General features: G+C 44.7%; 4 protein-coding genes across 12 annotated transcripts; 3 read left to right on the top strand and 1 right to left on the bottom strand.

Moving 5' to 3' along the window:
- Positions 1-26,738: 26,738 nt before the first annotated feature.
- Positions 26,739-28,329, top strand: LOC147635710 (jasmonate-induced oxygenase 2-like). Of its 2 annotated transcripts, XM_086802230.1 has the most exons (4): positions 26,739-27,403; positions 27,486-27,654; positions 27,685-27,816; positions 27,932-28,329. In XM_086802230.1, the coding sequence occupies exons 1-4, from the start codon at positions 26,838-26,840 to the stop codon at positions 28,205-28,207; spliced, it is 1,143 nt and encodes a 380-aa protein (XP_086658356.1). In that variant the 5' UTR covers positions 26,739-26,837; the 3' UTR covers positions 28,208-28,329. The 2 variants fall into 2 exon arrangements, with proteins under 2 accessions (XP_086658356.1, XP_086658355.1); XM_086802229.1 differs by having other exon boundaries at positions 26,740-27,403; positions 27,486-27,816.
- Positions 28,330-46,195: 17,866 nt separating this feature from the next.
- On the top strand, positions 46,196-47,786 carry LOC147635709 (jasmonate-induced oxygenase 2-like). 2 transcript variants are annotated; one of them, XM_086803112.1, is made up of 4 exons: positions 46,196-46,860; positions 46,943-47,111; positions 47,142-47,273; positions 47,389-47,786. In XM_086803112.1, the coding sequence occupies exons 1-4, from the start codon at positions 46,295-46,297 to the stop codon at positions 47,662-47,664; spliced, it is 1,143 nt and encodes a 380-aa protein (XP_086659238.1). In that variant the 5' UTR covers positions 46,196-46,294; the 3' UTR covers positions 47,665-47,786. The 2 variants fall into 2 exon arrangements, with proteins under 2 accessions (XP_086659238.1, XP_086659237.1); XM_086803111.1 differs by having other exon boundaries at positions 46,197-46,860; positions 46,943-47,273.
- Positions 47,787-86,381: 38,595 nt separating this feature from the next.
- On the bottom strand, positions 86,382-88,260 carry LOC147635708 (jasmonate-induced oxygenase 2-like). 2 transcript variants are annotated; one of them, XM_086803110.1, is made up of 4 exons: positions 87,593-88,260; positions 87,342-87,510; positions 87,180-87,311; positions 86,382-87,064 (listed from the first exon to the last, which is right to left on the bottom strand). In XM_086803110.1, exons 1-4 carry the CDS (start codon positions 88,156-88,158, stop codon positions 86,789-86,791), a joined length of 1,143 nt encoding a protein of 380 aa, XP_086659236.1. In that variant the 5' UTR covers positions 88,159-88,260; the 3' UTR covers positions 86,382-86,788. The 2 variants fall into 2 exon arrangements, with proteins under 2 accessions (XP_086659236.1, XP_086659235.1); XM_086803109.1 differs by having other exon boundaries at positions 87,180-87,510; positions 87,593-88,259.
- Positions 88,261-131,544: 43,284 nt separating this feature from the next.
- LOC147635707 (uncharacterized) lies at positions 131,545-275,454 on the top strand. 6 transcript variants are annotated; one of them, XM_086803106.1, is made up of 7 exons: positions 131,545-131,733; positions 187,358-187,512; positions 242,401-242,511; positions 261,936-262,160; positions 262,263-262,883; positions 263,660-263,832; positions 263,926-268,378. In XM_086803106.1, the coding sequence occupies exons 1-7, from the start codon at positions 131,673-131,675 to the stop codon at positions 264,029-264,031; spliced, it is 1,452 nt and encodes a 483-aa protein (XP_086659232.1). In that variant the 5' UTR covers positions 131,545-131,672; the 3' UTR covers positions 264,032-268,378. The 6 variants fall into 6 exon arrangements, with proteins under 6 accessions (XP_086659232.1, XP_086659234.1, XP_086659231.1 ...); XM_086803108.1 differs by lacking the exon at positions 263,926-268,378 and adding an exon at positions 274,908-275,045 and having other exon boundaries at positions 131,549-131,733; positions 263,660-263,842; XM_086803105.1 differs by lacking the exon at positions 263,926-268,378 and adding an exon at positions 274,908-275,454 and having other exon boundaries at positions 131,552-131,733; positions 187,454-187,512.
- The last annotated feature ends 12,904 nt before the right edge of the window (positions 275,455-288,358 follow it).

Below are 288,358 nucleotides of genomic sequence, written 5' to 3'. Positions count from 1 at the left end.
GAGCCAAGAGACCATCCATATGCAAAAAATTCCCTAAACAAATGGCCCTAGAAAGGCTAGCAACCCTAAAAGGCATGGGATAATATATCCAAACATAGAAAAAGAAATTGGAAAACTTGAAATAGCCAAGAGGTTTATTAGAGAAGCCCAAGAAGAAAATGAGCAAAACCCTTGAGACAATATACCCCATAAAAGGTTTGAGACGAAAAAGAGAATTGAACATTATTCGAGAACCAATTCGAGAACAAGGGTGAGTCAATGGTCTTGATATCTAGGATGGTTCTAATGAAAGGACAGTAGAAATAGGGTCAAGCCAAGAGAGCATCCATATGCAAACATTCCCTAAACAAACGGCCCTGGAAAGGCCAGCAACCCTAAAAGGCATGGGATAATATATCCTAACATAGAAAAAGAAATTGGAAAACTTGAAATAGCCAAGAGGTTGATTAGAGAAACCCAAGAAAAAAATGAGCAAAATCCTTGAGACAGTATGCCCCATAGAAGGTTTGAGACAGAAAATAGAATTGGACATTATTCCATAGCCAATTCGAGAACACGGGGATGAGCAAGAGCTTAGCTCTATGAACAAGTTGGAGAATTATCTCATGAACATAATGTTTGAAACAATGGAAGAGGCATATAATTATCATTTGCATACCCTTCTATAGGAAAAGTTTCCTTCATTTACGAATTTTTAATGTCACACTTGGTTCAAGAAGAAGAAAGGTCACTAGAAGACATGGCCAACTCAAGCAAGGATAAATTAGCCCTTGTAATGGTAAGAGGAGGAAGATCCAACTTTAGAGGTAAAAATGGAACAGGTAGAGGTCATTGCAAGGAGTTGACATAAAGAGAAAAGGTCATTGCAAGGAGTCGAAATCAAAATGTAAATTCAACACATGAACCTAAAAATTCTTGACAACCAACTTTATTAAATCAAATTCAAGAGAAAGAGGTTGTAATAGAGGATATGGAGGAAGAGGCTATGGGCAAAGAAAACTATGTGTATGCAATTGTTGTTGGATTCCTGGCCATTGGAAAAGAGAATACGCGAAGAATACATGAAGATGATGTCTTAGATGGCTCAAGCAACTATTGCAAGACTAATGGACTAGCAAAAAATTTCCAAAGCTCTAATTATGTAGTAAACTAGCCTAATGATGAAGATTCAACTTCTCATCAACAAGTGTTCGTATCTATCTACATGGTAAACCAGCCTAATGATGAAGATTCAACTTCTCATCAACAAGTGTTTGTATCTATCTACATGCATGGCACATATGCAATAAGTTTTGTAAGATGATTGGTATGCTGATTTGGAAGCTTTGAAACATATGATTGTCACTGTGATTGGTTTGAATCAGTTCATTCTATCCAAAAGGATTCAATAGTCTTTACAAGAGATTATTCTTAACATGCAAATGGTCAAGGCATTATTCCACTTCAAAAACCATCAATCCAAGTAAAGGACCTGATAGATATTCTTCTTATTTTTTGAGAAGTTCCAAGATTTGTATTTCATTTATCAAGTTATTTAACAAGGTATGTAAGTGTGGTTTAATACAAATTATTGTTTTGTTAAAGAGTTTAAAGGTAATTAAAATATTACTACTCAAGGCGAAAGAGTTGGAAGACTCTTTAAGCCTCGAGTATGCAATCCATATCTTTGGAAAGAAACAAAGGACTAGGATTAACAAAGGTACTAACAATGAACAAAGAGGAGTAACAATAAAAGTCAAACTAGACATGCCATAGGATTAACAAAGGTACTAACAATGAACAAAGAGGAGTAACAATAAAAGTCAAACTAGACACCCCATATTACACAAGTGAGAAGAAGATGGATCCATTCATCCACATTTAGGTTTTGAGAAGTAGGTGAATCAAAAGATGATGGAAGAAGGAGAATTTCATTTGGAGTGCAAGCGGTGGGCCAAACTATCACCATTTGACTTGTGGGCAACAAAAGTCAAAACAGAGACATATAGAGGGTTGACTAAACCAAAAGTGACATCATAGGCTTTCTCCTTATCCTAATACCTTCCTACAGAGCCCTAGAACACCCAAATTTGACACTCTTACATCATCCTATTGCAAATTTGCCAAAATAGTCCTACTATGGGGCGGGTAAGCTGAGAGGTAGACCTAGAAAGCTTTCATTGGCAATAGAGGATATCGAAGGAGAGGAGTTGATGGAACAGGGCACTATGGATACAATGGAAGAGCTTGAAGAGAAAAGGGTTGGGGGAAGCACTCATAGAAATGTCTCTCAATCCATGGGTCAAACTTCAAAGAAAGTTAAAGCGGATGCTAATGTGGGAAGTGCCCATAAGTACACTTCAAAGAAAGTTAAAGCAGATGCTAATGTGGGAAGTGCCCATAAGTACACTTCTCAAAGTTTGCAAGCCATTTCAAATGATATACTCTTGGAATTTCTTCTGAATAAACTTGATTTTAAGCCACTCATGGATAGATTGGATATCATCAACAAAACCTTGAATTCAAAGTTTGAGTCTATGACTACCAAAATGGGAGCCATTGAAGGTCAATTGTGGCAATCTATGAATCAACACCATGAAGAAGCTAATGTGGATAGAACTGGTGGGATTCATGAGGGCAAGAAACCTATGCATGAAAGTTCATTATGGTGATCACAAGGGAGGTAAACAAGCTATGCAATTGGCCTCTATAAAGGCTCCTTCATTTGGATTTATGATGGATGCAAGGAAACCTTTCATAAAGGATTTAAGGCCTTCTTCATTTTGGCCCGATATTTCTCAAGTGAATAGCCAACACTAGAAGATTCATCCAAGCCTATGAATTCATGCTAAGGAGATGCCAAAAGGATACCATCTTATTCAAAATCAAATCAGTCCATCACGGTAGATGAGGAGATGCTTGAGAATAAGGGTGGGGCTGATTATGATTGGGATCATATTTCATTCACCAAAAGGCAAAGGGACATTTATGATAATTGGATGGAAATGCCTTCTTTTATTAAGAAGGAGTACAAAGACTTTGCTCAATTTGTTAATTCTTACATGCAATTCTCAATTGATGAGGATATTGAACAGGATGTTGATGCAAACAAAGCAAGGAACTATGCATTGGCAATGCCTAATGGAGGAGGAGAAATGAGCATTTGGATGTACTCTAGGGAAGATTTATTTAATACAAGGAGACAAAGGTCTCAAGTTATGATAGTAAAATTGCAAGCTTATGGATCTCTTATCAACACTTCATATGAAAATGAAATACATAGCCTTCAAGCTAATTTGCAACAAGGCAATCGGAGTTGTGGCTCGATTGTTTTTACGAAGAAGAATTTACTTCCACCATTGATGCACCAAGAGGGGACAAGTGCATTGAGGATTCCTATGCAACATGTTGGGACAAATGAGTTTGATATACCCATGTATCAAGTTGATTTACATGATGAGGCACACAGTCAAACACTATTTTCTTCAAAGGGAGTGATTGAAAGTACACAATGTGCAATAATTGATGTTAAAACTTCTACAAGTGAAGCCACGATAAAAAAGGTTTATATATGTGAATTGCTGATACCTACAATTGATATTCCTCTTGCTTTGAGAGATCTACTATGCACTTAATGTTGCAAGATTGTGGCTTGAGAAAATAAAGAGGACTTCCATTTACTATCACATTTGGTCATTGCATAGAGTATGACGACGTGGGTCTTTATGAACACATTGTGGGTGTTGAAGTGGATGAGACACTTGCTGTAATTTATGGACAGCAAGAAGTTGAAGATACTTTATTGCTGATGAATCTTTCTTGACAAGTCACCAATGTATCCATAGTTAAAGGGGCTATGCAAGCTGAAAATAGGTGTGATTGGATAGCTTTCATAAGTTCTTTGATTGAGGAATTTTCAGCTCATGATATGACACCATGAGATTGTGAGAACATGCTTATTGATGAAATTTTGGATAAGTACTCATTTGTTGATGACAAATGGGATGATGACTCATTTGTTGGTGATACATGTGATGACCATGCTCGATGATCATGCATTAGGTGATACATTGAGTGGTTCATGGAATATTCATGAGAATGCATTGTATGATCCATTTTCAAGTTTGGCTTTGAAGACATATGATTGTCTCTTGTTTGAATATAAAGGCTTAGAAGATGTGGATCATGATGCATACAAGGGAGAATTGTCTCATGAGACAACATTTTCCATACATGTGTTGATGATCATGCATATATGGTAGTACACATGTTCATGGAGATGATAATATCCTTGACGTGACATATTCTATTCATATTGATCATGACTATCACATGGACTTTATGCATTCTATATATGTTGAAGATGAAGTATGAATTGGTAGCAAACATGCTGCTTTTGAGGACGACACCTATGCTTATGGTGGGGATGCTAGTTATGAGGCATATGCCTTTACATTTTGTGGATACCAATATGATTCTATGATCTATGGGAATGGAGAATTCACTTTTGCATGCATCTTATGTCACTTGAGATGCATGATATATGATTATGTGGCATACCATGGTGCACCACATCATAGTGTGGCCACCATTAGTCTCAAGAAGTCTATCAGATAGGACGATTCGATGCTATGACCATTGATGATGGAGTTCCTCTTACCGAGGTGGTGTTGGATTTATGTTATGGATTGTTGGATGTGCCGTTATGACTTCCTTTCGATCCAGGAGGTCATACATTTGTTTCATGGTTGGATGATCTACATTGTGGTTATCCATTCGACCTAGGACGATTGGCTAGTCGCGTCACCGACATGGACTTTCTATATTCTCTATTCGATCTAGGTAGTTTGAGATCCATTTCTTTGGATTCTACATGGCTTGGATTTACATTTCATTCATGCGGTTGCAATTGTATGGATTACCTCATCTTCGGGCCTTGCAAATTTTCCTCTTTTTTTTTTGGGAGGATACATACTTAGCCTTGCCTTTGATGATGATTTTTGACATTAGGCATTTGATATATGCATTATATGGGCTTTTATGACTCCTACAATGGAAGATGTAAATTCCAAAATTTTCTAGGAAGATTTGGTAAATGCACTTTTTGGAGTCTTTTAGTGATCTCAATGAGCTCTAATGGTTACTATGATGGTATTTTATCATATGTAGATGCCTTAGCATCATGCACACGTCATTTGGGGCTCATTTTGAAGTGTTCATGAGAGATTTGCAATAAGTGGTTTTGACATCGACATGGGCTGCCATAACAGTCCACTATGCTTCAAGAGCACTTATTTCATGATTGGAGGGTCTAGTTCTACATCTCTCATGGATGAGGCTACTTGGAAATCTTTGGAGTATGTGCAACAATATGGCATACTTGAGGAAGGTGTTGCTTGACCAAGTGGCATGATTTGTATGGAGAAATGGGAAATACTTGGGATTATAGGCATGCTGTAATTTTTAGAAAGTTTTGGTGAGAGGGGGGAGAGAGAATGATCATGCATGTTGAAGGAGGAAGAGAAAAAGAGGGTGATAGATAGAGTATGGAGAGGGAAAGCATGTTGGCTATAGTGGGTTGGAGGAGGAAAGAGAGCATGAGGGGAGGGGGGGAGGGCTAGGGCTAGGACTGGGGAGGTGGCTTGGGATGGGCTAGGAGGGAGGAGGGGAGAAGAATGAGAAGACATGAATATAGATAGAGAGTGGTTGTTAAAAAAAACCCACTCAGAGAAACCCACCTCGTGCCCATCCCATTATTCATTTGTTTATCATTAGCAGTTTGGTAGTTTTTTCGGCAAGTATTTGTAATATTATTTTTCCTTTTAATGATTATGGGAAGAATTCTCCTTCTTCCATCATCTTTTGATTCATCTACTTCTCAAAACCTAAATGTGGATAAATGGATCCATCTTCTTCTCACTTGTGTAATATGGGGTGTCTAGTTTGACTTTTATTGTTACTCCTCTTTGTTCATTGTTAGTACCTTTGTTAATCCTATGGCATGTCTAGTTTGACTTTTATTGTTACTCCTCTTTGTTCATTGTTAGTACCTTTGTTAATCCTAGTCCTTTGTTTCTTTCCAAACAAGAAAGATGGACATGTAACAAACAACAAGAAAGATGGACATTAGTTCCTTGCTTAGTAAACTGTAACAATGGTAGTCCTTCTACAAGAAATTCTCGTTTTAAATGCCTAACCATTAGGGGAAGGTTTTGGTCTATGGGGGCCCTTTAAGCTGCCATGAGATTAAAGAGATAATTAGTGTGAAGGCCAATAGGAAAAATACATGTGTACAAAAATGTTGGGTTGCTTAAGAACCTAAATCTTGTGGTCAAAGGTAGAATCTTACCTTTTGTTAGATCTACAGCAAAGAAAATCTTCAATATCTCTCCTCCCTTTTTAGACTAACCCACTTTCCCCATCTACCACTCTCTACAACCTCACTTGCAGCCCTATCTTCATCTCCAACTTGAGGAAATCTCTTTGCTACCAGCTACTCAGAGGAAGCTTTGTTATCAGCCTCTCTCTCTTTCTAGAGGAAGCTCTGTTATCAGACTCTCTCTCTCTCTCTCTCTTGAAAAGATGCAGGGGGGAAGAGAGCTTGAGCTCTTGCAAGCACACACACACTCACAAAACCCTAATAGAGAACACACAAGGTGAGAGGCTGAAAATCTTCTTCTTCTTCACTCAACACTCAACACACTATATACAAGATAAGAGTACACACAATATGAAAGGTACTCAACCAAATACATACAAGGGTTCTCTATAGTGTGAACCCAACTAAATGAGCTGGCGCTATAACTATGCCAGCCTCTAGAATGGCTGTCACACAGCCTGTCATCCCATTGGTCGCATATCACCCATGATCTCACCAACCATGCCAGTGGTGTAAGTGTGGGGCCTATCCCCCAGGCGGGTCATTAGTGTCCACCGCCTCACTAGACGAGCTCGATATCTCAACACTCCCCCTCGAGCTCAACTCCATCTCATGTACATCAAGCAAAGCCCTAAATCTGCGGAGCTTCTTTGTACCCAATGCTTTGGTGAAGATGTCAGCTACCTGATCTTGTGTGCTGACATAAACAAGGTCAAGGTCTCCTGCCAAGAACTTCTCTCTGACAAAATGGTAGTGGACCTCTATATGCTTCGTGCAGGCATGAAAAACTGGGTTCTTGGCCAACTGTATACTGCTAATGTTGTCACAAAAAATGACAACTTGTCTATCCACTGATAGACCCAAATCTGTAAGTAGCTTTCTCAACCAAGCTACCTCACATGCTGCCACAGTAGCTCCTCTGTACTTGGCCTCTGTACTGGATAGTGGATAGAGCAACCGTAGGCTGCTTCTTACTGCTCCAAGTCACAGGAGCACTCCCTAAAGAAAACATGAAGCCACTAGTAGATCTTCTATCTGAGATACTCCCAGCTCTATCAGCATCTGTGTACCCATGTACACATATCTCTGTCCCAGTTTCATAAAACAGTCCACAATGCAAAGTAGACCTCACATACCTCAGTATGCGTCTCAATGCACCCAAATGCAGTTTCCGTGGAACTTGCATAAACTGACTCACTAACCCAACAACATAGCTCAAATCTGGTCTAGTGATCCTCATGCAAATCAAACTTCCTACTACTATGCGCCTATACATAGTAGGATCTTCCAAAATCTCTCCTGAATCTGCACTCAACTTGCCATTCTAATCCAATAGCATGGAAATAGGTTTACAGCCTGTCATACCATACTTGGACAACATGTCCAAGTCATACTGTCTCTGCAGTAATCCAATACCATGTGGTGACCTAATCACCTCAATGCCCAAGAAATATCTGAGCTCCCCCAGATCCTTCATCTCGAACTTCTATCTAAGCAAGATCTTTACATCAAAGATCTCTGCATCATGGTCCCCCGTAATGATCAAGTCATCTACATAGATGACAACAAGCATAACCCCTCTATCACCGTGTCTCACATACAGCGAGAAATCTGCATTGGCTACATGAAAGCCAATAGTGACAAGATATTTAGAAATCTTGTCAGCAGACCATGCTCTTGGTGCTTGTTTTAAGCCATACAAGGCTTTCTTCAACCTGCAAACATGCTCGGGGTGACTCACATCCTCATAACCAGGTGGCTGCAACATATACACCTCTTCCTGCAAATCCCCTTGCAAGAATGCATTCTTTACATCCATATGATATAAAGACCATTGCTTTGATGCAACCACTGCTATCACAACTCTCACTGTTGCCATCTTGGCAAACTAGCTGAAAGTTTCCTCATAATGAATGCCATATGTCTGCACATACCCTTTGGATACCAATCTAGCCTTATACTTGTTTATGCTTGCTTCCATCATTGTTATGTTTTACTTTGTACACCCACTTGCATCCAATGGCTTTCAGATGAGACAAATCAGGTTTTCTGCCATTAAACGTCTCCTCTGGAGTTACATCATGTATGGCTGCAGCAGTTGGAGTCCTGTTCATGATGTATACTACTGTAGAAACAGCCTCAGCCCAATAGCTATGAGGCATATTCTTCTCTTCCATCAATGCTCGTGCAATCTCAGCAATGTGCCTGTTTTTTCGCTCAGCAACTCCATTTTGTTGCGGAGTGTATCTGCATGTAAATTGTCTCCGAATACCATTCTTCATCAAAAATTCAGAGAACTCATTGGAGAAGTACTCTCCCCCTCTATCTGACCTTAGGCACTTTACATATTTCCCTGTTTGCTTTTCAACCAAAACTCTGAAATTCTGAAAGTGAGTGAACACCTCACTCTTCTTCTTCATGAAATATACCCACATTTTCCTTGTGTGGTCATCAATGAATGTCATATAATACTTGCAGTCTCCCATAGACATGGTCTTCGTAGGACCCCATACATCTGAATGCACAACATCTAGTGCATTTCTACTCACATATCTGTTACGTGAAAATACATGCATTGTTTGCTTTCCAAATTGGCATGCTTCACATATTCTCTGCATACCTTCCACTTTAAACTTTGGCAGCCCTGTCACAATTCCTTTAGTCTGCATAGACTTCATTCTCTGCACATTCACATGTCCAATTTTTTTATGCCAAATGTCTGTGTCTGCAACAATTCTTGAACCATTTGCAAACATCGCAGCACTCATTTCAGGCATGTCTACATTCAACGTAAACATTCTGCCCACTCTGTTGCCTTTTGCAACCAACCTGCACTTGTCTTTAAAGTCCTCAACATAACAACCATCAGGGTTAAACCGAACCTGTAAACCCTGCTCAATCATCTGGCCAACTGAAACCAGATTCTTTGTTATGTTCGGAACGTGAAGTACATCTGCAAGGAACTTCACTTTGCCATCCTGCATAGACAATGGCACATCTCCAACATGGGCAATCGGATGAGCAGTGTCATCCCCTGTTTCCACAAAACCTAGTCTTTCAAGGTTTTTCATCTCCTTGAACCACTCCCCATGACTTATGTGGTTCGAAGCACCTGAATCCACATACCATACATCATCTTTTTGTGATGCTTCAACATTTTCAGACATACCATTCACGACATGCTGCATAACAAACAACCTTTCATTATCCTCATTGTTTGTGCTTGAGGATGCATAGTTGTTATGCTGCACTTTCCCATTTTGCATGTCAGCCTGCTTCTTATAACATTCTGCCTATACATGTCCAAGCTTACCACAATAAAAGCATTCACGTGCATCATTATATTGCCTTTGCCAATTTCCACGTCCTCTTTGACTCCCCCTACCTCTCAATTTGCCTCTTCCACCTGTGTGTTGTTGATGTTGTTGTTGTGTATTCTGGGACTATTGTTGTTGCTGCTGCTGCTGGCCATAATTCTGATTACCTATTTGGCCACCTCCTTGACCGCATCCACGACCTCCTCTACCTCGTCCTCTTCTTGAACTTGTGTAGAAGGCCTGTTGCTCTGAACTATTTTTGTTTTGTGAAGACTATTAGTCTTCACCCAAGCTTTTCTCTTCTATAATCAGCATAGACACCAAATCTGTAAAGTTGGGAATGTTTTTTCGAGTCTGAATAGACGTCTTGAATGCCTTGTATTGTGGCCCGAGACCACGTAGACAGACTTCCACCTTATCATCATCATCTACTGACACACCAATAGATGCAAGGGATTCCACAATACCCTTTATCTTCAATGCATAGTCATTCACAGACATGCTCTTTTTTTCCACAGTATGAAGTTCATTCTTCAACTATATCTTACATGCCTTGGTCTTTGTTTCATAGAGTTTTACCAAGGTGTCCCATGCCTCCTTGGGGGACTTGGCATCCTGAATGTGTCTAGGCATGGTGTCATGTATACTAATGGAGAGCCAATACATAACTTTCCTAGCTCCTTGGTTCCAATCTTTAAACTCTTTCACATCTGCAGTAGTTGGATTTATGTCCGGTATCTCCGGTGCCTCTTCATGCTCACCTTCTATGTAGTCCCAATAGCCCTTTCCCATCAGGAAATTCGTCAACCTGAACCTCCAAGCATGAAAGTTGTTCTTATCAAGCTTCTCAGCCACAATTTGAGTTATGCCATCATTTGACATCTTGCCAGACACACAAATTTACTAGAAACAACACTCTGGTTTGTCCTGCACAAACTGCTGTATTTTCTGCAGCGGTACTGTAGTACTCTCAAATGTCACAACCAGTGACTTCAATATGCATACATACACCCAATGGCAACTGTTGACCTCTTTGCAGCACACACAGTGTCTGCACAGTCAATCTGTCTTCCTACAAATCTTAAAGTAGAGTTCTGCAGAGAATCGATGACTTACCCGCAGTGCTCGAAATCGCCTGCTTTCTGAAAAACGGAGGTTCAGATGCGCCTGAAACGCGTTTTCGGCCCAAAAAATTCTGTCGTCCGATAGGACAATATAGTTGCCCTATAGATTTACTCTCGCGAAAGCTCCTCAATCAGAGATCGTTTGCCGGTGCCTCCCGTAGAGCTCCCGACAAGGGTGTAGTCACCAACACAAATAGGGAAGAGTAGTTGAAGCTCTTACCCTCGTACCGCTTCCTGTGGTTCTCTTGCTTGCAGCTCAGTCCTTAGTATAAACCAGGCTCTGATACCATGAAAAGATGTAGGGGGAAGAGAGCTTGAGCTCTTGCAAGCACACACACACTCACAAAACCCTAATAGAGAACACACAAGGTGAGAGGCTGAAAATCTTCTTCTTCTTCACTCAACACTCAACACACTATATACAAGATAAGAGTGCACACAATATGAAAGGTACTCAAGCAAATACATACAAGGGTTCTCTATAGTGTGAAGCCAACTAAATAAGCTGGCGCTATAACTATGCCAGTCTCTAGAATGGCTATCACACAGCTTGTCATCCCACTGGTCGCATATCACCCATGATCTCACCAACCATGCCAGTGGTGTAAGTGTGGGGCCTATCCCCCAGGCGGGTCATCAATGTCCACCGCCTCACTAGACGAGCTCCATATCTCAACATCTCTCTCTCTCTCTCTCTCTCTCTCTCTCTCTCTCTCTCTCTCTCTCTCTCTCTCTCTCTCTCTCTCTCTCTCTCTCTCTGCAACAAGCAGGCACCTAATGCAATCTCTCATTAGCTTTCTTTTTGAGGAAGGCTCTTTGCTACCACCTACTCAGAGGAAGCTCTGTTATTATCAGACTCTCTCTCTCTCTCTCTCTTTCTCTCTCTCTCTCTCTCTCTCTCTGTGTGCAAGCAGGCACCTAATGCAATATCTCATTAGCTTTCTTTAGAGGAAAGCTCTTTGCTACCAGCTACTCAGAGGAAGCTCTGTTATCAGCCTCTCTCTCTCTCTAGAGGAAGCTCTATTATATCAGACTCTCTCTCTCTCTCTCTCTCTCTCTCTCTCTCTACAAGCAGGTACCTAATGCAATCTCTCATTAGCTTTCTTTGTGTGTGTGCATGTGTGTGTGCATGTGTGTATGGATTTGCAGCGATCTTCTTTGAAGCTTTAGCTAGCTCTCTCTCTCTCTCTCTCTCTCTCTCTCTCTCTCTCTCTCTCTCTCTCTCTGAGCAGGTATTTGCTTTTTTGCCATATTCTTAACATTCACTTTCTTTTCATTTGGGCAATCTATGGCTCTTCATCAGTGTGTACGCAGGCCATCCTCCACTATCGAGTTCATGGCTATTTCCAAAGTACAGGATGATGAAGGTTATTGGATTCCTACTGTTTTTAAGCAGTTCATGTGGATAACAATGCAACCCAGTTTGAGGGGTGCACACAAGGTTCCCCAAAGGCATATGGCTTCCACAAGCCATCACTAGAAAGGAAGGATCTTAGAATTCAAAGTTTGCAACAAGGATGGAAAGCGGCTTGCAAAGGTGCAACATGTTTACACCTCAAGCCAAATACATCTTGAAGATGAGAACTCACCACGGTTCCCAACTAACTGTAAGTTTCAGAACTTGTTTATAGTTTCTTCGCTTTAGAGAAATGCTTGCATGAAGACTATGGGAATATCAAGAACTCCAATGTATTCTATTGTATGCAGATGTTTTCCGTTCAACATGTGTGGAATGGCAGCCTCTAGAATGTTTTACAGGGACCTTCGAAGCATGTCATGTTGATCTAGGTAGGCTTATGTATGCTAGGGAAACAAGTTCCAAACTTGCAAATAGAGGAGTATTTTTCTTTGCTGCAACATATGTTGTGCCACAGAGGGGAAGGTTTGGAGCACTTGAGCCAATTTCTCCTCCTGCACTAAATAGCCTGGAATGGCCCATTCCAGACCCCACCACAATGGAGAGCTTTCAACGCAGGATTTTCCATGACATTCAGTCAAGCCTAAAGGCTGCATATGGATCCCACAGGATAAGTGTATCTCTTTTCATGCATTTACATGTGTTTATTGCTATTTTCAAAGTAGGCAAGCTCCATCGCACCCCAACAATGTGGATAAGCAAAGATGGGACCTTTGAAGCTCTAGATACATTTCTAAAAGGCGATTGGACCACCAAGGTGGTAGAACATTAGGGTGATGTAATAAAGTGCTCAGCGGTAATATCAATGGTAAGATGCAGGTATCAGATAAGCAAGCAAAATCTAACTATTGTGTACCCAATTAGAAGGTGGAAACGCTCGCATGGTGAATGGGAAGCTTTGGACTTTGGTCTCTATGCTAGGGAGGAGGTAGAACTTCATATTGAAGTTCACCCACCAGGAGAGGAACATACAGTGGTAGTTAATGATGATTGGAATTTCGCTCAATTGAGAGAGCGTATTGTCATGTCCTTTAATGTAAGGAACCAATTCAAGTTTGTTGTTTCTAATCGACCTATGCATCACAAGTCAGAGAAACATACACTCTGTGTGTCATTGGAGCCCCCTAGGGTCCTTAGCTTGAAAGACTATTAAGTTGCTGACTTAGGTAACATTTTGAGTAATTTTTGGCAATAATTTGTAGTGGTGTACTTTTGAATACAAAAATTTTGATTGCACCATAGCCCCAATGTCCTCTGTTTTTCACTCCAATTTGGATTTTAATTTTGTTAATTTTGAAATTTATTAAATGTTTAAATGGAATGCTTTATAAGAAAAAGTTTTGGTTTCTAAAGCTCATTTCATTCTTAAGATCTCACAATTTCTATTTCCCTTCAATATCCCGCCATGGCTTCAAGCTCTAACTCGCTACGCGCAAAGCTTGAGAAAATTGGGCTCTCAGTAGGTGCAGGTCAGAACATCCCCATTTTTGAGGGGGTGATTGATATGCAAAGAACTATACACCTTCACGCAGAGGCTTTTCAAGAGCAGGTCTAGTACATGAATGATGTAGTGGCACAATATGTCGTGCAATTGCCTGAGTCCACCACTAAATGGGTTCCAGTGGACTTAATCAGGCATTTGTACCATGGTGACAAGTCGTTTCCTGGTTCAGTCAACTGATTTTTGAAAGGGCTTACATCTACCAATTACAGGGTCGAAGATGATGACACCGTTTATGAATTGCAGGTTGGTAATGTAGGCACCACCTTCCTTTGATGGGATATGACATTAGCACTGTTTCTGCAAGAAGCCAGGGATGCAGAAAAAAAGAAGGGAAAGGCAATGAGTAAAGAAATAGCTCTTGTGATGAAGGAATCCAAAGGCGAGGTGGAAGAGGTTTTCTCAGATGAATCTGAAGCGTCCATGGCCTTGGTGCTTCTCCAACTGAGGATGAAGAGCCTCATCATGACCTCGAGGGGGATGAAATTGTGGAAGAGATCCCTGAGTTGGATGTAACCACTTTGAATCCCATCATCATGGATAACAAGGAATTTCTTTTCCTTGATGACATTTGTAAATCCTTGGGGTTAAGGGAGGATGAGGCCCTAAGCATATTAGCAATTGGGTCTGGTTTCTGCAAAGAAGACACACCTGAGCAACAGACTGCAGGTGTACAGATAGATTTTGATGACCATGATCTTACCAAAGTGCTATCATTCCAAGGTTATGATACAGAACGTACAATTGAGGAAACTATTTCCAATGCCATTGTTGCTATAGAAAATGTAGCAGTAGAGTATGAAAGTGTCCCTCAAGAAGCATTTCAACCACATAAGCGCTTGCATGTAGATACATCAGTTGAGTAGCGTGGAAGCGGTATAGACATATGCAACCCACGCACAAGCCAATGTGATGATGACATTGAGGTGGGGTTAAATCAAAGTTCTAAGAAGCCGTGCCTTCATATTTATAAGTGAGTTGTTACTAACACCTAAACTTTTTCTCTTGTAAAAAGCTTATATTTTTTACAAGATTGCTACACGTGGAGGTGGAGTTCGTGTGCAATCCGATGGACGAGACACCTCCTTGATTCATTACCTTCCTAGCCTCTCTCCATCATTTATTCGAGTAATCCATTTAGAGTACTCTGAGGAGGCACAAGCAGAGCTCATCAAGTGTAAAGCTCTAAGTGGGGTTCTCACCGAAGATGGGCTAGCAAATAATGCAAACAAATGTATACTTATTACCAGGGAGGCAGCTATGTATACATTTGCGGGCAACTACATCGGCCATGTGCTAAGCCATTGTGCTACATCAATCTCCAAGGGTGTAACCAATCCTAGTATTATAGCTAATAGCCTAGGTGAGAAAGCCACGCAGAGTGACCAAGATAAAGAAGCTCTAAGAAATCTTCTCGAGAACTTGTAATTTTCTTTCTACGAATCAATACAAAATGTATATATTTTTAATTGTAATGTTTTTAAGAATTCTCAAGCATTTCTCTTGTTTATTTGTTGAGTTAGCACTGTGCCCTATAAACTATTGGCAGCCATGTGAATGTGTAGGAAATTTCATTGATAATGATCAAATATTTGTTCAAATATTATCAATTAACATCCAGCTGAAATCTGGCAGTACATAGAACAATTTTAAAAAAATCTAAATTTTTATTTTTATTTTGATGTTTGTAGGCAAATTAATCATCAAGAAAGTGTACACAATGCATGAATGAGTAAAAAAATGAAAAAAAAGGCATGTGCGCTACGGCGCGAATTTAAGCTGTTCAAAGATGAAGAAAGGCTTAAATTTGCACCGTAGCGCACATGCCTTTGTTTTTCATTGTTTTACTCATTCATGCATTGTGTACACTTTTTTGATGATTAATCTGCCTACAAACATCAAATTTTTTTTTGATTTTTTTAAAATTGTTCTATCTACTGCCAGACTTCACCAGGTGATTTTGAGCCCCAAATGACTTTTCTATCTACTGCCAGACTTCACCAGGTGATTTTGAGCTCCAAATGACTTTTTTCTTGATTTCAACTCCTTGCAATGACCTTTTCTCTTGATTTCAACTCCTTGCAACAATGACCTTTTCTCTTGATTTCAACTCCTTGCAATGACCTCTACCTGTTTCATTTTCACCTCTAAAGTTGGATCTTCCTCCTCTTACCATTACAAGGGCTAATTTATCCTTGCTTGAGTTGGCCATGTCTTCTAGTGACCTTTCTTCTTCTTGAACCAAGTGTGACATTAAAAATTCATAAATGAAGGAAACTTTTCCCCTATAGAAGGGTATGCAAATGATAAGTATATGCATCTTCCATTGTTTCAAACATTATGTTCATGAGATCATTCTCCAACTTGTTCATAGAGCTAAGCTCTTGCTCATCCCCGTGTTCTCGAATTGGCTGTGGAATAATGTCCAATTCTATTTTTTGTTTGAAACCTTCTATGGGGTATATTGTCTCAAGGGTTTTGCTCATTTTTTTCTTGGGCTTCTCTAATCAACCTCTTGGCTATTTCAAGTTTTCCAATTTCTTTTTCTATGTTAGGATTGGCTCGACCCTATTTCTACTATCCTTTTATTAGAACCATCCTAGATATCAAGACCATTGACTCACCCTTGTTCTCGAATTGGTTCTAGAATAATGTTCAATTCTCTTTTCCGTCTCAAACCTTTTATGGGGTATACTGTCTCAAGGGTTTTGTTCATTTTCTTCTTGGGCTTCTCTAATAAACCTCTTGGCTATTTTAAGTTTTCCAATTTCTTTTTCTATGTTTGGATATATTATCCCATGTCTTTTAGGGTTGCTAGCCTTTCTAGGGCCATTTGTTTAGGGAATTTTTGCATATGGATGCTCTCTTGAGTCTTGGCTCAACCTTATTTTTATTTTCATTTCATCAGAACCATCCTGGATATCATGACCATTGACTCACCCTTGCCTACTATTTTTGGTCATTTCCTCCTATCTACTAGGTAGAAATCAATAATTGGTGTTGTCTTTGTTCATCTGGAGGGTTTGGGAAAGCGTCAGCACATTTAATGGTGCAACATTAAGATTGGTTGAATTCGGTGCCTCTCGACTTGTTTTGTATAGATAATCCTTGATTAGGTGGTCTATTCCACACTTTGTACATGTAAATGTTGGAGTTGTTATTACTTGTTGTAGAGCTCACCTGCTAAGAAGAGGCACCCAATTATGTGGGCACTTTGCTACCCTATAAAATCCTTGAGCATGAAAACACTATATTGGGGGCCTTGGATTTGTTATGTTTATATCTCTCCCCTTCCATTGGACAGAGGTTTAAAACATGGGCATTGGCATTATCCCTTCAACATAATGTAAACATTGGGCAAAATATCCTATGTCTCCTCATAGTAGTCATGATTAAGCTTAGACTCACACAAATATTCACTTTATGAGAAGAATGTGGGGGAGAGGATGCGCTTGAACTCCTTGCAAGCAAACACTCACTTTATGAGAAGAATGCGGGGGAGAGGATGCGCTTGAACTCCTTGCAAGCAAACACTCACTCACAAGAATAGACAAGCACATAAGAGAAATGGATGGCTGAATTTTCTTCTATTCAACTTCACTTCTCTACGTACTCTTCTACTGTAACATACAAAGGTCAGTCCATAGTGTGAACCCAAGTATATGAGCTGGCACTACAACTATGCCATACTCTAGTAATACAAATGTGGTTGTCACATAACCTACCATCATTGGTGGCATATTAACCATAATCTCACCAACCATGACCATAGGCATAAGTGGGGAGGAGCTGTTATCGTGGCCGTCACACTAAATGTTTCAAAATATTCTAAGTAAATTCTAAATATGGCAAGAACACCCTCCGATTGGGTTGCTTGTTTGCTAACATATGCATGAGACATATCCTCTAGCACTTGGTTAACTCTCTCTACCTGACCATCAAGCTAAGGATGGTCAGTTATACTCATACTCATAGAAGTTTCCAATTTTTTGAATATTTTCTTTCAAAAGGACTATCAAATTTCCTATGTCTATCAGACACTACATCTGTTGTGGGAAGTCCATATAGTTTGTGAAGATGTTCGATAAAGAGAGCCTAACAAGCTCGGATGCTTACATCCTTTTAAGTTGGATTAAACTTGGCCATATCAGTAAACCCATTCATTCTTCCATCAAAGAAGAGTTTTTTATCCACAAAAAGAGTTAAGAAAGCTATAAACAAGTGTTTGTGTGTAGACTATACAATCATCTATGCTTGTTGTGACTTCCCTAAGAACTATGATTAGGGAAAAAGGAAGCACAACCTGTATTTTCCTTAAGTACTATGAAAAAGGAGACATATAGTGCTAGTGTTCCATTTGGAGGCACTAAACCATAAGTGCCACTTGCGATGAAACACAAACCACTGCTAAGGCATAGAATACCATCATGCCTATTATGCCTTAGAAGTTATCAAATTCTCAAAAACTTCATTGAATGTTTTTCGATATCCAAGATATATTTTTTCTTGTGGTAATTAGAAACCACATATGCACAACCAATTTATGCAACTATTTACAAGTCTTAAGAAATTGGTACTATACTGTGTGGTAAAATGTTCAATAGACAAAGCGTATAGTTTGAGGAAAGCCAAACTTTCCCGTCTCAAAACACTTTGGGTGTTTCCCCAAGAACGGATTTGAGTCCTTTGTTCTTCATAGAACATTTCACACATAATAAAACAAAGATGATGTCCACATAGACAACATCTATGTGATCTATAGTGTCTATGCACTACTAGACTGTGCAGGCAATGAGAGTCGTACAAACCCCCAAGTGTTAAAATTACAGCAATGTGATGAGCTATGGTGGATCAAATGCTAGAATCAACATCATTAACAAAGTGATTAGACACTAATTGATTAGACATAATTAGTGAGCAATTAACTGATAGCTTAATGTAGGCATGGATAATCAAAAACCAGCAAATTCTCATTAGGCCAATGCCTCAATTTATAGAGTTTACATCCAAGCATCAAATCCCACTGATTTCTCCTTGATTCACTCCACCTCTTTTGCTTGATTCTCTCCACCTCTCCCACAATATCTCCACACTTCCTAAATCTTCTCATGCTACCCTTTATTCTCTCCGAGTAGATTCTTCTCACCTTTTCATAGGTTCTCTCACATTTATAGATTCTCTTTTACAGCCTCTAGCCAAGGGCTTGTTCCCGCACACACCCTATTCACTTGTATATTTCAACACCTCCCTCCTCAAGTGAATACTCCTAGCACACCTGGACCCTATACCAAGTTTCCCTCTTACTTGATAGTCCGCGACCAAAGTGCCTAGCACACCTCCCCTCAAGTGAACAATCTTAGCATACCTAGACCCTATACCAAGTTTCTCTCTTACTTGATAGTCCGCGACCAGTGCCTCAAGTCCCTAAACTCATAGTCCTTGACACTCCCTCTCTCTATGTGTCCAAGGCTACTACAAGTGCACGCGACCTTGACTAAAGTGCTCACACATACATCTACCACATGGCCTACATCATCGGTGGCTCAGAGGTGGTTTTACTCTGTTGGGGCAGGTTACATTGGATTGTGGGGTCTCTTTGTCTCTCTCTCTCTCTCTCTCTCTCAGAGATTTTCACATGGCTCCTCACTCTTTGGAGCCTCACATCTTCTCTTGTCTTTAGTCTTCTTGTCGTGGCAGCTTCTCTCCACGCATCCATGTCTTCCTCTTCTTTCAGTCTTCTTGTTGTGGTAGCTTCTCTTCTTTCAGTCTTCTTGTTGTGGCATCTTCTCTTCTCGTGTCCATGTCTTCCTTCAATGCTTCCTCTAGCTTTTCTTCCTGGTGTGGATCCTCCTCTTGGAAAGAGATCTTCTTCTTTCATGACTGGGGCCATGATTTTGTCCGTCAGTTCTTGCTCCATGTGAGCAACATGTTTAAATGTTTTGTTGACAGTTCTTTTGGGCTTTTGATGTTTATCTTGTATCATTATTCAATGCAAACCCAAATCTATGCAGGAGGTCTTACCTCTTGCCTTATTCTGGACAAGGGTAGTGTGTCTGATCCCATTTCTACACTGATGTAATGTGCCCAATACATACTGCATATAGCATTCATTCTTATGCACATTCCAAAATGCAACTCTGGTTGTGAATAATCTTGAATTTGAGTGTGATTTGCAAGCATTAACCAAGGGTTAAATGCAAAATGATGATTACCACAAATTTATCAGCATAATTTTACCAGAAATTACATTAAATCAAGGGTAACCAATTTATACGGAATGGTTGGAGTATCAAAACATCTCCAAATTGCAATCTGAAGTTATAGGGATCTGTATCAGATACCTAATGGTTAATTTGAACCCTCAAATGCACCAAAATATAGTGATTAGCATTGATTAATCATTGATTAGTAAATTAATCCTCTATTTTGTGTACAGAAAATAGAGTATGTGAGGATCCTAGATCTGAGGCCTTAGAGTTCAAATGAGCTCAAATCCTTTAAAGGCCATCAACAGCAATTAGTCTAGTAGAGGATTAAGCCAAGAAATACAAGATTTGACCAAACATTGAATGCTTAATCTTTGTTTTACCAAAGTCACCTCTGCAGATTTGATGAAGAGCTTGGATCTCACTGTAGACTTGATCAAATCAAATTCTGACTTCACCAGCTTGTAGAGCATGCTTGAAAACCGCTGGGGCTAAGAGGAATTAGAGCGATTGCAAATGATGAAGAAGAAATCTCATTTTTCACTCAGAAAATAGGCGCCAGCGAATCAGCGAATTTCTAGAGTTCTAGGCAGCGGTTTGACATTTTGTCTTGATGGATTGAATTGTGGGGATCATGGCTGTATGTGGCTAGAAGCAATGGGGCTAATTTGATGTGTGTAAGGAGATAGAGCTCCTCCACCAGCTGGGGGTACAGAAGGCTTCTTGAAAATAACTAAAAAATTGATTATTTTCTAATTATCTACTAATCCTAATTAACTAGATAATGCGCTCATAAACTTGATGGATTCTAGGCTTGGCTCTGATACCATGTTAAAATTACAGCAATGTGATGAGCTATGGTGGATCAAATGCTAGAATCAACATCATTAACAAAGTGATTAGATAATAATTAAGATATAATTAGTGAGCAATTAACTGATAGCTTAATGTAGGCATGGATAATCAAAAACCAGCAAATTCTCATTAGGCCAATGCCTCAATTTATAGAGTTTACATCCAAGCATCAAATCCCACTGATTTCCCCTTGATTCACTCCACCTCTTTTGCTTGATTCTCTCCACCTCTCCCAGAATATCTCTCCACCTCTTTTGCTTGATTCTCTCCACCTCTCCCAGAATATCTCCACACTTCCTAAATCTTCTCATGCTACCCTTTATTCTTTCCCAGTAGATTCTTCTCACCTTTTCACACGTTCTCTCACATTTACAGATTCTCTTTTAGAGTCTCTAGCCAAGGGCTTGTTCCTGCACACACCCTATTCACTTGTATATTTCAACACCAAGCACACGAGTAGATACATACCTATGTGTCTACATTGGTGAACAACTCCAGGTACCTAGCCCTACATCCATGTGGCTCCACCACCACCCATGTCTCTATGGACATGTATATGGGCTATCCATGCTCACATCTAAATGCTAGTAGTACTGTCTAGACATAGTTCTAGAAGTGTGGGCTCACTGGACACCTCTACTAGGTCAAACAATACATAAACAAACCATAAACCACTCTCAACAATAGACAATCGTTCACTATCATGCAATAAATAAGAAATCCCTTCTAGTTTAGCCAGTTCGTATATACATATTCTACGATATCTGGTCTAGGCATGCCATCAACACACCTTACACTGATAGACAAAAAAAGGCAATCTCTATATGTCGAGATTGTTTTGACATGAACATCACTCTTCTAATTTGTAGTTAGTACCACTACAAAGTTTAACATATGTTTCCTCCTCATTACAGTGGCAATGCACTACCTACCCATAGGTGGCAATATACTTTCCAACTGAAATCGACGATAAACAAGGAATACAATGCCTCCTATATAGACTTCATAGAACTATCATAAACACAAATTAGTACTAACTGGATTTTTGATGTTGATGTATTTGTCTAGTAGAGTTCAACTACATCCACTTTATCTTGTTTATCTAAAAAATACCAAATCTTTCCTTGATTTGGAGGAGTAGCTCTATACTCTCTTGCCACCGTGAGTAACTATGTACCTATTTGTGAGTAGCTATGTACTTATAGATATAATCTTCTTGAGTTGGAATATTTAAAAGAGCCATCTTTTACAAGATGTTCAAGCCACATACTAAGCACTCATCTAGTCTATTGGACCTAAGACCTTTGGTACTATGGCACAAATATTGAGGCATTTTAGCACCAAATCCTCATTGATTCAATGATATCAAATCAACGATAATGTCAATCTCTAAACAAACTGTGATAATAGCCTGACTCAACCTTCACTACAAATATAAATAGAAAAGTCCTCTTTAAGAACTTGCCCAAATATTTTGTGGACTCATCGTTGCCTGATGCCATGCTTGAGCATAGTGTGAAAACACTTCCACACTTACTCAACTACACACTGAACACTCTTAATCATTTGGACACACCAAATTAACAAGTTTAAGACTCTATCTAGAATATCATGCACTTAAGGTTTGCGACTTTCTATAAAATTTGAGCTCCTTGGAAGCCAACGCGCAATATTAGTTAGAAAAAACTGCCACATTTTCCTTTGATAAATTTATCACTCTCATTTGACACAAGGTGAACTAGACATGAAGGGTCCACCCCTGAGCACTCCGTCGTCTTAGTACTAATCCCAAGAGACTTGTAGCACTCACACTTCTTTCGTAGAAATGTCAGCTAATTGCTTAGGATTATCACTGCTTTTTGACAAGGAAGGTGATGATTTCTAAAAATCCTTGAATGCCTTTATATCTGTAGGAGTGGCATTCTCCTCAAATAACTTTGAAGACTCTCCTTCTACATAATCCCAAAATCCTTTACCCATTAGAAAATTGGTCATTTTGAGCTTCCAAGCATGGAAGTTATTCTTATCCAGCTTCTCACTAACAATCTGATTAATTCCATGAAACATGTTTTCCTACGGAAATCAAATAACCTGCAAACAGACAACTTCTGTATACAACCTGTAATACACTAGTATCTCTTGTAACTATTGCATCAGCCGTACTTTAGCACAGTCTGTGTGTCACCAAATGTGACCAGAGTACATGTACATACACCCAGTATCAACAATATATGTGCAAACCCTATTTGAACTTCCAAAATGCACTGCTGCACTGCAATAACCAAATTTCAAGCAGAAACAATTCTCTACCAGAACTTCTAAGAAAATACCCTATAATGATGAAACTAGGCCCATAACATGCCCAAAACGCAAATCTGGCACCCAAAAAATTACGTCTAATAGGACAAAATACCTGCCCTGTAGCTCTACTCCTGCAAAGACAGCTCCTCAATCGGAGATGTATAACTCCCAAAGCTATTGAGGGGGTGTTGTACCTAAACCAAGAAGGGAAAGAGGTGATGGTGCTCTTACCCATGTAGTACCGCTTCCTTTCTTGCTTGTTCTTGCCTCTTGCTTACCTCCTTAGCTCTCACACAAACCACGCTCTGATACCATAAAGAGAATGTGGGGGAGAGGGAGAGCCTCAAACCCTAGCAAGCAAACACACATACACAAGAGAGTGGAAGACACAAGAGAAAGATGGATAGCTGAATTTTCTTCTATCTTCTTCTCTACTCAAACAACATAACATAAAGATAAGAGTACACACACTATATGGGTTAGTACTCAACTACTATACAACATACAAGAGTCGGTCCATAAGGTGAACCCGACTAAATGAGTTGGCGCTATAACTATGCTAGTCTCTAGTAATCCAAAATGGTTGTCACACAGCCTATCATCCCATTGGCCACATATCACCCATAATCTCACCAACCATGCTCGTGGTTTAGATGCAAAAGCTATCACCCAGGCAGATCATCAATGTCCGTCGTAGCACTAGTTGAGCTCTTGAGCTCGATATCTCAACAACGGCACTATAAAGATTGCACATTATGAGATACTGACCAGCCAAGGTTTTAGTTAGTAAGTTTTGGGTGCCCAAGTCTGAATAAGGGCTAGTTATATATAAGGAAATTTCTCATAATGGAGAGAACCAATCCCCCTTTGTGCTATGAGAGCTCTTGTGTTGTCTTGTGCATGAGAGAGAGAGAGTGTGTGTGTGTGTGTACTCTAGTGCATGTGCCTCTTTTATGCTTGGGTGTGGGAGAGTGAGAGGACAATTGCCTTGCATTGTGGTGTGAGTGACTCCACGATTATAGAATGGAGAGAACCAATCCCCCTTTGTGCTATGAGAGCTCTTGTGTTGTCTTGTGCATGAGAGAGAGAGAGAGAGAGAGAGAGAGAGTGTGTACTCTAGTGCATGTGCCTCTTTTATGCTTGGGTGTGGGAGAGTGAGAGGACAATTGCCTTGCATTGTGGTGTGAGTGACTCCACGATTATAGAATGGAGGTGGACATTGGAGGATTAGATCTTCTACAAGAAAGCTTAGAGAGCCTCAAGGGACGTGAGCTTGGAACATTGGTAAATACCCTAGGACAATTGTTGTCTATTACTTGTTCCATTGGTGAATGTGTGGAGTTCTCTTGGGAGGTGTAGTAGGCCATAAAAACAGGTGCATAGTCACTACATACATTATGTGTGGAGTTCTCTTGGGAGGTGTAGTAGGCCATAACAGGTGCATAGTCACTACATACATTATGTCTACATGATCTACATTATTGGTAGACTTTGCTAACTATTGGTGGTTGTAGCCATAGTCTACTTTGTCTAGAAGGGGCGCTGATCTAGAGTGATCAGAGGGGTCTCTTGACATGGATATTGAGTTTAGAGCTGAAATGGATCTCAAATTGCAGGGATCAAACAGAGAAAATAGAAAGTCCATGTTGGTGATGTGACTAGCCAATCCTCCTATCCAACCATGAAACAAATGTGTGACCTCTTGGAACTAAAGGAAATCCTAATGGCACATCTAACAATCCGGAACATAAATCCAACACCACCTCGGTAAGAGGAACTCCATTATCAATGGTCAAAGCATCGAATCATCCTATCTCATAGAAATCCTTGACTAATGGCCACACTATGATATGTGGTGCACCATGGTGTGCCATATAATCATATATCATGCATCTCAAGTGACACAAGATGCATGTGAAACACTATAATATGTCGGGGGCACAACAATGTTTTCTAGCAACGTTTTAACAGTGCTTTTTTTGAGGGGTGTCGGGTATTCCGTTCGTTGCTCCACAGCGCTCCTAGCAGCAAAGTTTTGCTACTCCACAACGTTTATAGCAAAAAAAAAATCGTTGGTGAGCAACGCCTTTTACATCATTTTCTATGGCAAAGTCTCCATGAAACATGCCATCTCCATGAGAGATATATTCTTTCTCTCACCCACATCATGTTTTTGAGGTGTACAAGTTACTCTGTGAATTAATATTTTATGACTCTTTTTCAGCCATATATACATGAAACTCCTTTAACATATACTCCCTCCTTAATCTGTATGAAGGGTGCCAATATTACATGTATGTATACATGAAACTCCTTTGACATATACTCCCCCCTCAATCTATATTAAGGGTGCCAACTTACATGTATATACATGAAACACCTTTGACATATACTTCCCCCCCCCCCCCCCTTGATCTATATGAAGAGTGCCAATTTTACATGTAGACACATTTTCAACCATAGAAACAAAGTTCTAAATCATGTTAAACCTTTGACTTTGCCATAAATATTTGTTGCTACATTCTTGAAGATATGCATGGGATCTAAGAGATGATTGATCTTCATGTCACACTAATATGAAAGTCGAAAGAAGATTGAGTGTCAAGACATCCCATTTGGTGGTGGATTGGGAGTGCTTCTCCATGTCTCAAACCAATCTCTACCTCTCATCACAAGTGGTAAGACATCATGTGGCACATACTTGGGATGTGAAGGAGGGAGAAATCAATGATGTTTGTTATACACCACCTTCTTAAGTGTAGAGGGTCTTTCCGAAACAAGTGATGGTCCGCAAATTGGACATGCATGATGTCCGGAGGTTACCAAACCTATTTTAATTGAGATGAGATATAAACTTAAAGTTTAAAGGATAAAATCTAATGAATATAAACTTAAAGTTTAAAGGATAAAATCTAATGAATATAAGGTTCAAGTAGGTACCGAAGCACTCCGAGAACTCGGGATAGTCATGCATCGTCCAAAACAAAACTGCTATCACCTCTGCCTCACGCCTATTTATTGGCCTTGAAACGTCATGTACTATCATAAAAGGCAAAGGTGCATTAACTCATAGAAAATAACGGTTGAAAAGGGAATGTTCAATGAACTAAAGAGAGTTTTTGAAATTTGGCTATTTAGAGGATGTCATGCTCATAACTCATGAAAGTCAAAGGTGCATTAACTCATAGAAAGCAACACTTGATGGGCAACCCCTCCCTCATACACAATGCTAAGGCTTTTTCTATAGGTCCCTGGCGCCCACAGGCATTATGTATTGATATTTTTTTGTGCACAGATATGCCTGCCCAGTGCCGACTAAACCTCATAAAACACGCCATTGACATATCAGTGTGAAAAGTCGTCCTGCGATAACCAACGGTTGGTTCAGCGATCAATCCATGCAAAGGGACGAGTCGACGTTACACACACTGCCGTCTCCTTTTGAACAAACGATAGCCGCCTCAGCCCTTATAATATTGGCACGTTCTGAAAATCAGCGTGTAGACATGGATCTCTCAAACTCGCACGTTTATATGCTGCTGCTTATCTTCAGTCTAAAGCCTTCGATAGATCCCAACCTCCGCGTGCCCAAGAGAGGCTATCGTCCACGTAATGATCTAGCACACGATGCTGACCGCTTTTGTATATAAACCCACTGTCACCAGCAGCAGCAGCAGCATCAGGATTCATCACATCGAACTATCGTTCACAGGAATAGTTTGCAGTGTCCAGCATAATCTAGCAGTATCCAACTAAGCATGTCGTCTACCCAACTTGTCCTTGATATTAGCTGCAGCCCTTATAAAATGAATTGGCCTGAGCCAGTGAAGAGAGTGCAGCTGCTTGCAGAGAGCGGCCTTAAAAGCGTGCCTTCTCAGTACGTGAGGCCGCAATCAGAGAGACCCTCATTCGCATCTGATCAAGCAACAAAGGAAAAGCAGAACCAGTACACGTCAGCTCCGCAAAGCCTCAACGACATACCCATCCTCGACTTGTCCGATCTAGACAAAGAAGAGAGGAGGCAGGCTTGCTTGGATGAGCTGAAGAGGGCTTGTCAGGACTGGGGCTTCTTCCAGGTGGTGAACCATGGTGTTCCGCTTGGTCTGCTCGAGAGCGTCAAAAGCGTTGCGCGCGAGTTCTTCAGCCTGCCCATGGCCGAGAAGCAGGCGTACGCCAACAATCCGGTCACCTACGAAGGCTACGGTAGCCGGGTCGGCGTGAACGAGGGGGCAGTCCTAGACTGGGGAGACTATTACTTCTTGAAAGTGCTTCCACAATCTGAGAGGGACATGAGCAAGTGGCCTACGAACCCAACTCAATGGAGGTAATTATGCCATTAGACATATCCTAATCCCTTGTATTATTGTAAAAATAGGGCCTTAACTAACCGTCCGACATGCTTGCAGGATCGTCTTTGACGAGTACTCTGAGCACGTAGTTCCCCTTTCCAACAAGCTGCTCGCTGCCTTATCTACAAGCCTCCGCTTACACTCGTCTTCCAGCCTTGAGCAAGCGTTTGGTGAGCTGGACATGGGGATGCGCATCAACTACTATCCGGCATGCCCTCAGCCCGAGCTAACTCTCGGTTTGTCCTCCCACTCCGACCCGGGTGGCTTAACCGTCCTCCTCCAAGACAACCGAGTGCCAGGCCTCCAAGTGAGGGCACAAAATGGGGCTTGGGTGACTGTCCAACCCCTACCAGGAGCTCTTGTGGTGAACCTGGGCGATCAAATCCAGGTAAGCTTGCATGTTGGTTCACTATCCGCGGATAGCTCCTCCATTTCATTCTAATTGTGATTATGAAGCTTGCTTGATTGTTCACTCGGTACGGGGATGCATTTGCAACGTGCAGATCCTCACAAACGGCCAGTATAAGAGCGTAGAGCATAGGGTGGTGGTGAACAGCACCTGCGAGAGGCTGTCACTGGCGTGCTTCCTCAATCCTGGTAACGAGACCGTAGTGGCGCCGTTGCCGGAGCTTGCAGACGAAGGCAACAAGCTCCCAGCCTACAAAGCCATGACATTCAAGCAGTACAGGTCCTTCATCAGGAGGGGAGGAACCAACGGGAAGGGTCACCTCGACTCCATCGCATCACCCACGGCTTCATCGAGACCGTTGGAGTCCTAAAAATCGAGAAAAATACAATTCAATATATAACGGTAGTGGTGTTTTTATTGGTCCTGCTGTGGAAGCAGAACTATGTGAAGAGTGGGGTGTTTGGTTCAATTCAAAGTGTGTGTTTGGTTCAATTCAAGTGCATTGATTATTTCCATCTTTAGCAGGTGTGGGGGTGTAGCTGTAGCATAAGTGGGGGTCGGTAAATAATCTTGAGGGAGTTTGAGATGAGAAAGTTGCATGATATGGGTTGCATACTCGAGGCTTAAAGTCTTCCAACTCTTTCTCCTTGATATTTTAATTACCTTTAAACTCTTTAACAAAACAATAATTTGTATTAAACCACACTTACATACCTTGTTAAATAACTTGATAAATGAAATACAAATTTTGGAACTTCTCAAAAAATAAGAAGAATATCTGTCAAGTCCTTTACTTGGATTGATGGTTTTTGAAGTGGAATAATGCCTTGACCATTTGCATGTTAAGAATAATCTCTTGTAAAGACTATTGAATCCTTTTGGATAGAATGAACTGATTCAAACCAATCATAGTGACAATCATATGTTTCAAAGCTTCCAAATCAGCATACCAATCATCTTACAAAACTTATTGCATATGTGCCATGCATGTAGATAGATACGAACACTTGTTGATGAGAATTTGAATCTTCATCATTAGGCTGGTTTACTACATAATTAGAGCTTTGGAATTTTTTGGCTAGTCCATTAGTCTTGCAATAGTTGATTGAGCCACCTAAAACATCATCTTCATGTATTCTTTGTGTATTCTCTTTTCCAATGGCCAAGAATCCGACAACAATTGCGTACACATAGTTTTCTTTGCCCATAGCCTCTTCCTCCATATCCTCTATTACAACCTCTTTCTCTTGAATTTGATTTAATAAAGTTGGTTGTCAAGAATTTTTAGGTTCATGTGTTGAAGTTGCATTTTGATTTCGATTCCTTGCAATGACCTTTTCTCTTGATTTCAACTCCTTGCCAATGACCTCTACCTTTTCCATTTTTACCTCTAAAGTTGGATCTTCCTCCTCTTACCATTACAAGGGCTAATTTATCCTTGCTTGAGTTGGCCATGTCTTCTAGTGACCTTTCTTCTTCTTGAACCAAGTGTGACATTAAAAATTCGTAAATGAAGGAAACTTTTCCTATAGAAGGGTATGCAAATGATAAGTATATGCCTCTTCCATTGTTTCAAACATTATGTTCATGAGATCATTCTCCAACTTGTTCATAGAGCTAAGCTCTTGCTCATCCGCTTGTTCTCGAATTGCCTCTGGAATAATGTCCAATTCTATTTTCTGTCTCAAACCTTCTATGGGGTATACTGTCTCAAGGGTTTTGCTCATTTTTTTCTTGGGCTTCTCTAATCAACCTCTTGGCTATTTCAAGTTTTCCAATTTCTTTTTCTATGTTAGGATATATTATCCCATGCCTTTTAGGGTTGCTGGCCTTTCCATGGCGGTTTGTTTAGGGAATGTTTGCATATGGATGCTCTCTTGGCTCGACCCTATTTCTACTCTCCTTTCATTAGAACCATCCTAGATATCAAGACCATTGACTCACCCTTGTTCTCGAATTGGTTCTGGAATAATGTTCAATTCTCTTTTCCGTCTCAAACCTTTTATGGGGTATACTGTCTCAAGGGTTTTGCTCATTTTCCTCTTGGGCTTCTCTAATAAGCCTCTTGGATTCTTCAAGTTTTCCAATTTCTTTTTCTATGTTTGGATATATTATCCTATGCCTTTTAGGGTTGCTAGCCTTTCTATGTTTGGATATATTATCCTATGCCTTTTAGGGTTGCTAGCCTTTCTAGGGCCATTTGTCTAGGGAATTTTTACATATGGATGCTCTCTTGGCTTAACCTTATTTTTATTTTCCTTTCATCAGAGCCATCCTGGATATCAAGACCATTGACTCACCCTTGCCTACTATTTTTGGTCATTTCCTCCTTTCTACTTTATAGGTAGAAATCAATAATTGGTGTTGTCTTTGTTCATCTGGAGGGTTTGGGAAAGCGTCAGCACATTTAATGGTGCAACATTAAGATTGGTTGAATTTGGTGCTTCCCGACTTGTTTTGTATAGATAATCCTTCATTAGGTGGTCTATTCCACACTTTGTACATGTAAATGTTGGAGCTGTTATTACTTGTTGTAGAGCTCACCTGCTAAGAAGAGGCACCCAATTATGTGGGCACTTTGCTACCGTATAAAATCCTTGAGCATGAAAACACTATATTGGGGGCCTTGGAGTTGTTATGTTTATATCTCTCCCCTTCCATTAGACAGAGGTTTAAAACATGGGCATTGGCACTATCCCCCTTCAACATAATGTAAACATTGGGCAAAATATCCTATGTCTCCTCATAGTAGTCATGATTAAGCTTAGACACACAAATATTCACTTTATGAGAAGAATGTAGGGGAGAGGTTGCGCTTGAACTCCTTGCAAGCAAACATTCACTCACAAGAATAGACAAGCACATACACTACAAGGGATCGGGCTCATACCCGCGCTCCTAGCCGCTAAAAATGACTTGTGAAAAAAAGTAGCGGGCCCGTGTATTAGCGCGTGTATCATCGCGGCCAGAGACATGCGTGTAAAAGCGCGTGTATAGCACCTCTCAGACGCGCGTATACACGGGTTTGTACCCACGTTCTTTTTACAGACGCGTTGATACATGCGGCTATACACGCTTTTTCTTATTTTAGACGCGCTTATACACGGGTGTATAGCCGCGTCCTGTTCAGTTCAAATGTCTCAGACGCGTTTATACCTGCGTCTATACACGCGTTTCTTTAATTTAGATGCGCTTATACACGCGTAATTACCAGTTTTGACGCATTAATACATGCGTATTTTCCAGGGTATCCGCGTAGATACACGCGAGTTTAAGCAGTTCTGACGCGTTTATACACGCGAATAGAGAGCAAAAAAAAAAATCCAGAGAGTGCTATTTGGTGCCTGAATACTGTTCCAGCATTCCAGCACCCAATAGCACTCTCTGGGTTTTTTTTTTGTGCATTAGACCATCCCATTAGACCATCCACGAAGAACATATGCACAAAGGAGATTAAGATAAGAATGACATGAATGCATACATTGTCAATACACGATTCAAGACAGACATGAATGTAATACTATCGATCAATCAATTCAATATTACTATCAAAATTTCATACATGTATACAAGGGAGTCCATATCTCGAAGTAGCCCATGGCTTGAGTTTACAAAAAAATATATACAATCACATCCTCAATATGGAATGTGATACTATAAGTCTGAGTACTACTCAGACCCAGATGATGACTCGGTGCTCCCTCCATGCTCAGATGAGCTCACATCGGTCGGAATGTCCGAGGAGTAGTGCTCACGTCCACCCTTTGCAGCGGCGGCCGGTGGATCATCAGCAGCTTGTGCCTGTTCAAGTAATATATAGTATATAAGTATATATATATGCAATTCAATAAACCAAAACCATTCGTTTAGAATTTTCAAGTACCTGTCGACCGTATGGTCTCATGGCCATCTCAAACTGCGCGTCCGTAATACGTCCCTCGGCTCTGAAGATGGCCCACGTGGCACGTCTGCTATGCCGGCGAGCATACGCAGTATCATGGGTTGTGGGCTTCCTCCCCGTAACCCGTCGCTGTATCATAATCAACACAATTTGTAAGATTAAAACAATCATAGAATCAATGAATTAAGTAAACAATCAAATAAAGTGGCAAGATACTTACGAACTCTGCCTCCCATGACTCGACGCCGCCAGATCCGAAATGCGAAGATCCAATGGTCTCCATCTGGATCCGTCGTGCCTCCACATGCTGCCTGCTCTTCACGCCACCCTCTGCTCGTTTCTTTGCCTCCTTCCACTCGTGTTTGTGCGCAGTGGCAGGTTTCTCGGCAGGATAGCCACCCGCAGCTACATTTAGCCGGTCATCGTACGCGAGTTTTTTAAGGTGAGATCTTTTATTACTTAAGATCTCCCTTATTCGCGTCCTTCCCCATACATTCGAGAATGTAGCATGTGGGGGATTGGGGTACCGACTATGTACAGCCTCTATCACCTCCCCAACTAATCGGCTTTTTTGATCTTTAAATTTAATAAAATAATTTCTATATGAGTTTGATACTACCCCACGCATGTACTCCATTACCTCCCTCCCCCTCGCATCCATCACTATCCCGCCCCTATCCGTCACATCATAGCAGACCACTCTCTCTATCTCTCTCATCTCCTCCTCTTCCGAACTGTCTCCTCTAACTCTTCTCTCTCTATCTCCTCTCTCACCGCGTGCCCTACTACCTCCCCCACCTCCCCCACCTCCCCCACCAAAGCACCCGTCGCATCCTCCACTCCCACTCTTCCTACTGCTGCGGGTGGAGTCATGATCGGGGGATTGTCTACGTGACGGTGGCTGTGAGCCCTGACGTGACGGTGGCTCTGAGGGAGCACGTGATGGTGGTTGTGAGGGTGTACGTGAGTGTGTCTGGGACGAGGTATGTCTCCTCGGTGGACGTGGAAGAGGAGAAGCTGCATGCCGTCTCGTCGGACTCGGAGGAATAGACGGCACTGGAGTGCCCTGGATACTCGCGGTAGGGGTATAGACACCAGGCAGGGAAGGAGGGGGATGGGCATACATATACTCTGTAAGCTCAACCGGACCAGGTTGGCGCCCAAAATGATTCAGCATCTCCATCAGCCAATTGCTGTACGCAAATGGATCGGATGAAGAACCTGGAATATCCATAAAGAACCTGCAACAAACATCTTCATGTACATCATGGGCTGTCTCTTGACTCACACAAATATCATCATTCAAGTCAGTTGTGTTGCCTGCAAATCATGAAATCTGAAACGCCGCAGTCTCGTGCAGAAACGCGTGTATACATCCGTCAAAAAACGCGTGTATACACCCGTCTAGAAACGCGTGTATATCCGCGTGAACAGACTCTGCAGACAGGTTACACGCGCTTTTACACGCGTTTCTACACGCGACCTGCGAAATTTTTTTTTCGAAAAGACCGACCCCCGACAAAGACAGACAGAGTGTCCTTATAAAAGGACCAACCATTGTCGCCCCTGTCAGGATGCAGTAACCCAATCGTGTGCACAGAAGCAAAAGGACAAACCCAAAGAGCAAAGAGCAAATAGCATAAACAAATCTGACGAAAGAGACAAGGCACAGGACAAAGTGACTCACCTCTGAAAAAGTGAGTCTTCTCTGCTCCTTCTCTGCTCCCTCCTTCTCCCGTGTGTGTGCTCCTTTCTCTGCTCCCTCCTTGCTGTTGGAAGAGGCAAAAACAGGCGAAAACGCAAGCAGAGTCGATTTCTTAGTTCAAAATCTATATTTGGGGAAGGCGGGCTATTTTTAGTTTAAACATACCGTCGCGTTTATATTCGCGTTTATAAACGCGTGTATATTCGCGTGTATGATATTTTAGCTGCGTTGATACACGCGTTTTGCAGACATTACCCGCGTGAATACACGCGATTTTTAGGAAGTAGCCGCGTTAATACACGCAATTTTTAGGAAATAGCCGCGTCAATACACGCGATTTTTGTGCTTTCATTAAAAACATATAATGATTTTGTGTTTTCTGATTTGTACACAGGATGTCATCAACCTCTTCAAGCAGTTCTGGGGAAGATGAGACAATGCGTCATCGTAATCGCGATGTGTGGTTGGGACAACGGATCAAATGTATGTGTAATCGATGTCAAGGATGCATTGTACGAGCACGTCGAATTACCTTGAATCACATCTCCATGTATGGAGAATGGAATCAAACAAGTTTAGAGGTGAGTAGATGTAAATTGATGGTATTCAAATGACTCATGGTATCCAAATTAAATTAATAGAGTTGTAACATATAATTTGATAAATTGAAGCAGGATGCAGTACCACACCCTAACATGGTACCCTACGCGCGACGAGAGCACGTAAAGCGTCGACGAGATGATGCTGGAGCTTCGGGATCTATTGTCAGAGATGAGTGGGAAAGGGATGACAATAGCCCTGCACCCCACGAAGTTGTGGAAGAGGAGGTGCTTGATGATATGGTGCGGAATCTTTTTAAGGATGATCCCAAAGGTATGGACGACGATGATATGGAACAAGAGCATCTTTATAAGGCTTCATCGACACCGGTGTTTGAAGGGTGCACATTCTCTGTTTTACGTGCTTCACTTGAACTACTTAATATACAAACAGTTTATGGATGGAGCAATGCAAGTCTTGACGCATTGTTGAAGTAAGCATTCTAACTTACAAATTTGAATTAGTGGTTTAAGGTTTAGGATTTAAGACTAATTATAATTGATGATATTGGATGCAGGCTATTATCAAACATGCTTCCAAAGGAAAATAGACTACCCACCTCAAGAGACATAGCGAGGCGCTATGTGACATCTCTTGGAGGACTGGATTATGATAAAATACATGCATGCGTCAATGATTGCATTCTCTTTCGTGGGACGCATAAGGAGGCTCTACATTGTCCCACTTGTGGTGAAGCAAGGTACAGAACAGATATGAAGAGTTTTGATGTACCTCGTAAAGTCTTGCGACACTTTCCTATAATTCCTCGCATCAAACACATGTTCAAGTGCAAATCCATAGCAGAGCTCATGTCATGGCATTCCTCACATCGATCGGATGATGGCATGTGGAGAATTCCCGCAGACACTCCTGCTTGGAAGCATATTGAAGATGAGTGGCCCAACTTTAAAACAGAGCCCAGAAACTTGAGACTTGGCCTGGGTATGGATGGAGTGAATCCATTTGGTTTCAAAAGCACCGCATACAGCGTGTGGCCAGTTGTGTTGGTGAATTACAACCTTCCACCATCAATGGCGATCAAGAAGGGACATCTTATGTTATCCCTTCTAATTCCAGGGAAACATAAAGTCAAGCATATGGATGTTTATCTTGAACCACTGATTGATGAGTTGGAGGAACTATGGAGAGGTGTTGCGGTGGTGGACATTAGTAGGCCTCCCTCCTCTCGACACTTCGACTTAAAAGCAGTGTTGATGTGGACAATGCATGACTTTCCAGGATACAGCGATTGTTCTGGTAAGAATTCTAATTACCTCCCTACTCTATTACTATTGGCTATATATATTAATTAGACGGTTTGACTTTATTATTCTAACTTTTATTTATATTTTAACAGGTTTGAAAACATCGGGTAAACATGCATGTCCTGTTTGTGGCCCTTTGTTAGTACATGAGTATGCTGATGGTTTGTGTAAGACTATATTCGATAATCATCATCGATTTCTCCCCTCAGATCATCCTAAATATGTTGCTAGTAAGAGTAACATTCCTCCACAAACACTTCGTGCAAAAGATTGGAAGCGTATTTGGGAGTCTACAACTATTCTTCCTCCAGATGGCATGAACAGGTATAGTGATATTTTTTCAATCTTGTTTTGTGTAGTCTCTAATTGGATTAAAGGTCACATAGAGCAATCCCTTGTGTAGGTACTCCATTTTTTTCCGGCTGCCATATTGGACCCATCTTAAGATCAACCATCTTCTTGATCCCATGCACATCTTCAAGAATGTGGGATCTGGTATTTGGGAACATATTACTGGTAAACGAGACAATGTTAGCGTACATGAGGACTTGCGGGTCGCAGGACGTATGCGTCAAGCTTGGCCACGAGAGGTGGGTGGGCACGTTCGTCTTCCGCCTGCACCATGGATTATATCAAAGAAAGAGGAGAAGCAGGTAAAGCAGGCCATCACCACTTTGCATACTCCCACTGGATGCATGAGATCATTGAAGGGAGCCTTTACAACCACTAAGAAAAGAGGCGTTGAGCAACTATATGGGTTGAAGTCCCACGATTGGCACAAGATACTTCAAGTAAGTGTTTTCCAAGTCTTGTACGTTGAAATTAAATTTTGTAATGCCATAAACCATAAATGTGCTCTTATGTGCGCAGTTCATACTACCTACCAGCATCGACCATTGTGCAAATAAGAGTTTGAAAAAATGTATTTATAAGATGGGCGAGCTTGTCAGGTATGTAAAACCCATGCTCAGATCACCCTTCATTATACCTTGCAAAATGAACGTGCATGAGGTATAACGTACTATTTATTTATTTTTCAGATATGTTAGTTCCAAAGTAATTGATCCAGCCACGTTGGATGATGCGCGTGTTATGGCAGTGGAGGTGGTTTGTTTGGTAGAGGAGACTTTTCCGCGAACCATTCTCACAAGTCAACTACATCTCATTGTGCATTTAGTGGACGAAATTGCTTTATGTGGTACTGTGCATGCACGCTGGATGTTCTTTCTAGAGCGCTTCATGAAGACCTTAAAAGACTTTGTGAGGCAAAGTGCAAGGCCTGAAGGAAGCATGGCCGAGGGTTGGTTGATACAAGAGTCTCTTGTATATATTTCAGAATTTCTTGGTCAGGTGGACAGCTCTTTGCCACGACTATGGAGCAATGAAGAGGACTTGAGGATGACCTCTATTGTGCCTCAAGGAAAAGGACAGAGTAAAGTAATTGACAGAACATTGATTGATGATCTCAATTTCACTTGTATCCTTAATAGTGATGTGATGAGCAGATGGGTTACAAGATATGAGGATGCAAAGACAAGCAGGCAAGCAGAAAGAGCTCTCTTTCGGAGGCAACATGGCTCTTGGAAGGCGTACCCTAAGCATCTAGCAACACTTCCGAATGATATCCATGTTGATTGGTTGCATGAGGAAATGGAGAGAGCAGAGAGCGACGAGGGGCTGCATATCACGGCGGAAGAATGGGAGTATGCACGAGGATGCATGTCAAAGGTACATAGAACTAATGTTTTGCATTAGTTGTAAGTGATTTGCTTTTAATATTTATTCACATTGCTTACACAAATATTGCTTCTATTTTGGTCCAGTGCACTATGTTCAATGCTATATGGTGTGAAGGCAAGCATTTTCGAACACAAAGAATTGATGAAAAGAGAAATACACAAGATTGCGGTGTCATTAGTAGCTTTGAGGGAGCTAATGGAAAAATGGATGATTATTGTGGCATAATCCAAGACATATTTAGGCTTGACTTTCGTCGTTTCTTTGTGTATGTTTTGGATGTCAAATGGCAAATGAACGTGGTGGAAAAAGGGCCTGATGCAACGATAAAACGCCATGCAAGTGGATATGTAACTATTGACTCTACAAAGTTCTGGCAAACAAAGAAAGATAGGCTCGTATTGCCACAACAATGTGAGCAGGTATGCATTTTTTTACTAATGTGTTTCATGTACATATATATCTAAGCTCGCGTACCCCTTGACTTTTGATATGCTAATTAATTACTGTACTGTGTGTATTTGAGTAGGTTATCTATCTACCAATGGTGCATGACATCAAATGGTGGTACGTCATCCCTATTGCACCACGTTCCAAAGTGATGTATAATACATTCACTGATATGGAGCATATGGAGGATGTAACAAGCCGCAATGAAGATGATGTCGAACATGCCATTGAAGATGTTGTGATCAATGATCAAGAAATAAGAGATGATCATGATAATGAGGATGAGCATGCCATTTCTCATGATCATGAGAATGACCCTACCATTGAGGATGATGGTGATGTTGATGAGGATGATCAGGACATCGATACCATTATCAATGGAGTACAGAATATCGATAGTGGAATAAATTTAATCGTAGCCTTACCAATTGATCAAATGGATATTGATGTTGATCGTTTGGCAAGGATGGATCTTATTGAAGATGAGATCGAACCCTAACCAATCCGTCACTGTATGTTCTAAATTGATGACATTTCTATCATCTCATATGCATGATTTATTTTTGAATATATTTCATTGTTGTAAATGCATGTAGTGGGATTGTGTAATGATGTATACTGTAATGTACTATGAGATGGTTTAAGGAAAATAGTTTTTAATTTTGTAAAGGAATTCAGTTTTTCTTCAGTTTTTCTCTGCCATGCGTGTATTAATCCGTGTATAGTAGCGTGTATTTATCCGTGTATAATAGCGAGTATTACCCCGTGAATATTATCGTGTATAGATGCGTGTATTACTGTGTGTATATAAACGCGTTTATACACGCGTTGATAAATGCAAACATACGCGTGAACTTAAATGTTAAAATACACGCGCCCGATTCTATTCAAATACAGGCGCGACCATACACGCGTTCGTAATTTATCGCGTGTATGAAACGCGTGTATGGCAGCATTGTCTTGTAGTGATAAGAGAGATGGATGGCTGAATTTTCTTCTATTCAACTTCACTTCTCTACATACTCTTCATACAAAGGTCAGTCCATAGTGTGAACCCAAGTATATGAGCTGGCACTACAACTATGCCATACTCTAGTAATACAAATGTGGTTGTCACATAACCTGTCATCACCAGTGGCATATTAACCATAATCTCACCAACCATGAACCATAGACATAAGTGGGGAGGAGCTGTTATCCTAGTCGTCACACTAAATGTTTCAAAATATTCTAAGTAAATTCTAAATATGGCAAGAACACCCTCCGATTGGGTTGCTTGTTTGCTAACATATGCAAACAAGCAAAATATTCTAAGTAAATTCTAAATATGGCAAGAACACCCTCCGATTGGGTTGCTTGTTTGCTAACATATGCAAACAAGCAAAATATTCTAAGTAAATTCTAAATATGGCAAGAACACCCTTCGATTGGGTTGCTTGTTTGCTTGTTTGCTAACATATGCACGAGACATATCCTCTAGCACTTGGTTAACTCTCTCTACCTGACCATCAAGCTAAGGATGGTCAGTTGTACTCATACTATAGAAGTTTTCAATTTTTTGAATATTTTCTTTCAAAAGGACTATCAAATTTCCTATGTCTATCAGACACTACATCTGTTGTGGGAAGTCCATATAGTTTGTGAAGATGTTCGATAAAGAGAGCCTAACAAGATCGGATGCTTTCACATCCTTTTAAGTTGGATTAAACTTGGCCATATCAGTAAACCCATTCATTCTTCCATTAAAGAAGAGTTTTTTATCCACAAAAATAGTTAAGAAAGCTATAAACAAGTGTTCATGTGTAGACTGTACAATCATCTATGCTTGTGGTGACTTCCCTAAGAACTATGATTAGGGAAACAGGAAGCACAATGTGTATTTTGCTTAAGTACTATGAAAAAGGAGAAATATAGTGCTAGTGTTCCATTTGGAGGCACTAAACCATAAGTGCCACTTGCAATGAAACACAAACCACTGCTAAGGCATAGAATAACATCATGCCTATTATGCCTTAGAAGTTATCAAATCCTCAAAAACATCATTGAATGTTTTTCGATATCCAAGATATATTTTTTCTTGTGGTAATTAGAAACCACATATGCACAACCAATTTATGCAACTATTTACAAGTCTTAAGAAATTGGTACTATACTGTGTGGTAAAATGTTCAATAGACAAAGCGTATAGTTTGAGGAAAGCCAAACTTTCCCCTCTCAAAACACTTTGGGTGTTTCCCCAAGCACAGATTTGAGTCCTTTGTGCTTCATAGAACAGTTCACACATATTACAACAAAGATGATGTCCACATAGACAACATCTATGTGATCTATAGTGTCTATGCACTACTAGAACATGTAGGCAATGAGAGTCGTATAACCTCCCAAGTGTTAAAATTACAGCAATGTGATGAGCTATGGTGGATCAAATGCTAGAATCAACATCATTAACAAAGTGATTAGATACTAATTAAGACATTAATTAGTGAGCAATTAATTGATAGCTTAATGTAGGCATGGATAGTCAAAAACCAGCAAATTCTCTCATTAGGCCAATGCCTCAATTTATAGAGTTTACATCCAAACATCAAATCCCACTGATTTCTCCTTGATTCACTCCACCTCTTTTGCTTGATTCTCTCCACCTCTCCCAGAATATCTCCACACTTCCTAAATCTTCTCATGCTACCCTTTATTCTCTCCTTGTAGATTCTTCTCACCTTTTTAAAAGTTCTCTCACATTTACATATTCTCTTTTACAGCCTCTAGCCAAGGGCTTGTTCCCGCACACACCCTATTCACTTGTATATTTCAACACCCCCCCCTCAAGTGAATACTCCTATCACACCTGGACCCTATACCAAGTTTCCCTCTTACTTGATAGTCCGTGACCAAAGTGCCTAGCACACCTCCCCTCAAGTGAACAATCTTAGCATACCTGGACCCTATACCAAGTTTCTCTCTTACTTGATAGTCCGTGACCAGTGCCTCAAGTCCCTAAACTCATAGTCCTTGACACTCTCTCTCTCTATATGTCCAAGGCTACTACAAGTGCCCGCGACCTTGACTAAAGTGGTCACACGTACTTCTACCACATGGCCTACATCATCGGTGGCTCAGAGGTGGTTTTACTCTGTTGGGGCAGGTTACATTGGGTTGTGGGGTCTCTCTCTCTCTCTCTCTCTCTCAGATTTTCACATGGCTCCTCACTCTTTGGAGCCTCACATCTTCTCTTGTCTTCAGTCTTCTTGTCGTAGCAGCTTCTCTCCACGCGTCCATGTGTTCCTCTTCTTTCAACCTTCTTGTTGTGGCAGCTTCTCTTCTTTCAGTCTTCTTGTTGTGGCAGCTTCTCTTCTCATGTCCATGTCTTCCTTCAATGCTTCCTCTAGCTTTTCTTCTTGGTGTGGATCCTCCTCTTGGAAAGAGATGTTCTTCTTCTTTCATGGCTGGGGCCATGATCTTGTCTGTCAGTTCTTGCTCCATGTGAGCAACATGGAGCAGCTTCTCTCCACGCGTCCATGTGTTCCTCTTCTTTCAACCTTCTTGTTGTGGCAGCTTCTCTTCTTTCAGTCTTCTTGTTGTGGCAGCTTCTCTTCTCATGTCCATGTCTTCCTTCAATGCTTCCTCTAGCTTTTCTTCTTGGTGTGGATCCTCCTCTTGGAAAGAGATGTTCTTCTTCTTTCATGGCTGGGGCCATGATCTTGTCTGTCAGTTCTTGCTCCATGTGAGCAACATGTCAGTTCTTGCTCCATGTGAGCAACATGTTTAAATGTTTTGTTGATAGTTCTTTTGGGATTTTGATGTTTATCTTGTATCATTATGCAATGCAAACCCAAATCTATGCGGAATACCTCTTGCCTTATTCTGGACAAGGGCAGTGTCTGATCCCATTTTTACACTGATGTAATGTGCCCAATACATAATGTATATAGCATTCATTCTTATGCACATTCCCAAATACAACTCTGGTTGTGAATAATCTTGAATTTGAGTGTGATTTGAAAGCATTAACCAAGGGTTGAATGCAAAATGATGATTACCATAAATTTATCAACATAATTTTACCAGAAATTACATTAAATCAAGGGTAACCAATTTGTACGGAATGGTTGGAGTATCAAACCATCTTCGAATTGCAATCTGAAGTTATAGGGATCAGTATCAGATACGTAATGGTTCATTTGAATCCTCAATTGCACCAAAATATAATGATTAGCATTGATTAATCACTGATTAGCAAATTAATCCTCTGCTTTGTGTGTAGAAAATAGAGTATGCGGGGAGCCCAAATCTGAGGCCTTAGAGTTCAAATGAGCTCAAATCCTTTAAAGACCATCAACAACAATTAGTTTAGTAGAGGATTAAGTAAAGAAACACAAGATTTGACCAAACATTGAATGCTTAATCTTTGTTTTACCAAAGTCACCTCTGCAGATTTGATAAAGAGCTTGGATCTCACTATAGACTTAATCAAATCAAATTCTAACTTCACCAGCTTATAGAGCATGCTTGAAAACCCCCGAGGCTAAGAGGAATTAGAGCCATTGCAACTGATGAAGAAGAAATCTCATTTTTCACTCAGAAAACATGCGCCAGCGAATCAGCGAATTTCTTTAGTTCTAGGTGGAGTTCTAGGAGGCGGTTTGACATTTTGTCTTGATGGGCTGAATTGTGGGAATCATGGCTGTATGTGGCTAGAAGCAATGGGGCTAATTTGATGTGTGTAAGGAGCTCCTCCACCAGCTGGGGGTACAGAAGGCTTCTTGAAAATAACTAAAAAATTGATTATTTTCTAATTATCAACTAATCCTAATTAACTAGATAATGGGCTCATAAACTTGATGGATTCTAGGCTTGGCTCTAATACCATGTTAAAATTACAGCAATGTGATGAGCTATGGTGGATCAAATGCTAGAATCAACATCATTAACAAAGTGATTAGATAATAATTAAGACGTAATTAGTGAGCAATTAATTGATAGCTTAATGTAGGCATGGATAATCAAAAACTAGCAAATTCTCATTAGGCCAATGCCTCAATTTATAGAGTTGACATCCAAGCATCAAATCCCACTGATTTCTCCTTGATTCACTCCACCTCTCCCAGAATATCTCCACACTTCCTAAATCTTCTCATGCTACCCTTTATTCTCTCCGAGTAGATTCTTCTCACCTTTTCACAGGTTCTCTTACATTTACAGATTCTCTTTTATAGTCTCTAGCCAAGGGCTTGTTCCCGCACACACCCTATTCACTTGTATATTTTAACACCAAGCACATGAGTAGATACATACCTATGTGTCTACATTGGTGAACAACTCTAGGTACCTAGCCCTACATCCATGTGGCTCCACCACCACCCATGTCTCTATGGACATGTATATGGGCTATCCATGCTCACATCTAAATGCTAGTAGTACTGTCTAGACACACTTCTAGAAGTGTGGGCTCACTGGACACCTCTACTAGGTCAAACAATACATAAACAAACCATAAACCACTCTCAACAATAGACAATCATTCACTATCATGCAATAAATAAGAAATCCCTTCTAGTTTAGCCAGTTCGTATATACATATTCTACGATATCTGGTCTAGGCACGCCATCAACACACCTTACACTGATAGGACAAAAAAACGCAATCTCTATATGTCGCGATTGTTTTGACATGAACATCACTCTTCTAATTTGTAGTTAGTACCACTACAAAGTTTAACATATGTTTCCTCCTCATTACAGTGGCAATGCACTACCTACCCATAGGTCAAGATACTTTCCAACTGAAATCGATGATAAACAAGGAATACAATGCCTCCTATATAGACTTCATAGAAGTATCATAAACACAAATTAGTACCAACTGGATTTTTGATGTTGATGTATTTGTCTGGTAGAGTTCAACTACATCCACTTTATCTTGTTTATCTAAAAAATACCAAATCTTTCCTTGATTTGGAGGAGTAGCTCTATACTCTCGCCACCGTGAGTAACTATGTACCTATTTGTGAGTAGTTATATACTTATATATATAATCTTCTTGAGTTGGAATATTTAAAAGAGCCATCTTTTACAAGATGTTTGAGCCACATACTAAGCACTCATCTAGTCTATTGGACCTAAGACCTTTGGTACTATGGCACAAATATTGAAGCATTTTAGCACCAAATCCTCATTGATTCAATGATATCAAATCAACGATAATGTCAATCTCTAAACAAACGGTGATAATAGCCTGACTCAACCTTCACTACAAATATAAATAGGAAAATACTCTTTAAGAACTTGCCAAATATTTTGTGGACTCATCGTTGCCTGATGCCATGCTTGAGCATAGTGTGAAAACACTTCCACACTTACTCAACTACACACTGAACACTCTTAATCATTTGGACACACCAAATTAACAAGTTTAAGACTCTATCTAGAATATCATGCACTTAAGGTTTGCGACTTTCTATAAAATTTGAGCTCCTTGGAAGCCAACGTAATATTAGTTAGAAATAACTACCACATTTTCCTTTGATAAATTTATCACCCTCATTTGACACAAGGTTCACTAGACATGCGTCGTCTTAGTACTAGGGGTCTCTTGACATGGATATTGAGTTTAGAGCTGAAATGGATCTCAAATTGCAGGCATTAAACTGAGAAAATAGAAAGTCCATGTTGGTAACGCAACTAGCTAATCCTCCTAGGTTGAATGGATAACCTTAATGTAGATCATCCAACCATGAAACAGATGTGTGACCTCTTGGAAATAAAGGAAATCCTAACGGCACATCTAACAATCCGAAACATAAATCCAACACCACCTCGGTAAAAGGAACTCAATCATCAATGGTCATAGCATCGAATCATCCTATCTCATAGAAATCCTTGACTAATGGCCACACTATGATATGTGGTGCACCATGGTGTGCCATATAATCATATATCATGCATCTTAAGTGACATAAGATGCATGTGAAACACTATAATACGTCGGGGGCACAACAACGTTTTCTAGCAACGTTTTAACAGTGCTTTTTTTGAGGGATGTCGGGTATTCCGTTCGTTGCTCCGCAGCGCTCCTAGCAACAAAATTTTGCTACTCCACAACGTTTATAGCAAAAAAAAAATCGTTGGTGAGCAACGCCTTTTGCATCATTTTCTATGGCAAAGTCTCCATAAAACATGCCATCTCCATGAGAGATATATTCTTTCTCTCACCCACACCATGTTTTTGAGGTGTACAAGTTACTGTGAATTAATGTTTTATGACTCTTTTTCAGCCATATATACATGGAACTCCTTTAACATATACTCCCTCCTCAATCTGTATGAAGGGTGCCAATATTACATGTATGTATACATGAAACTCCTTTGACATATACTCCCCCCCTCAATCTGTATTAAGGGTGCCAACTTACATGTATATACATGAAACACCTTTGACATATACTCCCCCCCCCCCCCTTGATCTATATGAAGAGTGCCAATTTTACATGTAGACACATTTTCAACCATAGAAACAAAGTTCTAAATCATGTTAAACCTTTGACTTTGCCATAGATATTTGTTGCTACATTCTTGAAGATATGCATGGGATCTAAGAGATGATTGATCTTCATGTCACACTAATATGAAAGTTGAAAGAAGATTGAGTGTTTAGACATCCCATTGGTGGATTGGGAGTGCTTCTCCATGCCTCAAACCAATCTCTACCTCTCATCACAAGTGGTGAGACATCATGTGGCACATACTTGGGATGTGAAGGAGGGAGAAATCAATGATGTGTGTTATACACCACCTTCTTAAGTGTAGAGGGTCTTTCCGAAACAAGTGATGGTCCGCAAATTGGACATGCATGATGTCCGGAGGTTACCAAACCTATTTTAATTGAGATGAGATATAACCTTAAAGTTTAAAGGATAAAATCTAATGAATATAAACTTAAGGTTTAAAGGATAAAATCTAATGAATATAAGGTTCAAGTAGGTACCTAAGCACTCCGAGAACTCGGGATAGTCATGCATCGTCCAAAACAAAACTGCTATCACCTCTGCCTCACGCCTATTTATTGGCCTTGAAACGTCATGTACTATCATAAAAGGCAAAGGTGCATTAACTCATAGAAAATAACGGTTGAAAAGGGAATGTTCAATGAACTAAAGAGAGTTTTTGAAATTTGGCTATTTAGAGGATGTCATGCTCATAACTCATGAAAGTCAAAGGTGCATTAACTCATAGAAAGCAACACTTGATGGGCAACCCCTCCCTCATACACAATGCTAAGGCTTTTTCTATAGGTCCCTGGCGCCCACAGGCATTATGTATTGATATTTTTTTGTGCACAGATATGCCTGCCCAGTGCCGACTAAACCTCATAAAACACGCCATTGACATATCAGTGTGAAAAGTCGTCCTGCGATAACCAACGGTTGGTTCAGCGATCAATCCATGCAAAGGGACGAGTCGACGTTACACACACTGCCGTCTCCTTTTGAACAAACGATAGCCGCCTCAGCCCTTATAATATTGGCACGTTCTGAAAATCAGCGTGTAGACATGGATCTCTCAAACTCGCACGTTTATATGCTGCTGCTTATCTTCAGTCTAAAGCCTTCGATAGATCCCAACCTCCGCGTGCCCAAGAGAGGCTATCGTCCACGTAATGATCTAGCACACGATGCTGACCGCTTTTGTATATAAACCCACTGTCACCAGCAGCAGCAGCAGCATCAGGATTCATCACATCGAACTATCGTTCACAGGAATAGTTTGCAGTGTCCAGCATAATCTAGCAGTATCCAACTAAGCATGTCGTCTACCCAACTTGTCCTTGATATTAGCTGCAGCCCTTATAAAATGAATTGGCCTGAGCCAGTGAAGAGAGTGCAGCTGCTTGCAGAGAGCGGCCTTAAAAGCGTGCCTTCTCAGTACGTGAGGCCGCAATCAGAGAGACCCTCATTCGCATCTGATCAAGCAACAAAGGAAAAGCAGAACCAGTACACGTCAGCTCCGCAAAGCCTCAACGACATACCCATCCTCGACTTGTCCGATCTAGACAAAGAAGAGAGGAGGCAGGCTTGCTTGGATGAGCTGAAGAGGGCTTGTCAGGACTGGGGCTTCTTCCAGGTGGTGAACCATGGTGTTCCGCTTGGTCTGCTCGAGAGCGTCAAAAGCGTTGCGCGCGAGTTCTTCAGCCTGCCCATGGCCGAGAAGCAGGCGTACGCCAACAATCCGGTCACCTACGAAGGCTACGGTAGCCGGGTCGGCGTGAACGAGGGGGCAGTCCTAGACTGGGGAGACTATTACTTCTTGAAAGTGCTTCCACAATCTGAGAGGGACATGAGCAAGTGGCCTACGAACCCAACTCAATGGAGGTAATTATGCCATTAGACATATCCTAATCCCTTGTATTATTGTAAAAATAGGGCCTTAACTAACCGTCCGACATGCTTGCAGGATCGTCTTTGACGAGTACTCTGAGCACGTAGTTCCCCTTTCCAACAAGCTGCTCGCTGCCTTATCTACAAGCCTCCGCTTACACTCGTCTTCCAGCCTTGAGCAAGCGTTTGGTGAGCTGGACATGGGGATGCGCATCAACTACTATCCGGCATGCCCTCAGCCCGAGCTAACTCTCGGTTTGTCCTCCCACTCCGACCCGGGTGGCTTAACCGTCCTCCTCCAAGACAACCGAGTGCCAGGCCTCCAAGTGAGGGCACAAAATGGGGCTTGGGTGACTGTCCAACCCCTACCAGGAGCTCTTGTGGTGAACCTGGGCGATCAAATCCAGGTAAGCTTGCATGTTGGTTCACTATCCGCGGATAGCTCCTCCATTTCATTCTAATTGTGATTATGAAGCTTGCTTGATTGTTCACTCGGTACGGGGATGCATTTGCAACGTGCAGATCCTCACAAACGGCCAGTATAAGAGCGTAGAGCATAGGGTGGTGGTGAACAGCACCTGCGAGAGGCTGTCACTGGCGTGCTTCCTCAATCCTGGTAACGAGACCGTAGTGGCGCCGTTGCCGGAGCTTGCAGACGAAGGCAACAAGCTCCCAGCCTACAAAGCCATGACATTCAAGCAGTACAGGTCCTTCATCAGGAGGGGAGGAACCAACGGGAAGGGTCACCTCGACTCCATCGCATCACCCACGGCTTCATCGAGACCGTTGGAGTCCTAAAAATCGAGAAAAATACAATTCAATATATAACGGTAGTGGTGTTTTTATTGGTCCTGCTGTGGAAGCAGAACTATGTGAAGAGTGGGGTGTTTGGTTCAATTCAAAGTGTGTGTTTGGTTCAATTCAAGTGCATTGATTATTTCCATCTTTAGCAGGTGTGGGGGTGTAGCTGTAGCATAAGTGGGGGTCGGTAGAGTGTGTGATGAGACTACCAAAATGGGAGCCATTGAAGATCAATTGTGGCAATCTATGAATCAACACCATGAAGAAGCTAATGTGGATAGAATTGGTGGGATTCATGAGGGCAAGAAACCTATGCATGAAAGTTCATTATGGTGATCACAAGGGAGGTAAACAAGCTATGCAAGAGGCCTCTATAAAGGCTCCTTCATTTGGATTTATGATGGATGCTAGGAAGCCTTTCATAAAGGATTTAAGGCCTTCTTCATGTCGGCCTGATATTTCTCAAGTGAATAGCAAACACTAGAAGATTCATCCAAGCCTATGAATTCATGCTAAGGAGATGCCAAAAGGATACCATCTTATTCAAAATCAAATCAGTCCATCACGGTAGATGAGGAGATGCTTGAGAATAAGGATGGGGCAGATTATGATTGGGATCATATTTCATTCACCAAAAGGCAAAGGGAAGTTTATGATAATTGGATGGAAACGCCTTCTTTTATTAAGAAGGAGTACAAAGACTTCGCTCAATTTGTTAATTCTTACATGCAATTCTCAATTGATGAGGATATTGATGAAGAGGATGTTGATGCAAACAAAGCAAGGAACTATGCATTGTCAATGCCTAATGGAGGAGGAGAAATGAGAATTTGGATGTCCTCTAGGGAAGATTTATTTAATACAAGGAGACAAAGGTCTCAAGTTATGATAGTAAAATTGCAAGCTTATGGATCTCTTATCAACACTTCATATGAAAATGAAATACATAGCCTTCAAGCTAATTTGCAACAAGGTAATTGGAGTTGTGGTTCTATTGTTTACGAAGAAGAATTTACTTCCACCATTGATGCACCAAGAGGGGACAACTGCATTGAGGATTCCTATGCAACATGTTGGGACAAATGAGTTTGATATACCCATGTATCAAGTTGATTTACATGATGAGGCACACAGTCAAACACTATTTTCTTCAAAGGGAGTGATTGAAAGGACACAATGTGCAATAATTGATGTTAAAACTTCTACAAGTGAAGCGAAGATAAACAAGGGTAATATATGTGAATTGTTGATACCTACAATTGGTATTCCTCTTGCTTTGAGAGATCTACTATGCACTTAATGTTGCAAGATTGTGGCTTGAGAAAATGCAAAAGAGGACTTCCATTTACTATCACATTTGGTCATTGCATAGAGTATGACTACATGGGTCTTTATGAACACATTGTGGGCGTTGAAGTGGATGAGACACTTGCTGTAATTTATGGACAGCAAGAAGTTGAAGATACTTTATTGTTGAATCTTTCTTGACAAGTCACCAATGTATCCATAGTTAAAGGGGCTATGCAAGCTGAAAATAGGTGTGATTGGATAGCTTTCATAAGTTCTTTGATTGAGGAATTTTCAGCTCATGATATGGCACCATGAGATTGTGAGTACATGGTTATTGATGACATTTTGGATAAGTACTCATTTGCTGATGACAAATGGGATGATGACTCATTTGTTGGTGATACATGTGATGACCATGCTGGATGATCATGCATTAGGTGATACATTGAGTGGTTCGTGGAATATTCATGAGAATGCATTGTATGATCCATTTTCAAGTTTGGCTTGGAAGACATACGATTGTCTCTTGTTTGAATATGAAGGCTTAGATGTGGATCATGATGCATACAAGGGAGAATTGTCTCATGACAACATTTTCCATATATGTGTTGATGATCATGCATATATGGGTAGTACAGATGTTGTTCATGGAGATGATAATATCCTTGATGTGACATATTCTATTCATATTGATCATGACTATCACATGGACTTTATGCATTCTATATATGTTGCAGATGAAGTATGAATTGGTAGCAAACATGCTGCTTTTGAAGATGACACCTATGCTTATGGGGATGCTAGTTATGAGGCATATGCCTTTACATTTTGTGGATGCCAATATGATTCTATGATCTATGGGAATGGAGCATTCACTTTTGCATGCATCTTATGTCACTTAAGATGCATGATATATGATTATGTGGCACACCATGGTGCACCACATCATAGTGTGGCCATTAGTCTCAGGACGTCTATGAGATAGGATGATTCGATGCTATGACCATTGATGATGGAGTTCCTCTTACTGAGGTGGTGTTGGATTTATGTTATGGATTGTTGGATGTGTCGTTAGGACTTTCTTTCGATCCAGGTGGTCACACATTTGTTTCATGGTTGGATGATCTACATTGTGGTTATCCATTCGTGATTGGCTAGTCGCGTCATAGCTAGCTTCATTCTCTTTCAGCAAAATCAGCACATTCTACTAGTGATAAGTTCACACACAAAATAACCTATTACTAATGTTCACACACACTTGGCCAATTGGGCACGGCCATTATTGTCCACACACTGCTAGACTACTGTCCACACATCTAATGCTATTCATCAGAGCTGGTACTAATGTCCACACATATAATGCTATCCACTAGAGCTGGCCAATGAGCTTGCATTCTCAACATTCCCCCTTAAGTTCACTATGTCCATCTCATGTATACTCCAAGTTTTTCTCTAAAGTACTCAAACTTCTCTCAACCAAGTGATTTGGTAAAGATGCCTGCAACATGTTCTTCTGTCTTCACATGTGTCAACTCAATTTATCCATCCAATAATGGATCTCTTTGTGTTTGGTCCTCCTATGATAAATCAGATTACTAGCCAACTGAATACTATTTATGTTGTAGTCATAATGTATGATAACTCCTCCATCATGATGCTATCCCAAATCACCAAGTAAATTTTTTAGCCATACCACTTTACATGTAGCCAAAGCTACTCCTCTATACTCTGCCTCCATGTTAGATAAAGCAATTGTGGGTTGGTTCTTGTTGCTCTAACTCAGTATGACACTTCCCATGCTAAATGCAAAGATGACCTAGAGGGTTGACGATGAGGTTTAATGCATGTGCTTGAGCTCCGTGCCTATTCCTACTAGATTTGTCTACTAAATGTAGAGGCCATGTGGTATCTTGCATGGACATAAGACCCATGTAGAAGCTCTTTTTTCGGTGATTATCCAACACTGCTTTCTTTGACTCTTATTTTTTTTCATTTCTTCAAATCTTTCTATGTAATTTATGTTTGCAACACTCCTCGATGGGGGTTTTTTGTACCAACTTTGGGCCCATAAGCAACTTAGGTTATTTCTTTGACTCTTTTCATGCACTTCAACGAGGAAGAATTGACCCAATTCCACACATCATCGGGGGTTTTCAAACATGGCAAATTGAATGGCGTCATCCTTTTGCATTTGGTGGCTTCTTACAAACTGCTTTAGGATTATAATACCCACAGTAAGATCCTTTCATAGCCCCTTGATTAAAACTTGATCAATTTGGGTATCTAGAAACATAGAATAATCAATAGTATGAAGGATTTGATTCATGTTTTGATGAAAGCTCTTCAATTTGATGCTCCAAAAAGCCTCCATCAAAAACACTGATTTTTCTCACTAATCTATGATTAATCGTGAAAGTTCTCAGATAATCAATGCATATTAATCATGCCTTCATCATGTGAGCCATCCAACCAAGGAAAAAGGCTAGGAAATCCAAAGCCAAATGCAAACCTTATTAATATTCTCATGCAAAGAAAATGGGGTTTTCAGATTTTCTTACTACACATTTGCATTTGTATATGAGAAGGTAGTTTTTAATCTTGTGTTTTGATCTCTTTTGTTAGGGTATAGACACTTCCCTTGGATAAATTTTCCAAGTGATAAGACCCACCCACATCATGTCTAACTCATTCAAGACTGATATAAGTACACATGCCAAACCAAAATTAAGTTTATTCTGATGAGGAAGGGACTATGGGGTGTCACAAATGGGAAAGATAGAATGCCTACCACGAGAGAAGAAAAGAGAATTTGGGTAGGCAAGGATGAAAAGGCACTGAAAATCATTGCCTTAAGCCTTAGTGAAACTTACATCTATTATATAGATGGAAAAGAAACTTCTGAAGAGTCCTAGAATACTCTTGACATTTTGCTAGTTCTCAGAGCCCAATTAAAAAAATAAAAAATCAGCCTACTCTCATTAAATGTTTTGAACATAAGAGATGAATTTAGATGAGTTTCTTCCAAGTCATATTACTACATGAAGAGAATGATGCATAAAAGAATTTTTTTAATTATAAAAGTGTTACTTTCATCATTATTGATTTTTATGCATAAATAGATGCATAAAAGAATATATTTTTTTCATTATAAAAGTGTTACTTTCATCAATATTGATTTTTATGCATAAAATAAATTTTTATTATTATAAAAGTGTTACTTTCATCATTATTGATTTTTATGCATAAATAGATGCATAAAAGAATAATTCTTTTATTATAAAAGTGTTACTTTCATCAATATTGATTTTTATGCATAAAAGAAATTTTTTTATTGTAAAAGTGTTACTTGCACTAATATTGATTTTTATGCATAAAAGATTTTTTTTATTACAAAAGTGTTGCTTTCACTAATATTGATTTTTATGCATAAAATGATGCATAAAAGAAATTTTTTTATTACAAAAGTGTTGCTTTCACTAATATTGATTTTTATGCATAAAATGATGCATAAAAGAATTTTTTTATCAAAATAAGAGTTCACTTAGATGCAGTAAAGCAACAAGAGATAGATAGAAGCATAACACTCAAAGTAGATTGAATGAGTACAAGTGAGCTACAAGTGAAGTGACATGATAAGGTTACTTACACAATCATAAGAGTGCATATATACGCTTGGGGGAAAAAACTTCCTGAAGAGGGAAACAGTGCTCGATCCATTATTAGATCATTTACACATTCATAAGAGTGCATACATATGCTAGGGGAAAAAACTTCCTAAAGAGGGAAACAATGCCCTCCCATTATTAGCCTATGTCCACACATGACTACCATATAAATGCTACACACACTAAACTCTTCATAATCATGGTACTCAAGTCATGCCTCCATGATCAACAATCATGCCCATCACTAAACTCTACATATTCACGGGGCACCCTGTAGTCATGCCATGATCGACAGCCATACACTAAACTCTGCATAATCATGGCAGCCCTACATATTCACGGGGCACCCCGTAGTCATGCCATGATCGACAGCCATGCACTAAACTCTGCATAATCATGGCCCCCTATTGCAAGGACTTGCAATAGGGGGCCATTGATACTTCATTTGACTTCGAGTCAATGGAACGATCCCTAGTCCCCAAGAAGTGAGAACCCTAACTAGGCCTCACCAGCTCAGCTAGTTACTAGTCTTTTTGATTGCGTAGCTAGCTAGCTTAGAGACTTGGCCTCAGTTGTTGCTACCTCCAAACCAACCCTTAGTACATACCAACCACATGATGGAGAAGTTGAGGTATACTTCAAAGAGACATGGTGTAGTCTCATCGTTACAAAACAAGGAGCATTCACAACGTTGATATCCCTATCCACACACCTTCATCAATTGTGACCATTGATCCACCCCCTATTCAAGTGCTTATGCCTAAGGACATAACATTAAAAGAAGTGTAGTAAGTAGAGGCACTAATCAAGTCTGCTAGAGCAAAAAGAAGAAGAGACTTTGCAATTGGCACAATAGTGTTTAGTAGCTCAAACACCCTAGTATACCCAAAGCCAAGCTAAGGACCACACAAATAATTTTGGACCAATGTGTTCTTTACAGAAGACTGCAAGTATGACATGGTGTCAGAAACCCTTGTGGATTTGGGCATAGCTCAAATCTCTGGTGCTAGTTTAGAAGAGATTTTTTCAATTGGTCTTTGGGGGCATAATGGAGGAGGAACACTTGAAGGGTATCTGCGATCGCATACATAGGATCATCGAACATGAAAGGATCCAAAGACCTATGATAGAAGTTGAGACGTCCAAAGCAAGAGCGTCCACAATAAGCAAAATGGTAACACCACCTATGAACCCGCCGACGGATCCTATTTTGCAGTATCACTCGGCTATACCATGGATCTACCCACATCTTCTATCCCATAAGGCAATTTAAGGGACTCAAGATCATGCTAGCATGAGCTTCACATTCTTACATCCTAGAGCTATCCCTACGCACTACTAGTGCACTGCTTGATTGAGTGACAAATTGACACATCATCATTACCTCTGAGCCATAGGTCCATCACCATGGTAGAAGCCACCCCTAGTTTCCACACAGTCCTCCATGCACCTGGAAAATCTACTATGGCCATTCTGATAGGAGCATCAACTTCACATCCACCATTAGTCACATCTCATTCTAGTGCACCCATGACACATCCATTTCCTAGAGTGAGTGTGCTACCAATTTCTATTGTGAGACTGACTACACTTATTAATGCCTACATGATTATGTAGCACCTATTGGGGCATTGGTAGGACGACACACCTTATGCTGCACATCTAGTTTCGCCTGGATTTAGACCAATGTATTCTCATGCAGTGCCGCATGTTTCACCTGCACGTGTTTGCACCTATCATGTGCCAGCACTAGCTCCACCCATAGACCTAGTTGCTTTTGCACAAGCCCTTGGAAGAGCGGTAGCTGAGAGCATAGCACCTATTATGAGAGATAGGGGTTGACATAGCTATGGAAAGGCCGCCTAAATAGCCATGTAAACTTAAAGATTCACTAGAGGTGGTGATCCTAGGAGATATCTAGAGGTATTTGATCAAGTGCGTGAGGCCATAGGAGAAGGAAATGAGGTTGCCCCAAGACCAATGCCTTTAGTATAACATTAGACAGTAAGGTTGGGGATTGGCACAGAACTCTCAAGGTCGACGAATGCTTGAACTTCACTTCTCTTAGGAGATTATTCTTGAAGCAATTTGTGCGTAAAGGAGTCTTATGGGGTGTAGCTTCATATAGCTACACAAAGCAGAGAGAGAAGAAGACGAGTCTCATGGAGTGTAGCTTCATAGCCACACAAAGCAGAGAGAGAAGAAGAGGAGTCGGTATAAGATTTCATTAGCCAGCTGAAGATTTTAGAGTGCTGCATGCATTTAAAAACCCTTGCTAATGCTTCCAGACCTCAAAAGTTGGCTTTATCAGCTCCATCATAGCCATAAGCCATAATGCTTACTACAACACCTCAACCTAATGCTGAGTAAATGGCATAGCAACCTATTTTCCAAAGGGGATTTACAATGTATAAATTGTGTCATTACCTCCACCAATTTTGGGACCTTAGCCTCCACCTTTGAGGTTTACACCATTGAACTAAATAGGCTTCAAGGAATCTTTTATCCAAAATACAAAGTTGACTTGGACAGTGCATCACATGTTGCTGAGGCTCCATAGAGCTTTCCTATGTATCAATGCAAGAGGTGGAGTCAAACAAGTATATGAGCTATCTACGATAGGAAGAGATCAAGACATCAACAACTCTACTATCAAGAGAATAGCTCTTCAACGTCATCATTTTTCCAAGGACCACACTGAGTCTCTAAGTGTCCCATCAGAAACCATCACCCAAGATACATCTTCTAACATGCCACTTGCAACTTGTAATCGTTGTGGCATAGATCATTGGATTAAAAATTACCCAATGAAAGTTATACTTGCAAATCAGCAGAATGGTCCTACTATCACACCTCTTAACATGATTTTAGTGGGTGGTCACTCAAATATTAATTTTAATAAATCCTAACCCACATGTGAATGAAATAACAAGAGTTATGGCTCAAAACACATGGCTCAAAACACACTTATTGTAGAAAAGAAAATAGAAAACCAGGCTACTTAAGTAGCATGATATATAAAGAAGAGGGGCCATAGAAGAAAGAAATCCATAATAAAATGGGGTAAAACCTGAGAAAAAAGATCAGGTAAACTTGGGAACACTTGACGAACTTAGTTTATATGAATGATATTAATAAGGATTCTAATTTAGTGGGAACATAAGCTGGTTCTGAGAAATCCAAAGACACTCAAACCAAAACCAAGGAGACCAAAAAGAAAAGGATGCAAGCCATCAAGAAACTAAACAAAGAGAAACTTGGTTTATACCTTGACCTTGTAAAATAATCGGAACAACTTCATGAGCTCAGGGATATGGTCATTCATACTCAGGAGGAGTTAGAACCAAGACCAAAACAAGTAAACATCTCTGACACTGTTCATCCAAACAACCTAAATCCTATCTCATAACCCACAAACCATTGGATATACCTATTGTCATCCTTGAGGTTAATGAGAACTCACCTATCCCAAGCATGGATTTTGAACTCTTTAGAAGAATTTTGAGTATCAGAAATCTGAACCCATTCTCAAGAGGTGGAGATTCCAATCCCACCAACACCCTCATATGGTAGGTGACTGGTACTCTATTGAACATCCCTAAGTTGATGGATTTCATGGCCTCAAAAACTAAGACCGCAATCACTGCTACATGTTTGTGTGGAGATCCTGAACTCTTTGCAAATGAAAGCTCTTCTCAATGCGGAACTTGATATTAGCCTACTGCCCTTTGCAGATGTGTATAAATGACATCCTTCCTATGAGACTACACCAAAGCCTCAAATGGATGAGGATAACACCAATTGTGGTCAAAATTCCATTGAACAAATTGGGCCAATACTTTGAGAGTGATGAGACTAATGCAACCCTTTCCATAAATACCAAAGCAATCATAGTAATGGAAGTCCTAGATGGTGGTGTGGGAGTGAGTTTAATCACCAAGAAGTGTTGGGAAAAGATGGGTAAACCTCATCTTAAAGTGTCTCACATTATTGTCAAGATGGCGTAGATGGAACAATTGCCAACCCTATTGGGATGTTACGAGATATTAGGATCAAGATGTTGAAACATCGGATGAAGAATACCTTCATCGTGATGGATTTGTGCAAATAACCCGACTCTTATGAGATGATCCCAGGAAAACCGTTTATACATGAAGCAAAAATGTTCATGATTGGCAAGGAACCATGCCCACTTACAGTTTAATGATTAAATCCTTAGAGTAGACCTTGTGTGACTAGTCATGTGCATCCTCTGGGTAGTGTGGACTTTTCAGCAAATCAATCGACAGATACCACTATCAATTCTGTTCCATTACAATATTGCTTCACATGCAAGGAAACTGATACCAACCAAGGACCATCCTAATCACCGGAGCATTACAAATTATACACCACAGGGGATCGTAAGTTAGTGTTTGTTGACAATGCAAAATGAGTGCCTATGAGTGAGGAGAGAGAAGTCTATGATGGACATGCTAAAGTGAAGGAGGTAGACTTGGCAAAATTTAGTGAAGATTCTAAGCTAGTATACATTGCTAAAGACCTCACCAAGGAAGAGGAGGTTGAGCTTGTTACTCTCCTCAAGGAGTTTAAGGATTGCTTTGCATTGACATACCATGACATGAAAGGAGTTTCTGCATTGACATACCATGACATGAAAGGAGTTTCTGCAAAGGTGGTATAACACACCCCATCCCCATAGTATCCAATGCTAAACTAGTCCAACAATGACCCTATTATGGATCCTAGATGTGCAAGCATTATGAAAGAGAAGATTGACAAGGTCATCAAATGTGGATTCATCTATGAGATTGAACTTTGAATTGGGTGTCACCCATTGTGGTTGTGCCAAAAAACTATGGAAAACTATGAGTATGTGCCGATCTCAAAAAGGTCAATGCAGTAAAAAGATAAGATCATCACCCCTTGCCATATTCAGAACATGTACTCGAATGTGTAGCTAGCAAAGAAGCATATAGCTTCTTAGCCTTAGGTAGAGTTAGGATATAACCAAATTTCCATTGCTTCTTCGGAGGATCAAGCTAAAATCGCTTTTGTCACAGAACATGAAGTTTCTGCTTATAGAGTTATCCCATTTGGCTTGACAAATGTACCAGCCACATTCCAATAGCTTATGAACAATGCCTTTAAAGATTTTTTAAGGATGTTTTTTGAAGCTTTCTTAGACGATTTGTGTGTTTATTTGTCATGGAAGGAGCACTTATCTTGCTTACGTAAGGTAATTAATATAGACTTTATCGAATATCCTTAAACCCTTACAAATGCCAGTTTTGGGTGAATCACGAGGTTATTCTTGGGCATATAGTGTCCAAAAATGGGATTTCTAGTGACGAGAGAAAAATCAAGGTCATCTTAGAATTACCCCCGCCAACAAATTATAAGGGAGTCTAGAGATTCATGGGCCATGTAGGCTACTACCAGGGTCGGTTTATTCTTTTCTATGCAAAGATAGCTCATTCATTGTACATGCTATTAGCTGTATTTTTATGGATTGAGGAGTGTCAACAAGCTTATGACACATGGAGGAAAGCCTTGGTAAGTTCTCCAGTCTTGTGAGCACAAGATTGGTTTTTCATCTTCCATGTGCACATTGATCTCTCAATTAGATGTGTTCTAGCATATCTAGGAGAACACAAGTTGGACTATCCTATTAGTTTTATAAGTCGGAAACTAGATGAGGCTAAAATAAATTGTACTACCACTGAACATGAAGGGTTAGCAATAGTTTATGCTATTAAGAAATTTAGGCCTTACCTTCTTGTTGCTAATAAATTGTACTACCACTGAACATGAAGGGTTAGCAATAGTTTATGCTATTAAGAAATTTAGGCATTACCTTCTTGCTAATAAATTTGTTTTCTATGTTGATCATTAAGCCTTGTTGTATCTTGCAAACAAACCATGTTCCATGGGAAGGATCATGAGGTGGTTGTTGATTCTTCTTAAATTCGATTCTATAGTAGTTGTGAGGCCTTGAATGAAACATTTCATGGCGATCAGCAATCCTACATACCTAATGGTGAAGAACCCAATGGGAGTTGATGATGATCTATTGAATGCTACACTATTCAAAGTAGCGGCTAGTCGAGAGTGGAGTGAGAAAATCATTAACTTTTTAGCTAAGGGTTTTCTAGAAGGAAGGGAATTGAGAAAAGATTTAGCAAGGAAGTTGCTAAAAGTAGAGCGAGCCTTACCAGCTAATTACTTTGGAACTCTTTATAGAAGAGGTAAGGATGATTCTCTTAGATATTGCCCACGAGAGGGTGAATATCTCGTGGATCATGGAACAAGCACACCAAGGGGTAGTAGGTGGACATTTTGTGGCAAAGATCACTACCAAGAAAATAATTTAATTAGGGTATTGGGGTGACCCACACTTTTTAAGGACTATGCACTATTTGCAAAAGGTTTTGATGAGTTCCAATGTTGTGCCATGCTACACAAGAAGGACTTGATGCCACGTTCCTCAGAGTCTGCCAAGCTTTTGAAAAATGGGGCTTGGATTTCATTGGCCCTATTAGTCCTATTGCACGTGGCACACAAGCACACTTCATCATTTGTTGCCACCACAGATTATGTAACCAAATGGGCTGAAGCAAGACCTTCACAAAAAGTGGATGCCATGGAGACTACTAAGTTTCGGTCGTATGAGAACATCATTACCCACCTTGGATGTCCATTTGAGCTAGTGAGGGATCAAGGTAAGCATTTCATCAACGATGTTTTAAAAAATCTCACTAGAACATTCATGATCTCACACCATAAGACAACACTACCTTATAGGCAAATGGCCAAGTAGAGAGCACCAATAAGGTTCTTTCTTGAGTGTTGAGGCTCGATGCACTAACTGGAATTCTAAACTCACAACAACTTTATGGGCCTATCACATATCATACAAAGTTGCAATTGGTTACACACCCTTTAAGATGGCATATGGACTTGAGGTAGTAATACCTTGGGAGTTCATGATCCCTAGCTTAAGGATAGCTGTAACTGAAAAGCTTGATGGTATTGAATTGGCTGATTGGGTTGTTTGTTTTAGAACAACTTGAAGAGGAAAGACAAATTGTAGCTAAAACATGCTAACCAAGAAGGACCATAGAAAGAAGTGGTTTGACCAAAATCTCAAGGACAAGCAAGGAGATCAAGGAAGGTTCAAGGAGATTTTATACTTGTGAAAAGAAAAATCTCAAATACACTGTAAAGGGACCATTTAGGGTTTGTGAAGTTACACCACAAGGTACTATATGTGTTGAGACTCTTGACGGAGTTGAGACCATCGGTTTCCTTTATGGTAGTAAGTTTAAGAAATACTATGGACCTCTTATTGAAGAATCCTTAAGTGTTTCTCATGATAAACAAGTCACCAAGGGAAGGGCCACTCAAAAGAAGATACAAGACCATGAGAAGGCAAGGGAAATATGGAAAAAACTTTAACAACATCAAGAAGCACACCTTAGACCTACTGCATAAGCTTATGTTGGAGAGGTAATCGACAACATGGATGATCACGTTCTACCTCTCAGAACACCCATTGAATTGCCTGGTCCCTATGAAAAAGTGTTTTATAATGCTATGCTTGACATGCGTGCTGGGCACAATATATACTCTCCTTTTCTACATGGAATCAGTTGGGGTAAACCTCAACTTGACAAGTCTAACATGAGAATAGAGGGTATAGGTGCCAAAAATTCCAAAGTACTCAAGTTTTCTTAAAACTATCATCTATGGTGATAACGGGCACTTGATTGGTAGATTTTTGGTCATGCTTGCAGGAACTTTAAAATAACATGTCATTCTTGGACAGATCTAGATGATAGCGGCTCAATCATGTAGAATTGGTTGGGCCACAAGGAGTGGCTCTGTGGGGCAAAAAGTCCTAGCCCTACACTTTTACACTCCACGAACACTACCTCCACATAAAATGCATTGGACCAACATAAAAAATTTAAATGCTACAAGGAAAAATTCCTCAACATTGACACTATCCAGTGCTATTCCATCCACATCAACATTCACTTCACCACCACAAGGTTCTTCATCTTTAAGCTCCACATCTACATCTGTCTCTATAAAGAACCAACAATTACCAATAGGGCATCAGCAAAGGAAAGCCACAACCTACCCTTTAGTGGGTCCCTAAAGCTTCTCCACCAGTTCTTCTCACTTGCTAATCCACTGATAAGAAATCCAGGAGGCATTGCAACAATAATCAATCTAAACCATAGGTTACCTCTCTTGATGATTCCAACTTGTCCTCTTTAAGCTCAAGCCTACTATGAGGGTAACATGTGGATTTGGGTGCTAAAAAGGAAGTAAACACCCATAAAAACATCAACGAAAGCAACATCTACGAGGGATTTCTAAATGTTTCCTTTTCAGGTCTTCAAAAATGGAGTTCTCTTGGTGCAACACCAGTGTACCCAATTTGGATGTTGATAATATAGAAAGGTACTTCCAAGGGAAGTTAAGTAGTCCTTACTTCCAAAACCACTCGCGATATGCATCCTTGGGTGAGGTTTGTTATGAGAGTGCATTTGTTGATCTATTTTGTTTATGATTCCACCCCCTTGAACTGTGTTATGATTGTGAGCATGTCCCATGCTCGCGCTGTCGTGCCATGGCACGTCTATGATGTGAAACCGTGCATGTGAGTTCATCAAATACACATCCAGATGCATGGGGTTAAGTGCCATGACGAATCATTATATGATGCCTGAGTATATATGTTCATATTGTAGATAAGGTTCAATAAGATGAGCTGAGGCTGAGCCAGGTTTTGAAGCCTTTGACAGTGTGGTGTGAATTGTGGAGGATTTTTTTTATGCTTATGGAGAATTTTGGAGCTAGCAGATATCTTGTGCCTTGATAGGACTGGATTTTGCTTGTGACATTAGCACTGAGACAGAGAACTTAATGGTGCATAATGGTCGGGATCTTCATCGTATGCTTTAAATGGCAAAATCATATGCACAATAAGGATGCTAAATGGAGCTAAGGCGTGAGAAAAACCTTTAGAAAGGTTATGGTGTAAAGGTGAAAAGGAGTTTGATTATATATATATATATATATATATATATATATATATATATGGTCAACACTCCATAACAAAGGGAAAAAGGAAATAGTAGGCGCGCTGAGGAAAATCAAAATGGATAATACGCGAATTCAGCTGAAAAAAGAGTGGGGGGCGCCGAGTTCGCCGCGGGGAAAGAGAAAAAGGACCGGAGGCTCACGGCGAAAACCAGAGTGAAAGGGAGAGATATGCAGCGTTGAGGAACAGCGTCATTTTGAACCAGAGCTTTTAATCTTTTGAATATATAAACTATGTGTGCTTTGTAGGTGCTAGAATTAGAGAGTAATTCTAGTACTACATAATGATGTAATTATTGGGAAATCCATTTTCAAAACCGTCGGCAGCGATGCTGCTCCAGATGATTTTCCCTCGCATAATCGGCGAGCAGCATGTGTTTGGAAAAACAAATTAAAAGATCCACGTATGTAAATCGTAAGTTGAGTTTTTTTTTGTTATTTTATTCTCTTAAAAAACACTCGCTCTATGTGAATGGAGAGAATCGAATATTCTATACATCAAAAAGAATTTGGAAATGAGTAGAAGGATCTTGGGAAAAAGCTAAGGAATTTGGAGCTCGGAGATTTGTGAAAAATGCATTGAAGTTGAGGGTAATTTGCCTTACTTTCTTCTCATATGGATTTTGGAAATTATGAGTATGTCAAAGCTATGCCAAATGCAATATTTTGCTTGTGAGATGTTAGGATATTAAGGCAGGTTTTCAGGTGATAAAGGACATCTCGAAATAATGGTTTTGAGGGCACTGGATGTAACACATGTATACTGGAAAAATTAGAAAGCTTTGTTATGCTCACATGTGAATGGTTTAAAGGATTTCATGCAATTCTGTGCAATCATCTGGATGAATTCAAGGATGTATTGAGGCAAGTGGACACATGTATTTGTCATTGGAAATAATGATGTTCAATACTCCTTGGGAAATCTTGTGCGTGAAATTCCTTGTTGGATTTGACATTCACTCTCACAGCTAGAAGTTTCGTACTTTCCTGGCTGTACAGCACACTTCACGACATTCTTTTGGTGAACCCGACGTGAAACTGCTGGGGTGAGAGTGTGGTGAAATATACAGGGAAGCTATGGCTGAGAATTCTGAGGGCCAGGGGGTTCATTTTGACCCCGGAGTTATGCAGATGTTCCAAATGTTTACCATGTACATGCAACAGCAACAAGCTGCTGAGAGGGGACAGATTTCTACGACCAAAGCCTTACAATCAATTGTGAAAAAGGTAGATCAATTTGATGGGAAGGACATTACAAAGTACCTGCGTAATTATATAAAGGAGATGGAGCTAAACAGGGTGACTGAGGAGGATATGGTTCGAAGTTTCGAGCTGGTATGCGTTCCTGAAATAAGAGAGCGTATAAAAGGATTGCAGACAGCACAGGGTGGCAGAAATTGGGAAGAGTTCAAGCTTGCTTTAAAGGATGAATACTTCATGGAGGATTCTGAGCGAATGACCAAACGAACTTTCTTGGAATGGGTCACAAAACCTAAAATGGGAATTTCTGCCACAGAATTGCTAAGGGAGTTTGAGAAGCGTTATGCCCAGTTGTCAAGAATAGAGCGTGCAACTCTGGACAGAGAAAAGACAGAGCTCTTCTTGCAAGCAGCTGGGAAAGATCTCCAGGAGAAATTGGAAATCCTCCTTGAGGATAAGAATACAGAGCAGGGATTAAAGAGTGATTGGAATGATGTTGAGGATGCAGTCACTATGTTAGCAAAGCGGCAGCGGAGGAGGGATAAAATGGTGATGGGCTCTGCAACCCCCATAGCTGCTGTTACCCCTGAGAATTTATCCAAGCCAGCTGCCACAATTCCTAAGATAGATGGGCCGATGGATGAGCTTATCAAGGGTATGCGTGATTTAAAATTGAAGATGTCCAGGATTGAAGAAAAAGGTTTACCATTGGGGCAGGCTTCTATGCAAAGGCCTCAAATCAAAGAAGGGTTTACATATAGATGCATATGGTGTGATGACCCAGAGCATGCAAAGAAGGATTGTACCAGCTATAAAGAAGCTCTTAAAAATCAACTTGTGTTCTTCAAAGATGGGAAAATCCATCTTACAGAGACTGGTCTTCCATTGAGTACAAACTTTGGGAAAGGAGGGATGAAAAAGCTAGTAGAGGATATGGCTGCTAGTCATGCCATTTCTATGGTTGAGGCAGCAACCTATGGATTAAAGGTTGGTCAACTAAAGCAGGGATTTGAGAATGATGAGGATTATGAGAATGAGAATTTTTGGCCATCAACAATGGAATTAATTGCATCAAAGAAAGTGTCAAAGCAAGCTTTGCATGAGGCAGGTGATTGTATACGTCTTGAGACTGGCTGGGAGGAGCCTGTGGATTCTTTATCCATTCATGCCTATATTGCCAAATGCCAAAATAATGAGGCACAGGTAGAGGAGAAGCGAAAAAGGGAAAATGAGGAAGGAGGGCCATCAAAAAGAGTTACACGTGGAAGTGAAAAGAAGGATCCTGGGCCATCACATATGCCTCCACAGCATAGCAGACCTCCACATGATGTTTCAATGGAAGAAGTGCCAGCAAAAATGAAGGAGAAGGGTAAAGGGAAAAGTCCACTCTACAAGCTTCAATCTGATATTGAAGTTGCAACAGATCTCAAAAAGGTGCTTGAAGAGAGAATTCTAAATAGCAGGGTGGAATTCACACTAGGGGAAGTCTTGGGGATTGCAAAGAAAGAATTTCATGATGAGATAATTGATATTATACGAAGAAAAAGGCAGTCCATAATTGAATCTATTCCATCACAAGGGGAGGCAAGCACTTCCAAGACTCATGGAGTTCAGGTACAGAAGAAGGAAGAGAGAGAAAATGTGGTGGAATGTAATCATTCTACTGATGGGGCATGACAAGTGCGTTTTGTGGAAGAGGATGATGAAAAAGAAGTTCTTACAAAGAGTCATTACTCCAGGAGCCATTGGGCAAGAGCAACCACTGAAACCCTTGTCAAGATAGGCGATTTGGAAGAGCCATATGTCGCTCTAATTGATCATGGGTCTGAAATAAATCTTATGGCTAAAAATCTCTGCAACAAATGTAAGTGGCCAATGGATGTGGATCATGGGTGGATGATTAAAGCAGCTAATAATTCATCTGGAGAGCTTTATGCAGCATGTCCAAATGTAAGGGTAACTATAGGGGATGTGAAGGATGATCAGAATTTCTTTGTTCAGGAGATGTCATCGTATCCCCTCATTCTTGGGCAACCCTACATTACAGCTGTAAGGATGGAAACAAAGGTTTTGGATGATGGCTCAGCATATGCAAGAATAAGGAGTAAAGATGGCAAAAAAGCTGTTCAGTTTTTGACAGTTTGCATTAATCATGAAAGGAATCGTGAATCTCTTCGGGCACAGTCACTCCCAAAGATAAACAGAGAGTTTATGAATTACAGGGAGATGAGGGATTTTGGCCAGGTGCCATTGTAAAGCGGGATTCCAATGGTACAAGGGGAAATGAGTTCTCGCAGGACTCAATCAATGTAAATAGTTTTTCAGTAAATTTTCAGGGATTCTCCAGCTATGAGTCACTGGTATTTGTAAAAAGCAAGGATTTAAAGCGTGGCATGCAAAAACATATACAAAATGAACAAAAAAGTTTTGAGCAGTGTGGTCTTTTGGAGAAGAATGAGTTTATTTCAGGGGTGCTTGATGAGGTGTCATTTATAGATACTATGGATGTGCTTTTTGATATGGGAAGAGCATGCTTACAGGGTGGAAATGAAATGATAAAGGTGTCATCTGTGGAGATGTATGATATAATCCAGGAATTTGAGGGGGTGGAATGTAAAAACATGAATTGTGAGATGGATGCTCATGTTGATAGTACAAAACGGTTGCAAAGAAGGTGAAGCCAGTTGCCTTGCCCTTGCCACCAGGAAGCAAGGAGAAGATAGATGAAGCTTCTATGCAGCCAAATCTTAGAGATCCGAAGAAAATTGGGCATAAATTTACTCAAGAAACTCTGAAAGAGCTGAAGATTGGTGAGAGGGATTTTCTGTTGCCAGTTGAAAGGGAATGCTTTGAGGAGATGCTTGTAAAACATGGGAAAGCTTTTGCCTTTCAGCCGCATGAGATAGGCTGTGTTGATCCATGTGTAACAGCACCAATGGTGATCTTTACTGTTCCACATGTGCCCTGGAATCTGCGGCCAATTCCAGTACCAAAGGCTCTCTTGCCAAAGTTGATGGAATTACTAAAGGAAAAGATCAGGATGGGAATCTTGGAGCCTTCATGTGCCCCATATTCCAACAGATGGTTTACTGTACCAAAGAAAAATGGGACATTACGCTTTATTTAAGACATGCAACCTGTAAACAAAGTCACAATCAGGAATGTGGGAGCAGGTCCAATTGTGGATGAGTTTGCAGAAGCATTTGCAGGGAAAGCTATATACTCTATGGGTGATCTGTATTCGGGATATGATCAGTTCCAGCTGGATATGCAAAGCAGGGACTTGACCACAATGAAAACTCCTTTGGGATTAGTAAGGATGTGTACCTTACCACAGGGAGCCACTAACTCAGTGGCACATATGATGAATGGAATGAATAAAGTCTTACGGGACTTCATACCACAAAAAACTATGCCATTTTTGGATGATGTGCCAATAAAGGGCTGTGATGAGAAAGACAAAGATGGGAATTTGGATTCAAAAGGGTGCCGCAAGTTTGTGGCAGATCATATAAAGGATTGTGACATGATTCTATCCAGGCTTGAAGAAGTGAATCTTACTTTATCTGGGCAGAAATCAGTATTTGGGGTTGGTGAAGTGCTAATAGTGGGACATCTTTGTAGTACTAGTGGACGCCGTCCTTGTCCAGCCAAAATAGATGCAATACAAAGAATGAAAGAGACATGCATTAATGTTACAGAGCTGAGGAGATTTCTTGGAGCATGTGTCTTTTATGTTATTTGGATCCCACATTATGCACATGTAGCAGATCCTCTTTATCAGCTTTTGAGGAAAAATCAAAAATTTTTGTGGAGTGCAGTACATATTAAAGCTATGCGGAAGCTGAAATATTTGCTCCAATCATCACCCATTTTGAGAAAGGCAGATTATGAGTGTGGCAGGCCTGTGATTGTTACAGTTGATACTAGTCCTACTGGGATAGGATGGGCAGTAGGGCAAGATGATGAGGATGATCATAGGTATGTAATTAGATTTGGAGCAAAGGTATTAAGCTTTCGGCAGCGAAAGTATCCACAGATCAAGAGAGAATTATGGGGGATAGTCACTGCTCTAAAATGTGAAAAAGAATATCTTATTGGGGCATCTGTACTTGTGGAGACTGATTGCTTGCCACTTCTTGGGATGATAGCAAGTTGTACCACTCCAGATATTGCTATGCTTAGGTGGATTGCTTATATCAAGTCACTAAATCCTGAGTTTGAGCATATTGCGGGAAAAGATAATCCAGTTGCAGATATGCTATCACGAGCCAGGTATGAAGATGAGGAAGAGATGATTAGTGACATTGATGATGTGGGTACAAAGTTCTATACTACAGCATATGCAAAAGGGGATCATATTTGTCTATCAAATGCACTCGAGTCTTTTATTGAGGAAATATATGAAGGAGACTGGTTGCTTATTGGTCAATATTTGAGCACTCTAACAAGGCAACAAAATTGGTCTGACTCAGAATTTAAGAGGATCCGCAGAAAAGCATATGGTTACTTTCTAAAGGATGGGTATCTCTGGAAGCATCCTAAACAGAGGAATGCTATGCCACAGAGAGTCATATGTGATAAAGAGACTCAAGGAAAGCTTGTGAAAGAATTCCATGAGAGTCTCTGGGCTGGGCATAGAAGTGTGTGGGCCACCTTTACCAAAATAAAGGAGAAATATTGGTGGAGAGGAATGTACAAGGATATTTCCCAATATGTGGAAACATGCATAGTATGCCAAATGTACTCAAATGTGAGGCATCGTGATGGCTTGCAACCAACCTACCCACCTGCCATGCACTACAAATGGGTAGTGGATCTAGTTACAATGCCTTTGGGAATTTGGCAGATGCGGTATATAGCACTTGCAAGAGAAGATTTGACAAACCAGGTAGAAGGGCGTGCTCTTAGAACAAAGAGTACGGAAACAGTATGCAAATTTCTCTTGGAAGATGTGATCTGCCGATATGGTTGTGTTGGGAAAATAACAGCTGATAGAGGTGAGCTAGATGTTGGAGAAGCAAAGGAATTCTTCTCTAGAATTGGTATCAAACTGTCTCTAACATGTGCTTACAATCCTGAGGGCAATGGGAAAAGTGAGCGAGGACATCCTCCAATCATTAAAGCTTTGGCTAAGGCATGCAGAGAAAGGATGAGAGAGTGGCCAAAGCTGCTACCATATGCCTTGTGGGCTGACCGTACAACTCATAGCTCAGTGACAGGATACATGCCTGCAGAATTAATGTATGGTCAGAAGCCAGTGATGCCAGTTGAAGAAGTAATTCTAACTTGGAATGTATTGCCCTGGGTGGAAGGATTGAGCAGAGATGACCTCCTTGCATTGCGAATAAGACAGTTAGAGAGGAGGCCTGAAGATGTAGAGCTTGCTAAAGCTCGCTTGAAAGATGCAAGGCTGAAAAATAAAGAAAGATTTGATAGTAGACACAGACTCCGGCCAAAACCTATTGAAGAAGGTGATTGGGTTCTAATGTATGATAGTAGCCTTGACAACCAATTCACTGTTCAAAGAAAATTTGCAAAAAGATGGTTTGGCCCTTACATTGTCAAGCATGTGCATGGAAATGCCACGTATACTCTGTGTGAGCTTGATGGAACAGAAGTAAAGAATCTTGTGGCTGGCAAAAGAATCGAAATATTTAAAAGAAGGCATGATGGTGATCCTTTTGATTCACAAGTGATTCAGGATGAGAGGCTTGACAGTGGTAGTATGGATATGGTTGAAGAGGAAGAGGATGATCTTCCTGACAATGCAGAAGATGAAAACGACATCCAGCTATATGTAGATCTTGATGATGATTTGGCACATACCAGAGGATGTGCAGGTTTAGAGGGGGTGGATGTCGTGCCATGGCACGTCTATGATGTGAAACCGTGCATGTGAGTTCATCAAATACACATCCAGATGCATGGGGTTAAGTGCCATGACGAATCATTATATGATGCCTGAGTATATATGTTCATATTGTAGATAAGGTTCAATAAGATGAGCTAAGGCTGAGCCAGGTTTTGAAGCCTTTGACAGTGTGGTGTGAATTGTGGAGGATTTTTTTTATGCTTATGGAGAATTTTGGAGCTAGCAGATATCTTGTGCCTTGATAGGACTGGATTTTGCTTGTGACATTAGCACTGAGACAGAGAACTTAATGGTGCATAATGGTCGGGATCTTCATCGTATGCTTTAAATGGCAAAATCATATGCACAATAAGGATGCTAAATGGAGCTAAGGCGTGAGAAAAACCTTTAGAAAGGTTATGGTGAAAAGGTGAAAAGGAGTTTGATTATATATATATATATATATATATATATATATATATATATATGGTCAACACTCCATAACAAAGGGAAAAAGGAAATAGTAGGCGCGCTGAGGAAAATCAAAATGGATAATACGCGAATTCAGCTGAAAAAAGAGTGGGGGGCGCCGAGTTCACCGCGGGGAAAGAGAAAAAGGACCGGAGGCTCACGGCGAAAACCAGAGTGAAAGGGAGAGATATGCAGCGTTGAGGAACAGCGTCATTTTGAACCAGAGCTTTTAATCTTTTGAATATATAAACTATGTGTGCTTTGTAGGTGCTAGAATTAGAGAGTAATTCTAGTACTACATAATGATGTAATTATTGGAAAATCCATTTTCAAAACCGTCGGCAGCGATGTTGCTCCAGATGATTTTCCCTCGCATAATCGGCGAGCAGCATGTGTTTGGAAAAACAAATTAAAAGATCCACGTATGTAAATCGTAAGTTGAGTTTTTTTTTGTTATTTTATTCTCTTAAAAAACACTCGCTCTATGTGAATGGAGAGAATCGAATATTCTATACATCAAAAAGAATTTGGAAATGAGTAGAAGGATCTTGGGAAAAAGCTAAGGAATTTGGAGCTCGGAGATTTGTGAAAAATGCATTGAAGTTGAGGGTAATTTGCCTTACTTTCTTCTCATATGGATTTTGGAAATTATGAGTATGTCAAAGCTATGCCAAATGCAATATTTTGCTTGTGAGATGTTAGGATATTAAGGCAGGTTTTCAGGTGATAAAGGACATCTCAAAATAATGGTTTTGAGGGCACTGGATGTAACACATGTATACTGGAAAAATTAGAAAGCTTTGTTATGCTCACATGTGAATGGTTTAAAGGATTTCATGCAATTCTGTGCAATCATCTGGATGAATTCAAGGATGTATTGAGGCAAGTGGACACATGTATTTGTCATTGGAAATAATGATGTTCAATACTCCTTGGGAAATCTTGTGCGTGAAATTCCTTGTTGGATTTGACATTCACTCTCACAGCTAGAAGTTTCGTACTTTCCTGGCTGTACAGCACACTTCACGACAGCGCAGTTGCGTCCTACCTTTGTTGGTAGTGTAGAACCTACTTTAGAAGGTGTGGGACACTGGACTTCTTCAATTCCTTGTAGGAGTGACCCCACAGCGGCATGATGATCAAAGTGTTCTCTATTTAGTTGGTGGACCCTATCAAATGAGGACTATCCAAGAGAAAGAGATAAGGCAATGGAGGGTGGAACTTTATGGTGCCTTAGCCCCATCACTCTATGAGATTTTATTACCACATACTTGTTGATTTTGGGCCATTGTAGGTGACTTCATTGATAGTCTCCATGGGGATAGATGTTTAGCTCACCTGCCTATCATTCAAATGCCATTCTATAGTGGGATGCCCTAAAAATTCTACAACCTGTGCCATAAGTAGCATATGAGCTAGGAGTACCCCATGAGGATGAGAGACTTAGTGGTGATGAGTCTAAGTTTGCATTCGCATTGCATCCTTCGAGATGACCTTCTATGACGATAAGCTTTGCTCTTCATTTTTGTTATTTTCTTACGTGTGTCATTGAAGTGTGCTGTCAAGTTTATGGATTTGCTAGGGTATGTACATCAATATAGCCTTACACATATCCACATTCAACCATCTTACAAGAAGAAAAATGGCAAGTCTCTTCTATTTGAATAGGTGTATTTAAAACTTGCTCTTCATATGTAGATCTTTTGCAGTTTTTCACTTTTGTGGTGTTTGCATTACACCTTGGCTGGTCTATTTTTCTTTCAGTTGCTATCTGGATGAATATTAATGCTAGCATTTTTTTCCTTAAAAAGAGTCTAAGTCTTCCTATTCTGCATCTAAAATAAGGTATGCCAAGGGAGTATGCTAAGTACTCAACCCTATCTTTATTGAGCCCTCTTTATCCATATTCTAACTCTTTAGGAAATTTGTGAGTGAAAGGATAGTTGTTACAATAAATAGATAAATAAATAAATAAATGAAGAAAGAGAAAAAGAAAGAGAAGAACAAGAAGAGAGCCATCACCATGTAGGATCCCATTAGGTCTTTGGGACACTAGCAATGGTACTTTAGAACGATGCCTTGATTTTTTAGGGGGTGGGTGGAACCTTGTGTTTTTTACTCCCCTAGAAAACCATTACCATAGGAGGTTCTTAGCAATTCTTAGATACTCTTGGTAGAGGTCTTTGAACCATTGCTTTGGTCTCCATGGGGTGGTGGCTTATCTTTATTTATTGAGAGAAAAAAACACCAAAAAATAAATAGATCAATAAAAGAAACTTTCAAAACAAACACAGACTATTGCTATGCAAATAATAGTATAATCACAAGCATGTAAATAATAATAGTCTAATCACAAGCATTTTTGTTTCTAGAGTTAGTATCTTGCTATGTAAATAATAGTATAATTAGAAGCATGTAAATAATAATAGTCTAATCACAAGCATTTTTGCCTCTAGAGTTAGTATCTTGCTTTAGATGGTTCATGTGCATCATGGTGTTTTGAAATTGCGATCATAACCATAGGCATACTTGAGAATGCAAGCTCATAGAGAACTGGTTGGATAGAATTAGTGTGTGGACACACTAGACTAGAAGTGTGTGTGGAAAATAATGGCTGTGCTCAATTGGCCAAGTGTGTGGACATTAGCATTAGGTTTATTTTAGTGTGAACTTATCATTATGTAGATGTACTATGTTTTGTGGAAGACAATGAAGGAAAGCAATGAAGATTCTCTACTTGGTGTGAGATGGTGAATTGAGAGTAATGTTTGATTAGGTGTGTCTCCTGTATTCCTTTCTATTCTCTTTTCATGATATCAGAGCTAGAAGCTCACAATTTAGGGTTTATTGTGTGAGTGAGAGAGGATTTGTTTTGGGTTTTTTGAGCTTTCCATTGGAACTCTAGAGCAAAGAGAAGCTGTGGAGCACACAAATCTTGTAGATCTAAAAGCTAAGGCTCATCAGTGAGCTACCCAAACCCTAATGTTGCAAATTGCACGTGTTTTGGAGGGATTGGATCCAAGTAATTTAGCTACTTCAAACAATGCAAAACTGGTCCATTATAAAGCTCACCATTAGAGCTTGAGTATGCATTGTTGGGTGTATTACACATTCAAAATCTTAGAGCTATTGGGAAATGCATTTATGGAATATATGAGCAAGTATATGTTTTATTTGAATAAGCCTTGAAGCATTGAAGCAACGGTTATGTGCAAAAAATCATAGGGAACTCACAGTGGTACACACTATCAAAATGCTTATTAATATTGTGCTAAGTCACAGTCTTAGCTACTAAACATCATGGTTACTCCCTCAACTGATTGCTTCTGAGATGTAGCAAGGAACTATAAGCAAAACAAGCTATATGGAGCTAGCAATGTAGAGAGGAGCTAGCACAGAATTGCAAATGTTCAAAGTATGCATACTGTAGAGAGCTTGTAGAGAGCTTGAAGCTATTTTTAGCAATTGAACACCACTTTGTAAAGCTAAAAGGAGTGGAAAATATGGAAATTGCATAAGGTTGAGCTTAAGGGAGCTCACAACAATTGAGAGTATCTATACATCAAGAGGTGGCAAACCTATAGGTCAACACAAACTGCATTCAAAGAAGGAGTGTGAAGTTTGAAGCTCAACCATGGCAATTGGGTGCTTAAATAGTAAAAGTGTGATGTATTAGAGCAATTAATACTTTTGGTTGAAGTGTCTAATTCATATTCAGCCCTTCCCAAGCAAAAAATGAGTTAGAGAGTGTAGGAGGTAAGTCTAGATAGATCTAAAACTTCAGAGAACCAGTGGAGTAGAGAGCAAATAGTGAGCTCAAATCATTTTTTGAGTCAATTTGAAAAATTGAAGTGTCTGGATGATATATTTGATGAATTTGGAATTTTCTATAGTAGCAAGAGTGAACTCTCAATATGTTTGTAAATGTTGTGTAAAGCGGTATCTATGAACCATAAACAAGCTCATTAAGCTCCTTGACTTAAAGGTTTACCCAAGTTCTATATATATGCATTTGTGAAGTGTCGTGAAAAATGGAGGACGTGTTTTTTAAAAATTTTTAATGGTGCCAAGCATGGTTTAGCTTGAGAAAAAAGTGGTCATGAGTCTCAGATTCTATCACCAAAAGAATTGTGGGATGTGCGGATGATCAAACATATGTATGTATGAGTGTTTGAGTTGATTGGTTGGTGTACTCAGCGAACATTGTGCATAGCAAGATGAGTGATGGTCCAGATAAGTTTTTTGGGGAGAAACTTGGTAGAAACAACTTCTAGATTTGGAAGTACTGCATGATTAATTTCTTGAAAGGTAAAGGGATTTGGAACCCTAGGTGAGGAGATGGAGCTAAGGGTTCCAACAGTTTAATGCAACTCTAGCTCAATATACATCACATAGGAACTGGACAGAAAGAGGATTCAAAGTGCTAAATTATTTCTTGTTTAGTGTGAAAGATGGAATATCCACAATACGGACAATCCCAAGGTTGCATGGGATACATTAGTGAAGTCATATGATGAAACAACTTAACCAAAGAAGATGCAGTTAAAATAAAAGATACATAGTGTGACACAGAACAACAGGAACATAAATGACCGCATTGTTGGTGGTTTACCAAGATTCAAGTATGATGGGAGCACACATTTTTTGTGATGCATGTCAATTTGGGAAACACGCAAGGTTGCCATTTCCTAGAGATAGTCAAATGAGTAGGAGATCACTTGAGGTTATACATAGTGATATTTGGGGTCCCAATAAAACCTAATCAATAAATGGGAGCAGGTACTACATTACATTTATTTATGATTTAAAAAGGATGACATGAATTTACTTCTTAAAAGAGAAGAGTGAAGCATTGGGCAAGTTTAAAGAGTTCAAAGCACTTGTGGAAAAGTAATATAGTCACTGGATCAAATGTTTGAGGATAGATGGTGGTGTGAGTATACCTCACATGTATTTGGTGTGTAAGATTTCTCCCTAGCCCCTCAAGATGTCCTATATCTTCCCCCTGTAATCAATTCCCTCTTCAGAATAATTAAAGGTCTTGTTTCTACCTATTTTGGCTTAGAGAGAGAAAATGTTCGAGAGAGAGGTTATTTAGATTTTAGATATTTTTGGATGGAAAAATATCTCTTCTTATTAAAATAAGTTCCCCTAAAATAGAAGTTCAAAAAGATTTTCAGAAGGTGTATTAGAAATAAATTATAATATGTTCAAAAGGCCTTACCTATGGGTCAAGATTTTTTGAAAATTTTAAATTAAGGTTTTGAGGGGCCAATCAGATTCATCCAAATGTATGGAGGAGATAAATTGAAGAAATAAAGAAAATCCCTCCCAAAAATGAGTAAATACTCACATAAGATGAAGAGTGGACTAAGGACCAAAGGAAATACTAAATTTTTTTTTTGACATCTCAAGAGAGTGGGGATTCCCCCTCATGAAGGAGGCACCTATTTCACATGTGTGGTGGAGTTTTAAATTCTCAAATATTGAGATATTTCATCTCTCCTCTCTCCTAATTCAAGTCTAGTTCCAAAAAGTAAGCTAAACTGACCAAAAAATGGTCAAAAATTGACCAAACTGATCTGGAAAATTCTAGAATCACTTTGCTTGGTAAGAAGCTCACTTTTTCCTATAAATAGAAGCCTTCCCCTTTATAGAAGCTTAATAGTGTTTTATGCACTGTTACTCTGCTCCACCCCAGAGCAAAAAACAGTGAATTTATTGATAATTCATTAGTTTTTGACTTTTTCCTCTTCAAAAGAATTGGTGGCCACTCTTGTTGCAAACAAGAGTAGATCCCTCAAACCATCAAGCCAAAGGAAAGCTCACAGAAATTCAAGTAATCCTACTTTTTCTTTATTCATTTTAATGGTTTTCTAATTTTTATTTTCTTTAAAATGAAAAAATGATGTTATGCCTTGTTGGAAAGGCTTTCCCCCTCTCTTCATTCTTAAATTCAGCCTTTCTTTATCCTAGATAAGTAATCAAATTGTTAGAATTAAACTTTTCATATTGTTTCTCTTTTAAAAGTGGAGTTTGATTAGTTTAGAATGCTTTAAACCATTTGGGATAATTTTTAACTTGAGGATAGAAAAAATTAAAAAATGGTTAGCCATACAAAGGAGGTTATGGTAAAATTTTCTTAAATTTTGTGAAATAAGTTTTATCTTTTATTATTCAAAAAGAGTAATCTCCACCATTTGTGTATTCTAAAAGTGTTATTTTCATTCTATGCATAGAAAGATGCATATTGGATATTTTTTTATTATAAAAGTGTGATTTTCATTAGAATTAAATTCTATGCATAGAAAGATGCATATTGGTTATTTTTTTATTATAAAAGAGTGATTTTCATTAGATTTTAATTCTATGTATAGAAAGATGCATATTGGTTATTTTTTTAATTATAAAAGTGATTTTCATTAGATTTAAATTCTATGCATAGAAAGATGCATATTGGTTATTTTTTTATAATAAAAGAGTGATTTTCATTAGATTTAAATTCTATGCATAGAAAGATGCATATTGGTTATTTTTTAATTATAAAAGAGTGATTTTCATTAGATTTAAATTCTATGCATAGAAAGATGCATATTGGTTATTTTTTTTATTATAAAAGAGTGATTTTCATTAGATTTAAATTCTATGCATAGAAAGATGCATATTGGATATTTTTTAATTATAAAAGTGTGATTTTCATTAGAATTAAATTCTATGCATAGAAAGATGCATATTGGAAATAATTTTTTTTATTATGAAAGTGTTACTTTCATCAATATTGATTCTTATGCATAAAATGATGCATAAAATTGATTTTTATGCATAAAATGATGCATAAAAGATTTTTTTTAATTATAAAAGTATTACTTTCATCAATATTGATTTTTATGCATAAAATGATGCATAAAAGATTTTTTTTTAAATTATAAAAGTGTTACTTTCACCAATATTGATTTTTATGCATAAAAGAATTTTTTTAAATGATAAAACTGTTACTTTCATCAATATTGATTTTTATGCATAAAATGATGCATAAAAGAATTTTTATTATTATAAAAGTGTTACTTTCACCAATATTGATTTTTATGCATAAAAGAATTTTTTAATTACAAAAGTGTTACTTTCATCAAAATTGATTTTTTTACATAAATAGATGCATAAAAGGATTTTCTTTTATATAAAAGTATTATTTTCATAGAAGTTGGATTTTATGCATACATAATTTTTATATCAAAATAAGAGTTCTCTTTAATCCTATGTTTAAATCCCATGAATATTGGTAAATGAATAAGTAAATACTCTGTGAGAAAAAATTCGACCATTTCATATTCTCTAGGATGGTAATGAGAAAATTAAGAAAAACTATCGAAGTTGGAATTTTAGATAAATGATTAATTCATTCCTCATAAGATTTTATGATTAGTTTTAAATTCAGTTACGTAAAATACTCAATGAATAAAATTCAGTAAAGTAGTAATTGAAATATTACCCTTCGAGAAAGTTAGTTCAGGGAGAACCTTTCCAGACTCAAACCCTGAATCAGACTATAACCAAGACTTAATCTCCTTCGTCAGTTTCAAGAAAAGACGATGTGACTAGTTCAAGAAAGTTTCACTCAAATCACCCACCGAATCTGAAATCAAGTTAAGACCCTTGATTCTGATCTGAGGATCAAGGTTACAGAATTCAGGAAATTCTGTTGGAATTTTAGACCTGTGATCTAGAAGTATTGGGATATGGATTTAAGATATACCCATTGTATTCAAAAGAAAATCAAAACTGAAAACTTGCATAGAAACCCTGTTTTCTTAAAGGACTGTCTTACACTAGAATGTTGGAGGGAGCATTTGGTATATGTGTTTTTTAAAGGGAAGTTCGGTTGCAACAGCTGGCGGGGAGTATTCAAAGGACGGCTCATGTGGTAAAAACCTACCCAGGTCTTGACCAACCTTGGTATGGTGAAAAATGGTGTGCTTCCGGTACGATGGGCGAGGGCCGACGAAGCGGTCCCTGAGTGAAGTGCCAGGACACCTAAGGAGGATCCTGGAGGATTCTGACCAAGCGATGCACGAGCTCGCGGTGCTTAGGACACCCATGCGTATGTCGTGGAAGATATATATGTATGATGATGAAAAATTATATATATGTATGATGATGAAAAATTATTGTAATCTGTTAACTGGATCTCGTTGCTGACCAGCTGGTCTCGACGCAGAGTCCAGAGTGATACCTGTTTTTGAGAAACAAGGAACTGGATGGAAATTTTGAGTTATGATATCTGTAAACCAATAATTGTTTGTCAATGGATTGCTTTATAAGTTAAAGTTTAAAGAGGAGTGTGTGCGTAACTGTATTCTAAAGCAAAAGTTAAGAAAGGCATTCAATTATGGGTGGGTGAGTACTTGTCTGGTCAGTAGAGTTTTAATAATAAAATTGATTAATAGGAATAGTATGTTTAGAACTCGAGTAGTTAAATAAAAGCCTGAAGACTTCTCTAATGAATAGATCAACGGCTGTGCCTGATTCAATTAGGAAAAAAGCGTTGATCCCTTCAAGTTAAGTTTGTAACAGTTTCCCTTCTATCTAGTTTATTCAGATGAAGGTTAGTTCAGTATCTTGATCTCGTTAGAAAAATTCGTTAAGAAAATAAATGGTGGAATCGTTCCCATTTTCCAGGCATGGGAAATTTTCTTGGTTTCGGTTTTTGATATGACCACCAGCTTAGTCTCGTGCGCCCAGACATTCGAGGGCAAGGCCCCGAGTGAGAAACCCTACCCTGCGCAAGAGGAAGCTACTTCCGCTACTACCATTCAGGAATCCGCCGGTGCGTAGAGGGGACAGTAGGGATCACACAGTTGGTATCAGAGCGCTGTTGTAAATTTATGTAATAGCAACAGAAATTGCTTAAAATTTTAAAGTAAATATGGAAAATAATGTTTTCACTTGTTAATATTATGTTGAATGAACTTCAAAAATTAAAAACTCATAAATTGAATTGGAAATTTATAGATGGATACCCCGAATCTATCTGGCATTCCTGAACTCTCCCAGAGTCAAGATATGATAGCCTTTGCATTCGAGCACCTCATCAACTCTGCTACGAGTCGAGTAAGTAGAGTGAGACTCGCACGTCATTTTGAGAGTCTTTACTTTCCTGATCCTATTGAGCGATGTCGGTATATGTGGTTCTTTGGAGGACGATGTATTAATGTCAGTACGAGTCAGCGTTAGAGGCTCAGGCAAAATATTTCCTTAGCCATGATTCTGATAAGGCTAGGGCTTGTTACTAACATGTTCACATCTTTAAAAAAAAAACCTGCCATTTCATGCCATGAACTAGGCTACATTTTACGTGACAGACCTGTAAAACACCTAGCCAAACATGAAATTCTAACTTTTAAATGCCAGATTCAAGCTTTTTCCCTCCCCACAGCATAATACAACATGTGCCAAGTGATCTTGAACTCCTACCAGTCCAATAGAGGCTGACACTCTCTTGATTTTTTTATAAATGGCTTCCGTATAAGAATCCAACCCGGAGTATGAAGAGACCCCTAAAATCACTCAAACAAGTTCTACCAGATCTTTTGTGGGCGAAAAAGAAGAGGAAGAAAAAGAAGATCCTATGCTAGAATCACCGGACGAAAAGAAGAGGGGGCATCAAGGCACAAAAATTACTTATCTTGGCCCCTATGCCGAGGGCCTGAAGGGGATGATGATCCAGCATGATGTCCAGACGACAGAGCAAGGGAACCTCCTTTTCTAGTATCACAGTGCCTAGAGTGCCTCAAAATTGTGGAAGACATAGATGTGCAATACAAGCTGGAGAAAGTGGGCTTAGGAAGGATGGACAAGGTACTCCCAGAACCTTCAACCAAACACTATGTGTGGAGTACCTCAAAACATACAACAAAAATACCAAGAGAGGAACTATCACCGAGCCCGATAGATCCAAAGAGAAAATCCTTATCATAGAAAAAATGATCAAAGAAGTCCTTCTCTTGCCACCTCCAGTGGCAACACATCTCTATTGATCAAATGCCTATGGAGGATATGTTGAAGAAGCTCTCCTACAATTCTAACGGGCAGAGTACGATAACATCAAGAAAGAAGTGGATGAGAAAACCTGTGATGCCATGTCCATGATTATGCAAATCAAGTCGGTTGGACAGGTATAGCCGCATACCCCTTCACAATATAGCCAAGTTGCATGAAGGCTTGGTACCTACACAAGGAGATGGAGCACTACCTCAAATCTCACCAATCCAAAGTTTGCAACCCCTACCTCCTCACCAAGATTCTAAGCCATGCAGGAAATATTCCAATACCCACAGCCCATCAAGAACAACCTCTCTCACAGAAATGTCCAAAGGCACCAAGGAAGGAAAGAAGCAAGATAAACCAAAACATATGAGAGGCAGCCTTACACGTCCCTCTGAAAAGCTGATAACCAGGCAATAGGTTATAAAGGAAGCCAAATGACTGGATGAAGATGTGGCCAAGGACATCGCAAAATATAACATATCCTTGAAAGGCCAGGAAGTGCCCTTGCAGGTGACAATAACAATTGATGCCAAATAAGGTGTAGAAACTATCAGCTTCACCAACAGTTACCCTTGGGGATAGGGGAACCGGACATACAAGAATCTATACTCCAAATGCCCCCTTCTAGCTTGGAAAATTTGGTCTTAAAAAACCTCTTGCCTCTACATGATACAATACTTTCAAATCTGCCCCCATTAGGTGAGAAGGGAGAATAAATAGACAAGGAGGTGCAGCCACAACCACAGGCAAAGGTCATTAAGGATATCGAGGAAACAACCCCAGTACCTCAAGAGCCTATTTTGGAGGAACAAGCCAAAGAAGCCAAAAAGAAAAAAAGGAAAGAGGATAGTCCCAGCCACAACAAACAAAGACGCCTTAAATTTGACTCCCTCGAAGGTGCAAGTTCATTCTTAGAGAAGCTAGCCATTCCAACAGATGCAGATACGTTCCTGGAAAAGAGCTCGGAAGGAATGGACTAGCTACAACTCCAGCTTCAGGAAATAGAGGGCTTCGCCTCCACCATCACAGATATATGGTCAAGGAACAACGAGTATGGCGATGCCACCTCATGACCACACATCTACTGCACAACAGGCATGCCGAGCTATGGAAGCATATCAAATCCACCACCAGGCTAGGTGCAAGCCTTGAAAGAACAACTAGCTGCAACCAAGGCCACATACAAAGAAACAACTGTTAAGAGTTTAAAGGTTGCAGAGGAATGAGAAGCAAAGATGATAGCATTGGAAGAACATAATACGATGCTGAGAAAAACCATTGTTAGGAGGCACAAGGAAAATGAGACAACACGCAATTCAAACCTTCCAAGCTAAACAAGAGGAGATTACTAGATAGATAACGATCTCAAAGAAGAAAAGGCTACCGCTCAACAAAAAGTGACGAACAAGCAAACCGAGTGTGAACTCCTCAACAAAGCACACGCAAAGAAGATAAGGGAGCTAAATGAGAATATTAGTGCAAAGACCAAGGCAATGGAGAGTCACCAGTAAGTTCTCGAACATTTCACAACTAGTAGCTCACCTACAACCAAGTACTGGTATAGGATCGCCTCACACAACTAAAGGAGGTTCATGCCCAAGTAACCACCCACATAACTGCAAGAGAATAAATGGAGAGAAGGTACATAGAGCTCATAGTTGCTCGGGATGCCAGAGAAGCTATAATTGCCATGCTCCTCAATGCTAAAGATAGAAGGATCTAGGAATTGGAGTAGCATAGCTAACCCTCAAAGAATGGCCTCAAATACATGAGAAAACAAATGAGCTACGACAACTTTTTAAGCATGCCTTAGAGATAGGTTCATTGTCGGTGACTCCTTGGGCCTCTCCTCAAACCCTTACTTTTTTTTTTGTCTACACTAACACTCTCACTACTACAATATGAGATTAATCTAACAAAAGACCTCAGTTTAGGAGATTTAATTCTAATACATCAAAACATGGAGAGGGATGTGGACCCCACTTTAGTAATGGGAATACTTAGAAGAGATGTGGTGCTAACTAATCCCGCTGACATTTTATTTTTCCAACTACATCCCACAGTGTTCAACCTTCCTATTAGTTGGTGTCAGGTGTTGCAACAATTGGTCATCCTAGATGACAATGTTTACAAACTTGACATGTTCATGCCAGATGACATGCCACTGGTCAACTACGAGGTTGTTGCTAGACGCTATCAATTGGTAATTAGCCTGGGTGGGTGGAGGTCTATGATACTCATCAATACCTAAACCTTTATGGATCTACCTTATATAACCCCTTGTTTATCATAAAACTATATAGAAAAATACATAAACATCTAGAGGCTACGCTAACAAATGTCCTTTGTGATTTTGATCGTGAGCATATAGAATATCCAAATGTAGCCCTAGAAGAAATCATAGACCTCCATGAGTTTATGAAGACTCTGAAACCTCCTCAACCTCCACCCAGTTCAGGATAAGGGCAAGAAGAAACCCCACAATCCTCCTCCTCTCTAACTTATCCTGTGTTTTCATCCCTCTCTAGTAAGCTACTAAATCCTTATCCTAGTGTATCTCCTACAAAAAAAAACTGAGGCATAGTGTATCTTTTCACGTTACTCTTTACCCCCTGTTGAATTTCCCACTAACCCTCTCAACCTTGAGGAGTTTTCGGCAACAAACATATCTCCACATAGGCAGCTTAATGAGGTGAGTATTCTCCACCCCTGGGATAACATTGCACCATTTACTGATCAAAATATATTGGAATCTTTGTCAGCTTAATGAGCTTAATGAGGTGAGTATTCTCCACCCCCGGGATAACATTGCACCATTTACTGATCAAAATATATTGGAATCTTTGTCAGCTGCTTGCAGAGTACCAAGGCCTAATGCAAGTAGGGAACCCACTCTTGCGGCCAAAATTGATGTTCCAAGTACTCATGTAGATCACCCCTTTTGAGCCAACACACAAAATCGTGCCAGAGGCCTAGTCTACAATAGGGTCGAGGTGGCAGCCATATGTTCCTTACCCTCTTCGAGCCCCAATGCCAGATATGGAAGAATTGTTGTCGATGGGCGGAGAAGGAACCTTGTGGGAAAATGTGGTGTGGCACACCAAGCTAGAAAATCCACACCTTGCTGATCTGTTAGAAATTAAAGTGGTAACATTTATGATAAGTTATTGTTTTTGTAGATGGATAAAGAAAAATCTAGTGCATACATTGAAACAGATGGTGACAACCCCTGCCTAGAAGATTTCGACATACAACTTGATTGGTGCAAGGAGTATCTAACCATACTAGAATACAGTTGGGAATAGAAAGGCTCCACACCAAAAAAATGAGTCGACCCACTATACATGCCTATTAAGCGGTGGCTCATGCCATACCAGCTCAAAGAAGAAAAATAGAGGGACTCCCATGTATGCCACAACTTTCCAAAGTTCTCGCCCATAGGCATTTCTAGATATATCCAGTCAATGGAATCAGATACTCATATGGATTCAATCATGGTGTAGAATTCCAGATCCAAACATAGTGGCTGCAGTTCAATTTCTAAAATTGATCTTGGTTCTAATCAACGACTAGCCAAAAGAAAGATATGATGGGCATGATGCATAATATCTTTGCTTCGACATGAACACAGGCCGAGAGGGACGTGGGATGATGCTCTACTATCATCGCCTTAGGTGTCTACCAGGATACATGCATGTCACATTCGAAGATATGATTGACACTGAGTTCTGGACTTCCCACTCAGCATTCGGAAGAACCCTCAAAAAGTTTTAGTCACGCCATAACTTCTACATACATGAGCTCGACGACCAGGTCTTTCGATCTAGGTAACAAGCTCTGAGGATAGAACCTACATCAGGTTGGGGGGGACGTTAATCCCATTTTGGATTAACAAAGATGCTCCTCCATTTGAGGACATTAATAAGTGTCATGTAATCACACTATAAAGATTGCACATTATGAGATACTGGCACCCAAGTCTGAATAAGGGCTAGTTGTATATAAGGTGATTTTTCATAATGGAAAGACACAATCCCCCTTTGTGCTATGAGAGCTCTGGTCTTGTCTCATGTATGAGAGAGAGAGAGAGAGAGAGAGAGAGAGAGAGAGAGAGAGAGAGTACTCTAGTGCATGTGCTTCTTTTATGCTTGGGTGTGGGAAAGTGGGAGGACGTTTACCTTGCATTGTGGTGTGAGTGACTCCATGGTGATAAAATGGAGGTGGACATTGGAGGATTAGATCTTCTACAAGATAGCTTGGAGAGCCTCAAGGGACGTGAGCTTAGAACATTGGTAAGTACCCTAAGACAATTGTTGTCTATTACTTGTTCCATTGGTGAATGTGTGGAGTTCTCTTGGGAGGTGTAATAGGCCATAACAGGTGCATCGTCACTACATAGAGTATGTCTATATGATTGGTAGACTTTGCTAACTGTTGGTGGTTGGCGGCCATAGTCTACTTTGTCTAGAAGGGGTGCTGATCTAGACTGAACAAAGGGATGTCTTGACATGGATATTGAGCTTAGAGCTGAGGAAGGTGGTGAAGTAAACTCAAGTCAAACCACATGAAATTTGGTGTTAGTATGGAATTATTACACTCAAATCTCGATCTTGATGCTAGTGGTAGGTAGTGCCACAACAGTTAACTTGATCGTTCTATTATTAGGCATGGCTTTCTATACACACATGGAATTTTTAGAAATCATCACCTTCCTTGTCAAAAAGTAGTGCTAATCCTAAGCAATTATCTGATGTTTCTACGAAAGAAGTGTGAGTGCTGATTACATACAAGTCTCTTGGGATTAGTACTAAGACGGAGTGCTCAGGGGTGGACCCTTCATGTCTAGTTCACCTTGTGTCAAATGAGGGTGATAAATTTATCAAAGGAAAATGTGGTAGTTTTTCTAACTAATATTACGCGTTGGCTTCCAACAACGAGCTCAAATTTTATAGAAAGTTGCAAACCTTAAGTGCATGATATTCTAGATAGAGTCTTAAAGTTGTTAATTTGGTGTGTCCAAATGATTAAGAGTGTTCAGTGTGTAGTTGAGTAAGTGTGGAAGTGTTTTCACACTATGCTCAAGCATGGCATCAGGCAACGATGAGTCCACAAAATATTTGGGCAAGTTCTTAAAGAGGACTTTTCTTTTGTAGTGAAGGTTCAGTCAGGCTATTATCACAGTTTGTTCAGAGATTGACATTATCGTTGATTTTATATCATTGAATCAATGAGGATTTGGTGCTAAAATGCCTCAATATTTGTGCCATAGTACCAAAGGTCTTAGGTCCCAATAGCCTAGATGAGTGCTTAGTATGTGGCGCGAACATCTTGTAAAAGATGGCTCTTTTAAATACATCCAAGTATGTGATTATGCATCATGTGATTAGTACTGTTGTATTCACGAGTTAATAGGCATCATGAAGGAATATGTGCAACCCTAGGGCTTCCCATGCATCAAGGAAAAGTTGAGAATGACTCATCTTGAAATTATCCAAGCATATGATGATTAATGACTTGATTAGAGCATGTAATGTGCATTAATGGCTTGATAGAAAAGCATTTGCATCAAAGTGAATAGAAGGTAAAGTTCTCTATCCAAACACATGATGATGAAGGAAACACTAATTTTCTTGTGGAATCCCCAATATGCAAAGGAAGCAAGAAATTGAAGAAATTGCAAGCATTTAAGAAGTTTAGGTCTTGCTTGCTCATTGAAGAATCATCACCAAGCATTATGGTGGCTAATGATTGATATTAGGCTTCCTAATCTCCATGAAAATATGCACCCCTTTGCTAGACATCCTCACGGCCAAATCATTTCAATACTCTCCATTGCCATGCTAATATCTGGCTTCCTTTGCATATTGTGAAATCCCCAATATGCAAAGGGAGCAAGAAATTGAAGAAATTGCAAGCATTGAAGAAGTCTAGGTCTTGCTTACTCATTGAAGAATCATCACGTAGCATTATGGTGGCCAATGATTAATATTAGGCTTCCCAATCTCCATGACAATATGCACCCCTTTCTTGGACATCCTCATGGCCAAATCACTTCAATAATCTCCATCACCATGCTAATATCATGCCATAAGCTTAGTCAAATCACACTTAAGCTTATGCTATCACACTATAGCTAACAACCATGGGAGACGAAATCAACATCGTTCCGCTGGCTTGTAGTTCACTGGATTACTTCACGGCCATAACCACTTCATAGACTCCATTTCGTTGTTAATCGTATACCATAAACTTAGCTAGTGGTAGAATAAGCTTACACTAGCACATTATAGCCAACAAACCATGGATTGAAGGTAGAAACGGTGCAGATCGTTGGCATCCTAACGGCTATAGGCATTCACGCAATCCGCCATTATAGCACTCTTTATGAAGCTTAGATCATGCCTAATCAAAACCCTAAGTTTGGTCCAGGTTTTAGTAGAAAATTAAGGCACCAAATCACTCCAAGATCAAGCAAGAAGACAAACACGTTTTGAAGACTAATCAAGATTAGTGAAATTTCTCTCAATTTTGGTCGAGGCATTCAAATTTTTGGTGCGGCTTCCCTAGAATTTGGTCCCAATTAGACCCATGGCCCCAAAAGCTTAGAAACAAACAAAGACAAAGAGATTCAACCATCCAAATTCCCCATACCCATCTTCTTGATCAAGAAAATCAAGAAAACTCAAAAGTTTTTCAAGAAAATTCATGCACATGTAGCAAAGAAGGTATGTGCATAAGGCCTAAGTGATTTAATCTCTCACCATGAGGATGACTATCAAGCATGAGCCTTAGACCATGAAATGTCATCTCCATGAAAGGAGCCAAGAGTACATGTAGATGTCCAAGATATGAATGATTAGAAAGATCCCTACAATGAACCCAAGGCCCTATTTATCGTAACCTTGTCCATGGCCCATTATTTACATGTTTTTGGCCTTAGTTGTGCTGCATTAAAAACACAAAACCCAATTAAAATTGGCCAGGAGACCCCGTGGATGAGTGATAATATTCGTCTATAAACCACACATAGATCTGCAAGCAAAAAAAGTCTTGCAAGAGCTGAATCACACGAAGTAGAAGAGAAACTTCATCCATCATGTGCAAAGTGACAAGTTCATTCACCACTGGGTGCACAAGATGCATAGATGGTAAATGATGCTGACTAGGTAAAGCCAAGGGAAAGACGATGGGCTTCCTTAGAACCCCAAGCTTAAGCATCTCATCTGATCAATGATAAGAATAATACATAAGAAAAATACTAAAACCTAGAGCATTAACCAACTCTTACACTCTACCGACCCCCACTTATGCTACAGCTACACCCCCACACCTGCTAAACACGGAAATAATCAATGCACTTGAATTGAACCAAACACACACTTTGAATTGAACCAAACACCCCACTCTTCACATAGTTCTGCTATGGGCAGGACCAATAAAAACACCACTACCTTTATATATTGAATTGTATGTTTCTCGATTTTTAGGACTCCAACGGTCTCGATGAAGCCGTGGGTGATGCGATGGAGTCGAGGTGACCCTTCCCGTTGGTTCCTCCCCTCCTGATGAAGGACCTGTACTGCTTGAATGTCATGGCTTTGTAGGCTGGGAGCTTGTTGCCTTCGTCTGCAAGCTCCGGCAACGGCGCCACTACGGTCTCGTTACCAGGATTGAGGAAGCACGCCAGCGACAGCCTCTCGCAGGTGCTGTTCACCACCGCCCTATGCTCTACGCTCTTATACTGGCCGTTTGTGAGGATCTGCACGTTGCAAATGCATCCCCGTACCGAGTGAACAATCAAGCAAGCTTCATAATCACAATTAGAATGAAATGGAGGAGCTATCCGCGGATAGTGAACCAACATGCAAGCTTACCTGGATTTGATCGCCCAGGTTCACCACAAGAGCTCCTGGTAGGGGTTGGACAGTCACCCAAGCCCCATTTTGTGCCCTCACTTGGAGGCCTGGCACTCGGTTGTCTTGGAGGAGGACGGTTAAGCCACCCGGGTCGGAGTGGGAGGACAAACCGAGAGTTAGCTCGGGCTGAGGGCATGCCGGATAGTAGTTGATGCGCATCCCCATGTCCAGCTCACCAAACGCTTGCTCAAGGCTGGAAGACGAGTGTAAGCGGAGGCTTGTAGATAAGGCAGCGAGCAGCTTGTTGGAAAGGGGAACTACGTGCTCAGAGTACTCGTCAAAGACGATCCTGCAAGCATGTCGGACGGTTAGTTAAGGCCCTATTTTTACAATAATACAAGGGATTAGGATATGTCTAATGGCATAATTACCTCCATTGAGTTGGGTTCGTAGGCCACTTGCTCATGTCCCTCTCAGATTGTGGAAGCACTTTCAAGAAGTAATAGTCTCCCCAGTCTAGGACTGCCCCCTCGTTCACGCCGACCCGGCTACCGTAGCCTTCGTAGGTGACCGGATTGTTGGCGTACGCCTGCTTCTCGGCCATGGGCAGGCTGAAGAACTCGCGCGCAACGCTTTTGACGCTCTCGAGCAGACCAAGCGGAACACCATGGTTCACCACCTGGAAGAAGCCCCAGTCCTGACAAGCCCTCTTCAGCTCATCCAAGCAAGCCTGCCTCCTCTCTTCTTTGTCTAGATCGGACAAGTCGAGGATGGGTATGTCGTTGAGGCTTTGCGGAGCTGACGTGTACTGGTTCTGCTTTTCCTTTGTTGCTTGATCAGATGCGAATGAGGGTCTCTCTGATTGCGGCCTCACGTACTGAGAAGGCACGCTTTTAAGGCCGCTCTCTGCAAGCAGCTGCACTCTCTTCACTGGCTCAGGCCAATTCATTTTATAAGGGCTGCAGCTAATATCAAGGACAAGTTGGGTAGACGACATGCTTAGTTGGATACTGCTAGATTATGCTGGACACTGCAAACTATTCCTGTGAACGATAGTTCGATGTGATGAATCCTGATGCTGCTGCTGCTGCTGGTGACAGTGGGTTTATATACAAAAGCGGTCAGCATCGTGTGCTAGATCATTACGTGGACGATAGCCTCTCTTGGGCACGCGGAGGTTGGGATCTATCGAAGGCTTTAGACTGAAGATAAGCAGCAGCATATAAACGTGCGAGTTTGAGAGATCCATGTCTACACGCTGATTTTCAGAACGTGCCAATATTATAAGGGCTGAGGCGGCTATCGTTTGTTCAAAAGGAGACGGCAGTGTGTGTAACGTCGACTCGTCCCTTTGCATGGATTGATCGCTGAACCAACCGTTGGTTATCGCAGGACGACTTTTCACACTGATATGTCAATGGCGTGTTTTATGAGGTTTAGTCGGCACTGGGCAGGCATATCTGTGCACAAAAAAATATCAATACATAATGCCTGTGGGCGCCAGGGACCTATAGAAAAAGCCTTAGCATTGTGTATGAGGGAGGGGTTGCCCATCAAGTGTTGCTTTCTATGAGTTAATGCACCTTTGACTTTCATGAGTTATGAGCATGACATCCTCTAAATAGCCAAATTTCAAAAACTCTCTTTAGTTCATTGAACATTCCCTTTTCAACCGTTATTTTCTATGAGTTAATGCACCTTTGCCTTTTATGATAGTACATGACGTTTCAAGGCCAATAAATAGGCGTGAGGCAGAGGTGATAGCAGTTTTGTTTTGGACGATGCATGACTATCCCGAGTTCTCGGAGTGCTTCGGTACCTACTTGAACCTTATATTCATTAGATTTTATCCTTTAAACTTTAAGTTTATATTCATTAGATTTTATCCTTTAAACTTTAAGTTTATATCTCATCTCAATTAAAATAGGTTTGGTAACCTCCGGACATCATGCATGTCCAATTTGCGGACCATCACTTGTTTCGGAAAGACCCTCTACACTTAAGAAGGTGGTGTATAACAAACATCATTGATTTCTCCCTCCTTCACATCCCAAGTATGTGCCACATGATGTCTTACCACTTGTGATGAGAGGTAGAGATTGGTTTGAGACATGGAGAAGCACTCCCAATCCACCACCAAATGGGATGTCTTGACACTCAATCTTCTTTCGACTTTCATATTAGTGTGACATGAAGATCAATCATCTCTTAGATCCCATGCATATCTTCAAGAATGTAGCAACAAATATTTATGGCAAAGTCAAAGGTTTAACATGATTTAGAACTTTGTTTCTATGGTTGAAAATGTGTCTACATGTAAAATTGGCACTCTTCATATAGATCAAGGGGGGGGGGGGGGAAGTATATGTCAAAGGTGTTTCATGTATATACATGTAAGTTGGCACCCTTAATACAGATTGAGGGAGGGAGTATATGTCAAAGGAGTTTCATGTATACATACATGTAATATTGGCACCCTTCATACAGATTGAGGAGGGAGTATATGTTAAAGGAGTTCCATGTATATATGGCTGAAAAAGAGTCATAAAACATTAATTCACAGTAACTTGTACACCTCAAAAACATGGTGTGGGTGAGAGAAAGAATATATCTCTCATGGAGATGGCATGTTTCATGGAGACTTTGCCATAGAAAATGATGCAAAAGGCGTTGCTCACCAACGATTTTTTTTTGCTATAAACGTTGTGGAGTAGCAAAATTTTGCTGCTAGGAGCGCTGCGGAGCAACGAACGGAATACCCGACATCCCTCAAAAAAAGCACTGTTAAAACGTTGCTAGAAAACGTTGTTGTGTCCCCGACGTATTATAGTGTTTCACATGCATCTTATGTCACTTAAGATGCATGATATATGATTATATGGCACACCATGGTGCACCACATATCATAGTGTGGCCATTAGTCAAGGATTTCTATGAGATAGGATGATTCGATGCTATGACCATTGATGATGGAGTTCCTCTTACCGAGGTGGTGTTGGATTTATGTTCCGGATTGTTAGATGTGCCGTTAGGATTTCCTTTATTTCCAAGAGGTCACACATCTGTTTCATGGTTGGATGATCTACATTATGGTTATCCACCATTAAACCTAGGAGGATTGGCTAGTCGTGTCACCAACATGGACTTTCTATTTTCTCAGTTTGATGCCTGCAATTTGAGATCCATTTCAGCTCTAAACTCAATATCCATGTCAAGAGACCCCTCTGATCACACTCTAGATCAGCACCCCTTCTAGACAAAGTAGACTATGGCTACAACCACCAATAGTTAGCAAAGTCTACCAATAATGTAGATCATGCAGACATAATGTATGTAGTGACTATGCACCTATTATGGCCTACTACACCTCCCAAGAGAACTCCACACATTCACTAATGGAACAAGTAATAGACAACAATTGTCCTAGGGTATTTACCAATGTTCCAAGCTCACGTCCCTTGAGGCTCTCCAAGCTTTCTTGTAGAAGATCTAATCCTCCAATGTCCACCTCCATTCTATAATTGCGGAGTCACTCACACCACAATGCAAGGCAATTGTCCTCTCACTCTCCTACACCCAAGCATAAAAGAGGCACATGCACTAGAGTACACACACACACACTCTCTCTCTCTCTCATGCACAAGACAACACGAGCTCTCATAGCACAAAGGGGGATTGGTTCTCTCCATTATGAGAAATTTCCTTATATATAACTAGCCCTTATTCAGACTTGGACACCCAAAACTTACTAACTAAAACCTTGGCTGGCCAGTATCTCATAATGTGCAATCTTTATAGTGCCGTTGTTGAGATATCGAGCTCAAGAGCTCAACTAGTGCTACGGCGGACATTGATGACCCGCCTGGGTGATAGCTTTTGCATCTAAACCACGAGCATGGCTGGTGAGATTATGGGTGATATGTGGCCAATGGGATGATAGGCTGTGTGACAACCATTTTGGATTACTAGAGACTAGCATAGTTATAGCGCCAACTCATTTAGTCGGGTTCACCTTATGGACCGACTCTTGTATGTTGTATAGTAGTTGAGTACTAACCCATATAGTGTGTATACTCTTATCTTTATGTTATGTTGTTTGAGTAGAGAAGAAGATAGAAGAAAATTCAGCTATCCATCTTTCTCTTGTGTCTTCCACTCTCTTGTGTGTGTGTGTTTGCTTGCTAGGGTTTGAGACTCTCCCTCTCCCCCACCACATTCTCTTTATGGTATTAGAGCCTGGTTTGTGTGAGAGCTAAGGAGGCAAGCAAGAGGCAAGAATAAGCAAGAAAGGAAGCGGTACTACATGGGTAAGAGCACCATCATCTCTTTTCCCTTCTTGGTTTAGGTACAACATCCCCTCAGTAGCTTTGGGAGTTATACATCTCCGATTGAGGAGCTGTCTTTGCAGGAGTAGAGCTACAGGGCAGGTATTTTATCCTATTAGATGTAATTTTTTGGGTGTCCGATTTGCGTTTTGGGATGTTATGGGCCTAGTTTCATCATTACATGGTATTTTCTTAGAAGTTCTAGTAGAGAATTGTTTCTGCTTGAAATTTGGTTATTGCAGTGCAGCAGTGCATTTTGGAAGTTCAAATAGGGTTTGCACATGTATTGTTGATACTGGGTGTATGTACATGTACTCTGGTCACATTTGGTGATACATAGACTGTGCTGAAGTACGACTGATGCAATAGTTACAAGAGATACTACTGTATTACAGGTTGTATACAGAAGTTGTCTGTTTGGAGGTTATTTGATTTCTGTAGGAAAACATGTCTAATGGAATTAATCAGATTGTTAGTGAGAAGCTGGATAAGAATAACTTCCATGCTTGGAAGCTCAAAATGACCAATTTTCTAATGGGTAAAGGATTTTGGGATTATGTAGAAGGAGAGCCTTCAAAGTTGTCTGAGGAGAATGCCACTCCTGTAGATATAAAGGCATTCAAGGATTTTTAGAAATCATCACCTTTCTTGTCAAAAAGCAGTGCTAATCCTAAGCAATTAGCTAACATTTCTACGAAAGAAGTGTGAGTGCTGATTACATACAAGTCTCTTGGGATTAGTACTAAGACGACGCATGTCTAGTGAACCTTGTGTCAAATGAGGGTGATAAATTTATCAAAGGAAAATGTGGTAGTTATTTCTAACTAATATTACGTTGGCTTCCAAGGAGCTCAAATTTTATAGAAAGTCACAAACCTTAAGTGCATGATATTCTAGATAGAGTCTTAAAGTTGTTAATTTGGTGTGTCCAAATGATTAAGAGTGTTCAGTGTGTAGTTGAGTAAGTGTGGAAGTGTTTTCACACTATGCTCAAGCATGGCATTAGGCAACGATGAGTCCACAAAATATTTGGGCAAGTTCTTAAAGAGGATTTTTCTATTTATATTTGTAGTGAAGGTTGAGTCAGGCTATTATCACAGCTTGTTCAGAGATTGACATTATCGTTGATTTGATATCATTGAATCAATGAGGATTTGGTGCTAAAATGCCTCAATATTTGTGCCATAGTACCAAAGGTCTTAGGTCCAATAGACTAGATGAGTGCTTAGTATGTGGCTCGAACATCTTGTAAAAGATGGCTCTTTTAAATATTCCAACTCAAGAAGATTATATCTATAAGTACATAACTACTCACAAATAGGAACATAGTTACTCACGGTGGCGAGAGTATAGAGCTACTCCTCCAAATCAAGGAAAGATTTGGTATTTTTTAGATAAACAAGATAAAGTGGATGTAGTTGAACTCTACTAGACAAATACATCAACATCAAAAATCCAGTTGGTACTAATTTGTGTTTATGATACTTCTATGAAGTCTATATAGGAGGCATTGTATTCCTTGTTTATCATCAATTTCAGTTGGAAAGTATATTGACCTATGGGTAGGTAGTGCATTGCCACTATAATGAGGAGGAAACATATGTTAAACTTTGTAGTGGTACTAACTACAAATTAGAAGAGTGATGTTCATGTCAAAACAATCGCGACATATAGAGATTGCGTTTTTTTGTCCTATCAGTGTAAGGTGTGTTGATGGCATGCCTAGACCAGATATCGTAGAATATGTATATACGAACTGGCTAAACTAGAAGGGATTTCTTATTTATTGCATTATAGTGAATGATTGTCTATTGTTGAGAGTGGTTTATGGTTTGTTTATGTATTGTTTGACCTAGTAGAGGTGTCCAGTGAGCCCACACTTCTAGAAGTGTGTCTAGACAGTACTACTAGCATTTAGATGTGAGCATGGATAGCCCATATACATGTCCATAGAGACATGGGTGGTGGTGGAGCCACATGGATGTAGGGCTAGGTACCTAGAGTTGTTCACCAATGTAGACACATCGGTATGTATCTACTCGTGTGCTTGGTGTTAAAATATACAAGTGAATAGGGTGTTGCAGGAACAAGCCCTTGGCTAGCGACTATAAAAGAGAATCTATAAATGTAAGAGAACCTGTGAAAAGGTGAGAAGAATCTACTGGGAGAGAATAAAGGGTAGCATGAGAAGATTTAGGAAGTGTGGAGATATTCTGGGAGAGGTGGAGTGAATCAAGGAGAAATCAGTGGGATTTGATGCTTGGATGTCAACTCTATAAATTAAGGCATTGGTCTAATGAGAATTTGCTGGTTTTTGATTATCCATGCCTACATTAAGCTATCAATTAATTACTCACTAATTATGTCTTAATTATTATCTAATCACTTTGTTAATGATGTTGATTCTAGCATTTGATCCACCATAGCTCATCACATTGCTGTAATTTTAACATGGTATTAGAGCCAAGCCTAGAATCCATCAAGTTTATGAGCCCATTATCTAGTTAATTAGGATTAGTAGATAATTAGAAAATAATCAATTTTTTAGTTATTTTCAAGAAGCCTTCTGTACCCCCAGCTGGTGGAGGAGCTCTATCTCCTTACACACATCAAATTAGCCCCATTGCTTCTAGCCACATACAGCCATGATCCCCACAATTCAGCCCATCAAGACAAAACGTCAAACCGCCGCCTAGAACTCCACCTAGAACTAAAGAAATTCGCTGATTCGCCGGCGCATGTTTTCTGAGTGAAAAATGAGATTTCTTCTTCATCAGTTGCAATGGCTCTAATTCCTCTTAGCCTCGGGGGTTTTCAAGCATGCTCTACAAGCTGGTGAAGTCAGAATTTGATTTGATCAAGTCTATAGTGAGATCCAAGCTTTTCATCAAATCTGCAGAGGTGACTTTGGTAAAACAAAGATTAAGCATTCAATGTTTGGTCAAATATTGTGTTTCTTGGCTTAATCGTCTACTAAACCAATTGCTGTTGATGGTCTTTAAAGGATTTGAGCTCATTTGAACTCTAAGGCCTCATATTTGGGCTCCTCGCATACTCTATTTTCTGCACACAAAGCAGAGGATTAATTTGCTAATCAGTGATTAATCAATGCTAATCATTATATTTTGGTACAATTGAGGATTCAAATGAACCATTACATATCTGATACAGATCCCTATAACTTCAGATTGCAATTCAAAGATGGTTTGGTTACCCTTGATTTAATGTAATTTCTGGTAAAATTATGCTGATAAATTTGTGGTAATCATCATTTTGCATTTAACCCTTGGTTAATGCTTGCAAATCACACTCAAATTCAAGATTATTCACAACCAGAGTTGCATTTGGGAATGTGCATAAGAATGAATGCTATATGCATTATGTATTGGGGACATTACATCAGTGTAAAAATGGGATCAGACACTGCCCTTGTCCAGAATAAGGCAAGAGGTAAGACCTTCCGCATAGATTTGGGTTTGCATTGCATAATGATACAAGATAAACATCAAAATCTCAAAAGAACTTTCAACAAAACATTTAAACATGTTGCTCACATGGAGCAAGAACTGACAGACAAGATCATGGCCCCAGCCATGAAAGAAGAAGAACATCTCTTTCCAAGAGGAGGATCCACACCAAGAAGAAAAGCTAGAGGAAGCATTGAAGGAAGACATGGACATGAGAAGAGAAGCTGCCACAACAAGAAGACTAAAAGAAGAGAAGCTGCCACAACAAGAAGAGTGAAAGAATAGGAACACATGGACGCGTGGAGAGAAGCTGCCACGACAAGAAGACTGAAGACAAGAGAAGATGTGAGGCTCCAAAGAGTGAGGAGCCATGTGAAAATCTCAGAGAGAGAGAGAGAGAGAGAGAGAGAGAGAGAGAGAGAGAGAGAGAGACCCCGCAACCCAATGTAACCTGCCCCAACAGAGTAAAACCACCTCTGAGCCACCGATGATGTAGGCCATGTGGTAAATGTACGTGTGAGCACTTTAGTCAAGGTCGCGGGCACTTGTAGTAGCCTTGGACATATAGAGAGAGATAGTGTCAAGGACTATGAGTTTAGGGACTTGAGGCACTGGTCACGGACTATCAAGTAAGAGAGAAACTTGGTATAGGGTCCAGGTATGCTAAGATTGTTCACTTGAGGGGAGGTGTGCTAGGCACTTTGGTCGCGGACTATCAAGTAAGAGGGAAACTTGGTATAGGGTCCAGGTGTGCTAGGAGTATTCACTTGAGGGGGGGGGTGTTGAAATATATAAGTGAATAGGGTGTGTGCGGGAACAAGCCCTTGGCTAGAGGCTGTAAAAGAGAATATGTAAATGTGAGAGAACTTTTAAAAAGGTGAGAAGAATCTACAAGGAGAGAATAAAGGGTAGCATGAGAAGATTTAGGAAGTGTGGAGATATTCTGGGAGAGGTGGAGAGAATCAAGCAAAAGAGGTGGAGTGAATCAAGGAGAAATCAGTGGGATTTGTTGCTTGGATGTAAACTCTATAAATTGAGGCATTGGCCTAATGAGAATTTGCTGGTTTTTGACTATCCATGCCTACATTAAGCTATCAATTAATTGCTCACTAATTAATGTCTTAATTAGTATCTAATCACTTTGTTAATGATGTTGATTCTAGCATTTGATCCACCATAGCTCATCACATTGCTGTAATTTTAACACTTGGGGGGTTATACGACTCTCATTGCCTACATGTTCTAGTAGTGCATAGACACTATAGATCACATAGATGTTGTCTATGTGGACATCATCTTTGTTGTAATATGTGTGAACTGTTCTATGAGGCACAAAGGACTCAAATCTGTGCTTGAGGGGAAAGTTTGGCTTTCCTTAAACTATATGCTTTGTCAATTGAACATTTTACCACACAGTATAGTACCAATTTCTTAAGACTTGTAAATAGCTGCATAAATTGGTTGTGCATATGTGGTTTCTAATTACCACAAGAAAAAATATATCTTGGATATTGAAAAACATTCAATGAAGTTTTTGAGGATTTGATAACTTCTAAGGCATAATAGGCATGATGTTATTCTATGCCTTAGCAGTGGTTTGTGTTTCATTGCAAGTGGCACTTATGGTTTAGTGCCTCCAAATGGAACACTAGCACTATATGTCTCCTTTTTCATAGTACTTAAGCAAAATACATGTTGTGCTTCATGTTTCCCTAATCATAGTTCTTAGGGAAGTCACCACAAGCATAGATGATTGTACAGTCTACACACAAACACTTGTTTATAGCTTTCTTAACTATTTTTGTGGATAAAGAACTCTTCTTTAATGGAAGAATGAATGGGTTTACTGATATGGCCAAGTTTAATCCAACTTAAAAGGATGTGAAAGCATCCGAGCTTGTTAGGCTCTCTTTATCGAACATCTTCACAAACTATATGGACTTCCCACAACAGATGTAGTGTCTAATAGACATAGGAAATTTGATAGTCCTTTTGAAAGAAAATATTCAAAAAATTGGAAACTGCTATAGTATGAGTACAACTGACCATCCTTAGCTTGATGGTCAGGTAGAGAGAGTTAACCAAGTGCTAGAGGATATGTCTCGTCATATGTTAGCAAACAAGCAAACAAGCAACCCAATCGGAGGGTGTTCTTGCCATATTTAGAATTTACTTAGAATATTTTGCTTGTTTGCATATGTTAGCAAACAAGCAACCCAATCGGAGGGTGTTCTTGCCATATTTAGAATTTACTTAGAATATTTTGAAACACTTAGTGTGACAACTAGGATAATAGCTCCTCCCCACTTATGCCTATGGTTCATGGTTGGTGAGATTATGGTTAATATGCCACTGGTGATGACAGGTTATGTGACAACCACATTTGTATTACTAGAGTATGGCATAGTTGTAGTGCCAGCTCATATACTTGGGTTCACACTATGGACTGACCTTTGTATGAAGAGTATGTAGAGAAGTGAAGTTGAATAGAAGAAAATTCAGCCATCCATCTCTCTTATGTGCTTGTCTAGTCTTGTGAGTGAGTGTTTGCTTGCAAGGAGTTCAAGCGCAACCTCTCCCCTACATTCTTCTCATAAAGTGAATATTTGTGTGTCTAAGCTTAATCATGACTACTATGAGGAGACATAGGATATTTTGCCCAATGTTTACATTATGTTGAAAGGGGATAGTGCCAATGCCCATGTTTTAAACCTCTGTCTAATGGAAGGGGAGAGATATAAACATAACAACTCCAATGCCCCCAATATAGTGTTTTCATGCTCAAGGATTTTATAGGGTAGCAAAGTGTCCACATAATTGGGTGCCTCTTCTTAGCAGGTGAGCTCTACAACAAGTAATAACAGCTCCAACATTTACATGTACAAAGTGTGGAATAGACCAGCTAATGAAGGATTATCTATACAAAACAAGTCGGGAAGCACGGAATTCAACGAATCTTAATGTTGCACCATTAAATGTGCTGACGCTTTCCCAAACCCTCCAGATGAACAAAGACAACACCAATTATTGATTTCTACCTATAAAGTAGAAAGGACGAAATGACCAAAAATAGTAGGCAAGGGTGAGTCAATGGTCTTGATATCTAGGATGGTTCTGATGAAAGGAAAATAAAAATAAGGTTGAGCCAAGAGAGCATCCATATGTAAAAATTCCCTAAACAAATGGCCCTAGAAAGGCTAGCAACCCTAAAAGGCATAGGATAATATATCCAAACATAGAAAAAGAAATTGGAAAACTTGAAGAATCCAAGAGGCTTATTAGAGAAGCCCAAGAGGATAATGAGCAAAACCCTTGAGACAGTATACCCCATAAAAGCTTTGAGACAGGAAAGAGAATTGAACATTATTCCAGAACCAATTCGAGAACAAGGGTGAGTCAATGGTCTTGATATCTAGGATGGTTCTAATGAAAGGAGAGTAGAAATAGGGTCGAGCCAAGAGAGCATCCATATGCAAACATTCCCTAAACAAACCGCCATGGAAAGGCCAGCAACCCTAAAAGGCATGGGATAATATATCCTAACATAGAAAAAGAAATTGGAAAACTTGAAATAGCCAAGAAGTTGATTAGAGAAGCCCAAGAAAAAAATGAGCAAAACCCTTGAGACAGTATACCCCATAGAAGGTTTGAGACAGAAAATAGAATTTGACATTATTCCAGAGCCAATTCGAGAACAAGTGGATGAGCAAGAGCTTAGCTCTATGAACAAGTTGGAGAATGATCTCATGAACATAATGTTTGAAACAATGGAAGAGGCATATACTTATCATTTGCATACCCTTCTATAGGAAAAGTTTCCTTCATTTACGAATTTTTAATGTCACACTTGGTTCAAGAAGAAGAGGTATATACTTATCATTTGCATACCCTTCTATAGGAAAAGTTTCCTTCATTTACGAATTTTTAATGTCACACTTGGTTCAAGAAGAAGAAAGGTCACTAGAAGACATGGCCAACTCAAGCAAGGATAAATTAGCCCTTGTAATGGTAAGAGGAGGAAGATCCAACTTTAGAGGTAAAAATGGAACAGGTAGAGGTCATTGGCAAGGAGTTGAAATCAAGAGAAAAGGTCATTGCAAGGAGTCGAAATCAAAATGCAACTTCAACACATGAACCTAAAAATTCTTGACAACCAACTTTATTAAATCAAATTCAAGAGAAAGAGGTTGTAATAGAGGATATGGAGGAAGAGGCTATGGGCAAAGAAAATTATGTGTATGCAATTGTTGACGGATTCTTGGCCATTGGAAAAGAGAATACACAAAGAATACATGAAGATGATGTTTTAGGTGGCTCAATCAACTATTGCAAGACTAATGGACTAGCCAAAAAATTCCAAAGCTCTAATTATGTAGTAAACCAGCCTAATGAGATGAAGATTCAAATTCTCATCAACAAGTGTTCGTATCTATCTACATGCATGGCACATATGCAATAAGTTTTGTAAGATGATTGGTATGCTGATTTGGAATCTTTGAAACATATGATTGTCACTATGATTGGTTTGAATCAGTTCATTCTATCCAAAAGGATTCAATAGTCTTTACAAGAGATTATTCTTAACATAATGCAAATGGTCAAGGCATTATTGTTGAGATATCGAGCTCGTCTAGTGAGGCGGTGGACACTGATGACCCGCCTGGGGGATAGGCTCCACACTTACACCATCGGCATGGTTGGTGAGATCTTGGGTGATATGCGGCCAGTGGGATGACAAGCTGTGTGACAGCCATTCTAGAGACTGGCATAGTTATAGCGCCAGCTCATTTAGTCGGGTTTACACTATAGAGAACCCGTGTATGTATTGGTTGAGTACCTTTCATATTAGGTGTACTCTTATCTTGTATATGGAGTGTTGAGTGTTGAGTGAAGAAGAAGAAGATTTTAGCCTCTCACCTTGTGTGTTCTCTATTAGGGTTTTGTGAGTGTGTGTGTGTGCTTGCAAGAGCTCAAGCTCTCTTCCCCCCTGCATCTTTACATGGTATCAGAGCCTGGTTTGTGCTAAGGGCTGAGCTGCAAGCAAGAGAACCACAGGAAGCGGTACGAGGGTAAGAGCTGCAATTACTCTTCCCTATGTTACCATATTATAGTAGTGATGTGTGTGAACACACTTAGGACCGCCGGGGCACTTTTTCCCTCACTAGGAGGTTTTTTCCCCCGTGCATTGTATATACGCCCATTATCTTCTAGGGCTTGTGATCTTTCATTTTTGGCACTCATAATACACTACTGTGTTGTGCTCAAGCTTCCTCATCTTCTTGAAGTTGTGTGTGCATTCCTGCAACCCTAATTCCAACAATTGGTATCAGAGCAGGCTTCCTCCTCCCGGGCAGCATCACCGGCACCTGCCGCTTCATCTCCTCCGATTGCAACGAGGTTTCACGAGCGTCTGCAGGTTAGTATATGCCGTTTCAGAATTTTGATCTGAAGTCATTTCGCCCTCCGTTTTTGCATTCCAAGTACTGCGCAGGCAAAATCGTCCTACTGTGCAGATTTTCTGTCAAGATTAAAATCTGCAGGACAGGTGCCCATTCGTCTGTTTTGGGCTGTGCTATATAGCACAGGTCGATTTTATACAGGTTTACCTCTTGCAGACAGCATTTACATCTAGTAGTACAGTCATTGGCCATGGCTGACAACAATGATGTATTCCGCATGTTGGCTGCTGAGGATAAGTTGGATGGCACCAACTATCCATTGTGGGCATATATGATGCGACATGTATTGGTAGCAAAGGGGTTATGGAATATTGTGCAGGGTATTGATGCACGTCCTATTGTGGCTGGAAATGCTGCAAACACATCAGAAACAGGTACTGTTGATGATGGTGCAGGCACAAGTGCTGTAGCAGCTGTTCGAGAACCACCACTTTCAGCAGAGCAGATTCGTTGGGATGGTAGAGATGCGCAGGCTCATGCCTTGATTGCGCTGTCTGTCAAACGTACCATTATCCCACATATTCGCTCCTGCAGGACTTCTAAGGATGCTTGGGATGTACTTGCCACATTGTATCAGGCAAGAAATGAGGCTCGTGTTGCTTATCTCCGAAAACAGTTGGAGAATGAGCAAATGAACGAAGGTGATTCTATGGATAGCTTTTTGACAAAGATCAAGGATTTCAAAGAGCAGCTCATTTCTGCAGATGAAATCCTGTCAGACAGTTCACTTGTGCAGACTGTTTTGAATGGTCTACCAGATTCTTATCAGGGTTTTGCTTCCACTCTTCGCTTGATGATGAAAGGCAATCCCAATGCCTTATCATTTGAGGAGTTAGTTTCTGTTTTGCTGCAAGAAGACCAGTCAAGGCAAAACAGGAATAGTATGCGTGTCGCAGATCAAGCTTTCGGTGCTAGTCAGAGAAGCGGGAAAGGTAAAGCTGGCTTTTCTTCTAGTAAGCAGAAATCTGCAAATGCTGCGCAACCAAAGAAGGAAGACAAAGATGAGAAGAAGGGTGACAAACAGAAGACATTTTGCAAGTACTGTAAGGGAAATGATCATGTCATCAAAGCGTGTCCTAAGCTGGCTGCGAAAGAGGCTAAGAAGAAAGAGGCTGGTATGGCTGTTGCAGATGCCTCTCCTTCTAACAATGAATCTGCTAATGTTGTGCTAGATACAGAATGGGCATTCAATGCGCAGTGCAGTTATGACCCATCTTTGCATGACACATGTATGTCTGCAGTAGATTCAGATGTATGGTACTTTGACAGTGGTGCCACTAAGCATATCACCTCGCAGCGCAGTTTATTCACTTTCCTTGAGTCTGCTCCCACAGGGAATACTGTCACTTGTGCCAATAACTCCTCTTATCCCGTTAAAGGAGTTGGACAGATTGTGCTGAATGTTGCAAATGGCAACACCTTTACACTTTTTGATGCATTGTATGTGCCAGGGATCAAAAAGAATCTGCTGTCAGTCTCCGCATTTGCCAAAACAGGTTTGGTTATAAAATTTGTGGATGACAGATGTACTGTTCATGATCTCTCTTGTGGTGACATCATTGTAGCATCTGGTTCACTATGTCGAGGGCTGTATAAGCTCAATATGGATGGCAAATGTGTAGAGGATTCAGCATGTGCTATTATGGATACGCAGGCTATTTCAAATGCAAAACTGTGGCATGCACGTTTTGGTCATCTGAATTTTGCAAGTTTGCTGCGCCTGCAGAAATCTGAAATGGTGTCTTCTTTGCCTAAGCTTGAGGCACCTGTCAAGCATGTTTGTGAGGGCTGCATATTGGGTAAAATGCAGCGTGCTTCCTTTCCCAAAGATGGATCAGTGAGAGCTGAACGCAGATTGCAGCTTGTTCACAGTGATGTTTGTGGTCCCATGCAAACTCCATCATTTGGAAACTACCTTTACTTCGTGACTTTCATTGATGATTTTACCAGGCATGCATGGGTATATCCTTTGAAGGCAAAGTCCGAAGTGTTTTTGTGCTTCAAACAGTTTTTGGTTATGGCTGAAAATGTGTCAGAAAGTAAGATGGGCACCCTCCGTTCAGATCGAGGGGGGGAGTATATGTCTTCAGAATTTAATGCATTTCTGGCTGAGCGTGGGATAAAACACCAATGTACAGTGCCGTATACACCACAGCAAAATGGTGTGGCTGAGAGAAAAAACAGGTCTCTCATGGAAATGGCAAGATGTATGGTTAAGAGTCAAAGTCTACCACATGGTTTTTGGCTTGAGGCTGTCATGTGTGCCACTTATGTACTAAACAGGTGTCCCACCAAAGCATTACAGGTTGTCACTCCATATGAGGCTTGGCATGGCCGCAAGCCATCTGTTGGCCATTTACGTGTTTTTGGTTGCCTGGCATATGCATTAGTGCCTGTGCAACATCGCAGAAAATTGGATGACAAAGCTGTCAAATGTATTTTTGTTGGATATAGTGCTGAGAGCAAAGGCTATCGTTTGTATCATCCACAGACAAAGCGCATTTTGGTTAGCCGTGATGTTGTATTTGTGGAAGATGCAGTTCAGCCCTTGGTTTCATGTACTAAGGAGACAGATATCAGCTCACGTGATGTCTATGATACATTGTTGCCTCTTTTCAGTGGTGCACAGTCAAGTGCAATACCTCATGAGGCAGTTTTTCAGCCTATGCAGGTTTTAAATGATGGCACAGATCAGCCTATATCTGATGCAGATGTGCATGATGCACTTGAGGATGAGAGACAAGAGATTGAGGGCTCTAGGAATATGCCTAGATGGCTGGTGCAGACTTTGCGTGACAGCAAGTTGGATGCCCCTTTGTCTAGTCGCACTCGTTCTGGCTCTCATGGTGCCTCTTATGCGTCAGATTGTTATGCATTGGCTGTTTCTAGTATGTGCGATGAAACTGAGCCTGTTTCATTTGATGAGGCACAAAGTTCAGAAAATTGGATGGCTGCTATGCAAGCAGAATACGATGCTATTATGAAGAATGGTACATGGTCTTTATGTGACTTGCCCCCTGGCAAGAAGGCCATTGGCACTAAGTGGGTATACAAATTGAAGCGTAAGCCTGATGGCACAGTGGATCGCCATAAGGCTAGGCTTGTTGCAAAAGGTTATGCTCAAGAGAAGGGCATTGATTTTGATGAGACTTTTGCTCCCACATGTCGTATGACCACTGTTCGTAGCATCTGTGCATTAGCAGCTCATAATGGTTGGAATGTACATCAGCTGGACATAAAGACTGCGTTCTTAAATGGAGATTTGCATGAGGAGGTGTATGTATCGCAGCCTCGTGGTTTTGTTCAAAGAGGGCAGGAAAACAAAGTGTGCAGGTTAAAAAAGGCTTTATATGGTTTAAAGCAAGCTCCACGAGCTTGGTATGAAAAAATACATGCATATTTGACTGCACATGGGTTTCAGAATAGTCCAACAGAAAGCACTTTGTATGCTAAACGTGTGGATGGTGTACATCTAATCATTGCTCTCTATGTCGATGACATGCTGCTCACAGGACCAAATGAGAGTCATATTGCTGATTTTAAGGCTGATTTGAATGCCTCTTTTGAGATGTCAGATTTGGGGCATTTGCATCATTATTTGGGGATACAATTTAAGCAGTGTGATGGAGGTATTGCTTTGTGTCAGACAAAGTATATTGAAACATTGTTGCGGAGATTTGGCCTTGAAGACTGCAAGCCTATTGCTACTCCAATGGAGACAGGTTTGAAGTTGAGTCTTCATGATGCTGGAGATCACTTTGATGTCACACTCTATCAGACAGCTGTTGGTTGCCTCATTTATGTATGCATTACGAGGCCAGACATTCAGTTTGCAGTCTCACAGGTGAGCAGATTTATGCATAGCCCAGGCATTAAGCATTGGCAGGCAGTGAAGCGTATCTTTCGCTATTTGAGTGGTACTCGGCATCTTGGGTTGTTTTATCCCAAGGGGGGATCATTGCCGCCAGATTTACATGCTTTTTCAGATTCTGACTGGGCTGGTTGTTATGACACACGCGTGTCCACGAGTGGTTTTTGCTTCATGCTTGGAAGCTCATGCATATCATGGTTGAGCAAGAAGCAGCCTACTGTGGCCACTTCTAGTTGTGAAGCTGAGTACAGGGCAGCTTTCACAGCTACTGTTGAGTGTGTGTGGCTCAGACGCCTTATGGCTGATTTGGGTGTTGGGCAGCCATCTGCCACCACCATCTTCACTGACAGTCAGAGCGCATTGGTAGTTGCGCGGAACCCAGTGTTCCATGCTCGTACGAAGCACATTGAGGTGCACTACCATTATGTCAGGGAGAGACTCTCTGCAGGAGAGATCAGTTTGGCTTATGTGCCAACACAGGATAACCTTGCAGACCTTTTCACAAAGGCTCTGCCTCGTGAGAAGTTTGAAGCTTTTCGCAAAGCTTTGGGCTTACTCCCTTTTGTGGATTCGTCCACATAGCTAGACACTTCCCTATACATGAGTGCTAGCTCTTGTTCACCGCATCACTCCAGGGGGGATTTGTTACCATATTATAGTAGTGATGTGTGTGAACACACTTAGGACCGCCGGGGCACTTTTTCCCTCACTAGGAGGTTTTTTCCCCCGTGCATTGTATATACGCCCATTATCTTCTAGGGCTTGTGATCTTTCATTTTTGGCACTCATAATACACTACTGTGTTGTGCTCAAGCTTCCTCATCTTCTTGAAGTTGTGTGTGCATTCCTGCAACCCTAATTCCAACACCCTATTTGTGCTGATGACTACATCCTTGTCGGGAGCTCTACGGGAGGCACCGGCAACGATCTCTGATTGAGGAGCTTTCTTCGCGGGAGTAAAGCTATAGGGCAACTATACAGTCCTATCGGACTATAATTTTTGGGTCGAAAACACGTTTCGGGCGCGTCTGGACCTCCGTTTTTCAGAAAGCAGGCGATTTCGAGCACTGCGGGTAAGTCATCGATTCTCTGCAGAACTCTGTTTTAAGAACTGCAGGAAGACAGATTGACTGTGCAGACATTGTGGGTGCTGTAAAGAGGTCTACAGTTGCCATTGGGTGTATGTATGCACATTGAAGTCACTAGTTGTGACATTTGAGAGTACTATAGTACCGCTTTGCAGAAAATACAGCATTTGTGTGCAGGAAAAAACCAGAGTGCAGTTTCTGGTAAAATTGTGTGTTTGGCAAGATGTCTAATGATGGCATAACACAGATTGTGGCTGAGAAGCTAGATAAGAATAACTTCCATGCTTGGAGGTTCAGGTTGACGAATTTCTTGATGGGAAAAGGCTATCGGGACTACATAGAAGGTGAGCATGAAGAGGCACCGGAGATACCGGATATAAATCCGACTGCTGCAGATGTGAAAGAGTTTAAAGACTGGAACCAAGGAGCCAGGAAGGTTATGTATTGGCTCTCCATTAGTATACAGGACACCATGATTGGGCACATTCAGGATGCCAAGTCCCCCAAGGAGGCGTGGGACACCTTGGTAAAGCTTTATGAAACAAATACCAAGGCACGCAAGATACAGTTGAAGAATGAACTTCACACTGTGGAGAAAAAGAGCATGTCTGTGAATGACTATGCGTTGAAGATAAAGGGTATTGTGGAATCCCTTGCATCTATTGGTGTGTCAGTAGATGATGATGATAAGGTGGAGGTCTATCTACGTGGTCTCGGGCCACAATACAAGGCGTTCAAGACGTCCATTCAGACTCGGGAAAACATTCCCAACTTTACAGATTTGGTGTCTATGCTGATTATCGAAGAGAAGAGCTTGGGTGAAGACCAATAGTCTTCACAAAGCAAAAACAGTTCAGAGCAACAGGCCTTCTACACGAGTTTAGGAAGAGGACAAGGTAGAGGAGGCCGTGGACGTGGTCAAGGAGATGGCCGAACAGGTAATCAGAATTATGGTCAGCAGCAGCAGTAACAACAACAGTCCCAGAATCAACAACAACAACAACAACACGTAGGTGGAAGAGGCAAATTCAGAGGCAGGGGGAGTAATATAGGCCGTGGAAATTGGCAAAGGCAATATAATGATGCACGTGAATGCTATTATTGTGGTAAGCCTGGACATGTGCAGGCAGAATGTTATAAGAAGCAGGCTGACATGCAAAATGGGAAAGTGCAGCAAAACAACTATGCATCCTCAAGTAGAAATAATGAGGATAATGAAAGGTTGTTTGTTATGCAGCATGTCGTGAATGCCATGTCTGAAAATGTTGATGCAGCACAAAAAGATAATGTATGGTATGTGGATTCAGGCGCTTCGAACCACATGACGAGTCATGGGGAGTGGTTCAAGGAGATGAAAAACCCAGAAAGACCAGGTTTTGTGGAAACAAGGGATGACACGGCTCATCCAATTGCCCACGTTGGAGATGTGCCATTGTCTATGCAGGATGGCAAAGTGAAGTACCTTGTAGATGTACTTCATGTACCGAACATAACAAAGAATCTGGTTTCAGTTGGCCAGATGATTGAGCAGGGTTTGCAGGTTCGGTTTAACCCTGATGAATGCTATGTTGAAGATTTTAAAGACAAGTGCAGGTTGGTTGCAAAAGGCAACAGAGTGGGTAGAATGTTTACATTAAATGCAGACATGCCTGAAATGAGTGCTGCGATGTTTGCAAATGGTTCAGGAATTGTTGCAGACACAGACATTTGGCATAAAAGGATTGGACATGTAAATGTGCAGAGATTGAAGTCTATGTAGACAAAAGGAATTGTGATAGGGCTGCCAAAATTTAAAGTGGAAGGTATGCAGAAAATATGTGAAGCATGCCAATTTGGGAAGCAAACAAAGCATGTGTTTCCACGTCATTCAGATATATGGGGTCCTACGATGTGAGATGGATTAATGAGAGTAATTAGGGTATGTGTGCATCTCCTTTGATCTCATCTTTTCTCTTTTCTTAATCGACATAACATATATCTCCCATGGTCATTGGACAACCACAGTTTGAATCTTCCACCACTCCATGCTTAGCTAATATTCCTCTAACTACCACCTTTTCCAAGGCACTCAGTGTCCAAGGCGCTCAATGGTAGTAGGATTCAAAAAAAATCTCCCTCTTGGCTCCTCTTCCACCTCTAGCCAAGAGTACCTCTCACCACATCTTTAGATCCTACTTGCAATGTATCAAAATGAATTGCAAAAGTGTGGTGATAATGCTTACCAATGGACATGGCTCATGAAATATTATAATTTATCATCAAAACCACCAAAACTCAATGCACATTAGCATGGGAATCTCATAAAAGCATCCAAAAGCTTCCATATACATCAAAATGCTTATAACTTTGCACCAAGGAATCCATTTGCTCTCCAATGGTAATCAATGCTCTCCACTAGCATAACAAAGCCTATTGTAGCCATATCCATTGCAAATGGCCACCACCACTCATTCCATTGCTTGACATAATCCCAAAACAAAAAAAAATGACAATGGTGAAAATGAATCAAGATTAAGAGACCTTTATGCATTTGGATGAAGATTTATGCATCTAATCGAGAAAAGGCCTTTAATCACTCCAAGCTTATGCAAGAGACAGAGAATCATGCATTAGGTCAAGACTCTTGCAATTAAGCATGAAAAAGGCAAGATTATGAGAAAAAGGCCAAGATTGTGAGAAAATCTGCAAGAAACCCTAAAATCTCATCATATCAAGCAAAGCCAATGTAAAAGGAAGCCATATTGATGAAGAGGCTTAAATAGGCATTATAATAGGCATAGGTTAGAAAGAGATGAAGCAAGATTATCAAGGCTTAACCAAGATAAATTAAAAGAATCACTCCATCTCTTACAATCAAGAAAATAGCAAGCATCTGCAGTGAATGAACACAAGAGAGTGTAAAGATTCAAACCTTGGTGATTAGGGCATCAAGAAAGCTTTAAAAGTAGGCACCATAATTCTTCATGCTTGTAAGAGAAGCTCCATGCCTTCCATTTGACCATAATAGTTTATTAAAAGGACATCTTAATGATCTAATAGCAACAACTAGCTACCCTAGTATCCACAAAACCAAGCATATGATCTTCATGTCCTTGATACTCCTAGAACTCTTAATGAATCATGTTATAATGCCATTTGTATAAGGTTTTCCATCTATGTATTATCAATATCCTTAGGTGTATCCTTAGGTGACATCATCTCCATTATCTCTTCTATTTGCCAATGATAGAATTATAACAAAGACCATATGTGTTCATGATATGCATTTATTACACTCACAAATGCCAATTACCCTAAGAATACTCTAGACCTTAAAATTTGACCACAATGTCCATTGAGTCATGGACATCTTGCGAAATTTATAATTCATTCTAGCGTAGTGGATATTAGAAGGAACAATCATGTATCGATGCCCATTGAGTCATGGACATCTTGCAAAATGTATAATTCATGCTAGCATAGTGGATATCAAAAGGAACAATCATGTATTGATGTCCTCAAAAGTTAAAAGCCTCCCGATAGAAAGGGAAGTAGTCCTCAACTAAGCTTAATGTAGCCTATGATCGTAAGATTGCATTAGTGTACTAAGATAAGAAGGCAGAGGATCATCCCCTAAGGTCTTTTTATAGCAAGGCCAATTCATGGGTCTTTGGTTCCAATATGTCTTTTTATAGCAAGGCCAATTCATGGGTCTTTGGTTCCAATATGTATTTTTAAGCATGTCATGGTTGGGTGCGTCTAGGGAGCGAGCACAAGTGAGAGAGCAGCGAGCATCATTTTTTTGGGGGTGTGGTCTATGGGGAGCAAAAATGTACTTACTGGCTGGTTGATTATATAGGAAGGTTCAAAAATCTATGAATATGCCAAAGATTTGACGACAATGCGAAACATAATTAGACAAAAGCTGTGTACAATGTGAAACAAAAAGGGTGTAGGGAAGAGGCAACATAATTAGACTTGTGGAACATAACTTGGCAAAGCTATGTACATGTGGAACATAACTTGGCAAAGCTATGTACATGTGGAACATAACTTGGCAAAGACTGTATACAACATGGAGACAAAAGTCACAATCACTAATTATTAAGTTGCTGATTGATAGACCACATAGCCTTCGTAGGCATGTCTTTCACAATATGTTGAGCTATTCTAGGCTGGTGGATGTGCATGCTATTGTTCACATCTTGCCCAAGAACCATCAAAAAGACATATTATATATTCTTGCATGGTAGATACTTTTTCTTGTTACTTGTTCTTTCCACAAATTCGGGGCAAGAACATGATGGTTGTTCTTAGATGAATACATCAAAAGGTGGATCTTGTTTCTCCTTATCTGCTAGATAGAAGAGTTAGCACCTTCTTTGTACACATGTTGGCAGACAACTCTTGTCTTCAACTCCACTGCTACTTGTATTTGTTCATATGCTGCATTTGAAATACCCCTGCGATAAGGTTGTTTCCTACCCAGTACCCCCTTCAACATTGGTCTATGTGGCATCTGATTGTATCTTGCTTTTGTCTAGTCTCTTCAACTCTTCCAAATTCATGCCAATGTCAAAGCCCGCCTTCACTAGACCTATTGCTTCCCTAGTAGATAAAGTGCTACCCAACGCTATCGGGCATATTGGGTAGATAAAGTGCTACCCAACGCTATCGGGCATATCGAGGGGAGACATCTGCTGGTTTATTGTAAGATCCCTCCTCCCAAGCCATGTATGTGTCTCTTTTAATATAGATTTCAATAAGGAAAGAGAGTGTACTTAGAGAAGAGTGAGACAATAAGGCTAGAAACATTAGGAAAGTGTTAGAATAAAAATATTAGCTCCAAAAATCCTAAAAGAAATAAGAAGATGAGAATAGTTCTATTAAGAGATAAGTATCTCCAAAAATAGAAATTCGAATTTAGGTGATAAGAGGTCCATATTTAGAGTCCATGCATACTAAAAATGCGGAAAAGCAACGCGTTTCTAAAGATGGCGCATTTGCAGCTATATATAGACGTTTTTGCCTATTCTACGTGCGACGGCTTGTAGACTAGATGGCTTTTGGTTCTTTTGACTGGTTATACAACCATATTCTAAGTTCTTATCAGAGAGTTATGGCCAAAATAATTTGCTGATTCTGTCAGGGTCTCTACACAGGGAAAACTGTAAGAAGGTAGTAAGTAGCATCAAGGTAATCCTAGAGCTTGAGATGTATATATCCCTTCATTCTTATCTAATCTCTTAGAAGAGAAGGTTAAATTGCTATGGTCTTTCAGAGGAAGAGACCAAAAACTCCATAGCTTTTCTTTTAAAGAAAGAATAATATGCCGTAGCCCTGTAAGAGAAGGCTATTTTGCCATAGACCTTCGAAAGAGAGAAAAGTCAGAGTACGAGTAAGAGGAGATAAATCTTGGGGATGATCAGATGATTTCAATCGTAAGAGAAGGTATTAAAAGACTCTCTATTCTCATATATCAAGTTCTAAAACTCTTATTAATGAGCAAAGACAACAATAAACGACAAATTTCTATAAGGTATATATTTTTTTTGTTTTTCAATTATATATCATTCTTAGGGGTTGAGATATGGCCCCGGCTTCTCTATTAGTTGTTAATAGTGATCTATTTGATTGATTTACTAGTTAAAGTTTATATTCTTTTAAACAACAGCATATGCCTTGTTACCATATTATAGTAGTGATGTGTGTGAACACACTTAGGACCGCCGGGGCACTTTTTCCCTCACTAGGAGGTTTTTTCCCCCGTGCATTGTATATACGCCCATTATCTTCTAGGGCTTGTTATCTTTCATTTTGGCACTCATAATACACTACTGTGTTGTGCTCAAGCTTCCTCATCTTCTTGAAGTTGTGTGTGCATTCCTGCAACCCTAATTCCAACAATTGGTATCAGAGCAGGCTTCCTCCTCCCGGGCAGCATCACCGGCACCTGCCGCTTCATCTCCTCCGATTGCAACGAGGTTTCACGAGCGTCTGCAGGTTAGTATATGCCGTGGGAGAGCCCGTAGGGCTTGGTCGTTTCAGAATTTTGATCTGAAGTCATTTCGCCCTCCGTTTTTGCATTCCAAGTACTGCGCAGGCAAAATCGTCCTACTGTGCAGATTTTCTGTCAAGTTTAAAATCTGCAGGACAGGTGCCCATTCGTCTGTTTTGGGCTGTGCTACATAGCACAGGTCGATTTTATACAGGTTTACCTCTTACAGACAGCATTTACATCTAGTAGTACAGTCATTGGCCATGGCTGACAACAATGATGTATTCCGCATGTTGGCTGCTGAGGATAAGTTGGATGGCACCAACTATCCATTGTGGGCATATATGATGCGACATGTATTGGTAGCAAAGGGGTTATGGAATATTGTGCAGGGTATTGATGCACGTCCTATTGTGGTTGGGAATGCTGCAAACACATCAGAAACAGGTACTGTTGATGATGGTGCAGGCACAAGTGCTGTAGCAGCTGTTCGAGAACCACCACTTTCAGCAGAGCAGATTCGTTGGGATGGTAGAGATGCGCAGGCTCATGCCTTGATTGCGCTGTCTGTCAAACGTACCATTATCCCACATATTCGCTCCTGCAGGACTTCTAAGGATGCTTGGGATGTACTTGCCACATTGTATCAGGCAAGAAATGAGGCTCGTGTTGCTTATCTCCGAAAACAGTTGGAGAATGAGCATATGAACGAAGGTGATTCTATGGATAGCTTTTTGACAAAGATCAAGGATTTCAAAGAGCAGCTCATTTCTGCAGATGAAATCCTGTCAGACAGTTCACTTGTGCAGACTGTTTTGAATGGTCTACCAGATTCTTATCAGGGTTTTGCTTCCACTCTTCGCTTGATGATGAAAGGCAATCCCAATGCCTTATCATTTGAGGAGTTAGTTTCTGTTTTGCTGCAAGAAGACCAGTCAAGGCAAAACAGGAATAGTATGCGTGTCGCAGATCAAGCTTTCGGTGCTAGTCAGAGAAGCGGGAAAGGTAAAGCTGGCTTTTCTTCTAGTAAGCAGAAATCTGCAAATGCTGCGCAACCAAAGAAGGAAGACAAAGATGAGAAGAAGGGTGACAAACAGAAGACATTTTGCAAGTACTGTAAGGGAAATGATCATGTCATCAAAGCGTGTCCTAAGCTGGCTGCGAAAGAGGCTAAGAAGAAAGAGGCTGGTATGGCTGTTGCAGATGCCTCTCCTTCTAACAATGAATCTGCTAATGTTGTGCTAGATACAGAATGGGCATTCAATGCGCAGTGCAGTTATGACCCATCTTTGCATGACACATGTATGTCTGCAGTAGATTCAGATGTATGGTACTTTGACAGTGGTGCCACTAAGCATATCACCTCGCAGCGCAGTTTATTCACTTTCCTTGAGTCTGCTCCCACAGGGAATACTGTCACTTGTGCCAATAACTCCTCTTATCCCGTTAAAGGAGTTGGACAGATTGTGCTGAATGTTGCAAATGGGAACACCTTTACACTTTTTGATGCATTGTATGTGCCAGGGATCAAAAAGAATCTGCTGTCAGTCTCCGCATTTGCCAAAACAGGTTTGGTTGTAAAATTTGTGGATGACAGATGTACTGTTCATGATCTCTCTTGTGGTGACATCATTGTAGCATCTGGTTCACTATGTCGAGGGCTGTATAAGCTCAATATGGATGGCAAATGTGTAGAGGATTCAGCATGTGCTATTATGGATACGCAGGCTATTTCAAATGCAAAACTGTGGCATGCACGTTTTGGTCATCTGAATTTTGCAAGTTTGCTGCGCCTGCAGAAATCTGAAATGGTGTCTTCTTTGCCTAAGCTTGAGGCACCTGTCAAGCATGTTTGTGAGGGCTGCATATTGGGTAAAATGCAGCGTGCTTCCTTTCCCAAAGATGGATCAGTGAGAGCTGAACGCAGATTGCAGCTTGTTCACAGTGATGTTTGTGGTCCCATGCAAACTCCATCATTTGGAAACTACCTTTACTTCGTGACTTTCATTGATGATTTTACCAGGCATGCATGGGTATATCCTTTGAAGGCAAAGTCCGAAGTGTTTTTGTGCTTCAAACAGTTTTTGGTTATGGCTGAAAATGTGTCAGAAAGTAAGATGGGCACCCTCCGTTCAGATCGAGGGGGGGAGTATATGTCTTCAGAATTTAATGCATTTCTGGCTGAGCGTGGGATAAAACACCAATGTACAGTGCCGTATACACCACAGCAAAATGGTGTGGCTGAGAGAAAAAACAGGTCTCTCATGGAAATGGCAAGATGTATGGTTAAGAGTCAAAGTCTACCACATGGTTTTTGGCTTGAGGCTGTCATGTGTGCCACTTATGTACTAAACAGGTGTCCCACCAAAGCATTACAGGTTGTCACTCCATATGAGGCATGGCATGGCCGCAAGCCATCTGTTGGCCATTTACGTGTTTTTGGTTGCCTGGCATATGCATTAGTGCCTGTGCAACATCGCAGAAAATTGGATGACAAAGCTGTCAAATGTATTTTTGTTGGATATAGTGCTGAGAGCAAAGGCTATCGTTTGTATCATCCACAGACAAAGCGCATTTTGGTTAGCCGTGATGTTGTATTTGTGGAAGATGCAGTTCAGCCCTTGGTTTCATGTACTAAGGAGACAGATATCAGCTCACGTGATGTCTATGATACATTGTTGCCTCTTTTCAGTGGTGCACAGTCAAGTGCAATACCTCATGAGGCAGTTTTTCAGCCTATGCAGGTTTTAAATGATGGCACAGATCAGCCTATATCTGATGCAGATGTGCATGATGCACTTGAGGATGAGAGACAAGAGATTGAGGGCTCTAGGAATATGCCTAGATGGCTGGTGCAGACTTTGCGTGACAGCAAGTTGGATGCCCCTTTGTCTAGTCGCACTCGTTCTGGCTCTCATGGTGCCTCTTATGCGTCAAATTGTTATGCATTGGCTGTTTCTAGTATGTGCGATGAAAGTGAGCCTGTTTCATTTGATGAGGCACAAAGTTCAGAAAATTGGATGGCTGCTATGCAAGCAGAATACGATGCTATTATGAAGAATGGTACATGGTCTTTATGTGACTTGCCCCCTGGCAAGAAGGCCATTGGCACTAAGTGGGTATACAAATTGAAGCGTAAGCCTGATGGCACAGTGGATCGCCATAAGGCTAGGCTTGTTGCAAAAGGTTATGCTCAAGAGAAGGGCATTGATTTTGATGAGACTTTTGCTCCCACATGTCGTATGACCACTGTTCGTAGCATCTGTGCATTAGCAGCTCATAATGGTTGGAATGTACATCAGCTGGATATAAAGACTGCGTTCTTAAATGGAGATTTGCATGAGGAGGTGTATGTATCGCAGCCTCGTGGTTTTGTTCAAAGAGGGCAGGAAAACAAAGTGTGCAGGTTAAAAAAGGCTTTATATGGTTTAAAGCAAGCTCCACGAGCTTGGTATGAAAAAATACATGCATATTTGACTGCACATGGGTTTCAGAATAGTCCAACAGAAAGCACTTTGTATGTTAAACATGTGGATGGTGTACATCTAATCATTGCTCTCTATGTCGATGACATGCTGCTCACAGGACCAAATAAGAGTCATATTGCTGATTTTAAGGCTGATTTGAATGCCTCTTTTGAGATGTCAGATTTGGGGCATTTGCATCATTATTTGGGGATACAATTTAAGCAGTGTGATGGAGGTATTGCTTTGTGTCAGACAAAGTATATTGAAACATTGTTGCGGAGATTTGGCCTTGAAGACTGCAAGCCTATTGCTACTCCAATGGAGACAGGTTTGAAGTTGAGTCTTCATGATGCTGGAGATCACTTTGATGTCACACTCTATCAGACAGCTGTTGGTTGCCTCATTTATGTATGCATTACGAGGCCAGACATTCAGTTTGCAGTCTCACAGGTGAGCAGATTTATGCATAGCCCAGGCATTAAGCATTGGCAGGCAGTGAAGCGTATCTTTCGCTATTTGAGTGGTACTCGGCATCTTGGGTTGTTTTATCCCAAGGGGGGATCATTGCCGCCAGATTTACATGCTTTTTCAGATTCTGACTGGGCTGGTTGTTATGACACACGCGTGTCCACGAGTGGTTTTTGCTTCATGCTTGGAAGCTCATGCATATCATGGTTGAGCAAGAAGCAGCCTACTGTGGCCACTTCTAGTTGTGAAGCTGAGTACAGGGCAGCTTTCACAGCTACGGTTGAGTGTGTGTGGCTCAGACGCCTTATGGCTGATTTGGGTGTTGGGCAGCCATCTGCCACCACCATCTTCACTGACAGTCAGAGCGCATTGGCAGTTGCGCGGAACCCAGTGTTCCATGCTCGTACGAAGCACATTGAGGTGCACTACCATTATGTCAGGGAGAGACTCTCTGCAGGAGAGATCAGTTTGGCTTATGTGCCAACACAGGATAACCTTGCAGACCTTTTCACAAAGGCTCTGCCTCGTGAGAAGTTCGAAGCTTTTCGCAAAGCTTTGGGCTTACTCCCTTTTGTGGATTCGTCCACATAGCTAGACACTTCCCTATACATGAGTGCTAGCTCTTGTTCACCGCATCACTCCAGGGGGGATTTGTTACCATATTATAGTAGTGATGTGTGTGAACACACTTAGGACCGCCGGGGCACTTTTTCCCTCACTAGGAGGTTTTTTCCCCCGTGCATTGTATATACGCCCATTATCTTCTAGGGCTTGTTATCTTTCATTTTGGCACTCATAATACACTACTGTGTTGTGCTCAAGCTTCCTCATCTTCTTGAAGTTGTGTGTGCATTCCTGCAACCCTAATTCCAACATGCCTTAATAAAGAATGTCTTATCACAATCTCAAGTTGAAATGCTAAAATCTTTGTGAAAATGATTGTTTTCTTAAGAAAGTAACATGGATTCTAGTCCTATGGTTTAGTTGAGTAAGTGGATTGTTATCTTGGTTAAATTACAGTATAGGTACAACTCTCCATGCCTTGACACTGCGCCATTCTTGTGCTTGTATAGCCGGACGGCGGAGATGTTAGTAAGGCTCGGAGGTTGCCCATGGTATCCCTCATACCATTGGAAGAATGAGGTTCGCCGATTGAGACGAGTGATTGTTGTGATGCTACCTAGTTCTAAGGGCCCAGTCTAGTGCGGTGAATTAGCCCACCCTAGTGCATAGACATCCCTCTGAGAGGGGCAGGAGGATCAAGCGACGGAGCTTGAGAGAGGGTGACAGTCCCGCGGCTTGAGTCCTCGCGATTGACGAGAAGGTGTATGGTGCGGTAGGGTTTTGCCCGGCATGTAGAGGCTGGAAGGCCGAATTCTAGATCATCGGCAGTATAAAGGAAAAGAATAAGAGAGCCGGTTTGGCTTGTATGAAATTGATTCATGTATAAACTGTTTTTATAAATCTTGTCTTTGGCATTATTGTACTGTGGAAAAAGGCTGTTTTAACAAACCTTGTGAAAAGGGCCTTAATTAAGCAACATGTTTATTTATGTCAAACACTGTGGTAGGATTAATTAGAAAACAAATTGACACGTGAGTAGGGTGGAAAGTGGGAGGATGGAATGCCCCGACGGCACCATCCTACAGACGGGTGGACCCGATTAGTCGGGTAGCTTTCCAACATATTAAGTGAAAGCCCTACGTTAGATAAATAGGTTCTTGGGCAATTCTATTCTAGAAGACTAGGCCAGCGCGGCTGTGCCTTGCATGGATGAGGAAAAAAGCGTTGTCTCTAGGAATCAAGACTAGTAGTTGCATGGATGAGGAAAAAAGCGTTGTCTCTAGGAATCAAGACTAGTAGTTGCCCAAATTATGATCAATTACCCTATGGGGGGTGATTTGATTTTTAGAAGACCACGCTCCCCCTGTGGGTCTTACCTATGAATCGTATCCTTGAATCTCTGCATGGTCAAGGTGTCGATGAGTAGGAAATTTTCTCCAAGATAAGACTTAGTGGACTATCTTAAGTGTTTCCCCTATTTTGGAAGGGGGAAACCTTACATTTATGTAATATCTGCTTGCATGGATTGTATGTGTGACGCACATCAGTGTTACAAAAAAAACACATCTTCTCTCTCCTCCACTATCCCCTGCATGGGACCACATCTCCAACTTTTAAAGGCGCATCACACTTTCTTCCAAACAACCAATGCTTGCACTTTACTCTACTACCTATTGGTACTCATCTTATAGCCCATTTGGTGTCATGGATGTCTACCTCAAGGGCAATGATAGCTATAGTATCACCCTTATCTTTCTCAGTTTCCCTACTCTGTACATCAACATGATCAACAGTGATAGATACATAATCAGGTCTATGGCTACAATTTACAGCATTCTCTGTGTTCCCCTAGTTCAAAGGCCTCTTTGCTCTAATTGTCTTCTTCTCTCCTTTGAACTTCATTCAATCAACAAACATGGGCGTTCCCATAATAGCATCACCCACCATCCAAGAGGTTACACCAGGGGAAGGTGTTGTTTTTTGACATGACATGGTCCTATCCATGAGCACTTGCAAATCGGGGCCGATTCCAATGTACCTACCCTCCATGAATGCAAGTTGTCGAAGAGGACTTTACAAGATTTCATTTATCAGGTCAGTAACGCATGCATCATATAAGGATATCTTGTGCTTATATGCCTCTCCAGCAATAAGCGAGCTCCCATGTTTGGATTCAGCTAGGTTTGTCTGTGGCACCATCGCATTTGCCTTTGGGTCCCCACCCTGAATGATAAAGTGTTCCCAATGCCCTACACGGTAGTGCCACCAACTTAGCCAACTATTAAGATTAGGAAGGCTGTGATCTGCCACCTTACCAGTGGCCCACCAAGCACATATTTTTCTAAATTGAACCAATGCATCTTCAGCAGCAGTAGCACATGTTCTCTATTCTTCACACATTTTGATGTGGCTTTCATGATGACGTGAGAAAATATACTTCTCCATGTGACTATTGAGGCTGTCTCGCCAATGAAAAAGGCACGACCTCTCCTTATCCGGCATTGCCTCTCCATTGTTGAACACCTGCCAACTACCATTCCAATTGGCCTCATTAGCCATAAAACCACAAAAATTAGCTCAATTTGCTGTGTGCTCAACCATTACAGCATTTAGATTATCCCAAAACATTGCTTGGGCAACCTCATACTCCTGCTGAAACTCTGCCCATGCTATTATCAATAATTAATGCAAACTGCCCACAAAGAACACAATAATTTTAGTGGGGGCCGACAAGTTAGAGAGCTAATCCATCTCTCTAGGGAAGGTAATGGATACTTACTTCGGGTCATACACATGTGCAGCCATTGTGTGCCATCCATCTATTCAATGAACGTGATCAAAACACACCCATGCATCCTTGAGGTCTCCATTCTTATCAGCGTCCATGTGTTGAACAATATCAACTCTTGAACCAGGCCCTGTGGTGGACAATTTAAAAATGTAGCTATGTTCCGACTCAGACTACACTTGGAGAGGAAATCGGCTCCCATGGAAGATCTCAAATTGACACTTCCACTTTAATTCTAAGATAGCTTCAAGCCCACTCCCAAGTCGGTTGCCCTTCCTAGCTTGCATTACCATTTGCTTCAACCTGAAACATAGTTACATCATATCAAAAGCGAGATGGAGCAGGGACATTTATAATAGTGTGGTATGAATCCTTACTTGTCTAGACAGAGAAAGCCTCCCAATTCGTCCCCGCCATCTCTGCAAACTCTAGCTCGAACATATGCTCTCCTTGTAATCTATACTCATCAATGAATGCCTTCAAAATGAGCTCCCTTTCAACAATCATTTGTACTTTTTGGGGGCCTGCATTATGGTCCATCTATACAACTTTTTGCACAAGGATCTTGGTGTTATGAAGGGCCACTCTGCACATGCCCCGTTTCAAAAGATGCAGGGGAGAAGAGAGCTTGAGCTCTTACAAGCACATACACACTCACACAAACCCTAGAAGAGAACACACAAGGTGAGAGGATAAAAATTCTTCTTCTTCTTCACACAACAAAAGAGGACTACAAAGAAGATAAAGTTACTAACACACATAATAGAGTATATACAAGCGGTCCATAATGTGAACACGCTAAGGGGAGTGGGTAGATATGGACTAGTCGGTGTAGTCTAGCTGTAGAATCTCTGGTAGCAAAGATATGTCAGTACCAACTACCAAACCCGCCAGTGATATAAATGTCGAACAGTCATACAGGCCACCTCATGGAGTGTCAGCTCATGTTGAGCTTGACATCTCAACACTCCCCCTCAAGCTCAACTCCAGCTCATGAACTCCAAGCATATCTCAAAATCTGCAAAGCTTCAGCTCCTTAGGCCTTCATGAAGATGTCAACAACTTGATCCTGTGTGCTGACGTAGGCCAAGTCGATGTTGCCTCTGCTGCCAAGACTCTCTCCCTACTAATGAAGTGGTAATGTACCTCAATGTATGGAAAACTGGGTTCCTAGCCAACTGTATACTACTAAGATTGTCACAATATATGACAACCTTTCTCTCCACATGCAACCCCAAATCAGCAGAGTAGCTTGCGTAACCACGCTACCTCACATGATGCCACCGCAATTCCTCTGTATTCTACCTCTATGCTCAACAAGGCAACTGTGGGCTGCTTCTTGCTGCTCCATGTCATAGTAGCACTCCTCAATGAAAACATAAATCCACTCGTAGATCTCCTGTCTGAGATGCTACTTGCCCAATTTGCATCTGTGTACCCATATAGCTCCAATGGTACACTTGCTGCATAAAACAATGCATAATCAACAGTGACCCTCAAATACCAAAGTGTGCATCACACACTATCAAGATGTGGTTTGCACGGAACTTGCATAAACTCGCTCTCTAAGCCAATAGTGTAGCTCAAATCTAGCCTGCTGATCGTGACATAGATCAAACTCCCCACAATCTTCATGTACATAGTGGGATCCTCTAACACATAACCTGCATCCGCACTAAGCTTGCCATTTGATCTAATGGCACCGAGATTGGCTTACAATCAGCCATCCCATACTTGGACAACATGTCCAATACATACTGTCTCTGTGACCCCCTCAGGTGTACGAATGACCTCAATTCCCAAAAAGTAGTGCAGATCTCCCAAATCCTTCATCTCAAACTTCCGTTTGAAAAGACTTTTCACATGCTCAATCTCATCCAAGTTGTCACCCCCAACAATAAGATTATCTACATATATTTTGATGATCACAATACCCTTATCACTCTTGCGCACATACAAAGAATGATCTACATCTGCCATATGAAAACCAATAGTGACAAGATACTCAGCAATTTTGTCATGCCATGCTCGTGGAGCTTGCTTCAGCCCATACAAGGCCTTATGAAGCTTACACACATACTCTAGGTGACTTGTATCCTCAAAACCTGGTGGTTGATCCATATACACCTCTTCTTGCAAGTCACCATGCAAGAACCCATTTTTACATCCATCTAATGTAAAAACCAGCCTTTAGCTGCAGCCACCGCAATCACAACTCTCACAGTTGCCAGCTTTGCAACTAGGGAAAATGTCTCCTCATAATCAATTCCATGTGTCTGCACATATCCTTTGGCTACCAATCTAGCCTTGTACCTGCTTATGCTACCATCACTGTTATGTTTCACCTTATCATCCACTTACAGCCAATAGCTTTCTTGCCTTCAGGTAGTGATATCAAGTCCTAGGTCTCATTTCCTTACAATGCATCCATCTTCTCATCCATAGCTTTCTTCCACCACACATTTCCAATAGCCTCATCAAAACATGTGGGTTCTACAACCTTCACAACTTTTTCCATATACGCATAGTGATGTGCCACATACCATCATAAGTCAACCTCTGCACAGGATTTTTGACTCTTCCAAATCTTTGTAACTTTGCATTCATGGCTTCCATAACCTTCTTCACACCAAGTGTCCTCATTGCCGAAATCCCAAGCTCCTCATCAAGGCTCATCTTCGAGCCACTAGAATCTCCATCAACAAGAGAATGCCCTACAAAAATATCAGGCGTACCAAGGGGCTCAACCACTTTCTCTTTGCCTTTATGTGATGTACCAACTACATTTTCAGGACTGGTATTATGATGCAGCCTGCACTCCATGGTCTATCAACAGAACTGCTGGATGAGGGTCCTCTCGTGGTCCACTCAATGACTGTGATTGCTGACTCGCATTCTGTGCAACCACATTTCCACTTACATCAACCCCAATAACATCTTTTTCAGCAGCATACCAGCTACTCATCTCATCAAATACAACATCCTTACTTACCCTCAATTCACGTGTCGTAGGATTATAACATCTATATCCCTTTTGCTCAAGGGAATACCCAATAAAGACACATTTTTCTACTTTTTGATCCAACTTAGTATGCAACTCATCTAGCACATACACATATACAATACATCAAAAAACTTTCAAGTGAGACAAATTAGGTTTCCTACCAGTAAACTTCTCCTCTAGCGTTATATCATGTATGGCTGCAGTAGGTGTCATGTTCATGATATAAACTACTGTAGACACAGCCTCGGCCCTCAGCCTCGGCCCAATAGTTATGTGGTATATTCTTCTCAGCCCATCAATGCTCGTGCTATCTCCGCAATGTGCATGTTTATCCGCTTAACAAATCCATTTTGCTACAGAGTGTATCTACATGTAAATTGTCTCTAAATGCCATTCTTTTGTAAGAATTCAGAGAACACATTGGAGAAGTATTCTCCCCCTCCATCTGACCTTAGGCACTTCACATGCTTTCATGTCTGTTTTTCAGCCATCACTCTGAAATTCTGAAAATGAGTGAACACTTCACTCTTCTCCTTCATGAAATACACCCACACTTTCCTCATGTGGTCACATCAGTGAATGTTATGTAGTACACCTGCAACCACCCATAGACATAGTCTTACAGGACCTCATACATCTAAATGCACAACATCTAGTACATTCCTGCTCACATTTCTGTCATGTGGAAGTACATGTTTTGTTTGCTTTCCAAATTGTCATGCTTCACAAACTTTCTGCATACCTTTAACTTTAAATTTAGGCAGCCTTGTCACAATTTCTTTAGTCTACAGAGACTTCATTGTACATTTACATGCCCAATTCTCTTATGCCAAATGTATGTATCTGCAACAACTACTATTCTCTACAACGGTACTATACTGCACCCAAACTATCGCAACAAGTGACCTCAATTCGTATACATACACCCAATGGCAACTTTGAGACCTCTTTGCAATACATACAGTGTCTACACAACCAATCGCCCTTCCTGCAGTTCAAAAAACAAAGTTCTGCAAAGAATCGAAACTTACCCGCGTGCCCGTGAACGCCTGCAAGCTGAAAAACAGAGGTCTAAACGCGCCCGAAATGCATTTTCTACTCGAAAAATTTCAAGAAGATAAAGTTACTAACACACATAATAGATTATATACAAGCGGTCCATAATGTGAACACGGTAAGAGGAGTGGGTAGATGTGGACTAGTCGGTGTTGTCCAACTGTAGAACCTCTTGCGAAGATATGTCGATGCAAGCTACCAAACCTACTAGTGACCACCACAAACTGACTTTCTCAATACAAAGGACTTGTTTGACCTGGTATGTGTTTAAGGCTTTGTCCAAACAATTCCTTCATATTTTTGCTCCATCCCCATATACTTTATTCCATTCATAAGATCAAAAATACAATTTCCATTATATTCTTTAGGTAGTAACTCTAGCTTGCCTTTGTATTCATAGTCTCTCACGAAAGTGTGTAGCACATCATTAGGTGGAAGGACCCTTATGATTTGGAATGCAGACACTAGTTCTGGAAATGACGGATCTATATCAATATCAATGACATCTTGGTCAAAGAACTTGCAAGGGGTCTGCATATAGATTCATCTTCTACTGCACTGTTTAGTACCCAATCCATAGCACAGGACCACAAATTAGCAATAGATTTGCAATAATAGCATGGTTAGCAATAGCACATAATTGTAATAATAACGTAATTTAAAAAACATACATGGGTGATGCTGCACTCCCCGAAGCCTTTGACGTTGACCCTGTAACAACCTTGTCACCACGTGCCAGGTAGAAGTTGGACAGACTTTATTCAAGAACAAAGTACTTGTCCCCCTTGATTCTGGGCAGTGTGGTTGTGGGACCCAGTATCTCAAAGCCATCTTGTGTTTTCAAAAGAGCTTCCATAGTGATGTTTGAGAAGACCCCTAAGATAGGTTGCAATGACTTTTGTGAAGCCCCTGCCTGCCCCCTAGGAAAGGAACCTCCAAGAAGGAAGCACCTCTAGTCTTACTCAAAAAAATGGTTGCATTAATAACGTCCCTTTGCAAGAAAGTTGGTTTAGAATTAATATGCTTGAACATTTGGGATTGTGTCAACAGAAATTAAATATAGAATAAATTAAACTAACATAAGAGCTGACAACTCTTGGAATGCAATGTAATTTAATTTTTAATCTATATCTCATTCTCATTGGGAATAAAAAGAAAAAATGTATAATATGCACAAAGTAAATGTTCAAGGAATCATCACTCGTCCTCCTCTTCAAATCTAGAAAATGATAACTTATCTTCCCACCCATTTTCAAGGATTCATTAATCTTATTAAAATATAGATGAATATTTAAAAACCAACCCATTAATAAAGTCTTTATTATTCTTACATCTGTTTATCCTAAAAATTTCACAAGAAGAACGTGGACTGATTTCTACATAAAGCACCTATTTTTTTAAATGTTGTCATTCCTCCTTCCTTTCATACATTTCGGCTCTTATTCATGTCATCTTCTTCCTCTTCTTCATCATCAAACCTCATCTCCGATGATGATCGAAGGAGGATTTCAACAAGAGAGAAGTGATGCCTTGCCAAAGCTCTCTCACCAAGCGACCTCCTAGAGATGAGACTCCACCAGGCTTCTCAGAGTCTGCACAAGAGGAGAATGAGTTTGAAGATGAAGACGAGGAAAAGGAAGAATAGCCGCCCATGGCTAATGATGACCTCACCTCCGGTGATGATCCCAACCACCCCCGCACTCCCAATGACTCTACATCACAATTAGACGACGATGGTGCTGAGGTAAATGCTGAGGAAGATGAAGATATGGATGACATGATGATAATAATGATTAAGATTGTGTAACTTCTTTTCTATTATGTTATCCAAGCTTAACAAAGGGGCTTATGTTTCTCAAATTTTGAGTATTCTTACGTGATTTGGAAATAAGGACCCATGTCCATAGATTTGCAAATTAAGTTGTGTAAATATCTATGCTAAGATTTGGAAATTTTCAAGGTTCAGTTATCGTTGTATATGGCTATTAATTTTCAAGGTTTAGTTATAAATCCCGGCAATTTGGACAAGTTCTTGTGTGAATCGTGGTTATCACATTACATCTCCAAGAGTCGACTTATATTTTAAAGTGCCGACTTATTATTCCGTTTTTTAAAGTGCCGACTTATTATTCCGTTTTTTTGTTAAGGAAATTTTCACGTCTACTTTTATACCTCCTTAATCACTATATTAAGTGTATTATCGTGGTTCCTGATTTTTGAATGCGACTTGTGCTTTTTTGGGCGACCTCTGTTGAGTTAGGGTTCCTGAACACAAGCTTATCCACAAAGTCACCTGTAGCGAAATAGTCTCCCTTCCATAAGCAACTGACTCCACGAAAACAAAAGGTACATCTCTCAAATTTCGTGGATAGTTTGCTAACGCAAATCTTTGGCTCCAAAGAGTTCAGTGAATAGTTTATGTTTTTAATCATATAGTAAGGTCTTACTACTGAGGAAGCATATTGAAAATGTAAATATTAACGGATAGGACTCTGAAAATTATCGAGGTGCTAATTCAGGAGGCAACTTTCTTTCATGCTGAGCGTGAGAGAAAGATGTCTACCCCAAATCACTGGTGGTAGCCTCTTTTCATTCCAAAGAGTTCAGTGATGAATAGTTTGCATTTTTAATCATACAGTAAAGTCTTGCTATATGTAGGAGGCATAAACCTCTGAAAACATAAATATTAGCAGAACATAGGCCTCTAAAAATCATTGGGAGGTGCTGATTTGGGGTAGGCAACTTTCTTTCATGCTGGCGTGAAAGAAAGTTGCCTACCTATCCATTTATGAATGAATGCACAACGTTAATATCTTGAAAACAAAACCATTGAGGAAGTATACTGTTTGTCGAAAACAAGCCTTGCATCTGGAAGCAATATTGACAACAAATCCTCTAGATATCCACTTCGTCATCTCTACTCTCCCAGTCTTCAAGTGTGTGTGAAGTGGAGGGAAAATCTCAGCTTCTTCCAGGACATAAAAAACATAAATATGTTGTGGAGGTTAAAAATCTGTCCAGAAGTGAGGAGAGACCCGCAACCTCGGCTCCAGCTCGGAGAGGTCCTTTTGAAGAGCCACAAAATGTGATTTTAAAAGGAGACGAAGAAGGCACCGAGCATGCCGAGACTACCTATGTTGCAACCCATGGAATGGGACCTCTGGAGAAACCAGTGGTGGAGAGAGATGACGTCAGCCTACATGAGGATGATAGCGGCCATGGGACCACTCATGAGAAGGAGAATGAAGGGTAGGATTTGGAGGATCCTGTGCAGAGGGAGGAGGGTCTTGAAAGGGAAGGCGTATATGAGACACAAAGAAACCAAAGAGAGGGCACAAGCACAAGGACACCTCCAAACAGATCAGAAAAACAGAGATTTTTGGGAATATGATGAGAACTAGAAGCCCACAAGGATTCCTTTCAAGGATCAAAGTTGATTTCACCACGATTCCCCATTGATACCGCTCTACGAGGATGGTGCCCACAGAGGTAGAGTAAGAAAGCTCAACGAGAACACTAAGAGAACAATTTCTCGGTCATTCAGGAAGATGGGTGGGTACATGCCTAGTAAAGTATCCTTTATTGTGTCTATGATCAACCTAGAAGGGGAGGAATCACCTGTCACATCGACTCATATTCAGTCTTGGTCTCATGCTTGGAGGGCAGTGAATGACCAATTTGAGGCACTCCTACATACTGACAATGAATGGGACCCATTCTTGAGTGGAAAGATGGTGCATATCTTGGATGGCAACAACAAATGGAAGGCCTTCATGGAGTGCATCAATGAAGGTATTATTCAATGCTATAATTTCAAAGTTTTGGAATTCTTTTATAACAATGTTTGGTCTTCACTATTTTGGTACATGTTGAAGATCGTCCTACGGACATATCTTGGCATTGCTTTGTGAAATGTGAGTTTGTCAGTTTCAACAAAGGTGATGTCGTGGAGTTGTTATTTTGTTTGACAAGACTGAACAAGTAATAACGTGTGCCCATGGTATTAGTAATTTCTTGTTCAAGATTCATTGCTTTATACATGCTGACTAGTCCCTATGAATATTTAGGGTCAATGAGTTTGGCTCTGTATCGAGTACATTTGGACACAAGGTGTTTCAATTGAGGTAGCTTAGTGAGTCAGACTTAAACACTTTGCTGTGGTGGCAGAAGTTGATGACAAGGGCCGTGTATTTATTGAGGAGGAGCTCACTCGCAACGTCGATATGCATGGGAAAAAGGGGTGGTAAAAAATCCCAATTCAAATCTTGATGCAGCTTATTTTCAAAGATGAGATGGAGCAACGCATTGAGGAGAAAGCAAAGGACATGGATGATGCCGATCGTCGGAAGGTTATAGAACATGTGGAAGTTTTGTACCGAAACAAGGCACACAAAATGACGCGCCTGGCTAACCCATGCAATGGAGAGGCTTACTGGCAAGCTTTGCTCTCCTTACCATGGCATGAACCGGCCAAGCACATAGCCACAGAGGAGAAGCTATACCTTATTGGCTTGGCATGTGTGAAGGATGCTGCAAAATCATATTTGGTTGGGACGCTAAACAATGAGCAGTCTAATGTTCGCGCCTTAGAGTATCTCCCAATTGACAAGAGGAAGATGAAAGATTGGCTCCATGTGTTTGTTTTCTGGCTGCAAATTGTAGAATTTGGTCAGGCTTTGCTAGTTGAAATCAAAACGACTAACCAGGTCTGCCTCCCCTCTAAAAAAGGAGTTTAAGGAATATGTAGTGACATGTAGGAGAAAGTTGGGTTCCACCACAATCTGCCTATTGATGAGCAACCTACCTTGAAGTCTACTACACGTCGTGTGGTTTATCGATGGCTACAAAAGCAGCTTGTCTCTGGTGGTCTTGAGTTAGTGCCTCCCCTGGCAGTGGTTTGGACATCAATTGATACTCCAGCTTATAGGTACGAAGATCTATGATTGGGCTGAGTAAGTTTTGACAATTCTTGTTTAAAGTTAGGACATTTAAGTGTTTTTGTGTGTGCGCTTATTATTAGTGTAATGCTTTCAGGCATTGTCTGCCATAGAGAGGGAACATTGCCCATGGTGGCTAGACGTTGACTACAATGAGGCTCCTGAGGAAGAAATTGACTTATACAGGAGACATATGACTTTAGTGGTGATTCGGCAAGATCGTGAGACCACTGCTAAGGTATGTTGTGAACCCATCACACAAGCAAGTGTTTGTTTCTAATAACGATGTTAGCGAGGCTTTTAATGATGTAGCGTAAAATCCTAGAGACTACATTGGTGGTTGATTGACTTTGATTCCTAAATAGACTGAATCGTTGGTTGATTGTATGCTGTTGTGTGCAGGCACAGTGCTGGCATACTGTATCAATGTTATTAACCTCGCTCGTGACATACAGAGCCTTGAGGTGCCATCGGATATGATGAATTTTTTTTGGAAGGATTGAATATCATTTGTACTAGGGGGAAGGTAAGGGGAAAGATGGTAGACTACTATGTGGACATGGTGTTTGTTGATTTTCCTTCAAATACCATGGTGGAGGGCTACTCTCAAACAAAGGTGCCCAAGTGGAATCAGGTTGATGTGGACTTGCATGCAACAACATTCAATTTAGCAAACTTTTGCATGTCTGATACTGGATTCTTTGTGTGTTTGTACACAAAGGAAGAGGCACATAAGGTTGAGTCTTGTGCTGGAAAAAAGGGATTCATGCTCTTCCATCGGTAAGTGGTCCATTGCACACCTACCATTGGGCGTTTTCGCACCCTTTTGGCCCACTTTTTTTTTTGTCCAAAAAACTCAATTCTACAATACTTGACAATCTCCCTTGCTTGATAATCCACAATTTCGACATCAAATGATAGTTGGGGGAAAAACTAAAAACACCCATCATGGCAAAATGACACTTGAATCCATATATTGCAAAAACAAATATCATTTATTCGTATCGTATTACATACAGGGTAGAAATGAGTATTATAATCAAAATTTTCCATCAAAATGCCATCCCTTTTACAAGATGCTAACTACAGAAATATATCATTCTTCGGAGCAAGATTAGAGCTACACTGGATTTAATTGTGCTTGAAACAATAGGGGACTCGAGTACTTGGACAATGTTATGCACCATAGCTTCTCAATGTTGTGCAATGTTTGTAGCATAGCGCAAGGCCAAGGATTAATCTTCTTGCGGCACTCTGGGGTCACTGGGGGCTCTACCACCTGTGACATGGCGGAATGCACTTCGGTTTACACTGCAAACTTGCAAAACAAGTTTTTTATCATCCAAAATTTACAGAAAGGACAAATGGCAACAAAGGTAATTAATGTATGTGATGTCTCCCCATTTCTCACTATGAACAAAGAGTAAACCTCACAAGTTTGGTATGTTGATTGGGGCAGGTGACATGTCTCTTCTCAACTGCATTTTTACGTTCTTCTGCTCCTAAGAGAGACCTTGAGTTTCAATATGATCAGGTGAGACAAATGGAACTAGGAGCTAAGTACCATTATGGATGCGTTAATAATTGAAATTGAGTATAACAAATTGTGAAAAACAAGATATGAATGAAGATGTGTTGGATCATGCTTTAGTCTTTCCTTGCTTGCCATCTTTTAGTATTAATGGCAAAGAATTTGTTAGCCACATTAGCAAACAATATTATTGACCACATTGGTTAATATTACTTCCAAGGCAAAGTCATCATTTTATACCATCGTACCACGCAAAAGCACTTAATGATAAAAAATTATGAGATCTAGTCAACCCAACAACATGTATATGACTAGCTACTATACATAGCTTAGATATTAGAGTGACGCACTTGTCGAGCATTATAAATATGAGGCTATGTATACAAGTCATTTTGAGTAATGAGAATCCTCTTAGCTGCTTGCATTTTTTTGGCTTTGTCATGAGGGATGTTATTTTATACCCTAATTTTTTAAGACTTGTTGATTTTGTAAGTATCACAGATGTACGTATTGATTTTGTAAGCATCATAGACGTATGGCTATACTTATTGAGTGAATGCTGCATCAATAGCATGTTTTAATTTGTGCAGAACAACTTGTTTATGATTTTCTATTCATCTTTTTGGGTTTTTTTATGTTGTGCATGTTCTGACCATTTTATATATTTTTTGTAACTTTTGAAGTTAAACACAAAAGCTATGGTCAAAAAGGGGTAGAATAGGTCTTAGGCCCCCTTTTGCCCAAAAATAAATTTACGACATCCATAAAAGCCTCGGTATTTACCTCAGTAACCGATGGTAAGCCTTGATTATTAGGTCAGTCCCACTAAAGGAATATACTGAGGGTTCTATAATAGAAAGAAACCAAAGGAATATACTGAGGGTTCTATAATAGAAAGAAACCTTCGGTTATTTTATTGGAAAACAATAAAATCAATGAGGCTTATACTAAGGAAAATACCTACAAATTATTTCCAAGGCTTATACATCAGCATACATCAATTCTCATCACATCATATTCTAGACTTGGTCATTTCTTTATACTATCCATAAAAAACTCCCTCGGTATTGAATCGATATGTTGAGGCTCCTACTACTAACTTTAATGAGCATCCTCTAATATGTGATGTTCTAGTTTAAAAAACATTGAAATAGACCTATATGAATATATGTAGTATTAATGTGTAACCATATAACCTATGTATGTAGTACAAATTTGTAAGCATATAATCTATGTAGTACTGATTTGTAAGCATATAACCTATGTATGTAGTATTGATTTGTAAGCATATATGTAGTACTAATTTATATAGTCTATATGCTTATGAATTATTTATAAGCATATATTTAGTATTAATTTGTAAGCATATTATTTATGTTTCCTAGGTTTGAGAGTTTGTATCAAGAGGCTCATTTAAAACTTGACTTTCACCATCTTCCATGTCTTGTTCTAAAAAAGATTCCATGTTAAGCTTGGTCTCACCATGATTGCTACATCTTTATGTAGAACTCTATACTTCTTTCCATGTCTAGAACACTTTGGCACCACAAGTTTAAAACTAATGAGATGGAGAGTAGATTTCTTGTTGAGCTTTGCTCTATTAATATCTATCTACTTGTGCAAGATCAACCCTGGCCATTAATCTATAATGAGTCTCTATATGTCACTTTTTGAAACTCCTCTCCTTGCACTTAGCATAATAAGAGCATGTCTCTAGCAAAGCTTGAAGGCAAATTTATGTATTTAACAACATCCTTAATTTGTTGTGTCATGTGCTTGAACCTTGTGCAACCCTTCATCTCAAATTCTCTCTCTCTCTCTCTCTCTCTCTCTCTCTCACACACACACACACACACACACACACACATGCACACATGCACATATGTATACATGCACACACGTGTGCACACATGCACACACACATGCACGTGCATACACGCTTCATGGATAATCAAATATCTGTGTGTGTGTGTATCCATTGAAGCTCATTTCAAAGAAGCAAACTGGTGAGCTATCTATTTCGCCATCCTTCACTTGTAATTTAGTTTCATTCTCCACCTTTATTATTGTGTAATTCTAGTAGATCCTATAAGCGCATGTACACATTGCAAAAGATCTTACACGTGCGAGTGTTGTGTGTAAACATTGCACATTGTTATATTTTTTTGGGAACAATATGTATTTAATTTACATGGCAGGAATCCGAGGAGGCCCATGAAAACCTGATGTGGGTCTTAGCCCTTGCTATAATCTATAAGAATGAAAAGGTAGGTGATGACTATCCAAGGAGGTACCTATGGTTGGCTATAATCAATAAGAATGAAAGGTTGGATGACTAAATCCAAGGAGGTCTCTAAGGTTGTCTCATCCCTTGCTATTATCTATAAGAATGCATGATGGTACAATTGTCCATCCAGTTTTCAATCAGAAATGAGTAGATGTGAAACCAAATACAAAGGGTCCCTTACATTGTAAGCTTCGGAGAGCAGGGGTTGAGACATTTGGATTAATGGGTCGAAGGCAAACATTTATCTATCGCTTTTACCTTTTGCCTTATGTAGAGCTCACAGGTAATTATCCAAAACGCTTACTGTTCTTCTTGTGATCCAAACAACAACTTTAGGATTTGTATAGGAAACTTGTTTGTTTTGCTCCTTGTCTTCCATGCGAAGCAGAAAAGCTGTTTTTTAGGTGTACCTCTTTTGTCGACTGAAGGGTTTTTCTATCAATTGAGAAGACTTGCATGTGAAGATGAACTTGCTACATAAACTGATGCCTTGAAAGACTCTAGCTATGTTAATGTTCGTTGCTTAGGATTGCCATTCCAGGCTACCTGGGCATGTGTTCCCGTCACACCTGTTGCCAGTCACGCTAGGTAGAGAGTGTATGCTAGTCACACTAGCAAGGATGAGAAGAGGATGCCATAGTGATAGAGTAGAGCTTGAGATGGATGGTAGAGCTTGAGAAAGAGTCAAGACGGAGAATTGGGATGGAGATGTTGGAGAAGGAGAGCTTGGACAATGGAGAGGTTGAGCTTGGAGAGGGAGAGCTTGGATGTTGGAGAAGGAGAGCTTGAAGAGGGTGAGCTTGGATGTTGGAGAAGGAGAGGTTGGAGAGGGTGAGCTTGGAGAAGGAGAGCTTGGAGAGGGAGAGCTTGAGCCTTGGGTCTTGGAGAGGGAGAGCTTGGAGAGGAGAGGGCTTGAGGAGAGCATGGAGGTAGAGGTCTCTTATATAGAAGAAGAGGGGAGCCATGTGGGAGAGAGAGACTCAAGGAAGAAGCTTTGGAGCCTTGGAGGAGTGGCGCAAGGGAAACGGCCATGATAGATAGCCGTTGGCGCCCCGCCAACGGTCCTAAACTGCCGCCAACGGTCTGTTTGACCGTCCCCGTACGGACAGGGAACGCCGTTTCTGGAACGTTCTCGGAACGCGTTCCCGGTATCTTCACATCGTCGTCAGGAATCCGTCCCCGTCCCGCCGTCCTGCGGACATCCCGCCCCCGTCCCATGCGTTCCCCGTCGCTAGGGTCCGTTCCCCCCGTCCCATGTCACTATGTCCTCCTTACTTGATAGTCTGCGACCAGTGTCTAGCACTCCTCCCCTCAAGTGAACTTAGCACACCTGGACCCTGTACCAAGTCCAAGGCTTACTATAGTTGCCTGCGACCTTGACTAAAGTGCTCACACATACATCTACCACGTGGCCTACATCATCGGTGGCTCAGAGGTGGTTTGACTTTGTTGGGGCAGGTTACACTGGGTTGTGGGGTCTCTCTCTCTCTCTCTCTCTCTCTGAGATTTTCACATGGCTCCTCACTTTTTGGAGCCTCACATCTTCTCTTTTCTTCAGTCTTCTTGTCGTGGCAGCTTCTCTCCACGCGTCCATGTCTTTCTCTTCTTTCAGTCTTCTTGGAGCAGCTTCTCTTCTTGTGTCCATGTCTTCCTTCAATTCTTCCTTTAGATCTTCTTCTCGGTGTGGATCCTCTTCTTAGAAAGAGATATTCTTCTTCTTTCATGGTTGGGGCCATGAGCTTGTCCGTCAGGTCTTCTTGCTCCATGTGAGCAACATGTTTCAATGTTTTGCTGATAGTTCCTTTGGGTTTTTTATGTTTATCTTGTATCATTATGCAATGCAAACCCAAATTTATGCGGGAGGTCTTACCTCTTGCCTTATTCTGGCAAGGGCAGTGTCTGATCCCATTTTTACACTGATGCAATGTGCCCAATACATAATGCGTATAGCATTCATTCTTATGCACATTCCCAAATGCAACTCTGGCTGTGAATAATCTTGATTTTGAGTGAGATTTACAGGCATTAACCAAGGGTTAAATGCAAAATGATGATTATCACAATTTTATCAGCACAATTTTACCAGAAATTACATTAAATCAAGGGTAACCAATTTGTACGGGATGGTTGGAGTATCAAACCAACTTCGAATTGCAATCTGAAGTTATAGGGATCTGTATCAGATACCTAATGGTTAATTTGAACTCTCAATTGCACCAAAATACAGTGATTAGCATTGATTAATCATTGATTAGCAAATTAATTAGTGATTAGCAAATTAATCCAGTGTTTTGTGTGTAGAAAACAGAGTATACGGGGAGTCCAGATCTGGTGTCTTATACTTCAAATGAGCTCAAATGCTTTCAAAGCCATCAATAGCAATGAGTCTAGTAGAGGATTAAGCCAATAAACACAAGATTTGACCAAATATTGAAAGCTTAATCTCTGTTTTACCAAAGTCACCTGCAGATTGGATGAAGAGCTTGGATCTCACTGTAGAATTGATGAAATTGAATTTTGTCTTAACCAGCTTGTAGAGCATGCTTGAAAACACCTTGGGCCAAGAGGAATTAGGGCCATTTGAACTGAGCAAGAAGAAATATCAAATTCCCTTCTGAAAAACGGCGCCTGCAAAACGTGCTGCCGCCGGCGATTTGTACTGAATGGGTTCAATTCCTTTGAGGTGCTTGTAGCCCCTTGAGTCTAGTTTGTGTACCTAAAAGGGCTTGGCGTAATTTGATGTGTGCAAGGAGAGGGAGCTCCTCCACTGGCTGGGGGTACAGAGGCTAGTTAAAAACTAACTAAAATTTTGATTAATTTTTAATTATCTACTAATTCTAATTAATTAGATAATGGGCTCATAAACCTGATGGATTCTAGGCATGGCTCTGATACCATGTTGAAATTAGAGCAATGTGATGAGCTATGGTGGATCAAACACTAGAATCAACATTATTAATAAAGTGATTAGCAAATAATTAAGACGTAATTAGTGGATAATTAACAAATAGATTAATGTAGGCATGGATAATCAAAAACCAGCAAGTTCTCATTAGGGCAATGCCTCAATTTATAGAGTTTACATCCAAGTATCTAATCCCACTGATTTCTCCTTGATTCACTCCACCTCTCCCAGAATATCTCCACCTCTTTTGCTTGATTCTCTCCACCTCTCACTTTTCCCAGAATATCTCCACACTTCCTAAATCTTCTCATGCTACCCTTTATTCTCTCCAGTAGATTCTTCCTCACCTTTTCACAGGTTCTTTCACATTTACACATTCTCTTTTATAGCCTCTAACCAAGGGCTTGTTCCCGCACACACCCTATTCACTTGTATATTTCAATAAGTCACACTAGGAGGTTCCAATCACATTGGAAATGGAGACTACTAGTCACACTAGTTGTAAAGCCCCTATGTTAACAGACCCTGCGATTAAGTATAAACAAAAAAGGAAAACACACAAAGACGCATGCATCTAGCTCACCGCCCAACCATAGAGCTATTTAGGATCACCCTCTAGCACAGGGCGATAGTAGCATCAGAGACATGGCTCCAGTTGCAAAGGCCCTAGTGTCCCATACCACCAGTACACACCCATTGGATGTAAGTACGGAGTAGTCTCAAGGCCTCAAGTCCAGGTTTGAGGAGCTCTCCCTCAAATTGACTCATAAAGTCACTTATATAGGCCTCCTATAAACTAGGAGCCAAATATAGCGCGCCTCATAAAAGCTACTAACCCCCACTTAAGATGCCTTATCCCTATGCTAAGGTGAATCTAACCTGAAGGTCTTAACTCTGGTTAGCCTTGGGACGTAACATACTTCCTCCCTTAAGAATCATTGATGTCCTTAGCTGTTGCATGCATGGAAGCCTTGTTGTACTGATCCACAGTCCTAAGCTTGATTAAGAACTTTGATGCTAATCAATGAGATAATTAAGACAAAGGAGAGAGAAGAAGAGAGAGATAGGTCTCAGGGTTTTCTTTATCTATATATGGTACAAAAAGGTTGATGAATGCTTGTACATGGGTTAGGCCTTGGTTAGCCCCATAGGGGTGACCCTGGCCCTTCTACATATCTACTACTGATGAATGAGAGTGATGATTGCTGAATGAACCGAATCAAATGACTTGATAATGAGACTAAGTGCTTATATGTGATGTTTAGGCATAGGTCAGCCAACAGAAGTTGTAAGCCCAGCGGGGCGTGTCGTGACAGATTCAACCATGAGTCCAAGAGGTAAACATAAGAGAGAGAGAGAGGGGAGAGAAAGAAGGGTATAGGGATCTTGCACAATACACCACACTGAGCGGGGACAGAATCCGCGTACGTGTGCTTCATGTCATCTAGTCCTGTACCAACAAGATCGAGTCTAGTGGTCTGAATTGAAGTCACCTGTCCCTTCCTACTCAAAGCATTTGCCAGTGGATTGGCCTTTCCTGGAAGGTACTCAATCATACCACTGAATTGCTAGAATATCCGGCTCCAGCGGTGTTGTCGGTCACTCCACTGTGCACTTGGCATTGTCTGAATCCAACGTAATGCCTGATGGTCAGTGCGAACCTCAAAGTCACGGCCATAAAGAAAATGTTTCCAATGTTTCAAGGCCTGTATAACTGCAAGGAGTTCACGATCGTAGACTGAGTAATTTTTCTCTGCAGTCAGTAACTTACGAGACATGTTGTCGTGTGCATCAGCAATGCCATGGACCTTCTCAAGACTAAATCCAGACGGGGCAAGCAGATAAAGAACATGAACCAGTAGAAGATGGACATGGAGCAGGACTTGGAGCAAACCTTGATCCAGATAAGTGCAGTCGGCTGGCTGCAGAAGTGAGTCGGCTGGCTGTAGGAGGAGTCGGCTGATTCCAGAAGGGGTCAGGGGCTGAAGCGCATCATAAAGTGAAGAGCATCTAAAGAAGCATGCGTTTTGGTATTTTATGGCAAGGCTGCTGGCCGACCAGCAGTCGGCCAGTTTCTAAAGGATCCCAAGGCCTATATAAAGGCACCCTTGCTCAATGTCTTAACCATTCAACCCACTAGGGGTTTGAGTCAGTAGGATCCTAGTCTAGGGCAGATTTTAGGTGTGTTATCACCTTTTCAAGAGGGCAGCCAAGGGCTGCAAAGATATGTACCTTTTTGTACCATAGTATATACTGAAATTCCAGCACTTCTCACTCTCTCTCTCTACTCTCTCTCTACCTGCGTTTTTGCATCAGAAGGTTTTCAAGAGTGTTTAGGCTGAAAGAAGACTACCCAGAGCTTCCGCGCGTTACACATGTAAGCTACTGGATGACCATTTTGTTGTAACACCACCAATTGCGATGTTACTCGCATCGGTGATCACCTCAAATGGTTCGTCCCATGAGGCAAGTGCGAAACAAGGCGCTTGTGATAAAGCCACCTTGAGGTTCTTGAATGCCTCCAACGCTCGTGGAGTCATTCGAATCCATTGCCATCTTGTCTTCACTCCCTTTAGCAGATCGGTGAGATCTGCCGAGAGGTCAGAAAACTTGTCTATGTGGGTGGAGTATGCCTACATATACCCACAAAGGATCTGATGTCATAGGCTGTTTGAGGTATTTCCCAATTGACAATCTCGGCCACTTTAGCAAGATCAAGTCGAATGCCTTCGGCACTAATTATGTATCCCAAGTAGTGCACCTGGAACAGATAAAATTCCAACTTCTTTTCATTGACGTAGAGCTCGTTGCTTTCCAGCAACTTAAGGACTTTCTCCACATCAATGTCATGCTGCTCAACCGTGGCTCAAAATACCAGTATGTCGTCCAGAAATATGAACACACACTTTCCAATCAAATCCCGGTAAACACACATCATCATGCGGTTAAATGTAGTTGGGGCGTTCGTCAAGTCAAATGGCATGGCCACAAATTCATAGTGGGCCCGTTCCGTACGGAAGGTTGTCTTGGGGATGTCCCCCTCCACAATCCTCACCTGGTGGTACCCACTCTTTAAATCAAGTTTCGAGAACACCTTTGCTCCATTTAGCCTCTCAAGAATATAATCTATTCGAGGCATCGGGAATCTACTCTTGATAGTCAGCTTATTGAGTGGACGATAATTGACACACAATCGAGAAGACCCATCTTTCTTCTTGACAAATAAGATCGGTCTGCAAATGGCGACACGCTGGGGCGGATGAAGCCAGATTGCAACAATTCTACAGTTGGCGGTCCAACTCCGATTCCATTGCCTTGGAAAGGCGATACGGAAACTTACTCGGGGGTTCATAGCCTGGGAGGAGGTCAATCTTGTGGTCCCTGGTCTGGACGGGGGGAGCTGGGGAGGGAGACTGTCCTGAAGAAAAATCTTCTGGAGCTTTTCATGGAGAGCGGAGTACTTCTTGGAGGCACTGGCCTCTGTCTGGGCTGTCTGGATGTATAACATCGCACAATGTGTGCCTTTCTTGACTGCTTGCTTAGCCTGCAAGTGGCTTATGAGCGGAAAGTTCGGAATTCCTGGCTCACACTTATGGTCATGGGCGCCCTTCGACTTATCTTCGAGCTCCCAGCTAATAATTGCTCCAAGTGAAGCACCGGGATTTGAAGAACTAGGGACAGCCACTGGGGTCTGTGTGGGAGCTGAGCTCACCACGGAAGCTGTGGAGGTAGCGGCGGCGGGCTTTAGAGGCTTCTTAGGACACTCCCGAGAAGTAAAGTCCTTTTGTATGACAAAAGAAACATCTGCCCTCCTCCTTGTACTGAGAAAGCTTCTCAGCACTTAACTTGCCACCTGTCTTGCCTGCCTCTGCTTTCTGGTCTGGAGTAAGCTTAGACGCATTGTTCGAGTTCTTGGAGCCAGAGGCTCCCAGGCTCTATCTTGGGGAAGACTCCGTCTGGTTCTGGCCTTTCCCCCCGAGGTAGTAGCTTTGGGAGAAGCGGGCTGGGAAGTCTTGGGCTTGCCACCATTATGCTTCATTTCTGCACTCTGTGCAAGCGAGAGTGCGTCAAAGGTGGCTGGCCTAAACATACGCACCTTCCATTGGATTTGCGTGTCAAGGCCATACAAAAACTGCCCTTTCTTGTTCAAATCAGATAAGCCTAATTGCAAACATAAAGTCGAAATTCTATTGGCAAACTGAAGGACTAGTTGTGCGTTTTGACGCGCTCCCCTGAACTCGTCTCCGAGTTGCTCAAGGTAGTGGGGCGGTAGAAACCGCTGCTTAAGGTCACGGACAAACTCGTCCCACACATAAGCTGCCATACCTAATCAGGTGTGGGCATGAGCCCATTGAGTCCACCAAGGAATGGCCTCACCTTCCAAGTACCAACTGGCTAAGATCACTCTGTCAGTATCTGTCTTCCTAACTGCGGCAAAGTAAGCTTCAAACTGATGCAACCATGAATAAAGAGTTGTGGGGTCGAGTTTACCATTATATTTACTGAAGTTCATTTTCTCGGGAAAAAGATTCGAGAGCGACGCTGGTGTCAATCTGGTGTCCAAAGCTTTAAGGTAACGCTCATGTTCTACGCGTCGCATGGCTTCATCTTCACGTTGTCGGATCTCCAATGCACGCATTGAAATCGGCCTTCAGAAATCTGACCGGCGATGAAACAAACACTCGCACACAAAACACTTCATCACCCATGGGGACCTGGAAAAGAAATAAACAGGGGGGAGCTAGAGTGCTCTTGCAAATAGTACAAGGACACCGATTGGCCCCAAAACCCAGTGGCACCCCTTGCAGTATTTCTTTACTTGAACAAAATTTGAGTACATATTACAACTCGTAGAATCCTCTACCAATAGGATCCCTCGAAGCTTTCACCCAGGACTTCCAATAGAGAACTCTTGTTATTATAGCAAAGCATTCCATAGAGAAGGTACACCTGTACAACACCTCCCTGCTTGAAAAGGTCTTCTCCATCGCTACCGTGGATCTCTCAAACCCTTTCCCAAACAGCAGTAGGGCTGAACCAAACCATATGTCCTTCCCTATAGTCACAGCTTGCATGTAACCTCTAGAAACTAGAACCTGTTCACATGAATCCACATACATGCTTTCCATATGAAACCAAAGACCTGTATCCGATAAACCATAGACCTGTATCCCATAACCATAGGCCTGTTTCCTCGATACCAAAGTCCTGTTTCTTCTCGAAAACCAATGTCCTATTTTCATGACAGATAACCATCCAATCACGGTTGCCAAAAACCCAGTGAGAGAAAGATAGAGGACATGTCAAGCCATCCCCGAATACACATAAGTCCAAGATGAAGAGTAACAACACATCTCTTCCAAGAACATCATCCTGTGCATCTTAACTTGTTCCTCTGTTTCCCAATCTCTTCAGTAGGGCCTGCACCCCATGGTTTAAAATAGCAGTACGGTCGTACAATAACAGCAGGAGCATCAACAGTAGCCCTGCTCGCCCGTACAATCCACACAAAGCCGCCACAACAGCAGTCGAGAGCAGTAGTACCTCCTCCAACAACCCATGTGCACGCACGAGCGCCCACTGGCACATATACACACCTGCGAGTGTTCGCCCACACTGCATAGGGAAGAGGGCAAGCCCTTGATGTCTTCTAGAGCATAGCCCAAGGAGTCCTTTGAAGCTCTCCGCCGGCACAAGTACGCTCCTGCCTGCACCACCTTCTGCATCAGTCTGCAACTCTGCGCCTCCTCCCAAGAGAGTAAGGAAAAACCATAGTTACCGCGGAACGGGAACGTTCCAGGAACGTTGGATGCTAGAACGGGAGCGGGAACGGGAACGGGAGCGGATTGGGAACGTCGCGGAACGCCACGTCATATGACATGTCAGCATATGACACAAAAAAATGTAACTTTTTGTATACGGATAGCCAAATATGCTTCATAATATTTGCTCCCCCAAGACATGAACATACATTTCTGCAAGCAAAACTATTAATTTTTTTTTTTGGAACGTTTCAGGACGTTCCGGGAACGTGCCTTTGCCCGGAACGGCGTTCCGACGTTCCAGGAAGGCGGAACGACGTTCCGTGGTAACTATGGGAAAAACACGTGAGGAAGACTCCTCAGCCCACATGTGCACTGCTGTCCTAGTACAGTCCGCCTCCTCCAACCTGTCTCATGCAATCGCCGACTTGATGCACAGAGGGTGCGCCTGATTGCTTGTGTACTGCAGACCTGTACCACATGTATGCGCAGCCTGTATCACACGTACAGTAGCCTGTACCACACGTACAAGCAGCCTGTAAAGCTGCAGCCCATACACACATCAGCACATGGCTTGCTCGCGAAGAGAGATGCGCCAGCGTATTACACACGCTACTACATGACGACCATATGATGACCACCCGGCGATCCGCCGATGACCACACGTCTTACGATGATGATCCACACCAGAATCTCCGCCACCTTCACTTTTATAACCAGGCTGCGATTTACTTCGCTTGTCTCCAAAAAGCCCAAAAGCAACATAGCAAAAATGCATACTTCAAAAATAATAATATTTTAAGCCTTCTAAGGTTTTAAAACCTTATAAACTTAAAAATCCCTTTTGTCCCCTTTCACACTTGGGCTGGCCACCATATATGGGTTTCCTTTTTATATCCAAACTGATGCCTGTTCATACTGTCCATCCCGTGCCCGTGCCCACCTGCTTGTTGTCCAGAGGGAAAAACACAGGGTCGTAACATGCATTTGCAACTCAAGCAAAGAGCTCGGCTGCGGTTGTGACTCCACGAGAGGGTCCCTGTGTGGAAGATCTGGAATCTGGGATATGGAAGGAGAGGGAGGAGGAGATGGAAAACGCGACGCTGGAGAACGGGTACGCTCTTCCAGAGCCTGGATTTGCGCCTTCTGCTCTTCCAACTTGGTCGTCTGGTTTGCGATTGCTCACATCATTTGCTGGAACATATCTATAACACTCAAGCCTGGTGCCCTAGCTGGGCTGCCTGGTGCACTCTGGTCCCAAGTTGGTCTCTCTCGTCGTTGAAGCTCGCCATAGCAGGAAAACGCACTTCCCTTCTGGAGCGTAGTTTGACCATCCACTATGTGTGTGGGAGACTTCCGGAGGCCGGAAACCAACCGTCCTTCGAGGGATAGGAGTCACTCCGAAAGGGGTAGTCCACCGGTGTCTGAAAACCAACCACACGAGCAAGAAAAAATTCTGGTTTCTTTGCTGAATCTTTGCACTTGAAGTAGGCTTTGATACCACTGTAACATGTGGAAGCTTCGGGGGAGATCGGTAACTTCAATGCTCAAAAATCAGCACACTTTTCACGACGGAATTAACGCACCAAACTGATTGAAGATGTGCAGAAAACAGAGAGAGAGAGAGGGAGAGAGGAGATGACACATAATATTGGGTCCCAAATACCCTTTGTAGGGCCCGCACCACGAATGGTGTATTTGCTTTATTAGAATGATGCAAATCTGAAAAGAAAATACAGAAAACTTGACCTTTCTTGGGTGAGATAACTCTACCCTTGACCTGCAGTCCTTCACCCCTTTGCGTTAGCACTCCTTGGCTGTCTTGGCCCTTGATTGCCTTAGCACTTGGTGAATTATGAGATAACTCAATCGATTATGGGCTCACCTATTTATACTACCAACTAATAGTAGTCGGCCAGCATTAATCCAGGCGGCCAGCATATTTTCTGCCCACGACTGTAAAATCAGCATTAAATGCTGAATAAATCACATAAAATCTGCGCATCATTTCCCTTGATGGCCGGACACTAGGCACCTGAATACTAAGGGGCTGGGCATTGTTTTGCAAGCAGTTTGGGGGCTGGGCAGCCTGTATGGGCTGCCCCATACTTGCCCTGCAGCCATATAAAGGCTGCATATCCTGTATGCTTCCCCTAGCCTGCCCCTAGGGCTATCCTACAGCCCCTCCATGGCTGGTGGGTTTAGCCAGGGCCTTCCTAGCCCTCATGGGGGTGGTTTCACTCTGTCCCCATGCCCACACAAAGACTTGGGGTAGCCCTATGGGCTGGCCCCTTTTCCTAAAAGCAAACCCTAACTACCTACACAATGATTTGGCATCCAGTACCATACCAGATACACAGAATCACTGTCATCATTCCAGAGGGAGACTCACAGTGCGGACCGGCACTGTTTCATGTGCAGGACAGTGCACACCTGACCTTGGACTCCTGTGCAGGACAATGCACACTTGACCTTGGACAACTGGGATGGATCCCTAGCTGACTCGTCCCGGACTGGGCTCACATGGGACCAGTTTACCATCCCAGGTCCTGCACCTTTTGTAAAGATATGCCTACGTGGCATCCAAGTGCGGGATGCACGTGACAGAGAGAATGCATCTGCTACCTTGTTGTCTTTGACGTTCATAGGTCACAACATGGCCTTCTTGGTTCAAGATTGCTGCAATGCAATCTCATCATGTTCAACCACAAAAAGGTCTAGAATAACCAACACAGGTCCTTTGCTAGCATAAAGTTTCATTGCTTCAAACGATTCTGTTTCAACTTTGGTCCACAAAGATTCCACGGCTTTATTTGTTGAAACATACAATGGGCTAAGCACCACTTCAAACCACTCATCGAACTTCTTGGCATGATGTCAATTTGATGATCTTCCGATCTCTTTGGCTTCCTTTCCCTTGACCGTCCCGAGGAGGCTGTATCTGAGAGAGCAAGCCTGGGAATAGCGTCCTTGTTTCCTCCCTGAGAAATAGATCGGGTAGCTGTAGATCCTTCTGCAATGGTGACTCCTTTAGCACGAAGATAGGCTTTAGCAGCTTCAACTCCTTCGCCTTCGGTGGCTCGGTCCTTGATGAAATCTTGAAACATCTGAGCCCTTCTATGGTCCTGTTCCTTCTTGGCTCTCCAAGCAAGGAATTCTGTCTCTGAGAAATCGTCTGAATTGCTGAAAGTCTTGGTACCCTGTTGATGACATGGCCGCGGTCTCATGAGTAATGGATTGACGGCCTTGGTTCCCATCCTGAAGTCCTGGATCGGCCTGATAGTTGTTTGCTTCATTAGGCTGTTGGTTTCCCTCTTCTCTTGACATGGCTCTGTCATCCCAAGAAAGTTTCTTCAAGAGAAATCCTGCTCTGATACCATGTAAGCCTGGCGGGGCGTGCCGTAATAGATTCAGCCATGTGTCCAAAAGGTAAAGATAGAGAGAGGGGAAAGAAAGAAGGATATAGGGATCTTGCACAATACACCACACTGTGCGGGGAATAGGCCCTGCCCCCTTTCAGGAATTTATTCAGGAACAATCCACAGGCACTTTGGCCAAGATCAATACAATCAATGAATACAAAACAAATAGATATGTCGATGTAGGATATCCAAGTCCAGGTCGATGTCGAGGCACGAGATCTCTGATGCCGAGCACACCACGGGGATGACCCACAAGAAACTCTCATCGGGCTAGTACCTTATCCAATATCCAAATCCAATGAATCGAAGTCCAAGTTCCAATCCAACCCCAAGTGTAGGTTCGAGTCCAAGTTCAAATCCAAGTCCAAGTTCCAAGTCCAAATCCAAGTTCAAGTCCAAGTTCAAGTCATGGTTGTTTCTCGTACCTAGTATGAACCTATTCGTACTATACGGTTCGTACGGTATGGTACCGTACGGTACGAGTCTCCCCCCCCCACACACACACCCCTTGAGAAAAAATTCCAAATGCTCAAAAAAATAGGGATCCTGCTCAATGAAGATCCCAAATGCCCCCAATACTTCGCAACTTTCGTGTCCACTCAGTATTTTATATTTGGTTGTTGAGAGACCTAAAAAATCTGGCAAGGTAGACTGATAGTATACACTTGAGTGGTAGGATGAGCTACATCACTTAGAGATCCCTGGTATAGGTAGGCTATACAGTCAAATCCTCAAGTTATGTACGAGGGAGAAGATTTGGACAGGGCCGTTTTGATCTACAGAGGAGTCCCTAAACCTATCACCCTAGATGCACTGCCCGTATTTGTGCAAGGACGGTCCCTTAGTCATAAACGCTACACTGGGAGAACTTTGGTATCGCATTACCTGTGCAGGCTCTTTTTTGGAGACAATTGGGAGATCCAATTGGAGAGACACATCTCCATGTTCTGGTTCCTCAAGCACTGTAGACTCCTCCCCTCCCAACCTTCCCTCACATTCAAGCTTGAAGCTCCATAGTTTGTAAGTGTTAAAAGAAAAAAACCGTATTTTATCGTACGGTATCCCAAATTTTCATATTGTATCAAAAATTCCCGTATGGTATCGTATTTTCGTATTGTGACAACTATGGTTCAAGTCCAAGAATCACTCACTCATCCCATGAGTAATCTCCACAACTCCTATAGCCTTGTCGATGAAGAAAACCATGTAAAAGCTCTTTCTGGCAAGAAAATTGATATAAAACTTGTTTTAATGGTTTTCTAGCGATAAAAACCTCCAAAAAGCAGTTTTTAGGGTTTTTGGAGCAGTTTTAGGGTTTTTGAAAATTTCAGTCGGTACAGCTCTGCACATGTTCGTATAGCTCCATACACGCGTCCGTATCGCCCATGCATATGCCCATACAAGTCGTCATAGAAGCACCAAAGATGACCAATCTCGATGCCAATGCACTCTTCCAAGGGGCTGTTCAAGGGCTGAAAACTGTGGCTGAGAAAGGGGACTGCTCTAGGGCAAGAGAATGATGACCAATCTCGATGCCAATGCACTCTTCCAAGGGGCTGTTCAAGGGCTGAAAACTGTGGCTGATTTGGGGACTGCTCTAGGGCAAGAGAATGATGGCTGTAGATGGCTGTGCGCGCGGGCTGGGGATGGTGCGTTTTTCGCAAGAGGAGAGGATGGATGAAGCTGCGTTTTCTACAAGAGAGGCGCAGAGAGAGAGAGATGCGTTTCAGCCTGGATGAAGATTGATGATCGATTGATCGATTGATGCATGAATGAGAGAAGAGCTTCATATATATATAGTTGTGGGAGGGCTGGTCAGTTTGCTCAAGAGCAAGTCGGCTGGTCCTCATGATGAAACATGACTTGGAAAATAAGCTATGTATGCTGTTTATAATGCTTTTAAGGCTACTGACTGGGTCATATGCTCATGCAAAGAGTAGAAAGGCTAAGGAAAGATTCGCATGCACATGAAGTGAATGCTTTGCAATGCTGACCATAATCTAAATGCAAACCCTATGGATTCTACTGACTACTACATAAATGAATGATTCTCTTCAAATGGGTTAAGGGATTGGACTGATTGACCTTCTATGGCTGAGGAAAGACCTACATAGCTCGTGCTTGACATGTCTCGGACTGGGGCTTACAATGGGGCCACACCATACGACAAAATCATATCTTAAAAGGTTTCTAGTGATATACAAGATGCACTGATGATGAGCCAGCTTGTCCACCATGCACTATAGTGCAGAGTGCATGCGACATTCCCTCCTGCTTAGCTTGGCGGTAGGTTCATGGCTTCCAAGTAGTTCACGAACAACTGGGGGTACTCCTGAAAGAACTCCTCGTCTAGCCAAACTGCTTCATGGGTACCTCGATCTCGGAACTTCGTGTAGAACTGTCGGAGTCTTTGACCGGAACCATGTTTCCGATGATGAAGAAGGATTTGCTCAGGCTCAATGACGTCTGCTTCGTCAATCACGTCTGGCTGCTGCTCATTTGAAACATCAAAAACTTATGGACTGACATGGTTTTAGCCAAGAAACATGGAAAACATCATGCATAGTCCAACTGTTACGCAACTTTAACTTCATGGAGACATCACTTAGCATTTGAACTATAGGAAAAGGTCCAAAACTACAGAAAGAAAACTTGGAACAACGCTTGTCCATTTGTTTCAGTCTCTGTTTCATGATACGCAAATAGACCCAATCCCCTTTCTTGAAGTAGACATCTCGTCTAGACTTATTTGCCTGTCTGCTGCTGATGTAAGCTTCCTAGGCTTTGGTCAAGCAGTCTTTAACTGACTCAATGATTTCGGAGAATGATTCCGTTGTCTTGTTAGTCTCTGGAGATGGAGACACCATTCTTGTCAAAAGAGAAGAGAAGTAACAACCAAAAGCTGCCTCATACGGAGTACGTCTGACAGTGGATGAATGAGTGTCGTTTAAGATGGCTTGGACCAATGGAAGATAATGTTCCCATTTGGATTGCTGGTCATGACAGTATGACTTGAGAACATCGAAGGCCAACTGGTTGTAGATTTTTGTCTGGCCATTTGTCTGTGGATGGAATGCACCAGACAACTGCAACTTGGTATCAAAGTTCTCGTAAAATGCCCTCCAAAAATGTGAGGTGAACTTGGAATCCCTTTTTGATGTGATGGTGCTAGGCAAACTACAAATGGGGTACCATTGATTGAGAAAAAGGTGGGCTACGTTCTCGGTTGTGGCCGTGTGCTTGCAGGGGATAAGCATGCAGAACTTACAAAAGCGATCCACGATGGTACAAACTGAGTGTTGCGAGATTTGGTGGATGCTGATAGAGATCCGACAAAGTCCATAGAAATGTCGATAAAAGGTTCGTTGAAAATAGGCAAAGGTTGAAGTAAATCAATCTTTTTCATATGTGGAATCTTGACTTTTTGACAAATCTTACAGGCTTGAACATGTGAATAAACATCATGCCTCATTTTTTGCCAATAAAAGGACCTTTCCAATTTCTCTAGGATACTGTTGATTGAGCAAGTCGGTGAGAGGTGCTGCAAGGTTGGAAAACTGGTCAACATGTGAATTGTAGGCCTGGCAAAGACCCACGAATGAACGGATCTCTTGGGCAGTCTTAGGAATATTCCAATCCAAGATCTCTTGAACCTTTGTGGGGTCCAATCGAATCTCGGAGAAACTGATGATGTAGCCCAAGTATTGAATCTCTGTAACGCCTAAGATAGACGTTTTGGCGTTGATGTAGTGCCACACGCACTCTGCACTGTAGTGCATGGTGACAAGACGGATCATCATCAGTGCAACACTGTACAATAGTAGAACCCTTCAGGATTTGATATTCGTCGTACGCCGTGACCCCATTGTAATCATCAGTCTAGGATATGTTAGGCACGAGCTACGTAGGTCATTCCTCAGCCTTAGAGAGTCAGTTAGTCAGTCAAAGTCCCTTAACCCACTTTGAGAGAATCATTCATGCATATAGAAGTCATAGAAGCCTTAGAGTTTGCATCAGGACATGCTTTGCATTTTGCATAGCATTCATATGTATACAGACTATCTAGATCATTGCAGAACACATTCATTCATTTTCAGCATTCATTCATAGCCTAGAACCAGTCCCAATCAGCCCATATCTCAGCCTCAGATTTGCAGCCTTCCTACATTCCATTGGGAAGAGTACATAGGCTTGAGATCGGTCATCATTGGTGCTTCTACAGCCGTGTACAGTTCAGCCCAACTCTTGGTCTTTAAGAGATCTTGTGTTTGGCCTATCTACAGTCCAAAGTCATTCTCTTCAAAGTTAATAAAGCAAATACTCCTAGCAATAGGAGGGGCTCTTCAGTGGGTAATTTGGGACCCAATCCGGTGTACAGTTCTATCTCTCTCTCTCTCTCTCTAAGAGGGTGATATGAGAGCTCTCTGCTCATGTACCTAGATCAGATTTTAAAGTTCTAGATTTTTGTTATCTTTCTTTATTACTATTTTGTACCCAGGATTATGTACCTCATGGATATGATGTAACCTTTTGGTCTCATAGGTCATTTTGGCCTTTTGAAGACGTTAATACAACTTTCTTTCTTCTTTCTTTCTTTCTAATCTCTTAAAGTTTGAAGTGCTAAAAGTGGATTGCTAAAGACTCGCGAAACTCAGGATAAAGAAGGCGGTGTAAGACTTTGTGTGACAGGATTTCTTATTACGTATAATTCTGCTGCATGTTACATGTAGAGTCCATCATCTCGCAAAAGTTACTTTCTCCACATCTTTGTCATGCTGCTATGTAGTGGCTGAAAATATAAGTATGTTATCAAGAAATATGAAAGCACACTTACCAATATGTACTGCGAATATCTTGATCCGCAGTGGCTGAAAATATAAGTATGTTATCAAGAAATATGAAAGGACACTTACCAATATGTACTGCGAATATCCTGGGCATCATTTTATTGAAGATTGCTGGTGTGTTGGTAAGCTCAAATGGCATGACTACGAACTCGCAGTGACCATGCTCTGTCCGAAAAGTTGTCTTTGGAATGTTAGCTTTAAAAATGTGGACATGATGGTGACCACTCTTGAGATCTATCTTAGTTAAAAACTTTGCACCGTCTAAACGCTCCAAAATGTACTCAATCCTGGGCATAGGAAACTTATTCTTGATGGTGAGGTTGTTTAATGCCCTGTAATCTACACAAAGGCGTGCAGACTTGTCCTTTCTTTGGACAGAGAGGATGGCTGTAACAAATGGTGAGGAAGATGGCCGAACGAATCCAGCTCGGAGGAGCTTAGATAACTGCTTTTCTAGCTCGCTCTCCAAAGTCTTGGAAAGACGATAGGGAAACTTCCTAGGAGGTTCTGCCACCCACAGGGACCAAATCGATATGATGATCCTCAATACGAGAGGGTGGGAGATAATCCTTAAGCATAATGTCCTGATGTCGAGAAAGGAGATCTGCCAACTGAGGGATTGAAGATGAAAATGAGACAACTGCTATCGATGAGGTAGAAGCTGTCTAAGCACTGTTAAAACCCTAAGATCTCTCTAGATAATTGTTATGCATAAACATACATAAATCATGCATAAACTCATCCACCCGACCACCCAAGAACCCAAGGGATGCACACATGAATTATAAATGAAATACATCATACCTTTACCTTGATGTCCCATACCATCAAGAGGTATAACTCCAATCCAATAGTATGTAGCTATAGTGTGAAATGCATAGTCACAAGGGACGGGGGACGGTGACGGGGGACGGGGACGGGACGGGACGGGGGACGGCCATAAGTAGGGAACGGGGACGGGGGAGGGAACGGCACTCAAAAAATACTTTTTTAAAAAAAATTCTCTACTCTACACTTATTCTACTTTGGAAGTACATCAAAATGAGCACAAATTTACACTAAAATGGTAAGCTTTTGAGTCATATTAACAAAATACGCCAATCAAAGAGTGAAGGCGTTCACGGTTGATTGTATTAATAATTAAGTAGATACAAAATGAGTCATGACTCAAGAGTCACGACCAAGCCTTAAAGAGGCAGAATACATGGATGGACTCAAATGAGTCAATGACTAAAAAGTGCTAAAGACTAGAGACTAGAGGCTAGAGGCTAGAGGCTAGAGCTAAGTAGTAAGGCCCATGAATCATGATCCATGAATGATCATCCACGTGAAGTGCTCGCCTCATGGTCATGGGTAGCTTGTGCTAAAGAAGCATCAAGCTCATCCTCACTGGCATGCTGCTCCTGCACCCAGGCTTAGTTAGTACGAAAGGTACGATACGGTACGGTACGATAAAATACGGTACTAATTTGTACCTTAAAATTTTTTGAGGTACGGTACGATATTAGTACGTTTTTTTTAAAAAAATACTTCCTAAACTTAAAAATTGTAGACAAGAAGTTACAAAATAGTAGAACCATGAACATAATGTCATCATGCCATTAGAGTACAAAATTGCTACAAAAGGATAGGCCAAAAACTCATGGCATGGGTGATCGCCAACATGCGTACATACATGATACTACATACTACAATACATCATCAATGGGCTAGAAGGAGATAGATGCCCAATGCCTAGAGAGCTATAACATATCAAAAGTCTACATCATCACCAACATCTGCATGATCATCAACATGATCACTACTAGAGTGTCCATCAAGAGAGTTCTCTAAAGAGGACTCTTCGAAGGTGGCCGAGACACTCTGGGGATCATTCTCGCTAAGTAGGTTGCCGTCATCATCAAACAAGGGCTCTCTAGGCAGTGGGGTATCATCATGAGGGGGCAATGGAATATCATCATGAAGGCGGGGATTGGAGCTCGAGGATCCCCGCCTCACATATGTGCGAAGGCCACCCTTTGCCGATGTCGAAGGCGGAGGCCTATGAACTCCAACTGCTCGGTCCCGTCCATGCTGACTCCTGGTGCTGCGAGTATCTGCTGCCACAAGCTCACTATAGAGCTCCATGAAGATTGCCTCCTCCTCCTCATCAGGTTGTTGATTGACACTTGCAAAGTTTTCACTCGTCAATGTGAAAGTGTAACATTGACCTACACATTAAGACACAAAAGTTAGAGTCTGTACAGTGTACACAAAACTTAAAAGTTATGAGTCATGACAAGTTAGAGTCTAGACTTGTCACTTACCTGCTTGGGACTACCCATACTAAGAATGCCCTGCATCATGCGCAAGTTAGTGCGGCAGTAGACCAACCGCTCCAACTGTCGTGTGCTCAGTCGATCGCGTATCCTCGTGTGTATGAGAGAATAGGAACTCCAGTTCCTCTCACATGCACCCGTAGAACAATCCTGGGCTTGGACCCTTAAGGCTATGGGTTGGAGATGCTCTAGTCCATACCCAAAATTGTCCCACCAAAAAAGGGGCTTCACAAGTGACTCCCTCCTCCAGCAAGTGGGAGACGAAAAGGAGGTTTGACCTCTCTGATCAACATAGCAGCCCAACTCCTCTAGAAAGGCATTGTGCTCATCAACTGGCACAGCTCGAAGCATATATGCATCCCGATCTTGTCGAAGCTCCCTATCGGTGCAAACTACTGGAGACTTGTAGGCTGGATGTACCAATGCTGCAAACCCGTGGATTGGTTTGTGCATCCACCTCCATCTCTTCTGTGCAATCTCCATGATTTGTGCTCGCTCGTCAAATGTAATGTCTGTGCAAGCCTCCAACTCCACAAGGGCAGCTCTAAAGAAGTGGACAAGAAGGCCATGGTGGACCCCTCGCAATCTGTCATCCACAAGAGCCTATAGAATGGAGTCATAGCAATGACAATTGCTCGGACTCTAGTCCAAAATCTCTCCTCTAGGCAAAAGCGTTGCATGGCTTTGGCCTCTTCAGTGACGTGCTCATCCCATTCGTTCCACATGGTGGAAACAACTGTCTGGCGAAGGGCGGGCCTCACATCGTATAGACGCTCCAAAACCAGCCACATGTAGGCAAAGCGGGTGGCCGATGGCTTCTTCAAGTCAAGCCTGCTATGCTCACGAAACATAGCAAGCACCTTCACCTTTAGCATGAAGAAGTTGACAATAGATGTAGCTTGTTGCACAATCCTCTTCACCCACCCGAGCTTCGCCACATCCTCCATGAGTAAGTCAATGCAATGACTCGCACATGGAGTCCACACAATGGTGGGGAATTCCGCCTCAAGCAAGCGGCCCATGCGTCGACAGTTTGATGCATTGTCGGTGATGACTTGCACCACGTTTTGAGCCCCAACCTACATGGTAGATAAATCATATGAGTTGAGGGCTTTGCACAAATGACAAAATCAGCCACACTTAAGTAAAATAATGCTTACCTCTATGATCGCTTGCCTAATATGGCGGTAGATGAAACTCCCGGTAGTCTTTCTCCCCCTTCTCCCGGTGTCAACCGCACGCAAGAAGTATGTGCCAAGCGGGCAAGACACAAGGATGTTGATAATGCCACGCTTCCTTTGATCACTGCATCCATATGTGAGAATAGAACATCCATACTTCGTCCATGCGGCTCGAATCGGGTCAAGGGCTCGATCAATTCTCTCCTTCTCTTCATCAATCTTCCTCGTGCGCATAGCCGTGTAAGAGACCCCCGTCCACCCCTCACATGGGCCCACATTTGCAATCGCCGTCACCATCTTCTTCCATTGCTCCTTTTGGAGTACATTGAAGGCAAGATTGCATTCAATAATGGTGCGAGCAATCTCTATCTCCGCAAGGCGTTGCCACTCCTTAAGGAATGCAACCGAACCTCTCACACTACCCGTGACTTGGTGGAGAGAGGGTTGCACCCCTTCACGCTCCACTACCCTTTGCCTTTTGCCCGGTGCGGAGGCGGACCGTGCATCCGTGGAAGTGGCAGTGGAGGATACACCAATGAAAGAGCCGGTGGCCGCTTCATCATGTGCCGATGGTGGTGCTGGTGGTGGTGCCGGTGCGTGTGTTGATGATGCTCCTCTACTTGTATTTGAGCCGCCGCTCATCTTCCACGAAATGTCATCGGCAATGCTTTGCGGAATCTCCTTGCATGGGGCAACTTGTCCCCCAATCTTTGAAAGGTGCTGGAGAAGCCTTGTTGCACCACTGGTGTATGACTTGCCGCAATATCGGCATGTCCAATGATGGGAGTTGGACTTCTTGGTGTCCTTCTCCACATTGAGGCAATGCAAATCAAAAGCCTCATGCTTCTCCCGAGGCATGATGGATAAGAGAAGGGCTAAAGCGTGGAGTAGAGGAGAGAGCGTAGAGAAGATGGGAAGAGCTTGGAGGAAGAGAACTTGGAGTAGAGGCTCAAGTGGGATGGAAGGAGCTTGGAGGAGGGTGGAGGAGAGGCTTGGAGTAGAGGCTTGGTCCTTGAGGCTTGGAGTAGATGGAGGGTGGTGGAGGAGAGGCTTGGAGTAGATGGAGGAGAGGCTTGGTCCTTGAGGCTTTTATAGAAGGACTCAGGAGAGATGAAAGGAAAACAGCCAAAAAAACGGGCAGAAAACGGCCAAAAAAAACAGGCAAAAAATGGGCAGAAAACGGCCAGAAAAACGGCTACTTCCAACGAGCAGAAACAGGGAAAACTCGTACCTGATCGTACGGATACGTACGGTACGAATCGCACGTACGACCTGATCCGTACGACGTACGGAACTAAGCATGCTTGCACCTCATCCTCTTGTTGCTCTTCTTGTTGACTCATCTCCCACTCGGTGAAGGAATCTTCCTTCTTGGTCACGCTCTTGCAAAGCATTCGCAAGTTCGCGCTGACGAAGACAAGGTCATTGGCACGCTCTACCCCGAGTCGGTTCCTCTTCCTAGAGGCAATGTGGCTGTAGGTACTCCAAAGTTGCTCCAAGCAAGAGGAGCTGTAGGTACTCCAAAGTTGCTCCAAGCAAGAGGAGCTGACGGCCTGGCTAAGTATGCAGATGGCAAGCTGCTGCAGCTCCGGTCCATCTGAACCAAAGTCCTCCCACCCTATAGTAGCACCAACTTTGGAGCGGTCAACCTGTGCATCATGACAGCCATAGGAGCCATGAAATGACCTGTACATCGAAAGTTGGTCCTTGATCTTGCGCCTAACCGATGCATCAGGCACAAGACGATCCAAGATGATCCTCCATCCAGCGCTGACCTCCTGGTCGCTCTCCTGCTTGTTGCCTTGGAATTCTGGGTCCACCACATAAGCTCCTGCATGCAATGGAGAGTAGTAGGAATTCCATATTCCTAGACACAAGGCATGGATCTCCTCGTATTTGTCTTTGTCAGGCACGAAGTCTTTCAACTTCTCTATCATGCGATCCATGGCCTTGTAGACCTTGCCTATACATGGTTGCATAGCGTCTACGATCCTCAATAGGTGGACTATGGGCCTTACCATAGCATCTGTGGTCTTCACATGCTCCCACCAAGAGGCGTCATCCGCCCGTAGCCTACACTCTTGGCCAGTGTTTGTACGGGACTCTTGCATGGCGACAAACTCGTTGCTAAGGAAAAGCCCCCTCAAAGCACCGCTACAATCCTTCAACGGGCCCAACATGAGAAAGTTGTAGGCAAACCGGGTGTCGGAATATTTGAGGAGAGAGAGACAGGACCTCTTGTTGAACTCATGCCGAAGTCTTTGGTGGTTGAGGACAAAGGAGTGTTAGAAGTCATCTCCTGTCTATTTGTATACACTAGGGCCTCTGTTGTGGGTGTGCCCGCCCGTATATCATTTTTCCACACTCCCCGTATTTTTTCCCTATTTTTCCCATTTTTTCCTAGTGGTAGGAGGGCTGCCAGGTGATGCCAGGAGCACCCCATTGCTGGCCGACTGGACTTTCTTCAGGCGTGGGCATCTGGGCTGCTGGCCGACTGCTCTTGCACCAGTCGTGGGCATCAGGCTGCTGGCTGACTGCTGTTTTGTCAGTCGTGGGGTTTTTTCTCAGTCGTGGGCACTATCTGTAGCTGGCCGACTGCTCTCATGGAGTTGTATATATTGCCCCTCAGCCCCCACCACTTTCTCATTCAGTTTTTCGGGATCTTGTGTATAGAGAAGAGTTTACACACTGTTTCTTGTGCTGATTATTTTCTGCAGTCTACTTGCTCTTGTCTACCCAAGTTTGGTTATCATTTCCGCTGCATATTCTGACATGGTATCAGAGCCCTAGGCTCTAGGAGATCTTGGGCGTTTTTTCTGAGCAAGAGGGGGAGCAACAGGTTGCTGATCGGTGGACTGTTTCGGGCTGAACGGGAAGAGAAGGTGCAAGAGGAAGGCGGGCAAAGGGGCTGGACAGCCACTTGCATATTTTCAGATTTTCAGATTTTTCCCACCCACCCACCCTTTCAGGTTACTCTCCGAGATGGCAGATTTACTAGAGATGGCTGAGAAGCACGTGAAGATTCCGACTCTCCCCACGTTCCCAGTGGATCGTCAGTTGGATGGGTCCAGTTACGGCATCTGGAAGGTCATGATGGAGTCAGTGCTGGAGTCATATGACCTTGCTGATTTTATTATCATAGGGGTGCCACGGCCGGAAGCTGAGGAAGGGGAGTTATTATCGACGAGGAAGGACAGAGAGGCACAGGCACACATGTGGGACCGTGTCAACGCCAGGGTCCGGTCGTTTATTTTCCTCAATTGCACACCACAGGTGATCAACCATGTGAAGCACATGACGCTGGCGAGAGGCATATGGGAGCACTTGGCTTCTTTGTACAACAGGGTGTCACCCATGAAGCGGATATCCTTGGAAGTGCAGATGCGGGTTATGAACCCTGCAAAGTCTTCGACGATGCGGGAACACATTAACAAGCTGCAGGCCCTTCAGCAGGAAGTCCTTCAAGCTGGGAAAGAGATATCATCCGAAGATATGGCCATCACGTTACTTTCCCACTTGCCTGGTCAGTATTCTGCTTTCTATTCCTCGTTGATCACGAGTGGCAGGCTCAGCACCATTACTTGGGAGGAGCTTGTGCCAATGGTCTTGGACCAGGAGGAACGTTTCACGAACCCTCCTCACGGCGGAGGTTCGGAGGCCTTAACTGGCCAACGGTCGAAAGACCGTAATACCAACAAGGGCAAAGGGAAGGCTTCACCGGAGAAGTCTTCTGAGAAGAAGCCTGATCCAGAATGAGAGAAGCTGAAGGCCGAAAGATCGTGTAATGATTGTGGCGAGAAAGGCCACTAGTGGAGGAAGTGCCCTAAGCGGACAGGGAAGAGTGCTGATTCCTCAGCCTCAGCTGCGAAGACTCCGGCATTTGTGCACTTGGAGATGGTGGACTCGGATGCTTCATCATCTTCGAGCGAGGAGGCAGTTGGCTTCACCGCGAAGGATACCCGGGAATGGATTCTCGACAGTGGTGCTTCCAGGCTTATGACTCCATTCCGTGACTTCTTTCTGGATCTGAAACGGCAGTCAGGTCGTATCTTTATTGGCGATAACTCCACTATTCCGATTCATAGTGAGGGCCGGATGGAGATTATTCCCGACGCGGCAAGGGAGGCAAGCATGCTTCCCGTGTTCTTTATGTCCCTGCTCTGGGTTTTCATCTTTTGTCAGTGCATGAGGTATGCAAGACTGGCTTTTGGGTGGAATTTGAGGAGCATTCAGTTGCTCTAAGGGACCGTGAGACAGGCAAAGTTGTTTGGGAAGGCGGTGTGGAGAATGGCATCTACAAGCTCTCTGCACTCTCCTCATTGACAGGCTCTCAGGTCGGAGATTTGTGGCACTTTCGTTTTGGCCACTTAAATGTGGATGCTTTGCGGCGCACCTTCCGGGACCAGATGGTGGTTGGCTTGCCAGATGTTGGTAATAGGCAAGGACGCTGCAGTTCTTGCATACGTGGTAAGCAGCACAGGAAATCCTTTCCGAAGTAGGCTTCCAGGCGGGCTTCGAAACCATTGGAGTTGATTCACGTTGACTTGTGTGGACCACAGCAGATACCATCCTTGGGAGGATCTCTCTACTTCATGCTGCTTGTTGATGATTGTACCAGATTCACGTGGGTTTGCTTTCTTTCCAGAAGGACCAGGCTTTTGCTCGGTTCAAGGATTGGCACGTGATGGTGGAGAAAGAGTCTGGATTTCAGGTCAAGACTCTCAGGGTTGACAAAGGAGGTGAATTCTCCTCGACTGTATTTTTCCGGTTTTGTGCAGATCATGGCATCAAGAGGGAATTGGCCAATACCGGATCGCCTTCGGAGAATGGAGTTGTTGAACGTAAGAACAGGACTGTGGTGGAGATGGCGAGGACCATGCTGGAGCATCGTGATCTTCCTCGTCCACTTTGGGGTGAGGCTGTGGCAACAGCTGTCCATACCATTAACCGCTCTCCGACGACTTCTTTACCCCATATGACTCCATTTGAGGCATATTTTGGCAGGAAACCCGATGTCTCGCACTTCCGTGTTTTTGGGAGTGACGCGTATGTACATATTCCGAAGAAGCAGAGGGGGAAGCTTGACTCCAAGTCCCGCAAGCTGGTATTTGTGGGGTATAACTCTCTTTCCAAGGGATACAGGTTGTATGATCCAGAGAGGAACGAGATTGTTGTCAGCCGGGATGTGGTCTTTGACGAGCATGTTCCAGCATCCACTGTCGAGGAGCCGCCACTTCTTGGAGATCCAGAGGAGTCTGATGATGATTCCCAGTCTACCACTCCAGTTGATCCACCTCAGTCCTCACAGGAGGTTGAGCCCGCAGCTGGAGTTGAGCCCTCGCGACCTCAGGAGGCTCCACGATCTGTTCGAGTACCTAGGTGGTTGTTAGACACCCTTCGGGAGTCAGGTGTCACGGAGCTACCCTCCGAGTGGACCACAGAGGACGGCCCTCGAAGATCACATCGAGTCCGAGATAAAAGCAACACGGCGGAGCTTCTTCAGGTGAACTATGCTCTGATGTCTCGTATCATGCGGGATAAAGAGCCCACTTCCATAAAGGAAGCCCTTTCACAGGATACTTGGAGGGAAGCCATGCAGGTGGAACTTGATGCCATCGAGAAGAACAACACTTGGGAGTTGGTACCGAGGCTGTCGAAGCGGTCAGTCATTGGTGTCAAATGGGTCTTTAAGACCAAGTATGCGGCTGATGGGTCGGTGGACAAACACAAAGCCAGGCTCGTGGCTAAAGGTTATGCTCAGCGGCCAGGCATCGACTACGAGGATACCTTTGCACCGATAGCGCGGATGACCACGATTTGGACCGTTCTTGCCCTTGCTTCTTCTCAGAGGTGGCCCGTGTACCAGATGGATGTAAAATCTGCGTTCCTTAATGGTGACCTGCAGGAGGAGGTGTACGTTGAGCAGCCTCCAGGCTTTATTGTTCCAGGATCGGAAGGGATGGTTTACAGGTTACGTAAGGCCTTGTATGGTCTTAAGCAGGCTCCGAGGGCTTGGAATCAGAAGATTGATTCCTTCTTTATTCGGACTGGATTTCAGAGATCGGTTGCAGATCCGAACCTGTATCTCTTTCGGGAACGCGGCATGGTCACACTTATCATCCTTTATGTGGATGATCTCATTCTCACTGGCGGTCATGTGGAGCACATCGGAGTGACGAAGGCTGCCTTGTCAAAGGAGTTTGAGATGACCGACTTAGGCTTACTCCACTTCTTCTTGGGATTGGAGATCTGGCAGACCCAGAGGGGGTTTTTCGTCTCTCAGCAGCGGTATGTTCATGAGTTGCTTGAGGCCTTTGGGATGGAGAACTGCAAGCCTATTACTTCGCCGATGGACCCGAACACAAAGTTAACCGTTACAGATCCTTGTGAGCCAGTTGATGCCTCGCAGTACCGGAAGTTGGTTGGTTCATTGATCTGGTTGCTGAACACCAGATTGGACTTGAGCTTCTCCGTGGGGCTGTTGAGCTCTTTTATGCAGACGCCATTGAAGACTCATTGGGACGCAGGATTGCGGATCTTGCAGTATCTGCAGAGTACAAAGAATCTGGGACTCTTTTACACAGGAGGGAATGGAGTCAAGCTCCAAGGTTGGAGTGACTCAGATTGGGGAGGAGATCCAGATAGGAGGAGATCTACTTCAGGATACACTTTTACCCTCGGCTCAGGAGCAGTTTCTTGGAGCAGCAAGAAGCAGCCAACTATTGCCCTTTCTTCGACAGAGGCAGAGTATCGGGCTGCTTGTGGTGCTACTTGTGAGGTTGTATGGCTGTGGAGGCTGCTAGGCGAGATTGGGTTTCCACAGAGGAAGCCCACAGTCATCTAGTGTGATAACCAGAGTTGTAAAGCTATTGCTCGGAACCCGGTTTTCCATGCCCGAACCAAGCATATAGAGATATAGTATCACTTTGTACGTGAGAAGATCTTGGCGGGTGACATCTTGCTACTTTATTGTTCGACGGAGGACAATGCGGCGGACCTCTTCACGAAGTCTCTACCTCAAGCTACGCTCAGGCGGCACTCCAGCTCCCTTGGGTTGGTTTCACAGCCAGGAGCTGAGAGGGGGTGTTAGAAGTCATCTCCTGTCTATTTGTATACACCAGGGCCTCTGTTGTGGGTGTGCCCGCCCGTATATCATTTTTCCACACTCCCCGTATTTTTTCCCTATTTTTCCCATTTTTTCCTAGTGGTAGGAGGGCTGCCAGGTGATGCCAGGAGCACCCCATTGCTGGCCGACTGGACTTTCTTCAGGCATGGGCATCTGGGTTGCTGGCCGACTGCTCTTGCACCAGTCGTGGGCATCAGGCTGCTGGCCGACTGCTGTTTTGTTAGTCGTGGGATTTTTTCTCAGTCGTGGGCACTATCTGTAGCTGGCCAACTGCTCTCATGGAGTTGTATATATTGCCCCTCAGCCCCCACCACTTTCTCATTCAGTTTTTCGGAATCTTGTGTATAGAGAAGAGTTTACACACCTATCTCTCTGTGTTTCTTGTGCTGATTATTTTCTGCAGTCTACTTGCTCTTGTCTACCCAAGTTTGGTTATCATTTCCGCTGCATATTCTGACAAGGAGACCATGGTGTTGGCCTTCTCAATGAGCGGGCTGATCCATGGTAATGCCCCGATGTCCTTGAGGGGATTGTTTAGGCAATGAGCCATACAAAAGGACACCGTGACATGTCCATACATACCTTGGAGAATAGCTCCCGCCGCCCTATTGGAAGGCTCCCCATCCGCAACAAAGCCCACTACATGCTCGGGGCCAACGATCTCCATGGTGGTAGCCCACTCCGCCGCAAGCACATCTGCGCTCTTCCCGGTGCCGGATGCATCATGAGATGAGATGAAGTACATCTCTCCGCGGGAATATGCAACCACGTCGTGAATACTCCTCTTGCGGGTGTCACTCCATCCATCCACAATGAGGGAGACTCCGTTCCTCTCCCATTGCCGCTTTGTGTTGTCGGCCGCTTGCTCTACAATGCGCTTCTCCTTCTCGACCAATGTAGTGCGCAAGCTCTCGGATGAGGGGGGTGTATAGGTTGAGCCATACTTCCCAATCTTCTTAACCATGACCTTGAAGTATTCCGACCTATTCAAGAAAGTAATTTACTAATGAGAAGGAGACTAGGATGATGAAAACATGAATGATGAATTGGCAATGATCGATTGCACTTACCTAGCCGCTTGAAAGGCAATGTGGTCGTGGAAGAAGAAGCGGGCCACCGCCATATCCACCTCCTCCTTCAACTTGTGGTTCCAATTCTCCCCAAGTGTAGATTGTCGTCGTGGGCCACGTAATGGTTGAGAGGCTGTGGAGATGGAGGGTGCCGGCGTCGTGGATGGAGTAACATTCCGACTTGATGGTGAAGGTGGTGATGGTGTGAATGATCCCGATCCACCACATGACTCCATTGTAGAGGCTTGAGTTCCTCTTCCCATCGCCGCGGGATCCACGGCCACTCATGGTGTCCTTCTTGTCGCTTCAACCGCCTCGTAGACACTAAGCTTGTCAAGAAGTTCCCGTCTCTTCTCGGGGGTGACATTCGTGCAAAACCTCTCTTCATGCCCACTCTCATGCAAGAGGTGGGCTCGCACTTTGTCGGCGCCACCCGTTCGCCGGTACGAGCAAAGCTTGCATACCCATGGCCGGAGGTGCAAGTATTGGATGAGCTTCCACCCATGAGTGAAGATGGCATGGTGGAATATATACCCAAGAAGGTGTTGGGAGAAAGAGAGGTGGTGTTACGCAACCGCACTTTGCGTGAATACCTTGTCAAGTGGAAAGGTTTACCTCAAGATGAAGCAACATGGCAACCTGACTTTATGTTGGAGGGGATGGAACACCTTTTTGATACATCCGAGGTACATTCTTGAGCCAAAACGGAAAAAAACAGCTTGCTGCAATTTACTATTATGAGGCATAAAAGAGGTTCAAATGGATGCAATTGACATATACACTTCTTAGCCATGATTGGCAATGGGTTGGGGAGCATTTCATGAAGTTTTGGAAGTCTCAAAGGCTTAAATGATGCTCTTTTGGATAGCTTGGCAAAGAAGTGTGAAGTGATTCATGTTGATGCTTATGCAAACCATCCATACTATGGTTCTACTTTGAGCATGTTTCAAGGACGAAACATATTTGGATCGAAATGAAGTGGTGGATATAAGTTGTACATATGAGGCCAAGGGCTAAGCATAACTTGTATTGGGCCAAAGGGTCAAGTATAAGTGGGGACATAGACTTATGGGCCAAAGGCCAAGTAGGGTGGACATTAATAAGTGTGTGTGAAAAGGGAGCCATGGTATATAGGCCAATGTGAATAGCTAATTATAATTAACTCATACTAATCAAATTTACAAGCTAATCAGCTTTCATGGCAATCTTACCCTTCTCCCTACTCATGGATTGTGCTCCTATACTCATGTTATCACTCCATGCTTTGAGTGGCCATAGCTAGTTCTTAGTATGAAGAGGAAACTCCACAAGAGATGCTATTTAATTTCATGCACAAGATTAACCAACATCATCTCTACTTGAAAATTAGTGACATGTTCAATGTGAAATTTAATTTGCATGATATTATTAGGGACTTAGAATATTATTTGAATCATGGGGTGAAGCGTGTGGCTGCTACAGAGAAGGTAACCCCTAGGTACACATGTGATGTCACCACCTCCACCTGGCGTCCTGCGAGAGAGAAATGAAATGATATATTAACGTCTTCAAAAGGCCAAAATGACCTATGAGACCAAAAAGGTTACAACAATTGGTGGATCATGTCTGTGTAAGAAAAGCTAAAACAACTAAACAACTAACTGAAACTGAAACAACAACTATGAGGAAAAGTAAGGTACGAGGAGCTCCTAATGGATAACATCTGGGAAGGAAAACTCCAGCAACAAAGGTAAGCATCATATACATCACTATCTAAAGATGTCTCTCATCCGCCGATGGCGGATATCCTCAATGTCCTCCATGGTGAGTACTCTGACTGGACGTCTCCCATGCCGTGCTAGTATGGTCCTGATCCTCTGTTGTAGTCTCCGCTGGTGTCGAGATGGGCCTCTCATCTTGGGGCGCCTGGACCGCCCCAGGTCTATAGCCCGATCAATCAGTGTACCTCTGGTGCGGCTATACTCTGGGGCTAGCTGCAATGCCTGCTGGCTTGACTGCTCAATCGGTGGTCGAAAGAAGTCTGTAATTTGCCTCTGTAGGTGTCTCTCCCTCTCTGATCCCCTCCCTCTCAAGAGACCCTCTCTATGTCTACGCAGCTCCAGCAAGTATAATCGGAGGCATCTCTGATCCTGGCATCTCATGACTCTGGAAAGTGGTCCGAAACCCTCTCTGAACAGGTAGTGAAAACGGCCTCGTATCTCATAATATACTGGACAGTGACATATGTAATGTAACTCTGTCTCTGGCTCCATCTGGCACAACTGACAAATCCTGGCCTCAGCTGGTACTCCTCTGAATCTGCCAATCTCAATCTCTAGCTGGTGTGAGGATGTGCGCATCTGACCAATAGCACACCGACCGTACCCCATGAGAAAGATGAGTATCCATGTAGCTGGGTCTAATCACAAACCCATCCTCCGTGAGCTGGAGAAGATGATCTCTATAGAAAGACATCTTCGTACCAAGCTCGTGTGTCGGCTGTATCCATGTCCTCCTAGTGTCCAGTTGAGTCAAGTCCTGCCTGATAAGTCTGGTAATCTCTGCCCTTGTGAGATAGAGGGAGGTTGCATCCAAGGAGTACTGAAATGGAGGTAGCCTGTCCATACTAAAGCCATGCAGTTGGAACCAAGCTGTCATCTGTGCATACCAACATGATCCGTCTCCCTGTGATGCCAACTGTCGTGAAGACTCCAGGGCTAAGCGAGCATATCTGTCTCTAGCAAGAGCCCAAGTGCTATGTATAAAGGAGACTGATCGAGTGAGTGCCTCTACTACCAATGGGGGGGCAGCCATCTCTGCACGGATAATATCATGTGGTACGGATGCCTTGGCCCTAATCATCTGGGAAATCATAGAATCCAAGGGCCTCTCCATACATCTCCATCCGTCAGTGCTACCAACTCGGCTGTGGTGATCCACTGAGTGTCCCCATATCTCCACTCCATACAGCATGGCTGAAGTGACCAAAGTGTCAAAGAGCCAGAGCTTTGTTCGAGGTTCCTGAAACTGAACCTACGAACACATCCTCTCTAGTCTCCCCAATGCTGCATAAGCTCTGGTCAATCTGGTCTCCGCTGCTCTCCTCAAGGAAAATAGTGGCCCACTAAAAACCACACCAAGGTAAGTATATGCAAGGAAAATAGTGGGCCACTAAAAACCACACCAAGGTAAGTATATGCATCTGTATACTCCACTCTCTCCTGACCATATGTAAAGGTGGGTGCTGACCTCCTAACCCACTGTGCTGTGGTGTTAAACACCATCACCTTGGTTTTACCAAGGTTAACACAGAATCCACTGTCCTGTGCAAACGTGTGCAATGCATCCAAATGACGCTGCATCCAAATGACGCTGCATCCCGTGTGGAGAATCTGAGATCAACACAATATCATCAGCATTCAATAACAGCGGAATCCATGTCCCTGCTAGTTGTGCTCCTCTGTCACCCTCCCGCTCTACATAGTCCGAAACCTCATCCACACACATCCCAAATAAGGTGGGAGAAAGGGGGTAGCCCTGTTTCACCCCAATAGTGGAGTGAACCATCTCAGATATACCCTGAGTAGTACGTACCTGCCCCACAACTGTCCTGTATAAAGCCATGATTCCCCAAATCAGCTGTGTGGGCACTCCCATCTCCTGTAGTCTGCGCATCAGTCTGGCTCTCGGTACTATGTCAAAAGCTTTGCGGAAATCCACAAAGCAACAGTAAATCCTCCTGCCATATGATCTGCCCTCCTCAATAATAGATCTGAGTGTCAAGATATGGTCAAGAGTGGAGAAACCTCTCCTGAACCCTGCCTGCCTTGATGCACGTATGCCCTCTCTCTCTGCCCATCTACTCAATTCTTGCTCAACAATAGATGCATATAATCTAGCCAATGTGTGACCAATCATGATGGTACGATAATTCCCAGGTAGCATGGGATCCCCTGACTTGAAGATAGTCACAATCGTGGACATATTCCAAGTCTCAAGAAAACCCTCACACATGGCTCGGTTAAACATCATAGCAATAAGCTCTGCAAGCATATCTCTGGCATGAATAAAGTGCTCTGCTACCAAACCATCATGATCATATGCTCTCCCAGTCCTCATCCTGTCAATAGCTTTCCTTACCATCTCAGCAGTAAAGAAAGCACATGTTTCTGGGCATGGCTCCGATGGGTCTGGCAGGGGTGGCTGTCCTGGTGCTATGTACAGAGATGCTGCATACTCACCCCAAATCTCTGTGGAGGTAATGGCTGGTGATGGTGAATGCTCATGGAATAGTCTCCATGCCTCGCCTAAGTCCCGACTCATAAATAACTGATAGAAATCCCTCTCTAACTGAGCAAGGTAAGCCCTCTTCTTCCGTCGCACTAGGCGCCGGAAGGTAATCCGTGACTGCCTGTGAGTGGTAACACCCATGAGCACCTCTCTCTGTAATCTGATCCTCATCTCTCTGCACTCCTCATCATACCGGGCATGTTCCTAGATCGTCTCTGTGTAGGCTGACTATGGGGATATGCCTCTGATGCTACAGCATGAAGCGTCTCTATCAATATCTGAGTGAGCTCATCTAATGGCCGTCTTGGCTCCTCGGCACATAAGCATCTATATATCTCATCCGCGTACACGGTGTCAGTCTCCCTCATAAAGGTATAACGAGTGTGTGTGGAGACCTGTCCCAATGGAGCTGTGCTGAACTGAAATGTGAGAGTGAAGGACAAGGTAGCATGATCCACTGCTACTCCAACTTGTCACGTGCATCCCGCACTTGGATGCCACGTAGACATTTTTGTACAGAAGGTGCAGGACCTGGGATGGTGAACTGGTCCCATGTGAGCCCAGTCCGGGACAAGTCAGCCAGGGATCCATCTCAGTCGTCCAAGGTCAGGTGTGCATTGTCCTGCACATGAGTCCAAGGGCAGGTGTGCACTGTCCTGCACATGAAGCAGTGCCAGTCCGCGCTGTGAGTCTCCCTCTGGAATGATGTCAGATACCTTGAGCGACTCGAAGACGAGTTCAGGGGAGCGCGTCAGAACGCGCAACCAGTCCTTCAGTTTGCCAATAAAATTTCGACCTTGTGTCTGCAATTAGGCTTATCTGATACGGACAAGAAAGGGCAGTTTTTGTATGGCCTGGACACGCAAATCCAATGGGAGGTGCGTATGTTTAGGCCAGCCACCTTTGAGGACGCACTCTCGCTTGCGCAGAGTGCAGAAATGAAACACAATGGTGGCAAGCCCAAGACTTCCCAGCCGGCTTCTCCCAAGGCTAACGCCTCGGGGGGCAAAAGCCAGAACCAGACGGGGTCTTCCCCAGGACAGAGCCCGGGAGCCTCTGGCTCCAAGAACTCGAACAATGCATCTAAGCTTACTCCAGACCAGAAAGCGGAGGCAGGCAAGACAGGTGGCAAGTTGAGTGCTGAGGAGCTTGCTCAGTACAGGAAGGAGGGTAGATGTTTCTTTTGTCACACAAAAGGACATACTTCTCGGGATTGTCCGAAGAAGCCTCCAAAGGCCGCCGTCGCCTCCACAGCTTCCGTGGTGAGCACAGCTCCCACACAGACCCCAGTGGCTACCCCTAGTTCTTCAACCCCCGGTGCTTCAGTTGGAGCAATTATTAGCCGGGAGCTCGAAGATAAGCAGAAGGGCGCCCATGACCAGGAGTATGAGAGCAACGAATTGCTCAAGTCCTTTGGCTACATAGGTGGCCAGAGAGTCGTTGTCTTGTTTGACAGCGGCAGCACGGAGGATGTGATCACGGAACAGGCCGCTAGACGTGCCCGTTTCGAGCTGACTCCGGTGGACAAACAAGTTGAGGGTTTTAGCACAGGTATGACAACGAGCGTCAAGTATGAAGCTCTAGGTGCTAAGTTAGTGATTCAGGGCATAGAGTTTGTGCGTGACTTTATGGTTGCCCCTCTTGTAGGAGCAGACATAATTTTGGGTATCTAGTGGTTTCACAAAATTCTTCCTGATGTCAAGTGGGACAAGCACACGTTCCAAATCGATCGGAATGTGTCAAACACCCCGGTGACCATTAAGTGTGAGCCAGGTATTCCAAACTTTCTGCTCATAAGCCACTTGCAGGCTAAGCGAGCAGTCAGGAAAGGCGCACAATGTGCGATGATTTACATCCAGACAGCCCAGACGGTGGCCAGTGCTTCTGAGAAGTACTCGGTTCTCCATGAAAAGTTCCAGAAGATTTTTCTTCGGGACAGTCTCCCTCCCCAGCTTCCCCCGTCCAGACCGAAGGATCATAAGATTGACCTCCTCCCAGGCTCGGAACCCCCGAGCAAGTTTCCGTATCGCCTTTCTAAGGCAATGGAATCGGAGTTGGACCGCCAACTCCAAGAATTGTTGCAAGCTGGCTTCATCCGCCCCAGCGTGTCGCCATTTGCAGCACCGATCTTGTTTGTCAAGAAGAAAGATGGGTCTTCTCGGTTGTGTGTCGACTATCGTGCACTCAACAAGCTGACTATCAAGAGTAGATTCCCGATGCCTCGAATCGACTATATTCTCGAGAGGCTGAATGGAGCTAAGGTGTTCTCTAAATTGGACCACCAGGTACGGATTGTAGAGGGGGACATCCCCAAGACAGCCTTCCGTACAGAACGGGCCCACTATGAATTTGTGGTTATGCCTTTTGGATTGACGAACGCCCCAGCTACATTTAACCGCATGATGATGCGTATTTTCCGGGAGTTGATTGGAGAGTGTGTGTTCATATTTCTGGACGACATACTCATATTTTAAGCTACAGTTGAGTAGCATGACATTGATGTGGAGAAAGTCCTTAAGTTGCTGGAAAGCAACGAGCTCTATGTCAATGAAAAGAAGTCAGAATTTTATCTGTTCCAGGTACATTACTTGGGATATATAATTAGTGCTGAAGGCATTCGACTTGATCCGGCTAAAGTGGCCGAGTTTGTTAACTGGGAAGTACCTCAGACCGCTTATGACATTAGATCATTTGTGGGTATATGCCAGGCATATTCCACCCACATTGACAAGTTTTTTGATCTCTCGGCAGACCTCACCGATCTGCTAAAGGGAGTGAAAACAAGAAGGCAAAAGATTCGAATGACTCTACGAGCGTTGGAGGCATTCCAGAACCTCAAGGTGGCTTTGTCAGAAGCGCCTTGTTTAGCCCTTGCCTCGTGGGACGAACCATTTCAAGTGATCACCGATGCGAGTAACATCGCAATTGGAGGTGTATTGCAACAGAATGGTCATCCAATAGCTTACATGTCTTGTAAGTTACTGCCCGCCAGAACTACTCAGTCTATGATCGTGAACTCCTAGCAGTTATTCAGGCCTTGAAACATTGGAAACATTTCCTGTATGGCCGTGACTTCGAGGTTCGCACTGACCATCAGGCATTGCGCTGGATTCAGACGATGCCAAGTGCACAGTGGAGTGATCGACAACACCGCTGGAGTCAGATATTCCAGCAGCTCGGTGGTATGATTGAGTACCTTCCAGGAAAGGCCAATCCAGTGGCCGATGCTTTGAGCAGGAAGGGACAAGTATCTACGATTCAGACCACTAGACTTGACCTTGTTGGTACAGGACTAGAAGACATGAAGCACACGTACGCGGATTCCGAGGAATTCGGTACACAGTGGGAACAGGCATTGGATGCCACAGGACCATGCCATTTTCTGATACGTGATGGTTGGCTTTTCTACAAAGGCCGACTATGTGTCATGAAATCATTCCGGGCAACTCTTCTCCATGATGCCCATGACGCCATTACAGGTGGTCATAGGGGCATGAATTCGACTCTGAAGAAATTAGAACGGCAATACTATTGGCCAAAGATGAGGCGTGATGTGTTTACATATGTACAACGCTGTGACATTTGTCAAAAGGTGAAAGCTCCTCGTGGAAAGAAGATAGGGTTGTTACAGCCTTTGCCGATTCCTGAGGGTCCTTTCCAGGACATTTCGATGGACTTTGTCACAAATCTACCTCCCAGTCCGAGTAAGCGTAATACGCAGTGTTTGACTATTGTTGATAGGTTCAGCAAATTTGTTATGCTTATTCCTTGCAGGACCAATGTGACCGCCGAGGATGTTGCCCAGCTATTCATTCGGCATTGGTACCCGATTGGCGGGATTCCTAGGACCATAGTGTCAGACCGAGATGCCAAGTTTACCAGTCATTTTTGGAGGGCATTGTTTGATAATTTTGGTACTAAGTTGAATTTTTCCAGTGCATTCCACCCACAGACAGATGGCCAGACAGAGATATACAACCAGTTGGCCTTTGATGTGCTGAAGTGTTACGTCCACGATCAGCAAGGTAAGTGGGAATCGTTTTTGCCTTTAGTTCAAGCTGTTTTGAATGACTCTTTTTCTTCAGCTATTGGCAAGACTCCATATGAGGCAGCGTTTGGAAGGCCTTTCCAGTCGTTGTTAACGAGGACTTCGTCTTCAGTACCTGAGGCGAACAGAGTGACGGAGTCTTACCAGGAGATCCTAGAGTCCGTTAAAGACAGATTGGCTAAAGCGCAAGAGGCCTACACCCGACAGGCCAATAAAGTCCGAAGGGACATGAAGTTTTCGGAAGGGGATTGGGTGTATCTTCGGATTATGAAGCAAAGATTGAAGCAGGTGGGCAAGCGATGCCCAAAGTTGTCTTTCAGGAGCTTCGGACCATTTCCCATCCGGAAAAAGATTAATGAGGTGTCTATGGAGTTAAAGCTACCTCCGAGTTGGACTATGCACGATGTATTTCATGTCAGTTGGTTAAAGCCATATGCAGGTCCACCCCCTTCAGAGGTCAAAGACGAAGCGGAACCAGACATTATTGATGAAGCAGAAGTAATGGTTCCAGAACAGATCCTTCTGCACCGTTTCAAGCATGGCTCAGGCCGAAGACTACGACAGTTTCTCACGAAGTTTCAGGACCGAGGAACTCATGAAGCGGTATGGCTCGACAAAGAATTTTTCGAAGACTATCCGGCATTATTGACGGATTATTTGGAGGCTATGCAGCTTCCGTCAAGTTAAGCAGAAGGGGATGTCACGTGCATCCCGCACTTGGATGCCACGTAGACATTTCTGTACAGAAGGTGCAAGACCTGGGATGGTGAACTGGTCCCATGTGAGCCCAGTCCGGGACGAGTCAGCCAGGGATCCATCTCAGTCGTCCAAGGTCAGGTGTGCATTGTCCTGCACATGAGTCCAAGGTCAGGTGTGCACTGTCCTGCACATGAAGCAGTGCCAGTCCGCGCTGTGAGTCTCCCTCTGGAATGATGTCAGATGTTCTGTGTATCTGGTTTGCAACTGGATGCCAAACCTCTGTAGGCATGTAGGTTTGCATGTAGAGATGGGGCCAGCCCATAGGGCTACCCCAGTGCGAAGATTTGCACTTGCACTCTTAGTGTGGGCATGGGGGAGGTGTAGAACCACCCCCAAGGGGCCAGGAGGGCCCAGGCTGTGCCCACCAGCCATGGCATGGGCTGGAAGGGCTGTCGGCCAGCTTTCATGCTGCTGGACAGGCAGCCGACAGGGCTAATACCCCTACCCAGCAGGTCGGCCAGGTGTAGGGGGCAGTCCCACACCTCTGCGCAGAATGCCCAGCAGCCAGGAGCTGTCCCAGAAAGCATGCGCAGAATGGCCAGCATTTATTATAGTGTGAAAGCATTTTATTGAATAAGACCCAGTCGTGGAGCTTCATGAAGCTGGCCGACTGGATGATAGAGGGAGTATAAATACTCCAGCCAATAATCATTGAAGTCATCTCATAATTCACCAAGTGCATCAAGCAAACAAGGGCCAGGACAGCCAAGAGGTTGCTAACGCAAAGGGGTGAAGGACTGAAGGTCAAGGGCAGGTTTTCCAGCCAAGAAAAGGTCAAGTTTTCTGTATTTGTTTTCAGATTTACATCATTCTAATAAAGCAAATACACCATCCGTGGTGGGGGCCCTACAGAGGGTAATTGGGACCCAATACTGTGTCCTCTCCATCTCCCCCTTCTCTCTCTATTTTCTGCACATCGTCTTTCAGTTTGTGCGTTAATTCCGTCGCGAAAAGAGTGCTGATTTATGAGTTTTGAAGTACCGATCCTTCTCCAGAGCTTCCGCATATTACACAACTGGTCTAGTGCCTACCATAAAATCCTGAAAAGAGGGAATGAGACTGGGCTGCGCGATAACATAGTCCATTGTACTAGCACCATGCCGATGTGGAAAGCAAGTGAAACCGCCCGCTGCCGGGAATCTCTGTAGGCCATTCAGGATGGCCAATCCATGTGCAGTCCCCATGTCTATCCAATACCGCCCATACTCAGTGTGTTCCTCATCCTGTGAGAGTCTAGATAGGCCCATATCCCTAACATCAAGCTCCCTCAACATCTCCTTTGAGGTATCATAAAATATTGTCTGGTTATGGGCGGTTGTGGCATTGAAGTCCCCCAGGAGAATGATGTCACCATCCCTGGAGAACTCCTAAATGTCATCATCCAAAATAGAAAAGGGAGACTGCCCTCTAGGTGATGCATACACTGATGTACTAGGAGCAAAATAGCATATAGCAATGTAGAGATATCTGCCCGTCTCTGCCCTCAGTCTAACCCACATGTACCTAGCCTGCTCATCTCTGCAGACTATATGTATCAGTGGCTGCAGCTCCTCTCTAAACAATACTGCCACTCCTCCTGAGCCCCGTCCTCTATGCTCTGAACGAGTCTCCTGTCTACAAGCTGTCTCCCATCGGTATCCAGTAACATGTGGCATGGACTGTCCAGGAGCCTGATGCGTCTTAGAGTAGAAGATGATGTCCCTCCCAGTGAAACTATCCTCAAAAGCCCCTACATCAAGGCGTAGAGATCCATTGCAATTCCAAGTAGCAACTTTGAATGTAGTCCCATAGGTCTCGTGCCGTCATGAAGAGCGCCTCTCCATAATCACCACTCTACCATCTCTATAGAAGGCCACTTTCCCTTTCTCTCGGGCTGCCCTTATCTCTGTTGGGGTAAAGGCACTATGCCCACCCTTATAGTGTGTACAAGCCCATAAGTTATAGTACATAGTACACTTAGTACTTTTAATGTACTAAGTGCACTATGTGTACTAGTGCAATATACATGTGTGATAGGGGAGTCACACACTCATGCTAACATCTTTGATGAGTTGACTTATCCCCACAACTCTCTCTCTCTCTCTCCCTTGTTCTCTCTGTGTATGTCTCCCACATGAATTAACCTAACCCTAATTCCATCTCTTCCACACAACTGGTATCAGAGCCTTGGTTTAGGGTTTGTTCTCGAGTGCTGAATCACTGGCTCGTAGGGAATTCTTCCTTCTCCCACACAACTGGTATCAGAGCCTTGTTCAGTGCAAGCAGATTCTTCCCTGGTCCTTTGTTGTCTTCAGAGTCTCCAGCCAATCCAGAAGCTTCAACTCGTTGAAGAAAGCACGGTGACCAGCATTTGTCCAGTGGCGCTAGAGGGAGGTTTGCCCAGCCAATCAGGCGCATACCCAGGCATTCAGGCGCATACCCAGGCGGGTGCCCGTCAACAACACCTAGTAGCGCTACAGATTTTGGACGTGGTGAGGCGTGCAAAAACGCTGGCCACCTAGGCGAGTGGCGCTGGGCGAAGCCAGGCGAACACGCGTATGAGCGAAGCAGCATAGCGGGCGTCCATCGAATACTGGGCGTGAGCGAAGGCGAGCTTTGGTCGTCGGCTGGCTATTAGGCGAGTGGCGCTCAATAGCGAGCGCATAGGCGATACACGCTGCGGACCAGAACCAGGATAGTCTGCGTACCAGAACCAGTCGAAGCTCGCCTAAACGTGGGTATTCTGCGCAAGGAGGTCACCGTACGCAGCAACGTGATGAAGCCACTGGACCCGACGGAGGAAAGGCTGGTTACCAACCAGCGTGCTCTGCCCTTCGCCGCTCATTAACAACACCAGCAAACGCATCATCTTGATTGGAGCAGCCATCAAATCTGCAGCAAGAAGTGCCCCCCCCCCACCTGCACAGAACAGCAGCAGCATCATCACCCCTTTTCGTGCAACAACAAAACCCGCCTGCAAATCAGAGAAAAATCAGAAAATTACAAGGTATTCTGCTTCAATTTTTTTTGGGATTTGCAATTGAGCAAGTACAGTAATCAATTGAGCAGGTACAGGTGCCCAATTGCTCAATTTTTGAGCAAAATTGGCAAAATTGGGTGACATTGGTCACAATCAGGATCAATTTGCAGGAAATTGGTCACAATCAGGATCAATTTGCAGGAAATTTGGATGTTGAAATTTGGGGCTTTTGATGTAATTGTGCAATTAAGCACTCATACATGATGTATGATGTGAGAAATCGCACATTTGGGCAAAATTGCAGCAAATTGCAGTGCAAATCAAGGGGCTTTTGTGCCGATTGGGTTGATTTGCATGCAGGCACTCGCAGTTGATGCTGTGGATAATGTGTTGATGCCTTACAAGCACTCAATGTGCCTGTAAATCAAGGGGCTTTCATTATTTGGATGTATATGTGGCCAGGGGGAAGCATCGTGAACACTCTGGATGCCTTCATGTGCGTCAATGTACCATGTAGGATCAGAAATTGATCTTAAATCAAGGGGCTTTTCAAGTTCGTATGCTTGTTGAGCTTGGCAAAGCAGCAGGCAAGACATTTATGCCTTGAATCCTCAAAAATCAGCTTGCAGTCAAGGGGCTTTTGCCCAATTTCTGTTCGGGACTGTTGTATGCAGTGTACGGGACTGTAAAAGTCTGATTTTCACTCATTTGGACAGCCAGGAGAGCATTTATTGCTATTGTACCTGCTGGTACAGATTTGGCACAGCTTTGTGCAAGTTTTGGCATGGCTGTACACTGTTTTGAGTGACCAAAAGGTTCAATTTCAGCCGCTGTACTTGCCGGTACAGGTTTGGTACATTGGTGAGCACTTGGTACTGCTGTACAGTACTTTGGAAGGGCAACAACAGAGCACATTTAAGGTGCTGTCCAAAATCTGCAGCAACCAGATTTTGGTGATTTCATCACATAAAGTGGGAGAAAAGTTGCATTTGTGCTTCCGCAGTGGGAGATAAAGCTAGGGAGAACAACTGTGAGCACTTTGTGTGTTTTTGGTGCAGTGTTTGCACATTTTGCAGGGAGTCAGGCATTGACAGGTTGCATATTGCTATGGCAACCACAGGTGAGAGCTCTTCATTGCTTCACATCAAGAAGCTTGAAGGCTCGCATAATTATGATATTTGGCAAACCCAGTGCTACAATGTGTTGCTCCAGAAAAAGCAGCACAAGCCTATCAAAGAAAGGGGTGTAATGCCCGCTTCTCTTACTGCTGAAGAGTGGGAAGATATGAATGAGCTGGCAAGATCTACTATCATGTTGTCTGTGTCAGACTCATTACTTTTCAGCATTCGTGAAGAGAAGACAGCTTGGGGAATGTGGCAGAGATTGCAGGACTTGTATGCCCAGCAAAGTGCCTCAAGCAAAGTGTATTGGTTGAAGAAACTCATAGGTCTTCAGATGAAGGAAGGGGCATCTATGACAGCCCATCTAAATGAGTTTAATGGTATTGTCAGCCAAGTCATTAATCAAAAGTTGGCAATGGACGATGAGTTCAAAGCCACTTTTCTATTATGCACTTTGCCAGAGAGTTGGGACACATTCAGGACAGCCACTAGCAATTCGCATGCTATGCTGTCATATGCAGATGTTGAGGGTGCTCTTCTTCAAGAAGAGATGAACAGGAAAAACAACTCTGTTGGAAAGTCCAATGCAATGAATGCACGTGGGAGATCCCAGCAAAGGGGGAAAAGCCAAGAAAGGGGAAGGAGCAAGTCTCGCTCCAAAAAGGATTTGGAATGCCATTATTGTGGCAAGAAGGGACACATTAAAAAGCAATACTACAAATGGAAAAATGATCAAAAGGAAAAGGGAAAAGGCAAAGACAAAGAGAAAGATGAAGCCAAAGATGTAAAGCCAAAGGGCAAAAGTGGAGTCAAGATTGAAGAAATCAATGTGTCACATGCAGGTGGCAGTGAGGATGAGGTCCTATTTACGTCTTCACTTGATGCCCATTCACAGACTTGTTTGTCAGGTATACTGCTGGCAATGAAGGAGTGGTTTATTTGGGTGATAACCATGCATGCAAGATTCTTGGCAGAGGTGATGTGAGGCTTGTGTTTTCAGATGGCTCACAGCTTATGCTCCATGATGTCAGGCATGTGCCTGAGATCAAGAAGAATCTGTTTTCTACTGGACAGCTTGATGATGCTGATTATGTTACCACATTTGGTCGTGGAAAGTGGAAAATTAGTAAGGGCTCACTGGTTGTTGCCAGAGGCTCTAAGGTGGACACTCTTTACTTTATGCATGCAGGTGTTTGTCACCATGCTAATGTAAATGCAACCGAGCTGCCGGAAATCTCTGTGGCATAGCCGGTTGGGACACATGAGTGTCAAAGGAATGGAGCAATTGTCTCGTTTGGGTTACTTGCCTTCTCTAAAGTTTTCAAGTTTTCAGTTTTGTGAGCATTGTATATATGGTAGGCAACTCCAGTGCCCCCACAAGAAAGCTCTTGGACAGAAAGATGCTCAGTTAGAGCTTGTGCATACAGATGTATGTGAGATGCCTCAGCTTTCTTTGGGAGGGGCAAAATATTTTGTGTCTTTTATAGATGATGCCACACGCAAGGTGTGGGTTTATCCTCTTCGTTTGAAGAGTGATACATTCTCAGTGTTTCAGAAGTTTGTTGCTCATGTTGAGAATCAAACTGGCAAAACACTGAAGGCTTTGCGTTCCGACAATGGTGGAGAGTATATGTCCAAACAGTTTCAGGACTTTTGTAATGCTAAAGGCATCAAGAGGGAGCTCTCTACTCCTTATGATCCTCCACAAAACGGGACAGCAGAGAGGATGAACAGGACCATTCAGGAGAAGGTCCGTTCTATGTTGTCACATGCTGCATTACCTCATGGTTTTTGGGCTGAAGCTGTTATGACAGCCGTTCACCTTATAAACAGGTCACCTAACACGAGGCTTGGTAGGAAAGTGCCAGAGGAAGTATGGACAGGGAAGCCTCCCTCATACAAGCACTTGAGGGTGTTTGGTTGCGTTGCGTACGTGCACATACGCAGGGAAATGCGCACCAAACTTGATCCTAAGTCTCACAAATGCATATTCCTAGGATATGGTGACAAAGGTGAAATGGGGTATAGACTTTGGGATCCCGTGAATAGAAAGATTGTACGCATCAATGATGTCATTTTTGATGAAACATGCATGTATAAGGAGCCTGCAAGGCAACAGGAGCCTGGCAGAGTCATCTTTGATGATGATGGACATCATGGACAACAACAAAGGGCTGTAAATCAGCCATTACAGCAGGAAAACCAGCCCTTAAATGGTGCTGAAAATGGTCCAAATGGACAGCCAGAGATGGCAGAAGATATCCCTATGGATATACCACAGTTAGAGGAGATACCGGGCATGATTTTTCAGCCTTATGGCATGGAACAGGACCCACCAATGGGTGATATGCAGGCTGGACAGCAACCTGCAAATGATGGTCATTGGGTACGGAGGTCCACTAGACCCTCCAGAGCCCCTGACAGGTTTGTTCCAGGGGTTGACTACTTGATGCTCACTGACTGTGGGGAGCCCTCATGTTATAAGGAGGCTTTACAGAGGGCAGACAAGGCTCTTTGGGAGCGTGCCATGAAGTCAGAGATGGATTCTCTGCACAAAAATGGAACATGGAAATTGGTGCATTTGCCTGCAGGCAAAAAGGTTTTGCCATGCAAGTGGGTATACAGACTCAAAGTTGCACCAGATGCAAAGCCAAGATACAAAGCCAGGTTAGTGGCTAAGGGCTTCAAGCAGGAATATGGTGTGGACTTTGAGGAGATCTTCTCTCCAGTGGTCAAAATGACCACACTTAGAGTTGTGTTAGCTTTGGTTGCGCATGATGATCTGGACTTGATTCAGATGGATGTGAAGACTGCTTTTCTTCACGGTGATCTCCATGAGGAGATATATATGCAGCAGCCAGAGGGTTATACAGTGAGTGGAAAGGAGAAGCTTGTATGCAAGCTGAAAAAGAGTCTTTATGGGCTCAAACAGGCACCAAGGGAATGGTATCATAAATTTGATACATTCATGAAATCCCAGAAATTCAGGAGAAGTGACATAGATCACTGCTTGTACACCAAGAAAGCTTTGGATGGCAGTCTATTGATCCTCATCTTGTATGTTGATGATATGTTGATTGCCGGGAAATCTCGTAAAGAGATGGATGCCTTGAAGCAGAGGCTGCATCAAACCTTTGATATGAAGGATTTGGGTGATGCAAATCACATCTTGGGTATGCGGATACTTCGGGACAGAAATCAGCATGTGTTGTATTTGTCTCAGAAGGAATACATTGGCAAAGTCTTGCAGAGGTTCAATATGGACGGGGGGAAGAAGACTAGTACTCCTTTGCCTCCATATGTGAAACTCAGTGCTATGGACAGCCCACAGTCGGATAGAGACAGGGCTGATATGGCCAAGGTTCCGTATGCTTCAGCTTGTGGCAGTCTCATGTATGCCATGGTTGCTACTAGGCCGGACATTGCATTTGCAGTGGGAGTGGTTTCTAGATACATGGCCAACCCTGGCAAGAAGCATTGGGAAGCAGTGAAAGGTGTCATGAGATACCTGAAGGGCACACAGGATATGTGCATTTGCTTTGGCAAACAGGATGCATTAGTGCATGGTTACACGGATTCGGATTATGCCGGTCATCCAGATAACCGGAAGTCTACTACCGGTTATGTGTTTACATTCACAGGAGGTGCTGTGTCATGGATATCCAGGATGCAGAAGTGCACAGCCTTATCTACTACAGAGGCCGAGTATATTGCAGCCCACAGAGGCTTGCAAGGAAGCATTATGGCTATCTCGGTTAGTGGTTGATTTGGGTTATACAGGGGATATTCCATTGTTGCATTGTGACAGTCAGAGTGCCATCCAGTTGGCAAAGAACCCTATCTTTCATGCAAAGACGAAGCATGTGGATGTGAAGTATCACTTCATCAGAGAGGTGATAGAGAACAAGCAAATTCAGCTTGTTAAGATTCACACGGATGACAACCCGGCTGATGTGTTGACAAAGAGTTTGCCTCAGGAGCGGTTTGCCCATTGCAAACACTTGATGGGCATTGGATGAGGCCAGTTTCAGCCTTGATATGGCCTTGTATATTATCATGTACATGCTGATTTTTTCTTTTCCTTCATTTAAGGGCACTTTGCCTTTAAGTGGGAGGTTGTTGGGGTAAAGGCACTATGCCCACCCTTATAGTGTGTACAAGCCCATAAGTTATAGTACATAGTACACTTAGAACTTTTAATGTACTAAGTGCACTATGTGTACTAGTGCAATATACATGTGTGATAGGGGAGTCACACACTCATGCTAACATCTTTGATGAGTTGACTTATCCCCACAACTCTCTCTCTCTCTCTCCCTTGTTCTCTCCGTGTATGTCTCCCACATGAATTAACCTAACCCTAATTCCATCTCTCCCACACAATCTCGGGCATAACTTCTTTCATGTGGGCAAGCTGCGAGAGTGTGAGGTCATCTCCAAGAGACAAAGGTATATGAAGCTTCTACTAAAGACCCAATGGGCCTATGAGACCAAAGTGATACAATAATGTCCATGGCATATCTCATCATGGAATGGAAAATATAATAGAAAGAAAACATACACATAGCTATTTAACTAGGGTGATACAAAACTGTCCATGGAAACTCATCATGGAATACTAAGAACTTAGAAACATGAGAGTAACATCAGCTCCGAGTAGATGGTATACCACTCTCTGTCATGACCCTGTGAAAATGGAAAAGCACAAGTGTGGGCATGGTGGTTTTGCTGAGCAAAATAAATATTAAATGATTCATATTTGGGGTGCCCGGACAAGGGAATGATGTGTGGACATCTTCAGGTGTGAAGGGGGACCAGAACATTAATATTTATTAATGTTTGAACCATGGGTGGCCCCTAGGCCTAAGTGGCCCCTAGGAAACTTTAATAAACATTAAAGTTTGGGCCTTAGGATATTTTTGGAGGGAGCAAACTCCCCTTTTGGTACACGCCTCCCTCATCTCTCTCTCTCTCTCTTGCTTTTGGGAATGCGTGCAAGTTTCATGCGTAGAGGAGAAGGGAAGCGTAAGTCGTCTGGCTGCTGTGTGTTTGAGTGCGTACAGAATTTTCCGTACAAAACAAGACAGGCCGTACAGTTGCAGGTACAGTCCACGTGGCTGCTGTACGACTGCAGGTACAGGTTGCTGCGTACGGATTAGTACAAGCGGCGCTGGTTCAGGCGGCTGCAGCTTTATTGCAGGTTGGTTCAGGTGAAGCAGACAGGGTACCGTACAAAACAAGTACAGGCGGCTGTACGTCAGCTGACACAGGCGGCTGATTGCAGGCGCAGAACTGTACCAACTGGTATAGTCGGGTACAGCAGGCGAACACCTGTACAGGCAGATTCAGGCGACTGCAGCACAGTCCGTACAGTCTTGTACGGACAGGTTCAATCAGGTATTGCTGACCTGTACGGACAAGTACAGGCAAGTACTAACCTGTCAGTTCTGAACAGTAAGGCGGCGCATCTCCAGCTGCATGTGGGATTTTATCGGAGCATAGTTGGTGCATCAGTCAAGTGGTTGCAGGGAGGAAAGTACAGACAGTTTCTTGCAAGTACAAATTGGTACGATCGGCCTCACGAGTGCAGAATCACGCACTGAATTGGTAAGCTCTGAACTTGTCCATCTTTCTTTCTTTCCACTGGCTTATGTCTGCTGTAGAGTTGTGTTATCTGGCCCCTTGTGAGAGGAGGGGTATGGCAGGATGAAAGGGTGGAAACAGAGATTGGACAGTGGATGTATATGTTTGTGCTGAGTTGTGAAACCATGTTCATGGGATATGCCAGATGTGTGCTCAAGGCTGCCCGACTGAATTGTCTTGGTTGATCAGAGGGAAGCACAGAGTGTTGCTTTTGTGGGACACAGATCTGTGTGTGAATCCTCTGTGCTAAGAGGTCTTGTGGGTTGCCAGATTGGACATAAAGGTGTATTCTCCTGGCTGGCTTTGTTGTACTCAGCTTTACATCTCTTTGAATTTGAATAAAGAAATACTGAAAGGGGCGCCAAGCTTTGGGGCCAACAGGTGTCGATTTCATTTCAGTTTTGGGGCACTCTAGCTCCAGTTAATTTTGTTTCTTATTTGGACTGCAAGTGGAAGGGTGACTGCTAGTCTACCGCACTTTGGTTTCTACCAGAGGCCGGTTTCAAGGTTCCGTTGCCGGGACCCATCATGGGGTGAGCTCGTGGTTGACTCGAGGAAAAGTCATTGCTGAAAAATTCAGCAACATGTCTGATACGGAAGACGAATATTTTTATCATGAAGAGGAAGAGCAAGCGACCTCTCCTGAGAGAAATGAATTTGAGGATATTCTTGCAGGAGAACAGGCTGCAGATGATGAGCAATATGAGGATGTAACACATCCAGAAGATATGCCTAGTAAAGAGGAAGATGATGCTCAGTTTAAAAATCGTTTGGCAGGTGTTATGGATGTGTTTATGCAGCTCACACAAAGTGAGAAGTTTGCTGAATTTATGAGATCCTGTTCTGAGCCTGAAAAGAAGAAGAAGAAGGTGCGTTCTAAGAACCTTCCTCAGGGTCATAGTACTGCCTTCCCACAGGATCCATCTTTTGGACAGTTTCCGAACATGCAACATGCTTTTGGTGCTAACTCACAGAGTTCCTTTTTCGGACAGCCATCTATTCCTCAGCAGTCTATACATCCAGGTTATTTTGGTGGTGGCTCTGTGTTCCAATCCATGACTGGGGGTTATCCTCAGGGAGGCATGGGTATGCTAGGGACTTTTGGAGCAAATTTTCAGCCTGGAATGCAGGGGAATATGTATGGTGGTATGCAATCCGGAATGCAAGGAAACATGTTTGGGGGCATGCAACCTAGAATGCAAGTAAATATGTATGGGGGCATGCAGCCCGATATGCATAATGGTATGTTTGGAAACATGGCTGGAATGTATGGCATGCCAGGTGTGGGAATTGGTAATGTTGACCCTATGATGGGCATGAATGCTGGGGGTAGCAATCTTGTGAAGCCACTTCCTTACGATAATCTGACGCCTATGGGTAAGGCGAAGGATTATAAGGAAGGTGGAGCTGCTGTGAAATTTGATACATTCAGTGGGGCCAAAGATAAGTTAAAAGCACTTACCTTTTTACAGCAGTTTGATGTTGCTTTTTCTGGTGGTAATTACACGGAGTCCTCTAAGGTGAGAAAAGCTGCGACTTTTCTCAAAGGCAATGCATTGCAGTGGTGGTCTACTCTTCTTTTGCAGGGCATAGCACCATCTACTTGGGTACAATTTAAACAGGTGTTCTCTTCCGTTTGGCTCACATCTACTTTTGAGGTGGATGTAATGACAACATGGCACAAGTTGGATGCATCAAAGTGTGAAAATCTTGAAGATTATAATAAGAAGTTTTGGGAAGCTTTACTCCCAGTTACTTCTTATCGTGCAGTGCCTTTGTCTGAGCAAGTAGAGAAGTATTGTTGTGGGCTGCCCAAGGAAGTGCGTGACTATTGTATAAAGACTCGAGTAACAAATATGTCACAGATGATAGAGAATGCTATGACAGCTAATGCGTTACTCACTGGAGTCTCATCTGGATTTAAAGTCAGTAAGAACTCGAGCAAGAAATTTGAAAAGTCAGGGCATGCTTCGCGTGATGCAAAAGGGTCTACAGAGAAGCGGTATAAGAAGTTGCCAATGCCCAAGAGAACTCCTGAGGAGAGACAGGCTTTGATGGATGCTCGGAAATGTTTTTACTGTACAGAAGAGGGACATATGTCTTTTAATTGTCCCAAGAGAAAGTCCCAAAAGGACTGTGACACCAAAGGAGAGCCCAAGTCAAAGAAACCAAAACCTTCTGCAGGGTTAGTTCTTGATCTTGTTGGGGAACAGCCAGGTGGTGAAGAGACTGAGTTGTGCAGGGCATGGGGCAAAGTGAGAGATCAAAATGCCTTGATATTCTTTGACACAAGTGCTAGAGCCAACTTTATTTCACTGGATTTGGCTGGCCGATTGGGGATTCGTGCAGAGGAGATGGGGCCTTTATATGAGGCTAACATGGCTTGTCCTGGGTATGCAGAACCCGTCACTCCTATTATTGGGAAGCTCAGGCTTCATTTGCAGTGTTATGTGGACAGCGAGGAGTTTTTCATCATGTCACTTGATGGATGTGATGTTTTGTTGGGAATGCCATGGTGCCACAGAGTACATGTGGTGGTGGATACATACAATAGGAAGATTACTTTGACTCATAGAGGGAAAGAACATGTTTTGGATGTAAAGCTAAAAGGGGAATCTATTCCTATTGTATCAGCTTCGGCAATTTCATCAGTAATGAAAAAGCATCTTTCTGCGTACTTGATTTATGTAAAGGATGCAAAAGATGATGAGTCTAAGTCTAATTTCTCTATGTTAGATAAGGACAGGACTGATTTCTTATGTGGGTTCCAAGATTGTTTTTTCGAGTCATTGCCAGGAGAACTTCCTCCGGAAAGGCTAGAAGATCATGCCATTGATCTAATTCCTGGTAGTACTCCACCAAATAGACCGCCGTACCGTGTTAGTGCAGCCCAACAAGAAGAAATTATGAGTCAGGTACAGGAGCTATTGAATAAAGGGTTGATACAGCCTAGCTCTTCACCCTTTTGCTCACCTGTACTCTTAGTGCAAAAGAAAGATGGTTCTTGGCGCATGTATATTGATTACAGGGCGCTGAACAAGAATACCATCATCGATTCCCCATTCCGAGGATCGATGACATTTTGGACCGCTTACAGGGCTCCACAGTTTTTAGTCGGATTGACTTGAAAAGCGGGTATCATCAGATACATATTAGACCCGAGGATGTGCATAAGACAGCATTTCGAATCACTTTTGGGTTGTATGAGTGCTTGGTTATGCCCTTTGGTTTGACAAATGCACCTGCCACGTTTAACAGAATGATGGACAGGATTTTCCGGCCTCATAGAGCGTTTGTGGGCACATTCTTTGATGATATGATTGTGCATTCACAAACTGAGGAGGAGCATAGAAGGCATTTGGCCATTGTGTTTGCGGAACTCCGGAACCATAGGCTGGTTATTAATGGCAAGAGAAGTGAGTTTTTCTTGCAAGAGATATACTTCTTGGGGCATATTGTGTCTAAGCATGGAGTCCGTATGGATCCATCGAAGGTGGAAGCAATTCTTAATTGGCCAGATTTGAGGACCGTGCATGATGTACGCAGCTTTTTGGGATTGTGTTCCTATTATAGGCGGTACATACGGTATTTTTCTGAAATTGCTTCGCCCCTTCATGCCTTAACAAAGAAGGCAACTCCGTTTAGATGGGCTGATCAGGAAATTACAGCCTTCAAAAAGCTTAAAGAAAAGCTTACTTTGGATCCAGTATTGGTATTACCGGACCTCTGAAAGACTTTTGTTGTCCAATGTGATGCATGTGGAAACAACATTGGGGCAGGTCTCATGCAGGAAGGACATGTGATAGCCTATGAGAGTAGAATATTGCAAGATGCCGAGAAGCATTTACAGGTTTATGAGAAAGAGATGTTGGCTGTAATTCATGCTCTTTCTACATGGAAACACTATTTGCTTGGGGCTGATTTCACTGTGCAGACAGATCATCAGACCTTGCGTTATTTCCTCACGCAAACTAAGCTTTCAGAGAAGCATATGCGATGGGCAAACTTTTTGTCTATTCCAGATTGTGCATGTGGAAGGCAAAAAGAATGTTGTGGCAGATGCTTTGTCACGCAAGCCACAGGTCTCAGCAGTTTCACTTGCTTATCATCATGAGCTTGATGAAATGAAAGAGCAGTATGCCCATGATGAGGACTTTGAAAGGTTGTATGATCAGATATCTGAGGGTCAGCGGCATGAGCACTATATTCTCAGAGATGGGTTTTTGTTGATGCATGGTAGACTGTGTTACCAGGTAATTGCGCCTCAAGGTTATGATTGAAAGTCATGCTCCACCGTATGTAGGTCATAGAGGTATTGATGCCACGGTAAAAGCAGTGGAGACTTTCTTTTATTGGCCAACCTTGAGAAGAGATGTTGATGCTTTTGTTAGGCAATGCATCGTATGTCAGAAGGTAAAGTTTGACCGTCAAAAGACACCAGGGTTACTACAGCCTTTACCTATTCCAGATAGACCATGGGAGAGCATTGCCATGGATTTTATATTTGATCTTCCACGGACACAAACGGGAAATGATGGCATTTGGACTATCTATATGCAGGTTTAGTAAGCAGGCTCATTTCATTCCCGTGCGTAAGACGATCAAGGTTGATGATCATATGGTGAAGTTGTTCATGGCGAACATCTTCAAGTATCATGGCTTGCCTACGTCTATCATTAGTGACCGTGATCCACGGATGACAAGTTTATTCTGGAGAGGATTGTTTGACAACATGGGTACAACTCTCAAGTTTTCATCTTCATTTCATCCACAAACAGATGGTCAATCGTAAGAGGCTAACTCTACAGTGTTAGATCTTCTTAAGTGTTATGTATCAGAGCACAAGCAACAATGGGAAAAGTATCTTCCTTTGGTGGAGTTTGCATATAACAACACCGTTCATACCTCGACGGGCAAGGCGCCTTTTGAGATTGTGGAAGGAGGGAAGAAGGTACCACCCATTTTGCACACAAAGGATAAGATCTTTGAGGCTGATCAGTATGTGGAAAACATGGATGAAGCTTATCGGAGAGTTAAGTTGGCACTCCAGAAAACTCAGCAAAAGCAAAAGAAAGCAGCAGACCGTCAGAGACGTGCATTAGAGTTTGCATTAGGTGATTGGGTTCTTTTGCGATTCGAAAAGGCTAGGCTCAAGAAGATGAAGGGTAAAGAGTGCTTATTCCCTAAGTTGAGCATGCGCTATTATGGGCCTTTTCAGGTATTGGAAAAGATTGGTGAGGTGGCCTATCGCTTGAAGTTACCAGATCACTGGAGGATTCACAATGCATTTCACGTGAGTCTCCTTAGACCTTTCCGTGGGGATGTGCCTGAGGATGTATCAGATGAGGCTCAGCCGGAAGTTGAGGAACTTGATGAGGTTCTTATTCCAGAGCAGATACTGGCACATAAGGAAAGAAAGGTACAAGGTAAAGTTTCCCGTCGCTATCTCGTGAAGTTCAAGAACTATTGACCGATGGATGCGAAGTGGATGGAGAAAGGTGACTTAACAGATTCACCTCAGGTTTTGCAGCTCTATCTCGATGCCTTTGAGTTGGAGCCGACTCTTGTTATGGCTCATTTAGGTTCAGCAGAGCATGGGTCTGGAGCATTGCCTGATGCTCAAGAGGGGGGTAGCACCTCCACTCCCTTGATACAGACAGGCTCAGATGACATCTAGAGGTCGCTTGGTGCAGTTTTTGTCTCACCCGAAGGTACTGATGGCTGACAGTATATCTGTTTATGGGACTTCTATGATATATGTGTACTAGTCACATTGGATGTTGTGGTTGTGTATGGTTCACAGTGGTATACAACTTGGACTATTACTATGCCATTGGTTTGCAGTGAATGTTGAAACATGTGCATGGCTTAGAGAGATTGGGACGCTGATCTTGCCATATTGTATATTTCACTTTGGATATTTTGCTATATCACCAGATTGCAATCGAGGACGCTTGCCATTTTTCAAGAGGGGGGTATGTCATGACCCTGTGAAAATGGAACAGCACAAGTGTGGGCATGGTGGTTGCTGAGCAAAATAAATATTAAATGATTCATATTTAGGGTGCCCGGACAAGGGAATGATGTGTGGACATCTTCAGGTGTGAAGGGGACCAGAACATTAATATTTATTAATGTTTGAACCATGGGTGGCCCCTAGGAAACTTTAATAAACATTAATCCAAGACGAAGAGCAACAACACATCTCGTCCATGAACATCATCCTGTGCACCTTAGCTTGATCTTCTGTATCCCAATTAGAGCCTGCAATCCACGATGAGAGAGAGAGAGAAAAAGGTCTCTCGGCTGTGTGTTTCCTGTAGCCCCACCTGCTCGCGAAGAGAGAAAAACCTCTTGGCTGTTAGCCCCTTGGCGCCCCCTTTAACTCACCTCCTTCCAAGAGAGAGATAGAGTCAAGCGTGCTGTTCAGCCCTGCGCCTCTATGTCCGCCTGCAGTCCTCCGCCCCTTACAAAAAAAAGAGAGAGAACTGTTCAGCTGCGCGCTTTGGTGGCCGCCTGCAAACTGCCCACCTGCATCCAAGAGAGAGGGAGAGAAAGCACCCAGCCCTTGCGCTTCCATCCAGCCCACCAGTCGCCTTGATATGCCTGCGCTGGCTGCTTCCACACATGCAGCTGCCAGCACCCGCATGTGGCCTGCTCCATGCTGCAAAGAGTCTCCCGCCTGACGTCCGCCCGCCTGGCTGTCTCAATACACGGAGCCGCCTAGCGCCTGCACGTGGCCTACTTCAAGGAGATGCACCCGCATAAACCACACGCTCCCACACGACCACCACCCGTCGCTTTTATAACCAGAGACGCGATTCCACTTGCTTTCTCCAAAAAGCCAAAAGCAAAATAGCAAAAACGCAAATTTCCAAAAATAATAAAGTTTTATCATCAAAGGTTTTAAAACCTTATAAACTTTAAAATCCTTTTGTCCCCCTTCACACTTGGGTTGGCCACACATATGGGTTTCCTTTTCATATCCAAACTGATGCCGTTCACACTGTCCATCCCGTGCCCATGCCCATGCCCATGCCCGTGCCCACCTGCTTGTTGTCTAGAGAAAAACACAGGGTCGTAACACATGAACTCCACTAGTGAGTTCGTGAATCATAAAGATTAGAGTCGAGGAGTCACCCAAGCTCCTTAAGTGTCATGGTCTTACCAATGACCAGTAGGTCGTAGTCTTATTTGACTGTTGCAGTACCAGGATGTTATCTTCGAGCGAGTTGCTTGGCAAAATCACTTAGAGTTGATTCCAATAGATAGGGTTGTAGCTGGTTTTGAAAAATGCATGTTCATAGAGTTAAGTCAGTAGCATGTTGTACTAGTTCGTGATTGAGAAGGAGGATTTTGTGCGTGATTTCATAATCACACTGTTAATTGGTGTAGACGTGATTTTCGGCATGAGGTGGTTTCATGATTGCGTACCAAGTTCCAACCTAACATTAACTGGGGCAAGCGCCTAATGTGCACATGCATCAACAGTACACCGAAAGTTCCACTCATTTCTAGTATGTAGTTGGAAGAAACACCTCGAGTCTTGTGTGCTAGGTTTCATCCTCCATTTCATTCACAGTTTGTTCATAGTCCTGACAGTGTGGTTGTTACTACTAGTTCTCATTCAGTTGGGGAAAATGACGAAAAAGAAAAATGGACAAGAGGGCCTATTAAGCTATAAAGGTAGTATCTATATTGAGTATTGAACCATGGAAAATTAAAATTGCACGAAACTAGCTACATTAGTCAAAGTATCCACATGATGCTAGATGATGACCAAAATTGTTGTGAAAGGCCAAACTAACCTGTGAGACCAAATACACAACATGGAGACCATGAAGGTCCTCAGCCAATATTTTCAACAAAAGAAAACTCAAAGAAAAAATCATACTAATAGCTAGTAGAGCTAGGCATCGGATGCATTCGCCTCCCTAAAAGGGATCCGGTTTTGGTTAAGGTTTTGCTTTGGCTTTTTGTTTAGGTTCTGGTTTGGGTTTCGGTGTGGTTATTCTCAATGATCTTGTGATAGTCTGCTCACTTGCCATTTTTGCAAGCTGCTCAAACCTTGTGTAATTGTGCATTCTTTTGCTTGAGTTGCATTGGGGTCAGCTCCTATGAGATGGATATCTTCGATACCAAGTTCTACACCCACTATTTCGCACTGATGACGTTAGTGGGGATGTCGTAGTATCCAGTCCATACTATGATGGAGTTGATGGTTTATTGTCTTGTGGATGACTACCATGAGGTTATAAATTGCACATTCTTAAAAGGTGAATTTGGGCATGTTCGTGGATTCATCTAGGTATATATATCTTTGTGCCGTTTAAGTTTGCTTGATTGTTTTAGAATCACAATCCTTATAGATTTGATATGGTAAGCGATTACTGCATCATGCCGTGAAACTTTGATGCACGAGAGAGAGAGGGAGGGAGGGAGGGAGGGAACATGCTTATAATTGTTGTTAATCTCAGGTAAGGGGTGCAGAAGGCCGTGCTGGTTTAGGTTTCCTTCCAGAAGTATGATTGATTTTCGTGAGCTAAACAAAGACTCATTTTTTCATTCCTTAGTTTCAAGGGATGAAAAGACCGAAGTGCAGCAAAGCTATAGATCGTTAGAACAAAAGCAGGTTAATGGCCTTTGGTTTGGTTTTCTTTTCAACGACTCAAAACTTATTTATCAATTAAAAAAATCATTTTTTAAAGAAATATTAGGAGTACTCCAATTTTTAGGTGATAGAAGATAAGGGATTGTGTGTTAGGTTATCCACCACATTGCTTGACTCCTTGCTTGCATCCTTCTTCTCTTTATCTTGAGCAATCCTCTTCCTGCACTCATTGATATAGTGCCCTTGATTATGGCAGAAATGGCATTTCCCTTTCTTCTTCTTGCTCTTTGAGGCATCACCCTCGGAAGAACTATCACCCTTGGTGATCTATTTCCTTGTGTCTACCTTTAGCCTTCAGTGCAAAAGCCTGTTCTCACCACCATGAGAGTGGTTGTTGGCCCTAGTTTGCTCCTCTTGTAGAAGCAAGCCCACAAGCTCATCAAAAGAGACCGGATCTCTGCCACCCCTCATAGAGAGCTTAAGAGAGCTGTGAGAAACCCAAGGTAAGAAGAAGGCAAAGAATTCAAGGTATTTGTAACAAGCTGCCTGTCAGGTACAACTTCATCAATATTGAGCCGTAAGTTCTCTCTGTATAGCACCCATGAGTAGCTCAAAGACACGAGCAGTAGTAGTGCCACGTCAATCTTCTCGCTCCACACACGGACTCTACTGCCTTCCGACAGTCGGATCTCGCGAGACTCACCCAGCTGTATCTCGAGCTGTCCCTGTTGCTCCTCGTTCTCTTCTCCTAGGTGGGGTGGCTGTGCCTTGGTAAGAAGGCCCTCCAAGAAGTGCCTACTGTCGTGTAGCTATCACGAAGCTCTGCGTTTGCTGGAAAACTGACTGCGGGCTGTGGCCACAGAGCTAGGCGGATATGGCCAGGTAGTGGGCGGAGGAGAAGATATCGGCTGAGCAGCCGGCGGTGGCGGGCTGCTCCCCACTAGTGCCGCCCGGTGGTCAGGACTGAGTCGCCCCAAAGTCCGGCTGCAGCAGACTGCCCCCCGGCTAGGTGCCAAAAATGGGCAGCGACGGCTCTTAAGTGGCTGGAACTGGCTGTGGGTGGCGGCGCTTGTGGCAAAGGCAGTGCTCGGCTCTGCAACAGGCAGTGAGGGCTCTCTGTGGCTGGCCACGACTGCTGAAGCTGAACTGCTGCTGTGCTACTCTGATACCGAATGTTGGGTTGTAGGGTTTAGAAGACCTTTCTACAGGTAGCTACCCCACACACACAGGTAGAGCAGAACTTGACTAGTACACAGAGAAGGAGAGTTGGCGGTGGAAACCTTACGTATGTGTGTGAGTTGTTTCATTAGCTAAAGTAAAAACCCCTAAATGAGAGGCCCAAAGGGGTCCAAGCATAATGTGCCATGTGTCCCTATATAAGTGTAAGTGACTCTAAGGTTTAAAAACCACTCAAACTAAATGCTATAAGGTCTAGTGTGCCTAGCACTATTACCTCCTAACTCCTACATACAATTCCACTACAAATATGCATATCTCCTACAAGAACGGAGTATTTTCTTCGTTGTATTGCAAGATGTGATGTTCCACAAGGTATTGTCCATAGGGAGGTCCAAGCATTGGTGCCTAACAAGCAGGGCAGGTATTGGTTTGGGCATATTAGTGCCCAGAGGTAGTGGCAATATACAGCTGATGCAATAATTGTGAGAAGCCGTGGGTTTCTGTTTGATTCATTCATCAGTAAACATATGTGGGGATTTGGGAAGCCAGGGATTGTGGTCCATATGCGGAGTCTCACATGTGGCTGGAGTTAAATAGGGATTGTTGCCCACACTTTTTGCTGAGGAGTTGGATTAGGTGGTGATTGACATGGATATCTGGTGGGGAGTTGCTCTACAGGTTTTGAGATTGACAAAGCTTGGCCGGAATGTCAGCTTCAGGAGGGGATGTAACGTTGTGAGGTGAAAAAAAGAAGAAAGAACCACTGCCTCTATAGCCCTTCACCCCGCAAACTTAACACACGAACGGAGGCATCACCAGCCACCGGCTGGAACACTCTCTCACACTTCACCACCCAACCCACGCCAGACAAACAACACAGGGGCACCATAGACCAAAGCAAACACCCAGCAATATATTCCAGTTAACACATTTCATACAAGCTTCTCCCGACACAGAAGCCTTACTCACACAACCATAAAAACACTCAGACCTGTCACTGCCTGAGGATACACATCCCCAATCACCGCGAACCTCTCGCCTGCATGCTGTACCAACCACACCAGAATGAACCCGGCCACTCACACTTCAGAAGGCGCCCACACCAGCTAACCTTCAACTCTCTCTGCAGCCCATCACTTCTGCATGTGTCGTCAGCAGCAGCTTCACTCCACGCTCTCTCTCTCTGTCTCTTCCTGTGTCACCTGCAGCTTATCTGCAGTGCTACCGGCCCACCACCAAGCAGCAACACCAACCTTTCTCTCTGCTTCACTCGGCACCCTGCTCTCTGTCCACTCTGTCAGTCTTAGCTTACGTGGCCCACACCAGCCCTCTGTTACCTGCAGCTTATCCCCTTTTGTCCTCACCAGCAGCTCCCTTTGACGCCAGCACCCGCCACTTTTCATACAAGTCCAGTACCAGCTTCAGCAACCGCCTGTCTGCTCTGTACCCTCCAAAGAAAATCTCTATCAAAGGCGCAGCCCTTCTCACACTTCTTTCTGCAAAATGACCAAGGCCCCCGTCTGTGTGTAGCTGCGCCAACCTGTCACCTAACGACTCCTCTGCACTTCTCTGCAGTCGCTACAGTCACCAGCCCGTCAGCTGCACGCCAGCAGCTGCCAACCCTCTCCCACACGTCTACGGTCTGCGCAATCACCCGCCAGGCAGCATCACCTGCACCTTTTTTATCTCCACGAGGCGGTTTCAACGTTTTTTTTTCGTTGGCCCTCGTTCAAATCACTAGAGCGGCCCTTTTTCCAGTCGCCTCTGCGCCAGCCTGTGTAACCAACTGCAGCGCCCCACCAGCCTCTGCCTCCTAGGCGGCGTCTCAGTCTTCGCCAGCATCTCCAGGCGGCTCCCACATACGGCTGTGCTACCCACTGTCGCCTTTTCACCAGCAGCACCTAGCCCAAGTCCATACGCCTGCAGCTTCCTTCTCAACCATATCGGCCCTCTTTGCGGCTCTCTGTTGCAGACCTGCGGCTCCGCACCAGCCCTCAACGCCCGGGAAGCCCTTGACACCAGCCTCTCACCTGCCGAGCGCACACACCAAGGACCCCCGTAACAACACGGCGGCCTCTCCGTTTTCTTCTGCAGGCTGCGCCGACTCCCTAGCTCTTCGCCCTTCCAGAACTCGTGCTGGCAACTACATGAAGCTCCACGCCAATGTTACTAGCTGGCCACATCATCCTTATTTTTTTATTTTTTATTTTTTATTTTTTAATGAAAAATGGCCACCATAACATCCTTTTTACACCAAAGCTCAAGCTACATTGGCCACCATCTTTTATTGCTCCCATGCTTCCCATATACTCAAATGCGACCTTCTCTAGTACCCACTCCATACACCTTCAAATAAAACCAGCTAGTGCCCATTCATTTATAGGATGCGTACACATTCAAACGACCGAGTGCTGATATCAACTCAAGCTGACCACGTTCCGGACCGGCCTCAAAACAAAACCATCCACAAAATCACTCTGCCAATGCATTCAAAAGCCAAACTCTTCACAACTGCCATGCACACGTATTTACACAAGCCCGAAATACCTCTCAGAAAAACGCCTGACATACTTTGCCACCTCCCCATCTGCTAGAGCATTCATGCTCAGCAGCAAAAGCAAATCCGATAACTATCCACCAGGATCAAAAGGAAACAGCAACTCACCATCCCATTCCCCGACATCTTTGAAACACCATGGCTGCATCACTGCATACCAAACATTAACCATATGCATCACAAAATCATTTTCATCCACCTCGAGAAGCTTGTATGAAATGTGTTAACTGGAATATATTGCTGGGTGTTTGCTTTGGTCTATGGTGCCCCTGTGTTGTTTGTCTGGTGTGGGTTGGGTGGTGAAGTGTGAGAGAGTGTTCCAGCCGGTGACTGGTGATGCCTCCGTTCGTGTGTTGTATTCCAAGTTTGCGGGGTGAAGGGCTATAGAGGCAGTGGTTCTTTCTTCTTTTTTTCACCTCACAACGTGATTTCTTAGATCTCAGGACAGTCCGTGCGGTAGGAAGCTTTTCCTTTTACCTTTGCATTTCTTGGTCGGATGCTTTTCAAGGTTACCCCACATTTGAGGACAGCTGTAATGTTAGTTGGGGAGAATGTGACACACTTGCCAGTAAGCGGTGGACAACTTTTTGTGGGTTGCGTTTGGACAGCCAGGTTTGGGGTTGATTTGGGGCTTATCCGACCTGTAATGGTTTTGCTATATAAAGAGGGATTTGGTTACTCATTTGAATTTTCGTGATCTCATCTTAAGGTTTCTAGAGCACACAATCAGTAGCAACCGCTTGAGGGCTGATTGAAGGTGTTGGAAATAGATCTACAGCAAGGTGTTGAACTCTCAAGTGATACAATGATACCATAGAGGTAAAAGAAAGAGAAGCCATGAGCTGCTGGAGCTCCCCACGTGCATGTGACTGCATCAGCCCTCCATTGCCATCGCCTTCCAGCTTCTGCGCGTTACCCCCACCCCCCGCTTCCTGTGTGCTGCCCGCGACCCTTGCCGTCTCCTCCCCGCTGCCTTCCGCCTTGCTGCCCGCCACCTCTCCATGTGGCCCCTCCCGCCTGAGCTTTGCCCCTCCGCCTTCTTCCTTCGCGCTGCCCTGCCCTTCAACTCCCCTTGAGCTCTCCCCCTTGGTCTTCTTCCTTCTCGTGCTGCCCTGCCCTCCTGTCCGTGTCCTCACCTTCCCCAGCACCCCATGCGCCGCTCAATTCCGTTTCCCCCTTTCATTTCGCACCTCTGCCTGCCCTGTTCCTTCTTCACCGCAGCCCTGCCCTCACCAGCTCCTTTTCCGTCTCAGCCCCTCGCGCAGCCTTCCTGGCTGTGTTCCATCTCCCCCGTCCTTTAGTGCTGCCCCCCCAGTCAGGTGCTTACAGCTTTTGGGGTTAGTTTATCTGTGGCAAGTTTCGGCATTCTCTTGTCTTGTACCCTAGAAGGACTCCATGGCAGCCGCTCCGTCATCCCCAATTGAGGCGGCCGTCCCTTGCGTCTCCTTTTCTGAAGATCTCCAGCTCCTTGCTTCGATGTTTGCCTCTTTGGGGGCCTCCACCTTGGTATGCAAGGTTGTGGGTAGCCGCCCGACGTGTGGAGAGTTCAGGGATCTGTTATAGGCAAGCCTTCTGTGCACCTGGAAAGATCACAGGCATTCATCCTCTTGGGCGTGGCTCCTATGAGCTTGAGGATCGGACACAGTCATGCAGCTGAGCCCTGCCACATTGCATACGGCCCAGGTCTTCTTTGCGAGGTGGTAGCATGGGTTCGACCCGGTGTCCGATGCTTTGGTTGGCGTCTTAGGCTTTCTGTGACAGTTTGCTTTCCGGGCCTCAAGAAGGAATACCTATTCCTTCCTCTCCTCTCGATGATAGGTGGTGCTATCAAGAGGGTGATGGAATCCCCCCCCCACCGCCAGTTCGTTCTTGCACAAACGGCTGGGATTCCATCCCTTTGTATCTACATTGCTTCCCCAGACTCAGTGCCTCACATCATTTCACTCCCTAGTCTGCGAGGGGAGCCAATTCTGTAGAGAGTGGAGTACTTTGGGACACCTGGCAAGTGTTTGCCCTCGCCGGTAGTCCAAGAGGCCGCCTCCAGTTGTCCCCCCTCCCTCGGCTACAGTTTAGACCCTCCACAGGGGGGTGGGTGGGACTCTGGTCCCCATGTAACAGAGCACCAGGCCCCGATTGAGGCCGGCACAAGAGAGTGGCAGACTGCTTGCCCGAATCGGGACCGCCGAACAACGTCGAGAGCCGAGTAGCGTCAGCAGGCGCGCCAGGCTGGCAAGAACCAGGAGGATACGGTTTTGTGAGAAAACTGTTTCGAGCATTTATCTTAGTAGCCCCCTAGTGGTGATGGGTCCCTTGACGAACTCTCTCCCCCCCCCCCCCCCCCCCTCCTCTTCTGGAGACCATTACCTCCAGGTTTTCAGCCAGTGGAGATCGCTGACTCTTCAGTGCCTGCAATGGGCCTGACCTTGCAGCACCCCCCTCCCCCGTGCAGGCGAACCCTTCTCCCTGCATTCCCCCCCCCCCCCCCCCCGCCTCTCCAGAGCACTCTCGCCCCCCTCTGAGCTATGCCAGATCCGGAGTGGCAATAGCCGGCCAGCTCTGTCCCCGCCAGTTGATTCATCATTTTTCGGAGCTGGTAGAGATGACCATTGCTACCTCTCGAGTCTGAGCTTTCCCACTAGAGTTGCTAGGCGGCTCCCTCAGGGTGTTGGGACAGTTAGTTGACTACAATTTCTTCCGGTGCCTCCTTCCTCCTAAGTGCAGCACAGAGGACTGACTGGAGCACGGAGTTAGTATCCACCGCTATTCAGGGGCAGGCCATACAGTTTTCGCATCATCTACACGACCTGTGCATCACGGATGTGCTTACCCACCTCTGGCCTTTGGCTCCGATGGAGTTGGGCGGCTCTAGCTTCAGGGATATGGTAGTGTCCTCCAACTTGGAGGTGCTACTTTTTGTGTTCCTACATGTCTCCGTGTGGCAGTACCTCTCCCTGATCCTAAAGATACTTGCATTGTGACAACTGGAGTCCGGAGTATGCATATCTAGGTCTTGAACAGAGTGGGTCCACATAGAGGCCAGGATATGTGTGCATTTGGCGCGGCTTCACCCCAGGAGGACTGATAGTGATTACTCGCCATCCAAACCTATGCCCAAGACTCTTCAAGTGAAGCGTAGTTTGGACAGTTCCGCTTCTCACCCCTCTTAGTTGGGCAGATTGTCTCATGGAACATCTAGGGATTGGGGGGCCCACAGTGCTTCCAGAGGTGTGGTGTCCTTAGAGAGGAGCTCCATAGAGCAACAATTGGTGGACCCATTGACATTCTCTTCTTACAGGAGCACCATCTTTTAGAGGGACGTACCCGCCACTGCAGGAAGATCTTATAGGGCAGCAGTCGAACCTTTTGGTGATGGATGCGTATGAGTGTGTGTGGTGACGCACGAGAGAGGTGGTCCCTCACTCTCTTAGGACTTTCCGCCTGACCCCCTTCATAGTTGAGGAGCTGGCAGTTCGTTATCCAGGATGTCAGGTTGGCATCGATCTCCCCTGAGCACAGTCGCTTGTCCCCCTTCTTCTGAGCATTCGGAAGAAGCTGTCATACTGGAGTTCGGCCAGGCTATCCCTAGCTGGCGGAGTAGTGGTGGCAAACTAGGTTCTTCTCGCCACCATGTGGCCATTACCTCCTGTTGGTCTTTCTCCTGGGCATGTATTGGTCAGGTTCAGTGTTTGATCCGGAACTTTCTATGGGTTGGCATTGATGGGAGACCAACTAGGGCTAAGGTGGCTTGGAGAGTGATCATTCAGCCGCAACGTAGAGGGGGCCTGGGCATCATCGACCCCTCCATTCAAAGCCATGCCTTGTTGGGCAAGTTGATTGTTCGTGGTCCTCTTTCGGGTGGTGAGCCTTGGAAGGATTTCCTCGTGGCTAGGATCTCTGCCTACACTTTGACCCTGGGAGGCCCTTGGCCTCAGAGCACGAGATGGATCTTCACAGAGATGTGGGCACGTGGATTTAGCCCAACATTTGAGGACAGATTTGTAGCCAATCTCTTGCGTGCTTGGGATCATCTCAGGCCGGCCGTGTAGCAGTTAGCCTCTGAGGAGCGGCTTCAGCAGCCTTTGATATGGAATCCTTTGGTCCGTCTGCCTAGTGGTCACATGCTCGGGTATCATAGGGAGCCTTGAGTATGGGCCCCGCTAGGTCACTTGGAGATTGGCTTGCATTTAGACATCTACCCCCAAAGGCTTAGGAGAGAGGCCTTCCAAAGATCCCGGGCAGAGACCGACTTAGCCTCGACATCGACTCTTCCATCCCTCCGAAGTGGCTAGCCTCGATATTGGATCCTTCTCCTCCATAGTGGTTGGAAGTGTTCACCAAGCACGGTATACCCCTGTCAGTTCATGGCGCGGATGAGTACTCTGCTCTGTTCACCTTCTCTATTGGGCTTCATGGCAGACTGGAGAGTTCAGAGACCCCCCCCCCCCCCTTAGAGGACCTCAGGGGATGCACCTTCTTGTAGGTGAGGGTGATTGGTTTTCATGCACATGAGTGGCACATCGACTCTCCATTGGCCAAGGTGGCCAGAGAGAGACTATGGCGGCTATGGATGTGGGAGGGCCGGCCTATTATGAGTCCCCAGTGGAATCTAGAGGACAAAGAGGAGTCACCTGGTACCCCCTTCTTTGCTTACACTGCATGGCTGGGCCACAGGATTCAGATGTCATAGGTGGAGGGTACTCAAGCAGTAGCAGTTGCAGCACATTGGCAGTCCCAAGGCCTCCGCTGCATTCTCTCGCAGATTTCTGGAAGTGGATGTGGGACAGCTTTCAGCTGCGGATCACTCTTTTCATGTGGCAGTTGGCACATAGGAACTTAGCAGTTGGCACTTGGCCATTGGGGGCAGACCATCATTATGTCAGAGGTGTGGTCATCCCCAGGAGTCTCAACATCATTGTCTTTCGGATTGCCCAAAGGTCCAGTAGAGGATCCTACACATTTTCACTATGGATCGGACTCTCGCCTGTATTGTTACGTGGGGCACTGTTTCTTGGGCCATTGAGGCCATGATCATCATGCCGTATGAGGAGGAAGGTGGGGACTAGCCCTTCAGGTCTCTCACATTCGTACTTCCATTGTGCCAGTTCCAGCTCTGCCTACTAGTCATTGGACCCCAAGTTCTTGCAAGAGATGGGAGATTTGCAGTAGTATAGCCACATGCCATATATGGAGAGCTTGAAGCAGCGAGAAGCCATCGAAGGCACACCCTCACCCCGCCAGCGGAGTCTATTCGCAGCATCTAGCTTGATATCATTCATTCCCTCCATGGTCAGTGGGGGCAGCTTCAAGGCTGCTCAGACTGCATGAGGAAGTGCCTCGGGAGGCCTTCCTCAAGATCTGGTGGCATGTTCCCTAGAGATAGTGGTGGCGAGCCTACTTGCCATTACAGTCCACCTGTGTGTTTCCCCACATCCATTGTATGAGATAGCCTTCTCCTCCTAGAGTGGCCAGCTGGAGGAGAAGTGCATCCTCCCTTTTGTTCATCTTGACTTGCGTTTCCCCTTTGGGGATGGATTTGTACTTAGCCATTTTGGCTGTTTTCTTGGTAACTAATAGAAGGATCTTTTTCCCAGGAAAAAAAAAGGTGTTGGACTCAGCACATCGCATCTAACATCAGCGTTAGGCTTGAAGATCAGAGACCTACGTTTTCAGAATCATTTTGTACTTGGAGAGTACTGTTGTATCTCATTTTCTTGTACATAACAACAATAGTTTAGGTAGTTGTGTTGTGCATGTGTCTCTCTATTCAGTTGTTCTCTATCTTCTTTGTTAGCACTTGCACATTAGGCACAAGTCTACCACAGCAATGCACGGTCCTGCATGATGTCAAAGGATGCTCAACCTTCCCCCTATGAGGGCTCAATAAAGTTCCTTTGACACTACCATCTTGCACTGAATGTAGATGGCACCTTCGAGACCACAAAGACTCCATGAGACAATCCACATGGCTATGAGAAGAGGATGTGGGCCCTTGAAGCATACTTTTGTTTCCTAGCCGAAAGCTACACACATTCCGTTTCTCGGGAGGAGTCATTTCCATTTCTCTTTCCTCGTTTCCTAATCTCACTTGAGAATTTTCCCACAGTTTCACTTGGTAGGTTCCGAATTTTCCAAATTTTCCTTATTATCTATTTAAAATTATGATCTATCAAAGTTTCTCCTTTATTCCTCTCAACTTTTTTCATCATTTCTATTTGCATCTACTCTGTAATGTTAAAGACATGCTGTTTTCTAGCCATTTCCGTTTTCTAGTATCAAGCCATTTCCGTTGTAGTTTTCATTACATGGATGTCATGTGCACAGTGTGTATCTACTGTGTGCTACACGCACACAAGACTAGCTTCGAGGTTGGGGAAGCTTGGAGCTAGGCAGGCTGATTGGCGAGCTGAGTTAGGGATAGACTAACGGGCGGGCACCCAAATATGGACGGGCAGGCGCCCAAGTGTGGACACCCGATGACCAGCCAAGAGCCTATAAAAGGGTGGCCAAGGTTAGTCATTAGGCATATAGAGTCTCGCGTGTCTTTGTGAGAGCTCTATGGTCAGGAGCTTGGATCTAGTGCAGACGTGCACCTGTTTCATGCAGCCGAGGCTCGCAGTAGTCTCGAGGCCCGCAAGGGTAGCTTTGTGGCGGTATGGGACGTCACGAAGTAGAGATTGGTTGGTACGTCCATCTAGTTAGCTCAGCTCGTGGCTCGGTGGGGACAACCAAGACTTGTGGGCTTGCCCATGGCTGACAAGGTTGGGAGGTGAGTCAGGCCTGCACTCCTGTCATGTTTGTTTGGTTTGTTTGCAGGTTTCGAGTCTTGTACCAGGAGCGTTCCATGAGGAGATCCTATGGGGATTTGACAGTGGTATCAGAGCAAGACTCGTGAACGAGCAAGTTGGTAGGTAGAGAAGATGAGGTCAAAGAAAAGGTACGAGTTCGAGAAGCTTGCTGTTTTTCTGAGTGTACTGCTGTTTTTTCAAATTCAGCATGTTTCTTTGCATCGTAGGAACCCGTGATGAAAAGAAATAACAGCGTGTCGGCTCTTGTTTGTAAGAGAGAGAGAAAGAAAGAAAGAAAGAAAGATATATTAACGTCTACGAGAGGCCAAAGTCGGCCTATGAGACAAAAAATAATACAACTGTGTTTTTTTTTTCCGGGAAAAAGATCCTTCTATTAGTTAATGAGAAAACGCCATAAGGCTACAAAGCTCACCTCGCAAGGAGGGATAAAAACACAGTGAACTCCTGAGCTCCACCCCCGTGGCTGGCCGCTCTCTGGGGGGGGCTACCTAGTAGTACATATGGGAGGTGAGAAAAGCCAGACTGGAGGCCTGTAGTGCCAAGTGACATCCTCGCCCCTCGCGGTGAGGAAAGGGCCAGGCTGCCAAGTGCGGAGGAAAGCCTTGCGGCGCCCTCTCATGCGATCCGAGTCGCCCTGGAGTTTCCCCCAGTGTCCTCTCAAGGTGTGAATGATGTCCACCCAGAGGGCCTGTATGACCTCCGCCGGTGGAGTCGCCTGGCGGTCAATGGCCTCCCTGCATTGGGCTCTCCAAATGTGCCAAGCCGTCATGCTGTTGATCAACTCCCATCTGTGCCCGACCCCCTCCTGAGGGGCTGCCGAAGAGAAGTCTGGCGTCGGAACCACCGCCATCACCCTGTCAGAGACCTGGATGGTCGCACTGCCAAGGACGTCCTCATATCCAAGGGCCGGGCTGCTGTCCGTGGCCCAAGCCACCGCACCCCACGTCACCAGCATCTCACCTGGTGAGCCTGCAAAAACCATCCTGAGAGCGCGCTGCCAGACCTGCTGTGCCTGTGGGCAATCCCATAAGCAATGCCGTTGCGACTCCTGTGCATGGCCGCACCGAGGGCAGGACGCTGGGTGATTGCCGAAAGCTAGCCAAGCCCCCACAGCCAGTCCTCTATGCGCTGTGAGCCAGAGAAACAGCGTCACCTTCCGGGGCCGGAAGCTGGCCCAAAGGCGCTGCCAGAAGTCCCGAAGAAAGGCAGGGGAGAGCCCCTGTCGCCGCCAATGCTCGGCCGCCGCCAGGGTGCTCGCTATCCTGTGTCTCTGAATCCGCCGCCCCAGCCTCGCTGTGTACTGAAAAAAGGGGATGCCTGGGCTGGTGTGGGCCAAGTAGGGATCTCGCCAAAACCACTCACCTGGATCCCACTGAAGGCGAATAAGAGGCCTGCTGTCCCAAGCCCATAATCTCCAAGAATAGTCCTCCCCTATCGAGGCTGGTGAGGGGTCTACATGCCACTGTCTCTGATGAAAGCCGACCACCCGCACCCTCTGAAGAATACATCCCTGGAGCCCATCCAAATCTAGTCGTGTCCTCTGAAGCTGGCCACCCTCTCCCACCTCGAAAGTGAGTGGGGCGACTCTCTCCGCAGTGCCGCAAACCGCTAGAAGGATCTCATGCCGAGTAAAGACACCCATCCACTGTGGAGGTGGAGGGTCCTGTACTGGGGTCCGCCACTCCCTGGGGATGGCCGCCTCAATGTCCTGTCTCATCAACTCTCTGCCCCTCATCCCACTGAGTCTCCTCTCCTGAGCCTCTAGAGGCAGCTGTTGAAAACCTATCCAGTCGTCTAGGGACTGGGCTGGGCCTGAGCTCAGCGGGCCCCACGACACGTGAGACCGCGATCCAACCATATGGCCACTGGGGAGACGAATCAAGGGGTTCCAAATCAAAGGTTGCCTCAGGCGCTCCTCATCGGTGCCCGGAGGAGTCTGGAAGAGTGACGGCCTCAGATGCGACCAGGCCCTCAGAAGGCTAGCTGCAAAACGCTCCTCGAAGCCAAGGCCCACTCCTCTGGATCGCTGCTCTGTAAAGATCCACCTGATGCTGGGGGTCCAGGGGCCGCTAAGAGAAGGGGTGCAGCTGAGCATCCTGGAAACAAGAAACTCCTTCCACGGCTCAGCGCCTGGCAGGAGGCCAGGAACTACCAACTTGCCAAGCAATGCTCGGCTTTGGCAAATAGGATCAACAATGCCCAGGCCGCCTCTCTCCCTCGGCTGAGTGATCACCGCCCATGCCACCTTGGCCCTGGCGGGCCGCCCGTCGCCACCGGACCAAAGAAAGTTCCTGATGAGCCTCTGCACCTGGCCAATGCATGCCCGAGAGAAGGCCCAGCAAGAAGTGATGTACCACATAGTAGCAAGCAGAACCTGGTTGGCCACAACTACTCGGCCAGCCAGAGATAAACGAGCGGTACTCCAATACAGAAGCTTCTTCCGAATGCTCAGAAGAAGGGGGGCTATCTGCTGCTCCGGAGATATGTCAATGCCCACATAACATCCCAAATAACGCACTGTAGTGCCGGGGGGCAGCCACTGAAAACCGTCAACTGGCCTCCAAGTCGGGGGGGGCATAGAGCTGACCCACAGCCCACACGACTTGTGCCAGTTGATCAAAGCGCCCGAAGCTCTGCAAAACCTGTCCATGGCTAAGGCGAAGCGGCGGAGGTTCTCCTCACCTCCCTGAAGATAGACAGCAGTGTCATCCGCAAACTCCGAGTCTAGGAGCTCCTCCGAGGTGCGGATGGGAAGCTGGAGGCCCCGCAAACCTGTATCCTGTGCCGTCAAAAAAGTGCTCATGGCCTCCGCCACAAAAAGAAAAAGAAAGGGCGCCAAGGGGCACCCCTGCCGCACCGAGCGCGAGAGCTGGAACCTCTCTCCGCGCACGCCCTGTATCAGCACCTGGCTATGAGCCAATGAGTAGAGTGCAGAGACCCCACGGATCCACTGAGGGGGGAAGCCCATCCTCTCCATAGTGCCTTCCAAGAAGGCCCAGTCCACCCGATCATATGCCTTCTCGAAGTCGAGAAGGAGCACTGCCAGATCCTCCTGTCGGAATCTAGCCAGAGCCGTAGCCTCCCAGAAAGAGAAAATGTTATCCAGAATGCTCCTATCCTGGATGAAGCCAGTCTGCGTGGAGTGGATGATGTTCGGAAGGTGAGGCTGAAGCCGCCTGCTGATCGCCTTAGCTAGGACCTTGTAGGCCGTGCCTAGCAAGGTGATCGGTCTCCACTGTCTAATCTCCAGTCTGTCTCCTCCCTCTTTGGGGATCAAGTGGATCAACCCCTCAGCCATGCTGTCCGGCATGACTCCTAACTCCATAATCTCCTGGAATGCCAATCTGAAGCCCCTGTGTAAGAGGCCCCAGTACCTCTGGAAGAAAGCCACCGAAAGACCGTCCTCTCCTGGGCATTTGCCCCGAGGTAATGCCTGAAGAGCCTCCTCCAGTTCCGTATCCGAGAAGGGGGAGAGAAGGGAGTGCTGTAAATGGGCCGGCACAACCGGTCTCGTGAAGCTCCAGACTGCCTCCCGAGCCTCTCTCACCCTGTCATCTGCTGGCTCAGCAGAGAGAAGGTCCCTGTAAAAATCTGTGGCTATAGCCCGAACCCTAGGGGGATCCACCACAACCTGGCCATCAGCCTGCCGGAGACGCCTGAGACCCTCTCGTCTGAAGCGAGGCCCTGTCGCCTCAAAGAAATCTCGAGTCACTCTGTCTCCAGCCTGGGCTCGTAGGATCCCTCTCCTGGAGTCTCTGGAGGGACACTAGACTCCTCCGTAGGCTCCTCTCCTGCTCTCTGAAGGCCTCCAGCCGGTCCAAGGCAGCCTGTCTGAGCATCTGGCTGATCTCCTGCAAGCCACTGGCAAGATCGCTGGCTGCCGATCCTCTCCTGAACTGCAGCTCCTGCCAGACCTGCTCAATTCTGATCGCAATCTCGGGCTCCTCTATGAGACAATCTGGAATCCGGACGCTCTGGCCCTGCTCTCCTCTCGTGGGGTCCTCGATCTGGAGAAGCACTGGATAGTGGTCTGAAAACGAGGAGCCTGCAAGTATGCCCACTGTGCCACCTCTATCACAGGCCCACTCATCAATGTAAAACCTGTCGATGCGGGATAGGTTAACTCCTGTGGCCCGTCTATCCGAGCGCGAGAAAGATAGACTCCCCTGCAACCTGCCAAACTCCGGGAGAGTCCACGGATCCTGGCCTCTCACCTGAAGCACTAGTTCCTCCCAAGCAGCGAGCTCCGGCCCATGAATGGTCTCCTGGCTGCCCCCCATCCTGTCCTCTGCATCCTCCAGCATGTTGCAATCCCCTCCGAGGCACCAGTGGTCTGCCAAGGGGAGGGACTGCCTAATGGTGCTCCAGAACTCGGCTCTCCCGGTCGCCCCATTAGGGGCGTAGAAGTTGAGGAAGCCAATGCGGTCTTCCCCAACCCGAAGGATGATCCACTGCGCACGACCCTGGACCAGAATGCCAGAGTCCACAACCTCGGATAGAAGCTGCTCGCTGACTGAGATGCATACTCCACCCTGGTTCCCCTGGGAGCCATATGCCGGTGACCAAAAAGTGGGACTCCTGCCTGGCAAGATCTTCCCGCAGGTGCGGGTACGCCCGGCAGAAAGGTGGTGCTCCTGGATGAAAAGGATATCTATGGGTCCTCCAACGAGAGCCCTCTGGATCTCCTGGCGAAGTCTGCCCCGGCCAATGTAGCAGCGATGTCCACCGAGACCCTGGATGTTCCATGAGAGGATCCTCATGGATGAGCTATGGCAAGTGAAGCAGCCTCCACTGGCTCACCCCTCTCAGCCGGCCCGGATGATCTGCCCTCCACTCTGTGAGTCTTGGGCGCCGGCTTGGAGGGAGAATAATCACTGTCTGTCCGGGTGCGGAGTCTCTCCAAAAAGAGGGTGACCTGTCTCTGTGTCCAGCCCCACTCCGCCTTCGCCCTGTCCAGGGCATAGGCGTGAGACCAATCCTCTGCATATATGTATCTAAAGGTAGGCTGCACCCTCGGGGCGGCATGGAGGAGAATCAGAAGCACCGCCTCAACTGAGGTGTGGACCGGATCCGCCCGCCAGTCTCCTATACCAAACAAGCTCATGCGGGCTGAGTGTAATCGGGTCTGCAATAGGTCCGTGAGCCCCAAGTCACTGAAGTGGTGAGAAAACTCCAGTATCTGATCACGCAAAACTTCCTCTACAGAGTTGCAATCCCATGTTGTGTCTGGGGCAACACTGAGAGGAAAGGAGAAAGCCACCATGCTGCTCACCACAGAGGGAGAACGAGAGGGATGGCACACCACGCAAACTCGCAAGGGCGCGACCAGTGTCTCGAACGGGCCAGCGTCGAGCTGGAGGCACCTGAAAAAACCGTAATCCACTGGTAGCCCCATCACTCGCAGGGGCCCCCCAGGGGAGGCTGGAGAGAACTCTGTGGCGGGCGAGGCGAGGATCGCCATCTCCACCGGCCCAGAGTGGCGGTGGAACAGCCGCTGGACTGAGCTCTGGCCTACCCAGCTGCGCTGCCCCGGGGCAGTGGGTGGTCTGGCGAAGTATCCTGGAGAGGCCGAGGGAGGGATGGGGGCTCGTGGCGAGGAGGGGGGAGAGCGAGGAGAGGATGGAGAGGCATCTGCCAGAGGATAGGTGTCAGGGGGGGCCGCCGGGGGAGGCGGGAGGGGGGGGGCTGGGGGGGAGAAGGGAGGGTGGAAGGAGTGCTCTCCGGGTGAGGGGAAGGGGAGCCGGGGGTCGAGGAGTGCGGCCCAGGATCCTCAGGAATCTGCTCCAAGGAGGGGGGGGGGGGCCCCCCGCGGGGGGAGGCGGGAGCGGGGTCTCCACGTGGGAGGCTCCACCAGCGGCCTCAACGGGCACTGAGTCTGAATCCTCGTCCATCGGGGTGGGACCTGCTGGCCGCCTATCCCTGACAGGAGCATAAGTGCGGATAGGTGCCTGTACGCCAGCCGGAGTCGCCTGTCCGCCAGCCTGTGCTGCCTGCTGGCGTCTGCGACGACGGTCCCTGCGGGCCGGGCGTTTCCGCCGGCGAACCTCCTGCCATCCGCCAGCCTCCTGGGACTGCGCGGCATCCTCCGCCGGGGCCTGCTCGTCAGATGATGGCGCCTGCTGTGACGAGCCAGGGATGTCCGGTCTCTGAAGTGGATGGCCACCCCTCGGGTCTCCTGCAGGGGGTCTGGAGGCGGCATAGCGTGAAGGATGAGCCCCCTTGCGGGGACAGGCGCGTGCGAGATGGCCCATCTCCCGACATATGTAACACTGGCCGGGGAGGCCCGAATACTCCACGCGCTGTATCATATGTCCTCCAGAAAGACAAGGGAGAAGGATCGTCTTCGGGAGGGACTCCGGTGACGGAACCACAACCCGAATGGCCGGGAGTCCTGCTGCCCGAGCAATCACTGAAGCCGCTGTCTGAGGCGTCTCCACCACCTGCCCGAACGCCTTGCCAATGGATGACAAGAGGGGCAAGTACTCCCTACGGAGTCCAGGAAAACAGATAGTGACGGGGAAACCTGTCGCGCCTGCTAGCAGGTCAGAAGCGGGGTCGAAACCATGAGTCCATCGCGCCAGGAACGCCCGGGAAGAGCGGAGGGCAATGGGGCTCCGAGCCAGCACCATCTGAGCTGCCTGTGGGGACTCGAAATCCACCTGATAGTAGCCACGTCCCAAAAAATCTACGCTGACGATCTTGGCGGGCACGCCAACAAGGCTGCCTTGCAGAAGGTCGCGAAGCTCTCTCCGCATCGGACGGCTACCCACTATCTTGCAGACCAAGGAGGAGGCCTCAAGAGCGGAAACTGTGGAAACAAACAACTGAAGATCTTCAGCTGTGAACTCCAGACGGAGACCGGAATCGGCAGGGTTAGTCGGAGCGGCTTCCATGGAGTCCTCCAGAGGGAAAAAGCCAGAAACCGGGGTCACCAACGGGAGGGACACAGCCCTGCGAGGAAAAAGAGAAGCGGAGGGCTACAGGATAGCGGGGGCGGGGCGGGGGCGGGGGGGGGGGGGGGGGGGGGGGGGGGGGAAGCTGAGGCGGGGAGGAGTTAGCGGTGGGCGGAGGGGCGAGACGGAAGGGAGGAGAGAGAAGGCGGAGGGGGGAGAGGTGGCGGGGGAGAGAAGAGAGAGGGAGGCGAAGGTGGTTAGAGAGGCGGAGGAAAAATGGAGGGAAGCGAAGGCGGGGGGGAAGAAAGCGGAAAAGAGGAGGGAGGCGGGGGAGTGAAGGCGGGGGAGAACGCGAGGCAGAAGGCGGTGGAGAGATGGCGTAAAAGGGCGCGATGAAGAAGGCGGGGGAGAGGGCGGAGGAGACAGCGGAGGACTGGCGGGGGGGAGAGTGAGGCGCGATGGCGAGAAGCAGCGGGGGGGGGGGGGGGGGGGGGGGAGGAGCGGAGCTCGCAGGCGAGTCAAATCAGTTTTGGGTGTTCTTCGTTCGTTGCATCCTCTTGTCAATGAGTACCTGCCATTTGTATCTCTAATACAACTGTGTTCTTCCGGTCATCGGGAGAAAAGAAACAAAAGAAAAAGTGTGCATGTGTCTGGATACAACTGTGAATCATCATGGATCGGTGGAGCCCACAGAGAGAGAGAGAGAGAGAGAGAGAGAGAGAGAGAGAGAGAGAGAGAGAGAGAGAGAGAGATATTAACGTGTGCAAAAGGCCAAAATTGGCCTATGAGACAAACAATTAGTACAATGATGTTCCTCCAGTCATCAAGAGGAAAATGTGGAGTGAGAATAAAATGTACAAGTATGACAACACGACCATAGGGGACTCAATAGTGGTGTACAAACGAGAGGGTGTGGATGGAGTACTAGGGCTACTAATGCATCTCTATATACTGAAGGGGTGATACAAGTATGATATGTTATCTACTCCTAACTCCATCCAGTCCCATAGTCTGGGTACAATATGTCATACATCCGATCTGAGGATGCCGTAAATGTCTGGAACATGCGTCCTGGATCAGAGCGAAAATGTGCCAGCTGCTCCTGGACCTCCTGCTGGTGTCGAAACCGGATGGCCGCAATCTCTCTGTGGTGTAGCCATGGTGTCTGGTAGCCGGCTAGTCTGGGTCGTCGCCTAGCTCGAATCTCCTCCGCTCGCTGAGATGTCACTCCCAATGTGTGTGGCTGGGCTACTGGTGCCAATCTCTGGAAGAAGTCAGTCAACTGGGGTTGTTCACTGGTTGAAGCCTGAGAAACTGTGTGCCCACCTGAGTGAAGAAACCAGTCAAAGGACTCTGCACTAGTCGCAGTTAGGCTGGTATAATAGGCACGTGGACTCTGCACCAGTCGCAGCCAGATAGGCGCGTAGAGGTCAAGCGGCCGATTGTATACGCAGCAGGCGCAGGCGCAAGCGCGCAGGCGTCATACGCAGCGATAATTCGACGCTGGCAAGCAGGCTGACGGTGGCAAGTAGGCAGCGCTACGTGCTGCAGAAAAACGCCAAAAGCGTGGTGCCGAGTGTTTTTTTAGCTTTTGTTTTTTTATATATATTAAAAAAAAAAACACTACCGTATGCTTTCTTTCGGCGTTTTACCCTGCACCCAAGGGTTTTTATAAACCCACACCTTAGGGGGGGGGGTTAAAAAAAAAAACCCACACTTTGGAAAAAAGGGTTTTTAAAAACCCAAGTATTGCTTTGTAAGTGGTTTTTAAAAAAATAAAGAAAACAGAATATATATATATATATATATATATATATATATATATAACCCAAAAAAAAACAACACAAAATCGAATTAGAAATTTTGGGTGAAATGGCGAATACTGTGAGCTGTGCTCCGGAAGTGACGACGTGCTGAAGGGACGTGCACCTGCGCTGCTGCCCCCGCCTGCCCTCTGTTGCCTCCGCCTATTTCTTTGCTGCTCCCGCTTGCCTTTGCTGCCTTGGCCTGCCCTTTTGCTGCCTTTGCACCCCCCTTCGCCTGCCCAACTTCTGCCCTTCGCTACCCTTTCAGTCCTCGCCTGCCCTTCAGCTACCCCTGCTAGCCCCTTTGTTGCCCACCGCTTGCCTTCGCTTGCCCCTTTTGCTGCCCCGCCAACCCTTCAGCTGCCCCCGTCAGCCCTTCTGCTGCCCCCCGCCTGCCTTCGCCTGCCCCCTTTTGCTGCCCCCGCCAGCCCCCCTTTTGCTGCCCCGCCTCCCCCTTTGCTGCCCGCCCCCTGCCTTATTGAGTCCCCGCCTACCTTTTTTGGAGGATGAGGCCTTGCAGGTACATGATCTGGATCCCTCATAGGAGGATGCTGCATTACAGCTACAGGATGATTGCACCCTTGAGGATGATGTTGCACATTCGCATTGTCATGGTACCTCTCCAGTTCTGAGGACTAGCCCTGGCTTTTCCCTGGAGTGGGAGAGAGAGGTAAGGTTTACATCGTCAGATTTTCCCTCCCTTACCTATGCGAGACGTACTTCCGCCTCTAAAGGGTGTCCTTCGTCGACCACGAGATCTGGTCATTCCTACTCTGAGTCTTTATGAGGATTGTCTCTTGTTGGAACATTCAGGGTCTTGGGGGTTTTTTCCGCGTCGACGGAAACAAATCGTAAAAACCCAGCTTCATTGTGCAGTCACAGGTGGACCTATGGATATATTGCTCTTGCAAGAGCATAAACTGGATGCTAGTCAGTGTGGGAGATCAGGCAATCTTCTCTCGGGACACACCTTTTGGTCACCGGCTGTTGGTACCAAGGGTGGTGTTTGTATCTCTGTTTCAGCTTTGATCTTGCCTTGCATCATTGGACATGGTGTCATTTTGCCTGCGAGAGCACAGTGGATCCTTCTTATGTAGGGTACTACACGCATTGGTATTCTCAACCTCTATGCTCCTAACCATAGAGGTGAGAGGATTGCCTTTTGGAAATCTCTCACTACATTGATGCCTCTTGCCGACCATTGGATTATTGGTGGGGATTTTAACATGGTTGAGATGCCAACGGATAAAAGAGCTGGACATGAGGGCTTGGTGCATCCTCTTGAAAGAGCGTCTTGGGAGAGGTTTATACTCTCCATTCATGGTAGAGATTGTTGGCATGAGGATGACATTTTGAGGAGTGCATCCACTCTTCTTTATTCATGGTCTAACGGGAGAAGAGATGTAGGATGTATCTATGCACGGTTAGACAGATCTTATGTGGATGATTGGGTGCTTGACAGAGGTGGACATACTTTTATTGCTACAGGCACCTTCAAATCGGATCATTGCCCAGTGGCTTTATGTATTAGAGATCCGAATCGCCATGGATGAGAACCCCATGTACTCATCCCTGATCATTTGTTTTCAGATGCAGAGCTATCGCGTCATATGCTTGATATTTGGAGATCTCATGACTTCTTACAGGCCTCTCAAAGCCTGGCCTCTGCTCTCTGTGATATTAGTGACTTTTATCACACATGTGCCTTGTCTAAGAGGCAAGAGGCCTTGGACTTAGAAAGGGCTATTAGACGTAGATTGGCTGCCTTGCAGAAAGAGCACGAGAAACATCCTCATGCTCAATGGGTTGTAGATTCTTTATGTACTATTAAAGCAAAACTTCATCACTCTCTTGAGCAGCGTGCGGAGTATCGTTTCCATGCTGAGGAATCCTTTTGGACACAGATGGGTGGCAGATGTAACAAACATTTCTTTGCTTCTCACGGCCCATCTCATGCCAGAGATAGTGTCAGGCAGTTGTAGGATTCACATGGCACTCTTCACTCAGATCCTCTCATGGTTAGACAGATTGCCACCGATTTCTATTGCCAGCTTCTTAGTGCTGAGCCGCATTCTGATCTGAGACACAGGGCACAGAGGAAGGTTTGGAATGCATTGCCACATTTGATCACCGAGGAGATGTGTGCCGCTCTGGATGCCCCTTTTTCTATGCAAGAGTTCAGTCATGCTCTTCATGCCTTACCTCATGGTAAGTGTCCAGGGGAGGATGGCCTCTCCCCTGTTTTTTTCACTACTTTTTGGGATGAGATTAGGGCTGAGATAACATTGGCTTGGCAGGAGATGTGGGACACAGGTTCTATGCCTTCTTCTCTCACTGAGGGGCTTATTTATCTTATTCCTAAGAGCGGGGATAAGACATTGATTGGCTAGTGGAGACCTATCAGCTTACCTGGGACTGCCTATAAGATTCTTGCTAAGGCAGTGAGCATCAGATTGTAGCCAATTTTGCAGGATGTTATTCATGATACCTAGAATGGATTCTTACACGGCAGGAGCATCTTTGATAACATTTTCTCGTTTTGGGAGTCCGTCGAATGGGCTAAAGCGAGCAATCAGCCCTTAGCCATTCTATTGTTGGATTTTGAGAAGGCCTATGATAGAGTGGATTTGGACTTTGTTGAGGGTACTCTTAGTCATATGAGCTTCTCTTAGAGATGGATCAAGGGAGTTTCATGCATGTATCGTGATGCCCATAGTAGAGTTCTTGCTTGCGGTGATAGAGGAGAGCGGTTTCAAATTTCTCGCTCAGTACGACAGGGCTGCCCATGAGCCCCTTCATTATATATCATAGTTGCAGAGGCCATGAGCATCTTTCTCCGCTCCACTGCCGGTATTTCAAGATTGAGGTTGCCTCTTCGTAGTCATGAGGAGTTGGTTGACTCTGAGTTACCCGATGACACAGCCCTGTTTTTGGAGGCTTCACATATATGCTTATGTTCCTTCCGGGTAGCACTAGAGGAGTTTTGTTTGGCAGCAGGGGCACTCATTAATTGGCACAAATCTGTTGGTTTTTGGCTTAGTGATTCACCGAGAGTTGATTGGGCTGTAGAGCTTGGTTTTACTTGGATCAGCAGAGGATGTACTACTAGATATTTGGGATGCCAAGTTGGGATTGATATTTCTCCTGCACAGCAGTTTGCTTGTGAGTATCCGGAAGAAGCTCCTCCATTTGAGCTCCAGGAGATTAGATTTAGCCTCCAGAGCTTTGGTGGCTAATGAGGTTTTGCTTGCCTCAGCTTGGTTTATTGCCTCTTGTCGGTGCTTCTCTCGTGCGTGCATTGGCCAATTGCAGAGATTGATCCAACATTTTCTCTGGTCGGGCTTGGATGGCACCTTAGACACTCGTGCCAGGGTAGCTTGGCTCACAGTTATTCAGCCCAAGAGAGAGGGGGGCTTGAATATTATCGATCCAGATGTTCAATGCAGGGTGTTGCTTTGCAAACTTGTGGTCAGAGGTTTCCTACCAGGCACTGAGCCTTGGAAGGATTTTTTCTTGTCTCAGATTTCGAGATGTACACCGTGGGTCGGGAGAGACTAGATGCCCAACACACGTTTTTTGTTCACAAAGGCTGATATTAGGGCACCAGCTTGCCCTCTTATTGCAGCCATTGTCAGAGCATGGAGAAGGATGATATATTTTTTGCGACAAATGCTTCCTAGGTCTTTGGACGAGGCTGACCGACAACCTATTATGTGGAACGAGTTTATTAGGGATGAGGTTGGTCGTCCACTTGGTGCATCTCGTTATATGCAATGGTTAGGATGGGAGAGATGCGCATACATAGTTCTTGCTTGGAAGACCTTTAAGAGTCTTCCGGAGGATCGGAGAGTTGCATCCACTCAGCATCTTAGGGGCTCTCGCATTCGTATTGATCAGATTGATGCAGCTATGCCGAATGAGTGGCTTTCTGGGACCTTTCACGGAGACTATCATCCGAGTTGGCTGGGAGTTTTTTCGAGGATAGGCATACCTCTGCAGGTCATTGCTCTGCCAGGCCAGGAGGATACAGAATTGCTCATGTATTCTATCATGCCTGGTGGGAGATTGAGGAGATGTAGTATGGAGGAGATCATACCAAACACTAGGCTTAGTCCAGTGAGGATTGTTGGTCGCTCGGGGAAGCACTGGTTCATTGACCCTTCTCCTCAGATAGTGACTCATGGCTCTTGGTGTTTGTGGCTATATGGTGGCAGTCCTATCAGATATCTCCAGTGGGATCCAGGAGAGTGGGAGTGGAATGATGCCTTCGATCCTTTGAAAAGCCTTGCTTTTTTCAGTTTCACTGTTCGGAATGCCAAGCTTCTCCTCACTCGACAGATGCATAGGATCCCTACTCTCAGGCCTCTTTGGGAGAGCTATGATATTTCCCCAATGATACAGTGCAGATATTGGCATAGACTTTGGCACTCATACAGAAGGAGCCAGATCTCTCATTTCTTTTGGTTATTCTTCCATGGTGGTCTCCCCACCAATCAGTGGAGATCAGTTTTCGGTGTAGCACCTTCGTGTCCTAGATGTGCGGCAGATTCTGAGTCCATACAACATTGTCTATGGGGGTGCAGCATTGCACAGTAGATTTGGGGTCTTGTAGTCCAACTTATGGGCAAATTGAGTGGCCGAGCCATGCATGTGACTTGGGGGGCAGTTGCTTGGCTCTCCCAATCTGCCGGTCCGCAACTTTTTTATGAGGGCAGTGGTACAGATTTGGGGCGTCGAGCTCTGTATAACTCAGTGGCTCTGTCGAGTGTCACACATCTCGGCCGAGCTCCTACACTAGCCTGTGGTCTTGGTATGATGGGTGGATTCGGCCCTCGGAGTGTTGGTATGGAAGAAGTTAGTGAGAGCTCTCTGTGCTGGTCCTCGAGCAAGTACAACTGATGTGGATCTCACTAAGGACTCCATGTGTCTACGGAGCTCTAGAAGAAAAAGTCCCAGGCATCTCTGATCGGGGAAGTCCATGATCCTGGAAAGTGGTCCGAACCCAGCTCGGAAGAGGCAGTGGAACCTCCCCTGAATCTCATAGTACATGGGGCCTTGCCATATGTAATGGTCCTCTGTCTCGGGCTCTGTGTGACAGAGCTGGCATATCCTGTCCTCTGGTGTGCGGTCGCCCTAGGCCCATATTTGGCAGTCTCCACTCTCAGCTGGTGGGACGAGGTGCGGATCTGGCGGCTGATCGCACATCTCACCCCAAAGGATAGGTGTATGTCCATGTAGCGTGGACGGATGATAAACCCATCCTCTGTTAGGCATGGGAGGTGATCTCTGTAGAAGGCCATCTTTGTCCCCAATGGACGACTAGGTGAACTCCATGTCCTTTGAGTATCCAGTCTGACAACGTCCTTCCTGATAACCCTGTTCCGCTCTGTGCAGTTTAGAGCAAATGACGAGGCCTCTATGCTGTACTGGAAGGGGGGGAGTGCCTCCATCTACATACCGTGCATGCCAAACCAAGTGCCTACCTGTGCATACCAGCACTCTCTATCTCCCTCAAGTGTCAACTGTCTCGAGGACGACAGGGCTATCCGGGGGTATCTATGAAGTGGAAGCTCCCATAGCCTATGCCAGTATCACTGTCTGAAATAGAGCCTCTGTGACTATCGGTGCAGCGCCCATCTCTGCCCGCACAATCTCATGTGGCACTGATCTTTTACTCCTAATCATGCGTGAGACAATCGCCACTAGGGGCCTCTCCATCGGCTTCCACCCATCATATACCTCCTCTGTATCAGTCTCGGCCGGCTCTCTCCTCTGTCTTCTGTGGTATAAGCTAGGACCCCAAATGGGGGCACCATATAGTAGTGCAGGTGTAACTAGAGTATCAAATAGCCAAAGCTTCGTCCTCGGCTCCTGAAACTGTATCTGTGAGCATTGCCTCTCTAGCGAGCCAAGGGCTGCATATCCCCTCGTCAATCTAGCGTCGGCCGCCGTCCGCATTGAGAACTGAGGTCCAGCAATAGTGATCCCAAGGTATACATATGAGGTAACATACTCCACAGGCTCTCCACTGTATGTAAACTGTATTGCAGATCTAGTTATCCGTGTTTAAGATCATGACCTTGGTCTTTCCAAGGTTCACAGTAAGGTCCCGGTCCTCGCAAAAGGCCCGTAATGCATCCAAATGCCTCTGCAACCCCTCTGGTGAATCAGAAATAAGAACAATATCATCTGCATACAAGAGGATCGGTATCAAGACTCCTGCCAAATGTGCTCCTGGTCCTCCCTGTCTATCTATGTAATCCGAGATCTCATCAATGTATATAGACCAAATAGAGTAAGAGACAAGGGGCAGCCCTGCTTTACCCCAATAGAGAGAGAGAGAAAGAAAGAAAGAAAGATTTTATTAACGTCTTCCAAAAGACCGAACTCGGCCTATGAGACAAATCGGAGTACCTGTATGGGGTATTCTCTGTCATCCCAACAAAATGAAAAAGTACTGAACTAAAAAGCTGAATCTGGGTGTGCAATAAGTACAATGAGTGGTGAAGGGGATGGAGCTCTACTACTAGGAGAATGCAAAGCTATATGCATGGAGTATACAATCATGATATGCAACCTAGCTAGCTCCATCCTGTACCATACTGGGGGTATAAAATGGTATACATCAGTGAAGGGGGTGTCCACAGCTCCCTGAAGAACATGCCTGGGTGTGCTTTGAAGCGAGCCAGTCGCTCTGCACCCTCTCTGTGAAACCGAGCTCTGATCTCTGTCATCTCTCTCTGGTATAGGCGTGGTGTCCGAAAGCCAGGTGTCCTCTGTCTCCTGCGGGCTCTAAGTGTCTCTGCTCTCTCTGGAGAGTAATTCTCTGCCGTGTAGGGGCTGGGAGGGGGATGGATCTCTGAAAAAATGTAGTAATCTGTGTCTGTCGCCCCCCCTCTGGAGCTCTCTGAGCCTGTAATAATGTCTCTCTGTGGTGCTGTATGTCTAGAATGAATCTCCCCAGTATGCGCTGGTCTGCTGCCTCAAAGATCTGGCGTAGGGAATGTGGCTCTCTGAATAAAATGGGATATCTCTCTCTGATGGCTGTATATGCTCTGCATCTGCATACATAATGCTCCTCACTCTCACCTCCTCTGCGCACAATCTGCATACCCTCTCCTCTCGGAAGATCCGTGCTGCTCTGCCAGTCTCAATCTCCAATCGGTGTGATGAAACTCTAAGCTGACCAATAGCCACTCGGGAGCCGTGTGGTAAAAAGCCCTCCATGTATCTAGGCCTCTCTATAAATCCATCATCAGTGATACTCATGAAGTGATCTCTGTAGTATAGCATCTTCGGTGGAAGAGGCTGTGTAGGAGATATCCATGTCTCTCGTGTATAGAGCTGCCATAGATCCTGTCTCAATACTGTGTTCCTCTCACTATGAGAGAGACGGATATGTGGTGCATCCCTGTCATACTGGAATGGTGGTAGATGATCCATGTCTAGGTCATGCTGTGAGAACCAATGTGTGACCTGTGCATACCATGATCCTCTGTCTCCTGCCTCAGCCAGCTGTCTAGATGCCTCAAAAGCTCTGTATGACAATCTGTCCTATGGCATCTCTCTGAATCTGTCTAGCAGGCATATAGTCTGAAATATGGCCTCTACCATCATAAAGGGCGCAGCAAACTCTGCTCGGATAATGTCATGAGGTACTGACGGTTTGCTGCGTATCATGCGTGCCATCATGAGGGCCTGTGGTCTCTCTATCTGTGTCCACCAATGGGTAGCAAGGCCTGGCGCCCATACCGCTGCTCCATACATCAATGCCGGTGTGACTAATGTGTCAAATAGCCACCCCTTCGTCCGAGGCTCCTGAAAATGCGCCTGGTGGCACTGTCTCTCTAGCATAGCCAATGCTGCATATCCCCGTGTCAATCTAGCTCTGGCTGCTGAACCCATGGTGAAGCGTGTGGCTGCTGCAGATAAGGTAACCCCTAGGTACACGTATGATGTCACCACCTCCACCTGGCATCCTGCGAGAGTGAATGTCAGCTGACTCCTGCCCTGTCTCGATGTATGAAAGACCATAACCTTGGTTTTCCCAAGGTTCACAGTAAGACCCCTCTGTGTGCAGAAATCATCGAGTGCATGTAGATGCTGCTGTAGACCACCTGGAGACTCAGACACTAAGACAATATCATCAGCATAGAGCATAATATGTACTGAGGTACCTGCTAAATCAACTCCATCTCCGCCTCCCCGTGTAATGAAGTCAGCCACCTCATCAATGTATAACCCAAATAACGTGGGGGAAAGTGGGCATCCTTGCTTCACACCAATGGTGCTAGCAATAATCTCGGACATACCTCCTGGACATCTGACTCGCCCAAAAACCTGCTCATATAATGCATAGATGCCCCATGTCATATCTGCTGGTATGTCAAGAGACTGCAGGCGCTGAAATAGCCTCTCTCATGGTACTGTGTCAAATGCCTTGAGGAAATCCACAAAGCAGCAATAGAGCTTTCTCTTCCTCACTCTGGCCTGATCAATCATACATCTCAAAGTGAATACATGGTCAGTGGTAGAGAAAGCTCTCCTGAAGCCTGCGTGCCCTGATGAGCGTAAACCTGCTCACTCGGCATATAAGCTAAGCTCTTGCTCCAACACTGCACCATAGAGTTTGGCCAGCACGTGGCCAACCATAACCGTCCTGTAGTTGCTCGGATCGAGTATATCCCCTGATTTGTGAATTGGCACAATGGTGTGCATCGTCCACTCCGCAGGCAAACCCTCTGCTAGTGCCCTGTTAAACAGGTGTGCAAGAAAAGGAGCTAAAGAATCTACTGCATATATGAGATGCTCACCCTGCACAAGATCTCACTTGGCTCGCTGAAGCTCCCGCACTCCCCGCCCCCCCCCCTTGCTCGCGCTGCCAAGATCCTGGACGTTCAGCTCTACTGGGCCGTGGACACTACCAGATCGAGTTCGAGACTGCCTTGAGCGTGGCCCAGGTCCTAGCCATGAGTCCCCTTGACATCAGGGGCGCTCGGGCATTCTTCAGACCTTGGCAGCATGGCTTTGACCCAGCAGCGGCCGAGCAGGGAGAGCGCCTCTTCCATGTTACAGGTTGCTTCCCTGGACTCCGCCGCGAGTACCTTCCGCTCCTGTCGAGGCTAGGAGCACTGGTGGGCTCGGTGCTCGAGACTGGCCCCACTGCCGCTTCAGTGGCGGCTAGAGCAGCTGGGCTACCTTCGGTCAGAGTGTTGGTGCCTGACATCTCTTCCCTTTCGAAGGTCATTCAGTTACCTCGGATAGGGGGGGGGGGGGGGGGGATGGATTGATTAGAGAGTGGAGTTCTCGGGGCTCCCGAACCAGTGCTTTATTTGCAGACAGGTCGGCCACCTGGCCAAGGCCTGCCCTCCCGAACCAGTGCTTTATTTGCAGACAGGTCGGCCACCTGGCCAAGGCCTGCCCTCGCAGGAGACCCCGACTTGTACCGCAGCAGCAGCAGGCCCCTGGTGGCCCGCCCACAGATGCGGCTCGACAGGCAGCCTCCGAGACACCTGCTCAGCCCACAGAGACCTCGGAGTGGCAGCCTGGTCAGGGGCACCGTCGAGGGAGACAGCCCCAGCAGCACGCCCAGAGACCGATGCAGCAGCAGCCACAGTCTCAGCATCACTGGGTTCCCATGAGGAACAGCTTTGCTCCCCTCCAGGAGGAGACACGAGCGCCGACTAAGGACCAGGAGATGCCCCCTCCCCCTCCCCCTCCCCCTCCCCCGTCCCCCCCTTCCGCCTTGCTTCCACCTTCGCCTCCACCCGTCCCCGCTCCGGTTTCAGCAGCGGCTCCTTCCCCACCCCCTTCTCCCCCCCCTCCTCCCCCCCCGCTCGCCTCAGCTACTCGGGAGGCCCTGGCAGTCCCCTGGCGTTCACCTGCAGTCCGGAGGGCTCTGAGCACCGACCTTGCTCGAGCACCGCAGAGGAGACTTACCATGCCGATTCGGGCTTCACGGATATCCTCTATCTGCAGTCGGCTGAGTCGTCTCGATACTAGGCAGCGCTCGGAGGCTTTTGATTACTCCTTCACATGGCTTTTTGGAGCAGAGGGCCCCCATGAGCCAGCACCCATTAGAGTGCATGTAGTAATACCTCCGGCCCGCGGGGAGGAGGCACTTGATTCCCTCTCTGTGGCCCATGCGACCGAGAGTGGACTCTGGAGCTCGCTCTTAGCACTTTGAAGACTCAGGTAGTTGAGTTTTCTCATCATGTGAGCGATCTGGAGGTGACAGATGTGATAGGCCGACTATGGGAGTTGGCTCATTTTTTTATTGATCCTGGGAGTGTGGACGCCTCACGGATTCGACATTTGGTCGTTCGCATGGTGGCAGACTTAGCACGGGACCCTGGATATGTATGCATACACGAGGGTGCTCTGTCTGAGCGGGAGGCAGTCGCCATGGGACACAGCCACTGGCGCCTGATCCGAGATTCTCGCACCACACCGGGTGGGCAGATTCGTAGCCACTCAGATGGGGACTATTCTCCATCCAAGCCGCTTGCGAAGGCCCGCCGTACGGCTGAGACAGCATCCACCTTAGCAGGTCATCCATGAGGATCATCTCATGGAATGTACAGGGCCTTGGCGGTGCACATTATATACGTTATCGTGGATGCTTGAGGCAGGAGCTGCAGAGATGCCTGGTTGGGGGCAGTATTGATATTCTGATGATGCACGAGCACCATTTGGGTGAGAGCAGGATCTGGAGATATGGTTCGGTGATGCCTGGTAGATGGGACACCTTTTGGTCTGCAGGGTTTGGCCCCTTGGGTGGGCAGGGAGGAGTATGTATGCTCATTGCGGATGTATGGCGGCAGGCCATTGTGGATCGCGGGATCATTGTGCCTGGTAGAGCACAGTATGTCATTCTGAGGACGCATGATGAGCTCTTTGGCGTGCTCAATGTCTATGCGCCCAACCATGCTCGTGCCAGAGCAGAGTTCTCGACCCAGGTTACGGATGCATTGCCAGAGGCCGCACATTGGTGTGTCGGGGGGGACTTCAACATGCTTGAGGACCCGGCCAATAGGGTGGGAGGCAGTCATGTTACAGTGCACGGTACGGAGCTTGCAGCTTGGGAGCGATTTTGCATGACACTGAGGATCACTGATGCATGGCAGCATGAAGCCTTCCCCCGCTCTCAGGACAATCTTAGTTTCTCTCAGTCGGATCGCTGGCAGGGAGGGACTAATCTATCACGGATTGACCGCTTTTATGTCGGCGACAGGTTAGGGGAGTGAGGGGGCTCTGTTGGCATTCTGGCTGGCACCTCTTTTTCAGACCATGCGCCAGTTATTTTGACACTTGAGGAGAGGACACGGGAGACCAGCTTGCAGTTGAGGATCCCAGAGAGGGTACTTACCGATCCTAGTCTCGCTGAGGACATTGAGAGGATATGGCATGATATTCAGAGCTCTGACCAGGATGCAGCAGGCCAGTGTGCCCAAGGACTCATCGAGCTCAGCACTTTTTTGCACGCTACAGCCTTGACACGGCTGGGAGAGGCTCGCGAGCGGGAGCGTCGGCTGAGACGTAGCCTTGCTTCACTTCAGCGCCTTCAGGAGCAGCAGCCTACATGTGAGTGGGTGGCATCCCAGCTGAGCCAGGCACGCCAGGAGGTTAGAGAGGCAGAGGAGCAGAGACATGAGTTTTACTATCGCCGCCAAGCCTCTCCGTGGACGCAGCTTGGTGATAGAGTGACTAGGGAGTTTTTTGAGATTACTGGGCCCCGCCATGCTCGAGCAGGAGTCTGCCAGCTTGGGAGGCCGGACAATCGGTAGCTACTGAGCCCGAGGAGATCAGACCCATTGCCACTGGGTTGTATAGAGACCTGCTTGCAGCGGAGCCAGCCACTGAGGCTCGGGATGCTTGCAGACAGACTGTGTGGGCCCATGTGCAAAGGAGGGTCACAGATCGTATGCGTACAGTTCTGGGTGAGCCTCTCTCAGAGGTTGAGCTTGCTGAGGCCTTGAGGGCCCTTCCGCGCCATAGTTACCCAGGGGAGGACGGATTGACGCCTGCCTTTTTTAAGCGCTATTGGGACCTTTTGGGGCCAGGCCTCCGCAGGGGCTTTCAGTATGTTTTGGACACTGGGATGATGCCACAGAGCTTTTCAGAGGGCTTGATCTTTCTTATCCCCAAGGGGGAGGGAGTATCAGATGATATTCGGCATTGGAGACCTATTATGATCCTCAATACTGTCTACAAGGTCTTGGCAAAGGCCTTGAGTTTGAGGATCCAGCCCTTCCTGGGAGAGTTGATTCATGCTCTACCCAGACACGATTCGTCAAGGAGCGTAGTATCCTTGACAACATTTTCACCTTCTGGGAGGCGACGGCTCGAGCTAGATTTCTTGGTGAGGACTTGGTCGTGATGCTTCTCGATTTTGAGAAGGCATACGATAGAGTCGATTGGGGTTTCTTAGAGGACACTATGCTTCGCCTGGGCTTTGACCCAAGTTGGATTCGAGGGGTGGCGGCTCTGATTGCTAGAGGACGGGGGCCGAGTTTTGAGTTGACCAGATCAGTCCGTCAGGGGTGTCCTCTCGCCCCGTTTCTTTTTCTCTTCTTTGCTGAGGCTATGAGCATGTATCTGACGGCAGAGGAGGTTGGTTTGAGAGGACTCCAGCTCCCAGTCCGGGGGGAGGACCTGCTCGATGCTGAGTTTGCTGATGACACGGGTTTATTTTTGCATGGCCAGGAGGCCAATCTTCAGCGAGCCGAGCAGTCGCTCCAAGTTTTAGTGCAGCTTCGGGAGCATTGATCAATTGGCGCAAGACAGTGGCCTTTTGGATCATTGGCGCTCCCACTCCGACATGGAGCCCAGACCCGGGTTTTAGATGGATTCCTCCAGGCACAGCAGTGCGATATTTGGGATGCCAAATTGGACTAGATTTGTCACCTGAGCAGCAGATTGCCCCGCTTCTTCTGAGCATTCGGAGGAAGCTTTTGTATTGGAGTATAGCTCGGCTATCCTTGGCTGGGAGAGTGGTGGTGGCAAATCAGGTGCTTTTAGCGACCATGTGGTACATTACGTCTTGCTGGATCTTCTCGAGCTCTTATATCAGCCAGGTACAGAGGCTGATCAGGAACTTTCTTTGGTCTGGGTGGGATGGTCAGCCAGTCCGGGCAAAGGTTGCTTGGGCAGTTATTACACTTCCGTTGGCCCAGGGAGGCTTGGGCAATATAGATCCAGTTGATCAGAGTAGAGCCTTATTGAGGAAGCTTATTGTTCGGGGGCTGCTTCCAGGCGCTGAGCCTTGGAAAGAGCTTCTTTTGCAAAGGCTGCAGGCTCGGGCTCCCCCAGCAGGGGGCACTTGGGCACCAGAGATACGATGGATCTTCATAGAGATGAGGAGGACAGGCCTCAGTAGAGGATGGGAGGACAGATTTGCCTTGAGCATCCTGAGAGCTTGGGAGTTGCTGAGACCAGAGACCTCCCTCTTGTGATGAGGAGCGGGCCAGACAACCGCTCATGTGGAGCCCATCGGTTCGCACAGAGCAGGGTCATATATGGGTTCTCGACCTCGTCTAGCCTGGGGACCATTGGCGGCAGGCCCAGCACGTAGTTTTGGAGATTGGTAGGCCTTCTGCAGTCTACCAGAGGAGATCTAGGTGGAGAGGCTGAGTCACTTCAGAGGGGGGTTGATTATGAGTGATGACATTCAGGAGGCACTCACAGAGGAGTGGTTCACGCCTCTCGAGCCAGTGGCCCCACGGTGGATGGGAGCCTTTACTCAGTTGGAGATCCTGATTGCTGTCATCACAGCTTGCACTGAGGATGGCAGATGCCTTTACTATGAGATCCAGGATGAGGGCAAGCTTCAGAGAGTGGAGGTGGAGTCGCCTTTGGTTGCAGAGTGCATCTTTCAGAGGATATGGGTGGTGGCTGCTGCTTCTCGGAAGTGGCATATTGACCGAGACCGTGTAGATGTGGACTCTGATTGGGACATATGGGCATATGCAGCACGCCCCTTGGCCCGGCTCCAGTGGGACCCAGGCAAGTACAAGTGGCATGATCCTTATGCATCCCTTGAGGCCACAGAGATCACCTTTTTCCAGTATACTGTTCGGTTGGGGCGAGATATTTTGACGGCGAGGAGGATGGTCTCTCCAGCTGCATCGGGGCACTGGCGGCTACAGGGACTCTCTGAAGAGTTCCTGGAGGATTTTTGGACTAGGATCTGGGCTAGTCGACAGGCATGCAGGATCTCGACTTTCCAGTGGCTGGTCGCCCATAGGGGCTCTGTAGTTGGCACCTGGCTTGTTTACAGCGGTCTTCCGGCGGCCTGCGTCCGATGCGGCCACCCTAGGGAGACACAGAGACATTGCCTATGGGACTGCCCTCAGGCGCAGCAGATTTGGCTGCGGATGCTGCGCATTCTGGCCCCCCTTTCTTTAGAGGGTATGTACACGTGGGGTGCCGCTACTTGGTCGACTTCGTCAGGGCCTGCTATGGGCTATGAGACAGAGCAGGACAGTTAGGCCATCAGATTCATTAGGGGCCAGCCTCGCCTTGTTCCTTCACCGGACTTCTCGTCTGCCAGCTGGACACAGGAGAGGGATCTACGATGGGAGCTCCTCAGCAGCCTCACCAAATGGTTCACCTGGAGGGCGCGGTGCTTCACGGCCTTTGAGGGGAGACTGGAGCCACCAGCAGGGACTGTTCGGGGGATAGCTTCCTGTACCATCGAGTGGGTAAAGAAGCTAGCTGTGGTAGGTCGAGGCTCATGTGGCTGAGGTATAGGTGGCTGCTGTGGGGCGTGGTATAGGCCCTCTGCATATGTGTGCCATGTCTGTGGGTCTGCAATAGGTGTCGGTGTCCAGGGCTCTCTGAAGTGCCGCCATGAGACAGGGCCATCTCTACTCATGAAGAAATGAAAGATCTCTAGCTCCTGTATCTCTGCGAAGGCCCGCCTTTTGCGGCAAGTAAGTCTCCTCATCTCTCTCCTCGACTCCTGTTCTGTGATGTCTCCCAAGGCTCTCTATATGCGGAGCCGTGAGTATAGGGCTCTGCACTCGTCATCATACCATTTGTTCTGGGGCATAGTCCCAGGTCTCGCAGGCTCTCCTGAGTGTACACGATGTGGGAAGCTCTGTAATGCAGCCGTGTGTAGGAGTGATGCCAGCTGGGCTGTAATGGTATCCATAGGTGCCAGGGGATCCATGAGTAGGAGCCCATCCTCTACTCTGCCAGTGTATATGTCTGCCATGTCATGTGTGAAGTAGATGGTAGTGTGTGGCGTCGGTATGTGGGGGGCTGGTGATACTGGTGATCCGGCTAGTGAAAATGCCAAGTATGTATGATCTGCCCCAATAGGACGAGGTGGAATGGAGAATGAGGTGACAAGCTGTGATGCCTCCAAAGACCCCATAATGTAGTCTACCACCGTGCCTCCGGTCCGTGTATGACCCCCATGTGGGAAGCATGTCAACCCTCCTGATCCCGGCCACTGTAGCATCCCGTTATAAATAACGTGATGATGCCTGGCTCCCAACTCTAGTAAGTGTTGCCCATAATGTCCTCTGTCTGGTCCAGTGTCCTCTGATGCCCCACTAGTCCCCATCTCCTCTGGATCCACAGGGTGGAGGATCTCCATGTCATCATAGTCATACACCTCACACTGTCTGCTCTGTGTGTGGGCATTGAAGTCGCCCGTAAGCAATACTTCCCCTAGTGTAGAATAATGCATAATCTCCTCTGACAGACAAGTGTATGGCGAGGCTCCTGTCTCCTCCTCCTGTGGCATGTCCTCTGTAATGACATAGGAGGATCCTGATGGAGAAAAATAACATAAAGCTATGTATATAACCCTGTCCTATGAGAGTTGTAAGCTGATCCACATGTATCTGGCCTCTGGATCCTGTGCTACCACTCTCAGTCTCCCCTGTAGCTCCCGTCTGAATAGAACTGCTACTCCCCCCGACCCTCTTGAGGTACCCTGGCGTGTGGTCCTCGTGTATGCTGACTCCCACTGGAATCCCTCTACTCGAGGTAGCCCTCTCTCTGGGCTCTGATGTGTCTCTGTCAGAAGTATGATGTCTCTCCCCACCATAACATGCTCCAGTCGTCCAGGCTGCACCCATAGGGAACCATTACAGTTCCATACTGCCATGTGTATTTCTATCAGTGGCCTGGTCTGTGTCCCATAGGCCCCAAACCGCTAATCCATGGGCCGGCCATCAATGATGACCCGACCCTCTCGATAGAAGGCCTTCTTGCCTTCTCTCCTCGCGTGTAAGACTCGTGGCATGCAAGTTCTCCTATGCTCAAGCTGCACCCTCGTGAGATCATCATCCAAGAAAATAGGAGCTCCCTCTAACCCCCGTAGTATGACCCTCTTCCTCATGAAGGTGACCCTCTCCGACTCTCCTGCAAACTGTAGGATGAGGGCTGGCTTGCGTGTTGAGTCTTTCCCGGCTCTCCATGCTTTGGTGAAGGGGAGAGGGTGCTCTTCCTTGTAGCCAAGCTTCATGCATAGAACCTATCCATCCTTCTCGGGAGTGGAGTCGGGTGTCTCGGCTATACCTGTGACTCGAATGTTGAGGCGACGGGCATGCCTCATCTTCTCCTCCTCAATGGTGGTGTGAATGATTTGGTTTTCTTCCCTTGGAGTCTCCTCCCTCACTTCTTTACGGATGTTCTTCTTCACCACCTCAACCCATCCTGATTGCTTGGCTTCGAGCTTTCCCTCCATGTCCTTTGTGATCTCCTTGGAGATCTCTTCTTTGATGGCCGTGAGAGTGTTGTCAATGATCTCCCCTTCTTCCTTCTCAGTATTCTTGATGGCTACCATTTCCACTTTCAATGCACTCACCTCCTCCTTGAGTGCCGTGTTCTCTTTTTTTTTTTTTTTTTTCCCCCCCCCGAGAAAAGATCCTTTCATTAGTTATATAAAAATGCTCGTAGGGCTACAAAAGATCTCTCCTGCTCCTAAGAGAGAGAAGAGCAGCGAATACATCATGGCAGCCCGGGAGACTCTCCCTAGGTGCTGCAAAATACAAGCATCAGTATAAAGAACTGAGCGGCTAAATCATACAATAGGGGGGGGGAAGAGCCAAACAGGTGGCCTGTAGTGCCAACGGGGGGATCCCGTGTGTAAGGTGTAGAACGGGCCACAGCGCCAAGTGGTGTGAAAGGCCTGGCGCCGTAAGATCGCCTCATCCGAGTCTCCCCGGATGCGGTCGTACTGTCCTCACAGGGTGTGGATCAACTCCTGCCAAATCCCCCGAACAGTCTCTGCTGGTGGCTCCAATCTCCCCTCAAAGGCCGTAAAGCACCGGGCCCTCCAGGTGAACCAGATGGTGAGGCTGCTGAGGAGCTCCCATCGTAAATCCCTCTCCTGTGTCCAGCTGGCGGACGAGAAATCCGGTGCCGGAACCAGGCGAGGCTGGCCCCTAATAAATCTGATGGCCTGACTGCCCTGCTCCATCTCATAGCCCATAGCAGGCCCTGACGAAGTCGACCAAGCAGCGGCACCCCACGTAAACATACCCTCTGGAGAGAGGGGGGCCAGAATACGTAGCATCCGCAGCCAAATCTGCTGTGCCTGAGGGCAGTCCCAAAGGCAATGTCTCTGTGTCTCCACAGGGTGGCCGCATCGGACGCAGGCCGCCGGAAGACCGCTGTAAACAAGCCAAGTGCCAACTGCTGAGCCCCTGTGGTGGGCGACTAGCCACTGAAAAGCCGAGATCCTGCGGGCCTGCCGACTAGCCCAGAGCCGAGCCCAGAAATCCTCCAGGAACTCCTGTGAGAGTCCCTGCAATCGCCAATGCCCCGCTGCCGCTGGAGAAACCGTCCTCCTCGCCGTCAAAATATGCCGTCCCAGCCGAACAGTATACTGGAAAAAGGTGATCTCTGTGGCCTCAAGGGATGCATAAGGATCATGCCACTCGTACTCCCCGGGGTCCCACTGTAGCCGGGCCAAGGGGCGCGCTGCATATGCCCATATGCGCCAATCCGGGAGCACATCAGCAGGGTCGGGGTCAATATGCCACTTCCGAGAAGCGGCAGCCACTACCCGAATCCTCTGAAAGGTGCACTCTGCAACCAAAGGCGACTCCACCTCCACTCTCTGGAGTCTGCCCTCATCCTGAATCTCATAGTAGAGGCATCTGCCATCCTCAGTGCTAGCTCTGACAGCAATCAGGATCTCCAACTGTGTAAAGGCTCCCATCCACCGTGGAGCCACTGGCTCGAGAGGTGTGAACCACTCCTCTGTGAGTGCCTCTCGAATATCATCCCTCATAATTAACCCCCCTCTGAAGTGACTCAGCCTCTCCACCTGGATCTCCTCTGGTAGACTGCAGAAAGCCTGCCAGTCTCCAAAACTACGAGCTGGGCCTGCCGCTAAAGGTCCCCAGGCTAGACGAGGCCGAGAACCCAGCATATGACCCTGCTCCGTACGAACCGCTGGGCTCCAGATGAGCGGCTGCCTGGCCCGCTCCTCCACACAAGGAGGAGGCCGCTGAGAGAGCCCCGGTCTCAGCAGCTCCCAAGCTCTCAAGATACTCAAAGCAAATCTGTCCTCCCATCCTCTACTGAGGCCTGTCCTCCTCATCTCTATGAAGATCCAGCGAATCTCTGGTGCCCAAGTACCCCCTGCAGGGGGCGCCTGAGCCTGCACAGTCGCTGCAAGAGGAGCTCTTTCCAAGGCTCAGCGCCTGGAAGCAACCCCCGAACAATAAGCTTCCCCAATAAGGCTCTACTCTGATCGACTGGATCTATAATGCCCAAACCGCCCTGAGCCAGCGGAAGTGTAATAACTGCCCATGCAACCTTTGCCCGAGCTGGCTGACCGTCCCGCCCAGACCATAGAAAGTTCCTGATCAGCCTCTGTACCTGGCTGATGCAAGAGCTCGAGAAAATCCAGCAAGACGTAATGTACCACATGGTCGCTAACAGCACCTGATTTGCCACCACCACCCTCCCAGCCAAGGATAGTCGAGCTGTACTCCAATACAATAGCTTCTTCCGAATGCTCAGAAGAAGCGGGGCAATCTGCTGCTCAGGTGACAAATCGAGGCCAATCTGGCATCCCAAATACCGCACTGCTGTGCCTGGAGGAATCTATCTAAAACCGGGGTCCGGGCTCCATGCCGGAGTGGGAGCACTACTGATCCAAAAGGCCACTGTCTTGCGCCAATTGATCAATGCTCCCGAAAGCTGCACTAAAAACTTGGAGCGACTGCTCAGCCCGAATAAGATTGGCCTCTTGGCCATGCAAAAATAAGCCCGTGTCGTCTGCAAACTCAGCATCAAGCAAATCCTCCCCCCGGACTAGGAGCTGAAGTCCTCTCAAACCAACCTCCTCTGCCGTCAAATACATACTCATAGCCTCCGCAAAGAAGAGAAAAAGGAAAGGGGCGAGAGGACACCCCTGACGGACTGATCTGGTCAGCTCAAAACTCGGCCCCCGTCCTCCTGCAATCAGCACCTGGCTGCGAGCTGTGGAATACAGAGCTGCCACCCCTAGCTCAAAGCCCAGGCGAAGCATAGTGCCCTCTAAGAATCCCCAATCAACTCTATCGTATGCCTTCTCAAAATCGAGAAGCATCACGACCAAGTCCTCGCCAAGAAATCTAGCTCGGGCCGTCGCCTCCCAGAAAGTAAAGATGTTGTCAAGGATACTGCGCTCCTTGACAAATCCTGTCTGAGTAGCATGAATCAACTCCCCCAGGAAGGGCTGGATCCTCAAACTCAAGGCCTTTGCTAAGACCTTGTAGACAGTATTGAGGATCGTAATAGGCCTCCAATGCTGAATGTCATCTGATACTCCCTCCCCCTTGGGGATAAGATAGATCAAGCCCTCTGAAAAGCTCTGCGGCATCACCCCAGTGTCCAAAACATGCTGAAAGCCCCTGCGGAGGCCTGGCCCCAAAAGGTCCCAATAGCGCATAAAAAAGGCCGGCGTCAGTCCGTCCTCCCCTGGGCAACTATGTCGCGGCAGGACCCTCAAGGCCTCGGCAAGCTCAATCTCTGACAGAGGCGCACCTAGAACTGTACGCATATGGTCTGTGACCCTCCTCTGCACATGGGCCCACACAGTCTGTCTGCAAACATCTCGATCCTCAGTGGCTGGCTCCGCTGAAAGCAGGTCACTATAAAAATGCAGTGACAATGGCTCTGATCTCCCCGAGCTCAGTAGCTACCGATCCATCCGGTCTACCAAGCTGGCGGACTCCTGCTCGCGCATGACGGGGTCCAGTGATCTCAAAAAACTCCCCAGTCACTCTATCACCAAGCTGCGTCCACTGAGAGGCCTGACGACGATAGTAAAACTCATGTCTCTGCTCCTCTACCTCTCTAACCTCCTGGCGTGCCTGGCTCAGCTGGGACGCCACCCACTCACATGCAGGCTGCTGCTCCTGAAGGCGCTGTAGCGAAGCAAGGCTGCATCTCAGCCGTTGCTCCCGCTCGCGAATCTCTCCCAGTCGAGTCAAAGCTGCAGCGTGTAGAAAAGAGCTAAGATCAATGAGTCCCTGGGCACACTGGCCCGCTGCATCCTGGTCAGACCAGTGACTATCATGCCAGATCCTCTCAATGTCCTCAGCGAGACTGGGATCTGCAAGTACCCTCTCTGGGATCCTCAACTGCAAGCTGGGCTCCCGTGTCCCCTCCTCCAATGTCAATATAACTGGCGCATGATCTGAAAATGAGGTGCCAGCGAGAATGCCGACGGAGCCCCCTCGCTCCCCTAACCAATCGCCCACATAAAAGCGATCAATCCGTGATAGATTAGTCCCTCCCTGCCGGCGATCCGACCGAGAGAAACTAAGACTGTCCTGAGACCGGGAGAAAGCCCCATGCTGCCATGCATCAGTGATCCTCAGTGACATGCAAAACCGGTCCCAAGCTGCAAGCTCCGTGCCGTGCACTGTAACATGACTGCCTCCCACCCTATCTGCCGGGTCCTCAAGCATGTTGAAGTCTCCCCCAACACACCAATGTGCGGCCTCTGGCAATGCATCTGTAACCTGAGTCCAGAACTCTGCTCTGGCACTAGCATGATTGGGCGCATAGATGTTGAGCACACCCAATAGCTCATCATGCATCCTCAGAATGACATACTGTGCTCTACCAGGCACAATGATCCCTCGATCCACAATGGCCTGCCGCCATACATCTGCAATAACCATGCATACTCCTCCCTGTCCACCCAAAGGACCAAACCCTGCAGACCAAAAAGTGTCCCATCTACCAGGCATCACCGAACCATATCTCCGGATCCTGCTCTCACCCAAGTGGTGCTCCTGCATCATCAAAATGTCAATGCTGCCACCAACCAGGCATCTCTGAAGCTCCTGCCTCAAGCAACCTCGATAGCGTATAAAGTGTGCTCCGCCAAGGCCCTGTACATTCCATGAGATGATCCTCATGGATGCTCTGCTGAGGTGGATGCTGTCTCAGCCGTACGGCGGGCCTTCGCAAGCGGCTTGGATGGAGAGTAGTCCCCATCCGAACGGCTGCGAATCTGCCCACCCGGTGTACTGCAAGAATCCCGGATCAGGCGCCAGTGGCTGTGGCCCATGGCGACTGCCTCCTGCTCTGACAGAGAAACCTCGTGTATACTCACATATCCAGGGTCGCGTGCCAAGTCTGCCACTATGCGCACGACCAAATGCCGAATCCCTGAGGTATCCACAACTCCCGAGATCCAAGAAAAAATGAGCCAACTCCCAAAGTCGGCCTATCACATCTGTCACCTCCAGATCGCTCATGTGAGAAAACTCAACTGCCTGAGTCTTCAAAGTGCTGAGAGCGAGCTCTAGAGTCCACTCCCGATCACAAGGTCCACATAGAGGGAACGAGAAGGCCACCGCTGAGTCTAGTGCCTCCTCCCCGCGGGCCGAAGGTATCACTACATGAACTCGAATGGGTGCTGGCTCATGGGGGCCCTCTACTCCAAAAAGCCGTGTGAAGGTATAATCAAAGGCCTCCGAGCGTTGTCTAATGCCAAGGCGACTCAGCCGACTGCGAATAGATGAAATCCGTGAGGCCCTACTCGGCATAGGTCTCCTCTGTGATGCTCGAGCGAGGTCAGTGCTCAGCGCTCTCCGGACTGCAGGTGAGCGCCAGGGAACTGCCAGGGTCTCCCGGGAAGGTGAGGCGGGCGGAGGGGGAGGAGGGGGAGGCGAGGGAGGTGGAGAGGGAGCCGCTGCCGAAACCGGAGCGGGGGCGGGAGGAGGCGATGGTGGAAGCGAGGCGGTGGGAGGGGACGGGGGTGGGGGGGGTGAAGGAGGGGGAGCTGGCATCTCCTGGTCCTCGGTCGCTGCAGGGGTCTCCTCCTGAAGAGGAGCAAAGCTGTTCCTCACGGGAACCCAGTGAGGCTGAGACTGTGGGCTGCTGCTGCAGCGGTCTCTGGGCGTGCTGCTGTGGCTGTCTCCCTCGGCGGCGCCCCTGTCCAGGCTGCCACTCCGAGGTCTTTGTGGCCTGAGCAGGTGTCCCTGAGGCAGCCTGCCGAGCCGAATCTGTGGGTGGGCCATCAGTAGCCTGCTGCTGTGGTGAGGGTCGAGGTCTCCTGCGGGGGCAGGCCTTGGCCAGATGACCGACCTGCCTGCAAATGAAGCACTGGTTCGGGAGCCCCGAGAACTCCACTCTCTGATCTATCCACCCCCCCCCCCCTATCCTAGGTAGCTGAATGACCTTAGGAAGGGGGGAGATGTCAGACACCAACACTCTGACCGAAGGTAGCCCAGCTGCTCTGGCCACCACTGAAGCTGGTGAGGGGCCCGTCTCTAGTACCGAGCCCACCAATGCTCCGAGCCTGGAGAGGAGCGGAAGATACTCCCGACGGAGACCAAGGAAACAAACTGTGATATGGAAGAGGCGCTCTCCCTGCTCCGCCGCTGCTGGGTCAAATCCATGCTGCCAAGGTCTGAAGAAAGCCCGAGCACCCCTGATGTCCAGAGGACTCATGGCAAGGACCTTGGCAACGCTCTGGGCGGCCTCGAACTCGATCTGATAATGGCCCCGGCCCAGGAGCTGTACATCCAGGATCTTGCCCACATCTGCAAGAAGGCGAGCCTGAAGAAGATCCCTGATCTCCCCTCTGCTGGGGCGAGTGCCGACTATACGGCAGATGGTGGAATGAGCCTGGAGGCGTTCCACCTCTGCGGTGAGGCTCGCTTCCTCTTCCGGCGAAAGAGAAAGCCTGATGGGGATGTCCTCGGGGGCGGGCGAGGGGGCTGCGGATGAGTCCCTCTGAGACGAGGCGGGAGGAGTCTCCATCAGAGTCTGAAGCTCAGGCGAAGGCGAGGCGAAAGCAGAAAACCTGCAAGAAACGGGCTGCACACAAAGAGGCGGAAGACCGGATGAAAATGAAGAAAAACAAAACCCCCTGGGGGTGAAAAACAGCACGAAAGAGGAGGGAGGGGGCGAAAACGAAGGAGAAGCCCTGAGGGGGGGGCGGCAACAACGCGAAAGGGAGGGGAGGCGGGGCGCTGCTGAAGGGAGGCGGGCGCGAACAGGCGAAGAGGTGGGGGGCGAACAGGCGACAAAGGGAGGGGGGGCGAACAGGCGAAGAGGGGGGGGGGGGGCGAACAGACGAAGAGGCTAGGAGGGGGGGACGAGATGGCGAGGAGGGGGGAGGCGCAGCAGCGAGGAAGGAGGGGGCGCAACGGCGAGAAGAAGGGGGCGATGGCAGGCGGGGGGTGGAAGGAAGGGACGCGAGGGAGGGAAGGCGAAGGGCGCGCAGTGCAGGGTGGAGGCGGGAGCTTCAGCGAGCTACGAGCTTCAGAAAAATCCTGAATTCATTGCTCTTTGCCTCAGTTGATGTTGTTCCTAGGGGTATGAGTGCCGTGTTCTCTTGTTCGAGGTCATGACTTCTTACAGGCCTCTCAAAGCCTAGCCTCTGCTCTGTGTGATATTAGTGACTTTTATCACACATGTGCCTTGTCTAAGAGGCAAGAGGCCTTGGACTTAGAAAGGGCTAATAGACGTAGATTGGCTGCCTTGCAGAAAGAGCACGAGAAACATCCTCATGCTCAATGGGTGTTAGAGCAGAACTTATCACTCTCTTGAGCAGCGTGCAGAGTACCGTTGTCATGCCCAGGAATCCTTTTGGACACAGATGGGTGGCAGATGTAACAAACATTTTCTTTTTGCTTCTCATTGCCCATCTCATGCCAGAGATAGTGTCAGGCAGTTGCAGGATTCACATGGCACTCTTCACTCAGATCCTCTTATGGTTAGACAGATTGCCACCGATTTCTATTCCCAGCTTCTTAGTGCTGAGCCGCATTCTGATTTGAGACACAGAGCTCAGCGGAAGGTTTGGAATGCATTGCCACATTTGATCACCGAGGAGATGTGTGCCACTCTGGATGTCCCTTTTTCTATGTAGGAGTTCTGTCATGCTCTTCATGCTGTACCTCATGGTAAGTGTCCAGGGGAGGATGGCCTCTCCTTTGTTTTTTTTCATTACTTTTTGGGATGAGATTGCGGCTGAGATCACATCGGCTTTGCATGAGATGTGGGACACAGATTCTATGCCTTTGAGGGGCTTATTTATCTTATTCCTAAGAGCGGGGATAAAACATTGATTGAACAGTGGAGACCTATCACCTTACTTGCGACTGCCTATAAGATTCTTGCTAAGGCAGTGAATCGCCATGGATCAGCACCCCATGTACGCATCCCTGATCATTTGTTTTCAGATGCAGAGCTATCGCGTCATATGCTTGATATTTGGAGATCTCATGACTTCTTACAGGCCTCTCAAAGCCTGGCCTCTGCTCTCTATGATATTAGTGACTTTTATCACACATGTGCCTTGTCTAAGAGGCAAGAGGCCTTGGACTTAGAAAGGGCTATTAGACGTAGATTGGCTGCCTTGCAGAAAGAGCACGAGAAACATCCTCATGCTCAATGGGTGTTAGAGCAAAACTTATCACTCTCTTGAGCAGCGCGCAGAGTACCGTTGTCATGCCCAGGAATCCTTTTGGACACAGATGGGTGGCAGATGTAACAAACATTTCTTTGCTTCTCACGGCCCATCTCATGCCAGAGATAGTGTCAGGCAGTTGTAGGATTCACATGGCACTCTTCACTCAGATCCTCTCATGGTTAGACAGATTGCCACGGATTTCTATTGCCAGCTTCTTAGTGCTGAGCCGCATTCTGATCTGAGACACACGGCACAGAGGAAGGTTTGGAATGCATTGCCACATTTGATCACCGAGGAGATGTGTGCCGCTCTGGATGCCCCTTTTTCTATGCAAGAGTTCAGTCATGCTCTGAGCAATCAGCCCTTAGCCATTCTGCTCTTGGATTTTGAGAAGGCTTATGATAGAGTGGATTGGGACTTCCTTGAGGGTACTCTTAGTCATATGGGCTCCTCTCAGAGATGAATCAAGGGAGTTTCATGCATGTATCGTGATGCCCACAGTAGAGTTCTTGCTTGCGGCGGTAGAGGAGAGCGGTTTCAGATTTCTCGCTCAGTACGACAGGGCTGCCCATTAGCCCCTTTATTATATATCATGGTTGCGGAGGCCATGAGCATCTTTCTCCGCTCCACTGCTGGTATTTCAGGATTGAGGTTGCCTCTTCGTAGTCATGAGGAGTTGGTTGACTCTGAGTTAGCGGATGACACAGCCCTGTTTTTGGAGGCTTCACATATATGCTTATGTTCCTTCCGGGTAGCACTAGAGGAGTTCTGTTTGGTAGCAGGGGCACTTATTAATTGGCACAAATCTGTTGGTTTTTGGGTTAGTGATTCAGAGAGAGTTGATTGGGGTGCAAAGCTTGGTTTCACTTGGATTAGGAGAGGATGCATTGCTAGATATTTGGGATGCCAAGTTGGGATTGATATTTCTCCTGCACAGCAGTTTGCTCCGGTACTTATGCGTATCTGGAAGAAGCTCCTCCATTGGATCTCCAAGAGATTAGATTTAGCCTCCAGAGCTTTGGTGGCTAATCAGGTTTTACTTGCCTCAGCTTGGTTTATTGCCCCTTGTTGGTGCTTCTCTCGTGTGTGCATTGACCAATTGCTGAGATTGATCCGCAATTTTCTCTAGTCGGGCTTGGATGGCACCTCAGACACTCGTGCCAGGGTAGCTTGGCTCACAGTTATTCAGCCCAAACGAGAGGGGGGCTTGAATATTATCGATCCGGATGTTCAGTGCAGGGCGTTGCTTTGCAAACTTGTGGTTAGAGGTTTTCTACCAGGCACTGAGCCTTGGAAGGATTTTTTCTTGTCTCAAATTTCGAGATGTACACCCACGGTCGGGAGAGATTGGATGCCCAGCACACGTTTTTTGTTCACAGAGGCTGATATTAGAGCACCATCTTCCCCTCTTATTGCAGCCATTGTCAGAGCATGGAGAAGCATGAGATATTTTTTGCGACAAAGGCTTCCTAGGTCTTTGGACGATGCTGACCGACAACTTATTATGTGGAACGAGTTCATTAGGGATGAGGCTTGTCGGCCACTTTGTGCATCTCGTTATATGCAATGGTCATGATGGGAGAGATGCACATACACAGTTCTTGCTCGGAAGACCTTTAAGAGTCTTCCGGAGGATCGGAGAGTTGCATCCACACAGCACCTTAGGGGCTCTCGCATTTGTATTGATCAGATTGATGCAGCTATTCCGCATGAGTGGCTTTCTGGGACCTTTCACGGAGACTATCATTCGAGTTGGCTGGGAGTTTTTTCGAGGATAGGCATACCTCTGCAGGTCATTGCTCTCCCGGGCCAGGAGGATACAGATTGCCTCATTTATTCTATCATGCCTGTTGGGAGATTGAGGACATGTAGTATGGAGGAGATCATCCCAAAGACTAGGCTTAGTCCAGTGAGGATTGTTGGTCGCTCGGGGAAGCACTGGTTCATTGACCCTTCTTCTTAGATAGTGACCTTCGATCCTTTGAAAAGCCTGCAAATTCTGAGTCTGTACAACATTGTCTATGGGGATGCAGCATTGCACAGCAGATTGGGGGTCTCGTAGCCCAACTTATGGACAAATTAAGTGGCCGAGCCATGCATGTGACTTGGGGGGCAGTTGCTTGGCTCTCGCAGCTGCTTGGCTTGACACCAGTTGGGAGATTGTTGCCAGTATTATAGCATGTCAGATCTGGAGAGCTAGATGCCCGGAGGCTATTGAGGGTGTCCAGATTTTAGGGGGTTAGTGCATTAGTACTATATGGGATGATATCATTCACACTCTTATGGCTACTTGGGCTCACATTCAGGGGCCCTCTCGTTTTGCGCAGGCGAAGTGTATGATATTTATGCGGGAATGAGACCATGGCATCTTCTTTTCCTCTAGTACCACAAGTCTTACATGGCATCATGATGCTCCTCAGTGGTTGAAATCACCTTACATATTGGGGTGATTCTATTCTTTTCCGGCTTATAGCTGTGATTGTTGTATGTTTTTCTCATACTTAATAGAAGTCTCTATCTGAAAAAAAAAATAAAAAAAATCTTGGTGTATTTTAAGTGTATTGATTAGCATTGTGTTCAACCAAGTTACATTGGTATCAGAGCATTCGGTTCTCTTTCACTTCTATTGTGAAAGACGATCACCGTGAACACTAGCTATCTCTACACTTAGAACACTTTGAACACTATGGACAGCCATACAGTGAATGTTGGAGATGCTAACACAAGAGGCGGGAACAATGAAATGCATGCCTCCAATGCTTTACAGGATCAACAAACTCATGTGGTGCACAATAGGGAACATGAATATGTGGGACAACCGTCCCGTGGCAAAGAGAAGATACAGGAAGAGGAGTCCGTAGTCTTGAGGGCTGAACTTACTCGTATGCAGGCTCTTTTCATGCACAACAAGAAGAATTGAAGCTCTACCGCCGCGAGGATCCATTGGTACATGACCGTTTGAAAGCCAAGAAAGCTGAATCTTATATGGATCATGCAATCGCAATGATTGCTCAAGAGTTGCACATGCAACCGCGGGATGCAACACGTGCATACTTGGCTCGTACTGAGGATGCCTATGCAGAAAAGGCAACCATTCCGCATGTCTTGGAATCCCCAAAGGTGCCCGAACAAGAACTTACGTCTAAGAGGATGAATCTCCATGCTCATCGACGACTTCACGCCATGCAGGAGTACCTTATGAAGCCCGTGAAGGATACATTGTTTATGACATTGGTCAAAATGTATGTCAAATGCCATTTCTTGTTCGGATGGTATGGGCAGCGGAAGGCGAAATAAATCCCACTCATCAAAGACAATATCCCGAGACGAACAAAGACTTTGTTCGATTTTGGATCAAAAACTTTGTAAGCCTTTGATTCAAACAGTGAATGCATATATACAAAAGTTTTGGAAAGTGCTTTTGGAGGTGTCTCCATTTATGCATGTCATCGAGGTAGAAAGGAAGAGAAGCCCCATGGAAGATTGTAATTCACCAATACAATAGGCCAGTAGACCATGATGTGGACTCGAATCCAAATGGGTTAACACCATCCAAGCCCAAGCTAGGATGTAAGTGTCGGGGCTCATCTTTAAACTCTAGCCATTGATGCTCCACATATTTCCACACCAGTGAATTAGCTATGATTCTCATGATTCCATCAGTTGAGCGATGAGTTGCATGCCATGTCATGAGTTTTGCAATCCCCTTACATTTAAACATGTGTTGGATGCAAGGAATGATAGGAAAGTGTCTCAAACATGTTTGATGATTGTGCAACTGAGAACTTCATATCTACACAGATGGCAGCTACTTTGGGTATTGAAGTGGAGGACATGGGTCCTCAAATTGAAGCAGGGGTTGCCTTTGTTGGTAGAGAAGTGCAGGTCATGCCTTTTATTGACAAGTTATGCATACACATTCAAGGCTATGTGGATCATGAGGATTTTCTTGTGGCGCCTTTGAATGGTTGTGATGTATTGCTTGGAAAGCCTTGGCATACACGCATTGATCCGTGCAAGGCTTACAAGACCAACAGGATCACCTTCATGCATAAAGGCCGAGAGCATGTAATTGATGTTGGTGAGAGGGTGATGCCATTCCCCTTGTATCTCATGAGTCACGTACAAATTAAGAAAGTAATGAAAAAGAGTGTTTTTGCGTGCTTGTTTTTGTATGGGATTATGTTGAGGAAAATAATGTACATGTGAGCACTCTTAGTAATGATAGACTGAAATTCTTGCTGATGAGCTACCAAATGAGTTGCCACCCGTACGACCGGAAGATCATCACATTGATCTTGTGTCGGGTAGCTCACTACCTAATAGGCCAGCCTATCGTGTAAGTGCATCCCAAAAAGAGAAGATCATGTGTCAGGTAGCTCACTACCTAATAGGCCAGCCTATCGTGTAAGTGCATCCCAAAAAGAGAAGATCATGAAGCAGGTAAATGAGCTTCTTGAGAAGGGTTTGGTTCAGCCAAGGTCTTTCCCATACTATTTGCCCGTCCTCTTGGTTCAAAAGAAGGATGGATCCTTTTGTATGTGCGCGATTATAGAGCTTTGAATAAGCTTACCATCAAGAATTCCGATTACATGCATAGACGACATCCTTGACAAGTTGGATGGATCGGCATGCTTTAGTCGAATTGATCTCAAGAGTGGGTATCATCAAGTGCGTGTAGTGCCTGAAGATATACACAAAACTGCTTTCAGGATAGCATTTGGGCTCTATGAATATCTTGTTATGCCTTTTGGTCTTACGAATGCCCCGGCTACATTCAATAGAATGATGGATCGTATATTTCGTGGTACAGGAAATTTACAAGTGTCTTCTCTGATGACATCCTAGTCTTCTCGAAGACCGAAGAAGAGCATAGAGCTCATTTGGCTATTGTTTTTGAAGATTGATGCAATTCGGAATTGGCCCGAATTGAGTTCGGTGTATGAGATTCGTAGTTTTCTTGGATTATGCTCTTACTACCGCAGGTTCATTTGCCACTTTGCATGGATTGCTTCTGCATGATTTGACAAAGAAGAAGGACATATTCAAATGGACTAATGTAGAGAGGGATGCATTCTTGGATTCGTAGTTTTCTTGGATTATGCTCTTACTACCGCAGGTTCATTTGCCACTTTGCATGGATTGCTTCTGCATGATTTGACAAAGAAGAAGGACATATTCAAATGGACTAATGTAGAGAGGGATGCATTCCTCAAATTGAAAGATGCAACTACTTATGGTCCAATGTTGATCATTCCGGATTTGCAAAAGCCTTTTAGTGTGGAATGTGATGCATCTGGAAATTGCATAGGAGCTGTCCTAAATCAAGGACATGCCGTGGCTTATGAGAGCCGTAGATTACATGATGCAGAGCTATCTCTTGGCATTTATGAGAGCTCTTGGCTGTAATTCATGCACTTACTATATGGAAACGTTACCTTCTTGGGACTGATTTCACTATGAAAACAGATCACCAGAGTTTGAGGTATTTTTTAACCCAAACTAAATTGTCAGAGAGAAGCATATGAGGATGGCTAGATCACATCCCAAGAAAGAAGAATGTAGTGGTAGATGCATTGTCCACAAAAGCCGTATGTAGCAGCTAGCTCGGTTGCCTCTCATGGGGACTTGTCTGCCATGCGTGATTTGTATCATACGGATGCTGATTTTGCCACTATTTGGGCTGATTTGATGTCTGGTCATGCACATGCCTCTTATGTGATCAAAGAGGGTTATCTCATGAAAGATAATTGCCTATGTGTGGTGTCTGACATGATGCAAAAGGTTTTGGATGAGTGCCATGCTCCTCCATATGCTGGTAATAGAGGCATAATGCCTACTATGCACATGATTGAGTGGTATTTCTTTTGGCCACGTATACGGAAGGACATAGAGGCACATGTACGTGCATGTATCACTTGTCAAAAGGTGAAATTTGATAGGCAAAAGGCACCAGGTTTGCTTCAGCCATTGCCTATTCCCACACAGGCATGAGAAAGTATTACAATGGATTTCATTATGGACTTGCCATGGATCCAACAGGGTAATGATGCAATTTGGACAGATTTGGAAGCAAGCTTACTTCTTGCCGTTCAAAAAGACCATCAAAGCTGAGCATATGGTTAAAATATATCTTGCACAAGTGTTCAAGCATCAATGAGAGAATCCCAAAGTTAAAAAAGACATCGTTAGGTACTTGCTGCTCGTTGAAGCTTCCTCCCCCCCCCCCCCTGCTCGCGCTACCGCCTTCACGCACACCCCCCTCCCCGCCCTTGCGACTGCTCCCCCCCGCTTGCCCCGTCCTCTCCGACCTCGTGACTGCTCTCCCCGCTTGGTTCTCTCGCGCCCCCCCGCCCCTTCTCTTTCGCGTCCACCGCCCCCTGCCCGCCTGCCCCGTCTCCTTCGCGCCCCTTGCTCTCTCCCCTTCCTCCGCGACCCACCCCCCCCCTCCCCCCGCCCTCTCCCCCCCCCCCTTTTCGCGTTTCCTCCGGCCCTCCCCTTGCCCTTTCGCCGCCTCTGCCTTACGCCCCTCCCCCTCACTTTTTTTTTCCCGCCCCCCTCTGTTTTCAGCCCCTTCCCCTCTGTCTCCCCCCTCCCCCTCTGTCTTCCGCCTTTCCTCCCTCCGCCCCTCCCCGCTCCACCTTTTGTGTAGCTCGGTTCTTGCAAGACACTCCGTTTTCGCTTCGCCTTCGACTAAGCTTCAGACACTAATGGAGGTTCCTCCCACCCCACCTCAGAGGGACTCGCCGGCAGCCCCCTCGCCCGCCCCTGAGGATACCCCCATCAGGCTTTCTCTTTCGCCAGAAGAGGAAGCGAGCCTCGCCGGAGAGGTGGAACGCCTCCAGGCACATTCCACCATCTGCCATATAGTCGACATTCGCCCCAGCAGAGGGGAGATCCGGGATCTTCTCCAGGCCCGCCTTCTTGCAGATGTGGGCAAGATCCTGGACGTTCAGTTACTGGGCTGTGGACACTACCAGATTGAGTTCGAGACAGCCCAGAGCGTGGCCCAGGTCCTAGCCATGAGTCCCCTTGACATCAGGGGCGCTGGCCCTGGCAGTACCCTGGCGCTCACCTGCAGTCCGGCGGGCATTGAGCACCGACCTTGCTCGAGCACCGCAGAGGAGACCTACCATGCCGATTCGGGCCTCACGGATATCCTCTATCCGCAGTCAGCTGAGTAGTCTCGACACTAGACAGCGCTCGGAGGCTTTTGACTACTCCTTCACACGGCTTTTTGGAGCGGAGGGCCCCCATGAGCGAGCACCCATCAGAGTTCATGTGGTGATACCTCCGGCCGAGGGGAGGAGGCACTTGATTCAGCGGTGGCTTCTCCTTCCCTCTCTGTGGCACTAGCAACCGGGAGTGGACTCTGGATCTCGCTCTTAGCGTTTTGAAGACTCAGGCAGTTGAGTTTTCTCACCATGTAAGCGATCTGGAGATGACAGACGTGATAGGCCGACTCTGGGAGTTGGCTCATTACTTTGATACCGGGAGTGCGGATGCCTCCGGGATTCGACATTTGGTGGTTCGCATAGTGGCAGACCTAGCCGGCAACCCTGGTTATGTATGCATACACGAGGTTGCTCTCTCTGAGCGGGAGGCAGTCGCCATGGGACAGAGCCACTGGCGCCTGATCCGAGATGCTTGCAGCACAACTGGTGGGCTGGTGGGCAGATTCGTAGCCGCTCGGATGGGGACTATTCTCCATCCAAGCTGCTTGCGAAGGCCCGCCGTATGGCTGAGACAGCGTCCACCTCAGCAGGTCATCCACGAGGATCATCTCATGGAACGTACAGGGCCTTGGCGGCGCACACACTGTCTGGTATCGTGGTTGCTTGAGGCAGGAGCTTCAGAGATGCCTGGTTGGGGGCAATATTGATATTCTGATGATGCACGAGCACCATTTGAGTGAGAGCAGGACTCGGAGATATGGTTTAGTGATGCCTGGTAAATGGGACACATTTTGGTCTGTAGGGTTTGGACCCTTGGGTGGATAGGGAGGAGTATGTATGGTCATTGCGGATGTATGGCGGTAGGCCATTGTGGATCGCGGGGTCATTGTGCCTGGCAGAGCACAATATGTTATTCTGAGGATGCACGATGAGCTCTTGGGCGTGCTCAATGTCTATGCGCCCAACCATGCTAGTGCGAGAGCAGAATTCTGGACCCTTGTTACAGATGCATTGCCCGAGGCCGCACATTGGTGTGTCGGGGGAGACTTCAACATGCTTGAGAACCCGGCCGATAGGGTGGGAGGCAGTCATGTTACAGTGCACGGCACGGAGCTTGCAGCTTGGGAGTGCTTTTGCATGACACTGCGGATCACTGATGCATGGCAGCATGAGGCTTTCTCCCGCTCTCAGGACAGTCTTAGTTTTTCTTGGTCGGATCGCCGGCAAGGAGGGACTAATCTATCTTGGATTGATCGCTTCTATGTGGGCGACAGGTTCGGGGAGCGTGGGGGCTCCGTTGGCATTCTCGCTGGCACCTCTTTTTTAGACTATGCGCCAGTTATTTTGACACTTAAGGAGAGGACACGGGAGACCAGCTTGCAGTTTTGAGGATCCCAGAGAGGATACTTACAGATCCCAGTCTTTTTGAGGACATTGAGAGGATATGGCATGATAGCCACAGCTCTGACCTGGATGCAGCAGGCCAGTGTGCCCAGGGACTCATCGAGCTCAGCTCTCTTTTGCACGCTGTCGCCTTGACACGGCTGGGAGAGACACGAGAGCAGGAGCGTCGCTTGAGACGTAGCCTTGCTTCGCTCCAACGCCTTCAGGAGCAGCAGCCTACATGTGAGTGGGTGGCGTCCCAGCTGAGCCAGGCACGCCAGGAGGTTAGAGAGGCAGAGGAGCAGAGACATGAGTTCTACTATCATCGCCAGGCCTCTCAGTGGACGCAGCTTGGTGATAGAGTGACTGGGGAGTTCTTTGAGATTACCGGACCCCACCATGCTCGAGCAGGAGTACGCCAGCTCAGGCGGCAGGACGGATCGTTAGCCACTGAGCCTGGGGAGATTAGAGCCATTGCCACTGAGTTCTATAGAGACCTGCTTTCAACGGAGCCAGCCACGGAGGCACGTGATGCTTGCAGACAGACTCTGTGGGCCCATGTGCAAAGGAGGGTCACAGATCGTATGCGTACAGTTCTGGGTGAGCCTCTTTCAGAGGATGAGCTTGTTGAGGCTTTGAGGGTCCTTCCGCGCCATAGTTGCCCTGGGGAGGATGGATTGACGCTTGCCTTTTTTATGCGCTATTGGGATCTTTTGGGGCCAGGCCTCCGCAGGGGTTTTCAGTATATTTTGGACACTGGGGTGATGCCGCAGAGCTTTTCAGAGGGCTTGATCTTTCTTATCCCCAAGGGGGAGGGAGTGTCAGATGATATTCGGCATTGGAGACCTTTTACGATCCTCAATACTGTCTACAAGGTCCTGGCAAAGGCCTTGAGTTTGAGGACCCAGCCCTTCCTTGGGGAGCTGATTCATGCTACCCAGACAGGATTCGTCAAGGAGCGCAGTATCCTTGACAACATTTTCACCTCCTGGGAGGCGACGGCCCGAGCTAGATTTCTCGGTGAGGACCTGGTCATGATGCTTCTCGATTTTGAGAAGGCATACGATAGAGTCGATTGGGGTTTCTTAGAGGGCACCATGCTTCGCCTGGGTTTTGAGCCAGTCTGGATTCGAGGAGTGGCGGCTCTATATTCCACAGCTCGTAGCCAGGTGCTGATGGCAGGAGGATGGGGGACGAGTTTTGAGTTGACCAGATCAGTCCGTCAGGGGTGCCCTCTCGCCCCGTTTCTTTTTCTCTTCTTTGCTGAGGCTATGAGCATGTATCTGACAGCAGAGGAGGTTGGTTTGAGAGGACTCCAGCTCCCAGTCCAGGGTGAGGACGTGCTCGATTCTGAGTTTGCTGATGACACGGGATTGTTTTTGCATGGCTAGGAGGTCAATCTTCAGAGGGCAGAGCAATCGCTACAGGTTTTTGGTGCAGCTTCGGGAGCATTGATCAATTGGCGCAAGACAGTGGCTTTTTGGATCAGTAGCGCTCCCGCTCCGGCATGGAGCCCAGACCCGGGTTTTAGATGGATTCCTCCTGGCACAGCAGTGCGGTATTTGGGATGCCAGATTGGACTTGATTTGTGACCTAAGCAGCAGATCGCCTTGCTTCTTCTGAGCATTCGGAAGAAGCTTTTGTATTGGAGTACAACTCGGCTATCCTTGGCTGGGAGGGTGGTGGTGACAAATCAAGTGCTTTTAGCGACCATGTGGTACATCACGTCTGTGCAGACCTCGTGCTGGTTGGCAGCTATTACATAAAGTCGTTGCAAGTTTGCAGTGGTGGCCCCACCATTCGCATCTTTCAAGATTCGAGCCACGGCTGGGAGCCGGGTGCCTCAAGAGTCAAGGCACAAATGCTGAGCCATGCGTACGTTCATTGAAGCTGGTTTCCAGCTGAGCAAGTGTGTTGAAGCACCTTCCCATCCACATATTGTGAGGCATGTTTTCTCTCTAATGCATGGGTAATTTCAAAAGATTAATTCTGATCAATGGGGCTTGGAACGCTGACCTAAAACTTTTCTGTTTACCTCAGAAGGAACTATAGCAGAATTATGTTTTTAGGAGTTATGTATTCTTACTACAGGCACAGGCACATGCATTTTTTGTGTCTGGATGGATTCATTATTAGTTTGTTAACAGTTTGATGATCTAAAGTAAAGTGTGTCACTTTTCTACTCCTTATAACATGAAAGACATTTGTGATTTGAGCAGGCATATTTGAAGACTCAGAATAAAGAGGAGTCTCGAGATTTAGAATGGCTTCGCCGGGCTAATTGTTGGCGACTTTGGCAAGAGAGAGGGCTTTCTGTGAAGGAGATATCTGTAAGTTATTGCATTTCTAGATTAATTTATCAGATGAAAGGTCGGTGTATCCCACATGTACGCGACATGGGCATCCTGCTTGGATGTCTCAAAATGAATTACCCTGATCGAAGACATTTGAGTTTGGAGAGTGAAGGGGAAATTTTTTTTTGAAATGGCTGAATGTCGACCAAATCTCAATTACCAAGTATGAAAGGGAAAGATTGGTAATTTTGCAGCATAGGCGTTGTAAACCCCAAGTAAAAAAGTACTTCCAATGATATGGGGTACGATTTGGCATTTGAGTATAACACGGTCTTTCTTATTGACACTCGGTGCATTAGAAATATGAGTCTAATGTATCTGTTTGTATCTATGATAGATCTATTTTCTCTCCGTGTTCCCCTCCAAAGAAATTTCAAACGGGAGGTTTACTGGTATATCTCTCTCATTTCTAACAAATGCATGGCTAGTCATTCAGCTTTGACCTCATGAAACTACTCTCATCAGTCAGCCTTGTTGAGTTTACATGGTGCTTGAGAGAGAAAGAAAGAAAGAAAGAAAGTTATATTAACGTCTACGGAAGACCCCAAGGGCCTATGAGACCAAAAGTAATACAATGGTACCATGGATATACTGAGCCATGGAAAACTGAAAGAATAAGTAAAATGAAAACATCTGACAGTACATGTGATCAACAGATGATCTTGTGTAGAGTGAGATATGCTGTGATCAGCTAATGACGATACCCGCCTTAGCCAGAACCGATTTGATGGTGGAGTGAATGTTAGGCCTCTGTGATGGGAGTGTGTCATGTCGGCGGAGAACCTCACGAATCTATCTCTGTGTGGTGGAGGGACCTGATGCTTTGGGTCGGGGACGTCTGGCTCGCAGAATGGATCGGGCTCTCTCGCTAAGAACTCCTCTGGGGCGTGGGTACGGGGTTCCGATGTGGATGTGTGTACCACAAAGAAATCTATGATGGCTCTTTGTGAGATGTCTTGTTGGAGCCAGGGCTCTCTCTCAGCATGCTGCCGCAACACTACAGCCCTATGTTGTCCGATTTCCATCAAGTACATGCCCAAGCACCTCTGATCCTCAAACTGTATCGTCCGAATCCCTCTCAGAAGATGTAGTGGAATCTCCCCCATATCTCATAGTAAGCCGGCAACTGAACATATAATGTGCCTCATCCTCTACTGCTCCTGTGGTGCATACTGTGCGTGTCCTCCCCTCATGTGGGATATCCTCAGCTCTGCTAGCCTCTACTTTGAGGCAGTGGGAGGATACCCTGAGCTGGCCGATCATGATACACATAGTAGCATGTGACGTGTGTATCTGTATGAATCCCGGGATTTCAAAGAATCCATCCTCAGAGAGTCTGTGATCTCTATAGAACTCACTCTTTTTACCAATCTCTGATGGAGACACCCATGTGTGGTGTATGTGTAGCCCGAGTAGATCTAACTGGATGATCTGGTTGATATCCTCGTGAGAGATCAAGGTAGGGGGAATCCAGGCTATACTGAAACGGGGGGAGACGGTCCATCTGAATGCCATGTGCATGAAACCACTCGACTACCTCAGAGTACCATGCATGTGTCAGTAATGGTGGTGGCCGTGTCGCTAAAGAGGAGGGCAGTCCAACTCATCTCAATCGCTCCCTCTCCCTCTCGCTGTATAAGTGCATAGAGGAGGTGATCTCTATCAAGCGTGTATACATGCTGAATATAAGTGATAGTCTGAAAAAGGGCATTTGTAACCAGTGGGGCCACCCCAAACTTTGCATGTAGAATGTGATGTGGTACAGATGACTTACTCTTGATCATGCGTGACAACATCATCAGTTGTAGCCTCTCTATGCTCCTCTAGTGATCCTTTCCTAGGCCTGGCCCACAGAAGGCTGCACCATACATAGCTGCTGTTCGTACTAGAGTATCAAAGAGCCAGCACTGAGTGTGAGGTTCTTGGGTGCCTGGAAACATTGTCTCTCCATACGGGCTAGGGAGGCATGCCCCCTCGCAAGTCGGTCAGTGGTAGCTGTGGTGTAGAACAAAGGGCCTGTAAAAGGGACTCCTGGATATACATACTTCTGCACAATCTCCACTGGGCATCTCTGTATATCAAAGAAAATCTTGAGGCCACTGCAGAAGCTGTCTTGAAGACCATAACCTTGGATTTTACCCAAATTGACTGTAAGTTCTCTCATCCTGCAAAATCTGTCCAATGCATTTAAGTGTTTCTGTAAACCCTTGGCTGAATCTAAGATCAAGACAATGTTGTCAGCATATAGCAATATGGGCACTACTGTCTGAGCCAATGGTGAATCTCTACCTCCGAAACTATCCACAAATACTGCGATCTCATCAATATATAGGCCAAAGAGTGTAGGTGAGAGTGGGCAGCCTTGCTTAACCCCAATAGCGCTACATGTATCTCCCAAGGTCCCACGAGGTGCACGTACTCGGCCGAGTACTACCTCATATAGTGCCATCACACCCCATATCATCTCATGTGAGAACTGGAGCTCTTGCAATCGTCTTATGAGGCGGGCCGCGGGATCGAGGGACGGAGTCAAAGGCTTCGTGGAAATCCACAAAGCAGCAATACACATGTCTCTTTGATGACCTCGCCTCTATGATAGCCCGTAAAGTAAAGATATGGTCTAGTGTGGAGAAGTTTCTCCTAAAGAGTATGGTCCTGATCCTCTGTTGTAGTCTCTGTCGGCGTCGAGATGGGCCTCTCAGCTTGGGGCGCCTGGACCGCCCGAGCTCTATAGCCCGATCAATCAGTGTACCTCTGGTGCGGCTATACTGTGGGGCTAGCTGCAATGCTTGCTGGCCTGACTGCTCAATCTTTGGTCGAAAGAAGTCTGTAATCTGCCTCTGTAGGTGTCTCTCCCTCTCTGATCCCCTCCCTCTCAAGAGACCCTCTCTATGTCTACGCAGCTCCAGCAAGTATAATCCGAGGCATCTCTGATCCTGGTATCTCATGACTCTGGAAAGTGGTCTGAAACCCTCTCTGAACAGGTAGTGCAAACGGCCTCGTATCTCATAATATACTGGACAGTGACATATGTAATGTAACTCTGTCTCTGGCTCCATCTGGCACAACTGATAAATCCTGGCCTCAGCTGGTACTCCTCTGAATCTGCCAGTCTCAATCTCTAGCTGGTGTGAGGATGTGGGCATCTGACCAATAGCACACCGTACCCCATGAGAAAGATGAGTATCCATGTAGCTGGGTCTAATCACAAACCCATCCTCCGTGAGTTGGAGAAGATGATCTCTATAGAAAGACATCTTCGTACCAAGCTCGTGTGTCGGATGTATCCATGTCCTCCTAGTGTCCAGCTGAGTCAAGTCTTGCCTGATAAGTGTGGTAATCTCTGCCTGTGTGAGAGAGAGGTAGGGTGCATCCAGGGAGTACTGAAATGGAGGTAGCCTGTCCATACTAAAGCCATGCAGTTGGAACCAAGCTGTCATCTGTGCATACCAACATGATCCGTCTCCCTGTGATGCCAACTATCGTGAAGACTCCAGGAGTAAGCGAGCATATCTGTCTCTAGGGAGAGCCCAAGTGCTATGTATAAAGGAGACTGATCGAGTGAGTGCCTCTACTACCAATGGGGGGACAGCCATCTCTGCACGGATAATATCATGTGGTACGGAGGCCTTCGCCCTAATCATCCGGGAAACCAAGGGCCTCTCCATACATCTCCATCCATCAGTGCTACCAGCTCGGCTATGGTGATCCACTGAGGGTCCCCATATCTCCACTCCATACAGCATGGCTAAAGTGACCAAAGTGTCAAAGAGCCAGAGCTTTGTTCGAGGTTCCTGAAACTGAACCTGCAAACACATCCTCTCTAGTCTCCCCAATGCTGCATAAGCTCTGGTCAATCTGGTCTCCGCTGCTCTCCTCAAGGAAAATAGTGGGCCACTAAAAACCACACCAAGGTAAGTATATGCATCTGTATACTCCACTGTCTCTTGACCATATGTAAAGGTGGGTACTGACCTCCTAACCCACTGTGCTGTGGTGTTAAACACCATTACCTTGGTTTTACCAAGGTTAACAGACAATCCACTGTCCTGTGCAAACGTGTGCAATGCATCCAAATGACGCTGCATCCCCTCTGGAGAATCTGAGATCAGCACAATATCATCAGCATACAATAACAGCGGAATCCATGTCCGTGCTAGCTGTGCTCCTCTGTCACCCTCGCGCTCTACATAGTCCGAAACGTCATTCACATACATCCCAAATAAGGTGGGAGAAAGGGGGCAGCCTTGCTTAATAGTGGAGTGAACCATCTCAGATATACCTTGAGTAGTACGTACCTGCCCCACAACTGTCCTGCATAAAGCCATGATTCCCCAAATCAGCTGTGGGGGCACTCCCATCTCCTGTAGTCTACGCATGAGTCTGGCTCTCGGTACTGTGTCAAAAGCTTCGCGGAAATCCACAAAGCAACAATAAATCCTCCTGTCATATAATCTGCCCTCCTCAATAATAGCTCTGAGTGTCAAGATATGGTCAAGAGTGGAGAAACCTCTTCTGAACCCTGCCTGCTTTGATGCACGTATGCCCTCTCTCTGCCCATCTACTCAACTCCTGCTCAAGAATAGATGCATATAATCTAGCGAATGTGTGACCAATCATGATGGTACGATAATTCCCAGGAAGCATGGGATCCCCTGACTTGAAGATAGGCACAATCGTGGACATATTCCAAGTCTTAGGAAAACCCTCACACATGGCTCGGTTAAACATCATAGCAATAAGCTCTGCAAGCATATCTCTGGTATGAATAAAGTGCTCTGCTACCAAACCATCATGATCATATGATCTCCCAGTCCTCATCCTGTCAATAGCTTTCCTTACCATCTCAGCAGTAAAGAAAGCACATGTTTCTGGGCATGGCTCCGATGGGTCTGGCAGGGGTTGCTGTCCTAGTGCTGTGTACACGGATGCTGCATACTCACCCCAAATCTCTGTGGAGGTAATGGCTGGTGATGGTGAATGCTCATGGAATAGTCTCCGTGCCTCGCCCGAGTCCGGACTCATAAATAACTGATACAAATCCCTCTGTAACTGAGCAAGATAAGCCCTCTTCTTCCATCGCACTAGGCGCCGGAAGGTAATCCGTGACTGTCTGTGAGTGGTAACACCCATGAGCACCTCTCTCTGTAATCTGATCCTCATCTCTCTGCACTCCTCATCATACCAGCTGTTCTGGGGCATGTTCCCAGATCGTCTCCGTGTACGCTGACTATGGGGATATGCCTCTGATGGTGCAGCATGAAGCGTCTCTATCAATATCTGAGTGAGCTTATCTAATGGCCGTCCCGGCTCCTCGGCACATAAGTGTCTGTATACCTCATCCGCGTACACGGTGTCAGTCTCCCTCGTAAAGGTATAACGAGTGTGTGTGGAGACCTGTCCCAATGGAGCTGTGTTGAACTGAAATGTGAGAGTGAAGGACAAGATAGCATGATCCAGGCTGAGCCATAACATAGTCCACTGTACTAGCACCATGCCGATGTGGAAAGCTAGTGAAACCGCCCGCTATCGAGAATCTCTGTAGGCCATTCAGGATGGCCAATCCATGTGCAGTCCCCATGTCTATCAAATACTGCCCATACACATTATGTTCCTCATCCTGTGAGAGTCTGGATAGGCCCATATCCCTAACATCAAGCTCCCTCAACATCTCCTCTGAGGTATCATAAAATACTGTCTGGTTATGGGCGGTCCTGGCATTGAAGTCCCCCAGGAGAATGATGTCACCATCCCTGGAGAACTCCCAAATGTCATCATCCAAAATAGAAAAGGGAGACTGCCGATTTGTCACCTGAGCAGCAGATTGCCCCGCTTCTTCTGAGCATTCGGAAGAAGCTATTGTATTGGAGTACAGCTCGACTATCCTTGGCTGGGAGGGTGGTGGTGGCAAATCAGGTGCTGTTAGCGACCATGTGGTACATTACGTCTTGCTAGATTTTCTCGAGCTCTTGCATCAGCCAGGTACAGAGGCTGATCAGGAACTTTCTGTGGTCTGGGCGGGACGGTCAGCCAGCTCGGGCAAAGGTTGCATGGGCAGTTATTACACTTCCGCTGGCTCAGGGAGGTTTGGGCATTATAGATCCAGTCGATCAGAGTAGAGCCTTATTGGGGAAGCTTATTGTTCGGGGGTTGCTTCCAGGCGCTGAGCCTTGGAAAGAGCTCCTCTTGCAGCGGCTGCAGGCTCGGGAGCCCCCAGCAGGGGGTACTTGGGCACCAGAGATTCGCTGGATCTTCATAGAGATGAGGAGGACAGGCCTCAGTAGAGGATGGGAGGACAGATTTGCTTTGAGTATCCTGAGAGCTTGGGAGCTGCTGAGACCGGGGCTCTCTCAGCGACCTCCTTCTTGTGTTGAGGAGCGGGCCAGACAGCCGCTCATCTGGAGCCCAGCGGTTCGCAGGAGCAGGGTCATATGCTGGGTTCTCGGCCTCGTCTAGCCTGGGGACCTTTAGCGGCAGGCCCAGCACGTAGTTTTGGAGACTGGCAGGCTTTCTGCAGTCTACCAGAGGAGATCCAGGTGGAGAGGCTGAGTCACTTCAGAGGGGGGTTGATTATGAGGGATGATCTTCAGGAGGCACTCACAGAGGAGTGGTTCACGCCTCTCGAGCCAGTGGCCCCACGGTGGATGGGAGCCTTTACACAGTTGGAGATTCTGATTGCTGTCAGAGCTTGCACTGAGGATGGCATATGCCTCTACTATGAGATTCAGGATGAGGGCAGACTCCAGAGAGTGGAGGTGGAGTCGCCTTTGGTTGCAGAGTGCACCTTTCAGAGGATTCGGGTAGTGGCCGCCGCTTCTCGGAAGTGGCATATTGACCCCGACCCTGCTGATGTGCTCCCGGATTGGCGCATATGGGCATATGCAGCGCGCCCCTTGGCCCGGCTACAGTGGGACCCCGGGGAGTACGAGTGGCATGATCCTTATGCATCCCTTGAGGCCACAGAGATCACCTTTTTCCAGTATACTGTTCGGCTGGGGCGGCATATTTTGACGGCGAGGAGGACGGCTTCTCCAGCGGCAGCGGGGCATTGGCGACTACAGGGACTCTCACAGGAGTTTCTGGAGGATTTTTGGGCTGGGCTCTGGGCTAGTCGACAGGCCCGCAGGATCTCGACTTTTCAGTGGCTGGTCGCCCACAGGGGCTCAGCAGTTGGCACTTGGCTTGTTTACAGCAGTCTTCCGGCGGCCTGCGTCCGATGCGGCCACCCTATGGAGGCACAGAGACATTGCCTTTGGGATTGCCCTCAGGCACAGCAGATTTGGCTGCGGATGCTGCGTATTCTGGCCCCCCTCTCTCCAGAGGGTATGTTTACGTGGGGTGCCGCTGCTTGGTCGACTTCGTCAGGGCCTGCTATGGGCTATGAGATGGAGCAGGGCAGTCAGGCCATCAGATTTATTAGGGGCCAGCCTCGCCTGGTTCCGGCACCAGATTTCTCGTCCGCCAGCTGGACACAGGAGAGGGATTTACGATGGGAGCTCCTCAGCAGCCTCACCATCTGGTTCACCTGGAGGGCCCGGTGCTTTACGGCCTTTGAGGGGAGATTGGAGCCACCAGCAGAGACTGTACGGGGGATTTGGCAGGAGTTGATCCACACCCTGCGAGGACAGTACGACCGCATCCGGGGAGACTCGGGGATGAGGCGATCTTACGGCGCCAGGCCTTTCACACCACTTGGCGCTGTGGCCCTTTCTACACCTTACACACGGGATCCCCCCGTTGGCACTACAGGCCACCTGTTTGGCTCTTCCCCCCCCCTATTGTATGATTTAGCCGCTCAGTTCTTTGTACTGATGCTTGTATTTTGCAGCACCTAGGGAGAGTCTCCCGGGCTGCCATGCTGTATTCACTGCTCTGTCTCTCTTATGAGCAGGAGAGATCTTTTGTAGCCCTAATGAAAGGATCTTTTCTCGGAAAAAAAAAAAGAAAAGGGAGACTGCCCGCTAGGTGATGCATACACTGATGTACTAGGAGCAAAATAGCATATAGCAATGTAGAGATATCTGCCCGTCTCTGCCCTCAGTCCCTAACCCACATGTACCTAGCCTGCTCATCTGTGCGGACTATATGTATCAGTGGCTGCAGCTCCTCTCTAAACAATACTGCCACTCCTCCTGAGCCCCGTCCTCTATGCTCTGAATGAGTCTCCTGTCTACAAGCTGTCTCCCATCGGTATCCACTAACATGTGGCATGGACTGTCCAGGAGCCTGATGCGTCTCACAGTAGAAGATGATGTCCCTCCCAGTGAAACTATCCTCAAAAGCCCCTACATCAAGGTGGTGAGATCCATTACAATTCCAAGTAGCAACTCTGAGTGTAGTCCCATAGGTCTCGCGCCGTCATGAAGAGCGCCTCTCCATAATCACCACTCTACCATCTCTATAGAAGGCCACTTTCCCTTTCTCTCGGGCTGCCCTTATCTCGGGCATAATTTCTTTCATGTGGGCAAGTTGCGAGAGTGTGAGGTCATCTCCAAGAAATATTCCCGTCTTCTTGAGTGTAGGACGTCTCTTCAAGAAGTCCTTCTTCGCTTCCATGGAGGGGAAACGAATGATAAGTGCTCTCTCCTTAGAAGATTCGCCACTACCTTCTCTCTTCGTGGCTTCAATGCCCATGATAGAGAAGAGCTCCTTGGTTTCCCCTTCCGCATCATCACGGTCTCTTAGACCGGACACTCGTACATGTAAGGCCCGGGTCTTCCTCCTTTGCTCCTCTTCAAGGGTCATGTTGATGATGGTGGGAGTGGGGATGGGTGGCGATTCTTTACCTTTCCCTTTCTTGGCGACCTCGATCCATTTCTCCGCCTCGTCCATCTTCTTTTGTGTCTCTGTGATCACCTCCACCCATGAAGATGTCTTCTCTTTATGTTGCTCCTCTCGAATGATCCTCATTTGTTCCTTGATAGTATTCAGCTCTTCAATAAAGGAGGGCTGAAATTTTCCATCCTCAAGCTTGCCTTGTGAATTGCCTTTAAACTCCTTTTTGAGGGCTGAGATTTCAGCCGCTTGACTTTTAGCATGCAATTTGGCCTCCACTAGTTCCTCCTTTAAGGCTGAAATCTCAGCCTCTTGCTTGGATGTTCTCTCTTCGAGCTCTTGGATTTTGTCAAATCCCTTCTCGAGTTTGGAGAGGCGGTTTATGATTTCGGTAACGGAAGAGTCGGCCATCTTCTTGTTTTCTTTGATAATTGTGTTGAGCTTGTCCTCCACCTTCACGAGCTCCTCTTTAACTCCGGTCTTGGCCATGACCTGTTGCAGTACTTCCCACAGCCAATGGACTTGAAATTAATCTATGACACCTGCGCGCAGCGTGAAACAGCAACAGCGGGGCGGGGGGGTGGGGGGGAGGGGAGAAATGAAATGAAATGTTATATTAACGTCTTCAAAAGGCCAAAGTGACCTATGAGACCAAAGTTACAACCATGTGACATCTGATACACTGTCTCGAAATGAAAAGAAAGAACTGAAGGTAAGTATCTAGCCCCACAATACATCAGTAGGGGGCATCCGGAAGCAGCAACTAGGGAGAGTGGGAAGCTAATGCTACTAGTCAAAATGGGGTACATGAGTACATGGATACATGAATACATGAATATGGGGGAGTACAAAAGTGACAGTGAGTACAACAGTATATGGCTAGAGTCGTAATCATCCTAGGAGCTCTAGCATGGGTCTCTGCCGGATGGCCCGGATATCTGCCATAGTGAGATGCCTGGTCGGATGAGCCCGATGCCTCGCAATGATGCTCTGAATCCTCCGGTGTAGGCACCGTCTCCGATGTGAGGATCCGCGAACCCTCGGGCGTCTAGATCTGCCCAACTGGATAGCTCTCTCAACTAGAGTCCCACGGGGTGCCCACTGATGGGCTCTCGGTTGTGTGTCCTGCCGGGTAGTCCCTCTAAAGAAGTCAGTAATCTGTCTCTGTGTGGACTCCCTGCCAGTCGGGCGTCTGCTCTTGATAATGGACTCTCTGAGCCTGCGGATCTCCAGGACATAAAAACCCAAGCATCGCTGATCACAATAGTCCATGACTCTAGCCAGTGGTCCAAATCCCTCTCTGAAAAGGCAATGGTAGCACCCTCGAATCTCATAATATGCTGTGCAGCGACAGATGTAGTGCTCCTCCGTCTCTGGCTCTATCCAACAAATCTGACAAATTCTGTCCCCTGGAGGTATGCCTCTAAATCTGCCTGTCTCTATCTCTAACTGATGTGAAGAGGTGCGGATCTGCCCAATGGCGCACCTCAATCCATGAGACAGATGGGTATCCATGTAGCTCGGTCTAAGTATAAAGCCATCCTCAGTGGTGCGGAGAAGATGGTCTCTATAGAAAGCCATCTTCGTCCCCAACTCCTGTGAGGGCTCTAGCCATGTCCTCCTAGTGTCCAACTGAATGAGGTCCTGTCTGATGACTCTACTAATCTCAGAATGTGTCAAGGTGAGAGAGGGTGCCTCCAGAGAGTACTGGAAGGGTGGAAGTCTGTCTAAACTGAACCCGTGGAGCTCAAACGAGGATGCTATCTGCGCATACCAACATGAAGTGTCTCCCTCCATGGCTAGCTGATGAGAGGACTCTAAAGCAAGTCGTGCATATGGGTGTCGGGGAAGCTCCCAGGTGCTATGAATGAAGGACACTGATCTAGCAAGAGCCTCGACTACGATCGGTGGTGCTCCCATCTGGGCTCTAATAATCTCATGGGGTACCGAGGCCTTAGCCCGAATCATCCTGGAGATCATGGACACAAGTGTGGTCTCCATCGATCTCCATCCATCGTATGTGCATCCTGATCGACTGTGACGATCTAGGCTAGGCCCCCAGATCTGTACTCCATATAGCATAGCCGATGTGACCAGCGTGTCAAAAAGCCACAGCTTAGTGCGTGGCTCCTGAAACTGTACCTGTGAGCACATCCTCTCTAGACCTCCTAGTGCTGCATATCCTCTAGTCAATCTGGCCTTTGCTGCCCCCCTCATGGAAAATGTGGGCCCAATGAACACCACTCCAAGATATGTGTATGAGTCAACATACTCTACTGTCTCCTGCCCATATGTGAAAATAGGCGCTGATCTCCAAACCCACTGAGCTGTAGTGTTAAACACCATAACCTTGGTCTTACCAAGGTTAACTGAGAGCCCACTGTCCTGTGCATAAGCATGTAAAGTATCCAAGTGCCTCTGCATATCCTCTGGTGAGTCTGCTATAAGCACAATATCATCAGCATATAAGAGCAGAGGTATCCAAGTGCCAGCCAACTGGGCTCCTATGTCCCCGAGAGAGAGAGAGAGAGAGAGAGAGAGAGAGAGAGAGAAGAAGAAGAAGAAGAAGAACGTATTATCGTCCTCTGGGAGCCGATAAACGGCCCATGGGACCTCCACGAATTTATTACAAAGCTGTAAGAAACAAAAAACAAAGCCTCCTCCCTTCATTGGAGGGAAATACAAAGCCTTCTCCCTTCATGGGAGTGATATGGAGCTTGTCGTATGGTCGCATTGTGCTGTAAGGTAGCCATGATGTTTAAGAATCTTGGTGATATAAATGCCTACAGCAGCAAGCTTGGCATGTGTGAGCAGATCCACCAAGTCATGATATCCTTCTAGAATGGTACTAAAGTCCTTTCTTATGTGGTCATATTGTGGGCATGTTAAAAGGACATGTTCCTCCGTCTCCACTGCTCCCAAAGTGCATACTTTGCATAGTCTTTTCTCTCTTGGGATATTGCTCCATGCTCCTTTTTCAATCTCGAGTGTGTGTGACCTAGTCCGGATAAGTGCAAGACCTCTCCTTGCATTGGCGGGAATAGGCATGCTTATGTATTTCTGAGAATTGTCTTCTTCACTTGAGTATGTGACCCAATAGTTTGGGTTGATGTGTGAGCCATAATATTCAAATTTAGCCCTTTTTTCTGATGATTGCCATTTACAGTGGAGTGCTTCCAATAGTGCTTGATGAAATGCCTTCTCATCTACTTCATCTGATGCTGCATTTAGATAGGAGTCTACCTCCCATCTTTGAAACCAGCCGTTGATGTCATGCATCCATCCTGAAGATAGCATCTTGCTTTTGTTTGTTTTTTGAGGTCTTTTACTTGCTAGCAAAGCTTTCTTCGGTAGTCTCCCCATCTGCATGGACTTGACCTTCTTTATGTACTTGAAAACCCTTTGGAGTGCTCGAAATTCGATGGGTCTGCTGCCTGTTTCAAGCATTAATATAGAGTAAGGTGTAGTGGTTTTGACTCCTAGGTATCTTCTGAGGAACGCCTTTTGCATCTTCTCAATGTCATTCCATGTTGATGGTGAGATACTTCCACCCCATACCTCTACTCCGTATAGCACAGTTTGTACGACATAAGCATCAAATAAGATACGTCTGATGTGCCATCTCCTAATGTTTTATTCTTTTCAAAATAAAAATAAAAATTATCAGTAATAGTAGCAAAGCTATGAAAAAAATTTTAAAAAATAATACATATCTTATTTTTATGCATAAAGCTAAAAGAGGACTTCCTACCATATTCTAGGATTGGACATCCTATCCAAAAAGAATGATTTTCATCATATTCATGGGAAATAAATTTTTAGTATTTATGCATAAATATTTAATTAAAAGAAACGATGAATTTTGGTAAATTATGTATAAGAATTTTTTAAATGATAAAAGAGGAATTCCCATGACATTTGGAATTCAATAAGTTAAATACAAAAAGAGAAATTTTTGACATATTTGAAATAATGGATATTTTTATTTAATTTTAAACAAAGGAATTTTAGATAAATTTATTTTATGATAAAAGAGCAATTCCCATGACAATTGGAATTCACTCATGTAAATGCAAAAAGAGGAGTTGAGTACCCCACCAGTAGTGACCGATGTCCTATTCTAGGCAGTTACCTTTTTACAGCGGCTATGGGAGCTCCCTCAGCAGAAGTACTCCCGATTGGCATTGACCTCATCCATACAGTTGGCAGAGGATGGAGATACTCATTGTTGGTATGCTCAGATGAGATCATGGTTTGACCTACATGGTTAGCGGATAGAGGCACTACCACCCTTTCAGTACAGTCTGGATTGTCCATTTTTGGATCTCACCCGCTCAGAGCAAAACCGCGTGATTAGGATGGATATCATCAGAGTGGACACAGAGAGGACATGAACTAGCCCCCTTGAGCCCTTGGGCACGAAAATGGCTCATTACAAAAGAGCCATTTTCTACACCTCACCGGATGATTTTATCACCCGCCCGGCGTACATGGATGTACACCTATCACATGGGATGCGTTGTGCCATTGGACAGATTTGGACCTCATCACACCAGCTGCGGATTGAGACAAGGCGATATGTGCATCAGATCTCGGATGACCGCATTTGTCAGCTATGCTACCAGGAGGCAGAGAGAGAGGAGCACTACATTTACCGATGTATAGTCTATTATGAGATCCGAGGGAGATATCACTGCCTCTTCCGAGAGGGTTTTGGGCCGTTACGCAAGGTCATGGAGTTTGAGGATCAGAGATGCCTGGGATTGTTCCTACTTGAGCTCAGGAGACACAGGGAGACCTTCTTGGCAGACAGGAGACCGAGCCATGATGTACCTAGACAGAGGATCGTGACAGATTTCTTCGGCACCAGCACCAGCACCAGCACTAGCAACCCAGCCCACACACCTCCTGATACCTCCTCCATTGGGCCATCAGGGCACCAACCACGCTCCCAGGTTGTCACCACTGATAGAGCAGTCACCAGCACCAGAGAGCCCACTACCACTGAAGATGCTGTATTACAGAGACCACTTTATGAGCATCTCAAGGGATGGGTTTATACATCGACCGCGGTACATGGATGTATACATGCCACACAGCTCTTGCGTTGCTATTGGACAGCTACAAGTCTCATCACATCGGCTAGACATAGAGGCTGGGAGAGCGGCACGGGTTCCCAGAGCTGAGCGGATATGCAGATTGTGCCGCGAGGAGATGGAGACTGAGGATCACTTTGTATGTAGATGTAGAGCCCACCAGGGGGTCAGAGATAGATATGGAGGATTGTTTGAGGAGCACTCTTCACTACATCAGTTGATGGAGGCCTCGGACCAGCGACAGCTTGGCAGACTACTACTAGAGCTTCATAGTTCTCGAGAGAGACTCCTCAAGACACCCGCTCCCACTGGGGGTGGGAGACCGTCCCAGCTCACAGATTTCTTCCAGAGAGCTATGCCAGTGCCGGCCGATGTACCACGTGGGGTGACCGCACAGAGAGCAGAGGAATTGAGAGCCAGGAGGAGACCTAGACAGACTGGACATAGAGCACCCCGACTCCGTCACCGAGAGATAGCAGCTATCCGAATGAGACACCAGATGGAGACACAGGAGAGGCTAGCTCGCTTTCATTCAGACTCAGGGTACATGTTCACGCCATTCACAGCCTCAGCATCAGCGATGTATGATATCTTATATCCCTCTTATGGCACTGGATGGAGTTAACATAGATCTAGCATGCTTGTACTACCCTTTCAGCATATAGAGATGCATCTTGCCTTAGCACTCCATCCACATCCCCACCCCCCCCCTTATATTGTTTGTATATGGGCTCCACCGATCCATGATGATTCACAGTTGTATCCAGACACATGCACACTTTTTCTTTTCTTTGTGTTCTTCCGATGACCGGAAGAACACAGTTGTATTATTTTTTGTCTCATAGGCTGACTTTGGCCTCTCGTAGACGTTAATCTCTCTCTCTCTCTCTCTCTCTCTCTCTCTCTCTCTCTCTCTTTTCCATGATGAGATATGCCATGGACATTATTGTACCACTTTGGTCTCATAGGCCCATTGGGTCTTTAGTAGACGCTTTTCATAATCAGTGGTCTCTCCATTTGCCTCCATCCCTCATATGTCCCTCTCTGAGATCTGTGATGTATACTGGGCCCCCAAATTGGAGCTCCGTACAGGAGGGTCGGTGTGACAAGCGTATCAAATAGCCACAATTTGGTGCGCGGCTCCTGAAACTGTATGTGTGCACACTGCCTCTCAAGTGCCCCCAAGGCTGCATGTCCTTGAGCTAATCTAGCTGCTGCTGCCCCCTTCAGGGAGAAACGCGGTCCTGTGAAAGTAACTCCCAAGTAGACCTATGACCTGACGTACTCTACCGGCTCCCCTCGAAAAGTGAACTGAGGCTCTGATCTCATCACCCATGCCTGTGTGGTGTTAAACACCATAATCTTGGTTTTCCCAAGGTTCACTGTCATATCTCTATCCGCACAGAATGCCTGTAATGCATCGAGATGTCTCTGTAATCCCTTCGGAGAGTCTGAGATTAGAACAATATCATCAGCATATAACAAGATGGGTATCAACACCCCTGCCAAGCATGCCCCTGGGCCTCCCAATCTGTCTACATAATCGGAGACCACATCAATGTACAGTCCAAAGAGGGTGGGTGATAGCGGGCATCCTTGCTTCACCCCTATCGTGCTGGTCATCATATCAGATAGTCCGCCTGGAGCTCGGACTCTACCTGTCACATTTTCATACAAAGCATATATCCACCACTGCATATCCTTAGGTACCTCAATGTCATGCAATCTGTGCATAAGCTTGGCACGTGGTACAGTATCGAAGGCTTTGCGGAAGTCCACAAAGCAGCTGTATATCCTTCTCTTCTGTGCCCTGCCCTCTTCAATAAGTGCCCGAAGTGTCAGTACGTGATCCAATGTAGTAAATCCTCTCCTGAAGCCGGCCTGTCCATGTGCTTGATGACCATGCCTCTTTGCTTAGCGGCTCAACTCCGACTCCAATATAGAGCCATATAGTTTGGCCAAGTAATGACCAATCATGATCATCATGTAGTTGCCTGGTACCATGGGGTTAAAGAGTGGTACAATGATAAGCTTGTCGGGAAACCCTCACAAATGGCACGATTAAACACATGTATGATGAGCGGAGCCAAAGTGTCACACACATATGAGAAGTGCTCTCCAACTAGCCCATCATGATCCTATGCCTTTCCATTCTGTAACCTATCTATCGCATCTAGCACCATCTGCATAGTAAAAAAGGTGCTGCTAGCCGGTCTAGCTCCTAGTGGAGGGGGGTTGGGGGTTGTCCTGGTGCATCATATAGCTCTCTAGCATAAGCATGCCATGCCTCAGGTGTAGTAATTGGAGTACCAGGCTGTCTCTCCTGAAACATCTTCCATGCCCTCTTGCTGTCCTTCCCCAGGAAGAGTTGGTAGATCTCCTCCTCTAGCTTAGCCAGGTAGGCTCGTTTCTTCCTCCGCACAAGGCGCCGAAAGATCATCCTGGCCTGTCTATGTGTGTGAGTCCCAATGGCAATCTCATGCTGTAGCTGTGCTCGTGTCTGACGACACTCATCATCATACCAACTGTTCTGTGGGGTAGTGTTGTGGGGGGGATGGAAGGGATCATAGTGCAGGGCAACGCATATGAGGCAGATGCGTTTAGTACACCTGCCAGTCCTCTCGTAATCTCGTCCAAAGGGCTATGCGGGTCTAAAGCAAACAAGCCATCAGATACTGCATCTCGGTAAACCCCAACTGTCTCATGTGTAAACTGATATCTCGGGTACCTAGGTAGGTGAGTGGCTGGCCCATCTCTCGGGCATCTACCTACTAGTGTGAAACTCAGGTATGCATGATCGGCTGCTATGCCAATGGGCCGACTGGAAATCGTGAAACCCCGCACATCAGGTATCAATGAAGGAGATCCCATCAAGTAGTCCACTGTGCTTGCTCCCCCTTTAGAGTTACAGTGTGTGAGAGCATCTGATCCTTGCCATCTCGATAGGCCATTGTATATGACCAACCCATGTGCACTCCCGAGTGTTAGAAAATGCCTGCCATAATTTGTAATCTCCCCCTCATCCTGTGCTGATCTTTGCAACCCTACATCCTCTGCCATGATCTCCCGGTACATAGCCTCTTGAGTATCATACAGCTCTGTCTGCTCTGTGCCTGTACGTGCATTAAAGTCTCCCAATAGTAATATGTCTCCCATGCTGGCAAACCTCATCATATCATCATATAGTGGTGTTTAGGGCGACTCTCCTGATGGTACAAACCTGGAGTGGGCTGGGGAAAAGTAGCATACCGCCACATATAGCTCGCGGAGCCCCTCTCTGCATATTCGGACCCACATGTACCTCGCATCTGCATCTCTATGTACCACATGTATTTTGTCACGAAGCTCCTCCCTGAAAAGTATTGCCACTCCTCTAGGTCCTCTGGTACCCCCCACTATGCGTGGCTGAGGGCAGAACATTGATTCCCATCTATAACCCCGCACGTCAGGAAGCCTCTTGTTTGTGCACTGATGGGTCTCCGTATACATAGCAATATCACTGTGTCTGAAAGTATCTTGCATCTATTCTAAGGGCTCCATTGAAATTCCACACCATGAATCGCAAGGTCTCATAGGCCGCGCACCGTCAGGCGGGCCTCCTCTCCGTAATGATGACTCGGCCATCTCTGTATACCGCCCATTCCCCCTCTTTCCTTGCCTCAAGCACATGCGGCATGTGTTCCTTCCGGCAGGTCCTCATCCAAATAAATCTTTTCCCCCTTAAGGGCCATCCTTTTGGAGAGGAAGGCCTTCTTCTTCTCCAAGTCACCAAACCTGATGATCAATATCTTCGCCCTGGTTTCATCTATGTCTACTTGCCATGCTCCACTAATGGGTACATCAATGGCTCCAATTTTTGTTGCAAGAGCTTTTGCATCCTCTTGGGGATTTCCCTTATCTTCCCACCCAACTACGCGTACATGTAAGGCACGTGCCCGCCGTCTCTTGACTTCCTCTTCCAATGTAGCATTCATCACCTGTACTTTATTGACTAGTGTATCCTTTTGCTTTTTTACTACAATCCATGGGCTGACTTCCCTAATTTGTTTCTTTGTGGCATTGGCAATTTCAGCCCATGAATGCATTTCCTTCTCACCTGCAGCCACTTTTGCCTTCACTAAACCCATGTACATGTAGCATAAACTTCATGAATTTGTGGGTGTAGTTTTTGACACTACTTTTCCTTTGTTTGCAAGTCATCCCACTCGTACATAAGCTTGTATTGATGTAATTGAGAGAAAAAACTCTCTCATTTCATCCTTGAAAGCATTCCACAAAGTAACTTCACAAGCTTGAGATTGTAAATGCCTCCACCAAGCATGTGTACACCCTTCTAAATGTAATGTTGCAAAGTAAACCATAGACTTGTCACTTCTAGGGTTCATTTCGAAGTAGAAGTCCATCTTGTTAAGCCACTCTTCAAAGTCTTCATTGGTAATATTCTCTCCAGTGAACTTTGGTACCACTATTTTGTCTTTAACACCTTTAAACTCATCATGTCTTCTTGAAAGCCAAAATGTGATCACAAATGATGCCCAAGCATAGGCAATATGCAAATACCAACAATTGTAAATCTTTTCCCCCCTTTTCTTATGCCTTTGCCTTTTTTCAAATGAAATCACCAACAAAATAATTGTTGATGCCACTTTTCTTGTGCCATTTCTTTTCTTCAAATGCACAAAATCGCGTTGAAACTTGCCGATCTCCCGAATCAAGATCTTCCAACCCCTTTACCCAAGTTTGTAATCCAAGGGAAAAGGTTTGGCCAAGTCTTCACCACCAATACCTAATCCCTTGCCATACTACTTTACCATGGCACTCACGGCATGGTGAGTTTAAGCCATGCTCCCCCCGGTCTCTCCTCCATATACCGGGGTACCCTCACACATCACTACTAGTAGCTAGAAATGAGAGTGTAGTACAATCATGATGTGGGGAGTGATTGAAACTCAAATAGATGGTGAGATCACTTACAACTATTTTTAAGCATGACTCAAGCTTATCATTTCATCATTGCAGTAGAATTTACTCATGCTTTATGTTCTTCTTCACATCCCATCACATCCAACAACATAAAGCAACAACAAAAAGCACCAAGTGCATACGTCACAAAGCAATTTGCTGATGCAAAAAATCGCTTTGTGACATCTGCACATCGCATGCAATTGTTGTGCCAATCTCCCGGAGCATGTCATCCTTTCATTTCTGCATCTCTTTTTTCATTTCCGTGTGCATCAAGGCGTGGGCTAATTCCATCTCAACCCGTACTTGGGCTTGCATTTCTCCCTTCAATTGAGCATATATCTCTTCCTTCAGCGTTTCATATATCACTTTCCTTTGAGAGAGAGAGAGAGAGAGAGAAATGAAATGTTATATTAACGTCTTCAAAAGGCCAAAGTGACCTATGAGAGAGAGAGAGAGAGAGAGAAATGAAATGTTATATTAACGTCTTCAAAAGGCCAAAGTGACCTATGAGAGAGAGAGAGAGAGAGAGAGACTTATACCATTAACATTTAAAATCTTTGACAGTTCGCTCTCCATATGCAACCTGATACAATAATCAATAACATTATGAGTTGTGAACGGAAAAGGGAGAATGCGGATTGGTATAGCCTTTGTGAGCTTGTCAAGTTGACGGCAGGAATTGCTGAATCTATTTTGTTGGGAAGATCTAATGCAAAGCGGAAGCTCTCTTCTTCACGTGATGCCATGGTTTTTTCGGCATCTGATATTAAGAAGTTTTGTCCACAAAATGTATATACACTGAATTTTTACTACAAGTCAAGGGTGCTAGGTTGAGGTGTTCTATGCCTGAGCTCAAGAATAGGTAGCTAAGAGGGTTGTTCCTGTGAACAGGTGACACTTCTGCACATATATTTAGTGCATGCGATGCTGGGACGTGGGTTGTCGTCGTCAAAAATTATACAGATAACCAGTTGTACTTTTGAAAACGAGTCTATAAATATAGCTGTCAAAGACATGAACCAAGCACAGCGTACTGATACTGCTAGTAAGAGTAGTACACATATAGCTACAAATGGTCAGCTGTCAGGGCCCACGGAGTATGATGGGGGAGAAGCGACTGCAGGCTTTGCAAACCCAGTTTCTGATTTTAGACCCAATGAAGCGCAGGACCACACTCATGATGACGCTGTGAAAAAAGAGGAAAACTCTAGTACTAGTGGGACTGTGAATGTGGCTGTTAATGGTCAGCTGTTAGTGCCACATGTGTGCCATGGAGGGCAAGCGATTGCAGCCTTTTCAAAGAGGGATTTTGATTCAGAATGCATCAAACATTATGAGTGTATTCATCATCAGCAGGTGGTGATCTACAAGGAACACAAGTCGATCTTCCAGGATGCACCAGGCCAGGGGATGGAGGTTTTGGGGGAGTCTCTGCCCTCACTCACAGTTAGCACAAGAAAAACTGTAGTGAAAATGTCTGACATCCTTCAGTGGCTTCAAAAAAATGACGGGGTACGTTATCAATGTGGTGTAATTCTCTCTTCTTGAAAACAAGTCATTTCTTGTGCTCAGCTCCAGTATGTCAATGAATTCTTGAATAATGTGGACATTGTGTGTATCAATATATCATCTATCTACGTTGTCATGTGGGCTTTGAGCTGTCCCTAACAGAAACCTTTCCTCTGGGCTTTGTCTTTGATCCCTGCACTGTGCATGCAAGATGTGGCAGGGTCATAGGATTTTTTGACACGGGGGTGTGTCTGTAGTACGTAACTGGTGGTGCACACCCTCTGTCATCATCACCGTTGTGGATGTAGAGCCCCAAGTAATGAAAGGTTCTTACCAGGGTAAGATAGGCAATACCAGGTGTCATGAGGATATTTTTGGGGCGGGCCCATCTATGCCAGCCATGTCCCTACGGCAAGGCCTCAATGTGGGATCAGCTCTGCATGAACATGGGAGAGGTTGTGGGGATGTTGCTTCCAATATTGGTGTAGGACTGTCTCGGGCATGCTTGCTACCTCCTGATGAGATGCGTGAGAGGCCTCTAACCAGAGCTTAAGCTGTGTTCTAGAATGTGCTATGTGATCCTAAAAGTATGTTTCGTCCCATCACATCATCATCTCTGCGGACGTGGTGTTCCAAATGTGGATGTGGCTGCTCCCTCAAAATGCTGTTTCCATTTTTCCATAACTGTGGACTTAATTGAATGTACACTAGGAGAACTTAATGCAACAGAGTATTGTATATATCTGACTGATTTGTTGAACCTTCTTTTGCTTATGCAGGCAACACTGTCCAACATAGTGCACACTTTTGAAGACTGTGAGGCAAAGCACTTGTTGTGTCTCCTCCTAGAATTGATGGAAAAATCCATGGTGATACAATGCCAGGGCAAGCTCAGAGTTGCACCAGAGCAATGTTCAAGCAGGCAGGCTGAAGATCCACATCAAAAGGATAAGTGATTACCTGTGTGATTTAGGACAAGTTGCTTCGTTTTGTTTGATTTCCCTAAGTACAATTTAAGTCATTTCAGGAGCTTTGATTGATGCAGAATGACTGCTAAAGTGCCTTCCCTATGCTTTGATGGTGAAGAGGCATACATACAGTTCCTCCGGAGAGGACGAAAGGCATGTCTGTTCACAACTTGGCTAGAATAGTATACGACAGAACGTGACCGCCTTCTGGGGTTTTTAAACCCTCGTAATTCAGATGGCCAAGTAGAATTTCTGTGTATATCGCAACTGTGTATTGTCTGCGGTATGCGATCTCTTCACATCTGACAGGCTCTACGAGGCAAACAAGAACATAGCACCTGATGGGCTTGTTGATGACTCTCCAACCAGATTCCGAAAACACATCAGACTTGCCAGATAATTGGCAGAGGCGAGTGCACAAGTTGGAGTGGTGTCCTCTCAGTTCAAGCAGTTTACAGCTGAGGTAGCCCACTATGTGATATTTAAATGATCAGGTGGCGACAAGAAAAAGTTTGCTGAAATCATAGGTATAGGTTCCTAAATGAAAGCTATGGGATCTCCATAGCCATCTAGGAGCTGATATTACATAGAATCCGATTTGCCTTTTCAACCAATCCTTTCCTTTGCAGGCAGCAAGGGGAAGAACAGCGTTATTTTAGCAAAAGACGCGCCAACTCAGTCAACACATCGCCTCGAAAGACTGACCCTTGATCTGCACCAGTAGTGTGCCAAACTGCAAGCATACATACTCCAAAAGGAAGCTTATAGGGTGAAGCACCACATATGTGGGGAAAGCACTGGTGAACAAATAATCATTTACATCCACGAGGTCATGAGGTGCTTGCACCATGGTAACCATGGAGATGGGAAACTGCAGCATCAACTTTTTGGTTTGCACTGTGCAGATTGAACATTTACTCACCTTCATGGAAGAAAAGAGAGAGAGAGAGAGAGGTGCTGCACAGTGCACCAGACTGGGTCCCGATTACCCACTGAAGGGCCCTCACCACGGATGGTGTGTTTGCTTTATTGTTGCAGATCAATGAGTACAATGAATGGGGATGATTTCTCACTGGGATTTGATCTGTGTTTCTTCCTTAAGGAAGATTGAATCGCAAAGCTTGCTTGCGTTTGACCTCAACAATTTGCCCTTGCATTTCTTACTGCTCCCCGTGGCTGCCAGAAGGTGCTTTTCATTGATGACTTGAGATGGAATACAATGAGAGCTGTTCTGCCCTTTTATAGGAGATCAGATGGCTGATTGGCTGGTCAGCCTGCCAGTTGGAGCAGTATGACTTGGTCGTGGGGTGCACCATGGACAAAAACACATAGGATGGTTCCCATATGGGTGGCCAGGCCTTGGGCCATATGCCTGGTACTTCGGACGCCCAAGTGGGATGCCCACAGCCCTAAGTCTTTCCCTTTTGCTCCATGCATCTCATTGTGTGACTACCAGCCCAAAAGGCTCGCCATTATATTACCTAAAAAAGTTTTTTTTAATCTGGTCGGTTTGTGCTGGCCGACAGCTGCTCCATGCACCATATAAACGTGTGCATCGTAACATATTGACAACCGTCTATACCAACTCATCAACCCCATATCATCATCAACCAAGACTCCAACGAGCCGGCACAATAGCCTGTGCATGCACACAAGCAGCTGATCAACCAACGTGATCAGCTCACACAAGCGGCAGCAGCTGCCTTCATCAAACCGGCATACATAGCACACGCATCAACAAACGTCTCCTGACACCAGCTTTCATCAACCAGCGCAACCAACATGCCTGGATCATCATACATGAACCAACACAAGCAGCAGCCCGGCCAACCCAACACGTCAACAACACCTGCACGGCACACTCAGCAGCAGCCCGGTGATCGTTGATCTTCATCATCGTTCTGCCTCCAGCGCTGCATACCAGCTCCCGGCTATCAACGCTAGGCTTCCAGCGCATCATTCAACAGCAGCATCCGGCTCAGCCTTTGTCATCAATGCATCCAACAGTGTTTTCTGCCCACACCATCCAGCCAGTGCTCTACCCCCTGCGTACTGCAACAGCCCGTCAACCAATACCAATACATCATCTTCATCGTCAGCTCTACTCCCTGCTCACAGCAGCAGCCCGCCCTCAACTTCACACGGAGTGCCACCGCTGTCCTCGACGCGAGCCTTCATCATTGACCGAGCCTCTTGCTTCAACTTCGTCTTTGCTTCCTCGCTGGTCTACTACTCAGAGTCACCTCACATCAGAGGGCCTCTTGTACTGGATTACTTCATCATTATACATACACTCACTCATGTATTTCATGCTGTGTTGATTTTCTCTGATCTCTTGCACGTCTGGTCCTTTCGTCCTTTTTCCCTCACACATTGGCTGGCACTAGTGAGATTCAATAGAGTGTTTCACACTCAACCTGATTTGGGCTAGACCTAATTGACTCTGACTGGTTTGTCTGATGCACGACAAATTGCTAAAAAGCACCCAAGCACCTTGTCCTCCGTAGACAAGGGCTGACAGAATGCACAATGTTTAGCCTTGGGTCCTTGCACTTGTATGTACAGCATGTCCACCTGGCATTCTGTTGAGCTCGCCCGTCACGTCCCTCTTGCGTACATTGTCACACTGCAGTGACTCTACATCCAATGGGTGGAAATCTCCAACCTCACTCGCTCCTATTCCTAGATCATGAGAAAGTTGCAAGAATAGAGAAAACACTAGCTCTATTGCATGAAAGGAGAATTGTTACAAATATGAGAAGTTGGAGCATGAGCCTTTTGTGATTAGGTTGCTTGGAAGCATAGTCACCAGAAACGGGAAACGGAAACAGACACGGCACCCCCCTCGGAAATGGAAACGGCAACCGCGGGAAATGGAAACGGCACATATACTTGATAAATTAAACTATAGAACCAAAAACTAGTAATTACAAACTCAACAGCGAGACTTTCTCAAATTTGCATAAAGGACACCTCAAGATGAAGTCAATTTCTTGTTGAATTTAGAATAGAAAGTACAATGCAAATACATCAGCCAAGTTTGGAACTCATGAGTAGACTCAAACTTGCAAGAGATGCACATCGTCTGAGCCCAAATCATCATAATCTAGAAAGTCGTTGGAGCCGCAATCCCCTGCTTCGCCCAAAGTAGCTATCGACGTAGGCGGTAAACTGGCATGCTCCTCTGCCTCTGAACCCTTCTCATCCTCCTTTGACCAATGCTTCCAAGATTGGGGGTTCTCATTTCGCTCAAGAAGACGCAAATTGGCACTCACAAAAATTAGATCATTGGTCTTTTGAGTGCCAAGCCAGTTTCGCTTCTTTGAAGTGATATCGCTAAATGAGCTCCATAGTTGCTCCAAACAAGACGAACTGACCGCTTGGCTCAGAATCTTGATGGCCAATTGCTGCAACTCTGGAGTGTCTGCCCCATAGTCCTCCCACCAAACACATGGATCAGTGGTGAAGCGATCTGCCAAAGTATTGGCTCTTCCAAACCTCCTCTTGCAAGCCCTGTAATCTGCCAGTTGATCCTTGATAGTTCTTTGCTTTGCAATGTCAGGCTCAAGTCTCTCCAAAATCATGTCCCATCCATCTGCCACCTCTGAATCTGTGTATTGATTGCCTGTTTGAAACTGGGGAACAACCATGAAACCTGTTGCATGGTGAATGGTACATATCCCATCTATCTTGGCATAGCTTCCTTAAAACCTGGTATTTCTGTTCATCTTGCTCAATGTGCTCCAACTTTTCCACCATCTTGTCCATCCCCTCGTAAATCTTTCCAATGCATGGTTGAAGTGAATCTGTCATCCTGAACAACAGGATGATCGGCTTCCCCAAAGCTATGATGCGTCTCACCTACTCCCACCAAAGAGGGTTCCCAATATTTGACGCACATGCCTTCCCTACAATAGCTCCAGACAATGCATGCCTCTCATACTCATCACTCACCATCAACTGCTTTAGGGCACTAGAACACTTGTTAAGGGACCCCAACATGAGGAAGTTGTATCCAAAGCGAGTGTCTGAATACTTGCACAAATCTCTAGATGACTTCTTCCTGAACTTAGCCAGCAAGAAAGTGTGCCTGTAAATGAAGGATACAATCTGGGTGGCTTGCTCTATGATGGGAGCAACCCAATCCAACTTCCCGATGTCCTTGAGAAGATTATTGAGGCAATGCGCCATGCATACAGAAAATGTGATGTGAGGAAACCTGTCACACAACGATCTGCCGGCTGCCTTGTTCGCATTCTCTCCATCAGCTACAAAGTGGATCACTTTCTCTTCACCCACCGCTTGTACGTGTTAAAATATAGAAGCAAGAGCTAGAAACTGAAAACTAGAAGTCAAATAAAACAAGACTAAAAGACAAAGAGTTACCTTGAGATGAGTGTAGACAAGACACAAGCTAGATAGATTGCAATGATGTGACCCATGAATATATGGGCCAAAGTACAAGACATAGAGCAAGAGTGCTTATGGGATAATTATAGAGGTGCCACATGGCACACACTCAAGACACAAAGACTCAACTAAGACTAGACAAATGTAGACTAGGGAAATAGTACACCTAGTGTGCACTTATCTCCAACACCCTCCTTAAGTGGACACTAGGAGAAAGACAGAAAGACAAGACTAGAAGACAGACATAAAGACCGATAGACTGAGAGACAAGACAGAAGACATGACAGACACAGATCCTGAGACACCCCTCCTCAAGTGATATCCTCATATGGGTCCACAAGGATAGGGACAAGATGGATCTAAAACAAGACACAGTCAGATTGATAGACAAATAGATAGACAGACAAGACTAGATAGACAGAAGACTGACTGTAGACAAACAGATGGACCTTGAAGACATCCCCTCCTCAAGGGCAATCTCTGCCTCTCGGGTAGGGACAAGAGAGAGGTCCTAAAGCAGAATGAGTAAGACATAGAACCCCTTGACCTACATCATCGGTGGTCAAAGTGGTAAACAAGAAAGATGAAGTAATCAGAAAGCCCACTCCTCATCATATGAGGAATGAACAGCAAGATTTGCTGATGGAGATGCTGCAGCAACATGGGCTGAGGTAGATGCAGGGGCTGATGTAGAGGTTTTAGAGTAGCAGTCCTTCTCCCGATGATTATCACGGCCACAAATAGTGCATGGATGAGCCTTGAAGCAGTCCTTCTCCATATGATTAGTTTTTCCACAATGGGTGCAAGGCTTTCTTACCTTAGAACTTCCTTTCTTTGCTAAAAATGCAATGTCAGTTACCTTTTGTTGTTGAGTTCTTTCCTCTTCTTGGAGAGCATTGATGATACCTTCAAGAGTAGGATTATTGTGATACTTGAAGGTAGTGACAAGAGTAGCATAGGTGTCAGGTAAGCTTTTGAGAAGCACAGCAATAGCAATATCTTCGGAGATGGGGGACTTCACTGATGCAAGCTGAACCATAAGACTTGTAGACTCTTCAAGAGGAAGTGATGGCAGAACTGAATGCAGCAAATAGCTCGTTAACAGGAGGAAAGTCGATCTGCAGCTGCCGCTAGATGATGCGCACCCTTGAGTCAATGAAGAAGGCAGCCAAAGGAGAGCTGCAACAGTACAGCGGGCTGTAGCAGTTCCAATATGACGGCGGGCAGCAGCAGCTACTGGAAAACAAGCCGGAACAGGGCGGACAGCAAGAAAGTGGGCGGACAGAAAGTTCAGGCCGGTGGGCCTGTTCAGAATGTGAATAGGCTGGTCCTAAAAGCTGAGCGCAGCTAGGGAGATGGTGGCCTGAAGCTATGGCGGGCAACACAGGGCAGGAGCAGCCTGCTCTGATACCATGTTAAAATATAGAAGCAAGAGCTAGAAACTGAAAACTAGAAGTGAAATAAAACAAGACTGAAAGACAAAGAGTTACCTTGAGATGAGTGTAGACAAGACACAAGCTAGATAGATTGCAATCATGTGACCCATGAATATATGGGCCAAAGTACAAGACATAGAGCAAGAGTGCTTATGGGATAATTATAGAGGTGCCACATGGCACACACTCAAGACACAAAGACTCAACTGAGACTAGACAAATGTAGACTAGGGAAATAGTACACCTAGTGTGCACTTATCTCCAACAGTACGGCTGCTGACCACTCTTGGAAGAGTGCTTCTGCACTTTTCCCTGTCTCGGATACATCATGCGATGAGATAAAGTAAGATTGCCCTCTGGAATAGGCAATGACACCATGAATGGATCTGGACCGAGTGTCGCTCCAGCCATCTGCAATTAGTGTGATGCCATTCCTGTCCCAAGAGGACCTAACAATCTCTGTTGCTGCAGCAACTGTGCCCTTCTCCTTCGCTAGTAAGGTGGTTCTCAATGCCTCTGATGATGGAGGAGTGTAGGTGGATCCATACTCTGCAATCATGCGCACCATGTCCTTGAAGTAGAAGCTATGAGCAGCCTGGAAGGCAATGGCATCATGGTAGAAGAAGCGTGCAACACTACCATCCACCTCCTCCTTCTTTGGGTCCCATCTACTCTGAAGTGTACTCTGCCTGTACTGAACAGTACCCCTCGCGCCCACTGCTGGTGGTGGTGCATATTTGCATGTCCACTTTTTCGCGCCTCCTGTTTTGTAGGCACCCTCCGCCAGGACCTCATCCCACCAAGACCACTCCGTAGATTTAGACTTCTTTGAGGTGGAATGAGACTGATCCATGGATGCAAAGACTGCAAAGGACCGAGGAACAAGGGTCATTGCAATGGACAATAAGGACAAGGTGCCAGGAGATTCTAAAAAAAGAAAGTACACAATAGAGCTGACAAAGTTCGGAGAAAAATAAAATTCTTTATTCATTCAACATTACCAATAGTTTTTGGCAATACAAGTTACAATAGGTGACTTTCTACATGGGCTTTATTGATTAAAGGTTTGTTTACAAATTTTAAAAAAAACACTTACTGATTAAAATTTATTGATTGTGGAGGACCAAGTTGAGAAGTGCCTTGCTCCAGAAGGGAAGAAAGGGGGGGAGGGAGAGAGGAATGTGTTGGAGTTTTGGGATTTGAATCTCAGCTCTAGAGACTTGTGTACACGTACATTGTACAAAACAAGCAGTGTACTATAGCTTTTATGGTGTGGTGATAAGTAGACGTTGAGGTTCAAGAAGCAAACTAGCTCTGCAAGGAGAGCAACGGGAAGGAAGCAATGGAAAGGAAGCGAAGGCCGCAACAGGTAGGAAGCGAAGGCCATCAACGCATTTTTTTCCTCAACGCGCATCGCGTTACGGGCGGGCCAGCCATTGTTTTTTTTTGGGTTTTTTTTATGCCAGGTGGGCAGCCGACTTGGGCGATTAATTTTTGGGGGAACCCTACGGAAAAAAAGCCACATGGGCAGCGACGATCCCACCCCGTTTCTGGCCGTTTCCGTCAGGTTGACGTGGGGAAACGGCATTTCCCCATTTCGGGGCACCGTTTCCCCCGTTTCGTGTGACTATGCTTGGAAGTAAGTGACCGGAGGTGCCGGTGACCAATAACAAGGCTTTTACAAGTGTTCGGCCTTTTGAGCTTGGTTCCTCACATTGTACTTTAATGATTCGAGAGCATCCTAAGAGCGCTTACAAAATATGAATGATGGGATTGCAATAGAAGGTAGACACTCACTGTAAATGTCTGTGGACTATGTTGGTAAAGAACCATGTTAACCAAAGTGGTTAAGATACTTTCCTTCTTGATGTCCATCCTTGGGATTGAGTGAAAGATGTGATGAAAGGGAAGATGTTGATGATGTTACACTTGGAGATGAAACTATAGCAATTGGAACAGTTTTGTGATTAGTCTATTGCCTCTTAGGAAGAGACGGGGTGGGGGTGTTAGTATGATAAAAAGAAGTGAGTTGTTGATGATGATAAAAAGAAGTTAGTTGTTGCTGCTAATAAAACATGATCAATTTTTTCATCACTTAAATGGCAAAAGGACATTGCATTTGAGGCCTGGTACACAAGCTAAGAGTTCCAAAATCAGTCTGTACTTTGAATTGAAAATGAACTCTGGAGATACTATGCCTACACATTTAAACTATATGAAGAGTTTACTCACTTAACTTGCTGGCATAAAACTTAATATGGATGAGGATGTATGCATTGCAGTACTTTTTAAAGAGTCTTCCATAAGAAGACGATGGAACCATAGTAACTACCCTCACCAACATACCCTCACCAAAGCTCGTGGAAATCGAAGCATCACTCTTGGAAGAGGAGAAAAAGCTCAAGCAGTGACAGCATCCAAGAGAGCTTTCTACCACAAAAGTGGTTCATTCAAGAAAGCTAGATTCAAGACTTTTTCCAAGGGAGCTTAAGTAAAGAAGGATTTCTCAAGGAAGTCTTGTAACTTTTGATAACTCCTTATGTCCCCGAGGGACCAACAGAGGGAGACCAAAAAGTGTGGCTTCTGTTTGGTAAAATCTTCCCGAACGCCCCTCAGAGAGGTGGTGCTCTTGGAGGAAAAGAATGTCGATCGGTCCCCCAACTGTAGCTCTGTGAAGCTCACCTCTGAGGACGCCTCGCCTTTGAAAGCACTAATGCCCCCCTAAACCCTGAATGTTCCACGATGCAATCCACATATCAATCTTTGTGGGAAGCGGAACCATTGGAACTGCCCTCCACTCGAAGAGTCTTGGGCGTGGGTTTAGATGGGGAGTAATCACTCTCAATCTTGGGGCGAAGGCACGGATCCTGTCCTCCATGTGTCGCCTCTCTGTCCGAGTGCGAGAGTAGGCATACTCCGAACTCCATCGATCACAATGGAGGTATCTATAAGAGGGGGGAGAAGTACTGCGATTGAGAAATGCAGGAACACAAAGAGCAGCAGCTCTAGGCTGGAGGCTACCACCTCCCCGTTTGGTTCCCTATGGGCCTGAGCCTCCCAGCTCCATCCTAGCAAAGGGCCAAAGGTGGGTGAGCACATCAGTGATGCGAAGATCGTGGAGACGATGTGAAAGCTCAACTGCCTGTCCCTGAATGGCAGCATCCACCGACTTCGAGTCCACTCCGTCTTTGGGGTTCTCCGTCTTTGGGGTTGCACTCAAAGGAAAAGAGAAGATCATCGCGCCACTCTCTGGTGTAGAAGGTCTGGAATGATGGAACACCACACATATCCGGATGGGCGCAACTGTCTCCTCAAAAAGATCTGTCCCTTCCATCGGAAGGTAGTTGAAAAAACTATAATCCATTGGGAGCCCCAAGATCCTCGGGGGCCCTCTTGGGGACTTTGGCAAGAGAGTCCTTGCCAGGGTAGTAGCGATGGTCATCTCTACCGGCTCCGAGAATCTATGGATCAAGTGGCAAATGGAACTCACCGTATGCCTCCGCTTCGGGTCGGCGGGCGCTGTTGGAGGGCGGTGAGAGTGCTCTGGAGAGGTGGTGGGAGGGGGGTGGCTCAAAGGGAGAGGACAGGCAAAGGGGACCATTGCAGGAAAAGTTGGAGGCGAGGGTGGGGGAGGGAGGCGGAGGGGGGTGGGGAGGTGGAGAAGGGAGCGGTTGGGGGAGATCCGTCGAAGACGGAGGTTGCTGAGAGGGCCTCGCCGGGAAAACAGTGGGATCAGCTGGCCTCGTTGGAATATGAGAACTGGAGGAATCTCGACGGGAAAGCGGACGCCAAACCGGAGGGGCCGAAGGGACCCTCTCCGTGACTGGAGGGGGTCCATCGCTGACGGGTGGGTGCTGAGGTAAATGCTCAAAATGGTTCTCTGACAAAACCGAATCCTTCTGTACTCTGCTAGCCTGACACTCGTGGTGACGACGCTCAGCTCTGGTAGTCAGTTGACGGCCCGGGCGTGGGCCAACCATCCGCCACTCTCTGGCGGCACGGTCGCGCCGGATCTTGGTGCTTTGCTACCTAAGAGCTTGCTGCTCTCTCTTTTGCCGGCAGATGGGCCACCTCGCCAGAGCTTGCCCTCGGTGCCAGGCTAGGAGACCGCCTCCCCCCCCCCCCAAATGCAGATCCTCATGAAACACTGGCATGAGTACATAGACGGAGAGAGGGGGTGGGGGCAGGGAAGGTGGAGAAAGGAGCAGAGAGGGGAAAGCGCAGGGGGAAAGGCGGAGAAGGGAAGCACAGGCGGAGAGGGAAGAGGGGGCGCAGGCGCAGGCACAGAGGGAGAGGGAGAGGTGGAGGTGGAGGTGGGGGCGAGGGAGAAAGCGAAGTGCAGATGGGGCTGAGGGTGCAGGCGGAGAAACGCAGGGGGGGGGGGGGGTGCAGAGCTAGAGCTCACGCTACGATCCCAGGCATTGCTTGCATAAGCTTTGGTTGCAATCCATTCACAAACTTACACGTTGGACAATGCTTTTATTGTGATTCAACTAACAAAAAAGAAGGGACTTAGAATTATTGAAGTTTTAAAAGGGACTTGGACATGCGAAGCTAATCAATGTGTTTATTCTGAGTTTGAGAGAAGGCAGTATGTGTATGCTTTGGTCCTTTTGATGATGGTTGAGGTGCTCTGCCTTGGTGGTATGCATAAAAAGAAATTGTTTGATACCGTTAGTGTGCCTGCACTCCACTGTGAGAGAGTCTCCGAGCTGTATAAGCTCAACCTAATGCGCCCTAGCCCATAATCATGTCCATGTGCATCTGAAGTGCTGCATGCGACAAGGGTGGTGTTGGCAAACCTTTTAATTGAAATACTTATCGTCATACCATCCCTCTTTTAAGCTTGAGCCATAAGGCGGTTTCCTAGTGGATTTGACAGTGTTGGGAAATGATTGTTGGGTGGCCTTGTGAAGAGATTGGGCAAGATGATGGACTTCCTCATCTAGGCTGGATAGGGATAGCAAAGACTTTGGTGGAAACATTGATACAGTAGTGAGATTGGATTGGAAAGGTGGTACAGGGGTGGTGTGATTTGGCTAGATAAGAATACACTAAGACTGGCATCATCGTAGATTGTAGCTCTTTTGAGACATCAGCGCGATTTCATTCGTGTCATGTAGCATGCCTTTATCATGACATTGTTTTTCCATCGTTAGAGGGCATGAAGCCCCGGGGACCTTTCCTAATCACAAGTCTTTCTTTTCTCACAGGTTAGCAATGCCCAGGACGACTTTTTTGCAGATATGCCCTAATCTGTCAACAGTATCGAGAATGCAGCGTGCTGAATGCTTAAATGCCTTCGTGTTGAGTATCATCATACATGAGCCCAGAAGAAATGTAGAGTTTACTATTCGTAGTATGAAACCGTATGGTTCAAGTGATTACCAGGTACGCATTTTCAAGTATCCATCATGTACTTGTCCTGATTTCACTTTGCGAGTTACTGAAGGGTGGGATTACATTCCTTGTAAACACTTATTTTATGTATATATGAGGCAATTGGTATTAGGAACAGATATGGAACATGTGATGCTCCAAGAAATTTTGACGGAAGCCGATCTGGAGAGAATATTAGAGGCATATTATTGAGGATCTGGTGGAAGGTCTTAAACTCATTTTGGTTCTGTTTACGATAAAGCTACAGAATTAGGGTAAATTAGGATATTGGTCGATTTTGTGAGGGATCCCAAGTATACGTCTTTGCCAATATTCACCACTATTTTTTTGTCACTTTGTCATGCCATGAAGATTATTGCATACATTGTGGCCAATGTCTGGTTAACGTGTTTTAATGCATCAAACTCCCTAGGGAGAAGAGATGGTTTCAAAGAGCGTGATCTATGAGACAAGAAGTAACCTAGGGAGAAAACATTGATTCATGTTTCTATCTGATTTCTCATGTCGCAACAAGTAAAGTCATCAAGTACTAGTGAACTAGTGTGGTTCTTGGAGGAAGGAGTTGAGGGAATAATTAAAGAAGAATGTAGGGAATGTGCTCCTTGCAAGATTACTTCTTCACACACACATACAAGAGTAGACAAGCACACATAAGACAGAGATGTATGGTGAATTTTCTTCTATCTTTGTTAACCACTTCGTTGGTTAACATGGTTTCACCCACTTGGCTTATTGTAAGGCACTTTTCCATCTTACCCGCTCGAACAGGTACTTATCTTTTGTAAGATGTTGGAACATATAAATTAGCCTTACTATGTGCTTAATGTCAAATAAGGAAAGCTTACTATACATAGTTACTTAAGTCTAGTAATAGAGACCAGACCATTTTTAAGTTTGGCCAACTTAGTATGAAAACTAGTCATCGTATATAAATAATTTTTGATAATAAGCAAGACATAATCATTTCCTTGCAATAGTTTTACTTGTGATCTCTCCTCTTCCCTTTTCTTATTTACTTGTATGCCATTGAATCTTGCTTGCTTGATGGATGCATGCTAGATTGGTTTTATTGTAGGTTTTCTCATTACGTTTGCTTCTTCTTCCCTCGCCTTTTGTGAAAGAGAACCACCACGAAGACGGATCTCTTGTTGCCCTTATCAAGGCATAGAGAGCTCTCTCTTCATCCCTTTGGTAAAGGAGCATTTTGATGCGATGATAATGTGAGGACGCAACAACGGACAAGATAGTACACCCATAATTGGAAGTTGCATTTGGTGGCTCGAAGGCAAGGCACATCCTTCGGCAAGGCTAAGTTAAGCTCTTGACTTGAAGATATTTGGCACCGCCGCGCTGGGGATTTCATCCATTTCAAGCTATTGGGATCACCTAATATTGCCCGATGTTGATTTAGGTGCCACACCCTAAAAAACATATGATTTTGGAGCTTGGATGACATTAATTTTGAATTAGATTCTTTTAAGTTTGTTTTCATTAGGGCATTCTACTTTCATCTATTGGTAGTAGGGCAAAGCCTTGTTTCTTTGGAGATTTGCATGAAATTGGAGCACGACGGGCTTAGATTTCATTGCTTGGATCTAAGGATCAGCTTATGAATTATGATTAGTAGTGTAATCCACTCTTAAAACATGAGCATTGGGCTCTATTAGGATGAATTAGAGTGGGATAGTCAAACTTTGTCATGCATTTCATAAGTTTTTCATGCATTGTTAGAATTGGTAGCTTAGAAACATGCTAAACCATCAAAATAATGATTACTTGCATCACAATCCTTAATTAAGATTAGGATCATTAATCACACTCCATCAAGTCCAAATATCTTAAAAACTATAAACAATTGAAGCCAAATTAGCTATCAGGTAGGGGACATGAGCCTAGAGTCCCGCACATAAAAAGACGCGAGTTTGGGCACATTGAGTTAGTAGTCATGATTTTGGGCACGTGAGCCGTGAGTCTAGATGTGTGAGCCGTGAGTCTGGGCATGTGAGACGTGATTGTAGATACGTAAGCCTCCAAACATGAGTGTAGAGGTAGGTATACCTAACATTGTATAGACCACTTATTACTTCCTCAAAGACTCGTACAGACACAACTACTTAGGTTCTTGGAAGGTTTTCTTGTCATATAATATGTACTAGCTTCTAATTCTAAGAAAGATTCATATCCTTCATAATTATTGGGAAATTAAACTACACTTACTATCTATATTGCACACTAACCTTGTCATAGGCCAAATTCTTATTTTTCATGTCATGGATAGGATTATTTTATACGAGGGAAGTACTCAAGCCTAGTTCATACAAAAAAGAAATGAGCTTGCAGTTATGATTCAAGAGGTGTGAACCTAGACACACCTTGTGAGTCTAGAGAGGCATGAACCTAGCCACGTGAACATGCAAACATGAACCTTACAGATGTGAGCCTAGTAGCAGCAAAATAAACCATATCTAAAACAAATTTGAAACCTGCACTCGAAATACGACAGGGATCCTTGATGCAAATTGGATGTGGATGTTAGAAACGATGATACAATCAATTGTAGTGCATTAAATTGTCTCAAACCCACCAAGCCTTTCAACATAGTGTTTCCCTATTAAGAAGGCTAGAGCTTTGGGAAGAGATGAACCAATGAAACACAGAAGGTCAAATCACCAACTGACTATGTCATTAGTGTCCTAAATTTTATGACGAAGACATTTAACCGCCCTATTTTTTGGTGCAACTCCAGCAGGAGTAGGACCATAAACCTCAAAGTTCGCTCCCGCAGGAAGCAGTCAAGCCGACACTATAATGTTTCAAACATTTTGTGTCAATTTTGAGCTAGGTTTAACCCAAGTAGATTAACAAGTAGCCTAACAAGTGCAATTTATGACAAACATGATATGTTTCTTTTGCGGTACCACTAGGGACTAGTGTTCCCAATAAACCCAACATCAAGTGCACACAATGCATGTAGGAGTCCCATTACCACGGAACCAAGTTCCAGTTATTCTTTGTTTATGGACAAGTGTTCCATGATACATCCAACATCAAGTACACATAGTGTAAGCAAGAGTCCCATTACCATAGGACCAAGTTCTAGTTATTCTCCGTATATGTATGAGAAACACATGGAAGGGTAAAAAGGAGCTAGTGTGTCAAGGACTACCTCATCACAAAGGGATCCATGCAAGCATTCACTGAATGTGTCCTCAATCATCGCAGAGCGAGCTTGCAACCTCAAGGCCAGGACATTGGAGGATAAGTGTCATTGGAAACTGTACAACCAAACCCCAAAGGGCTAGAGATCCAAACCTTGAAACAGAGGGTTTTGTGTAGCCACTCCCATATGTCCCATTGTCATGTGAGCATGAAAACACATGCTTAGGATAAATTGGAAGGGGGTTGCCACAAACATAATACCTAGAGGCTCAGAGTTGGGCAAAACAAAGCCAATCCATATCTCAAGGATGATGAACAAATTTGATGGAAATGAAGAAAAGTCTGATCAAATTTGTGAGGCCATGAGAAGGATTGATGATCCCATCAAGATTAGTTCATTCAAACTTTGACTTGAAAGTAAAGCAAGCGAGTTGTTTATATCTCTAAAACCATGTGAAAAAACCAGCTGCAAGGACTTGAGACACACTTTCATTGTGTAATTCTTGCCCAATGGAGCCAAATGGAACCCCATTGTGTACATCTATAACCTCAAGCAAGATAGTTATTTACATCTCTAAAATCGCATGAGATACACTTTCATTGCGGAATTCTTGCGCAATGGAGCCAGATGGAGCCCCAATTATGCACATCTATAACCTCAAGCAAGAGGAGAGAGAACCAATGTGGGATTACATTGCTAGAACCAAGTAATCTCCATATGAGTTGCAACACCTATCGCTCATCGATTGATTTATGATCGACCCAGGTTTTGATCTTTCCACGATCGATGGGCTTTGCCTTCAAAGGCACCGGTTGGAATGGAAAGAGGGGTAGTGCAGACGGTCGTGGTGGCTCTGTGTGTGGTTGGTTGGGGGCGGTGCCGACATTAATGCATGGTGCCCGAGAGGAGATGAGGGTAAGGTTACAAATGGGCATTGGGTTGGCATTGTCTCGGTGGACAAGTGCTTGGAATCACTTTCTCGCATATTGTCATTGAGAAAGATTGCCTATTTTGTAGGCTTGATCAAAGGTTAAGAGGTCCTTTACTAACAGATGGTCGTGAAGCCTTGGATTGTGCAAACCCAAGAGGAAATGGTCCATTAATTTCTTGTCACTCAATCGTTTCCGTTCTTCGCAACGCAAATCGAGGTACTTAATGTGTGATATGCAATCGTGTAAGGTTTCCTTTGGTTTTTGTTCCAGTTGGAACCATTGAATAATGGGGCTCATTTGGGCCCGTATGGTGCAAGCCCAAGAGTGAAGGCCTCTTTCACTGCTTTGAAAGTGCCTTTGTACTGAGGGTCCAAGGATTGAAACCATCGCACTGCCTTGCCTTCAAGGCCTAGTGTCCAAAGATAAAGACCTTTATTGCATCATCAAAAATTTCAGATGCCTAACACATTTGGTTAAAGACCTCAATGTGGGATACGGGGTCTCCAACACCGTGGAACTTTGGCATGAGTTTGAAGATTTTCACTCACATTGGTTGTGTATGTGATGTTCGTGGGTGCAATTGTTGTGCCTCTCCCCTTCCTATAGCTTGTGCTAAGTTCACAATGTCAAATTGGTGATCAAGGGAAGGTGGTACTCGGGTGGGGAGTGAGAATAAGCTCGTGGTTATAGGAGGAGCCATGTGTGTGTACTCAGGGTGTCTATTCACATCAGGGTGCGTGTATGGAGGTGCACCACAAGATGAGGGCTCTTCAGATATCGTTTCACCCCACAACCAAACATGTTTGGAATGTCGACCACATGTGAATGTACAATGGTTGGGGTACCGCCCAATGGAATGGGGGCACTTGGGGCATGCAACCATGACCAAAAGGTGTCCATGGTGTGCGTTAAGGCTTAGAAAAGCTTTAACGGTGTGTGCGCGGATCCAAATATAAGTTTTGGCTCTCTTTTTTCTTGCGCATGAACGCACCCTTAAGGTGAAATAAGGTCTTTTGAAGTGTTTTGTGTGTGTAAAAACCATTGTAGTGAGTTGGGGAGGTAAACCTTAAGCACCTCTAAATATTTAAAAATTTTATTTATTTTTACGATTTTTTTTCATACATCTGTATGCTTAGGAGTGAATGTTTTTGAAAAGATATTTTTGTTTTCATGGACGTAGGTTGGTACGTTTTTGAAAAGATATTTTTGTTTTCATGGACGTAGGTTGGTACGCCGCGTAATTTCGAACTTAGGGTGGATGAAGATTTGAATGTTGAGTGGGGGACAACTAAGATTCCCTCTTAAAATGACAAGTATGTGGGAAGAGGCTAAAGTCAGAGGTTAACTCTAGATTAGTGGTTCTCAACTAATCTAGAGACACTTTAACTTAACTAAAAATTAATCTTTTCTAATCTCACTATTAATCACTCTTTAACCTCTTTCTTTACTCTCTCTAATTACTCTTTAATAGTAAGGAGTTTTGAGATAGAGATTTGATAGGTAGATTAGCAATGTCAAGGTTAATCTAGTGATGTGATCATCCCCAATCAACCCTTCTAATTAAGTCTCTAATTACCCCACTCAAAAGAGAAAAAAATAGGCAAATGAGACCCAAGTAGTGCTAATTCTCACTAATTGTGACCTAATGGGAGTGATCTAAGCATGGATTTAGGTAAAGAAAAGTGTTTAGAACACTAATTCCATTCCAGTTAGTCTAATTGCACAAGCAATTAAGCTCAATTTTTTTGTTTTTTACTCTCTTTAAGCCCACTAATCACACTAAGTAGCAGAAAAAAGTCTTTTTTTTTGAAGCGTATGTCTGTACGCTTAGGAGTGAACGATCGTGGGCTTATGAGTGAACGGCTGTGGCTTTAGGTGTGAACAGCCATGGCTTTAGGTGTTAATGTTTTAGGAATTTATTTTTTTTTTTTTGGATTTTTTTTTTAGAAGTGTACGTTTGTACGCTTATGAGTGAACGGTCGTGGGCTTATGAGTGAAAAGCCGTGGCTTTAGGTGTGAATGACCATGGCTTTAGGTGTGAATGTTTTTTATGTTTTTTACGAAACAAGCTTTTTTGAAAGTGAATGTCTGTATGCTTAGGAGTGAATGTCTGTATGCTTAGGAGTGAATGGCCGTGACTTTAGGTGTGACCGTTTTTGGAAAAAAGTTTTTGTTAAAAGTTTATCTTCATGTACTTATGTCTGTATGCCACATGATTTTGAGCTTAGGGTTGGTGAAGATTTGAATTTTGAGTGGGGGAAAACTATGATTCCCTCTTAATGACAAGTAGGTGGGAAGAAGCTAAAGTTAGAGGTTAACTCTAGATTAGTAGGTGGAAAGAGGCTAAAGTTAGAGGTTAACTCTAGATTAGTCGTTTTCAACTGATCTAGAGACACTCTAACTGAACTAAAATTTAATATTTCTTAATATTAGAGTTAATCACCCTTTAACCTCTTTCTTTTCTCTCTAATTATAAATTAATGATAAGGAGTTTTGAGATGGAGATTTGATAGGTGGATTAGCAATGTCAAGGCTAATCTAATGGTGTGATCATCCCCAATTAAACCTTCTAATCAAAGCTCTAATTAACCCACTCAAAAGAGAAAAAATTAGGTAAATGAGACCTAATTAATGCTAATTCTCACTAATTGTGACCTAATAGGAGTGATCTAAGCATGGATGTAGGTCAAGACAAGTGTTTAGAACACTAATGTCACTCCAATTAGTCTAATTTCATGAAATTAAGCTCAATGTTTCGGTTTTTTACTTTCTTTAAGCTCACTAATCACACTAATAAGTAGATTAGTGATAATTAATAAAAATTAAGAGATTGTTTGTATTTTTTTATGTTTTTTGGATGATTAGGGTTCTATCTTACATTCCTAACCTACCTATGTACATAAATCTATCAAAAAACACAATTGAAAGCTAAAAATTAACAAAAGACACTCGATTTAAGCAAAACTCCTCTCTTTTGAGCTCTCTAATCACTCAAATCTCTAGTTTTTTTTTAGCTTAAACACTTGCTAATCCTATTCCCAGTCATAAGCTATGCACAAAATCAAAACAAAAATAATAAAAACAACTAACATAATCAACAAAATAAATTAAACAACCCAAAACCGAATGTCATAGTTATTACTCACTTGACACCGGGCAATGGAGGCTCCATTGGATTCGAACAATGAAGGCTTTAACAAGAAGCAGATTGATGCTCCCCGATAGTAGTGCCAAAGATGTTAAGGTCACCCTAAGGTGTCATGGGAAGTTGCCGATCCGTCGAGCTCGAGCTATGCTTAAGAGCTCCACTGTCGTGTGTGGATAGACTCTCATCACCGCGATCCTCCTGCACTCGTTGTACCAAGGCGGTTTCTAATCCCACAGGTGGTGCAACCACTTTCACGAAGATCATATGGGATCTCTGCAGAAGCCAATCGTGGTAATAGCCTAATCATTCAAGCAAGAGGGAGAGAGGAAGAAAGAGGGAAGCAAGATAGAACAAGCGATTAGCACTAATCACACCCAAACCCTAACCTTAAGCATACCACACATGCTAGATTAGAGTTGCAAGAGAGACGGAGAGAGAACACTCCACCTTTATTTATATAAATGGAAGAATGTGTTGCAAATAAGAGAAATTGGCTTTTAAAGTTCCAAGTCTTTTTCCACTAGGTCGCCCGAGAGTAAGTGACCCGAGGTACCCAAAACATAGTTACAAGGCTTTTCTTTATATTTTGGCCAACTAACCGAGATCCTCCTCTTTGTCCTTTGAAGCTCAAGACTTGGGAGCATCTCTAAGGCATTTTCCTCATCAAGTGGTGGGATTTACAATATAGTACGGGTGCCCATTACTACCCATGGTATGAGGGTCTGCCCGAGCTCACCTAGAAGCTTAAAATGGTTTTCGTGATGTGTGCATGAGCAATGCACGTATGAGGTGCATGCGCATGGGTTGGTTCTCACCCGAACTTCCATGTTCAAATCGGACTCGGTGGTTCCGCTGTGAGCGAGTCGGCTCAAAATGGACTTGGTGTCTAAGATGGTAGACACGCGCACACATGCTTGGTTGATGGACACTCCAATGTATCATTGAGGGGAGTGTTGAGAGGTAGCGATTGCGGTTGTGCAATGCTACATTGATATGGGTGATGGGTGAGTTGTGGAACACCTCGATTAAGAGGGGGTGTTGAGAGATGTAATCTCTCTCTCACTTATGGAGTTCTTAGTGTGGTTTAATCCATCCTAATTATGTTGCTTAATCATTATCTATCACCATGATCAATCCCATTTTAGGATTGTTAACATGGTATCAAAGCTTGGGTGGGCTCTTGGTATCAAAGCTTGGGTGGGCTCTTGGTCATGGTGAATATTTATGTATAGTTTTTTCTTGGTTAATCAAATCTCTCACTGACTCATCTTCTTCTCTCTCAACTTTTTGTAAATGTGAAGCCACACTCCACAAATCTCCCTCATGCACAAACTGCTTTAGGAATAACCTTTGAAGCCCTATAAAGTTTAAACGTTTTTCAACTCTTAGGGTCCAATACCAATCACCAGCCTCGCCATCTAAAGGCATTGGTCTTCACAAGCTCATTCAGCTCACCTAAGGCCTCACACACTTGATCGAGGACCTCAAGATGTCTCCTAGGATCACCTAAGGCTAAAGGCATTGGTCTTCACAAGCTCATTCAGCTCACCTAAGGCCTCACACACTTGATCGAGGACCTCAAGATGTCTCCTAGGATCGCCCTCTCCATTGAACTTGTACATAAGCTTTGCGTTTGCGCAACCTTTCTAGAGCTACTCCATCTATTATCTCTCATAATTGGTCCTATACTTTCGGCTATTGCTCTCCCCAATGCTTGTGCAAAGGATACTAGATCAGTTTTTGGGAGATTTCTCCAAGGTTCGCTTTTTGACTCGGGGCCTAAAGCCTACACACATTAAATGCGGCCAGCCAAAAGACTTACAACTTGTGGCATAAATTACAAGTGACCTAGGTTAATTTTTTATAATTAGCACTAATACAAAAACATATAAAACTTGCAAACACAAAAATTAATGTGGTTTGCAAATTCTACTCCAAATCATTGTTTCTAACCCAATTGGGAAGACCTGGTGCTATATAAAGAATGTAAGGAATAATTCATTGTTGTGAGACTTTGCCCACTACACTCGGGAACACAAACATCTTAATTGAGAAACCAGTTTACCGTGGCCTAGCACATGCACAGTCGGGTTGTGTCACTCACCTTGTGAAAGATCGTTACCTGGGATTCTCATAGGAGATCAAATCTCCACGTCGCCACTTGTCGCACTCAATGGAAGCTCGACTCTCCTCACCACTTAATCTTACACACTCACTCTCTCACACACATGCAAGCAAGCATACATAAAGATATTAAAAAAGCAAAAGAAGGCAAGCAAGTAATATGACAGGAGAGCAGAGAAGAAGAGCACTCTATTAGCTTATGCATAAAAGAAAGAATGGTGAGAGTTACATTTTTCCTCTTATGTGTGGCAACTAGGGTTTACACTCTTGGGTGGCCAAAGTAAAAAGTTAGGTCCTAGGGCATATTCGGTCACTCTAGCTTGTGCAAATAACTATTCCACAAATAGTACTCTCTACGTATGATCTTGTGGTACACCTTTAAATAGACAAGCAACGAGCACACACGTAAAAGATACAATACATGGATTTCAAGTAATTTTCAGTCATTCTGGCTCTTGTGGTCCTGTTAACAATCTTAAAATGGGATTGATCATGGTGATAGACAATAGATTAAGCATAATTATGGTGCATTAAATTACACTAAGAACTCCATAAGAGAGAGAGAGAGAGAGAGAGAGAGAGAGAGAGAGAGAGAGAGAGAGATTGCACACTCAAGATACAAGCTCTATTCTTCTATTGCTTTAACAATGAACCGTATAATGATATACGATTTCTAGCCTTATCCTACTTTACACATCATCATCCATGTGGCAACTCATTTTTCACTCTTTTGGTCAACACTCGCACACCGTACAATATCACATGTGGCATTCTTATCTTACCACAATATCTTGCACCTCTAGGGTGCTTTCCCACATACACACAACACTGCAATTACATCTCCCAACAGGTCCAAAGGAGGTGAAAATGATACAATGGCTGGCATAAATGCCATAGAGGTGTCTAGCAAGGATTAAAAAACATCATTATCACCAGTGATAATCAAGTCATCCACATAAAGTTTGACTAGTAGCATGATCCCTCTATCTTTCTTTTTCACATAAGAAAAATCAACATTGGATATTTGAAATCTAATGGTAATAAGATATTTTCCTATCTTGTTTGACCATGCTTTGGATGCCTGCTTCAAGCCATATAAGGCTTTGTGCATCACTCTCATAATCTGATGGCACTCATGTATACTTCTTCTTGTAAATCACCATGCAAGAAGGCATTCTTCACATTCATCTGATGTAAAGACCCACCCGCCATAGTAATGACATATCTCACTTGTCATTCTTGCAAATCAAGATGAATGTCTCCTCATAGTCAATACCATAGGTCTGCGAATAACCCTTGGTTAACCAATCTTGTTGTATTCATGCTCCACTGATCCACCCAAGCTATACTTGACCTTACACACCCACTTACATCCAACGGCACCAACTCTCATGCATCCATCTCCTTATCCATGGCATCTTTTGATTTTTTTATTTCCAAGTGCCTAGTCAAAACAAGTGGACTCCAACTCTTATATTGCTTTAACCATAAAAGCATTATGATGATGGGTTATATATCCATCATATCTCAATCTATCAATAGGGTATCTAGCCCTCATGGGGGCCTATGTTCACTTAGATCACTGCTGCCATATCCTCAAAATATCCTTGGTTCTTCTTTCACCAAGAGTAACAACCACTGAGATGGAATGCGAAGCTCCTCTCATCAAGGCTTTGCTTGGAGCCACTAGAGTCAACATCCACATATGAGTGACCTACTAATAGATCAAGCAATACATCAAGCACAAAAGATTAATCTACCTTTTCCTTCCCTTTGTGTGATACATGTGTACCTATGTATGCCCTTAATGTGCTTAACCATCATGGACTAACAATGGATCCCTGCTAGATAACTCTCGAGATCCACTAAGCTATCACCGTGAAACCTCTCTTATTGCTAGAAGTTTTTGTTTGTATGAGGGTATCTAGAAAAGATTGGGGCATCTTCAATTGATCCAACTATCCAATAATGCGAATAGCAACTATCCAATAATGTGACTAGCAATGAGATGACTTTCCTCAAGATTTGGCTTCTCAGAGAACTTGGAAAAGGCCCTGCTGCTCACAACTGTGTAAATCGTATGTTAGACACAGAAGGCTTCATTGAGAGAGTGTTATCACTTGTCCTCAACACAGTTAGCATAATGCTTTGAGTGAAGGTACGTAACTCTAGCTTTGTCAATTCTTTTTCTTGTCACTTATCACTTGCTTTGTCAATTCTTTCTCTTTTTTCTTATCACTTGAATGTACCATTTTCTATTACAAACAAACGATACTATTGAAATCAATTGTGAAGGTATTTCAAATATACAAACAATAACTTCTAGGCAATAAGAGAGGTTTTACGACAGCTTGACAAGCCAGTAGTAGTAGAGTTGAGATGAGGCCAGTAAGACTACGTCAAGGCATGCTATTGAGTCTGATCTCAAGTAGTAACAAGTGCCACTATTGGGTCTAATGGCACTCCATCGCATGGATGTTGCACCTTTAGTGAAGATTCTATGCGGTAAAGATTTAAAACCCACTCCAGAGACAAGGTTGGGTTTGGGTTTATTGGGTTTAAATAGCAACATAGTAAAAATCATTGTCATAGGAAGCCCTTTTTGTCACAAATTTTACACCGCTAAGATAATCAAGTCAAGGCTAGGAGGTACGATTGATCCAAATTTGTATGCCCTTGAAGATATCTTCTTGAACTTTCACATCCTAGAGTTGTTGCTCCCTTGGGCATTGTGCATAGAGATTTGGTGCTAGCTTTAAGTTTTAAGTATTGGAGTGGCTCTCACTTAAAGAATTGTTTCTTTCTTGTAACATGGGACATATCTGGAAGGATGGTGATGGATTTTGTCACACTACACAATGATGTTGAGCTTCTACCAAGAGTGTAAAAAAATATATTTCAGTTGGGTGCATGAAGCTGGTGTGCTCTACACAATGATCTCCATTCAAGAAATCACATTCTAGTTCTCAAAAAAGTCTAAAGTGTTAGAAGATCTTGAAAAATTACATGCAAACAGCAAGCACATTCCTCCCGATGAGTTCTTCAACATAGACCTTCTTTGCATATTACTCCAAGAGTGATACTCTAAAGTGTATGTTAAGGCTATTTGTATTAGTGAATATGTAGCACATATATTTTGCCATAATGCTTCAAAATGCACCAATAGAGCCATGGATCAAAAAATCATATAAGCATTTTGGTACTTCAAATATTTTAAACATTTTTAAGTATACTATTAAAATATGTATTGACTCAGGCTTACGTCTTGTGATGATGATGAATGAATGATGTGTATAAATCATTTTGATGTTCTTTCTAAGTGTCTTGATGTTTAAAATATTATTTACTCAAATTTTGATATTTTTCAAAATCATCTCTTATTTCTTGATGGTTAATATATTATTTAACCAATTTGTTACCTTGTTTTGAACATCCTTGTCTTGATATTACTTTTTATGAGTATTATTTTTTAATATGTAAATAATTATAGATTTCATTGATATTTTGGTTTAGAAGTTAAATAATATAAATATGATTTTTTTTATGAAAGTAACAAATACTAAATATCACCTGCTTTGGAGAACTATGGCTAAATAAGAAGTTGATCCTAATGTAAATAAAGTCAAATCTAAACGAATAATGAAAGAAGCTTTCCAAGAAATAGGCTATTAAACAAACTTCGAATTGTTAGATGGTCTAGATGATTTGATGTGCATAGACGAGTTCCCTCTTTATTTGAAGGAGGTTTGTCAGCTCTATCATAAGCAGTTTGTTCCTTTTTCAAAAGACTGGCAATGCTAGAGACATGATGCCACTAAAGTTCATGGATTGTGCCAGTATGTAAGACTAGCTAGAGTTCTTTTAAAGAGGTTTCTCGAGATAGGGAAATCTCTTCCAAAT

This window comes from Cibotium barometz, chromosome 9 (genome assembly GCF_041138505.1).
Source record: "Cibotium barometz isolate CiBa-2024 chromosome 9, ASM4113850v1, whole genome shotgun sequence".
NCBI classification, from domain to species: domain Eukaryota; kingdom Viridiplantae; phylum Streptophyta; class Polypodiopsida; order Cyatheales; family Cibotiaceae; genus Cibotium; species Cibotium barometz.
The sequence above is the reverse complement of the archived record's forward strand: the minus strand, read 5'-3'. Positions and strand labels throughout refer to the sequence as shown.

What these genes read in the sequence shown, in the direction of transcription:
- LOC147635707 (XM_086803103.1), top strand. Translation starts at nt 131,673, where the DNA reads ATGGGTCGAAGGCAAACATTTATCTATCGCTTTTACCTTTTGCCTTAT. An exon ending in GGCTTCAAAAAAATGACGGG is followed by an intron (nt 262,884 to 263,659) that starts GTACGTTATCAA and finishes TTGCTTATGCAG; the next exon opens with GCAACACTGTCCAACATAGT. An exon ending in GATCCACATCAAAAGGATAA is followed by an intron (nt 263,833 to 274,907) that starts GTGATTACCTGT and finishes CTTTTCTCACAG; the next exon opens with GTTAGCAATGCCCAGGACGA.
- LOC147635709 (XM_086803111.1), top strand. Translation starts at nt 46,295, where the DNA reads ATGTCGTCTACCCAACTTGTCCTTGATATTAGCTGCAGCCCTTATAAA. An exon ending in ACGAACCCAACTCAATGGAG is followed by an intron (nt 46,861 to 46,942) that starts GTAATTATGCCA and finishes ACATGCTTGCAG; the next exon opens with GATCGTCTTTGACGAGTACT. An exon ending in ACCTGGGCGATCAAATCCAG is followed by an intron (nt 47,274 to 47,388) that starts GTAAGCTTGCAT and finishes TGCAACGTGCAG; the next exon opens with ATCCTCACAAACGGCCAGTA.
- LOC147635708 (XM_086803109.1), bottom strand. Translation starts at nt 88,158, where the DNA reads ATGTCGTCTACCCAACTTGTCCTTGATATTAGCTGCAGCCCTTATAAA. An exon ending in ACGAACCCAACTCAATGGAG is followed by an intron (nt 87,511 to 87,592) that starts GTAATTATGCCA and finishes ACATGCTTGCAG; the next exon opens with GATCGTCTTTGACGAGTACT. An exon ending in ACCTGGGCGATCAAATCCAG is followed by an intron (nt 87,065 to 87,179) that starts GTAAGCTTGCAT and finishes TGCAACGTGCAG; the next exon opens with ATCCTCACAAACGGCCAGTA.
- LOC147635710 (XM_086802229.1), top strand. Translation starts at nt 26,838, where the DNA reads ATGTCGTCTACCCAACTTGTCCTTGATATTAGCTGCAGCCCTTATAAA. An exon ending in ACGAACCCAACTCAATGGAG is followed by an intron (nt 27,404 to 27,485) that starts GTAATTATGCCA and finishes ACATGCTTGCAG; the next exon opens with GATCGTCTTTGACGAGTACT. An exon ending in ACCTGGGCGATCAAATCCAG is followed by an intron (nt 27,817 to 27,931) that starts GTAAGCTTGCAT and finishes TGCAACGTGCAG; the next exon opens with ATCCTCACAAACGGCCAGTA.